General features: G+C 34.3%; 1 protein-coding gene across 2 annotated transcripts; it reads right to left on the bottom strand.

The window, feature by feature from the left end:
* Positions 1-9,372: 9,372 nt before the first annotated feature.
* Alcam (activated leukocyte cell adhesion molecule) lies at positions 9,373-206,393 on the bottom strand. 2 transcript variants are annotated; one of them, XM_046455301.2, is made up of 16 exons: positions 205,781-206,390; positions 58,235-58,335; positions 55,756-55,975; positions 48,257-48,321; positions 47,025-47,112; positions 46,391-46,573; positions 41,443-41,570; positions 39,769-39,901; positions 35,940-36,052; positions 32,981-33,116; positions 32,738-32,871; positions 29,938-30,070; positions 28,096-28,134; positions 27,696-27,813; positions 13,297-13,409; positions 9,373-11,823 (listed from the first exon to the last, which is right to left on the bottom strand). In XM_046455301.2, exons 1-15 carry the CDS (start codon positions 205,851-205,853, stop codon positions 13,322-13,324), a joined length of 1,752 nt encoding a protein of 583 aa, XP_046311257.1. In that variant the 5' UTR covers positions 205,854-206,390; the 3' UTR covers positions 9,373-11,823; positions 13,297-13,321. The 2 variants fall into 2 exon arrangements, with proteins under 2 accessions (XP_046311257.1, XP_046311258.1); XM_046455302.2 differs by lacking the exon at positions 28,096-28,134 and having other exon boundaries at positions 205,781-206,393.
* Positions 206,394-288,358: the final 81,965 nt, after the last annotated feature.

Here is a 288,358-nt window from a genome sequence, read left to right on the forward strand (position 1 = left end):
TTTATTTCTCACAACAATCCTTTGAGGAAGCCATTGTTCACATTGTTTTATAAGAAGAACCTGAGGCCTCAGAAAACTTGAAGAAATTCTCCATAGGTGCCCCACACTAACATACAGAGAAGATTTCGAAAGTCCAATGTCATTGATAACTGTACAATTCAAATTCATTGATGATAGTATTATTTACACTTCTTTGGCTAATATGACCCATTCTTTGTAGTTTGTCCTTGGTTTACTTATCATGTCCTATAATTCATGGACCCAAAATGCCATCAGTTGCAAGACTCACAATTATTTCATGTATCAGGAAAGATACATGAAATAAAATAAAGCTATCACACATTATTTTATACCTTAGAATTCTTATTTTCTACCTACTAAAAAGGATCTTCTAGAATTATTTAGACATTCATTATTATTTAAAAAAACAGGGTGTCTCTGTGTTGCACTGGTTGATTCTAAATCCTGGGCTTAAGCAATTCTGCCTCAGTCTCCCAAGTAGCTGGGATTACAGGTGTGCATCACTGAACCTGGCTAAATATTCATTTTTTAATTATATGTAACTCTTATCATAGATACAATCAATAATATCAGGAGACAATGTTAGCTAAGAATTTCTAAAATTTCTCAACATTCGGAGTATAGATTTTCCAATAGCTTTTGGGTTCATAATCATTAAGATTGGCTTTTTTTTTTTTTGGTACATTTTCCTTTGTCTCATCAAGGGCCAAAATATATTTGAAGTCCATTTGTTATGGGCTCCTAAGTCAGCTTTACAAAGATGTAAAGGTGTTCTACTTTTGAATTCCATTTGGAACTTGCCCAAGTCGTTTGATCCACAATCTTTCCAACTCCTCCCACACTTGTCTACATACTACAGATTAAAAGAATGTTCCGTGTTTTCCTCCAGTTTACTGAGATTTAATTTTGCAAGGATTGATGTTGGAAGTTTTGAAACTTTTGATTTTTTTTTAAATGAAATGGCAACTCTTTCATGATGGTTGCCAGGCAAAGCAGGGGGTCATTAGACATAACTTATATCTGAATTATAGGCATGTTAAAATGTACAAAAGAAAAATATGGGCTTTAGGAGTGATTAAATATGGCAGTTAAATTAATAGCCTAAACGCTAATTAGGTGGAGATAGACTCATTAGTTAGTAGACTGTCTGAATTTACATCCTCAGTTACTGTGTATCCTGTAACACACTTGTCTTTCCCTGCCCTTTTTTCCTTTCTCCCTTCCGTCTTTCTCTAGATATTTATTGAGTGTGTATTATGAACCAGACACTTTAATAGGTGCTTGGAAGACATATTAGAAAATAAAGTAAAGATGACACCTTCATGCTGCTTAACTTTAAAGAAAGAGAGCATTTGGATAATTAAAGAGGGGGGACATAAATACATTTTTATTTCTATCACAAATAGAAATAAATATGTATTTTCCTTACTATGGGTTTAGAGTCTTTGGAAAGCATTTCTCTGAACTTGAAATTATTTATTTACAAATTACATGACTAAATTGTATGTGTGTGTACATTACACTTTAAAATCAAAATGCAAAGGAAATTATCTTCCATAGAATATCATGTATTCTTCAAGGTGAAGAAGAAAAAGTTCTACCTAAAATCATCAGTGAAATGCAAAAAGGGCAATCACATGGAAAATGAAGTATAAATGAGGTTTATAAAATTATCTTGGTTCTATTTCTCCAAGGGGTTGTTTGTAGCTTGGATGACCCTCTCATTGAGCACCTGAATTCTTGGTTAGCTAAGTTGCCTTTGGAGTTCCTCTGCTGTCATTCAGGTGTGTTACGGATTTTATTTTTCTTCCCCTAAGTCCTCAGGGAATATACATCATTCCAGAATACACAAAGTCATTTTGATCTTGAAATATTTCCCTGGATTCTTCATATAGAAAAAATCTATTATTTTGTACAGGGAATATTTTTTCCTTTGCTTGATATCACAGGCTCAAGAGCCTGTAATTTCTCAGCAATTTAAATTTAAATGAATCAGTGTGCTAATTTTGATTTGCCTCTGTTCCTCCATTGCTACATATATTAGTTTGCATTAATCAAATTAATAATAAAGGGATTAAAATTGCTAGCTTCTATGGGAAGAGCCTGTCTGTGGTATTAAACATTACATTTAGAATGATTGTCCTTGCATTTTATTTATAAGTTGCTTAAGATGCAGAGGAAGTTCAAGGAAATGATACTCTAACCGTGTGTTATTTTAATTTTGAAAAAGATTCTGTAATGGTTGGATTTCATTGTAATGTATTTTATAATCAGGTCATGCATTAATTTAGATCAAGGACCCTAAATCCTTTAAATCCTTTGTCACTGGCAGTAACTGCAAGGCTGCTAGGAGACTGTTTTCTAAGTTACTTATTAACTTACTGATTTACACAATAGAAGATGGATTTGTTTACAAAATTGAATTTGTAATGTGCACAATAGAAAACACACCTTGTTAGTTGTAATGATGATCAGATAATTTGTGTCAACCTCTATTTGGTGTGTGTATAAGACTAGCAGAAGAGTAGAAAAGTTGGAGCAAAGGCAAATAAGAAATTATTACAAACAGGGTTGTTATTTAAAATCATTTTTTTTTGCAGTCTAACTGATGTCACTTATAGACTCCATATGGTATGGCAGATGGTCACTTTTCCTTTGTTAAAGCTAGGTATAAAAATAATAATGTGGGCTAGGTATACAAATAGTAAGCTCAGGAGACTGAGGCAGCAAGACTGTGAGTTCAAAGCTAGCCTCAGCAACTTAGGGAGTCCCTAAGGAACTTAGCAAGACATTGTCTCAAAATAGAACATAAAAAGGGCTGGGGATGTGGCTCAGTGGTTAAGCACCCCTGGCTTTAATCCCTGGAATAAAACAAAACAAAAATACTAAGGTATAAAATTAGCAATCAATTTGGTTGTCGTATTGTCCACTCAAAGACGTTGAATCTAAAACCCAGATACCCAGGCCAAAACTGCTTTAAAGTTCCCCCCACTCCTGGATGGAAACTTGGGCAGAACACAAAATTTTTGTTCTCTCATAGATAATAAACAATTCTATAGTCACATTAAATCATAAAACATAGCCTCAACTCAGTAATGGCCTCCAGTATAAGACATCCCATCTTCATTGAAAGATGAGACTTTTTTTTTCCCCAATTTACCCTAAGGTCTGGACCTAGAAGTGAAGCAAGACAGCTTTTTTTCTGTGTTCCCACTTCATCATTCCTTTGTGTGTGTCTACAGCTTCCATATTCTCAGAGCATGGGGAAAGAGCAGGGAATAGGGCAGGTAGGTGAGAAGATTCTCATCTGCTGATGCCTTTATTTCAACCTGTGTCATTTAATTATTTAATCTCTCTCCCCAACATAGCTCACAATATCATATAGTTTCAGTAGATGAAGACACAAAAGAAGCAAGTAACTAAACTGATGGAATTGGAAGTCTCATACCAAATTGTCCCCCATATTGATCTTATCTGTGCTGAGTCAAACTGTGTCATCTTTATTGTTAATTGCAATAGACAGGGGAAAAGTAGGATGACCTCAGAGTGCCTACAATGGAGGAGGTATTGGGATCCCTTTGCCTATGATAAATCTTGATATTACTATTCAACAGCATCCTGGATCTGACTTCAGCTAAGACTAGAAATGTGTATACACAGAGAGCATTTCCACAAACAGCTAGGCCAACGTTTTCACAAGGATTAATCAGACTAAATAACGCCAACAAGTCAGTAGCTCTCAGAGACTGAGCTTTCCAGTATGGGAAAAGATGCTGCTTATAATTTTCATGTATTTTTTAAACCTATTTTTGTCTTATCATTTCCATCTTTGAACCTATCCTCTCAATTGAATTGGGTTTCCCCTGATCTGTGGTATTGTGCACTCTCTACTCATTATGAGTCCCAGAGAAATTATAATGTGTACATTTTATTCTTTAAAGGGCAAGTTCTGATTTAGTATTGCTTCTATTGTATAGATAAGGTAATTAAATCTCAGGGGTTTAGGTGTTGTGCTACAGGATGTGCTTCTGATAAATAGTAGATCCTTATTATTCATTTAGAAATACAAAGTCTGCTTGTTTGTAAAGGCCATGTCTTCCTATTAAATCAGTCCCTTTAGCTGTCTTTCAAGAATGCCTTTTGCCACTTGAGAATTCAAAAAGTAAAGTGCCAGTCTCTCCCTTCCCACTGTCACTACTATTACCTCATCTAGGATGTGGTGGATTATCAGGACATGCTAGCTTGCAGGGTAATTTGGTGAGGGTTTATGCATGCGTAGGTATATTTCACCACTCCTTCCCAACTGTTTGCCATTTAAATAGTCCATTTTATTTTCATCCCTTCCTTGAACCTTTCTGCTGAGGAGTTTTAAGGTCTAGAGATCTAGAGCCTGAAATGTGAAAATAGAAGGAAAAGGTTAATGAAAGCAATAAGAAAACTTTTCGGATTTCTTTTAGGATTGTTGCCTGTCAGGTTTTAGGTTCACGTCTTGATTTAGTGCACCAGCACCTGGGTACTTGCTAATTTGTATGATTGTCCTAATGACCAATGACATGAATTACCGAAAACCTAATTAGGCCTTTTGAGCTGAGAATATTTTTTAAGAGACTCTGACATTTAGTGAAGAATGTAATGTCAGCAGAATAACTAGGCTGAATATAATTTCTAATTTGAGGAAAAAGTATTGGCATGTCATTATGTGGGCATATAGAGAGAGCAAATTTATGAACCTATCTTGAATGATGAACTTTTGAAAAAATGAGAAAGGACTGATTCAGACCAGAGCCAGGCAAATACACAAACGTACCCAGTCTTCCTAAGGATTTGTTTATCATTTATATACTTAAAAAATATCCCTGAAGTGTTAGTTATCTTTTATTACTGCAACTCATTCTTAAATGTTAATACCAAAGTACATTCAATAGCATATTGGGAATTGAGGATCCTAGGTAGTAAATATTGGTTCCAGAAAGTTTAGGGTCAAGAGAAGCACTTCCAAAGCACATTTTGGACTTAAATAAAATGTGTCTGAATTTTTGTGAAATAAATACTCTTGATATTATTTGAACCTAATAAGTAAAATAGGAACTCAGTTGCCCCTGGGAGTATACCAGTGAGCAATTTGTTGAGTAACATCAATCTAAAAATTCAGTGGCTTCAGACAACAGATATTTATTAATGTAATGCATGTGGGTTGAATGTGGGTCATCTGAGAGACAGTTGATGGGGACTGGATGCAGGTGATGTTGCCTGGCTTTCTCATGTGGCTGTGGGTTACCTAGGGACTCTGCTGTAGGTTGGGCTTGCAGGAAGCACCCAACCTAGTACAGAACTGTGTTCTGTCTCTCTCAACCTCCTGGCATTAGGTGACTTGCCGTAGTTTGTCCTTCTCATAGTGATGACCAAAGAGCAAAAGGGTGAGGAGAAACATGATTGACCACTTGAAGTTTAGAGTCAAAATTGTCACTTCCACATGATTATTTTGACTAAAGCAAATCACATATTCCAATCTTGTGCCAATGGTTGGAAAAATATGCTCTTATCATTTTGCAGAAGAACCTGTAAAATTATAAGGCAAAGGGCATGGATACCAGGAAAGGTAAAGGATTAGGGCAATTAATGAAAAAAATGGACCATTAAAGAAACAAGACAGGGTGCTTTTGCAAAAGGTTTTAATTTGGGAAGGTGTTTTCTGATCAATGCACAGAGGGGAAAGACTTATCCTGTAGTACCTTCTTCTAAGAAGAAAATGTAAGCCAGGCACAAAACTAAGGTTAGTGTGGACCGTTATTGACATGTAATTGCATTCTCATCACACAAAGCCATCTCATACCAAAAGCTCAGGTAAGTGACATTGTAAATACGCGTGCTTTATAGTTGAAAATTCAAGCTGAATGTTAGACTGAAATCATAACTTAACAGCTCCCTGTCCTCACCTCTAACTTCTAAACCTCAGCTGCTCCATTCTGATGTTTATTTTCTAAATTGGAATCAAACTATTTTGGTAAAGCCCATTTGACTTTGCCTACAACTACACGATTTCCCCACTGTATCAAAATCTTGGAGAAATCATTCTAAATGAAAAATTGAGATGAGATTTCATGCCCCCTACCTATAGACACATCCATTTCCTACTTCCAGTAGGAAGGGAGAGCAACCATGAGGCTGAAACAACGAAAACTTCCTCTCCACAGGGTTCCATTCCATGCAATGCCAGAAGTCACTGGGCAAAGATGTAAATTTCACTTCTTCTATGTTACAGAAACCTCATAAAAATTATACATCTAAACCTATGTGTTTTTAAAATTGAACTCTGATAACATATATTACTGTTACCATCAGGAAAATATAGTGAGAACTGTGGTGATGACTGTGAATATTTGATATTTTGATAACTCGATTTTATAACATTAAAGAAAAACCAAATACAAGGGAGAATAACAAAGCGACTGCAGGCAACCATGTAATCACATTTCTCTGGAAACAGATTCATCAGTTAGGAATACGAGGAATGATGGAACTGTTGTTTACATGATGCTTTTGCCAGTGTGACCCAAAATTCATCATCCCTTAAACAACTTCTATGCAATTGTTAAAAACAAAGAACAAAGTTTTACATTAAGAGAAATTATAAAAAATTTATTACTGTAAATGAGCCTACAAATGTTTAAAATAATAGTCTTTCCCCCTTGAAATCATATCCAATGGTAGGTTATGACTACTTGTCTGTCCATAAAAAACTAGTTTAAACTTGGTGTTAGGGAAATTGTAATCAACCTAAGAAAAGAAACGAGCTGTCATTAAAAATCTCTAGAAGCCCCAAATTTCAGAGTAAAATGTTTTGGTAATGGTGTAGCATCCAAGGAATGACTCTACAGCATAGATATAAATCTTTTTTTTAACAGAAATATTCCATTTCCTTAATAAACCATTCCAAGGAAAGTGCTGTGAATTGATTTTCCAGCAGTAACTATATCCTATTTAACTATTAATGTGGTTTCCTTACTGGTGAGAATTCTCAGAATTATAGGGGGCTGTCCAACCTCCAACTGCTATTTCTGTGGAAGTAAACTTCTCATGTGTTATGTGAATCAAGGTGTCAATTTAAACTTCCATTTGAAGCTCAAATTATCCTGGCCTACCTGAGAAAGTAGAATCAGAAGGAAAATAATTATGAAAAGATGTGAGATTTCATTCTGATTATTTAGCTCCCAAATAGTACAAATTAAGTTGTAAGAGTTTTCAAATACAATTTTTATCAAAAACTTTACTTTCTGGAGACCATAGCCTCTGCTCTCTGATCATACAAGCTTTCTCAAGCATCTAATAACTTGTTTTGAGCCTTTGTGATCTTGAGCCCTCATTTGTTTCTTGATACTATAGAGTTTATAGTATCAAGAAATTTTATTATTTTATTGCAGCTATCTTCTGCAAAATGAAATTTTATTGCAACTATTCTTGCACCTATGAGACTTAGGGATTCATCCTGTCAAAATGTCAGGAATACTTGTTACCCCTTAGCTTCTTCCTGTTTGACAAACATTTTGTAGTCCTTCAAACAATTCCTTTTCTGATAAACAAATCTTGGGCCCCCATTCAAGAAAATGGAATAAAACATGCCCCTGTGTGTGTGCCTGTGTGCATGTGTATGCATATTATAGATGACTGAAGGTCTTTTCTCTCATTTGGCTGCTTAGCCATTGAAAACAAAACCTTCTCCAGAGATATATAATTAAAAGAGATAGGACGAATAGCATGAAAATGGAATCTGCTTTTAGGGTCATATGACCATATGTTCATCTTTTTCAATGAATATTTTTGCATGAGAAAATCATAAGAAAAAATGGGAGACAGAATTTTGGAAAAAATAAATTGAATTGTAATGATGATGATAAGTAGGTGAAGACAGAGTACTGGGGAATAATGAGCTCTAGTTTTTTTTGGCTTCATATTTCCCCAATACAATATATTTTTAAAATATTTTTTATTAAGAAGCTTAGATAAGAAATATACTTCCTATGTTTTACTGAAGTATTTTCTGTTGGGAAAATGTGATGTTTGTAAGGTCAAATACACTACATTATTATTATTATTATTTTGTTTGTTTTTGGTAGTGGGAATTTAACCCAGGGGCACTTAACCACTGAGCCACATCCCCAGCCCCTTTTTATTTTGAGATAGTGTCTCACTAAATTTCTGAGACTGGTCTCAACTCCTGATCCTCCTGTTTCAGCCTCCTCCACAGTTGTTGGGATTACAGGCATGCACCACTGTGCCCGGCTCCTGTACTAATTTTTAAAATGGGATTGATAGTTTGTACTTGATTCTTTATGTTTTTCAAAGCCATTTTGAGTCATGGCTTACCTGCCCCACACATCTGTGACTATAGACAAAGTTATTTGGATTATTTTCTTCTATGAAATGGGAAAACATCTTCTCAGGATATAGAGAGAAATTCAGTGAAGCAGTGCAAATTATAAATCAGTGCGGTTTCTGTCTCACTATGGGCATTTTAACATGTGATAGCAATATATTTGTGTTTAAAATGCAATATAGAATATGTATATATTATATGTGTAATATACATATAGTAATAAAATGGCTAATGCATTTAGTCAACATACAGTTGAAAATTATGCAATATTGGCCTAGAAATGATTTAAACATTTTGGGATAATCCTTTATCCACAGTATAACCAATTCACGTGTCTAGTAACACTTTCTAATTTTATAAGTTAGGAAAAGGAACATTTTTTTAGAGAAACTTTGGGAAATATAGCAGACTGGCACAAGGAATAAAATCTGGTTTGATACCAACATAGCTGCTTTGAAGTTATGAAGATTTTCTAAACCTCAGGTTTTCAGTTGTTAAGTGGAGAGTGCTCAGTACTACTTATAGTCATTAATGATTAAATTAGATATGATTAAATTGACATATAGTATGGGATCAATAAATATTTATTTCTACCTCTGATATGCACAACCAGCTTTACCTTATTTTGAAGGGAAAACATTTCTGTGCAAGTTCATGCCTATGTAATTCCAAATTGTAATTTGAATGATGTGTTATTGACAAAAATCAAGAAATATATAAGTGTCAGTCACAGGGCACACCCACAGTCACAGGGCACACCCACAATAAACACAATCATTGAAGAATGGTCCACCCTGCTGTAATCTGGGTGCTCATTGTGGGAGCCTATCTGATGTTGTAAGAGGGAACTGGTAATTTTACTTTTCTGCACTCCCTCTCCAGAGGGATGGACAGTCACAATTATTTTTTTCACTTTTTATGAAGGACAATCACTTTATATACAATCACTGATGCAGACAAGAGGCAGACAGCGGTGGTGAGAGATATGTGAAGACATATTCCATTTTTATTATCTTTTAGGTATAGAAGGGTATGTTAATCCATTTCCACATACAATTCCTATAATCACATATAGGGAGTGAATCTCAAACTGGTAAAACCTGTCTCCTCTTCTGAAAGAGATAAATCGGTGAGGCCAGACTTGGGCAGTTGAGGACTGTGAATCCTCTTCTCCTATCGCTGTGTACATGGCTGCCATCACACACACGAGCTCTCCCCTTTCTCCAGGCACGATTCAGTGTAATAATGTTGTCCTCTTTTTCCTGGGAGACTTTCCGCTCTTGGTCCAGTGCTATGAGTTTCTCCTGTTCTTCTCTCTAGGTTCTGACAGCTGTGTTTGGACTTAGTTAACCATTGCAAGTGGAAGCCAAGCCATAATTGTAGCATAACAATTTTTCTATTTCTAAATTTTCTCATTCTATTGTCATGTTGCTTTTTGTCTGCAAACATATCTTAGAAGTAAGACTTAAAACCTTTGATCTCCCACACCAAAAGAAAAAGGAAAAAAATATTAATATGGAAATGATTTCATTTTAGTGTTCATGGTTTGCGGTGGAAAGCAGGTGTTTAAAAATTTTAGAATTTCTTTAACAAAATTCTAAAGAGAAGAAAGAGAAAGAAATCACAGTATTTACAGAGATAACAGAATGGCTTAGCCATGCAAAACAAATAACTTTGGTTTTTCCCCTTTCACTTTGGTTTAAATATTGACCAAGATTCAATTTTTTTTCCTGCCAAATAAAACTTCAATAAATCAAAGTTTAGAGGCAAAATAACATTTTTTCCCATAATATTTTATACAGCATTGAGTCTAATAGAATATTTTATGTATTTAATCCATACCAATGCACTACAGGAAGCTTTTATTAAACTGAGTTACTATTGCTCAGACAATAAACGGCTTACAAATGTACAATAACATGTTTCTAAATAATGCAGAAGTGGCAAAATATTCCAAATCTCCATCTTCAATTATTTTTTCATTGCCTTCATAATTTTTTATTCTATGTCTCTAAAAAATAAACACCAGTTTTGCTTTTCCCCTTAAGGAACAGAGTTCTGTAACTGGAAATCTAATGCTCATTTTTTTTTCAGTCAAACTTATGTAAATTATTGGACAAAAATGGCTGTGCAGTGTTCTCCCAGAAGCCAGGCTTCTGCCTGAAAGAGCAAAGTTTAAAAGTCTAGTCACAAGAAGCTATTAGCCCATATCCAGTCTACTTCAAAAAGTTTCCATTTATGCTAAGACCTTAAAAAGTTCCTCAAGCATAAAACATGTTTATAAAGTTACAAATTTGAATGTAACTAAAGATACATAGATATTTTATTATTACACTTTCATGTACTGATTGATAAATTATGTACCAGTTAAAAACACTAAATTATCTCAAGGTGCATTCAATATCTGTAGCGTAGTTAACAAAAACACACACGAAAAAAATATATATTCTATATTCTGTGGAAAATAACACAGCTTTGATAATGACCACTGTTAAAAATCTCCAATTCTGACTGATATCTTTTCTTTTAAAAGGAAATAGGTATAATTTTAAGGCAGTGGATAACCCAAAGGATTTAACACCGATATTTAATTACAGTGATTTACATTGTGATACATGAAAATGGGAATGTTGTCCATGATGTTTCCAAACAGTCTCTCACACGTTGGTTTGTTGATTCCTTTGACAGAAAATAATTTACTAGCAGGTGTCTCTAAAGGTAAGTGTTACCCAAATTCTGCATTATGTCTTTTTCAAAAAAGGCAAAATTGACAGTTTGGGAGTACTATTATCATGCATATGTGTCTGAATGTGTCTGTGGTGGCTTCTGGGTGTCAGTGGGTGGCACACCCAGAATTAGCTCCCATGGTGTTTGTTAATCTGACTCTCTACCTCCCCTCCCTTGTGAAAAAACATCAGTCTTTGAATAGAGCAATGTGTGTGTCCCCAATCTTTACAAGCTTCCACCTTTGGGTTTTAGGTACTTGTGAGAAAGTTTGGGGCATAACTGATAGCAATCAGAATCAGAAATGTACCTGCTCAGATTATCCATATAAACAATTGAAATAAAAACATTACATTATACATCAGATTAACAGCAACTCCCAGAACAAAGCTTACAGTGTATAAAAATAGCTACGTAAAAAATTTACATAAAAGGCAAACCAAAAAGAAATCCTCAGTGCAGACATTTACAGAAAAAAAATTCAAACCAAACACAACATATGACCTATTATCATGGCTGCCAAAACTTGTTATTTTTTGTAATTTCATTTCATTGTTTTACTTGAGATAATTCTCTATAATCCTGTGACAGCTTGGTAGAATGAACTGCTTAATACTTGAACCATGAATCGCTGTCAATGTCTTTGTTTATGTCTTAAATACAATCCACGTTCATGCTTCAATTGGTCTATATGATTTTTTTCTCTGAAACGAGGAAAAAACATAATTTAAATAAGTTACCATAGCAATCATTTTCTACCATCAACAGATGCTTTGTACTAAAAGTGATAGGCATTGCTCCACGAGGGGAATCTTTAAAGCTCCATTGTGCCTGAGCCTATCTGTAAACCCAGCCATTGCTATAGGCCTTTAATAAATTATCTTTTGGAATTGTTGAGAGTATGTGTGTTTTTTTTAATTGCTTAATTCATATGAAGATTAGAAGGTGTTTCAGGAAAAATATTTCATTCCATTTCTCTTCAGGTTAAGAAATATACTCATCCCTTCAAATCATACTCTAATTTGTGGGATTTGTCTTCAATTTTAATTTTCTGTTGAAAAATTGCTTAATTCATCTTGAAGAAAACAGAACATAAAATCTACACTAACCAAGATTTTGGAAAGAACCTTAGGTAGTAAGGGAAACTGTGAGGATGGTGTCCATTAGGCCAATGGAAGGCAGGGCAGGAGGAAGAATACAGTTCTGACTTATTTTAGCCAATAAGTTTGAGATTCTGGTTTTTAGATTTTAAAAATCAATCTCATTTCAAATATTCTATTTTTCTTTATTCTGTACATTCTTCCAAATACAATTATTTCCCATGCCCACTGTTTCTATGAGATTAATTCAAGCGAACCATTCAATTTGTGATGTTTTATTTATAAGGTACCCAAGACATATAGTAGTTGACAGGGCTTTTAATATTACATTAGTAAGCTACATGATGTTGTTATTAAGGACACATGAGATAAGTAGGCTAAATGACTCCTTTGGTTAACTCAAAAGAATATGAAAAGAAAACGTTTAAGTGGCAAGTGGCAATACCATGGAATCATGCTTCTTTTTGAGTCTGCCTTAAAAATCACACAAATATAGTGATTATATATAAATATGTGCAATATATGCAATAGTAATGTATACATTATAAGTATAAGCACATACATGTATGTGATACAAGGATACTTGCATACATGCACACATAGGTTGTCAGCTTTTTTATTAAAATTGTTTGGAAGATGGCTGTACAAATGTACTCCCACTTATATACTTATATTAAAATATTTATATTTTATATTGTTCTAATTGTTTTTGAAAGCAAATTTCAAGTACTACAAGTCTACTCTTATTGAACACAAATATCAACTTATTGAATAAAACTTCTTTGTACTAAGAAAAATTGGGGGTATTAGAAAAAATTCAAATTGGATATAAAAATTTCAAAATAATTTTTATTATTCAAAAGATAATAATTATTTGGGGGAGGCTGAAGAGACAGATGAGATTCCATTCTTCTGCGTGTTGTGTGAGTAATCAAGATTCCCTTTGGAAAAATGCTCTTCCTGCTTTTGAAGTTGTAATTATGAAGCATCTGAAAGTCCAAACTTTTTCTTTCATCGCCAAAGAAGTTCTGCACTTTCCTAGGAACTATGTTTATAAACCTCATCCAGCCTACTCACCTGGACAACTAGAACCATTTCTCTCTTAGGCTTCTGTTTTATGATTGTTTTCTTCTAACTTTTTGTTTTCCTCCATATTACCAAGGTCCTTGTTTACATGTTTTGATGCAGTCCTATAAGAGAATTAAGTAAACATCATTACACTGACTAATTAAAAATGTTTATGGTTCAAATTAATGTATCTCTGAAAAGTAAATGAGTTATACACTAGCGACTAAGGAAAACAATTCCACTTTTGTGACTCCTTGACTGATAATAAAACATATTCCAGAAAATGCTAATTTGGGTTTCATAAATATATGATAAGAGAAAAAAATCAATTGTTTTGAAGACAGAATGTGCATATTGTGTTGGATCATAGTTGTAACTGGGTTATTTTTCTCTCTGCTTTCACAGAAGTAATTATTATCATTTGATAGTCAATATTTTCATTTTGGGCAAATATTTTCTGTAAAAATAGTCTGAGAAAGTTTCATTAAGGCCTTTTTCCATTTGATATTCCCTATCATACATCCCAGTTGAGCCAATGCCCTGTCTGTGTTTATAAATTCTGTTTTACCAAAGAAATCAAAAGCAAGATTATAGAGACTCAGTTTTACAGCATAACATGGGCAGGAAGAAGCTTAGATAGCCTTGATTGGATGGTTCTCAAGTTCTGGTTTCCAGACCTGCTGTATCAGCATCTAAAGGGAATTTGATAGAAATGTAAAATCTTAGCCCCAGGCCAGAAATACAGAAACAGAAACTCTGGAAAAAGGCTCTGAAAGACCTGATGCTTCTGCTGAAGTTTGGAAACCAGTATTCTAGTGGCCATTATTGCTACACATGCCAAGATTCCATCCCTTCAGAATCAAAATCAGTTTTTCAATTTTACAGGTGAATTCCTTGATTTGGCATCCAACCAGGAGAAATCAGGTGATAACTATATTGCCAAGAATGCATCCTTTCCTTCTCCTTCCCTTCCTTCTCTGCATTTCAAAATAATACCACAATATAATTCCTAGTAATACTTCTACTTTTAAGAATTTAAGTCATAGAGGGTAGAAAATGCCATTTGTGCTCTAAAAGTATTTCTGTGCTTTAAATTGAATTACTTAATTCATTTTCTCAGAATTACTACTTTATTTGGGAAAGAGTTGTAATAGATATTATGATATATGTCCACACAAGATGGAAACATGGTTCATTCTAACTGGAACATTCATTATAGGTAGCACAAGTTGAATTTAATTTGTGATTTTAAAGTGCTTCATTTAGCTTAAACTGCACATTCTAAATCTATCCTAAGGCAGAAAAGCAACCTCAAACTCTGCCAACATGACCAAAGCCTATAATATATGATGACATTTGACAAGATAAAAGTTAAAAATCTAAAAGAGACAATGTAAGTTCAAGTCTATGCCTTGAGTTACGACATTATCACCTAGAAATTTTCCATTTTGTACTAAAATGGTAAATTACAATGACTGACAACTCTGTTCTCATTTGTATATTTTTCAGGTAAATGAAAATATAATGAAGAACAATGTAGAATATATATTTATGTATGTATATATACACATATATTTAAGATATAATTTCTTCTGCTGATAAATTATTTAATAAATCTTAGTAATTATAACCACAAAAGGTGGGGAGGTAGACTAGGATGAACTCTAAGATTTTCTATAAATCTATAAATCCTTGTAAACATTCTTTTGAAAAATAATATTTATATAAGGTAATGTGTTTATCATATAAGTAGAATTCAATGAATTTTCAAAAACTAGATGCATGTGTGTAAACAGAACTCAGCTTAAGAAACAGAATAGCTCCGAACTACCAGCTCCCAATGGTTAACAAAGCCTTAATTTTCATAGAATAGTTTTGTCCCTTCATCTATTTTATATATAAAATAGAATCCTACTACGAAGCTTCATTGATGTTTCCTTTTTTTTAAAAAAGCTCAACCTTAAATTTGTGCCACTCTTATATAATGGTGCATACATGTAGTTGTAGGGTTAAACCATAGGGTTTTTTTTAGTGATTTCACTGGTGCTGGGCATCTTGCTGTTTGTTCTTTCTGGTTCAATGGCACATAACCTAGCTATTTTACAGGTGCCCCAGATGTCCCTCATGCTTGTATTTAACTATTCTTTTTCCTCTGTATTTAAATCTGAGTTTTTCCCCATTAATCTTTATTACAGTTTACTTGTCTTATGTTTGTGAACAATGTTGTTCAATTTACCCAATAAAAACAATCTTAGTTTTTAACATATTTTTCAGTTCAAAAATATCAACATGATTTTACAATCTTTTAAATATGATTTCAATTCTCTATTTCCTCATCTCTTAATCACCTTTTCTTCTATTTTACTTATACTTTATTGCCTATTGACTATAATATCCACATCATCCATTTGTCTGCTTCTCTTGTCTACTTTTACTTTTGATTATAGGTTGGCTTTTCTTTCTCTTTGCATAGCCAAACCTTTCTTAAATCTGAAATGACATATTTAAATGTTGTAGAGGCTCTACACAATGTTATTTTGCATTGGGTAAGGTCCTCCCACTTCCTTTGTTAAACAGACAAGGTGAGGGACTAATCATCCCAATTCAATCAGGGATTTAACTAGTCAATTGCAGTTGAAATAAGATTCAGTCCACCTCTGCTTTGCCTCTATTCTTACAGCACAAGTCTTTGGAACTTTATTTGAGATCTTGCATATATTCCTTTATTTTGTGCTAAAACACAGAAAAATTCAGTTTTTCCTTTCAATACCTCAGCTCCATTCTCCAGAGTCAAAATGTAGGCTCCTTGACTTGACCATAAACTGCTTGAGAACACGGGCCATATTTTATTTATATTTTACCCACGGCATATAGTACAATGATTGGAATATGGTAGGAACTAAAATATATATCTATTTTTCTACATTAACTAAACTCTCTTATTATTATCTATTTAATAAGATAATTATCTATTTCTTGTCTCCGTTCTTTATAAGTTAGCATTCATTAGTATGATATGAATATAGAACTAGATGCTTTTCTATAGATAGGTAGAAGGAACACTAAATTGAAATAACAGATCTTTTGTACTGTCTTACTCCAACCTTTAATATAGCACTATACAAAATTATATGCATAAACAGACTTTAATCAATATTATAATACTAATAGCTACTAGCTGTATATTAAAATAATACAAGCTTACAAGTCAATAAAATATATGCCAGTCAAGGAAAAATAAGATTTAGATTTTTTTTTCTCCATCTTTCTTTATAAAAAACATGAAAAGGTATCTATTAAAACTGCTTAGGAATGGTGACTATTAGAAAGAAAAGGATGCCTCCCTTCTTTATTTATATAAACAGGAAGAGATTATAAAAATGTACTGAGCAAGCAAAACTCAAATAAATTATATCAAAGGTAGATGAGTTTTTCTCAAAGGTCTGGACTGTAACTATTCTGGGCTTGCAGGCCACATGATTTTTGTTCTAACTAGTTAACTCTGCCATTGTAGCATGAAAACAACATAGATTTTCCATAAAGAAATGAGCATAAGTGTGTTACAATAAAACTTTACTTGTAAAACTAGATAGCAGCTTGGGGATCACAGTTTGCTCACCCATATTCTATGTAAGAGATGCACTTTAAATGTAAAGAAACAAATAATTGAAAATAAAACTATGAAAAAAGATATACATGTAAACATTAAGGATGAAATTCATGTGGCTGTTTTAGTATCAGAGAGTGTAAAATTTATTACAAGGCACATTAGGAATGATAACTAGAGGTGCTTCAAAATGATAAGACTTTTGATACCTAAGAAAGTCATATCAATTGAAAGTATTTGCACTTAACAAAAGCATAGGAAAAAACTGACATAAGAATAAAGAGAATAGATAAATAAACAATTTAGTATCCTTTACTCATTAATTGATAGAAGAGTTAGGCCAAAATTTAGTAAGTGTGAATGTGATGAAATAATAAGTACTTGGCTAGTTCTCTAGCCAGGAACATGTCAAAAGAAAATAAAATAATAAAATAATGGAAAAACTAAAATGAACATTTTCTGTCTTAGGACAGGTAGCAAAGCCACATACTTTCCAAGAGAAGAGAAACAAATGCACTGTACCCCATGATCACACAGGCTTTTTGCCTGGAGGTGCTGTCTGGATTTCAGTACCAGAAGGGGAACCCAAGCATAGTGCAGGGTTTTCATTATGTTGGAGAGGAAGCAATCAGTACTTGACCAGAATGAGGTGACAGGAATTGAAGAAGATAAGAGGAACTACGTAAAGAAAGAACATGAGAAATTTATGAGTTCACTTGATTCTTTCTCTGAATACTAAATTAGATATGCCGTCCTAGTCAATTTTAAAACAAAGTTTTGAAAACATTAAGTTGATCCATAAGTTAGATATCAGTCAAAACCAAAATCAATGCACAACAATGAAAAATTCCAATTTCCAGCATCCAAATAGAAAAGGAGAACTTTATGCTAAACATATTAGGACAATATGAACCATAGTTAGGTAAAAAAAAATCAGCGAATATAAACACATCTACAAGTGATTAAATTAATAGAAAAATTATAATATAGATATTATAAAATTTATAAGAAATTAAAGGAAAACATGGATATAACAATAAGAGAAAGGAAAAAATGAAAATAAAGTCGAATCTCTATCACTGAGAAACAGGGATCAGAAATTATAAACTAAATGTATGGACTTGCTTAGCAGATCAGACATTGTAGGTGAAAATGAAGATATAACCATAGAAGTTATCAACATAGATGTAAACCCCAAGTCTTTCTTAGGTATCAATTGAAAAAGGTATAAACCTCAAGATTTTAAAAATTAATGAAGGCTTGGTGACCTGCAGAACCATTTAAAGTGGTCTACTCTTCATATATTAGGAGTCTCATCTAAAAAAGTCGGTAAAATATTTGAAGAAATAATTGCTTAAAATTTCCCAAGTTTTTAAAAAAGTAGTGTAAGAGATCATCTAATGATTTCTCATTAAAAATAGTCAAAGTAGGAGACAGTGGGACATCTCTAGAGTGCTCAATATTTAAAAAATGTCAACCTAGTATTTAAATTTAAAATTAAATTTAAAAATCTATGCCAGTGAAAATATTCAGCAAAATTGAAAATGAAATAAAAACATTATAATAAAACAAAATCTCCAGTATTTTCCAGTAGATAGGCACTTAAAGAGATTTTTTAGACTAAAATAAGTGATTCCATACAAAAGCTCAGAGGCATTAAAGTTTTGTAGGGTATTTGTTTGAAAAAAATAAATATCTATGACATTATAAAAGAAAATATTTTAATCATATTTAATTTTTTAAAAATATATAGACTTTAAGCATAAACTATTACTGTATTATGAGGTTTATAAGTATGCAAAAGTCAAACATAAAAGCAACAGCACAAAAGATGTACAGGGGAAATGCAAGTCATGCTCATTACTTTCTTATACGGTATGTGAAGTGATTGTATATATTTGAAAAAAATACTCAGGGGTAGGAAGGTTTATATGAACTTTTTACTTTACCCTAAAGCACCCAATAAGTTGGTTTTTAAAATTTTTATTTTAACATTTCAACATAGATGTAAACCCCAAGTCTTTCTTAGGTATCAACTGACAAAGGTATAAACCTCAAGATTTTAAAAAAGTTAATGAAGGCTTGGTGATTTTAGTTATTTGTAACATTGGGATTCTTTTTTTTTTTTTTTTTTTTTTTGGTACCATGGATTGAACACAGGGGCACTGGACCCCTAAGCCACAGCCCCAATCCTTTTTGTATTTTATTTAGAGACAGAGTCTCATTGAATTGCTTAGTGCCTCTCTTTTGCTGAGGTTGGCTTTGAACTCTCAATCCTCCTGTCTCAGCCTCCAATGCTGCTGCTAGGAGTACAGGCTTGAGCCACCACGCCTGGCAGGATTCATTATTATATAATTATATATATGGAATATAATCTGCTCTAATTCAGTTCCCAGTACTTCTGCTTTCTCTCCCCTCCTTCCCATCTTGTTCCCTTCCCGTTACTGATCTATCCCCATACTACAATTCACAATAGTCAAGCTATGGAGCCAACAGAGGTTCCCATCAATAGATGAATGAATAAAGAAAATGTACTATGTATACACAATGGAGTATTAGCCATAAAGAACAATGAAAGTATGACATTTGCTGCTAAGTGAATGGGACATGGAGAACATAATGCTAAGTGAAATAAGTCAGACCAAGAAAGTCAAAGGTCAAAATATTTTTTCTGATTTTTGTTGCTTTTTTTTTTTCAAGTACCCTTCAAGGAATCATTAGAAAATAATAAATATCAGTGCTATACAATGGACTAAAATCTTATTTGAGTAGTTAATACTAATAAAACAATTAAATGAGAAACATATGGAATTTAATAGAGTTGCAATCACAGGTTCTATGGAAGAAACCGCAGAAGAATTTAAAAAGTATTTTAAGCTGAATAAAGAGGAAAATTCAACATATTAACATTTGTGGAATGTAAGTTGGTACCAAGAGTGAAGTTCATAGTTTAAATGCTTGTATTAACAAAGAAGAAAGGCTAATATTAATGACCTAAATTTTTACTTCAAGAAATCAAAGGAAAAATAGTAAATTAAATCTAAATAACAAAAAAGAATGGTAAGTACAAAACACTTTTGAAAATAACTGAATTAAAAGAATCATAGAAAAGGTGCATTGAGAAATGGGATACTTATTAATTTCCGTTTTTTTTTTTTTTTTAACTTTCTAGGTGGATATAGTTGTCCAGAAATTGAGAGTAACCTTTGTGATTCCACATAGTCATACAAAATAGAAGAAGGAGGCACTGAGAAGGAACTCTACAAATCTTCCTGGGGGAGTTGTGCTTCTCAGGACAAATCACAGTATCTTTCAATATCTTGTGTGCTCTTGGATATATTTCAGCATATTCACACAAAATAATATCAGGCTAAACACTGCTTGCAATCTGGGATAGGAAAAGAGGGGTTGTTAAGGGTACAATAAAACCTGAAATACATTTACAAAATAAGTATTGGGTAACTTTAAATTGTTTATTTTTCTTATTTTAAAGTTTATAAAAATGATAGGAACCCAAACAATAAGAGATGGTTAACAGGGGAAAAGTGAAAACTTCCCTTGTGCCTTTCTTTATCCCACTCTCCCAGTCACCATGACACTCATATAGTACCTTCATGTGCCACATATTGTTTTCAGTGCTTCCTAGATATGAAATTATTTTTTCTTCTCAATGTCTCCATTTTACATACACTAATAAACTTGTCCATAGTCACAAAGCGAGGAAATATCACAACCAGGATTCCAGTCCTCACCCTGTGTCTCCAGTCTCATGTACCATGTTACAAAGCTGTACATATGTGCTATGCTGTTAACTACTGTGAGAGGTACCAGATACTGTGTGAGGTACCATCTCTCACTACCTACTCGCTGGGCCGAGTAGGTAGTGAGAGATGGGGATGGGATGGGGAGGAGTAAATGCTCACTGAGCCTGTGTATATAAGATTTGCATATATTTTATTATAAATTTCTCCATTTAAAAAAATTTTTTTTATAGATAGAGAGAGAGAGAATTTTTTTTTAATATTTATTTATTTTTTAGTTTTTCATCAGACACAACATTTGTTTGTATGTGGTGCTGAGGATCGAACGCGGGCCGCACGCATGCCAGGCAAGCGCACCACCGCTTGAGCCACACCATTTTGGATACTCGATCCCTAGCAGGGAAGAGCCATTATGGATGCTTTTGTCTTCATTTTGATACCAATGTGGTAAAAATAATCTTGAGGACTAAATGTTATTTTTAATTTTGGAAAATTTCAGAGATCTGAAGAAATTATACAGGTTAGAACTCCACTTACAGCTGACAGAGACAAATTTTACTTAAATTATTCCCTTTAGTAAAATGTTTTTCAGTCTATTGATTTGAAGGAGAGACGCATTTTAAAGTACCCATTTTTATAAATGAGTCAAATTATACTTTGTAGTAATTAGTTTTCTCAAAATTTCTTCATCAATGTCTCTTCTAAGTAACTTTATGAGAGAAATTTTAAATTATAGAATTATCCTTTGTTAACGTGGGGAGAAGCCTGGGAGGTGAACTCTAGTAGTGTATGAGGCAGAAAGAGTTTTGGCCTGAGATTAATGGGCCTGGATTTCCATCCTCACGTGTCAAGTTTGCCCTGCAAAACTTTGGACACATCCCTGTTTTAAGCATGCCTGTTCATCTATAAATAGGGGAAATAACAGGGTTTTCTTACAGGACTGTCGTTGAAAATGAATGTTATGGTTTGGATGTGAGGTGTCCCCCAAAAGCTTACATATGAGACAATGTGAGAGAGTTCAGAGGCGAAATGATTGAGTTGTGAGCGCCTTAACCCAATCAGTGAATTAATCATCTCATGGGATTAATTGAGTGGTAATTGAAGGCAGATGGGATGTGGCTGGAGGAGGTGGGACATTGGGGTGCTGGCTTTAGGGGTATATATTTGTATCTGGCAAGTGGAGATCTCTCTCTCTCTCTCTGCTTGCTGATCATCATGTGAGCTGCTTCCCTCTGCCACATTCTTCTACCATGATGTTCAGCATCTCCTTGAGCCCTGACGAATGGAGTCTGCCGTCTGTGGATTAGACCCCTGAAATCATGGGTTCCCCCTATAGACTTTTCCTTCTCTATAATTCTGATTGGGTCCTTTTAGTCACAGCAGTAAAAAAATCTGCCTAAAACAATGAATGTGATAGTAATATGAAAGAAACAGGCAGGTGACAAGGACTCAAAAACTGAAGTCATAGAACCGCTGCCCAAGACCACTTAGCTAGAGAGCCATAGAAGGAAGTTCAAATCTGTCTCAACTCCGCATTCTGTGTTATTTCCATAAGCTCGGTGCCTTTGAAGGACTAAAGTTGCTTTTAAACAACTTTTAAGAAGATTTAAAACTTTTTTCTTGTAATTTTCCAAATAATATACACTTGTTTTGAAATTCCTTGCAAAGAAAGAAAGGGACTCCTCTGGTGGTATCCCTTAAGGATCCCTTAACTCACTGGAAGTATGGAGGAGGTAGGAAAGGGAAATGGGTGAGAATGCCAGGCACAACCAATACATTACCATCTTGGGAGGTGTCATTTGGAAAGATAAGACAAGTATTACAGTAAAATTTTACAGTTAGAAAAGAAAAACAATACCCATTTAAAATCATTCACGTATATCCTTCATGAGATTTTAGGTTTTTCAAAAGCAAGCATGTGTACAACAAATTTTAAACTCTCAGAGTATGAGGAATCCTTAACTCTTCCTAGTTATATGGGTGCTTTCTGTGATTTCTAATTTAGAGCATGCCTGACTTACACCACAAAAGGGTACCATGATGACAGCAGGTATTCAGGATGGCGACCTTGGCAGTGAAGAGTTACCACTTTCAGCAAACTGGCCACTGACACTTGTACAGGTAATTAGAGTCCTGTCCAAGAGAATAGTTATTTTTCCCTTTTCCCTGATCATAGCTGTCAGCAGAATGAGTCTCCTCTTGGGCCAAACTTAATGAAAGCTAGAGGTAGAGAGGAGGGCCCTAATCATTGTTGAGTGAATTGCCAGCAGTTTCTTGATTTGAAGAAAGAAGTGGATAAGAATAAATAGCCTTATTCCTACAACTTTCAATTTTATATCCTTAGAATTTCTAAGACTCTACAAAGATATTCCTCACTAAAATAAAGAAGGCTTATATCCTCAATAAAAAACAGAAAATGACCTTTCCATCTTAGCCAAGAGTGAATATGGAAGGATTCATTAGGCAAAAGATTGAAGGATCAAAGTAAGTGCAACAATACTGAATATGTATGAAAACAGGGTGCTGCCCGCATGCACTCTATATCCTGGTTCAGTGTGCCCTGAGGTGCACAATACTGAGCCAGCACAGCCTGTCTCATGGCAGGGAACAGGACTTTATTCCCTAATACCTTGGAAAAGATAATATAAACCAACATGATTTTTAAAAAATGAAAACATTATTTTTGATATAAACACTATATTTGACATTTCCCTGAAAACTTTCAGGTCACCTTGATAGAAGAGGGGAGGGCCAGTGATGGTTCTGTCCTTTGTGTCCAATGGCCCTATAATTAACTAGAAGGAAACTCTGGCACTTCCACATTATCCAATTTCCCCTCTAGTCTATTATTTATGGTTTGATGGAATAATGCATCATTTTCTTTTCTTCCTTTTTCTGGCTGCCTGCCAGACTATGGGTAGAGAAAAGAGAAGTCAAGTCATGGATTATTCCAACTTCTAATACCACTAGAGAGACTGCAGCAGCCCTGTGCTCACAAGCCCATGCCTTTCTCCACAGCCTTGCATTAAATGCCAGCAGGCAACTGAAGTCAGGGCAGAATTTAAATTGCAAAGAGGTCCTGGCAAGGCAGCAAAATATATTTGAATGTATATAAGGTTTGGGAGAAAAAATACTACTTATAATAACTTGGGCAGGTTAATCCCACTGACACTTAGATGTTATGAAATTAGGTTAATTATATATATACTTCATTAAATTGCTGAGATTTTATTAAAATACCAAGAAAGTAAAAAAGAAAGGAAAAAATAATAGTAGGAGCTCGTGAAGTGGTAAATGAGGAAATTCATTAAAAATGTACTCTCCCTGGTCCTCCAGCACTATCTTTTTAATTTTCTCAGTGGGGATCCCTCCTCCCTCATGGGCACGTGTATTTGATTTTAGAGTATTGATTCAAAAATAGAATTCAGTTAAAGTCAGCTTTCTTGTAATATCCCATTCCACGTTTCAAGGCATACTCACAGGGAGGGTTTTCGCACACCTAAATCTAGCCTGTTTCTTTGGGGTTCAATGTTACAGGCACATCACTGTTAGCTCTTGAGCTAATGTTGGAACTGTCTCTGTTTCTTATGAAAGATTCCTGGAATAATATAGCATTATATGAGGCAGAATTCACATATGCCATTTGTGATTTTTAGATTTCTGGACTGTCTATACATTATACCATCTTTTTTGACAATATTGTTGAATTCCACAGTTGTGAAAGTAAATCTTTTGGTAAGTTTCAAGGTTTATACAATGAGTATTTTAAGATCACAAATGTCTGGTTAATGCGTGCTCCCAGCTCAGTAATAAAAAGTATGGGTTTGGGGTCTCTTCAATGAAATCAACCTGGAAATTATAGTTTAATAAATTTCTGAAGAAGTTCATGGCTATATCATGCAGCCTCTGCACTTTTCCTTTATATTCAGATCTCTTAAGTTTTCATTAGTTCTTGTACTTACTACAAGGTATGCAGGAGAGGGTTTGGATCCCGAATAATAACATTTAACTTCCTGCAGAATTAAAAAATCAGTTTGAAGGACGGGTAGAGAGGAATGTAAATAATAATCATGAAATAATCTCTTGTTTTATAATGCTCCTTTATCTATTAAACAACTTGTCAAGGAGTGGACTGAGTTAATTAATGTCTTTTGGATGATGCTGTCACTTAATACTGTAAATATATGGAAATAATCAGTTGTATATTGTCATTACCAAAACCTATCTCTAGCTTTAAAAATCTTTCCATAAGAAGTTATAGGAATTAAAGAGCAAGTCATGAGTCCTCATTCTTTGATGAATATAACCTAGCATAGTGAGAAAAGAATACAACTGACTAAGTACTTCTTGCTGCAGTTCTCCATATTGGAAATAGAAGTGGCTCCTATTAGTGGAATGGGGAGTACACACAGGCTGAGGAGGCACTAGACCTATAACAAATGCATTCTTAATTCTACTTAGGAATAAAGTACTATTTTATCTTATCTCTCCATTGATTTTTAGAAATACTGAAAATACAAAGAACTTCCCTTAAATGTTGCTAAAACTTCACTGTTTTGCTAGCTTAGAAATTCTTAACTTGAAAGCTCTTATTGTGAATCTGCACTTACTCTGAACAAATGAAGGGGTTAAGGACACCAACTCATTTCACAAAATTGCCTGTTTATTTTAGAGGGCACAGAAAAGGAACAACTAACCAGGAGTGCAAAGCACTTAGCAAATCTGAAGCATGAATTTGTGGAATTCTTAATAAAAACCCTTTGATTCTTGGGATGAGAACTGCAATTTATTCTTTGATTACCAATAATATTAACTGTACCAAATTGGGTGCACTTTTCAATTAAATAACAGTTATTTAGATGAATATTCAAGTCAGATGGTAAAAGTTATACTTAATTTCATGACACATTTTAAAGGATATGCTTAAGGCCTTAACCTAAAGACACTGTGGAGCTAAGTGTCCAATATTTATTTATGTCATTTTAATTTGGGGTCACCATATGCCAATAACTAATGAAGTAACCCGCAAACATACAAAATTTCTTTTATTCGTATGACAAATTGTGTAGAATGAGATACTGACCATTACAATAAGATGATTAAGACACTGGATTGCTTCCCTAGTTTAACATTCCTTTGTCCATAATTTAGAGAACCACAGTCCATTTTTCAGCTAATTTTCAGGAAAAGGGGAAATTTTATTTTTTTAAGAAAAAAAATTGGTATGGAGTGCACCAAAAGTCCTAATATAAAAATTAAATTTCCTAGATTTGTGCTTTATCATGGACTATAAAGGGAAGACAAGATTTTGATAAGCAGGAAACTTATACATTTAAGAACTTCTATAAGATAGGTACTTCTGCTGGGCAACTAATTGTATTTCTTTTCACTTTCATGGATACCATGAAATACCATGGATACAAACTCATGTGACATATTTGTAGGTTATATGTTCATTGAGAAAAAAAAAGGCACTTGTTACCAAGAGTAATAGTTAATTTTTGTGTCAGCTTGAATGGGCCATGTGGTGCTCAGACATTTGGTAAAACATTATTCTGCTCATGCTGTGGGGTGTTTTCTGATGAGATAAATATTTGAATTGGTAGACTGAGTAAAGCAGAATGCCTTCCCTTATGGATGATGGATGTGAACATCATCCAATCAACTGAAGATCTGAACAGGATTGAGAAGGCTTAGAGAGAAAGAGGAAACTCCTCTGGCCTCAACCCTGATCTGGACATTGTTTTGTTCCTGCCTTCAGACTTGGACTAAAACACTGGGTCTTCCTAAGTTTCCATCATGCCTGATTTCAGAGTAGAAACAGCATCAGATCTCTGGGTTCTCAGGCTTTTGGACGCAGACTAGAACAACATATCAGGTCTCCTGGGTCTCGAGCTAGCTGACCGTAGATCTCCAGATTTTCAGCCTCCATAATGATATGAGACAATTCTTTATAATAAATCTTCTCTCTTTTGTTCTCTCTAGTGTGATTCTCTGTAGAATACATACTAACAATCCACAAGGTATTGGTGAGGAAGGCTCAAGAATGAGGAATGAAGTTCCAGGATCAGGAGGAAACTGTTCCCCAATGTGGGGATAGATATCATGTATAGTGGTCACAACATACAACAGAAAACACGTTTTTGCCTGTAATTGCATGGACTTCTAGCAAAGCAGGGAAGGTAAGTTATCAGAGATAAAGCTAGGCCTAGGGATTAAGATTCTAAAACATCATTCCCCTAAGTCAAATAATAATTCTGTCCCTTATAATATGTTACTTTGAGAAATTTATTTAACCATTTTCTGCCTCAAGTTTTTCAAATGTAAAATATGAATAATAATGCTATTTACTTTATAGATATACTGTGAGAACAAACAAGCTCAATGCATTCTCATGTTATGTGACTATAAAATTATCAAGCTACTTCTTCCCTTGCATGGCAGCTCTATTCAAATATTGCTTCATTGGAATGACATCTTTGTAGAGTAAGAGCATGGATCCCGATGAGTCTGTCTTTCTTTTCATTTTCTTTTAAGTAAGATATTCTGAATTTTTTAAAGGAGTGTGTCAGAGATAAATAAAATATAAAATCATGTCAAAAGTTACTACTAGCTATAAATATCCCATAAATGAGGAATGGTTGAAACCAGGAGTATGCCATAGGAACACCAGTGGAACTTCTAAAAAAGGCAAAGCTAGAACCCTACTCCTGCCCCTTTGCATCTGAATCTAGGGTGGTAAGCGAGGCTAGACATGTGTATGCCAAGAATTTTCACTGCTTTAGGATTTTCATTATAAGACACTCTTACATGATTTTTTTTAAGGCTTATACTAGACGGCTAGACTTGTTACTGCAATAACAAGTAACAAGTGGCTATGTATTCACTATGAACAAAAATAAAATATGGTCAGCCTGATTGGGGGATATGTCTGTCTTATTAAAGAAGTTACATGAGTAGCTGATGTGAGCATAATTAACACATCATATTTTCTCTCAGTAAAAGTCAATGAACAATAAACATCTTTTCACATAACTTACTTTGATTTTTTCATGTACAGCCAGTAGACAACACCAGCAACGAGAGCAGCGAGCAGGAGACCAACAACAATTCCCACGATTAGCTTTGCCTGGTCATTCACCTTTTCTCTGTTTTCATCTACAACAAAAAAAGAGAAGCCCATGCAATTACAGACAATGCCAAGAACTTCTTAAAAGAAGCCAATCTAGTTATTACTAAAAATGACTAAGTTTCACTACTATGATTAACATGCAAACTTGTGATCTTAAAAGGTAATTTTTAGCATTTTTGCTATCTTGTCCCATTTGGTATTTTAATTCACATCCACACTGTGGACGACTAAGAAATTACTTATACAATGACACTTCGTAAATCTTGAGCTGATAGTCAAGGAAGAGGAGTCGGCAGCATAGTACCTACCACTTATCTCGTCTGCCTCATCGTGTTCTGGAATACTTACTGAAATGAAAAATGTTAATATGAAATTAAAAACAAAATTTGTTGATATATGAAAGTCACCTTTACCATTATAGTATGATGTAATAACACTCAGATAAAATATCTATTCTACAGCTCAGGGTAAAAAAGAATCCATACTTTATAGAACACAAACTTCTCTACAAAGCAATTAATGTCGTTTAAGGAAAATGCAAAGTCCATCACAGAAATTTTCATGACCAAGAGGCTATAGTACTAATTTGGAATCCACTTTAAGTTTTTCACTAGCTGCCACCTATTACTACTACTTCCCTTTTAGGAGAAACAAGTTAGTACCTAACTTGCCATTTTCCTCAACTTTTCTGCCCCCCATGTAAGAGAATTCATTTTCATCCTCTAGGATTAATGAATTCCCATTAGAGTTGTTCTCAAGGGGGCAGAGATGAAGGTGGAAGTGAAATCTCGCGATGCCATCATGTTTGCCAAAGTGCTCCAAATGGTTCTGGTAGCACCATGCTCTTGGGCTGTTTTCAGAATTACTGCTGGCTGTTGTGTATTATCATTTAATAATAAACCATATGAACAACCTTCAGAGTGCACACGCCTGCACCAGAACTTCCCGTGATGGTTGATAAGATGCAGATTTGCAGGCTTTGTCTCACATACACTCAATTGGAATCTCATGGGGTGCTCACTGAGTTTGAAAATGACTGGGTTATATTGATCAAGCCACTGTCTGGTCTAGAAAACTGAAGCACCTCATTCAAAGAGTTAGAGTAAAGAGACTTGTGCTCAGGAAGAAAGGACAGGTTCTCTTTCTTGGTAGGACAAATCAATACTCAACTGAATTGTATTCAGAGAAGTCCATGCTGCTATACTAAAGTTCAGCTTGTTTAGTTCTTCCATCAGTCCATCAGCCCTTTGTATTTGAGTCATAATTTATTAGGGACCATTATCTTTAAACAATTATTTCTCTTAGTTCCTGCAAATTCCCAGCTCTTGTATCTATCACCTACTTATGCCACAGGCAAGATTCATCTGCGAAAGTGTAAGAGTTTGGCAGAACAGTTAATGTCCTGTTCAAAACCAAGCCTCACTCTAGGCTGATCCTGATTTAAGGCTGACATAACAATGAGAATAATAACAGAACTGAAGATGGTAACTAACTTCACATTAAATTACATTTATTTTCAAAAGAAGCTGCTGTTGGTATTTATGTGTTACCCTGATTTCAGCATTGACAGAGAAATTTTTTTTTTCTCAGAGAAAATTGTCTTTATCTGATTTTGGCAATGATATGAAAAAGGAGCAATTTTTGAAAGTAGATTTTATGAATTAGAATATTGGTTTTGCTACCAATTAGCTTGACTTTAAGTTTGTGACATTTTGGTTTAAAATAAAGTTGGGATAAATTCTACAAAGATTTGGAATGTCAATTAATAAAGAATAAAATAAATTTGAAATTTACCAAATTTAAACTATTATAAAAATATTTTAAGGTAATCATTAAATTGTCTATACCCTGAATATAAAATGTACATTAAGAAGAGTAATTTATTTTTTATTGTCTGTTTCTCTTGGGGATTCTTCCTGTGTAGGATAAGACCTCTGATCCATAAAACATGAAATGATTTAACTGTTAAAACAAGAATGAAAACCAGAAAAAAAAAGAAAAAATAACCTCATGGTGATGACACCAAATGCAAAATAAATAAATAAAACTTACCATGATGCAGTACAGGAAGATGGAACTGGAGGATTTAAACTAATGGAGAATAACTTCAAATTTTCTTACTTTTTTAATGCCAGAAATGAAATACTCACTAGCAGAGACATTCAAGGAGTTTACTGTTCTCTCCAGCTGGTTTTCTGCTGTGCAAGTTAATGTAACATTCTCTTCAGGGGAAATTATAATTTTACTATAATACCTGCCATTGATATAAGGAGACTCCTCTGTCTGGAAAAAGAAGAAGGAAGATGGGTTACATGAAAATATAGTTTAAAAGCCTGGGACATAGTACTAGTCAATGATAGGGGACAGGTATGGTACACTGTAGTGTAGTCTGGTGTTCAAGGTGTAAGATCACAGGTAAGACCAGTCAGGCCTGTAGTGGCAGCAGGTAGAAAACCAATTAGTAAAATGATAGTGAGAGAGTTCTGTTTCTATTATGAATTCAAATGATTAAATCAATCTAACTCTTTCCAAAGAGGCTCAATTTTAGTCAACATTTTGGCATGATGGTATGTGCTTCAAAATAATTAACATGGTTATTATCTAATCACAAGTTTTCTTCGATAAATATTCTAATTGAACTATTCATGAATTTGATACTCTTCTTCACAATAGATGTTAATTCCCTTATCTTGAACCATTATATTAAATGCATATAGATATATTATTTGCTCATAGGTGAATAAAAGCATTTGTTTTCCCCCAATTTTCCTGTGATAAATACAGAGGGTGAATTCTTTTTCAGGACTTCTGATTGTCATGAGGTGTAAATGATGGTGAACATGGCATTTAACTTCCTCAAATGTAAGGAAAGATCCCTTCAAGCTCATCTTGGGATTGGACTCCTCAGTACAACATGACTGAAGCAAATACACACACACTTGCTCTTTTTCCATAGTTATTTTATTTGTATCATGTGGTACTTGGCTCTCTCTTTGCTTTTTTTCTTAACTACAAGGTAAGTGTCTTGAGAACAAGAGTGGGCTACCTTCTATATCCTGGGGGGCAGAGGAGAGGCAGAGATATCTCCTAGGTGAAAGGAGGTAGATTCATCGTGTGTTTGAGGAGGGAAAAAGATAAAAGATTATGGATGGATAATCTGGAACAAGAAAAATAACACATCACCTAGTGGGCCAGGATCAATCTTTCTCCCTGGCAAAGAAGAATGGCATTATTATTTTTATTCTCATAGTAAGTTTACCTGCTATTTTTCCACTTTCCTCTAGGATTTTTCATAGGACTTTCTCACTGTTTTTCCTACTTTAATCTCTTCAAAATATATTTGTTCATTTCCAGGATGGCCTTTTCAATCTTTATATTCTTTTGTTTGTCAGATATTTATTGTGTGCTTGTTTTTCTATTTTCTATGCCTGCATAACCAGTACCTAAAGGTTCTTTTCTGCTGCACTTATCACTTAATTGAACTAGAGAGCAAAAAGAAGAAAGTAGAAAAGAGACATTTCTTTTCTTTTCTTTTTTTTTTTTTAGCATTTCGTTTTTTGGATTTAATCTGTACATTGTCAGCAATTCTGGTGAGTCAGGTCTTTATTCTGAATGAAGAAAACTGCATTTCCTTTGGCTTTGCCTCTTTGCTTTCCTCTGGCAGGGTCTCTTACTTGTGTGTGTCTGTTATACCTAATCAAATCAGAAATCACTTTCTTCAAGTGCCACCACTTCTTTGGGGGTTTTCTATATCCAAACTCATGCAAATATAAATGCATCACCCATGGGTGAAAGTCAAGATCCACTTTGCTCTGCAAAATTATATTACATAGGGGCTGGGGATGTGGCTCAAGCGGTAGCGCGCTAGCCTGGCATGCATGCGGCCCGGGTTCGATTCTCAGCACCACATACAAATAAAGATGTTGTGTCCACCAAAAACTAAAAAATAAATATTAAAATTCTCTCTTTAAAAAAAAAATTATATTACATAGAGTAAACCAAAGACCCTACTTCCCAGGACAAAGGAAACAGAGATTCTAACTGAAATTTAATTTGAAGCTTTTTGATTTATATGTCTTTCCCAATTTCAACTGGGTCCAAAGCTAGGAAGAAGGCAGGAAAGAAGATTGAAATAATAAAATGGTACTCTGGGGTATTCCTGAAGAGTCTTTAACTGCTTCTACTGAGATGAAGAGGCATGAAAACCGTCACAAAACATGGAATTAACAAGTATGTCAGTAACCCATGGACACTGGCAAGTTAGTGGGATTACAGTTCTGAGTATAGAGTTACAGGCCAGATATTCATTTCTCTTTCTATCTCTCTCTCTTCTTCTCTCTCAGAAAATGGTAGTGTTTATAAGTTCTTAGCCCTTTAAAATTACTAAAATGTCCTACATGGAGTATAGACATTGTTTGGCTTATGTCCTCTTTTGGCTAGAAGAACACTGCTGAGACACTGTTTGCTGCTTGCTTCATTCTGGCCTTAACCTGTAACAGGCAAATCAGACTATGTGTTCATAACCATTTACAGTGTTCACCACACCCCACTCCCACACTGGGCCCAGTTTTAAGAAAAATTATCATTTAACATGCATAACTAAGCAAAGTAATAGCTGCTGCTTATACTCAAGTGTATAAGTTTATTAGGCATAAAAGTGTGTACCTTAATGTTTTAATCAACCCCGTTTGGGAATTAAAGACCATGGAGTCTGTTTAAAAACAGACACTAATCTCAAAATAATGGTTTCTCCATTCTCCATGGCCTTGAGATTTAAAATTTCTCTTTCAGCCATGTTCTTCCTTTGGGAAGATTAAGAATTTAGCAAGAATCTTCTCTGAGAGGACACTGCAAATTGCATGCAGTAACAAACTAGCTTGCATTTTAGTTGCCTAAATAAAACCCCACTTTGGACCAAGTGCAGAATATAACAAGAAGACAAATACTTGCTTGGTTTATGACGCTTCCGCTGCCGGTAATTGTCCACTGTATTGCTGGCTTTGGAAAACCTTCTACGTGGCAGATTATTGTTTTAGATAGTCCACTGGGATCTGTTTTCTTTGTCATTTTGATTTGAGGTTTTCCTAAAATATCATTACAATTAAAATATGACAATGAACTAAGATCATACAGAAGACCAGGCAACAAGATTCTCAAAGAATAATTTGGATTGGTGCCCAATTATTTCACTACCTTCTACAATGAGTGTCAGTGACTCTCGTTTCTTCAGGCCTTCAACCTCTTGCAGAGCAGTTTCACAGACATAGTTTCCAGCATCCTGATAATGAAGACTAGAAAATGATGGGCTTGAACGAAGCCTGATGTTATCCTGATTAAATGAAAAGTAAATTACTTCACAAGCACAATTATAAGCTTAAATGTATTTATCATATACTACTTAGACCTAAAACATTTTTCTGGGTCTAATGAAAACAGAAGCATTTAAAAAATTTTCTCGGATGCCTTTAAAGAGTATTCTTTTTTTCATTGTAGTTTTGGAGTCAGACATGCCTGAGTTATATTTCAGACTTCTCTTTTATGGAATTGATAATTTGGAACAAGTTTATAAGCTGATGAGACTCAGTTTCCTTTATTTGTGAAGTGAGGTTATATTCTTACTATATTAAATTGTTTTGAGGACTTAAGTATAGAAATAATGCAATATGTTCACATTAAAGAAAGTCCTCAATTGACAGTCCCTACTCATCATAGTAGAACTGCCAGACATTCAGATTTGTGATACCTAAACAATGATGAGTATACAGGCCTGAAAATTACCTTATCTGATATAGTTATCAACATAGTGGATCCATTATAGAGCCACAGCAATTAGAATAAGAATGCTTTTTACAAGAAAGCTTTAATAATTAGTGATACAGCCAAATCAATGTTTGTAACAGTGTACCTCACAACAGCCAAGTTATAGAACCAGCCCAGGTGCCTGTCAATAGATGAATGGATTAAGAAAATGTGGTATACATACACAATGGAGTTTTACTCTGCCATAAAGAAGAATGAAATTATGGCATTGGCTGGTAAATGGATGGAGCTGGAGAACATGACAAGTGAAATAAGTCAGACTCAGGAGATCAAGGGTCAAGTGTTTTTTCTAATATGAGGAAACTAGAACAAAGTAAAAGAAATAAAGGGAAAGAAGGAAATTTTAAGGACAGAGGGTAGATCAGTGGAGTAGAAGGATACTGGATAGAGGGATGAGGGAGGGGAAAGGGAAAGAGATGCAGAAAGAATTTGATGAAATTAATCTATGTATACGTATAAATAAATCACAGTGGATTCTACCCTTCTGTGTATCTCTAAAACACCATTAGAAACAAACAAACAGAAAAAAGACCAGTAGAGGGGACTAGCAGACTAGGGGAAGGGAACAGGGGCAGGACATAGCAGGCACCAGGGATGTAATGGAGTAAGTTAAATTGCATGCATGAATGATCATGTCAAAATAAATCTAACTAGTATGTATAACTATAATGCTCTAATAAAGGCTTTAAAAAATAAAAGGAAACCCTCAAAAAAGAATTACCACTCAAACTTTATGAAAAAGAAAATATAACATTCAGTTTAAAAAATCACCTGACATACAAAAGTAATCCTATTTTTGCCAGGAATTGAAATACTCCTAAGTGTAGAATTAAACACAGTCCTTTGTACATGTGGATTTTTTTTTTTCTACTTGCTATCACTAACTATGGCCCCAGGAATATTTATCAGCAATACTGATACTAGTGTTAGTGCTATTCCTAACATTAGTATTAGTTGACAACAGTGAGTGCAGGTGAAGTAGAAGCTACTTTTTTTTGAAAAAAAAAAATTATTTATTTATTTATATGTGGTGCTGAGGATCGAACCCAGTGCCTCATACATGCAAGGCAAGCGCTCTACCACTGAGCTACAGCCCCAGCTCCAAGAAGCTACTTTTGATACAGCAAACTTTTCATTTCTCTAGTACTGAAGTGAAACATGCGGTGGGTGTTCATGACATCATTGATTATTGTTTAAAACCTGTCAAGCTTTATGACCATTGACTACTACAAATATCTCATGTTGACGTCCAGACTATAGAGTGACAGTTTAATGACCTGAGTGATGAGGCTGTGACTAAAGGAGAGCGAAACAGGAAACGGAGAATCTAGCACTAAAAGCAATCAAAACACAAATAGTAAAGCAATACAAAATAACTGATATTTTCACCAAGAAGAAACTTCACCAATAAATTTGTCTACAGGTTTTGATAAAGTCAATTCTTTTCAATGCCTGTGTCAAATGGAGTGTGCATTTCCTCAGGACATCAGTGGGTGGGGTGCTCTTGTTACATGCCATGCTGTGGTAACACATTGTGCTGGGGGTTTGGATATTCTAGCCAAGGATTTAAGTGGAGGGATCATTATTACAACCATTTCCTTGTGTCAAATGACTAATTATGAATCCTATTTTCTGTTTCTAAAAACATACCGACGACTGGGTCCCTGAAGTCATGGTCCTCCATGACAATTGCATGAATATAAGCAATCACTCAGGAAATACTAAGCTCCTAGAATGTTCTGGGTGTTCTCTGATGGCCCAGGGATGAAAAGGACCCCTAACTTTGAGGAGCTCCTAATCCAGCAGACCCTACTTTCAGAAACATAAGGGCAGTTCCAATCATCAGGGAGGCAGAAAGTGTGTGACCAGAGCACAGTAATACTCTAAAGAAGGACTGAACTTGAGTCTACTTGCTCATGGGCTTTCTGATTTCTTTCATGCCAATTTCTCTACAGGTAACTTGGGGAAAATAACAAGTGAACTATATACTCCACAGGGATTTTATAAGCATCATGTAAGTATAATGTGGATTCAAACATTCTGTAAATTGTTCTTAACTGTATATGTTTGTGTGTAGACAAGCATGCACGCACATCCTCATCTAAATACTCACATCAAGTAATGCCCAAACTAAGTTTCAGAGCCACACTATTGTTAAGTACCTCTAAAATTGTATAGTGTTTCAATTTGTATGAGATAAACTGAGCGAATATGTGAGTGTATAAAGATATTAACCATAAATATGCATTTTTGGATATAACATTGAATAAAAAATAACCTAAAAGCAAATCAGTTCAAAAGAGCAGGATAGAACAAAAATACTATGACTTACTTTCATCCAAACCACAGTTGCATTCCTACTAGCAGATATTGTGCAGGACACCGGCAGGGCATCACCAAGCTGCTTGGTCACTTCCCCACTTGGGTTTAAGGATAAATCCAAATCTGTGAAGCAAAGAATCTGCTTGAAATTCAAACTCCAAAAGAGCAAGTAGTTGAAATATTTCAGAGAAGAAAAGACAAAAGACAAAAAAAAAAAAAACCCTAATTGACTTGAAAACTCAGACATATGTGACTGACATATGTGACTAAAATAACTATTTTTTCATCCTAGATTTTCAAGCCAGCTTTGAGACCAGTTTGGACAAATTAATGGTTAATCTAATTGACTATGCATTTATTTGCAGTTAACATAATTGATGTTTTGAGTGCATATAAATATACCCCTAGGCTCTATCACCTTAAGAAAAAAAAATTATTTAATTGCTTCTGGAAGAAAATAAAGAAAGATGATGACTTGATAAGTATTGTTAAAAAAAAGTTGGCAAAGCATAACGTTGGAAAATCAAGTATGTTTAGACAGCAGGTGATAAATTGAAAAACCATGAGATAGTTTATGCATTTCTGCAGAGAGAATTGACAAATAGTTAGATATTTTTTTAAAATGCTACTCCATTTCTCATGCAGTGAACTTTTAAATAAGATCTATTGTTAGGTACACTGCCAACAGAATTTTTTAGAAACAGAGAAGAATTACATCTAAGGATATAAGTTTTCATAGGAAATAATGTTTACAAAAATCTCACTGTCACAGTATGATCCATATGAGGAAAATCCAATTCAATTGAACAAACACTTATTGTAGAGCTACTGTGCTCCAAGCACTAATGGGGGATACAGAGATGAGTACTGAGTACAAATTAATTAGGTTATGCACTCATTGATTAGGCGATATGCACTCAACCAACTGAGATACATAGCCTGTGAAGTCAGTGTCTAGTTGCAAACCTATTACCATTAGAAGCTCAGTAAATATTTGTTGAAAGATTAAAGGCAGGGCTACAAAGAGAGGTAAAAACAAAGACTTACGGGAGTATAAAGAATAAAGCCAAACTAGGTTTCAAAGAAGTAAGAGAGCCTTCGTAGGAGGCATTCATTTTTGTATCTTGCTCCTGTGGTTGTAAAGGTGGGTGGCTGATAGGTGGAAATGTAGGAACAACTTTTGCCACATAAACAAAAGCAAAGAGGCAAGAGAACTTGGCAGATTCCACAATAGTGAATGATCCCGTATGACTGCTGGACTATGAGAACTCACAGAAGGTAAATACGGACAATTAGTTGAGGCCAGACTGAGTACTGTGCTTGCCTTACTGAATTGGGGGCTTTATTCTGTGGTATAGGGGTTTGCTGTTGCACTTTATGTTGCTTCATGGTTTTACATGTTTTGTTGACTGTCTGCATCTTAAATGTTCACCTCTCCAGTTAGACTGCAAGCATCATGAGGAGATTGACCAGGATTTGTTTTTTCTCAGATACATCCACAGTGTCTGCCACATAGTAGGCTCTCAAACACTAGTGTTGAATGAATGAAGGGCAGAAACAGAGTTTCTCAGTCTAATACATATTAAAAAATGATGGTTCATAGTAAAAAAAAGAACCATCACATAAAAAGTGGCGTTTTCTCAGAATATTTGAGTGAATTATAAAGTGAAATTTTTACTCTCTGTGACTTAAGAGCTTTTGTTAGTTGGATAGTTAACTTGCCAATGAGAAGATAAAAGATTTTAGAGGATAAAGATGGATTTTGAAAGTTCTGATGAGGAATCTCTGTGTGCATGAATTGGCAGAGTAGCAGCAGCTGTTTCAGCAGCAGTCAGGAATCTGTACACTGAGAGTCTTAATGAGAGGTCTGTTCTGCAAACCTGTGCATGTAGAGATTGTGCTTCTCTACCGGCATTCCCTTTAGTCATCTATGAAAGGGAAACAAATCCTGTTTTTGTAAAACAAACAAACAAAGATAAATGGGCAAATATAGTTTTAGGTAGCATTCAGATAACAGAGTAAAATTTTGATTGACTTATAATACCTTTTTCTAGTTTTTAGAGTGAATTACAGGCCTTAAACTCCAACACTATAGTCTGCCTGTCAAAACTGAAATACATTTAAATCCAGTTAAATGCATTGAAATCTGTTAGGCTTTTTTTTTTCCTTGCTATCAGCCAATCATCAAGGCACCTTGTTGCTGCCACTGAGTCTTCTGCCTTGTCAGTCAGTTTTCCATTCCTCCCTGCCTGACCTACAAGTGATATAAATATGAGCCCTCTCCTTTTAGGGTCATATATACCTAGCATCTCTTAAACAAAAGCACAATGTGCCATCTTGAAGGCACTGGTATGCTCAAAACATGAACAAGAATGTCAGAGAGCTATTTCACAGGCAGTTCAATTTGTTGGGGACATTCTCTTGCTTTACTTTTTTTTTTTTTTTCTTTTTCTTGAAACAGGCCTAGATAAATGGTCCCATGACTGACTGGCCCTCAGAGAAAAAGTAGCTCTATTGTTCTACTAAGAGGTCACTGCTTTTTCCCAAACTATCCCCTGATGGCAAACAACTTAATCCTGTGCAACTGGGAGTGTGGAATAAACAGGAGTGGCTCAGCTGTGAACATTTCTTAGCAGTGCACTGTTTGCACAGGGCTCCCTGGAGTGTGCTTCTAACATCAGACAATCAAAAGCAAGCATCTGCTTGCTTTATTCCCCAAAGTACCCCTCTTACCGCCCCCCAAAGATTTAGCTCCTCTCCTACATGTTTTCCAAGCATTATTATTGGTAGAGTAAGAGGTTTAGAACCAAGTGTTCAGGACAATTTGTAAAGTCTCTTCTAATTTTGAAACACAGAAATGCCTCATGATGAAAGGGATTCAGTGGATCACCATGTCTAGAGGAAACCTTGGCACTGTTGGGTGCAAACAACTTATTGGAAAGTTTGGCCTATATGAACAAGAAGACTGAAGCTTGCTCAAAATACTCTGAACTCTAGTCTTAGTAGTGGGTAGTATGAATGAATAAGTTTACTAATTCCATGATACATCATGTACATCAATAATAGGGACTCTTAGGAATTACAAAATAAAGAACTCAATTACAAGTCTGGTTTTTATGTATCTTTTTTTCCCCCCATCACTGCCATCGGGGCCAAAAATAACTTTTGTAATATCTGTAGGGCAAAAGTGGATTAAAAGCTAATAATAAATTTATGTTCAAGGTGATTTTGAAGAGGTTCTGATTCCAGAAATTTACTTATTCAACCAACAAATGGCTTTTAGTCATCTCCACTTCCTATTCCAATTGCTCAGTCTATAGTAACTTTGTTTTTCCTGGATTTGGGTGTTAATATTATTCTGTAATAAGAAAAGAAGATACTTAATCTACATTTTCGTGAGAGAATGTCTAAATAGAGTTTGGGAGGGTAAGTCTGTGGTAGAGTGCTTGCCTAGCACTCATGAGTCCCTGGGATAGACCCTCAGCACTATAAAAGAAAATGAAGACCTAAATATTAAAAAAAAAAAAAAATATATATATATATATATATATATATATATTATAATGAGTTATTTCCTTAAGATCCATATGAATATTTTTTATTGATACAACGAACTGAAGACATTTAGGTTTACCATGGGCAAAAGTTGTAGCAAATCCAGGCAAGGTTTCAAAGCTATAGTGCCAACCTGACCACAGTCGAGTTTATTCTGATGATCTTTACCATTCTATCCAAACACGGTATTTATGAAAAAGATAGAGTCAATTTATTAGAAAAGACAGCCATGTTAAACTACCAGGGGCCTCTGAAGTAACGCTGTACCAGAGAAGGCGACTTACAGTGGACTGTGATGGCTGTGGAAGCCGTCATGCTTTTTTTGTCCATCAGGGAGCATCTGTAGTCTCCTGTTGCATTGCGCCTCACGTCTGTCAATGTGTAAGTATTTGAGCTTCTTATTCCTTCCAGTTGTCCCTGTAGATAGAAGCAAAATGTCAGATGATTACATACATGTGGTGGCTACAATGAGAACAGTTGTATTTCTTGATGAAGATGGCATTTTATCAGAAAGGGAAGAAAATGGGAATGTGTTTCTTTGAATGGCCAAAAAAAAAGTAAAGCTTGTGCTACCAACATCTAATTTCTAGAGAAATAATATTTATGTTTCAAGGAATTTTGAAGGCTAACTTGTATTATACTGAGGATATCTGTTTTATGACAGTGTGGTTTATGTTTGAGATTTAAAGCAAATTTTTAAAGATGTCCAATATTTTATTTTTATATTTATGTGTTACCTAATTAGACAAAAAGATTTGGGACAGTTTAAAAGAAAATATTCCATATATTCAAATTAAAAGGAAAGATAGGAAGAAAGGAAGGACCGAGAAGAATTGGAATAGGGAAAAAAAGAGAAAAGGGGCAGAGAAAAATAAAATAGAAATAGAAAAGAAAATAATAACAAATTAAGAATTGGAAAAATACAGATGAAGTAGGAGTAAATGTTAACAACAATGTCAAAAAAGATAAGCAGCAGATATTGTTGCTAAAATTGAGACATAAATATGGCTTTGTCATTCCTGATAGCCAAAATGAAAACCTAATTAGTTTAAAATTTCAATTTGCAAATGAAACGAAAGCAGCATGTCAATTTAATAGGCAAAACAAAGCTTTCTGTCAACATTTAAGTTTATAAAGAATTACTTAGGCTAGTCTTTTCAGTAATGTGGTGAATGATATTTTTGCATACTCCTAATAATATAGTGGATAGATTCATAAGGACATCCTTGCAGGAAATGTAGTATTGAGTTGTACATGGCTTGTCCCTGTGCAAAGGTGATGTCAAACATGAAGCTACAGGAGGAAAGAATCCCTAGAAAGCTCTTTCATAGTTAGGTTCTTTATCACTGCAACATCCAGAACACAAGCAAATTATTTCTTCTGGAGGAATTGTCCAAAATATCCTCAATGCATATTATTTCTGTCAGCTATGATATGGATAAGAATTTAGGAACTGAAAAATTAAGATTATATATGACAAGAAGAGACAGTTCAGAGCATAATTCTATCAAGCTGAATATAATATGCAACAAAACTATTCTTACTTCAGGAGATCAGAGGTATGCTCAGGGCCACACTATGGGTAGAGAGAGAATCCACTTCAGACCATTTGCTGTCATCATCTCTGTTTATAGTTATCTACTTATAATGAACATATTCTTATAACTTATGCGAACAAGTAAACCTTGAGTTTTCGCAATTATGGTTCCCTGTGGTCAGCTTTGTTTTTTTTACCTCTTTGTCTCTGAAATCTCTCAAAGTTGAGCAAAGGCAAGAACACTGTCAGGTGCCACAAAAGCTTTCAAAGGATATTCTACAGGTGGTGTTTTTTTCTGCCCCCAAATAGCATTCTTTCTCACTTAAGCCATCTAAGTGCATACAATTCTGGATGTTAGCTAGAGGCCAAACAACAGGACAAAATGATAGCAGTCAAGCTCAAGTAATACTTAGGCACTTACTGGTAAGTAAAATAAAAACTCCTCAGGAGGAGGGTTGCCATTTCCCATGCACTTAAGAGTGATGTTGTCCCCTTCTTTGATGGCAGTTTTTGGTGGCAACACTTGTATTGTCACCTGCTCTGTAGGATCTGCAAGAGCCACAGGCACAAGTTAACCATTTTTGTCAAGTACAAAATTACTGTGCATACAATGTAAATGACTAAATTATACACAATTTTCTCAAGAAGCTAGTAATGGTAATTACTTAAATGTATCTTTTTATAGAAGGATTGAAGTTAATAGCCACTTGCTATACCAAGCACTAATCATAGTTAGAGCAAACTACAAAGAGACCCTATTACATAAAAATCAATTTCTTCTTAGCAAAATGTCCTTAACTGAGGTAGGAATGATTGTAATTATTTTATGTGTAAAAGACCAGTAGGAACAACCTCACGGTATGACTTCATTATAAGTAAATTTAACTATGTTATATGAATCTTATAGTTTGGAAAGACTAAATCAGCTAGCAAAGTCACTGAAGCTGTCAGGTCCCACTGCATTCATATTACATAATAATACCTTGTACTAAATAAAAGGAGACATGAGCTAAACACTAGCAAGATTTCTGGCATGCAGGAGAGCAGATCTGCTTTCAGAACAATGAATCCTATGAACTGAGAGAGACACTTAACACAATCAACAGGACTATAAGTGCATTGTAATTTTGTCTTGTTCATTGAAGCCAAGATGTAACTTTCATTCCATTCTGGTCATTTTGTGGAAAAAATAGGGCTAAAGAGTATTCTTTAGTACAGACTACTGCTCAACAGTGTAATGCTAAATAAACTAAAGGCTGGATACAATGGAACCATATTTAGAAAACATGAAATAAGAGAAGGTAGTGGTGGCTATAATAAATGACTTGCTTTCTTACATATCCATTTGTTATACTATTGGATATGCAATGAACAATTAATTTAGAAATCATATAATCCAAAGGTTTATTTTACAGAATCTTTCATACAAGAAGTAATACTTATTGAGACATATGCTTATATTTTCAAATTGGTGCCATTAAAAATAACATCTCTACAAAGATCTATTTTGTTATTAGCTAGTAAAGTGAAATGAGCAAATGATAGTTTGGTGGGCTTTTTGTTCTATTTTTTGCAGTCATTTATTTGCCCGTCTACAATTAACTTGCAGAGGAATTCTTAGAAGCATGATTATGCACTGCTTCTTTGTCATTTCTCTATGTTCAGGCATCTCTGAATATTTAGCCAGAATATTCTGAGGCTGCACAATGATGGATGCTTTTTGTTTTTATTTTTATCTATTTTTTTTTCTGGATTTGCTTAACGTAGTTCTCCAATCAGCATTTCCCAGTGAAGCTGCAAAGTGAGTAAAGTTTGCTTTTTGCTTCCCACTGAACTGCATTTCTGGGTCCCACTCACTCTTAGACATGGCGCTTAACTGACTAGCACTCAGGTTTGGCTGGCAGCACATCACTGTGGTGCATCTCAGATCAACACTGACTCTAGAACAGCAAGGGATCACAATCAGTCTAACGTGCTCGTCTGCCTTCCCTTTTCAGTAGGTTCTGTTCTGCATTTAAAGAGTTGAAAACTGAACTCAGATCAGAAGTCTGTCACAACACATTTGGATTTTAACAGTCACTTTCTGGATGGCCACTCACATGCCTACAACAAAATTAATGATCTCTTGTTCTCCCTTTGCCCCTGACTTTGAATTTTATTCTGCCCATTAGTAAGTCATCATTCTTGCTGTTACTCTGACTTCCTCTTTTGCCCTCTCTTACCCACTCAATCACCAAGTCTCAGTGATTAATACTTCACAGCATATTTTGCATTTGATTCTCCTCTTCTATTCCCACCAACACTTCCCTAGTTTACGCCCTAATTAACCTGCCCTGAAATACTGCCATCAAATTTCATTTGGTCTGTCACCTTGAGCCTTTCTCCTCTGTCCTTCCATAACTATTTCCTCTGAAGCAGCTTCCAGAAGTAACATTTTGAATAACAGTGATCTGAAATAAAAATTCTTTTATCTTGATATCCACAATTTAGCTTGTATGTAGCTTAAGTGAGATTCTCATATCTCACTACTTTAAGTAAACTCCTACAATATAACTGAGATATGAGAGATTCTCATATCTCACTACTTTAAGTAAACTCCTACAATATAACTGAAAGAGTCTACTCAGGTTTTTTTATGCATGCATCCCTCTGTCCAATCATTAATTCATTTGCTTAGTATCTATTTCAAATAAGCACTAAGTGGTAGAATTATAAAACTGAAATGAGATCTTCCCTCACTTAATAATCATTCACTCTATGAGAACACCAAACTTAACAATTAATATTATGACAACATTAAAACTGCATATGATGTGAGCACTGGATCACTGTTGGTGCTAGACGAGTAGTATTGGGAAGTTTACAGGAGCAATTCACCCTGGAACCAGGTTTTGAAAAATAAGTCGGTGCTAAAAGACAAAAGCAAGACAATAGCAGCACACAGATAGGCATGTAAACAGTACTCTACTGGAGGAATCTAGAAAACAGAATGGTCCACAGTGGGGTACAGTATACAGTGCAGCAATGAAGGCTGAGATATATTGGGGACTCAAGACATATTGAAATTCGGAGTGTAAAGATTAATCTGGGAGCTCTGGGGAGTCATGGAAGATTTTTAATCACGGCAGTAACTCTATTCCATTTTATGTTTCAGAAAGATGTTTCTGGCATCAGCTTGGAGTAGTTTGTTTAGGCTGAGCATAGAAAAATAGGCAGACAAGAAGAATACTATTTTGGAAATCATTGCAGAAACATAGGCAATGAAGAATGGTGGCATAAACTTAGGCAGTACCCATAGCAGAAATCAGGTAAACATGGAGATTAAAGAGTTAGATGCTCTGCAATTTTATTAGCGATTGTCTAGAGTATGGGATAAGTGGACTGGTGCATTTTTTTTCAAGAATTCTCAAGTTAAATTCATTAGAATTCTTTTTCTTGAGTATAATTTCTCATTTAGCTTTCTATTCTCTGTAGCCTTCCTGGAGCAGTGGTTCTCCAAGTGTGGTCCTCAGATCAGCAGCACTAGTCATTAAGAAATTTGTTGTAAATTCAAAGTATGAAGCATTTCCCTTCTTTACTGGGTCAGAAACTTGAGAATGAGATCCAGCGATCTGTGTTCTAACAAGTCCATAGGATTCTTCTGATGCATGTGAGAGTTTGAGATCAACTGTCCTTGGATACCTGAGCTTTTAGGACTCTTCTGTGACTTCCTGTGACATTCACCACCTGCAACCTTACACTAACAATTTCCTTCTAATGTAGGTGTCTTGATTCTCTACTGGAATAGTAAACTCCTCAAATGTCAGGACTATATTTGAAGCCCACCATTTCATACAGGGTTTTCTCAAAAGCCATGCCACTTGCACTGTTCACAGCCAGCAGGGTAAAATCATTTCCTTCTTAAGCATCCAAGGATTTCACTGGGCACCTAACTGCCTGCCTGGGACTCACATTCATTCCTCTTCTTAAGCCAACTTCCCTATTCTTATTACTCATCTTGACATTCTCTCCTATCTTGTACCTCTGCATTTATATCAAGAAGGTTTATTTATGAATAGCCTTTATTTATAGAAAAAACAGATTGATTTTAAATATGCTATAAATAATAGAATATTCAAATTTCCTGTTTTTAAATCAAGTTGGAAATCATCTACCAAGTTTAAGGCAAAACAACCTTTTAACTTTAGGACAAGTCTTGTAATTCAGTTTTGTTTCTATGTTAAGATTCTGTGCCTCAGAGAACCCAACAGAAATGTAACTGAAGTAAAACTGTTCAAAAGTTTCAGCCTGTATTTCTACCTATCCTTCAGAATATATGTGGAAGTGCTAGGTTATTCTAGAATACATAAGGGTACAACTATTTTTTGTTCACTTTAGATAATAATGAAACTCTTTATTGCATTTCCCCTCAAAATCTCCAGGTCTACATTGTTTATGTAGTGATACTACATAGTAATAATCACAATAGTGCTTACAGAGCATTTCATGTGTGATGCATTATGCTACTTTAGACTTGTGATATCTCTTAATCTCCATAACAACATTATGAGTAGATGTTATATTTTTCCCATTTCACGCTATGAAAACTGAAATTTATGGTAATTAAGCTACTGTTCTAGAAATGTACAGTAATTGATAACACGGGGACTGGAACACCAACATCTTTGCTCTAAATCATTAGATTATCTTTGCATCTGTCATTCAAAAGAGAGCCCAGTAGGGGAGAAAAAGATTCTATTCCAGTCTCTATAGCTAATTTACAGGACATTTCTGTACTTCATATTACTGTTAAATAAAATAATGGAATTGGAACAGTAGAACATGAAAATTTCTTTTTATTTTAATATTCTATGTTTCAAATTCATGACTTAGTTATCCAAAATATCTTGGAATATAGCATCCTATCTAAATTAAGTAATAGACCTAATTATTAAAATAAATCTTTATTAAAATAGCAATCCCCCACTCAGAAAGCTAGTTAGTCATAAGTCAATATTTGTCTGTCATTCATTCAGTAAATGGTAATAAGATTTTTTGAGTTCCTACAAAATACATGGCTGTACTAGGTATGTGGCCTACCAGAAGGACTCACCCAAGCTAGAGATCTTATCATTAAGGAACTTAATACCAGGAAGAATACAGGAGATGCTCATAAGAACAGTGTAAAGTGAACTATATTTTAAGATGGGTAAGCATTTATTCTCTAGGTTTCTCAAAGAGAAAGAGATTACTTGGATGCCATGGCTTCAGAATGGAGGTTGGAAGCAGAATCCAAAGACAAATTAGATTGGAATTTCAAAGAGATTATTAGTATTTGAATATTATTTCTAATATATTACAGTTATAAAATTATTCATTGACTTACTTACAATAAATATCAAAGACTGCCTGTTCAGAATGGATTGTTTTCTGGCCATTTGGTCCATAATATGTCACAGAGCAGGTGAATGGCATTTGTACATCAGCCTTGCTTGTCTTATATTCCAAAGATGAAGTCATGGTATATAACTGAGTAACTGGATCCATCTCCTTTTTAAAAATTATGACCACCGCTGGAGAAAATAAAGAATGAAGAAGTAATGATAAAACCTTTATTGTAAAAAAAAAACAATCCTTAATTAAATATCATAATACTTTTGGGTGTTTTAATTGTTCTTTTAATTGTATTTAACAGGAGATAAAATTGACATACCATGAGGTAGGATACCTTTTCAGAATCATGACTCAAAAGACACAGATAAAAATAGTATCCTGGAATCCTATCTCCCACTTGCTTTAATTAACTTCTAGAACATGCCATGTACAGAAATAATTTTCTCTGCACAAGGGCTAAGATGATATTTTAAAAATCATGCAATGATTTACTGGATACTTAAACTAACAAAGCATAGAGTTCTATATAATAAGAGGACAGCATATTTAGATCCTAGACAGTCTAGAAAATGCCTAGGCAAGAGAAAATCAAAACAGGTCTTTTGAATGTATTGCCCACCTCATACTCACCTCCTTCAAGGGGTGATAGCACTTTTCCATTTCTGTACCATGTGATGTTGCCATCTGGGTAGCTGTCTTTTGAAATGCAGTCACCCAACTGAAAAATAAAAGGGAAATAACATTTCTTTGTTTCAATGAGGGCCTGTCAATTTGGAAGCCCTAGAATATTTAGGAAATGCAGAGTGTCTTGACTCATTTATCTTCTGACATTGACTGACTGAATACATGCTCTCTTTTATAAAAACAATGTTTTGTTATATTAAAAATATAGCCTTACCCATTTTTAAATGTGCAATAGATCCTGCCACTAATGATAAAATCACACTCACTTAAAGGCATTGGCAAATTTATTTTGACATATTCAGCTCAAACCGTAACTGAGTAGCATGACATAACTCCAGTAACATTGACTATTATCAGACTTCTGGATGTTCACATGAAAGAAACAGTTGGTATCAAGACTTGGCTGCTTCTCCAGTTTCATTCTACTTATATTTTGGACTAATGTTAAGTGTTTATCAAATAATATTGTGTATTAAAATTTAATATGATCCAAAGAACATGTTTTCACACACATACATACACACACAAAAGAAAGTTTAGGTACTTTAGCTGGTCAAAATGAGAGCATTACTCAGTTTATGCTTTCCCCCATGTCAGTACTGCTACTCTTTGTTTGCTAATGTGATTGTTAAAATCTGATCTTCTCACATTTTTATTTCAAACTTTCAATGGCTTAATTTGTCAATATAATAGTCCAACTCCCTATGTAGTGTATAAGACTTCTCATGATTCAGCTTCTCTTTATCTCTTTCCATACTCTCTTGACTTCTTAGAAACCAAGGTTTCAGAAATACCAAAAGTTGATGTTTCTCAAACATGTCATTACATGTCATTCTCTTTCATATCACATTACTCCATATTGTTGGAAAGCACTTGCTCTCTTTACCCTGGAGAAAATCTACTCATCTTTCATTGGCTGTATTAAACATTCAGTTCATTCAAATAACAAGAACTTCTCCCTTCAGAAATGACCACACCATCCTTCATATCATCATGGCCATAGGCACAGTGATCATAGGGTTCCCACTGCACCTTCTGCGTACTTTCTGAATGGCACCTGCAACACTGTTTACTCCATGTGAGCGAATGCCATCTTGTTTGTTGTGGCATCTGAGGCCAGGAAAATGCACTCAACATTAGACTAAGTAAAAAGCAGTTAATCAAAAACAAGTTCTTACCTTTTTAAGCTGCTCTGTTTCCAGAAATGGTGCTTTGCTTATAATTTCAGGTTTAGATGGTTGCTCTGTGGTTGAGAAAGGATTTGAATATAAATGGAAGGGGGAAAAAAGGGACATCCATGATTTAGTTTATGACCAACAAAGATAATTCATATACTCAAAGCAGAAGAACAAGCAACAGAATAAAGAATAGGTTTTTATATATAATCTGGATTTAAGATATCTGATAGGTCTTGCACATCCCATTATTTCATATAATTGGAAAGCTTTATCTTTTTCCTGGAAGTCAACTCCTCCAAATATTTGCTTCATTATCTTAAATATTGTACTTATAACTTCTTATAACTTCTTTGAATAAAATATGTGCAATGATTTCTGGATCCTTTATAAGCAGTGGATATGGATTTGATAGTGGAATAGAGGCTAGTGTACTAAATAATAATTGATTACCATGAGCACATTTACTTATCAATAACTTTAAACCCATTAGGTAAAGATGTTAATTCACATGGAGCACTTGTTTATTTATTTATTTATTTTTGGTACAATGGTACTTGCTTTAAATGCACATTTCTAAGTCCTAAGAAGCCTACTGAAACAGACTCTCTAGAGAAAAATCCCATCAATATATATTTTTAACAGGTTCCTTAAGGATTCTTAGGCACAATGAAGTTTATGAAACACTGCTCTAAAATCATGGGAAAGCTAGTTAGGAATGCAGAAACCAAAATTTCCTAAATATCTTTTAAGTCCATTCATACTGTGAAACTGTAAGTGTAGGGAGATATTTCAAACTTGGAACCTGAGATAATGAACAGAAGTATTTTGAATATAGAAAGTTTTATAAACATAAATTCTAATAGAGGCTTTAGAAGCAATTGATTACAAATTGCATGAATAAATTCTTACTTAAAGTATTTTAAGTTATTTTGTTCTTGTCTGCTAGTTTCCTACCATTGATGGATTCTGTACTTTTAAAATAGCTCCAACAATTAGTTTACAGAGAATATAAATTGCCTCATTGTCACTAATTTTCATGTCTCAGGGAACAGAATTATTCTATCTCATGTAAACAAACAAATGAAAATAACCAGATATTTTCTTTTATTGTTTTAATTTTCATAACAAACCTAACTAAATTGGTTGCAGTATACTTATTACTCAACTTTTCAAATTCCATTATGAGATGTTACCTTAAGTCCATTACAGAAAATAAGGAAAAAGACAAAAAAAAAAAATCTTTGAAATAACAAAGTGGACATCACCAGAGTGTACTGAAAATATATAACCTTCTCAAGGTTACTATTAAAGCTGATTTCTTTTTCCAAGTATTTTTATTTTATTTTATTTATTATTATTATTATTATTATTTTTTGCAGCAGGGAGGGTACCAGGGATTGAAAGCAGGGGCACTTGACCACGGAACCACATCCTCAGCCCTATTTTGTATTTTCTTTAGAGACAGGGTCTCTCTAAGTCGCTTAGCACCTCACTTTTGCTGAGGCTAGCTTTGAACTCGTGATCTTCCTTCCTCAGTCTCCGGAGCTGCTGGGATTACAGGTGTGCACCAACATGCCCAGTTCTTTGCAAGTATTTTTATACTATAAATTAGAACAATGAATATTATAAATCTGCTTACATATTGAACTCAAGCACTTTAATTACACCAGAGCCCACATACTCTGAATTCTAGAAATACAATTCCACAATTTTAACAATGATGATTATGTAGTTTTTCAAATATACTAGCTGGAAACAAAACATAAGAAAGACAGGAAAAGAAATGTGGAGGAATACAAAGGTGTAACAAAGACAACTAAGATTAATACAAACAAATGGTTATTAGAAAGGCGACGACAACATTCTAAACATTGACCAGAAACTCCCCTCAAGATAGACATCAGTTTCTGGGAAACACATGGTATCAAAGCCTTGCCTTCATCAGCACACCTTTATGTCATCACTATTTTGATGGAATGCTATAAAAATTTAAGCTGAGTTATCAATAAAATATTAAATTCTGTGTGGAATGTATGTTTTAAAGGCAAATATCTAACACATTTAAGAGAGAAATGCATTCAGAATATTTAAGCAGAATGAAAATTCTTGGGGCTTAACTAAGTCCAAGTTCTCTGGCCACTGAAATAAATTAATTTATTGACACCCTTTCCAAGAGATCAAGAGACAGAAGATATTAAATTAATGTATGTGGTCAAAAAGAGACAACATTAACAGGAAGAAAAGAATAAATGATTTTTAGTTTCTCTTCAGCAGCAGTGTGCCTGGAATATATGAAGAAACTTGAAAATCCTCCTATGAATGTATGCTCTAAACAAGAAGATGAAGTTGGCAGTTTTGCCAAGTTTTCTTATTTTTCCATTTAACAAAGGAAAATATTAAAATAGTTGGGGCACATACTCACTTCTTAGTATATCAGATACCTCTGTTTTGCTTTGTAAACACTGTGATGTTTTGTCAATACACACATATCCATAAACACTTGGCTTCTAGTGTTACAATCCTTGATCCTTTGCACATGGAAATGTATACTTTGTTTCCATAAATACTTGAAAAAATTCCCTCTTACTTCAATAAAATGAAGCTGTAGGAAACCTAAAAATTCCCATGAAAGGATGCTTACAGTTAATCCTCTTTGCATTTTATGCATCTTTCTATTTGGTAGAGCGTCACAGTGAATACTGTGAAAATAAGAGTAATATCTATTGCATTTTCTTGAGTTATTTTCTCCTTAAACTTTTGTCTCAAACCCTTTATATTATCTACATATTTGGTATACAATTTTCTCTTAAATTAGGTTGTAACAATCAATGGATATTAGTTGGAGAACTATAAAAGAGGACACGTACTATTTTAGCAAAACTGCATATTGATTCCAAAGTATTTTTTTAAACCTATGTGAATTATGTCTTAATATGATTCAAGGATTCATAACCAAGTATAAAATTGAGAGGAAAAAACAACGCCACAAATTTACTTGTATTATTAAAATAATTTAGTCAAGGGCACTGATTTAAAATTGAGCCAAATATTACTTCTGAACATTCATGACTAGGTTCTCTAAAATTTCTCAACTGAATATTTATCAAATGGTGGAACCATGCCTTGGTTCATTTTCTTTTTCCTTTCTGACCTGGCTCTTTCAATTGATGTAGCTAGGCACTATATTATCAAAGGACTACATATGATAGCTTAAAATTGTAGATGAGAAAACTGAAAACCAAATCTTTTAATGTTCATTGTAAATCTGATAGTACAGTACTTTATGTATGGGGGTGCATGGAGAAGGGGGCAGATGATGTTTTTAGAAGCACGTATCATCTTTAGAAATGGGATATAACACTAAGACTCAAATGATTTCTTTTTAAACTATATAGACTGTAGGATTTTCACTAATATCCTTCCAGGTCTTACCATACATAATTAAAATCTAAGCTCCATTTACTATTTAGAGCAATTTGAAATATTTTGTAATTAGAAGCCTTTCTTTTCCTTCTGGCTTCCTTGTTTTATCAATAGCTGGAGAGAATATACAGGAGATTCTTTTGCTAAATAAAGAAGGCAAGTGTGGTACAAAGATGGAGATTGATTTCAGGAGGAAACATGCTAAAATAGGTATCTTTTTTTTTTTTTTTTTTTTGCTCTAAAACTCAGGCTACTGTTAGTGTATGCTATGAACATTAGCTTTCAGAAAAACTAGAAATCAACAATTTAGTAAATTCTGTCATTTTTGATGTTTAGCCATCTTACAGCAGATGAAGATGTAGTGAGGGAAAAACTGCTGTGTATCACCCACAGTGTACCAGCAACACTAACAAAAACCCCACACAGGACAGCTCAATTTGACATGGGAGGAGGGCAAGAAAGAACAGGTTCATTGGATAAGTTGACAGAAAATACTTCTCTCAGTCCTTATCGACCATCAACCTTCACAAATCATGAGGTTCTTTAAGTAAACTATGGTGTCCATGAAATCATATTGTTTTTCTCACTAGATAGAAAAAGATTTTATATATGTCTATATATTTAGAGAATCAAACTGAAATATGCAATTTAGGTTCCATTTGCTACATGAGTCATTTTCTGCTTCTCTGTCCTTTAAATATATTACCTTCAGGTTGATCATTTGCCTGGAGAGGGTGGAAGGAGGGAGCACTGACAGCAGTATCCAAATGAAAGCTCTGAGATAACTTTGTATAAAGCCAACAAATACTGCATAGCACTATGAGAAGAACTGGGCCACTTGAACACCAGACTCTGTCACTGTAGAGTCTTCCTTGCAATATCATAGACCACCACCAAAGTAGAGGACACTTACAAATTAGTACAGGTCTCGGGGTCTAAATGCTTTTTGTAGAGGTGAACCTTGCTTCATTTTTGTTGTTGTCTGGTTTGGTTTTTTGGTGCCTTTGAGATGAGGTCTCACTCTGCTGCCCAGAACTTAGAAAGGTTGGCCCCAAACTCAGAAGGACTCTCCTGCCTCTACCTCCTGAGTAGTTGGAGCTACCTTTTGCATGAACAAGTTATGAAAAATTTATTAGAATTCTAGCAAACTGAATAACAGCTGCTCCTTACCTTCCCAAACCCTCTTTTTTGTGTGTGTGCTTGAAAAGGATCATAGTAAACAGAAGGAAAAACCTTCCATCTAATCTAAAGCACTCATTTTACTGATGAGGCTATCAACCCCAGACTGGAGAAGAGACTTATCCAAGGTCAGAAATTAATAGCAGCTCTGACAAAGCAAGGTCGTCTGTGACCAGCTCAGTGATTTTTCCATTTCACCACTGACAGCTGTTTGGCTCTCTGGACACCTATTTGACCTCTATGTCTTTTGCACAATCATTGGAATGACTCTTTGGAAAGTTTTAAAGGTCTCCTTTTGCTTCCGAATGGTTTTATCAACCTCGAATGTGCAGTAAATACAAACACAGTATGATTTTGATGCTATTCAGCCAAAGCAAAAACAAAAACCAAAGCTGATGAGTGGTGATAAAGCCTATCACTTATTTGTTCTTGGACTGGTTTATAAGTATGATTTCTTGCATCTGAAGTACAACTTAAAATTAAACAAAGAAACCTACTTGCAGGTAAAGTCATTAGTTAGGGCTTCTCGTTCGAATAAAATCAATTTGACTTTGCCCATGAGGATGGCAGTCCATAGCAGGCTGATCTGGAATTGGCTCACATAAGCCACAGTCAATTTTGTGGTACATGGTGCACGTTGCTAGGTGATTCAACAGAGGGAAACAGAGGACTGATTGATGAGCCTAGTAACTCTTAAGTGACTGCAATATATACATGCACAGAATGAAAGTCAGCCTGTCACAGCTGCTGTTTGCTTCACACAAAGTGACCCAAAGTAAATTCATTATTAGAAGAAAGAAAGAATGAAAGAAAGAAAGAAAGGAAAGAAGGAAGGAAGGAAAGGCCCCTATATGATCTTGCAAACACTGTCTTTATCATGACCTATGTTGTTCATTTTATTGAATTTGGAAGATCTCATGATTTCTAGTATAAAACACCATTTCAAGAGTGTGTAACTTGTCTATGTAAATTCTCCCTGGCCCACAGCCTGGAATGCAAATTTTGTTTCTGAGAATGGCTTTGTTTTCAACAACATTCAAAAGAGAAGGGGGCTGGGGTGCTCGAAGTTTCTGGGGTGTGAGTGTGTTTTCACAATCATAGGAATCCTCTGTGTTCTAGAACAGCTTACAGATTTTATTGAATAGACCAAATGAAATTTTTTTTTTTAAAGATTTCTGTATGGCATTTTTTTAAGGGCAATTTTGGAAAATGTCACAAATGATGCTTCTAAATGTAACAACCCAGACATTTTCAACTTCATTCTCTATTCTCTTGTTATTGAGTAAGCTTAACACATTATTTTAAAAAAGCCTGAAAATGAAAAATTAATATAAATAATTATTTGGGTGGCCACTATGGTACATTCTGGATATCTTGTTAATATTTATGATATCATGGGCTATAATAAATATATTTTGGTTTTTTCTCTTCGGAAAATGTGTCCTGAGCATTGCAATTATCCATTTTTCTAAATAATATGAATATGAAATAGAATAAATGAAAGAAAGGGCATGGGCCATGACAAATCGAATGGAAATTAATTATTTCTTGTGTTTCATGGAAGTCGGCCTGACTGGCAAACACCTGTACTTGGTTTGATGCATATAATGATCGAGATGTGGATGGTTTCCCGAAAGTGCCCTCTAAGGCAAAAGCTAATCAACTGAAACATGTAATATGCCTTTACAAGGTTCTTCTTGAGAACAAAGGCTCCCTTTGATAGTATAAGCACTCTTTGAGTCCACACCATGAACCCATAGGCTCTTTGAAGTTTACATAAATACTTACGGGACAGACCTACTTAGTTGCACAGGTTATTAGAAGATAACTGGGAAATCCATGGTTACTAGCTGTGGTTGGAGGCCCTCTGAGTTTCTTCACTATTTATTTTAATAATTTTTAGGTGCTGCCAAGTTATCAGAAAGCAAAGGAAAAAAAGTTGGAAAGTGAGACCTTATTCCCTAATTAAAAAGAATTGGCATTCTGAAATTTTTCATACTTATATTTCCTCCTGTAATTGCTAGAACATGATGTAACTGAGGTGGGACTTTTTATTTTTTTTTATTTGAATTTTAAAAGATGAAATGCTCTAATTATAACTTCTCAAGTCATTTATTTGCATAGTTATTTGCACAGTAACATTAACTATACATTATTATTAAGCAAAATAACTTTGCCATAGTGACTATAGTAATTAGCTAAGTTTCTTCCATAATTTTCTTTACTTCCAACCCTACTCTATTTTCTCTCCATGAGGTGCCCCCCACAGTCATTTGTGATGTGCTAAGCTTTTTATTTTAGAATAATTTTCTAAACCAAGTGACTATTTTGAAGTTTAAATAAGCATTAGAAACCAGGATCAGGGGAGATATATATATATCTCCCCTGATATATTAGTATATGTAATATATATGTATATATGCAAATTGAAAGCTTAGATCTCTAAGTCATAAGATAGTTTGAATTTGTGTTTTCTTGTTTTTATGTATTAAAATGGTAAAATTTTATCTTTCAACCCAATCCATGTATATGTATGCATGATATTCATAACCATATGTGTGTTAATATATCTGTATATTTCACAGAACACTTATTTGTACACATCAGTGAAAGTTAGAGACTATATGCCAGTTATCACTTGTACTACTCTGTGTCTCAGAAAATTTTTCATGACAAAACAACAGAGCTTTTAGTTCCTCACTGCAAATTTCCTATTTGAATTTTAGACTTTGTTTTCCTTCCTGACAACGTGGATGAGCAGAAGGAAGATCTCTAGAAATCCTCTTACATAGATGCCTGCTGTAGAGACATTACAGAGATCAGTCTTTTTACTAAAAGAAAAATGTTCAAGTACCAGCCTTTAATCCCACTTAGCAGTTACTCTACAGACTACTTACTGAACACCTTGACTACTGTAGGTGCCTCAAATACGTTGTCCTCAGTCACCAGCATGCACACAAATCTCTTTTCGTCACTGATCTTTGCATTGCTGATAGATAAGGTGTAGTTTTCCGAGAGGCTCAGTCTGTCTTTGTATTCTGGTACATCATCATACTGCACACTTTTCTTTGTAGAGGACCTGAAGGCAATAAATACTGGAGAGCCATCAGGCTTTTCCTAAAAATTAAAATAATAATAAATTTAAAAGACTAGTGTATTCCAACATTTTAGAAGTATATAAAGCAACAAATTTCCTTCATCACATTAGTTCACTAATATGTATACTTTTTGACCAAGAATAATTTTTTATACAAGCTTCACATAGACCTTTGTTTACAGAAAATCACTTCATAAGAATTAGAGCCACAGGTTCCTTTATAGGTATTGGTTGAAATGTGTGAAAATGAAAAAGTGAGCTCTTGGAATCTGAGCTTTTCTCACATCTGGAGGACAGAATTGGTGACTTCTTTGAAACTGATGACGGCCAGTCTTATGTTTAGTGTAAAATAGAAAAAAGCAAACACATGAGTATATAAAATGATGTTTAGAAAACCATCACAGCAGTCATATGCTTGAATTGAAAATAGTGGTTTAGATATCCTGGGCAGTTATCTCTGGCATATTCCTTACTTTAATCTCCATTCTTCAAATGTGCACATCTTTCAACCAGAGCTGATGTGGCTGATCTTTACACAGCATGTCCTTTAATAGTCTTCACAGAGGAACAGTATTTACTCTTGTAAAACAATCACGTCCATTAAGCAAGACTCAGATTAACCACTACCATCCATAATTCTGCTATTTGCATTATAAAAACTCAACTCAAAAGGCTTCCCTATGAAAACATCATCAAAATATGATATAATCTGGCATATAAAATGATGCCTGGAACAGAGACACATGACATAACTCTTTCCCTGTTCAACAAAAATTCTCTTACCTAGTAAGTAATTTAGTTGAAAACAGGGACCAAGCTCTCCTTTACTTACCTCATAAGGCTTTTGAAAAAAAGTAAAGTTTGATAAAACATGTTAAAATCATGGCAAATTCATGGAGACTTATATTATAAAAATGAGTTACTAAGCTACTAAGCTTATCTTGGAGTCCAAAAGTTTTAACTTCTTAAATATCTGAATACATTAATAATATTCCTCCTAAATCTTTTAGTTTTATCACAGGGTTATAGTGCAAATCTTTGCCTTCAATCATTCCTTCATTATGGGATACATGTTAGTTTCTATATTCATTCCTTTATGTAATAAATAATAATTATTAATATTTTAGTACTTAATTACATAGCTGGTACCTTATTTGGGCTTTCTACACAGTAATTAATTGACTTAATGTTCATAACAACCCTGTAAGTTAAAGTGCAGTATTAGTCTCATTTACAGATTAGATAATGAAAGTAGGGTTTGGTTAGATAACTTTCAAGGTCTCTACTGATAAAGCTGAGAGCTGAGCTCAGCAGCCTGGTTTCTTTATGATAATACTTGATAATGGTGAGATAACTCTCCTATGGCAGGCCCTGTGGCAAATGCTAATGAAGAGGTGGAGAGAGTGGAGTTGGGAGGAGTGAACAGGGCCTGTGATCTCCATTCACTGGGAGCTGTGATGGCGAGAAACTGGCATATCCTATCATGTTTTCTTTCACTTTTTCCACACCGTCCACTTGTCTTTCAGGTGCTCATGTTAAATTAGAGCATGTGTACTACAGGTACTGATCAAGTCTGACTTCGGAGCACACAGTACCTTAAATGCAACTGATGGGTTTGCCAGAGCTTTCCACTTCACTAACAATTTCAAATTTGCCATTCTTGATTGGTTTCTAATTCTGCTGTGCCAGCTCAGTTTAGGTGAAAAATACTCCCTGGATTACAGTTAGATTTTTCCATGATAAGAGAAAATATTTTTCACTTGATTCCATTTATTTTGACAGTGAATTTGATTCAGCAGGTGAATTATATGGTAGACACCCATGCTGTTAGACTATTGGGGATGCTAATAAATATTGTCTTTATAAGCCTGGACTTCACATTTCCATATTTATAGGAAACTGCAAATATCTGAAAGTCACCTATAGTGAACTGCACAATAGAGGAAGATCTAGGGAAGTGGTGTGCTGCCTTGCCTTCCTTTCCTATCTCATGGCCTTTACACAGGCAAAATTGGGTGGGACTTTGCATCCCTACAGTCTTGAGAGCTTACTTTCACAAGAAATCACCACACATCAAGCACTAGTAAGTATTCTGATGTGAATTACTTCATGTAGTCCTCACCATAACATAACAAGGAAGATATTATTTCACTTTATAATGAAAAAATAGTTTATTTCACTTGCCCAAAATTCCATGGGGAGTATATAGTAGACCTGTATACTCCATGAAACCATAAAACAGGAAGCAATTAAGCAGTTCCCAGATAGGTCACACTTACATATTTCCATTTGCCAAACATGAGGTTCTGAGGTACATCGAGTCGGCAAGGCATGATAATGGTATCTCCATAGGCTGAGTTTACAGTATACCATCCAAGGCCTTTAGATAAAAGGAAAAAAGAGAAAGAGATTTCAAGTGTTTTCTTGAAGTTATAACATAGAAACATAGTAGAATTGCTATGGGACTGTACAATAATTAACATGTTCAAAATTCTCAAAACTAGCTTTAAATATATTTGTATTTCTCAGTTAAAAATATTATCTTCTAGGAAATTTTTTAAAAAACCTATTAACTGCTAAAAAGTAGTTATACTCCACTTATGTATAATGTGTCAAAATGCATTCTACTGTCATATATAACTACTTAGAATTAAAAAAAAACAAAAAACTGAGAAGTAACACGTATAACACAACTCAATTTTGTTTCTGTGTGGGCAAATGAACATAAAAATGACTTATTTGGTAGTAATATAGATCGAAATGCCATCTTTAATTTTATGTTTCCATAAAATAATAATATGGTAAAAATTCATAGTATGAAAATATTTCATAGATAACTTTATAAATAAATTAATTAGCTGCATTTTGGGTAGACAATCCAATTTAAAACACAATTTGCTGGTTTGGTATAGGAAACTTCCTAGTTTTATTTAATATTTTATTAAAAATGATAAATAATTAAAATGTGGAAAAGCAATTTTTTTCATTGAAGTGTAAAATACTATTCACATCTGTATATATTCATGAAGTTTTAAAAAACTTCAACTACTTATAAACATAGACAAGTACCACAGGATCTCTCTCATGTGTATAAGCTAGAAAGGTCAAACTGAAAGTGGAAAAGTATTTACTCAAGACTGGAAGGGGGAGGGAGTTGCAGGAAACTGGATAATGGGCATCAAAACATGGGTCAGAGAAGTAGGTTCTAGTGTTCTATGGTATAGGAGGGTGCAGTTTATGTTATCCTGTTATGTGTTTTATGGAAACCTAGAAGAAAGGAGGTTAAAGACTCCAAACATAAAGAAATAGTGAAACAGAAATACAAATTACCCCGATTTGATCAGTGCATACTATATACATGTATTGAAATACCACACTATAAAATACCACAAAAAATACCACACCATAAATTTGTATAAATCTTATGTGTTAATTAAAAAGCAAAGCCCTCAGATGTCATTATGTTGACCATCATAGTTAGCAAAAACCTCATATAATTTTAAGTTTATTTTGTTTAAAATTGACTTTAAGATGTAACTTTTACCATTAATTATCTATTAACATATGTCTTAATTAAATATGAAGTATGAAGGGGCTGTTTTAAACTAGAGAAAGAAATAATATTTTTTCCACCAGGTGGTGCTAAAGGGCAAAGCTAAGGCAATCTGCAGCACATAAATAAAACCATCTGAGAACTTTCTAAAGAAACAGGACTGGATAGATGCAATCTTCCACTATTATCCATCCATCACAGTGGACACAAAATTTCATAACATTAACATTAGTTTATTTCATAACCATTAACATTAGTTTAAAAAACTATTTTATAATTATACCAATTGAGGTTTATACTTCTTTAACTAATTTGTCCCCAGTGAACAAAAACGCAAGCTATAGGAACATATTTCACACAAATATGCAGCATAACAACTGATTTTCATGAATTTTTTTGCCATTGTTAAGATATAGAATACATAATACAGAAAACAGGGATATGTCTTCAGTTGATTTGAGACAAGGTGTATTCTTGTTTATCGTATGTTCTGTATCATAATAAAAAAAGTGCCTCCATAATTTCTAATTGTTTTGTGTTCTCAACACTGTAATTCCTTTTAACTTTAAACCACCAAAAAAAGCAGAAGACTGTAAACAAAAATTGGTCACTTTGGCCTTGTTAAAATAAAAATAATGACAGTTTATTTATTAAATTTTATTAAATTATTTATTCACTTAGATGCTGAGGCTCATACCCAGGGCTTCCACATTCCAGGCAAGCACTCTGCCATCCCCAGTCCTAATAATTCAGGTTTAGAAATGTGGTCACAGACAGGCAAATTAAGAACATTTAGGAAATGGCTGTATTTCACATTACAGGACTTGTTTTCTATGATATTGGCCTCCTATTTTGGAATTTCCAGCATGTGTTTTCAGGTTGGTCATGCACTACACAGGCAGGTCTGCCAAACTAAGGGAACCACTGTGTGATTTCATATTTTGCTTCTTTCATCTGTTTGTAGTAAGGTACTTGGATATGTAATCACTTTAAGATTAATTGTCTATGTACCTTGTAGAAGCATGTGCTTCTCTAATCATCTCCCGTCATAAAAGGATGCCTTCCTTTGACAATGGATGGTGTTTCAATGAGTGTCCAAGGAGTGTTTTACAAAGCTTAGATACCAATTAGGTGAATCCTTTGCAAGGAAAAGCGACATTTTATAAAGTTCCATACCCAAATTTTAATGCTTTGTTCATTCTCAGACAATTTTTCCTTTTCCCTTTCTTATAGAACTTTAATGTGCTCTATATACACTACCTTTTAAAACAGGTTTTAAAGCTGCTTGAATTTCAAATACATAATGCATTTTTAGCATGATGAAAGCACAATTCCAACTGGGAAGGGACTGTATGTTTTTAATCTTTGCATCTCCAGGAACAATGTGTGGTATTTAATGGGCTCCTAACGAAATGTTTTCTCATTTGAATATTGTAGAGTCTTTTGCATTTTGGTTATCAAATGACATCTTTGAAAATCATGGAGACATTGCTAACTGGAACTTTGAGAATTCTTTTCCTTTCCACATACACTAAAGGCTGTCAAATGTTCTCCCAGATCTGTAGGGGATTAGTGGAATTAGTTCTGGGATGGTGCTCTCTGACTAGAGGAAAAACATGGATAGAACTATGGACAGCAGGAAAATAAGCCTAAAGTTACAGACAGAAGTCCTGCTCACAGACCGGGGGCAGAATAAATGACAGTTGGGTGGAATTTGGAGCTACAATCATGCTTATATTAGAATCAATTTTCAACTTTCTATAGTCATCAACTTTTCTGGTAGGAGCAAACTTACTCCCAGGTTTATCTGATAGAAAGATTAAAGGCTTGCATCTGTTGGACAGCTGACATCTCTAACCCCTAAGGGATAAAATGGTTACAAAGACCATGGTGATTTGGAGATGAATTAGCGCTGTAATTTCTAGAGATGTCTTAATCTTTGAGATGCAGTGCCAGGAAGACCCAAAGTACCTGTCAACCCAAATGATTCTGTTTACGCTTTTCACAGAAGAAAGAGCTTTTTATCTTTGAATTACCAAATCTGAAAATTAAGTGCAGCTTACTAGAATTCCCCTGCAATTTTCTCCCAGTAATATTAGTTGGTTAAATTATTCATGGCTTTGAAGTCTATAGATTATTGGGTACTGTTGCAGAAACAGAAGGCCTATGATGTCCTTCCTTGAAGAGGCTGAATGTAGAATGTAAACCAAATGTGTGTCTGTGCAATACAAGCTACGACTGTGCATGTGTGTCACAGGACATTTTAATTGGTTTAGAACCTTCTGTATTAAATGTATTCTGTATATTAAGGCATTTTTACAAAATAGTATTACCATTGCTATCAATATGTCTAGACATAAAATAATACATAATATGTTCAAATTTGAGAAGCAGTATGTAATTATTTAAGTGGTTTTAAAATAAAGGCCTATTAACCAAAGATAAAGAGCCATATGCTTAGGATACATAGAAGAATTGTGTGGAAATATAATGAAGTAATCAGAGGATTAAAAAAATATTTTCACCAAATAATTATGACATATGGGATCTCAGGCAAGTGACCATAAAATGCAAGCTACTTATAGTCATGCACTGTGTAACAGAAACTATTTATTTATTTATTTTAATATATATATATATATATATATATATATATATATATATATATATATTTTTATAATTTTTTATTGTGGGTTGTTCAAAACATTACAAATTTCTTGACATATCATATTCCACACTTTGATTCAAGTGGGTTATGAACTCCCACCTTCACCCCATACACAGATTGCAGATTCACATCAGTTACACATCCATTGATTTACAAATTGCCATACTAGTGTCTGTTGTGCTCCGCTGCCTTTCCCATCATCCACCCTCCCCCCTCCCCACCTCTCCCCTCCCCTCCCCTCCTCTCTCTCTACCCCCTCCACTGTATAACCCTGAGGGTCTCCTTCCATTACCGTGCAATTTACCTTCTCTCTCCCTTTCCCTCCCACCTCTCATCCCTGTTAAATGTTAATCTTCTTCTCCAGTTCTTCGTCCCTACTCTGTTCTTAGTTACTTTCCTTATATCAAAGAAGACATTTGGCATTTGTTTTTTAGGGATTGGCTAGCTTCACTTAGCATAATCTGCTCTAATGCCATCCATTTCCCTGTAAATTCTATGATTTTGTCATTTTTTAATGCAGAGTAATACTCCATTGTGTATAAATGCCACATTTTTTTTATCCATTCGTCTATTGAAGGGCATCTAGGTTGGTTCCACAGTCTTGCTATTGTGAACTGTGCTGCTATGAACATCGATGTAGCAGTGTCCCTGTAGCATGCTCTTTTTAGGTCTTTAGGGAATAGACCAAGAAGGGGAATAGCTGGGTCAAATGGTGGCTCCATTCCCAGCTTTCAAGAAATCTCCATACTGCTTTCCAAATTGGCTGCACCAATCTGCAGTCCCACCAGCAATGTACAAGTGTACCCTTTTCCCCACATCCTCGCCAGTACTTGTTGTTGTTTGACTTCCTAATGGCTGCCAATCTTACTGGAGTGAGATGGTATCTTAGGGTGGTTTTGATTTGCATTTCTCTGACAGCTAGAGATGTTGAGCATTTTTTCATGTACTTGTTGATTGACTGTATGTCCTCCTCTGAGAAGTGTCTGTTCAGGTCCTTGGCCCATTTGTTGATTGGGTTGTTTGTTCTCTTATTGTCTAATTTTTTGAGTTCTTTGTATACTCTGGATATTAGGGCTCTATCTGAAGTGTGAGGAGCAAAGATTTGTTCCCAGGATGTAGGCTCCCTATTTACCTCTCTTATTGTTTCTTTTGCTGAGAAAAAACTTTTTAGTTTGAGTAAGTCCCATTTGTTGATTCTAGTTATTAACTTTTGTGCTATGGGTGTCCTATTGAGGAATTTGGAGCCCGACCCCACCGAATGTAGATCGTAGCCAACTTTTTCTTCTATCAGACGGCGCGTCTCTGATTTGATATCAAGTTCCTTGATCCATTTTGAATTAACTTTTGTGCATGGCAAGAGAAAGGGATTCAGTTTCATTTTGTTGCATATGGATTTCCAGTTTTCCCAGCACCATTTGTTGAAGATGCTATCCTTCCTCCATTGCATGCTTTTAGCCCCTTTATCAAATATAAGGTAGTTGTAGTTTTGTGGATTGGTTTCTGTGTCCTCTATTCTGTACCATTGGTCCACCCGCCTGTTTTGGTACCAGCACCATGCTGTTTTTGTTACTATTGCTCTGTAGTATAGTTTGAAGTCTGGTATCGCTATACCGCCTGATTCACACTTCTTGCTTAGCATTGTTTTTGCTATTCTGGGTCTTTTATTTTTCCATATGAATTTCATGATTGCTTTCTCTATTTCTACAAGAAATGCCGTTGGGATTTTGATTGGCATTGCATTAAACCTATAGAGAACTTCTGGTAATATCGCCATTTTGATGATGTTAGTTCTGCCTATCCATGAACAGGGTATATTTTTCCATCTTCTAAGATCTTCTTCTATTTCTCTCTTTAGGGTTCTGTAGTTTTCATTGTATAAGTCTTTCACCTCTTTTGTTAGGTTGATTCCCAAGTATTTTATTTTTTTTGAAGATATTTTGAATGGAGTGGTTGTCCTCATTTCCATTTCAGAGAATTTGTCGCTGATATACAGGAATGCCTTTGATTTATGCGTGTTGATTTTAAATCCTGCCACTTTGCTGAATTCATTTATTAGCTCTAATAGTTTCTTTGTAGAGCCTTTTGGGTCTGCTAGATATAGAATCATATCATCTGCAAATAGTGATAATTTAATTTCTTCTTTTCCTATTTTTATGCCTTTAATTTCTTTCGTCTGTCTAATTGCTCTGGCCAGTGTTTCGAGAACTATGTTGAACAGAAGTGGTGAGAGAGGGCATCCCTGTCTTGTTCCAGATTTTAGAGGGAATGCCTTCAGTTTTTCTCCATTCAGAATGATGCTAGCCTGAGGCTTAGCATAGATTGCTTTTACAATATTGAGGTATGTTCCTGTTATCCCTAGTTTTTCTAGAGTTTTGAACATAAAGGGATGCTGTACTTTGTCGAATGCTTTTTCCGCATCTATCGAGATGATCATATGGTTCTTATTTTTAAGTCTATTGATGTGGTGAATAACATTTATTGATTTCCGTATATTGAACCAGCCTTGCATCCCAGGGATGAATCCTACTTGATCATGGTGTACAATTTTTTTGATATGTTTTTGTATCCGATTCGCCAGAATTTTATTGAGGATTTTTGCATCTAGGTTCATTAGAGATATTGGTCTGTAGTTTTCTTTCTTTGAAGTGTCTTTGTCTGGTTTAGGTATCAGGGTGATGTTGGCCTCATAGAATGAATTTGGAAGTTCTCCCTCCTTTTCTATTTCCTGAAGTAGCTTGAAAAGTATTGGTATTAGTTCTTCTTTAAAGGTTTTGTAAAATTCTGCTGTATACCCATCCGGACCTGGGCTTTTCTTAGTTGGTAGTCTTTTGATGGTTTCTTCTATTTCCTCAATTGATATTGGTCTGTTTAGGTTTTCTATATCCTCCTGACTCAATCTGGGCAGATCATATGACTTAAGAAATTTATCTATGCCTTCACTATCTTCTAATTTATTGGAGTATAAGGATTCAAAATAGTTTTTGATTATCTTCTGTATTTCTGAAGTGTCTGTTGTGATATTGCCTTTTTCATCCCGTATGCTAGTAATTTGAGTTCTCTCTCTTCTTCTCTTCGCTAGCATCGCTAAGGGTCTGTCGATTTTGTTTATTTTTTCAAAGAACCAACTTTTAGTTTTGTCAATTTTTTCAATTGTTTCTTTTGTTTCGATTTCATTAATTTCAGCTCTGATTTTAATTATTTCTTGCCTTCTACTTCTTTTGCTGTTGTTTTGCTCTTCTTTTTCAAGGATTTTGAGATGAAGTATGAGATCATTTATTTGTTGGTTTTTTCTTTTTTTAAGGAATGAACTCCAAGCAATGAATTTTCCTCTTAGAACTGCTTTCAATGTGTCCCATAGATTCCGATATGTTGTGTCTGTGTTTTCATTTATCTCTAAGAATTTTTTAATTTCCTCCTTGATGTCTTCTATAACCCATTGATCATTCAGTAACCTATTGTTCATTCTCCAATTGATGTATGCTTTTTCCTTCCTTCTTTTATCGTTGATTTTCAGTTTCATTCCATTATGATCAGATAAGATGCATGGTATTATCTCTACTCCTTTATATTGTCTAAGAGTTGCCCTGTGACATAATATATGATCTATTTTTGAGAAGGATCCATGTGCTGCTGAGAAAAAAGTGTAACTGCTTGATGTTGGGTGGTATACTCTATATATGTCAATTAGGTCTAGGTTATTAATAGTGTTATTGAGTTCTATAGTTTCCTTATTCAACTTTTGTTTGGAAGATCTGTCCAGTGGCGAGAGAGGTGTGTTGAAGTCTCCCATGATTATGGTGTGGTGGTCTATTAGACTCTTGAACTTGAGAAGAGTTTGTTTGACGAACATAGCTGCACCATTGTTTGGGGCATAAATATTTATGATTGTTATGTCTTGTTGGTGTATGGTTCCCTTAAGCAGTATGTAGTGTCCCTCTTTATCTCTTTTGATTAACTTTGGCTTGAAATCTATTTTATTTGATATGAGTATGGACACGCCTGCTTGTTTCCGAAGTCCATATGAGTGATATGATTTTTCCCAACCTTTCACCTTCAGCCTATGTATGTCTTTTCCTATCAAATGCGTCTCCTGTAGGCAGCATATTGTTGGGTCTTGTTTTGTGATCCATTCTACTAGCCTGTGTCTCTTAATTGGTGAGTTTAAGCCATTAACATTTAGGGTTATTATTGAGATATGGGTTGTTCTTCCAGCCATATTTGTTTATTTCTGTTACTAAACATTGTTTGTTTTCCTCTTTGATTATTTCCCCCCCCCCTTTACTGTCCTACCTCCCACTGTTGGTTTTCATTGTTATTTTCCATTTCCTCTTCCTGTAATGCTTTGGCGAGGATGTTTTGAAGAGATGGTTTTCTAGCTGCGAGTTCTTTAAACTTTTGTTTATCGTGGAAGGTTTTAATTTCATTCTCCATCCTGAAGCTTAATTTCGCTGGATACACAATTCTTGGTTGGAACCCATTTTCTTTCAGTGTTTGAAATATGTTATTCCAGGATCTTCTAGCTTTCAGAGTCTGTGTTGAAAGATCAGCTGTTATCCTGATTGGCTTGCCCCTAAATGTAATCTGCTTCCTTTCTCTTGTAGCTTTTAAAATTCTCTCCTTATTCTGTATGTTGGGCATCTTCATTATAATGTGTCTAGGTGTGGATCTCTTATGATTTTGCACATTCGGCGTCCTTTAGGCTTCTAGGATTTGGGATTCTGTCTCATTCTTCAAGTCTGGGAAGTTTTCTTGTATTATTTCATTGAATAGACTACTCATTCCTTTGGTTTGGAGCTCTGTACCTTCCTGTATCCCAATGACTCTTAAATTTGGTCTCTTAATGTTATCCCATATTTCTTGGATGTTCTGCTCATGGTTTCTTAACAGTCTTGCTGAGCTGTCTATGTTCTCTTCCAGTTGAAATACTTTGTCTTCATTGTCTGATGTTCTATCTTCTAAGTGTTCTACTCTGTTGGTAGTATTCTCCATTGAGTTTTTAAGTTGGTTTATTTCTTCCTGCATTTCTAGGATTTCTGATTGTTTGTTTTTTATAACCTCTATCTCCCTGTATAGTTGATCCTTTGCTTCCTGGATTTGTTTGCGTAATTCGTTGTCGAAGTGATCTTTCATTGTCTGATTTTGCTGTTTAATGTCTTCCTTGATACTCCAGATCATCTGAAGCATGTATATCCTGAATTCTTTATCTGACATTCCATCTGCTGCAGCTGTTACCTCTTCTAAAGTTGCGTTGACCTGCATTGCTTGTGGTCCTTTCTTTCCTTGTCTTTTCATACTGCTTGCGTATCTTTCCTGCAGGTGCGGGCGGCGGCTCTGCTCTCTCCTTATTCCAATTGGGGTGTCGTGGCTACCACGCCGGCAGGTCACTGGGCCTGTTCTGGGAGCTGGTGGCGGCTCTGTTCTACCCCTACTCCAATTGGGGTGACGAGTGTACCACGCCGGCAGGCCACCGGGCCTGATCCGCCGGTCGGTTGCAGGTTTGCCTACCCTGCAGGCGCGGGCGGCAGCTCTACTCTGCCCCCACTCCAAATGGGGTGACGTGTCTGTCGTACCAGCAGGCCACTGGGCCTGTCCCGCTGGTCGGTCGCAGATCTGCCCACCTTTCGGGCACGGGTGGAGGCTCTGCTCTGCCCCTACTCCAATTGGGGTGTCGTGACTACCCCGCCTGCAGGACGCTGGGTCTGTTCCTGGCAAGGGAGGCGACTCTGCTCTGTCACTACTCCAATTAGGGTGGTGTTTGTACCACGCCGGCAGGCTCCTGGGCCTGATCCGCCGGTCTGTTGTAGGTCTGCCTACCTTGAAGGCGCGGGCGGCGGATCTGCCCTGCCCCTCCTACCACGCCCGCGGACCCCTGGGCCTGATCTGCAGGTTGATCACTGGTCTGCTCACCCTGCGGGCACGGGTGGCGGTTCCGCTCCGCCCCCACTCCAATTGGGGTCACGTGACCACCACACCGGCAGGGCCTGATCCGGGCGTGGGAGAAGGATCTGCTCTGCCCCTACTCGAGTTGGGGTGACGTGTGTACCACACTGGCAGGCCACTGGGCCTGACCCGCCAGGCTGTCACAGGTCTGTTTACCTTGCAAGCGCGAAGGGCGGCTCTGCCCTGCCCCTCCTACCACGCCCATGTACTACTGGGTCGTGGGTCTGCCCACCTGGCGGGTGTGGGTGGCGGCTCCGCTCCGCCCCCTCTCCAATTGGGGTCACGCGGTCACCACGCTGGCGAGCCGCTGGGCCTGCTCCGGGGGCTGGCGGCGGCCCGGCTCCTTCCCTCTGGCTCGAGGACAAATTGAGGAGACTCGGGTGACTGAGCCTCACCCCCCTTACCAGGAGACCAACTGCTTATGTCACCGCTGGTATTGATGAAGATCTCTCCTCCACCGCTTTCTGCTGACATCAGATCTCTGCCATGTTGGTATCCTATGCGAATGGCAGCATTTCGTTCCCCTTGCCGGGCAACCCAAGCAACGGGTGAGTCCTGACCTGCCCTCAGCAGGACCCGGACCGAGACGCAGTTTCCGCGGGCTCCTAGCCCCGGTCCAGGGAAGTTCCGGGAGCCGGAACTCGGCCGCTCCGTGCTCGGTGTAAGCTCCTATAAGTGTAAGCTCCAAGAAGCAGCCCCCGCGGGCTCAGTTCCGGGAGCCGGAATTCGGCTTCTTAGTGCTTGGTGTATGCTCTGATAGTAGCAGGGTCCAAGAAGCAGCCTCCGCGGGCTCCGCAGCCCTGAGCCAGGGCGGTTCCGGGACGGTTCCGGGAGCCGGAACTCAGCCGCTCCGTGCTCGGTGTAAGCTCCTATAAGTGTAAGCTCCAAGAAGCAGTCCCCGCGGGCTCAGTTCCGGGAGCTGGAATTCGGCTTCTTGGTGCTTGGTGTTTGCTCTGATAGTAGCAGGGTCCAAGAAGCAGCCTCCGCAGGCTCCGCAGCCCTGAGCCAGGGCGGTTCCGGGACGGTTCCGGGAGCCGGAACTCGGCCGCCCCGCGCTCGGTGTTCACTCCGATAAGATCAGATTTTAAGAAGCACCCAGGCGCTGAACCCTAGCAATCTGTCTGCGAGCCACAGGCGAATTGCAGCCTGAAATTACCTGTTCTATGGCTGAATGAGCTGCGGTCAGTCAAAAACAGGTATGGTGACGTCAGTTTACCAACATGGTGGCTGCTGGCCTCCTCTGTGGTCTGACCGGTGTGGAGAACCGAGATGGACCGCTTCCTTCCCCCGTCTCGAACCCAGAATTCAGCCCTGAGTGCGGTGCTTGCGCGGCTGGCAGAAACTGCAGCACTGTAACCCTGCGTCTCTATCCCAGCGCGCACGTTGCAGACTCTAGCCGCGGGGCGATTTGCTGAATAAACAGTTTTACCCTCCATGCGACAATCCTCTCGCGTTTGAGTCCCCGTAGTCGATCCTCGTGCGATGGAAATCCTTCCTCCAGGTTCCGGCGCACCCCACTATTGCTGGAAATTCCTAACAAGATATCCTTTAGCCGTCCTGACTTGTCATACTCCCACACAGTGAAGCAGCACACGGGGGTAATGCACTCCCCTTGCCGCCATCTTCCTTCCCCTAATATATATATTTTTTAGTTGTAGTTGGACATAATACCTTTATTTTATTTATTTAGTTTTATGTGTGCTGAGGATTGAACTCAGCACCTCACACTTGCTAAGCAAGTGTTCTACTGCTGAGCTACAACCCCAGCCCAGAAAAAAAAAAGTTTTTTAAAGCACCAAAAACAGACTGGCAAAATTTGGGAGTTAAGAGAACATATTCTATTCATAGTTGAAATAACAAAAAATGTAATATTTCTGACCATTCATGACAAATGATTTTTTTCAATAGAAACCAGTTGTCAAGTTCAGAGAAATCATTATATTTGCATTGCTGACATATGCACAGGTGAAATGGGATAGTTTAAAATTCACAAGCTGCTCCCACATATCAAGCAGAAGAGTAAACAGTACAGAAAATAGGATGAGAATTAGATAAGTCTACTTTTACATGCTGTAATTTAGCATAGTTAATTATTATTTATTGCATTGATACTTTCATACTGCCACCATCCTTAAAAGCATTATTGTAGCTCTATAGCTCTGCTGGGTGCTGTAAGAGGGTTAAATGCCATTACGATCTGTTTAGAGCTCATGACATTAGAATTAAATTCTAGTTTCTCAGAAATTTCAGAGACTTATTTGCACAAATTAATTGCTAGGGAAGGAGTAGATATAAATGAGAAGTTTATTATTAGATATTACTTTCATATTTATTTGACTAATTTTGATAGGTAAATATTCTAATATTCCTACTTGCTTTATTAATGAATAAGGATATGTACAATTCTAATTGAATACAACTGGAATAAAAAATGCGAACATCTTGTAACATCAGTGTACAGCAGTGTTTCTTGACTTGGTCACTACAGATATTTTAAGCTGAATTTCTCTGTCCTGTGAGGGGGCTGCACTGTGGATTAGGATGATTAGCAGCATCCCTGCTACCCTTTAGATGACAGTACTGCCCTTCACCATTATGACAATCAAAATCTTCAAACATAGGAAGCAAGATTGGCACTCAGACCCCATCTGCAGAGAGTCACTAGTTTAAACCTTCAACTATTGCCATCTTACATTCCATAAAACTGTGGTTTCCAAATCTTTGTGCAGGACTAAATAATTACAAATGGAGGAACAGGGGCAGACATGGTATATAACAATAACTGGATACTATAAAATTTGTTTACCTTACAGAAACGTATTATATTAAACTATAATGGGAGAATGATTGATGACTGTGGGATTTGATTCCCAATCTCTTTACAGAAATGAAAAATATTTTAGCAAATCTATTAATGTGCCATAATTGAACATAATTGTACACTCTATATGAACTTTCTTAGCTATACTTATAATATATATTTTATTTAATAGGATAAAATGTCATGTTTCTTTGTATAAAGTGAAATAGATGTCTTGAAAGTGTCAGTCAAACCTGTGCATGGAACATCCTATTTTTTAATTCCTCTTGCACTTCATTGCATTAGAGTTTAAGATTTTCATCAACATATATTTTAAGGTATATATGTGTGTTGATTCATGTGTGTGAGATATAAGAGACTATAATTCCCCATGTAATTTGGAATGAACAGTAGAAAAGAGAAGGTATTTTGGTAAACTCTAACACCATTTTTAAAAATAGAAGAATATCTTCCTTCCTTCTTTTACTTTAACAATTTTCTTTCAACAAACTTGAGTTCTTGGAAGCTAACTTGGTCCTTTGCTACATCTGAAGTAAGGTAACACTGTTTTGAAGTTCACTTCTGCACTGCCTTTCTCAAGTGCCATATATTATAAGGCAGGTAAAAATGGGTGATGCTTACAATAGCAATTCTTTCTTTCCCCTTCCCTACAATTTCTTTAGAGTTTTAAAAATGCATGACATTGGACATTTGAGATGAATGGTTGGGCCACTGTGGAATAATATCTAGAGGGAAAGGACAATCTTAGCAAACTAGAAATTAATAGTAGTACCCAAGATTATGTTTTAAGATACATGTTCTTTATTTTACTTATACAGTAGGGTTGTATAATGCTTGATTTATCTTTTTATTAGTCTTTGAATGAATGTAATAGTCTCTATATAAACAAAGTTAAAAAAATACTTTATCAGTATTTGCTTACGGTACAGAAAATTACCTTCTTGATTTACCGTTGGCTGTTTATGATACTATGAACATGGTATGGGGTGGGATAAGCCACAATTCTTCCCACTTAGTTTAGACCTCCCACATCTCTCCCTCTGTCCTTGGGCTCTTCTACTCTGGCTGAATTCCTATAGACCCCTTAAAGCCTATCTGATATATTATCTATTCATACATTTAATCATGCACCAAATATCTACTGAACACCTATTACAGAAAAAGTGTAAAGTGTACTTTGTGGAAGAAATACATAAATACTAAGGCCTTTTCAAGGAACCTATAGGAATTGGTATAAGGAACTTAATGAGTAAGTATTATAGGAATGCATAAAAAGGAATTCTAGCAATGAACCTGACAATACTGGTAAAGAACTGAAAAATAAACATAAAAAAAATTCTTTAAGGAAATTTTATTTGGCCTGAACACTGAATTAAAGTTTCTACAGATGGGAAGGTAAGGAGCATCACAGGCAAAGCCAAGGAGACACACTTGAGCGACACTTGATTTTCTCTCATAGGGCAAACTTAATTTTTATTACAGTAATTTCTGTAGAGTAGATCTTTGATCTTCATAAGGAACATGTCCTGAAACTGGCAGCTTTCCCAAATTCATAAATGCACATAAAATTTTCTTTAATAAAATGAAATAAGTGGTTACATCTCTTTGCTTTCTCTTTACTTTCATCATCAACATCAGAATTTAGATTCCTTTGGGGGCTATTTAAGATTATAATAAAAATTTTATCCAGAAATGATCAAGTACAACAAAATTGTTTCAAAGTTGTGAACCCTTATTTTTATTTTTTGAGAGGTGTTTCATGAAATTTAAATCAGAGAATGTGAAGATTCTACTAGTTAGAATTTTGTAACTTGGGATACAAAAAATGAAATTCAAGACATCTGTAAGTCTTTTAAAATTATACTTAAAACACATCTTAGATAATGGTGCACTTAAAACTTTGTTTTTGTAGAAAGTATGCCAAGATTTCATCATATTGTCAAAGATGACCTTAAAATGTAGGACAACAGCGTTCAAGATTCACCCTAATTTGAATAGAACTTATGGAAGCACAATTTGTTGATAACATATATAAAAATAGTAACACAATACCATCTAGCAATTCCACAACTCAGAATCTATTCTATATCAGTTTTTGCATGTATGCATATTATATGCACAGCATCATTCAAATACTGAAAAACTAGAGGAAACTAAATGTTAATTGATACAGGAATAGAATATTCTCTATGTAAACTCACTGAAAAAGAGTGAGAGCTAAATATACTTTTTTTCTTTTTTCTGTATGTTTGATATTTCAAATTTTATATCATTCTTTATTCACTTATTGAGAACAAAGTGCCTGCCCCAAATGATGTTGCAGGATGGGAAATGTCAACAGTGATTCTAAAAATTGCTCTTATGGGGTTAAAATTCTAGATATATTTGTTTATTCATATATCTAAAAGTTGAATGATTTTATAAAACGTGAAAATTATCAGTTTAGTTCCTTCTCCATTCACAAAACTATACGAGTGAAAGCCCTTACATTTGACTCATTTTGAAATTTTTTGCATCGTTAAGACTGCAGTAGCTCAATAATATAAACTACAGCCTGTCCTGAGGACATTGAAAGGAACTCTATAAGATTCACTACCTTTTCCGCTGCATTTTACATTTCAGAAAACCATATACTATTCTTTTAAATTCTAGGGAATCCAGCTACAGGGTGTAGAAAGAGGTGCACAACAGTGGTTTAAAGTGAATATCTTAAATTTGTCCCCTCAAAAAGTGACTTTTGCTTTAACAATTATTTAATGGAATATAATACACATGTAAGAAAGCAAACAGATCTAGACTTGTATCTGAAATGTCACTAGAAGCATTAGACTTTAGGTTTTCTTTAGCAAATAACTATCCTCACATTTTTTTGTCCTGAGTAGCTGAGATTCCCACACGTTCCTCCCACAATGGGATCCCTGTGTTACCAAGTCCTCAAAATCATCATTACTAAGAGATGAGTTTTTAGCTACACTCTGAGGTCTATGCTAGCATGCCAACACACAGGTCCTTAAGTGGTGACAAATTTAAATAACAACACATAAATATACTTCATGCTTTGTGTTTGGGTCAGGGAAAATAATGCATTCAACTAAACATTTTAAATTTTATATGCATAAAGAACAGTAATTTATATTTTGTTTCAAAGTGGACTTTCACAGTAGAAGGGAGAAGGAGACATGAGTGAATTTTTCTTTATAGTACACATTTTGCTCATAATAAAATTGAAAAATATATGTAATTGATAACTTTCATTGATTGAAGTTCATAAATGTGACCATTTCTGCTATCATACCTCCAAATATCAAGGACTTGATACTGTGTGTTTAAGATGTTCATAGAGGGATAGTTTTCCATTCAGTTAGCCAATACAATGAAAATAATCAGCAAAATAATATTTCCCTTATTCTCACATCCCCCCAATTTAATTTCTTGGATTAGTTCTTGCATTGTTTGTAACTAAACCTTGAAGATATTATTTGGAAGAAACCAAAATATGAATACTCTCCCAAGGTTAAAATAATGTAAAGGAAACATGAATATATTTAATCTGCATTACTCTGAACATTTTCTAGCATGAAAGTCCAGGTTTAACTACTTATAGAATATTAATTTTATTTAAATGGACAGAAGTTACACTTTTATGTGCATTTTGCCACATAAGTTGCATTGAAATTGTGAAGACAATTCAATTATTTGAGCAAGAAGAATAATAGCATTACAGTATTCATGAAAACACTATCAACAGGAAGGCAAGCACAGTGTTTCACAAAAGACTTTAATTGCATCATCCGAAGTAATGGAAACTTTTAGAAATTAAACAAGAGTCTGCAGAAAGAGTTCATCATTATTGTGAGATTATTAAATTTGTTTTTTTTTGTGAATAATTTAATGCCATGACAACAAAAAGACCTTTTGATATGAGAAAATCAAAGCTGTCCTTGATAGCACTCCCAAACCCCTAAACAACAAATTCCTAATAGCACTAATATTCCTCAAAATGACTTAGGAAAAAAAATCATAAAATTTTTAGCCAATAAGATCATCATTGTCTGAACAGATAATATCTTCCAATAATAGCTTGTGTTAATTGTATTGCTTTAGCATTTAAAGTAATAATCAACAGTATTAGAATGACAGAGAAATTTACTTTATACTTGAAGTAGCAAATATCCATGGATAATGAGTTAATTGTTAGGGCTACTGAATGATCAGAGATTTCTGCTCCTGGATTGGTTGACTGATCATGTCCTGAATGCTAGTTTCTGGTATTTTCCACATTAACATTTTCCACATTTTCACTAACTTGTTAGTGAAAAATGTTTTTATAGGTTGAAATAGCTTGTTCCTGTTTTCTTCATAAGCATCCCAATTAGCATTGTCTAGGTCTCCTGAGGATGTAGATTTGTACAATCAAACATAGTAAATAAAGGTTAAAAGCTATTTAATAAGTTTTTCCACATATTTGGTGCAGCCTACTGGCTTATTTTCAAGATGTAGATTTGTGTAAATTCCATGCTTTTAATTGACAGCCCCCAGAGGGGTTGCAATATAAGTTAAGGTCATAGGAAGAAAATTATGTTCCTATGGCATTTTTCTCCTTCTTTAAAAACCAACCTCAACTTACTAGAAAACTGAATTTGAGGAAGAAAGAGAAATACGAACATTTCTCCAATATAAATTCTCAAAACAGTTTAAAACCACAGGAAAGAGAAAACTTAAATATTAAACAGTTGTGTACACTTAGGAAATCAGTCTACTCTGTTTTATGAAGCTGACATCATTTCCCTGTCTTAGAAGATCTTGTATAGCTTCATGGACTGAATAGGCATGGAGAACCAAACCCATTATAGCCTGTCCACAATAGAAGCTCAGTGGGGTAACTCTGGGATGCATGAACTTAGACAATACTGACACCTATTAATATTTCAACAATAACTTTTCATATATTCCATTTTCCCTGACAGTCATTATTCTTAATTGATGAGTGGGAGGAAAGGTGGGAAAGAGAACAAGATAATTTAGGAAGGCACTAGAGATGAGAAATATAGGAAGCTGTATTGAAAGGTAGCTTTATCGTTTCTAAAGGTGTCAGAATGGAGAAATATTACAAAGATCTGTGATATCTGCAAGTGAAGTTCCCTTCAGCTTTGAAACTTTTTCTTATTCCCAAAGGTTTAAAATCTCTCAAAATGTCATCTTACAGCATCAGAGGTCAACTATATAAGTTTTAAATGTAGTATATTTATTTATACTGCAATTTAGGAATTGGTTTAATGCCCCTCCCCTGAAGAATTCTTGGAAACCTTGCTATCATTGAACAAAAATACCCGATAAGGATATCCGGTAAATAAATGCTCCATCTTCTTTGTTTATTATTTAGGAAACAAAATTCCGTGAGTTGTAGAAAATGCAAAAATATACCTCTTGGGCTGGGGTTGTGGCTCAGTGGCACAGTGCTTGCCTCGTATGTGTGAGGCACTGGGTTCGATTCTCAGGACCACATTCACATAAATAAAATAAAGGTCCATCTACAACTAAAAAAACGCATCTTTTAGACCCCTAACTGCAGAAAGCATGACTTCTGCATTCTTTCTATCAACAGGACTGTGTTAGAGTCACATTTCCCCTCAGCGGTTCCCAGCTAATGACAGTGCATCAGGTACACTAAAGATGGCAAGTTTGTGGGAGATCAGTTACCCCTGTGAGTGCTGACCATGGCTTACCAATTCTCTGATGCCTTGATGAACCTTCCTGAGACTGCATGACAGTCTGGGATGCTTTTGCTCAATATTCCACTCAGGGTTACATTTACTTTGTAGTCTGATGATTTCCTAGCATCCCTAGTACCTCCTCACTTTTTTCTCACATAGGTGTTTCTCTTACTCAATTTTTGCATATTGATCCATTTGACATCTGCTTCTCAGCAGGTCAGTGTGGAGAAAGGTCAAAGGAGCCCTTGTACCCTGTTAGTAATCTGAACTGGAATAGTCATCATAGAAAATAGCATGGAGGTTCCACAAAAAATTTAAAATAGAGCTACCACATAATCCATCAATCTCACCTCTGGGAGTACATTCAAAAGACATGAAATCAAGGTGGGCATGGTAGTGCACGCCTGTAATCCCAGTGGCTTGGGAGGCTGAGACAGGAGGATCGTGGGTTCAAAGCCAGCCTCAGTAAAAGCAAGGTATTAAGAAACTCAGTGAGACCTTGTCTCTAAATAAAATACAAAAAGAAGCTGAGGATATGGCTTAGTGGTCCAGGGCCCCTGATTTAAATGCCTGGAACCCCCAGCCAGAAAAAGACATGAAATCACTATTTGTAATCCCATGTTCATTGCAGCATTATTCATAATATTTGAAATATGGAACCAACCTAAGAGAATTGATGGGTAAATGGATAAAGAAATTGTGGTAGATATATGTATATACATGCTGTTATTATTCGGCCTTTAAAAGGGGATCTTTCCTTGACAACACAAGTAACCTGGTGTACATGAATCTAAGTGAAATAAGCCAAACAAAGAAAGACAAATACTCACTCACTATAGTCATGTAGTGTGAATATGTCTAGATACCTAAAGTATAGCATGATAATTATAGATAATAATTCTATATTTAAAATAATGGAATACTATATTGTATATTGGAGATTTGCAGAAAGTAGATCTCATGTACTCTCATCAGACACAAAAATAGTAGTGTAAAGAGATGAGTATGTTTGCTTGCTTGACTACAATAGTAATCATTTCACTAAGTACATATGTATCAAGACCTCATGTTGTACATCTTAAATATTCACAATAAAAACGAAATTGAATAAAACTAAAAATACATTAGAACAATAATTAATAATAATGGAGGTATTACAGTGTTTCATAGTTTGTAATATTCTTATACACACATTGTACATTTATTTTGCATTTGGGCTTCACAAAAGTCCTGTATGATGAGCAAAGAAACCTGCAAGATGAGCAAATACTATGACACTTCATTTTACTCGTAACAAAGTGTTCACTCTACAAAGCCAAGAGAATAAGCCAACATCATCAAGCTAGTACATGATAGAGCCATGGCTCAAAATTAATTTTTGAATCTAATTCTTACCACTATTAAATATACAGAAAATTATTTCACATTCTCAATTAATTTTATATTGTGATGTTTTAAGAATACTACTTGAAAAGTATTAAAAAGCTTTCCATGTTTAGATTTAAATATTTTAAAAAACTTATAGATGCAAGAACTTAGAAAGAAAATAAACTATTGCATTTAATCACCTTTCTTTGAATGGGATGCTATGTAGCAATTGAGCACTTATTGCCAGGAAACACAAGTCCTGCCCAAGAAAGTTCATCTAGTTAGCAACATAAAATAGAAAACCAAGAGTGCAGGTATCTTTGAGATCAGGAGGCAGATGGCTAAGAAAGGCTCTTTAAAGTGAAAAACGCACCCAGGCATCAGGCAGAGTAGCCCTTTATGCATTTCTAATACCTAGAAATATGGAGGTAGCACAGTAGCTTGTCCTCCAGGAAAGTGTACTGAACAACTTAAATGACAAGATTGGTGTTCAACTCAGGTGCTTCTACCTTCAAAGCCTGCTATCTTTCCCTGTCATCAAAAATATTTCTCACAATTATGAATTTTAAATAAATTGAAAATTCATGTCCATACAAAAACATGCACAAGAATATTTATTTATCTAAACTTTGTTCATAATTGCCCAGACTGGGAAGCAACCAATTTGTCCTTTGATAAGTGAATGGGTAACAAACTAGTTCATCCAGAAATGTAATATCATTCAGAAATAAAAGGAAATTGACTAACAAGTCATAAAAAGACACGGAAGAATCTTAAATGACTATTGCTAAGTGAAAGAAGTCAATCTGAAAAGGCTATATTTGGTATAATCCTAGATATAAAACATTCTGGAAGAGGCAAAACCATGCAGAAAGTAAAAGGGTCAGAGGTTGTCAGAAGCTCAAGGAAGGAAGGAGGCATTAGATGGAACTCGGAATTTCTTTATTAGGACAGTGAAATCATTCTCATGCAATAATGTGAATATATATTATTAGATATATGTCCCAAAACATAAGAGATGTTAAAACCAAAGAGGAAAACTACTATGAACTATGGATTTTATTCAATAATAGTGAATCTATGTTGGATTATCAGTTGTAACAAATGCACTAGTCTATAGAAAGCTATTAATAATAGGGAAAACCAGGCATGGGTGGGTAGGTAGAATAAGTATGTAAGAACTGTCTATTTTCCATTCAGTTTTTCTATAAGCTTAGAACAAAACAGATAACACAATAATTGATCAAATTTTAAAACTAACATGTACAATTTCTTCAGTCTATGAACTATGTTTTATATTTAGATAGTCTCATCTAAATTCTCTTGGTTTAGCTGCTGGGAAGGACAAAAACATCTTCAAGGGAAAATTTTGGCCTTCATCAGCAAGGTGTTCCCAGTCTCTAGGCTGACTCTGCAAGTGCTGACTTTTTTCAACACATCAAGACCTCTGAGGAACTGAGGGTCATGTGTGACTGTGCTGCAGGTTGGCAACTGCTGTTTTATGATTATGTATTCCACATATTCCCAATCCCACTGAGGTGCTAATACATTTGCTTCATCTTTCCATTTAGAAGAGACAATGTCTTTGATAATTCGTTCATGGTTACTGCTTAGGCAGATAATGGCACTCAATATTCCCCTAACTGAATGTTATAATATTACCTCCTTGGCTCTGCTATTTTTAACAACTTTTAAAAGGCAATGGTGTCATTTAGGTTAAAAAAAGTTCACTGTTCCTACACATTCAAAGAATACCAGTTTATAGACATGAGCTGTTAAGAACCCCAGCAGGGCCTCAGTTGGTGTCATATATTGTGTTGATGAATCTCATCTGCAGTCTATAACAGAAAGAACTCCTAAAGCTTCCCCCAGGAAGTGATTAATTGGAAAACCAAACAAACCAAGTAGAAAAGACTGAAATTCTGAATTTCAGACTGTGTTACTGTCTGAAACCCAATGGTAATTTTCAGGTTAGTTCCCTGTTAAGAGTCCTATAAAAATATGCTCCAAGAGAATGTTTCCAGTAACAATTCTACTTCTCAGTGTGTATAGAACAGATGATGAGAATACTTCTCAAATAAATTTTTTAAAAATCTTTTCTTCTTTGTGGTTTCTGAATTGTAGGAATTCTGAACATATAAAAATGATTATTGGTACATGTTCAATCAATAAATATATAAATATATACTGAATACCTTCTGGGTAATTTGTATTATTTCAGAGAGTTGGTCATTCAGTGATCCATAAATTTGGACATTAATTTCAAAGACTGAAAAAAAATATTCTACAAAGAAAATTTCCAATAAAATTTCTTACCCTAATAGTCACCAAAGTAAATATGTATATAGTCAATGAAAATAACATTGGAATTTTACTATCACTCTTAAACTTGGTAGTTATTAGACAATGTCCAATAATATATGTGAGAAGCCATTGCAATCTATTGAAAATGGAAAAGAAAATAGATGTGCCTGAAGAACAGACAGCAAATACAAGTTATATATTTATGTAATATTATTGATATACTAAAAACTATAAACCTATGCTAAATATCAAGAGCCACAGAGTACATCCCATTTTTATTACTGATCTGTGCCAAACATATTTGGACTCAATATTTTTCATGAGAATTCTTTTCTATAAAGCTTTAGAAATTAAATTTTCTCAATCTAAAGGATGTTAATTCATGTTTATTCAAATACAACTGGTTGGATATAAAGTTCTTGCTTGGCTACAGCATGTCAGATATTAAATGAACTATCTCTTCCAAGGAGATTAAAACCAAGAAGACAGAAATGAAACTCCACTCAGAGCACAGCACTGCAGTGAAACCGTCTCTGAACTCAAACTGAATCAAGCTCTGTTACTACAAAGTTAGCTGGCTCCACAAAGTCACTTCACTGATATACACTCTTGTTTTCTACTTACAAAATTGATTATCATAATAGTAACCAACAGTGTTATCTCTGTGTGTATAGAACAGATGATGTTCTATAATACCAGTGTAAATAATAATAATGAATATAATAATCAGATACACACAAGTTACTTTAAAACTATTTTTCCTATTATAAGTTCTCAATAAATGTTAGTTATTATATCTTTCTGGCTTTTATTTATCAGAATAAAAGAAATTATGTATCAAATGTTGCAAGAGCAGAGGAGGGATTGGGGAATGGGGTGCAGAAGGCTTTGCCCACAAAAAGACATTTATATTGAATCTTCATGGATAATAACTTTTGTTTTCAAGTGGAAAGGAGAATGAAGGAAAATCGATGCAGAAGAAAACCCAAGTTAAAATCATATCATTGTTTGGCCATGGTGGCTGAGGATCCGTGATTGGCAACAGATGGAAATGCAGCAAAAAGGAAGTTTTGGGAGTGATACTTGGAAAACACTTAAACAGAAGATAAATAAATTTGGACTTCATCTCACAAAAAATGTGGATGTAATAAAATGGATTTTGGTTAATTTTTAGGATGGCAGTGAAGTGGTCAAATGTTTGCTCTTGAAATTATCTTTGGCAGAAGCCTAGAGAACAACCAGTTGAAGAAGGGATGAGGGGCAGGTAACCTTGTTAGAAAATGAAAATGTTGAGAAGGTTATATCATCATAGTGAACTAGGGCATTGGGAATGAGTAAGAGGAGGCCCAGTGAAAAAGAGACAGGAGCCATTTCCAAGGTGGAATCTATTTGGATTTCAGTCAGTTTGCTGCTTTCTGCAACTATAAAGTTCACATTTCCCCATGTAGCTAAGTATACTGCTCACATGAAGAACAGCTAATGCTCAGTCTCTGTGGAAGCATAACATATACTACGTGTGAAATCACACACTCACTAGGCAAATAGGAAGGCTGTCTTTTTGTGTTAGCTCTTTGGAAATGCTTGAGACTAAATAAGCAGAACAGTCCAAAGCAAATATTAACTCTGGTGGTGTTAGGTGCTGGATTTCTAAATGCAAATTGTTAATGCAAAATGCATTTTTGGCTTTAACACGTGTAAGCCCTTTTTGCTATTTACTACAAATTATAGGAAGAGAAAAACTCATAGCTAGAACATAAATGGTCCTAAAGAAATATGATTTTTTAAAGCTTTGTGCTTAACAAATAGAGCTTTGACAAAGCACAAAAGTAAAATGTACAAAAAAAAATGCCTAGAATGTTGTGCTTTAGAGTCACTATAATTTTTCCTCTTTTAAATACATTTGGGACTCCAGAAGTGTTCTGAAAACAATGATGAATGAATCAAGGATCCCAAGCAAAGCTCTGATGCCAAGTGCAAAGTCATTGTGCTACTACTGTTTTAACATTCTAACTCAAAGTGACAGTGTGACTGAAGATAGTTGCCAAAGACAATTGCTACCTCTGGTTGTTAGTGAATTTTCAGTGTTGACTTGACACTCACTGCATCCCATATAGGTTGAGGGTAGAAAATTTACTTATCTTCAAAATATCTCTCTTGAAAGTTACTGGTAGCTGGAAGTTAGCAGTCTTTGGTGTTTTTATCTTTTCCCCCTACTGTACAAAGGGTAATTGAGTAAACTGTGCTTTAGTCTGCTGGGAAGTCAATCTATCCAACCAACCTGCAGCTGCTTGGCTGACGGCCTTTCTCCTGTTCAGTTGATTTTGTGTACTCTCCTTAAATGCCCTGACTCTGGGAAACAATTTCCAAAAGCATGGGCTCAAACCCCAGGACCGAGCACAACCCAGGTTGGCATTCTTGAAATGTTGCCTGCCACTGAGTTTGAAAGGTGGACAACAAGACATCTTTATTAAATATGCAGCATAGACGATCAGTTGTATAATTCACAGTTGAAAGAAAACTGGTATAGGAGAGTAGATGCACAAGTTCTTACTCCATTTTTACCTCTAAATCCTGTGACCCTGCTTTTCTGTGCCTCTGTTTATTTATGTATAATTTTATATATCAAAAAGCTCAAATATCCTTGGATTCACATTTCCCCAGTATGACAATCACAGACAGTTAATTTTCAGTCAGGATCTAAAACCCTATTATTTTTATGTTGTGCATGGCAAAAGCTTTAAAAAAAGAGATAATATGTCAGATTCCTTATATTCATTTTATAAGTTGCTGTCAGAGTTTCCAATGAATATTTTAGTAATTTGATATTGAACAAACTTTGGTTTCTAACTATTTAACTTGTGATAAATGTTTTTAGGTGTAATTTAGGCTTTCTTTAGAATGGTTACCGCTCTAAAGAATCACTCAACATTTTTATTATATTTCCTCAACATGTAATATGTTTTAAGTATCGGCATGTACCATGCTGTATATCATTCAATAGCACCATCATAATAAGCTCATGAGTCTAGCAACTATCTGCAGGAAATTGTTACTATCATTTTGTTTAAATATGGAACAAGATGAATACAATTTTCTCTCAATTACTTCTATTCTGTATAATAAAATATTAACCGCATTTCAAAACTAGAGTAATATTTCCTATATTCAAGATCATACAGATATAATGTTCCCAGTATTGGAAATCTAGCCTCTTATGTGCCTTTTTGATTTTCATGTTTTAGTTCTTTTAGATGAAAAAATTTGGAGCATGCTCCTCTGACATCAAATCAAGTTATACGATAACATCTAACATTTTTATAGGGCTTAAAACTGCACTTTCAATGTACAAATATTATTTGGAATGTAAATGAGCCTTTCCTTGATAACTCAGTCATTTTTTATAAGCTTTTATATATATATATATATATACATACACACACACACGCACACACACACTATGCTGTAGTCCAATGAAGATCTCAGGAACTATTGAAGCAAGGGATCCTTTTTGCCAGTGTACCAAAGAGCCCTTCCCTAACAGGATTTTGGAATCCCTGTGTTTTGTCTGAACCAATTTGATTATCTTTTCTCTCGCTGTTCCTGTCAATTGTCAGTCATTCTCGCTAATGATAACAGCTCCCAGTTGCACAGTACTGTAGGGCCTACAAGGCACTTTCCCATACATGGCTCCATTTTATGAACACCTCATAGTCCCTTCCAAATTTGCCTCTAAAGTGCCAGGCCTTTGAAAACGAGATAATCAAACTTAAAAAGAGATTCTATTTAAAGAGTAAACAGTTTTGAGTGAGGGGCCCAAGGAGTTTTCTTAGAATAAGGTTTAGTTTGTGGACGTTAGCATTTATTTTGGCTGCTCAGAAACTTTGTATTTACCAAGTCCTCTTAGCTGGGCTCTCAGTGATTGAGATTGACAGATAACAGGACTCTGACTTTATGAAATATTTTTGTTATAATGCTTTTGTAAGAAAATGTCTAGTAACTTAGAGACATTGTGCATTCAAATGAGAAATGACTTTAGAGATTATTTAATGCAGGTCACTCATCATTTAATGAAGGAGACTGAAGACCAGAGAATCTTAAATGTTCACATCAGAACTGAGATAAAGAAAAGATTTCTCATTTCTCCAAGCATACACTTTTTTTTCTAAATAGTCTTGGTATTTTTAAGTACCACTTTACCTGGAGAATATATACCCCAAACCGCAAATGGATACCTGGAACTGTAGATAAGTACCAAATCCTATATGTAATGTTTCTTCCTATACATACACATCTATGATAAAGTTTAATTTATAGATCAGGCATACTAATAGATTAGCAATAACATAATAAAATTGAACTGTTACAACAATGTACTGTAATAACATTATTATCTTCATTACTGTTGTGAAAAGAGTCCATTTTTAAATAGACTGTTAGTTGAACACAAATACCATGATAACCATGCAACAAGAGCAGATCTGATAACCCAGACAGGTGCCACTTAATAAATGGGCAAGTGATACATACAGTGTGGACATGCTAGAAAATGGGATGATTCATGTTGTGAGTTGAGATACAGCAGGGTGACCTGAGATTTCATTACCCTGTTAGAATAATATACAATTTAAAAGTTATTATTTATTTCTAAAAATTTCTATTTAATATTTTTGAAACACTTGTTTACCACAAATAACACAAACTGTGAAAAAATAAACAATAAATAAGTGGGAAGTATTGTACTGAATTTTGGAAGTTTGGCACAGATGATAAGATGAAGAGACTACATTTCAAGTGCGTGTACTGTAACATGCCATGAAGCACATAATAGAAAGATTATCTTTCCCATCATTAAGTTGTAAACATTCTATCAGTATTTGCTAGCTTCTAAAGTTGGAGAGGAAATGTTTTAAGACAGAAATTGATTTTTTAAAATGTCATCTAACCACCCACAACACACAAAACTTGCATCTAGAGAATACAGAACTCTAAAAAAGGGAAAAAGAGAGGAAGGAGGGCAGAAGGCAGGAAGGAAGATTGGAAGAAAAGTTAGTCATCCTTCACGTATTAATATTAAGGAATTTGACACTTTTTTTCTGTGTACGTGTGTTTCAATAATTTTCAACTATCCTGATATAACCTATAATTAGTGTAAGGTTTAGCCAACAATTACAGTTTTCTTGCAGCAACACAAGCAACTGGCCAATTTTATTTTAAATGGTGGTGTGACTGAAAAGGCCTGTAATTTTGTCAAATATGCCATTTTCAACTAACCAACCTATTTGGCATTCAAATAAGGGTCAGCTTTGACTTGCTATCTAATTCTTGGGAGCCCAGAGTAGGAAGAAAATGGTTGCCCATTATAATCCTTTTTGCATTGTCTTATTTGTCAAAAGCCCACACAGGAACAAAAGGAAAATGGAGCAAATGTCTCAACTTATATTTAATTTTAACAAAGAACATGTATTGAAATAAAACAAATCTATGTATCTCACTTTATTAAAGTCAGAATTTTAGCTCTTTATTGCCTAACAACTTTGCTCCATGTTGTCCCTTAACAAACAAAAAGTGAAGGGGACTTTTTCCCTTGGTTAGGAGAAATTGCTTTAATATTTGCAGATTGACTCTCCTGACATATTCGTGATGATTCATCTATTTAACAGAGGAGTAGGCTTCTGGAGAAGAAATTCTATTCTCAAATAACATGGGAACTATGGCGACAAACCATGTAGAACATTTAAGAAATAAACTAGGAGATTTTAATCGATATGAACCCTGAACAAAACCTGTAGAAGGACCCTGAGGAGACTGCCAAGAGTAGGTAATTCAGAGCACACTGACCTTCTACAAATAAGTTCTGAAAACAAAGAGGCTGTTTGGTAAAGTAATTTAAATAAGAGAAGAGGGCAGGTGTTATAGGAGTTTAAAGGACCAGTGTTCATTAAGGGTATAGCAATTCCAGAAATCCAATTGCAGTTCTCCCTGAGGATTCCTAGAATTAATTGGATGTACAATGAGGGAGAATGTAGAATAAAGAGGTATTCATATTTGAATTTAAATAGTACTAGGCAAGCTGTCAGTTTTTTTTCTAGAAGTCACTTCAACTTTCTCCCCAAAGACCATGAGAAAAGTGCTCGGTTTTATTTGCCATCCCTGCTAATGTTTACCTTACTTAATGATTTGCCTTTAAGCTCAATAGACCAATAACATCAAACAACTATCTCTCCACCCCCAGAAGATTTTAATCAATAAACAGAAATTAAATTGGTAGGTAAAGGATAGACATGAACTGATTTATAGAACACATTTTTAAGGCAGAAAAACAAGTTTCTTTTCTCTGACAAAATAGGATTAAAGGAATCCTCTATATGTGATTAGAAATAAAAAGCCATGTTAAAGTTATATGAGATTTTTGGCCTAGAGTTTGGAAAGAAATAATAAAACAAACAAATCTCTGGGTCCACATACTTTCTATATTCTCTTTTTATATATAATTTGATATTATAGTCTGATCTTTTGACTTGGTGGCAAACCACCTGTAAAATTTTGGTTTCTTCTTACCTAAAGTTACCTAAATTGCTTGTAGAGTGTATGAAATACTGTACATTTAAAATGATTTTCTAGTTCTTAGAAATGGGGTCTCTTTTCTAAATGGGTTTGAAGAATTCTAATTTTCTGGCTTAAATAGTTATTTAAGCATTATTTCTATTTGGTTGGTACATTTTAATCACTTTTATGAACTTGGATCTAGTAGTATTTGTAGTATTATAATTCTTGCCATTCATTACCTAAAGAAAAATGAGGTAAATTGCATCCTTCCTATTCCTGAATATATACATCATTTTGAACATATATCAATTAAATAAATAAAATCCTGAAAACCATGGATATTTCTCCAAAATATTGGAGAAATTGTTTCATTCTATTTCAGTAGTTTGTGAGGGAAATAAATCTATCTGGACAAATACCTCATGCATCATATGATATCCTACGGTGCGTTCTTGCATCGCAGAATACAATGAAGATTTAATCAAGGGTCATCTTCATTGCCAAGCTGAATTCTGTATTTGAACTTTTGTTTCATTACTAGATTATTCTGTGCCTCTCTGCAGGTTTTGATGTTGGGTTCATTTACTGCTTTCCTAAACATTCACTTGCTATTCTTTGGTACAGAGTGGAGCTCCAAGCACAAAAAACTGAACTAGAAAAACCAGAATACTACTAGAATCTTCACTAATGGAATGTAAATAATACCTTACATCACATTGGTCACATTAGAGTGAGACAGGTAAAAAAATTATACTAATGAATAATTAAAAAACACAAACATCCAGCAAGCTGAAAAATATAACATGATGGTAACAGATTATCCAGTGTAAGAAAAACTGCACTTTGATTATTCTTCTCTATTTATTGTTGAGACTCGAGTCCTGAATTTCTTAACACAGTAGTCAAATATTTAGTCTTCAGAAAACTTCTCAGTATATTAATATTTCCCATTTTAGTTTGTCAAAAAAGTATATGACAGGGAGGCAAAATATTATCTGTGGTGGGAAAGAAAATTCACGTTTGTTCCGGCTTTGAACCCTGGCACAATGACTTCCTAGCTATGTTACCTTGAATATATTTTTAACCTCTGTATCTCTCTACTTTACAAACTACAAAATGGGAATAATTGGACCTAACTCTCATATTTAAGTAGATAATGAATGTAGGATTATTAGTTATGTTGACACAGGATAAGTGCTTCACAAAGGATAATCCAATCTCCTCTTTCAAACAATAAGACCCAACAAATTTTGTTGGACAACATAATGGTTCAGTGACTATATCCTCCCAATGAAAAACTAGTCCATAGCCTGCCAAGGATGAATGCTCTTGTGGTGACAGCAGTACAGGATATTTGAAACTACAAATGTCACTGCAAAGTCTTGATAGGTAATTTTTATGCTATGAAGAAAGTAGAAAATAGGGGAGCATTCAAGCACATATGTTTTTAAAGCAATTTTATTTGCTAACAATCTTTGCTGTTTTCACCAAAGTACAAAAATGAGGATAACTACAACACAACACATTTTCAAGGAAGGTATTTTCTCTGATAAAAATTACATGTATTATATATGTCAAGTTATTGTAAATTGTAGTGGTGGCCCATACAGAAATATATAACAGATTCAAAAACAAAGAGCTTAAAAGAATTCTTATCATCTTAATATCTGTGGAATGCTTCTATTCCTCTAAGACAATGAGTCCTCTGTCTAGAGAGAAGTAATTTCTTATCTTCAATATATTTGTGTTCTTTTGAAAGTTGTCTTTTATAATAAGAATCTTTTACTGTTGTTTAAAAGAATCAAGAAAACACCCTCATGGTTTTCTGGGTATAGATGAGAAGTACACTTTACACGGATTTTAAAGTTTAATCTACTAAGAACAGTTAGAAAGCAGGAATGTAGTGAAGGAAGAGATGGAAAAATTCTATTCAGTGCTTTCCATGTTTGAGGGCTAACCTTGACTATACTTTTTTTGTTACCCCTTCTTTTCTCATTCCTATACTTCCTGCCATGCACGTGCAAGTGGACACACACACACACACACACACACACATTTTAACTGGACAACCAGAATATCTAACTGTACTGAACAAGTGAGAAATAATCTTATCAGGATGGAATTCTTCTATTAATAATAAATTACCTCACAATTTTACTTAAAGATAATCTTATCTTTTTCAGTCACTCTGCTCTTTTAATGTGCTTAACACCAAGAATGTCAAAAGACCTTCCAGAACATGGTGAATGAGAGGGGCATGCCGAGCAATTTCTGTGGTGACTGCCACTCCAAGTCCAGGGAACCCAAGGACATCCAGAGGGGTGCTGTGAGGTAGAATTCCATTCTCCAGTGACTGAGGAGGGTAGAAGGCTGTTTTTATAAGGCTCCTTAGTGCCAGAGTTAAAAGTATTAACTTTCCTTTTCCTTTTCCTCTTCCTCCATTCTTTTCCCCATCTTCCTCTCTTTCTTTGCACACACAAAATAAGAAGCAAAGCTTTCTGTAAATACTTGGAATAGAATAGGCATTTTTTGGAATAGCTATGAATCTAATTTGAATGGCATCGAGACAATGACACAGAATACTGTTATATAATGAGGATACGATAATAGAGTTGTAGCTCTACGTAGATTGAAAGCATTGGCTATAACATTGTTCTAATTTGCAAATTTAAGACATTTTCTCTTTTATAAATGTTACTTAATGTTAAGAAATATTAGGTATTGTGGAAATTTAATACTGACATATCAATATTGCAAAAGTGTAGAAAACATTTTCTGATCACATTTGTCCTTCTCATAGGTCCTCAAGCTTTTCTGGTAACAGAAAACAAACAAACAAACAAAACAAAAACCAGTGAGCATTTTAAAAATCCACATATTTCCAAAGAGACTTAAAGAGAAGCTGTCAGCGCTTCCACTAAGCATTTGATGCTGACAATGAATGGAGGTGTTTGGGCTTTGAGAACAACCAGTTGTTAAAAGTTATGAAAAAAATGAGAAAGACAAAGCAGAATGAATTCAAGTTTCCCTTTGTAAAATGTTTATATACAAGTTTAACTTAAGACAAATTCTGTAATCCTATGATTTTCAGTGTCTTTAATGATTCTTTTAAGTATCACCACAACAATTCTCAGCTAATCATTTATTTGCAGCCACAGGTAGTGAATGGTATTTTGCTTTAGCTTGCCAATTTTAGATACAAACCAGTTTTGAGTATTTTCTGGGTCAAATGTATTTCACTCTATATTTCATATATTAAGAACAACCTCAGTTTCTTCAGGCAAAAATAATTCCTAGATGTGTGTGTGTGTGTGTGTGTGTGTGTGCGTGCGTGTGTTTTCCTGGGTACTGGGGATATAACCCAGGGGCAATTTACCACTGAGTTACATCCTTGGCCCTTTTTATTTTGAGACAGAGTCTCACTGATTTTCTTAGGGTCTTCCTAAGTTGCTGAGGTTGGTCTCCAATTTGCCTCAGTTTCCCACGTCAATGGGAGTATGGGAGTGCACCACAGCACCCAGCATGTATTTTGTTTTTTTAATTTGGTGTCTCACTCCTCTATTGGCTGAGTTTGACTCATATTTTTGGAACGAGGACTCTGTCATTCATGGACTCTTTTTCTTCGATATGCATCTTCATATTTTATTTCTTTTGTAGAACAAAACAACTTTCACTCTCTGTATTCTACTACTCTTTATACTGAAGTGTCCTTCTTAAACTACAGTTCTCATAAAAAAATTTTCCTGCTTACAGAGAAGCAGGGATACTGGATGCCCCTAAGTGGCTTCAAGGGCTTGAGGCACCAAAGAAGAAGAAAACAAAGGGCTAAGACACTTTCTGGTTACTCCAGCTTTCTGATCACCTCAGATGATACAGAAGGAGTAGTGTTATTTTGGTGTGGAGGTTATAAAATATTCAAAGCTCCTAGGCAAAGTGATCACTCTCATCCTGAATGAGTAAAAGGGAGTTAAGCATGAAGGCACCAAGGAGAAGGGAGACATTAGGGAGCCACATAAGATAAGAAGATAAATAGGTGGAGCCTTATAAGAGTAGAGAAAAAGCATTGTTGTTGGAACAAATCAGGACAAAACCTATCTTTCTAAAGAGAGAGCAAACAAAGGCTGGGGATGTAACCCATTGGAAGAGCACTTGTCTAAGGTCAATGTCCCATCCCCAGCACTGAAAGAAATAAAAAAATTTTAAAAAGGAGAAATTTTGTTTTCCTTCTTAGATAAATGAATTGCTGCTTAGCTGGAAAAAGAAAAAAAGGAAGGAAATAATGAAGGAAGAAAAGAAGGAAGAACAATTATTAAACAAAAAATTTTGCTGTATTGTAAAGCATGTTGAATTAGTGATAGTAATTTTATTACTCCCTGGTAAAATACTCAGAAACCACTCTGATTATAAGAAAACTGAAAGTTGATTACTTCAACAATGGAAATAAGACTTACTTGACACAAAATATATGATAACTTTCTTCTATAGGGCCTACAGTCCTTTCAAAGACTTCATCATTGACCTTTCCAGTGTGAAGTTAGTAAAGAAAATATGGTTTCATTCTACAAAAAAAAAAAAAAAAATGAAACTAGAAACTTTTAAATGTTTTTGAAATATAGAGAGATGTTAAGCACATCATCTGCAGTCAGACAAAAGTCCTGGGATCAAATGTTGGCTTCATTATTTATAAGCTCTGAGCTTGAGAAGTTACTTAAACATTAAAAAAAATAAACTTTTATTTCCATATGTGTAAACTGGGGATCATAATGATACTTATATTTCTTAGCATTGCTCTGAGGTCAAAATAAGTTACTTTAAAGTATTTAGCAGAAGGTTTTGCACATCAGAATTTTTATTGCTCCTGTTACAAATTACCGCACACATAGGGGCTGATGCAATGTCAATTTATTGTCATAGAGTTCATGGGAATCAAAAGTCTCATTGGGTGAAAATCAATGTCTCAGCAGAGTTACACTCCTTTCTGGATGCTCCATGGAAGAATCCATGTCCTTCCCTCTTTCAACTTCTTGTTTTATAATCCCCTTCTTCTCTCTTCAATGGCAGTTACATCACATCTACCTCTTCCTTTTTGTTGCCAGAATATTTCTCTGCTTTTAAAAATCTATGTGATTATGTCCAGGCCACCTAGATAATCCAATTCATCATAATCTCACCATCTCAATGTCCTTAGCTTTAATCACAGGTATAAAGTAATGTTTTCCAGTTTCTGGGAATAAAATGTAGACATGTTTCTGGGATCATTATTCTGCTTACCAGAAAATGGTACATTGGGATGTGCTTCATAAGGCTGACTACTTTATTATTATGATCATTACTATTTTATCAATATTAGAATGTCCATACACTTACAGAATTTGATACTTTAGGCATTATTTAATTATCCTGCCCGTAAACATTTCTCAGAGGATGAATCAGAGACAAAGTGATGTGAAATAGTTTGTACAAGGCCATTCACCTAATTAATGCTAATTTTGTACAATTCATAGTTCATGATACAACACAGGGCTTTTCCTGTGTTACAGGGTCACCAAGAATAGTGATATAAAATGTATATATACCTAACTTGGAATTTAATTTGTAAAAAAAAAAAAATCCCCAAAATATAAAACATAAAATAACACATTTTTAAACTTTACACAGAATTAATCTTTAGAATGTTTGTAATTATTAAGCTACATTGAAATCAAGTTAAAATTTAAGTTTGAAAATTGAGTTTTTAGAGCATACATATTATATTGTTATGCCTGTCTGCTTCCTTGCTTATTTTTTTCTTTCCTTTTTCTTTTTTTTTAAATTTTTTTTGTCTTCATAGCCTTGAATGAATATGCTTGCTTAGTAGGAAAAATTAACACTCCAAGATCAAATAACGCTTATTTTGTTTCAAATATATGATAACATTGCATTGTTAACATGTTACTACCTTTTTCTTCTGAGAGTTTCCATATTGGTTCAAATGAGCTACCTACCAAATTTGTTTGGAATAGGCTAGGTCACAGTTTATAAATATATACCCATAAACCCTGACAGAAATAAGCACAGATGGATGTCATCTTACAATTCTAATTTAACACAAGTCAATAGTTCTATTATGTTTAGAAAAACACTTTGAACAAATCTAGGCAAAACTATCATATTTTCTAACATATTAAAATAAAAATTACAATAAGAATTTTGATGACAATTATATCTTATTCCCAAAGCAAACTTATGGATATCTCTAATTCTTTAATTCTTACACCTGATGCACAGCAATCTCAAACTCAAATAGTGAGATACATTGATAGGAAGATTCTATCAATAGTCAAACAAAACACTCCTAATCTTGACCCCTTTTTGTAAATTCTGCATTTTCCCCACTCTGTTGGCCCCATGGGAAGAGATTGCTTCATTAAAAGATGAACTATAACTGACTAAAGCCTGTTCAGCAATGAATATAGCTATTTGGAATTTGCATAGGGATGGTGTTTCTGATTTAGATGTAACTAATGAATGGCAAGTACATTGTTTTACAACATTTCAGCCAAGTTCACAATATCTTCTCAGGATAGTGTTATATTCCGTGATATTAACAATAACCTGAGCATAAATAGGTGTTTGTTATGCTTTAAATATTAATTATTCTAAGTTGCTTTTTTGTTAATGATTTTTTTTCTCTACTTGCCAGTTATTATTAGGTAGATACTAGAGATATTGGAAATTCATTTTTCATTTGTGGGATTCCAAACAGAGTCAAACATATTGGCTACTTGGCTGAGACCTTCAGAAGAAAGGTTAGTGCCTAGAACACGCAAGATTTATTCAGTACTATTCAATAAATTATGAAGTATGAAGCAGTCCCACGGTAGCATATTTTAAAATTAATTTTGCATAGAGAGAAAATTTAGGAACCACAATCCTAAATCCTAATCTATATTGTACTTTCTTCCAATCATCCCTCTCAACTCTGACCCCCATAATAGTTACATCTCAAATATCAACAAAAAATATGCAGGAAATGAAGACTGACAGGACACAACTGTGTGCTTGAGAAAGAACAATGCTTCTCTTTTCAAAGTTGCTCAGGCTAAGAGCATGTATTATCAAAACAAACCTGAACACATACCTTTTGTTGTGTGTGTGTGGGGGAGGGTCACTGAGGATTGAACCCAGGAGGCATTAGCCACCAAGCCACATGTTCAGCCCTTTTTATGTTTTATTTTGTCAGAGGGTCTCACTAAGATTCTCAGGGCTTCACTAAATTGCTGAGACTAGTTTTAAACTTGCAATCTTCCTGCCTCGGCCTCCTGAGCTACTGGGATCACAGGCATGCACCACCATACATGGTCTGCACAGACATCTTCATGGTTTCCTTAGTTAAGACAATTTGATCTGGCATAGTCACTTGGCATCAGTCTTGTCTTACCAGAAAACAACCAAATGTTCTTGAAAGGAAAGGGACAGGGGAGGCTCAAGCCATTGGCATTTAGAAAATGTGAGATAATAAAACCTTGTCTATAATGCCTAAATAAGGAAGGCACTTGCAACCTAGAAACACAATAAAGGAAACTTGAAAGAGAGGCCATTTGCAGGCTAAGACATAATATATTTTTAAGCCTCACTTCTCCAAACTCCTAAGTACTTTTCTAGGTAAACAAAATACCTTAAAATGTACATTGGAGTCAGATCTGAGTGGTAGAAACTGATAACAGTAACACTAAATCTACTTTCTAAAGTGTTATTGGCACGAGTGGAATGTGAAAAACAACACAGGTGAAAATCATTAAATGTTGACCTAGTTGAGTGGTGCAATCGATACATGGGAAAAAATGCCCACATACGTTTTAATTTTTAACCGTATTAAGCTTTTTTCTCTGTGCTAGCATAGTGTTTGGAGGATGTAGTTCACATTCAGGACAATAAAATAGACTGAATTATGCCTAAAGGCAAAATAAATCTGTGCATTTACACCGACACCTCCTTTATATATTTATCCTTGGGCAATGAAGTGTTTTGGATGAGAACATTTTCAAAATACCTGAAATATACCCATTTAATTATAGAATTGTATATTAAAAACATGCTTTGACATTTGGGTAGCAATTTTTCTGAAAAGCATTGAACACTCCACTGATTTATCCATCAAACTTGATAATGTGTTGTGTATAATCTATTCTGCTTTGGATGATGTGGGGTCATAACCATTGTCCTGTATTAAGAGAATGAATCCACTGATATAGACCTAGTTCTGTATAAATACCATTGTCAACATTGCCACAGGCTGACTTATGAATAAACACAGTATAAATAGGTTTTTTTTTTACTTTAAGCCATCAAAATAAAATATATACTTGGATATGAAAACAAAGTGCTACTTATTGACATCACATGGGAGCTGATAAGAAATAAAAAGCTCAGCACTTCCTGCTTCAAGACCTGAATCAGAGTTTTGACAATATCCACAAATGATTTGTATGCACATGAAGTTTGAGAAGCACTGACTTAGAACATAATACTCCCCAACAGCAAGCTTTCCTGTGATAGCCTTTCATTACTTGAGAAATCAGATCTCATTTTTTTCCTTTAATATTTTCAGTCCACTTTCATGGAATGTCTTTGTTGTATAATATATTCTTAGCAAGAAATTTGTTATCTTTGTGATAAAATGTCATGGTGGTTGTTGTAGATAGATAGATCCATTATTCAACCAGATTTAGAGTCTTGAATCATAGTTTTTTTTTTTTAAAATCATTAAGGAACATTATATATCACTCAGTTTCAGTCTAATACCCTCATTTTGCAGAAGAGAAAATTGAAGTCCAGAGAGGTGAAGCTGACTTGTTTATTTACCACATCAGTCATGCATTACCACACTGTATCCTATCTTAAGCACAGGCCCTCATATAAGTATCCATTTACAGTTATGCAAGTGTTTTTTTCCCATTGATACATGTCAAAATTCATGTACACACTCTTTCCCCACAAGTAAGTATAAACACTTTAATGGATTTATTGTCCCTTAGATTCCTCTCAACTTGTCTTTGAAAGGTTCCCAGATATTTATGCCTCACAGTTCCTTTCATCTTTGCTACTGGCCTTGTGCTTAGATTTATTTATTTGTTTTCCCCTGAAGCTCTTCTGGTCTCCACTTCAGCTTGGACTGACCTTCACTTTTAGATTGGTGGCACCCTACTCAAGCCCTTTGTTCACTGTTGGCTTAATCCAGGGACTCTTCCTAACCTTGCAGCTCAAGTTAAGTCTCTGTATTAAGATAAAGACTCAACTCTACCTTCTACCCTCTCTGTCCCCATACTTACTCTTAAGAAGAAACACTGATGCTAATCATGGAAATATCATGATCACTGGGAGGTTATAACTTCCACTGAAAGAAACAAATATTTGGGAACTTTTCTGTTTCCAGTTCCCTTTTCTTGGGATCTCTTACAGCTCTTGGATTACTGTTCCTCTTTGCATTGTTTTTTTCAATTCCATGTGTATAGCTGAGAGAGGAACATGGTAGTAGGAAAACTTCATTTTCTTCTTATAGACCTATGACATAAACTAGGAAGAAGGAATCATAAAGTAGGCTCCATAAATTTGAATTTTGTCTAGGTCTTATATTATGTATACTCTAATGGATATTAGATGTTTACTCTAGTAGAAGTTCAGTGGAGCTAGCCAAGGACAGACACTACCCAAGGATTCAAGGTTAAACACTAATTTGTAATAAAAAAATATTAATTAACCTGGAATCTTGTGTGGGCATAACTCTCTAGAATGGGAGGAGTTCTAACAGAAAATGGCAATGGGCCCTAGAAAATTTTGCATGGTTAGATTTTTTTAAAAATTATTTTTTTCATTTATAAAATTCATGACTCCTAAACATTCACTATTTCTTAAATGAGAGCTTGCCTTTTTTTTTTCCTTAAAGTTTATGGATAAAACTCTTGCAAAACTAGGCAAAAATCCTCTTTCTTCACTGGTAACCTATTTTGAATCTTGGCCTAGCAGAACAACTGAACAAACAAATATGTTTTATGCTCTGTTTGGAGAGATAGTAGAAGAATAATTCACTGTTAAGAACAACCTAATTTTAATGTAAGTGTTTATTTTCAAAATATAATTCCTATATTTTAAAGTTAGAACTGACATTAGCCAACTTGAAAATTAATATTAGAAGATAAATGGAAGCTATTTCCTTCAGCAAGCATGGCCTTTATATTTTTAGGAATGCCTTTGGATCGGTTAACTCTCAGAAGCTGACCTTCCTAAAATGCCCCCTATCTAGTAAATTAAAATAACTGTCTGTATATGCATCTTGTTCTATGGTAAATTACACAATAAGAAAACAATGCAATTATAACAGATGCATGCTTTCTAAGATGCATAAGATGAGAACTTAAAGTAATGTGGAACACATTCTTCCTTTATTAAAAACAAATGCTAATTCCCTTTCATATGGACGTTGTCATGCAATTTGCCTGTATTTACCCTGTCCTTTAAAAGGAATTATTGAATTACAGTTAGGAATAATATGAAGATATAATTGAAACTTGTTGATGCCCATTTGGAAGGTAGAAAATATATCAGGCTTTATAAACTGGTACAATAGTGTTATTCAGAGACCAGCAATTTATGTGAAAATTCAGTAAATGCTATGGTACCTCAAATAGCTGAGTACAGTAAGCATTCATTGTGCATGAAAGCATTTTTAAAAAAAATCAAGCTGAGCTTTAGAAGTATCTATCATTATGTTAAGATCTTCATTCAATAAATTGGACTGGTGTCTCTCCCAGTAGGACTATCACTATAATGATAGCCCAGCAGGATGTTGTTTTATAAAGCTTGGAAGGATCAATGCTTTCATTTAAAAACATTAAATTTAGACAGGTTCAAAGTTACTAAAAATAGATTAACCCTTTTAGTTAAAAGTCATTGAAATAACTGTTTAATCCCACAATCTTGTAGGCAGTAATTTTTTTAGTAAGCAATCGACCCCATTGTGATTCTGGTCTAAACTATTCCTTTTGGTAAACTGATATAATTTGTGCTGATCTGTATGGTGGAGTATAAGGTTAACTTTGCATGACATTATTTGATTCATTATAAATTTGTGCTTTTCTGAAATTGACATTACAAGCTGTTGAATTAACATTTTTCATTTGTGTACTCAGTGATGAATTAAATATTATGTTTAAAATTTTAAAGTATCCCTTTTTGATGCAAAAAGTGACTACTTGTCGGTAATTTTATATTTCTTAATCTAAAACCAAGATAAGTAAACACATAAATTCATTAATATTGTGATTATCATTTAACAGTATTGATGACTGGCTTGCACTGTATGTTTGTGGGATGAATGAATAACTGGTGGGTAAGTAATATAAATATATCACTTAACATTCCTTGCTTAAGTCTAACACTTTTATGTTAAACTATTGGTTTGGTGTGGTTTGGTATGTGTGCACTGTGCATTACAGGAAGCAAGTCCGCACTTGTTGTTGATATATGAAGGGGTCTTACTCTCTTTGTTTTTCTTATACACACACACACACACACACACATAGAGGCAAACATACTGTAGGCCTGTCTGTACTCTAAAAAATAAGCTAGATCATCTACTAGAATTTGTTTCAGGAATGTAAGCATGAGGTTTCTTTCAAACATATCAATGCTGCACTTGAGACAGAACAGAAGGGTAATTTTCGACCAGGAGCAGTCTGCATCTGAGTGTTGATGCCAGCAATTTGAACACACCATCCACAGGCTGATTTTCACTCCGCATTAGAGATGCAGGATGTGGAATTGCCAGAATATGTCTTCTTTTATATCCGTCTCCATATGTAAAGCAAAGTGTAGTTTATTTGAAATACTCAGATTTGATCAGTGAAAATTGGACCATGAATAAAAATGATTATTATATTTTAATTTAGAATAAATAATTAGGGGAACCCTCTTTGAAATTTTCAGATGCTTTCAAGATTTCTATTACTTACACATTTCCTTTCTGATTTTAATTTTGTCTGTGGGCTCCGTGAAAAATGTTGCTTTCCTAAGGTGTGAGCTTGCACTGGTTCACTGACTTCCCAATTGTTTCCCTGGCTGAATAAAGATTTCTTTCTGGGGAAACATATCCGTGACAGCTGTTATTCCACATGTTTCCATCGAAAAACATATTAACCTGAACACCTGGGGATAATTATGCTCATGTACAAATGCCTTCAGATGCTAATGAGTCCTCATCTGCCCTCTCTCTGGATTGTCCTGACCCTGGTATTACCATGGACTAATACCTTTGGGATCTTCCTGGTACCGATGACACTCTTGAAAGTTATCCACCTTCACTTTGGTTAAGTAAGCTGAGTTTGGATAAATATTTTTCAATTAACTATATACAAATTTTTAAAAAGACCCTTTTGTCTCATGGGTTTACATATTAACAATGATTAATAATAGGGACTCACTGACCTTTTATTCATCTGCAATCACCCAAATTTAACAAATTTTTAAGACCTGGGTATGGCAACTATATAGTATGCCACTTAGATTAAACTAATGAATGAAAATTTCACCAATATTCTGATTAAAGGTATTCTTGGTTTTCCAGTTGTTAATAGAATGAAAGTTATTTATAAAGTAGAGAAAAACAGCAATAGTAACTCTAATTTTTTGTATTGATGCTATTTTAGCATTTTCTTATGTTTGATTTTTCTTATAAAAATATGAATTTGACATATGATGGCTATATTTGTTTACTTTTATTCCCTAGGAAATTGCTTCTGACTAAGAGTGCTTTCCTTCCTATTTGCAATATTGTATCTAAAACATTAGAGCTTGAGGGGAGCTTTCTGCTCATTTTATCAAATTTCTTAATTTTTACAAACAAGGAAAAAGAGGATAAAGAGGTATTAAGAGACTTGCATGTGAACTCACAGCTTGTTAAGAAGTATTCGTGCATAACTTAATTGGGTTTTGTAAAACCCCAGACAGGCTAAAAACTGTGGCAATCAATTTATGGAAAATCATAATTCTGATAAAAATAATTTATATCATTTCATTCCCTACACACTCAGAGTTTGAACTCCCTGGTACCTTGCTCTTTGAGTGACTGTCCTCTTTTCCTGCCTGCCTGGCTGTTGAAATCACATCAATTTCCTCCCTGCTTTGGAGATCCAAGTCTGTACATCCATCCCTGACCACACTGCTACGCTCCACACTTCCTTCTGCAATTGTTTTCTAGTCCTCTTCAACTGAGTGTTGCACAGACACCATTAACTCAACATGACATGAAATGAACCACTTATTTTCTTATTTTTCTCATCTATCATCTATATATTTCTTCACCTGTTACCTTTTCTAGTTACTTACTAATTCAACCAAATAAGGGACTTGGAAGTCATCCTGGATTTCTCCACCACTTGTAGCACCCAACATATAATCAGTTATAAAAATCTTCCTAATGTTTGTTATTGGTATCTGTTATCTGACCTATCCTTTCCTTCTCATTTTCTAACCATTCATCATAATGCCTAATACATAGAGGGTGCTCCACAAATATTTTATTGATGAATAATTAGAACAGAAATGAATAAATGAGTGATGACAAAGATATAGTTTCTGACTTCCTTTAGCTCATCATAACAAAGGGAGAGAAACAAAACAAACAAACAAACAAAAAAGGGCAAGGAGGCATGCTATCTTCCAACAGAGGTCATGTAGGAGATGTGTTTTACTCAAGATGGAACTCAAAGAATGGAAAGCCCAGATAACCAACAAATTTATTTAATCAATTAATCTTTTTAGATTAGATGACAGCAAGGAGACTGGATGAGGACAATGGAAAATTTAGTGATTCCTGAAGAGATCAATCTGTTTTCTCTTCTCCCCAGATAGCTATGACTGCTAAGATGGTCTGGGTACATTTTTTCCTAAAGACCTCAGTACTCAGTACTCTGTCCTTCAAAATTTATGACTCACAGAGAAAGACCTGACTCCAAATTTAGTCATAAATAATGATAAATTTGTATATGAAAATGTTAATACCATAGTGTATTTAAGTGGATCTTGCGTTTTAATATAAAGCATATACTCAGATAAAGCCATAGGCTCAGCTCCAGTCTCAACGTTCTTGTGACGTGCTCCAATTTTGGTCTGCTCTCAGCCGTATAACGACATTCAAAATGAACAGGTCTTTTAAGTGGTTTTTATGTGGTATATTTGTTTTGAAATAAGCACATAATATACTAACAATAATAGCAATAATAATGATTCCATTTTTCCTAATATATTTTCCATTAAAAAAAGCTCTTACTTGAGAATTTAGAAACTTTTTTTCCTTTATAATTTTAATTAATATTAGTAGAAAATAATCAAGTTGTAAGCAAGGTATCTAGGCTCTCTTTTCATTAAAATTTCTTTTCAGAGTAAATTAGTTTATAATAGTAACCTTGTTTACTCTCAGATTATCAGGGATAACTCGGTAAATAGTGAAGAAGCCAATAGAATTAATTCTGATTTTGAAGTTAAATGCACAAAGCATTTATCTTTAATACATTGGTCAAATAGCTCAAATAACAGCTTTATGATTTTATTAAACAAAGACTTAAAAGTACCTAAACAACAGAGAATATAGCTTTGGTTTTTCAATTCAATTAATTCTTTCTACAGTAAATCTCTTTGTATGGCAATATAGCTCAGGGGTACAGTATATGACCCTTGCTTTGATCCCAAGTGCAGAGAGAGAGAGAGAGAGAGAGAGAGAGAGAGAGAGAGAGAGAGAGAGAATACTTAACAGTATGCCACTCTATGTCTTACTTCACATCATGAAGGATGTACATAAATTTAATAAACAAAACCATACCTCTATTTGGGCCCTTTTTTGCAAAGGTACTATTTATAATCTATATGTAGTCTGGATGTCTTATAGAATTATTCTTCATTAAAAAAAATAAAACAAGAACAACTTACTAATTCAGAAACAAACACCATCTTTATGTTCAGTTCACTTATTGCTAAGTTCTTCTGTTGTCTAACTTTATCACATCTTTCACTGGGGGATCTATAACCAGTGTTATCAATAGTCCATGCTTGAGAAAGAAGGTAAGGCCACTATTTCCATGAGTGAATAATGCAATTGTAGTTGTTCCTCAATATGGTATGATGAATAGAATTAAGCTAAAATAATGTAATTTTGCCTGGCTCCCCCTGATGTTAGCAACATTTAAAGTGGACTTTGGTCTATAGCTATGGACCTCATTTTTGTTTGGGGAATATAGAAATCTTTATGTGTCTTATGTAAATGTCAAGACTAATGATATTTGCTGTTCTAGTTTAATTCAGCAACTTGAATTAACCAATTTCTTTTTAACTTTTTGGTTAAAAGATAAATTCCATTTTTCACCTTCATGGCTGCTGATGGTTCCTATTCCTATGAAGAGTAAGTTAAAAAAATAAAAATAAAAATAAAAACCTCTTATGTCCTAAGGTTGTGCTACTTTCAGCCTCTCTGGAGGGTCAACACAGAGGGCAATGAGAGGAGCTATGCACTGTCACAGGCTGAACAAAATCTCATCAATCAGACAATAGGATTTTGCTCTCTGGTGCCTTCTTTCCACTAGAGTGGAAACAAAGGAAAGAATCCCCCAAAAAGCAATACTGTTGAATTACTTTGTAAGACCAAACAAATGACAGCGCTTGTCTCTCTAGTAAGCACTTTTCAACATGAATACATTGTTCCCAGAAAATACATCTTATGTGAAATTTTATTTCATAAACACAAGGGGTTTAAAGTAACAGCACATAAAAGTAAAAAAAAAGAAAAGAAAAGAAAAGAAAAAACTAAAGTGAAACTTGTCACTATGTGCAGGGAAAAGAAATGTTGTCACCCTGGCAAGATCTTTTGTGCTGCATGTTAGCCTGCCATGGCCCTCAGCACTCCCAGATGACTGCCTTCTGAAACCAGGCTTTCGAGGGATTTGGATCTGAGCTCTGTGATTTTCTGTTAGGTCAAAGGCTCAGAATTCTGCTCCTTTCTCAAATCATATCTTAGGATCTATTCCAGACTTCATTGTGCACACACACACACAAACACATACACATTATCATATCTCAAATTATTATATCTTAGAAAGAGAAAAAAGATTGAAAAACATATTAACAGGGCTTTAAGTACCTGGTCATAGATACAAAAAGTGCTAGCACAGATGTCTGGGACTCCAGAAGTAACAGTAGGGAAAAAAGAGAGCAGAAGAAATAGTGACCAAATTTTATAGAATTGGGGAAGGACATAAATTTATAGATTTAAGAAATTTAGTAAAATCAAGCAGTCTTAATACAACAATGCCAGACCTAGAAACATCATAGTCAAACTTATGGGAAGCTAAAAACAATCTTGAAATCAGCAAAAGAAAATGGATCAATTACATGGAGAACTATAATGATTGAAATTTCTTCTGTTTCCTAATTAGGAACAACTAAAGCCAAGAATACAGCAAATCAACATCTTTAAAATATTGAAAGAAAAATCATTTCAGGCAAAATTATGTATTCAACAAAAAATATTCTATAGAATGAAATGCTATAATTTGTTCTTCATCTGAGGGAATTGATAGGAATGCAATGTAAAGCATTAGAAACCATAAATATGTGCAAACATATAAAGGAAACGTTTCAATATTTGTAATAAGTGTGTGTATGTGTATGTGTATGTATGTGCATGTGTGTACACACTTGAAGCATTTTAAACAGAAGACATAAAATTAAAAGAAATAGTAGATATTCTAGATTTAGAAACAGAGAGGACAGAGTGAACAAATGGTACTCAGGTGTTATGAGATGGCCCCCAAAAGCTCATGTGTGAAACAATGCAAGAAAGTTTAGAGGTGCAATGATTGGGTTATGACAGTCTTAACATAATCAGTGCATTAATGCCATGAGATGGATTAACTGGGGCATAGCTATAGGCAGGGAGGGTGTGGTTAGAGGAGGTGGGTCATTGGAACATGCCTTTGGGGTATATATTTTGTCTGTGGTAGGGGGAAACTCTTTTTCTGCTTTTTGGTCATGTCCTGAGCTGCTTTCCTCTATCACACTCTTGCACTATGATGCTCTGCCTCATTATGGACCCAGAGCAATGAACTTGGCTACCTATGGACTGAAACTGTAGGCCTCCCAAATAAACTTCTCTAATTGTTCTTGTCAAGTAGTTTGGTCACAGCACTAAAAAAAGCTGACAAAAACACCAGATTTCTATGTTGGGCAATAAAGTGGATGGTGATGATACTTACTGAGATGGGGAAGATGGAAAGAAGAAGAATATCAGGATGTATTGAATATTAGTGTAGAATCTGTGAGACTTTCAGAGAAGGAATTTGAATATATAAAGGTCTGGATATCAGAGAAATATTTTGATGCAGAGGTATCAATTTGAGTATCATTACAACAGAGACATGGCTGGGAATGAAAATATACAGAGAAAGAGGAAGACTGGTACAGAAACATGCCAACTGCAACTAAAAGGGATTCCAACATTTGAAGGTTAGGTAAACTACAATGAGCAGCAAAAGAAAGGTATGGGTAGGAAAGAAATCCGTGTTGTTGTGCAGTGTGGTAAAGGGCAAGATTGAGTTTCAAGGAGGGATAACCAATCATTTATAATCCACCAGAGAATCATGTGATCCCACTGGACAAGTATAAAGGCCATTGTTAATATTTGTATATAGGGCTAAATGCCTAAAATAAAATTAGACGTTTGGGTTGGGGATGGAGCTTACTGAGAGAGCATGTACTAGCATGTGGTAGGCCCTGGTTTCAACCTCCAGCACCAAAACAACCAACCAACCAAACAAACAAACAAAACACCAGATCCTCAAAAGAAAGATATGTGTGGAAAATGGGCATATGGAAACAGTTCTTGTAGATTGCTATTAACAAGGAATTTGTAAAGGAGGAAGAAGGTGGTAACTAGAAGAGTAATGGAGTGGAAGATAAAGAGTGCAGTAAAGTTGAGTTATGGAACTGGAAATCCATTTAAAAAATTAAAAGATAGATAGGGAGAGAGAGAGAGAGAGAGAGAGAGAGAGAGAGAGAGAGAGAGAGAGAGAGAGAGAGAGAGAGAGAGAGAGAATTTTAAGCACAGTAAAGGCAGCTAAGGATCCAGTTCAAAGAGAGGGGTTCTAGACATAAAGGGTAAAGTTTCTCAGAAATTAGGAGACACTATGATAGATACATGTGTGTTAAGTGTTAAGATTTAGTCCAATAATCAGAAACAATATTTAATTTTTTTCCCTTAAACTTACTCAAATTATCAAACATTTTGCTGAGCATGAAATTTATAAAGTGGTTGTATTTGTTGCTAAAAAACTTTACTACCAAAGTGTGTGTGCATGTGATTAAGTCTTCTGTATTTAAGACTTATGCCTTAGTTAATGAAAAGTTATGGATATATTTTATCTACTCAGCAAAGACCGTTTTAAAGGGAAATGCCAACTTAGCCAGCAAATTAGTTTCAAGCAAGTATACAAGTGAAACAGATGAACAGAACACATATTGCAATTTACTGTTTTATTTCTGTAGATTTACCTGAGTGATTTCTCCTCTGAGCAACCAGAGTGTTTTTCTAAATCTCATTTTAAATTTTGCTAGCACATAAACTAAATTCACATGAAGGATATTATATAGAGTTATCTGTACCATTTTAAAACATATTCATGGAGGAAACTACAAACTTAAAACCTTCTACATTAATATACTTTGCTTGATGGTTTAAATTAAAATCCAGGTTTCAAAACAGTACCTGCTCACCTTCTGACAAAGTAAGCAAACATCCTTAAAGAGAAAAGTAGGTTAGAACAGGTCTTAAACAGCTTAGGACTAGGTAGTTGACTGTGACTATAAAAAGTATAAAGCAGTGGTCTGTCTGCACAGTGAGCTGAACCCACCAACCACATCTCTTCTCCACCACTCTCTGCTACATAGTCAGGTTTTTTTTTTTTTTTTTTTCTCTAATGAGCTCTACGGTTCTCAAACTGGCCAGTAGAACAAGAGGACCAGGTAGAACCTATAAAACATTTTATATGTTACAGAAATAAAAAGAACAATCTAAAAGTGGCTTTAAAACAGCAATCTTTATAAATAAATTATAACAAGTGAAATATATAAAATTCTTACATTTAAATGTATAGTATGTCTACTGTCAATGGTCTCAAATTTCTTCATTATCAAAGTAGTAGATGACTATCACTTGTTCCCAAATATGAGACTGCTTTTAAATGTAAAATGATAATAAAGCTTTGTTTGTTGATTTTTACAAGAAAAGACTGAAGTCTGAATAATTTCATTTGTCACTGAAAACAGAGCTTCTTAGAAAATTAGATCAATTATAAATGAAGTTACATACAATTGCTATAAATCTTGTAGGCATTAGCCTCATCTTCTGGGAACAATTTAATCAGACTGAACATCCTTTCATGTAACCAGAGAAAATACGTTCTCCTAAAATTTTCCATATGCTACCTCAATCTGCTGTAAGGAATGCTTTATGGAACAAGCCAGAGCACATAAATAAACACGTGAAGTTGCTTCATGCATGCCACAGAAAGAAGTTGGCATGCAGAGTGCATGCCAACAGTTCTATTCAGTGCCTAAATACATCTTTAATACCAAATTATGGGAGGGCAAGTAACAGAAGAATATCAAGATTCTTGTGACAATGTCTACATAATCTATTTGATGTTGTTGGAAAAACAGCATATGCTGTTGGTAATTGCTAAAACCCCAAAGGATGCTTCCCAATTACTGAAAGTGAAACCAAATTTTCCAAAACCTCACCACTACCTGTGATTCTGATAAACCCACAGAAACAGAACCACAGGTACATGTTCGTAATGATGGGGTTGATAATTAAGCAGTCAGGGACCCTTAAAAGCACTGGTCTGGACCTTGACAATAAAATTTTGAATAACTGAATGCAGCAAAGACTTTAATGTAGTCATCTTAACTTTTCAAAGAAAATCAATCTTGTCCCTCATTATTACCAACAGCCCTCATTGGCTAGTGGGTTACTTAACCTAAATGCCAGTCCAGCACTTCAGTTTGAGGAAAAGGTGTAGGAGGTAGACTTTGCTTATGAATCCCTGAAAATGGGGGTCTTAAACTCACATTCCTTAGTCATGATGTGCTTAGGTGAGAAAACAAGCATATATGGAAAGAATTTCACGGGAACCAACTGTAGGATTTCTGAACAGTGTCAAGTGCTCCTCTGTGTACATGCAGTTTGTGTGAAAACAATCATGAGGGTTGGGTTACTTTTCTCCAGCTATACTTACCAGTTTGTATGTAAGTCTATAGTAGTAGATAGCAGAATTTGTAGAGGTTTGGGGCTTTTATATAACAAAAATGGAAGATGAAAGGGATAAAAGAGTAGTGGTTGGGATGCATTTATGGAGGAGGAAGGAAGAACAATATGGGAGAAGGTTCATACATATTAAAGAGAATGTACTTTCTTGTTATGTCAAGATATTTTGGAATAAGCAACTGAAGAAAGTAAGCTAGAAGAATATGTGGTTGTGGTCAGAAAGTGGGATGTGTGAGCCGACATTGAACCCCAAATTGAAATTGGAATGATGTTTGACTCTACCTTTTCAACATATTTTGTTATTAAAAATAAAACAGCTATTAAAAACTTAGAATGTAGCTACCTGTTGGCATTAATATCTTACATTTATATTGTAACGTGAATTTTATTAATCACTTTTTTTCACATATTATTCCATGTAGTCACACTAAATGCATTATGAGTTAATATTTTCATCCTCATTACAGATGAAAAACTTGAGAAATCTTGGGAAGATCAGAAAGTAGTTGGCATCGATAAAATAGCATAGTACTTGAGATCCTGTGTTCTAGTTCTTGATGTTTGAAAAGTAACCTTTGGACATTAACTGAGAGTTTTGAGTTTTGAGTTATCTCAGGTCATACAAAAGGGATGTTCCTTGATTATAACAGTGGGCTTAAGATACTATTTTACTGTTCAATATCCTTTTTGCTTCTCAGTATCTAGATCCATAAAACATGCATAATTATTACATTGTTCTTTGTTCCAGGCAGAATAAAAATAAATGACTTACTTATGACTAAGAGAATACTATAATTAGAAGGGTGCTAGTTGATGTACCTCTTCACTGCAGAGATGATAACCTCCTTTAGATTGATTAAGACAACTCATCTTCCTGTTAATTACAAAGGGGTGCATGATGTCAAGTCAGGTTCTGATGGATTTAACTGTAGTGTTCAAAGGTTGACTAACACTAACTGAATGGTCTACCAACATCTTCCATAAAATAAAATAATTTTGGAAATTAGTTTATGCTCAAGTATTGGAAATGCATATGTGCATTGCCCTTCCCTACCAAAAGAGTTAAACTAAAGAAAATAATCCTTAAGAGAATGAACTGCATAGCATTGCCTGAAAATGAAACCAAGGCTACATCAGGATGATGAGCTGGTAAGTGACAATAACATGAAGTACATGTGAAATTTGCTACCCAAATGTGTCTGCTGGCTCTCATTCTCATAATTTGTTGCTAGATCTAGGAAAGGTTATACTGCATATGGTGTTTTAACTTTGTCAAATAATAAGTTATACACAGATCAACTTTCTTAGAGGACAGTGAAGGCAACTGCAAAGATAGCTGTATATACTTACCATAAAACATATAATGTAATTATTAAAGAGTGAGGTCATTAAAATGAATTGAAGCCAAAGAATACAATAAAAATGAATAAATTAAAAATTTCATCCCCCAAAGCATGAATTTGCAGCACATTTCAGATAATATTCACTCTGTATGTATTATGTAATAAGAAATAGTCATAATACCTTATAAAATTTTATTTTTACCTTTGCAGATAAATCTATTCTGTTTCTGACTTAATTTCCTGTAAAAGGAAAAATAACTTTTTTTAAATTTAAAATGATCTATTTTTAAATTATTTTTATTCTAATTTGTTATATATGACAGCAGAATGCATTGCAATTCATATTACACACATGGAACACAATTTTTCATATCTCTGGTTGTATATAAAATATATTCACATCATTCCTGTCTTCATACATAAAATAATGATATCCATCTCATTCCACCATTTTTTCACCCCCATATCCCCTTCTTTCCCCATGCACAAAACTCAACTCAAATGCATCAAAGACCTAGGAATTAAACCAGAGACACTGTGTCTATTAGAAGAAAAAGTAGGCCCAAATCTCCATCATTTGAATTAGGCTCCAACATTCTTAATAAGACTCCTATAGCACAAGAATTAAAATCAATAATCAATAAATGGAATGGGTTCAAATAAAGAAGCTTCTTCTTGACAAAACAAACAATTAGTGAGGGGAATTTGGGAGCAAATTTTTACCTCTCACACATGAGATAGAGCACTAATCTCTAGGGTATATAAAGAATCCAGAAAGCTAAACACTGAAAAAGCAAATAGCCCAATCAATAAATGGGCAAAGGAACTGAATGACACATCTCAGAAGATGATCTGCAATCAATCAACAAATATATGAAAAAATGTTCATCATCTCTAGCAATTAGAGAAATGCAAATCAAAACTACTGCAAGATTTCATCTCACTCCTGTCAGAATGGCAGCTATTATGTAGACAAACAATAAGTGTTGGCGAGGATGTGGGAAAAAATGTAAACTTCTACATTACTGGTGGGACTGCAAATTGGTGCAGTCAATATGGAAAGCAGTATGGAGATTACTTGGAAAACTGGGAATGGAACTACCATTTTACCCAGCTATCCCACCCCTCGGTCTATACCCAAAGGACTTAAAAACAGCATACTATAGGGATACAGCCACATCAATGTTTATAGCAGCACAATTCACAATAGCTAAACTGTGTAACCAACCTAGATGCCCTTCAGTAGATGAATGCATAAAAAAATATGTGGCATATATACACAATGGAATATTACTCAGCAATAAAAGAGAATGAAATCATTAAGTGGATGGAGCTGGAGAAAATGATGCTAAGTGAAGTTAGCCAGTCCCAAAGAAACAAATGCCAAGTGTTTTCTCTGATATGAGGTAACTGACTCATAGTGGAGTAGGGATGGTGATCATGGGAGGAATAGATAAACTCTAGATAGGAAAAAATAACTAAAAAAAATTCATTGGCTTTATAGAAGTTGTTTTTTTATTAATCCAATAATATTGCTAAGTACAAAATGAATATTTTTTCAATTAACCAAACAGAAATACAGTGCTTTAAGTTTCAGCTGGCCAATTCCAGTGCCAATTTTTTGAGCATATTACCCTAACAGATTCTCCCCAGATGACACTTGTCTAGAATCGAGAAGCATTGTATGTATAAGTTCTTCATACTACCAAGTTTTTGTTTCTAAATTTGACTTCTTTTATTAAGACCTCTTTCCATTTGCTGACCTTTTTTATAGTACAAAAATAAGGGATTTTATAGCCAAATGATATTGTTCCTTCTCATAAATTTCTTTTTCTTATTTTTTCTTTTCTCAAGAGTTTGACAAGATAAAAGTAATATTCTGCCTTCCAAAAATGAACTACTTAATAATTGAATAATAAAGATTCTGATTCTGTACATTAAGTTTGTCTGTTCTACACTAACAAATTATTTTAAGCAATTTTCTAATTAAATAAAGATAAACCAATAAATTGGTCTGTAAGTGTAAACATATTCAACTCTCCTTGTTTCTTTCTTCTCATTTCCCCAGTCTCATTAGCTTTTGGCAGTTAAAAGTTGAGTGTCAGAACAGGAAATTACCATAAAATTAAATATAACCTTTTACAGAATAGCAAGAAGGTTTAAAAAACTATACAATAATAAAATACTACAATGCTTGTAGAATGGGACATTCTAATTAGATTTTCTCACGAACTTAAAGTATACTAAGGAGAAAAAAACATTCTTTTAATATCAATCTGTCTTAAAAATCTTTTCAATATAACTTAATCCCCTTCTTGGCTTATTAAGTATAATCTACAGAGGAGAATGAACATAGCTGACGAGTTAGATTGTATGACTCAGAATCATCATTATGAATAACAATTCTTATTGTACATTTATGGGATTGTGTAGGAGTTTAGACTGATTATATCCAATCTTCAAGTAATGTCATAAAAAAGTTCTCTTCTGAATAAATCCTATTTATCATTTGCTGTCTATCTTCTCATTTTTCTTTTTGCTTCAAATCCAACTGTTACAAAATTCTGATGAACCAAGGACTATAGTTAATTCTGCTTATAATATCTTTAAACCAATTTTATAGGTACAAATAATTTTCAATTTTTAAGAGAAGAATTACTTTGATCACACTTTAATGCTTAACCACTTGTTTCCTATCTTCCACCAACAAGGTTGCTTGTCCTATGAATTAACACAAATACATTAATTGTTCACTGTGAGACAAAGTAACTGTTTACCATGTGTGTTCTTTGAGTTATCAAATTATTGCCAAAGTTATTTCTGACCCTTATTGCTCTGGTTTGGATGTAGTTTGTCCCCAAGGGTTTATGTGTTGGAGGCTTGGTTCTCAGTGTAGTGGAGGGAAGGTAGTTGGACTTCTAAGATGTGGAGCTTAATGGGAGGTCCTGAGGTTATTGAGAATGTGCCCTCAGTATGGATTATGGATTTTCATGGAGCCCTGGGTTAGTTCATGTGAGAGGTAGCTGTTCTGAAATCCTGATTCTGATCCTGAATTGTTCTTTAGCTTCCTATTTAATGGAATAATGTGATCCCTAATTCAGGCACATGCTTCCACCATTGTGGCTCCAGTGTTATGAGGGCCTCATCAGAGCTGAGGGACCATTCCCTTGAATCCAGAACTATGAGCTAAATAAAAATCATTTTTTTTATCAAACTAGTCTACCTCAGGTATTTTATTATAGTGATGAAAAATGAACTAAAACACAGACACAACATATTGAAATCTCTGGGACACTATGAAAGCAGTACTAAGAGGAAAATTCATTGCATGGAGTTCATTCCTTAAAAGAAGAAAAAGCCAACCAATAAATGACCTCACCCTACATCTTAAAGCCTGAGAAAAAGAACAAATCAATAACCAATGCAGTAGAAGGCAAGAAATAATTTTAAAAATCAGAGCTGAAATCAATGAAACTGAAACAAAAGAAACAATTGAAAAAATTGAATAAAAGTTGGTTCTTTGAAAAAATAAATAAGATTGACAGACTCTTAGCCATGCTAACGAAGAGAAGAAGAGAGAGAACCCAAATTACTAGCATATGGGATGAAAAAGGCAATATCACATCAGACACTACAGAAATACAGAAGATAATTAGAAATTATTTTGAAACCTTATACTCCAATAAAATAGAAGATAGTGAAGGCATCGGTGAATTCCTTAAGTCATATGACCTGCCCACAACTTAAACAGACCAATATGAAGTGAGGAAATAGAAAAAGCCATCAAAAGATTACCAACCAAGAAAAGCCCAGGACCAGACAGATATACAGCCGAGTTTTATAAGACCTTTAAAGAAGAACTAATACCAATACTTTTCAATCTATTTCAGGAAATAGAAAAAGAGGGAGTACTTCCAAATTCATTCTATAAGGCTAATATCACCCTGATTCCAAAACCAGACAAAGACACTTCAAAGAAAGAAAATTTCAGATCAATATCTTTAATGAATATAGATGCTAAAATCCTGGCAAATCGAATACAAAACATCAAAAAGATCATTCACCATGATCAAGTGGGATATATCCCCAGGATGCAAGGTTGGTTCAACATACAGAAATCAATAAATGTAATTTTTTACATCAATAGACTTAAAGATAAGAACCACATGATCATCTCAATAGACGCAGAAAAACCATTTTGACAAAATACAGCACTCCTTTATGTTCAAAACAGTAGAAAAACTAGGGATAACAGGAACTTACCTCAACATTGTAAAAGATATCTACGGTAAGCCTCAAGCCAGCATCATTCAAAATGGAGAAAAACTGAAGGCATTCCCTCTAAAATCTGGAACAAGACAGGGATGCCCTCTCTCAGCACTTCTATTATACATAGTTCTTGAAACACTGGCCAGAGCAATTAGAAAGACAAAAGAAATTAAAGGAATCACTATAGGAAAAGAAGAACTTAAACTAGACTATTTGCTGATGATATGATTCTATACATAGAAGACCAAAAAAACTCTACCAAAAAAACTTCACAAACTAGTAAATGAATTCAGCAAAGTGGCAGGATATAAAATCAACACCCATAAATCAAAGGCATTCCTGTGTATCAATGACAAATCCTCTGAAAAGGAAATGAGGAAAACTACCCCATTCACAATATCCTCAAAAAAAATATTTGGGAATCAACTTAACAAAAGAGGTGAAAGATCTATACAATGAAAACTATAGAACCCTAAAGAGAGAAATAGAAGAAGGCCTTAGAAGATGGAAAGATCTACCTTGCTCATGGATAGGCAGAATTAATATTATTAAAATGACCATATTACCAAAATCACTATACAGATTCAATGCAATTCCAATCAAAATCCCAATGGCATTCCTCACAGAAATAGAAAAAGCAATTATGAAGTTCATCTGGAAAAAATAAGAGACCCAGAATAGCTAAAGCAATTCTAAGCAGGAAGAGTGAAACCAGTGGTATTGTTATACCAGATCTTAAACTATACTACAGAGCAATAGTAACAAAAACAGCATGGTATTGGCACCAAAACAGGCTCATGGATCAATGGTACAGGATAGAAGACACAGAGACTAACCCACAAAACTACAACTACCTTATATTAGACAAAGGTGCTAAAAGTATGCACTGGAGAAAGGACAGCATCTTCAACAAATGGTGCTGGGAAAACTGGAAATCCATATGTAACAAAATGAAATTGAATCCCTATCTCTCACCATGCACAAAAGTTAACTCAAAATGGATCAAGGATCTAGGAATTAAACCAGACTTTGCATCTAATAGACGAAAAAGTGGGCCCTAATCTCCACCACGTGGGGCTAGGCCCCAATTTCCTTAATAAGACACCTATAGCACAAGAATTAAAACCAAGAATCAACAAATGGGATGAATTCAAACTAAAAAGTTTTTTTTCTCAGCAAGAGAAATAATATGTGAGGTGAATAGGGAGCCTATATCCTGGGAACCAATTTTTACCCCTCACACATCAGATAGAGCTCTAATCTCTAGAGTATACAAATAACTCAAAAAGCTAAACACCAAAAAATAAATAAATAAATAACCCAATCAACAAATGGGCCAAGGACCTGAACAGACACTTCTCAGAAGAGGATATACAATCAATCAACAAATATATGAAAAAAATTCTCATCATCTCTAGCAATCAGAGAAATGCAAATTAAAACTACTCTAAGATACCATCTCACTCCAGTAAGAATGGTAGCCATGATGAAGACAAACAACAACAAGTGCTGGCGAGGATGCAGGGAAACAGGTACACTCATGCACTGCTGGTGGGACTGCAAATTGGTGCAGCCAATTTGGAAAGCAGTATGGAGATTCCTTGGAAAGCTTGGAATGGAACCAGCATTTGACCCATGTATTCCTCTTCTTAGACTATGCCCAAAAGAGCTAAAAACAGCATACTACAGGGACACAGCCACATCAATGTTTATAGCAGCACAATTCACAATAGCTAGACTGTGGAGCCAACCTAGATGCCCTTCAATGGATGAATGGATAAAAAAAAATGTGGCATATATACACAATGGAATATTACTCAGCACTAAAAAATAATAAGGTCATGGCATTTGCAGGGAAATGGATGGCATTAGAGTAGATTAAGCTAAGTGAAGTTAGCCAATCCCCCCAAAAAAACAAGTGACAAATGTTTTCTCTGATATAAGGGGGGTGACTCAAAATGGGGAAGAGAGGAAGAGCATGGGAAGAAGATTACCTCTACATAGGGAAACGGGGTGGGAGGGAAAGGGAGGGAAAAAGGGAATTGCATGGATGGTGGAAGGAGACCCTCATTGTTATATAAAATACATGTATGAAGATGTGAGAAAAAAAAAAAGAATAGCACTACCTTAGATTAGGTAGAGAGAAGTGATGGGAGGGGAGGGGAGAGGTTGGGGAGATAGGAAGGATAGTAAAATGAAACATAAATTATTATTACTGTGTGTGTATATGTGAATGCATGACCAATGTGATTCTGAAACCTGTATACTCAGAAAAATGAGATATTGTATTCCATGTGATTCAAATATATGATATGGCAAGGTCATTGTACTGTCATGTGTAACTAATTAAAACAAATTTTAAAAAATGAACTAATACACTGGTGAAGGAAGGTATCAAAAGCTTTTAGGATGATTTTAGGATAAGAGAAATCATATATTTTTTTTAATCTAGAATGTACAGAAGATGGAACTCTTATCCCAAGGAGAGTAGAGGGAAGCTGAAGACTGATCCAAGTTCTTCTTAAAATGATTTTCAGTTCATACATTTATTAAATGACATTAATATATCATTTTATAATCCTACTATGAATGAATTATTTGAATTTTGATACTTGATTCCAGCCTTTGAACCCTTAGACAGCAATTGAAAATGCATGGCTTTCAATTTAACCTAAAATTGTAGACAGAAATCAAACCTACAGTTTGCTGAGTATTTACCATGTGTCAGACACATTAATAAAATATGTAATACATACGTATTACATATGCGTGTATGATATTTTATATATGGTATTATTAGTATTCATAATGTCCCAGATGTAGGAATGATTATTTCACTATATGGGATGGAGATCACGCTGTTAGCTGGAACAGTAAATGGATTCCTTCAGGCCTAGAATTGGGTTTTAAACATTTGATAAACTGGGAGAATATGAAATAAACTTGAGGGATATTAAAAGGAAGCATTCCAGAAAGATATAATAGCAGTTTAAAAGTCTGGAATTTCACTTCTACAATTCTGAAGAGAACAACTTTCCTACACACAGAGATTGTACACTATAGATTACGTAATGAATATGTATACAGTGTCTATATTACACAAACCCTCTTGTCTGCCTGCCTGCCTGCCTGCCTTCTTTCCTTTCTCACTCTGGAAAAGTCCTGTAAAATCATGAAACTTGCCCACTCACCCAGTGTAATTATCTTTTTCTAAATTTTGACTGTCAGTTCCTCTCTATCTACTTTGTTTTGGTTTCTCTACAGTGCCTTCAAATTATGTAAATGAGAGTAAGGTCCATGGTATCACTGGCTTAAAAAAACACAACAGTATAGGAAGACCATACCCCTGTGGAGTTAGGGATAAAATCCTTCACAAGGGAGGACTGGGGGAGAAGTGGGAAAAAGGTTACATGTAATTTTTGCCTAATATCTAGCTAACCTCTGAACTATGTAGTACAGACTCTCAGAAAAATAACTAAAGCTAAAAGATTGGAACAGAATTTTTAGTTGTTGTCCAAGGCAGTGGAGAAACATTTTTAATTAATATCACACAGAACAAACAAACAAAAAGAACTCTTTGGGGAAATATAGGAAAATCCAGTCTCCACCATAATTCAAAATATCTAATACTTAATTCCCAATTATGATACTTATGAAAAAAACAGAGTACTACTACTCACAGGTGGGTGAAAAAACTAACAAAAGAAACTGGCCTTTTTGAGAACAGATGCTTAAATTAGCAGACAAGAGTTTTAAGGCAACTTTCAAAATTGTATTTAAAGACATAAACATTTATGTTCATGATTTATAACCAAACAGAAAATTGCATCAGAGAAATAAAAAGGATCCCAAGAAAATTCTAGTAATTAAAAAATACAATATATGAAAATTTTAAAAATTTCAGTGGACACATGGCGTTTGTTCAAATGAACATGAATGCATTTAGACATGCCAACTTTACTTTTAAGTACAAGCATGCTATGAAACTAACCTGAACATCACTTTTATATATAGTATTCTTGGCAATTATTATTTTTTTAAAAGTTATTTAAAAATTTTTTTTTTAGTTGTGGTTGGACACAATACCTTTGTTTTTATTTATTTATTTTTATATGGTGCTTAAGATCGAAACCAGGGACTTTTATGCGCTACGCAAGCACTCTACTGCTAAGCCACAACCCCAGCCCCTTCTTAGCAATTATTTATGGTCCTTTTTTGCCCTAACGATAAAGAATTATTTTTCATAAAAGAAACAGAGATGAGAAAGTAAATCATACCAGCCAACTTTCATGTGTACTGGACACCAGGGGTGTGGAACTATAGCATTACTCATGAGGTAAATATTCACGGGTTGATTTTCCTGAAATGCTGATCGGTTGCATAAATGGTGCATATTATCTCTTCTTTTATGACAAATAATGTAAATGAATGAATTTGGTCAGGTTACAGATATACTCTGACCTGGGGGCTGGGGAGAGTTACTGTATATTACTTGGGCAGCATATGAGCAGTATGAGCTATATCATTGGATCTCAGCATTACTACCTAATCAATGAACCAGTGATTGATTAACCAAACTTCTTACTAATTTGTCTTCATTAAGTGCCAATTAAGAAGAGGGTTTTATTATATGTTTTACAATTATTTATACTAGTCTGTAGTAGTACCAGAGAAACAGAGCAAGAAAGCCAAGTGTTTGCCTGAAGTTTGTTTCATTATTTGTGGACTAACTAACCTTCACGTATGTGTTCAGTGTTAATCAGATACCCCTCTTTTCTTAAACCCCAACTTCGCTCTCCTACTACACCATAGCTTGGTGAGAGAATGAGGACATTCCATGGTAATTATTATTTTATTGCGTGCATCCCACGTCGTAGTTAAACTTCTTGAGAGCTGGTAGAAATTACCATACGTGGAAGAAATCCTTTAAACTTGATTCCTACTTCCAGATCTCTACAAAACTGAAATGGTAAAAGTGAAAGATGGATAATGAGGAAATAATTTTTACAAGATATCGAAAGTAGTGGTGGTCAGAGGTGTATAAGAGCTGCAATGCTGCTTTGAAAAATGAGACATCTTGTTTCAAATATTTATAATTGCAATTTTAACTATTTACACTATAGGTACCAAGTAAGCCTCATCACCTCATAATTAGAATTTAAAAATCATCTGAAATTAAAGTTAGTAAGAAACAACACAAAACTGTAAAAATTACACCTTAACCACTGCTGATAAATTTAAAGTATCTCCAAACTCCTTTGAAAATCTTAAAATATTTTTCTAATACAAAATATGACAAAAAAGATCAGACATCAAATTAACTAAGAATGTCATCTTCTAAATAAGATCATGATATGAGAATTTAACAATCGATAAGGAATATGTAAAAAGGAGATGTTTTTAAAAGTAAAAATTTCACTGTAGGAGACATCTTTAAGGCTAATGTTTAATACTAGCTATCTATCCAGAAATATTCCTGGGTTGAAGAAGGTCCATTTATTAAACTTGTTCTAATGAAAACATTACATTTTATGTAATTCCATGCACAAAAAAATAAGCATTTAATCCTTAGGCTGACATTCTGAAGAAACCTATTTTCAAATGCAACAAACTTTTACTGGACAAACATCTCTGTTGTCAATATCAATGAAGAAAAAGAAATTAACATTTACCTATCACAGTGTGATCCAGGGAAGTTTTCGTTTTTATTTTTGTTTGTCTGTTTGTTATTAGGGATTGAACCCAAGGACACTTTAGCACTGATCCACATCCCCATTCCTTTTTTAAATTTTGTATTTAGACACAGGGTCTCCCTAAGTTGCCAAGGTTGGCTTTGAACTTGTGATCTTCCTGCCTTAGCCTTCCAAGCTGCTGGAATTACAGGTGCGCAGCAGCATGCCCAGATCCAGGGAGGGTTCTTACATACTTTTCATGCATAGCACATTGTATTCTAACCAGAGTCCTGATTAAGTATTAGTACTCATTTTACAAATGAAAATATTAAATTCAGGTAGATTAAATTTCATTTCCAAATAAACCCATATATTAGATGGTGAAGTTGAGAATTAAGCCCCATTTTATATAGTTCCAAAGTCTGTTCTTTTTATCCGCAAATTAATAAATGCCATTTTGTTCTATAAATCAGTTTCTGATGAGCTTGCTTAGTGTAAATAACTTATGAGGAGATAATGCACCTTAAGTGGGACTGATAAAATTAAAAGTTTAACTTGTTCAAACTGTTGAGACTAGACACTGGGTCTTCTGGTGGGAAATTTCAATAGCTAGAGTTTTACAATCTGAGGCTAGAAGTCAGATATCTGCTTGCTCATTTGACCTGGATCTAGACAGAATCAATTCAGGTCATTTGTCACTAATTAATATGTGCTGAAACAATGTTCTGAACATTCAGGGTTCATAACCTTTTCACTTTGCATGTCTCAGGGATACCAGAGAACAGTCACCTCTTGATTAAGTTGGATGGGCAAGTTAACCTTTGAGCTACATCCTGGCACATGAAAAAGAATGGCTTTGATAACTAATGGAGCTGGGAAAAGAAGGAATTATTTTAAATCCAAAAAGAAGAAATGGATAAAAGAAAAGCACTTAAAAACTTTTTGTACAAGGATCAGGATGTTCAGAACTTATGTACCCTTAATCAATGGGTAATCATTAAAAAAACCTGAAGATTGTACAATGATAAAGAATGCTTTGCCTGATCTCTGGCCTCTGATTGCTGAAATAGCTGCTGTTTGCACTTAAGAGCATAGTCACTCTGGCCTATTCATCCATGCTTTGTTGGAGAATATTCAAGATGACCTAAAAGGCATTTACTAGAAGGAGAGAGCCCTGAAAATTAGGGTTATCTCGACCTACAGGTGCAGGATGTCCTCCAACTATTGAGCAGTTAGGAAAGCCTAACGTAATAGAAAGGCAGCTGTCATCATGGTCTTGAACTAGACCAGGGCAAAGAAAGAGATGATTGGAGGAATTGCTAAAAAAATAAACATGAGGGACTATGTAAAGACTTCTTTCAATAGAAGAAGAATGAAAAATCAGTGTTTTATGGAATACATAACAATTTAGAAACTGGCATTGCTTTAGTTGTTAGCAAAGTCACTATACAACTGAGTTTCTAAGGACAACTGCCTTCTTGAATTTTTTTCCTGGTGTTTAAACTCAGAACCTGTCTATCTCTGGTACTATGTATTAGCCTAGATTCCAGTCTGATTTAATTTGAGATTGACATATATTGTGAAGAATTAAAAGCTGCAAAAGTTTTCATGCGTATTGAAGAATCTCATTAACAAGTGCATTTAAATGCTTACCTGTTCTCATAGAAGGAGTAGAAACTAAAAATGAAACATTTCCTAAAGATGCTGGGGACTATTGACCAGGTTGTGCTCATCTGAGCACATTACTTCTTTAAAGTTGGGATGAGATTTAAAGTACAGGTATGAAGTACAGAACACTATTTTCTAAGATAATTTTAAAATTGGTGACAATCCATCAACTCACAAGTAAACAGTGGTTCAAAGTGTCCTCTCACAGTTCCTCCATTCCTTTGATCTTCACCAAACTTTTTCTCTACATATTTTCACCACACTGTAGTCATCATTACCCTTTGGTCATGTTCGGAACCCATTTTACCCAGTGACCACTCTCGGCTATGTCAGTTCTTCCAATTCTCCTACATCTAATCCTTAATTTCTCAGAATTGCCTGAAAAAAGTCAGGGAACAGTGTTGACTGATACCACTATGAAACTCTATTGATAAGGTCTGTTACTTCCAACTCAGAAATGATATGTTCTTTTCAAAATCACACCACTGCCTGCTCTGAATCTTGATCTTTCTGTCCATAGCCTCCTTTCTCTGAGCTCATGAAAAGGATAAATAAGTCTCTCATTTTGAGGAAAACTTCCTTGCTGTTTCTACTAGGTGAGACTATTTTTATCCCATTATCAAGTTTTTTTTTTTAAGCTTATGCTATATTGTTTTACTTAAATAGAATTCAAGCACATACAAAACCAATTTGTGATGATAGAAACTGAAGTACTGGATGTCTACAGGCAGAGCATTGGGGAGATGACTGGACGGGAACAGGAGCAGACTTGGCAGGAGATGAAGATGCTATGTCTGTTGACTAGTTTGGTGGTTACACTGTTTAATGCATCTGTTAACACTTATCAAACTATACAATTAAAATCTAAATGTAAATTACATCTCAAAAATATTCTAAAAGGGTAATACATTCTGATTTTTCCTCCACCAAATTACTGTCTTATATTTTCATGTCTTGTCTATTAATACTTCCACCATAATATTATTTGTAGCTACATTTGCAAAGATAACCAGAATCCTAATTCTAAAATCCTACTAATCAGCAAACAAAGTCACTTCTTCTGGGAAGGATTACTCTTTAATAAGATTCTTTCTTTTGATGATAAAATACAATTTCCTATAAAGGAGCAAATATGCCACATTATTTCAAGGGCATCCAACACAATAAAAGGTTATTTTTTGTCCTAGTGTGCTTTCAGTTATTAAAGAGAAAATATAAAGGAAAAATGAGGTTCTTCACACAAAGACATTTATAATCTCTTTGTGGATTGAGATTTTTTCTTACTTTAAAACTAAAATCCACCTACACATCTGTACTAAATAGAAGCATTTTTTCCAAAATATTCATCTTTTTTCCCCTAATCAAAAGTTGTATATAGAGAAATTTTTACCATTTGGAAACCAGAATTTCATAAAATGTGAAAATAGGATCTTATTCATGTTTTTAATTATTGATCCATTATATTGCATTTCATATAGTAGAAGCTCTCACAAAATAGACGCTTTCAGTAAAAATGTCAATAAAAAATAGAAATTTTACTAATATTTTCTAATAATATAATTGAACAAGAAAAAGAAATGTATTTGATTATGTAAGTCATGACAGGCCCCTGCTTAATGCCCTACTTAGCCCTGATACAGAGGTTGATGAGGTGGTTCTTAGTAACATATATTTCACAGGCACTAATGGGAAAAATAATTTTCATATTTTGTTAGCTTATTTAATCTTGTTTGTGATGAAAAAAATCTGTGCTTTACACAAAACTTCCCCATGAAGGATGCAAATTGTATAAATTGTCAATCATCCAAATAAAGCAATTGAAGTCCCTGAAAAACTGTTTTCCATTGGCAAAAACAACTTCAGGGAAAATACTTCAGTACTTAAACAAAATCTCCAAAATTGCCAACTAGCTTTATTGTATCTCTGAATCCATGACCTAATTATTCCGCAGTTAAATATCATAATGCATCTACTGTGGAAAACTGTAGCACACATCCCTGTTATCTCCAAAAGTCAACAAAAGAGTTTTAAGAATAATTTTTAAGTTTTTTAAGAATAATTGCAAATTCTAAGTTTTCAAGCAAATTATTTTGGCCTTGTCACACAAGTACCCGTTAAATAATCCTCTATTTTGTCAAATACCCTCCAAATACCCAACTGTTATAAATTGCAAACCAAAACACTTAACAAGAAAGTTTTATTTTTTTATAAAAAAAAAATGCCATAAGAAAGTATGTCAAGTTGTTCATGGTGGAAAATTCTGTTTGTGAAATTACATAACCTAAGGGTGGCCTATAACTTTAAGTTCTTAACATATAGACTAAAGTTTACTGGACAAAGAAATAGACAAATTAGGAAACACATTTGTGAAGATAAAAATTCCATCAGAGCAGGCAGTAAAATGTATAGCAGAGAGCCAGCATTAGAGAGAAAACCACCCTAATGGCTGCTGCCTGAGATAATGTAGTGCTGACACAGCAGAAATAGGACAGAGGGAGGTGAAATATTGCTGAAGTTCACATGCTGGGATATTTCTTTTGGATACATATTTTTTAAATCAAAAGTATTAAGTGAATATTGATTTTATCCCCTTTCATGATTAAAACAAGATTTTGCACAAGGAATACAGCAAAATAAGGTTAAATTGCATTATATTTGTTATGTAGTCTGTCAGTTATGAAGAAGTAGCTTTTAAAAATAATATTCAAGATACTGATTTAAGATGGTCATGCAGACACTTTATTTTTCTTGTACATATGGATCTGATCTCTCTCAATTCTCAAGTTAAATTTAGAGAGTGCACAGCTAATATTCTGTGTGTCTTGGAAACCTGCCTAGATAAGAAGACTGTGAGAAATAGACGGAAAGGTTAGGCAAGCAACAAAGTATTTTTTGAACCGAATGTCACTATGCAATGCAAGCGTTGTAAGTACATATTTTATACTAAGCTATCTAGACTTTACTGCTTTTGCTGTGGCTTTCAACTGTTTGTGTTTAAAAGTTAACACTGAGTTTGAAACATCAATATAGAAATTTTTCTAACTTTAACTTCATATTTGGCAAATTATTTTATAACAGGCAATGACCAATTCTGTGTAAAGTTTTTCCTCTCAGGACTATCCCATATTCATTGATTAAGAGAATAATTATTTTTTAAACAATTTAATTTTACCTGTGAAACATGGGTCATTTGCTACATAATATATTTCAACTGTAAACCAGAATTTCATGTTCTATTCTTGAAATTTTTTTTCAGAATTTCATATTTTAAAAAGTGTACACAGGCATTTGCTAAAGCTAGATGGTATTTTTTATATTTATAAAGGTATACTATTCCTTCACCAAATGAAGTTATACATAATGTATATTCAAAGACCTTTTGAGGGACATAACAATGTTATGCTCCTCTAAATAATTGCTCTTTTTCTATCTTTCATTCTCTTCACCTCTCTATAAATCCATGTGCTACTCTATCAAAGGACATAAGAGTCAAATGAGAAAAGCATTAAAATATTGTTTTACCAAATTTAACATATCCTGACAATCACCATTCATTCAATGACTATGGAATGAGATATTTTCATTAACTGACCAAATTACTATAGTTTGGCTGCTCACTTCTAATTTTTTATAAACTTTTGAATCATATGATATTGTTTTATGGTCATTCACTTCTAAAATATTTAACACAGTTATTTGATACCGTATAGAATGTAGATTTAAATTTTTAGTATTTGACTGTATTTCTGTAGGATTATAGAAATTCTCATGCACCTTCATTTCCTTGTAGAATAAGAAAAATATCCTGTGCAACTGTTTGAGCAATGGACTTGTAATGAAGTTTGCTCTAACCTATGTCCCTGTCCATGTGACAGCAATATACAAAACTAACCTTCATTATACCCCAGAGCCTGGGGTTGTGTTTGAGCTACAGTAGGTACTCAATACTTTATCCTCAGCCTAATAAGAGGAAGAAGACATTGGAAGATAAAACAGTGGTCTAGGAGGGAAATGGTTCCAATCCTTTCTTTGTCCCCACTCAGTGTAAGCCATTCACTGTTTGCTTACATCATCAGTTTTGTTATTTCTCCCTTGCTTATTCCCACTGATAGCCACCCATCCTTCAAATTTCAGGTAAAATCTCACTTCACACAACTCTGGAAACCTCAGCTAATATCAATCATTTCCCTTCTAGAACACTCACAAGTTTGTCCAATGTCCATTGACATTTCATTTAATTTGTCATCTAATTATGCAATGGCTTCTACTACTCCTGAATTGCCTAATGTGTTATAAGTTTTTTTCCTTCAATAAGACTCCAACCCAGATATCTTAAATCAGAAGACTGTAAGAATAAATTTGTTTCATATTGTATGTTTCATTAACCATTACAAAATTTCAAAACTTAGTTATAGATATACATGTAACATTGGATGAAAAAAAACCAAAGATATACTTCAAATTTCTCCTGGAAAAATTCAAGATTTGATCACAGTGGGCTTCATTCTTGTTTTGCTGAAATTACTTATAGATGAATAGTCACAGTGCTTTTAGTCTAGAAACTTATTCTAGTCTGTCTATGCTGGGCTTGCTTTATTTATTTTTGTTCTCTTTCCAGAACCCATGGGGTATGTGACATTTTAACCCCTGCATGATACACCATACTATACATTCACGTGAACATGCACACATATACACACTCCAAATTTATCTAAAATCTCTAAAAAAGCCTGATGCCTGTATCGATATATCTCTTAAGCATTTTACATTAAAAATGTTTGTTTTTTAAAAATATATGAATTATCAATTTATCCTCCTACCCACATATCAGCAAAGTAGAATTCAAAGAAAATGGAGGTTAAAACTACTCATTTAATTTCTATCCTGACTAATGGCATGTTAGGCAATTAGACATTGAAAACACTCTCTGACTTCTCTTTCTACATTTCTGTGTCCAACAATTTTCCAAGTTCTATCAAACTTACTGGCAGAGAGAAAAGTTAGGATGTGGGCAGGGAGCATTCATTTCCTTTTCTACCTCAGACTCTGCTGAAATTGTGTCCCAGTTTCTATGAGGGTCCCTGTCCTGAAAAATAACATGGCCCTAGAGGAGGCCATTTCTCTTTGACTGTAGCTTCCAAAACCCAGAGTCCATTTACAATCAATAGTGAAAGAGTTGTAATAGAGCGCAAATTCACTTCTATGGAGTCTGCAAAATGGCACTTTGAATCTTTTACAATGATCTAAGAGATGCCTGGTGAAAAGTGTTGGCACCAGCGAGTCTGGCATGCAGCCCTCAAGACAAGCAGCATTTCAACTTATATACTACTTGACTTTCTCTATTAGAAGCACTGCATGTGAGAGAAACAGGAAATCTGTGCAGCACTTTTAAAGTCGTGCGGTAAATTATAAATTAATGAAGGTTTACTATGGGAAGGGAATAACATCTACAGAAGAGCGGATTTTATAACGACAAAGGGGAAAAAAGGTTTCCCTTAATAAAACATAACCTTTCTGCATGTACAATCAATCCTCAATTAGTCCAAGAGAGTATCCACCACAGACTGCTGGCGCTACCTCAATGTGACTGCCCCTTCCCCCACACTGTTCTGAGTCCTCCTTCTCTCACTTAAGATTTAAAAGCTACTCAAGTTAATGTTTCCAACAATTTCAGTTTCCTTCCATTCTTCCCTTCCATCAAAAAATCCTATTTATTTTTTATTTCTTTGGAGCCTCTTCTGCATGGTGTGTCTTTCCCTCCCACAAGTGACTGTCCCTTCTCTGTCCAAGTCTAATGATTAGACAATCACAATGAGAAAGAAGCTGGAGGAGAGCAAGAACAAAGAGGAAAAATAATTTCCCTAGGAAGTTCTCCAATTCCTTCCTTATAACTCTTTAATGATAATACAGCAATGAAGTCATTGATTTGGAAGTTCAAATAAACTAAAGGAAAATTTCCTGGCATGCTTTTGAAATTCAACAATTATGAGTCCTTCCTATGTGCCAAGCCTTTAACTGGGTACTGCAGGGGAGATAACTCCCTGTCCTTCAGGGGCTTGTGATCTAATTGGAAGTGAAAGTAGCAGGCAATTTTACAAATAACTGTGAAATATAGTAGGGCTTGGATCATGGTAGCACCATCAATTCATTGCCCATGCAAAGCAAGCTGGTTGTCACTCAGTAATTTCTTCAGTACACATTCACCGAATATTCACCATTTGTCACTAACAGAAGATGAACAGAATGTCATCTTTTTTGTAACACAATTACAAATACCATGGTTAAAATTATCATGTAAGTGTAGAAAACATGGCTATCTGAACTGAATGCAACAGTGCACACCTGTAATCTGTAATCCGAGTGATGCAATAAGGAGTATCTGACATCACCACCTGAGGGCATTCTGATGAGTTTGCACCAGTTCAAATGGGTCCTAAGCCTGCTTTCCTTCCTGCATTCCCTGTCTAGATGAAGGGACTAGCCACTCAGTTATTCCAGACACAATCCTGAAAAACACCTTTTGTTTTGAGCTCTACCCATCCCATATCCTGTTGTTCAACAAGCTGCATCATTTCACTTCTGAAATAGTTCTGATCTAGCTTTTCAACTATCCCTATATTTGGGGGTCATCTCATCTTACATGGGATATTGCAGGAATCCCCTTTCTGATTTCTTGCTCACTTTGATGTTCCTTCTGCTCATCCTTGGGCGTAGATACTTGGTGCTCATATACCCATTTTTTTTATACTAGGGATTCAACCCAGGGGTGCTTAGCCACTGACCCACATTCCCAGCCCCCCCCCCCCTTTTTTTTAATTTGGAGAGCATCTTGCTAAGTTGCTTAGGGTATCACTATATTGCTAAGGATGGCCTTGAACTTGTGATCCTCCTGCCTTAGCCTCCTGCATCACAAGACATTACAGGGCAGAGCCTGGAGACAGAGTAGGGGAGAGATACAATCCTGGAAATCTTCTGTATGCTAAGTGCTCAGCACAGTGCCTGATACCAACAGCTGTTAAAAACATGTGGGAACAATTGGGTGAATGAATTGCCTTTTATCCTAAGGGTGTTAGGTATTTGTAGAAGGATTTGCATTTAGGAAAAAAAATCTTCAAGATGTAAATGCAAAGGATTATTTGGATTAAAAGGGTTGAGATAAATGGTAAAGAAATCAGAAAGGGGATTCCTGCAATATCCCATGTAAGATGAGATGACCCCCAAATATAGGGATAGTTGAAAAGCTAGATCAGAACTATTTCATAAGTGAAATGATGCAGCTTGTTGAACAACAGGATATGGGATGGGTAGAGCTCAAAACAAAAGGTGTTTTTCAGGATTGTGTCTGGAATAACTGAGTGGCTAGTCCCTTCATCTAGACAGGGAATGCAGGAAGGAAAGCAGGCTTAGGACCCATTTGAACTGGTGCAAACTCATCAGAATGCCCTCAGGTGGTGATGTCAGATACTCCTTATTGTCATCTAGATAATTTAAAAATAGCTTGGATATATAGTTTGTCAATCCAACTTATACTGGAAACTGATATTTGTGAGTGGGAAGGTATTCAGAGAGTAGTAAGTAACCACCAGTAGTTTAATCAAAGAAAGACAACAGTAGACACCTATAAACAAAAACAAAACAAAATGATCATCTAAAACAGTTCTGAAATTCTTAATGGCATTTAGTCTTTCCCACCATGGTGGATCGGGACCCTTCCAAGACCCTTCCATGACCCACATATATATGACTGGCTTCCTTACAGCTGTCAACAGTGTGCCCGGTTTCACTGGAAGTAAAGTGCATGACTCTGCACTTAAAGGACCAACAATGAATCACTGCACTCAGAGTACTTTAAAGTAACTTTAAACTCATTACTGCCTAACATATATCAAGTATTGGGTTGAAATAACTTCCTATGGTTAGGTAATGATTTGAAATTCATACACCCACTCAAAATTTATGTCTAAATCGAGTTCTCTATTGGCACGTATTAGGCTGCACTGTGTTGGTCCAAGTCTAAAGCTGTTTTTTGTTTGTTTGTTTGTTTTGTTTTTTTCCCCTTCTAAATTGAGTGTACAAAAACAGCATACTACAGGGACACAGCCACATCAATGTTTATAGCAGCACAATTCACAATAGCTAAACTGTGGAACCAGCCTAGATGCCCTTCAGTAGATGAATAAATTTTAAAAAAATGTGTCACATATACACAACAGAATATTACTCAGCAATAAAAGAGAATAAAATCATGGCATTTGCAGGTAAATGGATGGAATTGAAGAAGATAATATTAAGTGAAGTTAGCCAATCCCCCCCCCCAAAAATGGCGAATGTTTTCTCTGATATAAGGGGTGGGGAGCATGGGAGGAATAGACGAACTCTAGATAGGGCAGAGGGGTGGGAGGGGAAGGAAGGGAGCAAGGGGTTAGAAATGATGGTGGAATGTGATGGACATTATTATCCAAAGTACATGCATGAAGACTTGAATTGGGTGTCAACATACTTTATATACAACCAGAGATATGGAAAATTGTGCTTTATATGTGTAATATGAATTGTAATGTATTTTGCTGTCATATAAAAAATTCAAAAACTAAATTGAGTGTGCAATAACAAAAGTTATAAAAATTGCTCTAAGATACTAGATTTTTATATTTATAATATGTACGTCAAAAGCTGGAAGACACTAGTATTTTATATTTACAATGAGTAAGTTCTTCAGCACATCACTAGTACCCTTCCATTGACTCAAGTTATATCTATTGCTCACGTATAATTTCCCAGACACTCTTTCAGGTTTTTTGGAGACACAACGATGAATAAGACATAGTCACTGTCACTAAGGAGCTTTCAAAGACATCTAAACAATTTAAGTACAATGTGGTAAGTGCAACTATAATGATAGGACTTGAATGACAGCATGACAGAAGAAAAGCTCCTAACAGTGCCATTCAGGGATGGATGAGGAATTTCAGAGAAGTGAGGAATGGCAGGACATTCTCGGTAAGCATGTGAGAAGACATGGAGACACTGAACCAATACCCCAGTACCAGAACTAGTTCTGATTCTTTTAACCTTTAAATATGAAAATATGTAGCACATATGACACCTCCTCCCTGTTTACTGGACTGCTGGCTTCTCAAGCAAATGGACAGAGTATCACAGCACATGTTATCACTTATGCTTAATATATCTATGTCCCTATGTCCTTATTTCTTTATCATTATTTTAAAACATTTTTCAATGGTGTTTTTTAAAAAAGATATCATTGATTAACACAAGGCAGTATATGAATAAATAAATCTACTGGAGAGTGGAGAGAAGTAACAGTAATGGTAACATCATTTAGAACAAAGGAAAATCATCCTAGATGCCTGAAATAGCCCCCAGAGCATCAGTCTGTAATTAATATTCATGATGACTTGTCATAAAATAAAACTAAAACTTATATGTTCTATATGATAAATTGCTTTCAAGTAATCTGATTATTTTAAATGTTTAATTTTGTACATATTTGCAAACAAATTTACAAGTCTTTTTAGATTAAAAAATAAAAACCTGCCTACATTGAATTTTTTTCCTAAAAGCCATAAAAGCTAAACTTTCATATGCTATTAGAAATTGCTTTATTTTAACATAATACAGCAAAAATAGTTGCTTATGGATGCTACTCTATTTATAGTTAAAAGTAATGTACCACCTTGATGTACTTTAATGAGTTGGTTGGATGTATATTTGTATGCAAAATACACATAGAATCAAAAGAAATCCCTTGTAGGTGCTCATATGTCTTATTCAAGCTTGGATAAACAATTATTATAAAATCTATGAATATGCTTTTGCTGAAAACACATAAAAAGCATTAGGAAAGGAAGCTCTGTGCCTAATATAACATTGAGATCATTTTTGAGGGCTCAATAGTGAATAACTTATTAATATCAATTAGCCTTTATCCTTGATTATTTGTAACCTTTTAAGCTATTCCATATACTTCTACGTTTGTTGTTCATTTGTGCCAACATTGCCTTTTTGTATTTTGAACTTATTATCTCTAATAAACTTTTCTTCATAAAAATCAGACCTTGGTAAAATCTCACTATAGAAACAAGCTGATGAATAAGATTCTAGTTTAAATATCATAAAAGACAGGTGCTCTCCTTAATCTCTTCCAGCAATTCAACAAGTTGTCTTTACAAAGTGGGTTATTCATTAAACAAATTTTAATGAGCATCTACTTTGTGTCAATACAGTTCTAGCGCTACTTATCAGTAAACACTGAGAAAAAACTAATTCAGAACTTCTGTTTCTGATTGAATATCACTGGGAATTACTACTTGAAAGATGAAGGTCTGGAATATAGGCCCACAGACTCAGTGTTGGCTTTCTAAATGTTAAATACTTAGTTTCCCCTGTCTAGAAGTAAAGTTAACACAGAGGAAAACATGGCTGAGAGATGGGGAGAGATGCCATCCTGCTGACATATTTTAGTACTTGGATCGAGCCACCTCTCAGGAAGTTTATATCCTACTTCCTTGCACTCCAACTCAATAAATCCTTTTTCTTGCTTGAAATAGTTTGTTTTCCGTTAGTTGCCACAAATGAGACCTAGCTAATATGTAAACTAATATATAGTTTTTGGGAACATTTTGTGTATATGAATAAGTTAAGGAAAATATTAGTTGATAAAGTATTAGTTGATAACAAAAGCAAACCTCTTGTCAAAAGCCTGTTTGAAGGATTATATTTTTTAAATTTATGGATATAATCTTATCTCCTTTTTAACAGAGTGAATACTGTTGGGCAAATTACTTAATCTCCCAGTTCCTTGGTTCTTTTCACCTGTATAATGGGTGAAATAATAGCACATAGGAGTGACTTGATAAGATTAAGATAAGATTAAATGAAATTGCACCTGGCAAATTACAGGTACTTAAATATATGACAGTTATTATTATGATTACCGCTTATTTTTTTCCAAAAGGGCTGTGGTATTCACACAATTAAAGAAGCACTACTCTATGCTTTCATGGATATTTTATTTTGAAAGTGATTTGGTATAATAAGTGCTTTATTCAAAACATTATCAATCCCTCTTGAAATGCTCAATGTGTCTATGTGAGGTGTCTGTGTGAGGGAGATAAAGCTGGCCTAAGACTTTGAGAAGTTGAAGTAGATGGTCTGAGAACTAGGCTATGACTTCTACTAAAATGCCTCTATTTCTGCAGAGCAGAGGGGAGGAACACTGGGGAATAAAATGTAGGGTCAGGCAATAGTCTGAGAAAAGGGAGAAAAAGAAGAGTGGAGAGACTCCAAGCTTAGGAAACAGGAGAGAGAGAGACTACCTGAACCTGTGATTTAATTAGTAGGCAATGTCAACATTTCTTGGGGTGGCTACTTTATGTTTATGTGAAGAGCATCTTCAAACTGGTAAGTAGTCATAAAGCTGATATTGGAACTATGAGTGACCTTAGGGAAGGAATAAAATGTTCCCAGAAGACAGTAACATATAGAACACATTTTTGCTTCAAAGACACAGGTATGTATCACATTTCATTTGGTAATGAAGGATGTGTAGTGCAGCATAATAAAGGAGTCTGGGTTCAATTAGCAGTGTATTCTAATCCCTCCTTTGGTAAAGGAGGAGAAAGCAATCTGCTTAATAAACATGGTATGCTGCATTGAGGTATTCAAACAGTGCCACCATTCTCTCAGTGGTTTGTCACTTCTATTTCTCATTAGTTTCAACCCATTAAAAATTTCTGACAAATGTAAATCCTATAGGGCTGATTGGTTTGATTAACCTGATAAAGAAAAAAAAAAGCTACTTATCAACCTTCACCTGACATCGACATAAAGTCTTTATATGGCAGAGTTCCTGGGTTTTGTCATTTAAAATGGGGCGAGGGATCCTGATAGAATGAATAGGATTGCAGTGCCACAGATTAATTAAGCAGCTCTCAGGAACGATATTGAAAGGCAGCTGATTAATTGAACATTGAAACCATCTAATCAAATAGCGGACACAACAAATATGTTTCTTCAGAGATAAATTATGCACTGATTTGCATATTCATTTATACAGTTGGGTTAACTCTTTATGTACTTTGAAGGTTTTGCCTGTCTGGAAATAACCACCTACTATAGATTCTCTTTCATGTCATTCTAAAAATGTCTGGAGAACCTGCCTGTATTCTTTCAAGGTTTGAACAGATTGTTCATTACATATGCAAACTTTCTGTTCTAAAAAAGTTGACTACCGAATCAGTGAATTATCACCCTATACAACCTGCAGTCAGGCAGAAAATACAAGGCCACTGAAGATGAATCATTAAGAAACTGTTTTATGCTGAACTCATGGCTTAATAAGAGAGAACATATAGTTGTAAAACCATGAATGTCAAAGATTCATCAAGATATTCACAATTGCAAATATATCTTTTATGATGTGAAAACATGGTTATCATGTTTCTAATGTGAGTCTACAGAAGATGGCCACTTTACAATTATAAAATTTCGATAAAAACAAAGGGTGGATCTTAAGTCTCAAGGCATCTGGAAAAAGAAAATTTCAAAGAGCAGAAAACAGTTCATTTGCACTGCCACTGTCTTTGCCTAAACTGAAGCTCTCCCCTCATTTTTGACACCCAGGCAGGATCCAGTTGCCACAGCTGTGCAGCTCAGTGAATAGCAAGAGTCTGCTCCCTGTGCCTGTAGATGCTCATCATCAAAGGGGGTCTGTCACCCTCTTGTCCAAAGATGAGTTCCCTGCCAGACTGGAGGAGCACAGCTTCATGGGGGAAGGGCATGAAATCCCAGAGATAAGAAACATTGCCTTGTCAACATCAGAGCCCTGGCAGCTTCTAGTCCCAATGCAGAGTCCTGACTGGATGCCTGTGTCAGTGGCTTTATTACAGAAATGTAAGCTCTACCTATAGGAGAGCTCCCCAGCAGAGAGGGCCCGCTAATGCCTCTGCTGCCACAGATGTCATGTGGAAAACTGGATGGAGCCATGGTTACTGATCACTCTGAGTTGGAATTGACTAAAAAGGCTGCATCGTGTGTAGAGGCAAGATGTTACGACAGGGCTGTTGCTGAAAAGAAATTCAGAAGATTAGTGGATTTTTTTTTTTAATGGAGACTTAGAAACTGCAAAGGACATTTTTCTTTTGATTGAAGGGAATTTCATTTTTCTTTTAGCTTAAAGGAATTTTAACTTAAATGAATTCCATATCAGTCACTAACTGACCAATGATATTATATGCCATAATATTTTAGTTACTTCTTTCTATTAAAAAAAAACTATTAAAAATCTACATATAAAACCAAATAGATCAGACAAAGAAGAGTTATAACTCAGGACTTAAAAGATCTTATGACTTTAATGAAATTATTCGTTCAGCTTTAGAATAACTTTGGACAAGTCTTCTAAAAATTATACAAGGTCTCTACAGCCCTAGAATTTCATAATCATCACTGCTTTCTTTTCCCTTATTATTGGTGAAATTCATATATCAGGGGTTCAGGTTTAAAAAAACTGCAAAAATCTGGAGATTTATATAAAATAAATAATCAGAAATACCAAACACCTAATATCTTCCTCCTCATATTTTAGGCTTATTCCTTAGAACATTAAAAAGAGAAAAATACATGAACTCTTTCATTCTTTTCTTCCATCTATTGGTAACAATACCATGAAAGAAGTTTGAGTCTCATTTCACTGCCAAATATCACAATTATATGTTAACAAAAGCAGAGCACTTTGCAAAACCGTGCTACAGTTTTCAGAATTATATTGTAAAAACTATAAACATGAATTTAGTTCCCTTTTAGTAGAACAGGTGGTGATTAGTCCTTAAAATATAGTATCCTTAAAATTCTGAAATCCACTTCTTCATTAAAGGAATTACTTTCAAAAATCTTGCCCTGTTAGATAATCCTTCCAATTTTTAAAGATAAAAAGACCTGCTCATATATCAGTTAACTAACATTTATTTATTTTTTTTATTTTTAATTTTTTATTGTGGGTTGTTCAAAACATTACAAATTTCTTGACATATCATATTCCACACTTTGATTCAAGTGGGTTATGAACTCCCACCGTCACTAACCAACATTTATGATACCTGAATATTTACAAATTGTATGGTAGGATGACTTGATTCTTTTGATGATTTCAATATAAACTTCTCCATTTATTTAGTTATTAATCTTTAAGGTGATTAAAAATACTATTATTGTCTTACAGAATAAATAGAGCTCACTTAATGTCTTAAAGACTAAATAAAGCTCACTTAAATAATTGGTTTCACAGATAACACATTAAACTGTTGTGATTGTATCCTGAATGGGCATGGAGTGTATGTGCCATTTTATCTATAAAATTTCTTTCTTGGGATGCCTTCAATATTCTGAAATGAAAAGTTATTCTTCATATTTGATAAGATAATCCAGATTGGTGTTATGATTTATTATGACATGAATCTAAATCAATGATTCTCAACTAATTAATTGATATATACACATACAAACTAAAATAACACTATTGAGCATTTTGGACAAAATTGAAGAAAATCATCTTGCAGATTGGAAGGAACTAAACAATTATGATATTTTAAATAATTTTTTCATCTTTGGAATAAACTTTAGGATGTTTTATAAGCCCTTTTGGTATTAATATTATACTATGTGTGGTCATTATTCTAACTAAGTAAGATGTAATAAATTGCAATAAATAACTGAATGAGTTGTAAAAGAAAATGTAATCACTTCTATTTTAGATGCACTATAAAAAGTGTTGTTTCTTGCCCTATGATGAATACATCATGCCATTCTAGCTGTCAATTATTTAAAAGTCCCTTCAAGAAACAAAGGTGGCTCAGCTTTATTTGAAAAGTATTACACGAGTTCAGTACTTAGACTACACTATAAAATTACCCCAGATTCCCTTTATCATATCAGAAATATTAAAAGTTTGGTGTGTTTTTCCTGGCATTATGACAGCAGTCCTCAAATACTGGGTGTGGATTAAATGAAAGTAGGCATTAAAGAAATATTTGATTTATCTCTGTAACACTGTGAAAGTACAAGAGTTTTTATTTGAGTTCAAAGAATGAAAGCTATAACTGGCCTGATTTGAAATTATGCATGTCAGCAAGTTTATATGCAGAACCATTTGAAACTTGTCTATGCTTTTTTTAAATAGCAAAAAAAAAAAAATGTTCTACATTTGTCCAATGTTTAAAATAAAAGCCTATGTATCTATGTTTTATTATAATTTCAAAAGATCCCATTTTAGACAAATTTTCCTGGTTTAAAAAGTCTATTATTTTAGAAAAACCCTGGTAAGCTTTTTATTAATGAACAATTAAATCCTATTATATACCCTTTGTTTTTATTCAATGCTTTCCATGCATATATGGCTTAATTCATTGGTTCTCAAAATTTTTCTGTCTTTAGAAACCTCATTTGCATAACATACTCCACTCAATCACAATGTACATTGCAAAATAAGGTTTCCAACACAAGGGAAGTTGGGGAAACAGGGAGGAGGTCCACCAGGATCTAGAGGAAGCTAGGGGAGTAGGAGTGCAATATGAAGGAAATGTCTCTAAGGATCATCACTCCTTGGAATATATGCTCTAAGAATCATCACTCCTTGGAATATATGCTTGTCATAAGGTGAGCAGTAGTCACTAAATGGATAATGTTTGATCTCATTTTCCAAAAAATACATATAATATCTAAGAGTATGCTTGTATCTTAGAAAGGATGCACTAAAAATACGAATAAGAAAAACATCTTTGAAGTTGAAAGAACATTTTTTATTAAATTCTAATTTCTACCTCATATAATAATACTTTTGAAATATTAAATGCCTCTTCCAATCTGAAAACTTAGAAATTATTCATAATAGAATAGATCTGAGTTCCTTTTTTCTCTCAAATATTTGATCTTTTTCTCAGTTATCCTAAGAAACAAAGTGAAACAAAATTTTCATGTAAAGTTAAAAACAAGTGGAAAACTTTATTTGACAATATCCTGCATATATCAATACACTTTGAAAATAATCAAGTGCGTTCTATTTAAGCCCAAGATGTCTCTAAAGGGCAGATAGGCCTACCTGTGTTGATGCCTTAACCTGAGAACAAAATAAGGGTAAAAGACCCCAGATAGACTAGTTCTGACCACCTTTTAGCATTGATCCATTTCTAATCTTTTGCTATTCCCAATAAATTCACAAGTACATTGTGTTAAATACTCTTGGTTACATTTTAAAGTTGATAATAGTTTAGTTTTTGAAGTCTTCAAAATAGGCTCTAAATCCACTTTAAGGACCAACCGAATAACCAATGTGGTAAGGCACCATTCTTAGAATAATAAATTGCCACTAAGAGTGATTCCTTGGAAGGATGCTATATTCATGCAAATATTTAAGATGATTTGGATTTCATATTAACCTGGTTAACTCATTATGTTAGTCATCTAAATAATGAGGCAAAATGCTAAGCCCTGTTTTATGAAATTTATGAAGAAGAGTGGAGCCTGTTTACCTTGTGAAAATGTTTCACAGAAGCTTAGATGTTTGAACAAAACAGACACCTGAAGGTGAGTTGGGAAGGGGATGGAATACTGTTTAATTTATTGATCACTGGATTTGTAAGAGGCAAATGGGAAGGGTGCACAGTCAAGGTCAGCTGCATCTTTAAATATAGGTTTACACATTACTGATGAGCTGGAGCTCCATATGTTTCCAACTAAAAATCTGTGAAGCCTTTTTCTTTCAATTGATTAAAAGCAAAGGAAAGTTGACAAGGAAACTAATGACCTATACATAATAAATAACATGGTAATGTTCTAATCCAGTCAATCCTCCCTTTCATAGAAATGAGATCAGAAACCTGATTCATTGCACTGCCTCAGATGCTAAACCAGGTACTTCAGCCATGGTAGCAACATCTCTACTGAGACCACTTAGTTATCATACCTGAATATGAAAGCACAAAAAAAGCACAAAGAAACAAATCAATTACCTGGTTCAGAGCTAACAATGGTGACAAAATCAATTATGAACCCACAAGAAAAGTCATATATTGAGAACTTACATATTTCCTTTTATTTTTATTTGGTAACACAGCGTCATGGGTTTTGGCAAATGCTTAAATGATGCATGGCCCCCTGTTCATAACCAAGTGATTATGATTAATACACAAAATTCATGTCTTACTATTTTACCGTAGCATAGACATTAGCATCTTGTATCAAATGTTCTTGAAAGGGTTTTCTAACTCATAGAAAGGGCCTAGGTAAAAATAAAAAACAGAGGGAGTTTCTTGTCATTACTTTCTTTCTTCTCTACCTTGACCTTTCTGTCTTATTTCCATGGCCTGATTCTGTCCTCCAAGCAGATTCACTAAGACCCAAAGGGCCAGGATGTCCAAAGAAACTCACACCTGTCCTCTGTTGCCTGAGAAAAAGAAAAAGAAAAAAAGAAAAAATATCCTGGAGCAGAAGATCTGAGATAGAATAAAAAGAAAAGCAATTTGGTTGGTTATCTGATGGAGGTAATTTATCTAGACGTGTGAATTGACTTAAATTTCCTGTCTGACTTGCTTTCATGAAGGGAATTATTAACAAAAATAGATCTTGATTAGTGACTGAGTTGGTAGGCCCAGTGCTCTTTGCTAACATCTTCCCTAGGGCAGGTTGGAGATAAGAGGTCAATAACTCCACAACCTTTTAAAGATTGCCAAGCACTAAGCTAACTCTTTTCTTTTTAATTGAATGTTTTCCATTTGCTGGCTCCTGAACCTTATCCTTAGGGTAGGGATGTTCCTGTATTTGAGAAGTTATAACTTGGGGACTTTTTTCTCTTAACTCATCTTCTCTTCTTCCACTCCATTATAATCTCAAAAAAATTTTAAGTAAAGTAAAGCAACTCTGAACAGATCCACTGTGCTACTTTAGAATAGGTAACAGATAAATATTTTGCACCTGAAGTTTAGAACTGTTCAACATATAGTTTATGTATTTTTTTCTGTCTGGAGTGCCAGCTCCTGGGAGGAGCATTCACTTGTGCTCTTGACACTTTTGCCCCACTTTCCTTAGCTATTTTCTCTGTTTCCACAGCTAAACATACCAAGGGGCTCTGGACTTTTTTCCTCCTGGTTTCTCTGATCACCTTAATCTCCAATGATTAGTAGGCCTTCACATATAGTTGAACGGATGATGTATAATTGACATTTTTCCTATAGGATAAGAGTATATCTAAATAATCTTTATAAATAAAAATTTATTCAGCATAAAACCATACTTTGCGTTATTTTGAATGCAAGATAGTTACCTGATGAAATTTTAAAACTTGTATTGCATGTAAATTGGAATTCATGTGAGATGGAAATAAGAAAAAAGAATTTAAAGTTATTTAAAAAAGGAAATTGACAAGTTCCAGTGAAACTTAGACCCAGCCAAACAACAAAAACTGTCTCTAAGGCACTAGTGTCTATCTTCACAAAGCTCTAGTGGAAATGTACATTGTCTAAATGTTCTCATTTTCATATTTTAAAAACATGATTTGCAGAGACTAACAGACAACATTTAAAACATTCACGACAATGTTTTCTGAAAGAATTCATTAAAAGTTTTGTGTCATTAGAAATAAACATTACTAGAATGACTAAAAATAGTTTACAAGGGTTGATAACCAAATATTAGGAAATTACTTTTAAATATTTTATTGTATGACATAAATTTAATATTATAGATTTATAATTACAATTTTTTTAAATATTTATTTTTTACTTAGAGGTGGACACATATCTTTATTTATTTATTTTTTATGTGGTGCTGATGATCGAACTCAGGGCCTCACATGTGCTAGGCGAGCACTTTACCACTAAGCCACAATCCCAGCATCTATAATTACAATTTTTTTTAAACACTATAGTTTGTCTCACATGATATTGTGAACTCTAAAGCCAAACCAGAAAAATAACTATCATTATAATAATTATCAATGCTAAAAGTTGAAAGTTATAGTCAAATTATTGAGAAAAGAGAAATAGCCTATACATTTAGAGATTATTATATTATAAAGTTAAGTTTGGGAAATAAAATAAAAAGATTCTGACATAAATTCTTTTTTCAGATACTCAATTGTATCATATAAAACCTATTTTTTTTTAGAAAATTTCAAGAAAATATTTTGAGTATGATGATTAAGGAAAACAAAGTGAAGTTTCTCAAAAAAATTAACAATCAAACTAATATGTGATCCAGCAATTCATATGCTGGGTGTTTATCCAAAGGAAATTAAATCAATGTGTTGAGGGGATGTGCACTCCCATGTTTACCGCAGCACTAATCACACTAACCGAGTTATCAAATCAACCTAAATATACCATCAACACAGGAAAAGATAAAGTAAATATCATTATCTATTTTTTTCAAAAAAAAAAAGGTGAAATCTTGTCCTTTGCAACAACATGTATGAATGTGAAAAACATTGTGTTAAATGAAATAAGTCAGGCACAGGAAGACAAACACCATGATTTCACTTATATGTGGAATCTAACAAAGCTGATTTCATAGAAGTTGGAGGTAGAATTGTGGTTACAAGCAGTTGCAGAGAGTGGCAGGAAGAGGGAGAAGGAGAGGTTGGTCAATGTGTACAATGTTATAATTAGGTGGAATAGATTCTGGTCTTTTACACAGTAGATTGAACACAAGTAACAATAATACATTGTACATCTCAAAATAGCAATGAGAGGATTTTAAATGTACTCTACATAAAGAAATGATAAAAGTTTAATATGTAACTACTTCTATTTGATCATTACACAATGTACACATGAATCAAACATCACATTGTACCCTATAAATATGCACAATTTTGTGGGCCAACCAAAAAAGTAAAATAATTTAAAAAGTTATTGAACCTTGAAAACAAATGCTTTTTAATGTCAAAATTTTAAAGTGTTGAAACATCAGATTTATTTTTATTCATTTATTTCGTAACTTTTTTTAAAAAAAAATAGAAAACCTGATGTTACTTACATTAACTAATTTAGTTTTATTTATTATTTCTATGACTTTTGTCAGCACTTACATGGAAACCTGTATTTTTATTTACTTATAATGTAATAATTATCAATATGCATTTTTGTAATGATGATGTATCAGAGCAGGGAAAAGTAGAGAAAAAATTAACAGAAGAGGTAGACTATGTTATACAATTAATACTTGGAATTTTAAAGTCAAGGAGAATTGTCATAAAATAGTACAGTTGGCCCTCTGAATTCAAATTTTACATCTGCAGATTCAACCAACTGCAAATAAATTGCATCTGCACTGACCATTTAGAGACTTGTTTTTCTTGTCATTATTTTCTAAAAATAACAACTTTTACATGGGAAATACAACAATATATACAACTATTTACATAGCATTTACATTATATTAAGTATTATACATAATCTAGAGATGATTTAAAGTAGACAGGAAGCTGTTTGTATGTCATGTGTAAATATTATACCATTTGTACAAGAAACCTGAACATTCATAGATTTTGGTGTCAGAGGGAGGCAATCCTGAAACCAATACCCTAGAAATACTGAGGGCCAACTATATATATGATTTAAGAAAAATAATGCAATTGCAAACATTAGATTGAAAATTTATTTATAATAAATATAAATAAAAACCTTATTTTTTATGACATTCACATGTTAGAACAGAAAATATCTCCATAACCACAGTTTCCCTCCCATTTTGTATCAACCATAATGACAAAATGACCATGAAAACAACAAATATAATAGGTTCTGCAGCCACAGGGACTCTGTTCTCCATGAAATAACTACCCTTTTTTTCTGGGTCTTCAGCCTGAAAGACTCCATCAGAAATCTAAAATAGGGCACAGAAATTATTCACATAGCCTTGGGAATAGATTGATTCTGTGTTATGAATTCTTGTATGCTGATCTCAGTGCACTTGACCTTTTATATTCTAGATCAACACTTGCTCTGTTTTTCATCAGACTATATGAGAACCTCAAAATTTCATACTAAGTTCAACTTTTTGCATTCCCAATTCTCATTCGTTAGTATTAACTGTATTACAACTTTCTTCCCAACAGAATCACAAGCTTATTTTAGAATTAGAACATTTCCCCCCATATGTCAGTAACTACAACTTGTTGAGTATTCATTAGACAGCAGGAACATTCCATATGATTTTCTATATCTGAAAAAAATGCACATATACGATATTTGTTGAGTGTATATGTTTTTTACCTCTATTTATTGATAGCAAAACTGAGGTCTATGTCAATTGCATAAGGTAGTCAAGGAATCTAAGTGACTAATTTCTAATCTTGAGTGAATCATCACTACAGAAATTTGCTCTAAATATATATTTATAATTTAAGTTATTAAATAAAACTCTTAGACCTGCTTATACTTTATACTCTGAATTAATGATTCTAAATTCTTTGGCTCCTGATGACAGAGAGTTAAAATCCTCTACCTTTTATCCTACCTCCCTTGATTGTTATCTTAGGAACTAGAAACTAAGGAGCCATAGTCTTTGCTTACCTAATGCTACCCAAGTTATTTCACTTGCACCTATTTTGCAATTTCTTTCAGATCCAGATAGCATTTTATTGTCATATAAATCCTGATTCCATATACCTTAATCCATAATAATATAATATTATTTTTATATACATATTTATAGAGTGTTTTTACCTATATGAATAGTTCATAGGGACCAGGGGTTGACAATTTTGTCATTAATCAACACCTACTAGTAACACCTAATGTGACATTCAATTAATGAGAATTTCAAGAAAATGATAAAACCTATATAAGCTAATGAAATGTTTATAGAAAAATTAACCTAATTCATTGTCATATAATTTTGACGTCTATTCCACAAGGAAACATTTTCTTTTTAACATGTACTGATTAGCTCCTCCTTAGTAGATATTGAATAGATGTTATAAAATTGATATATTTATGGTTTTAAATAAATTTTTGGTTTGATTAACACTAAAATGCAAAATGCTTTCTCCCAATGATGTACAAAGGATAGTAAATAAAATGACAAGGAATCATAATGTTGAGTAAATACTTCAACAGATTGGGGGAGTTACATGAAACTCAAGCATGTTAAATTAATTCTAAAGCAATATATAGACTATAGAACATTAAAGATTTTCCATCAGATCTGTGTTAATCAGCTCTACATCACTGTGCCAAACATGCCTGACAAGAACAATTTAGAGGAGAGAAAGTTTATTTTGGTTCATAGTTACAGAGGTTTAGCCAATAGTTGGCCAAGTCCATTGCTCTGGGCCTAAGGAGAGGCAGAACATCACATCAGAAAGACATGGCGGAGGAGCACTTCCCATTCCTGAAGGCCAGAGACAGAAGGAAAGGAGGTTTCAGGGAAGATGAACCTTTCCAGGGAATGACCTCCCCCATTCTCAGTGACCCACCTCTTCCAGCCACACAACACCTAGTCCATTCAAAATAGGATGGGCTGGTTAGGTCACAGCTCTCACAATCTAACCATTTCACCTTTTACTATTTCTGCATTAACAGAGGAGCTTTGGGGGACACATCATACCCAAAGCATAACAAGGCCTAAGGGCAAAAGAAAATTAACAGGAATATCAAGATAATACCTTAAGGAGGATCACATTCTTTTTAAAGCATATGATAGATAAGACTAAATATTAGAAAACAAAGTAAGAATAGCTAGCAGAGGGACAACTCATGCCTCAAAGATGATTTTACAATATATGAGGGGTTATTTTACATGTTTATTTATTTAAAATAGGTTGTGATTTTGGGGCTAGACTTTTTCCTTTAAAATTTAACTATAACCTAAATTTAAGATTGATAAAAAAGATACATTTTCCTAGCAAGAAATATAAGAGCTGAGGAATTTCTTCATATGTGTAGATGTAAAAATAAGTTGCTTGTCATTTTTATAGAATAGTTTAAGTATGGTGTTTTTTATTCATCTCTAATTTGAAAATGAGTTCATAACATTGTAGTAAATTTGGGGATCAATATTAAAAGAAAGACTTTTCATGTTAATTTTTCATGTTTTTTTTTTCTCTTTTGGAATAAAAATAAAAGTAAGATCATATGCAGGAAGAACTTCTTATTCCAAGGAGATGATATACCTATTAGGATAGCAGTGCTTTAAACATTATAGCTAATTAGAGTTCCCACCAGCTACATACCAAAGGGTTCATGTAATATAGTTGAATCAATTGGAACATTTTTATGAGTTAAAGTTTTATTCCTTATTAACTACTGTGGATGATGTGTTCTAATGTTTTAACATTTAAGATCTAGATAGCATTTCTTACAATAAATCCAGAATTTAAAAAAAAAACCCTCAGTTTGCTTTTATTCCCTCAAAAAAGGGGGAACATGAATCCTTCCAGGTATTATCAAGAATACTAAGGAATAATCTTTCAGAATTTCCGTACTTCAAGACATACACTGGGAAGGGAGAAGAACAAGAGGTTTAGGAGAATAAAAACTAATTTATCTTTGTCGTGAGTCACATTTTTTTTTTCATAGAAACACTTAGTAGTCCAAAAATTGGGACTGCCTTTTTACAGAACAGTTACAGCGTTCTTCAAAAGGCATATGAAAACTAATTAATGCTTTGCCTAATAAAAAAAGCAAAAAGTCACTATGTTATGTGGTTTTAAAATTCTGTATTTACATTTTTAGAGATTTCTAACTATTTTAGCTAGCTTTTATGTCTCTATGACCAAAATACCCAAAAAGAAGAAGTTATAGAAGGAAAAATTTATTTTGTATCCTGATATCAGACATTTAGTCCATGGTTGGCCTACTCCATTGCTGTGGGTTCAAGGTGAGGCAGAACATCATGGTAGAAAGACATGGTGAAGAAGTGCTGCTCGATTCATGGTGGCCAGGAAGCAGAGACAGAGGGGAAGGGGGCAGAGGGAAGTTGTACCCTTCCAGGGCATAATACTCCTTCTGACCCATGTCCTCCAGCAATTCCCTACCTGTTTCCACCCAGTTAGTCCATTAGAACTAGGATGCACTGACTAGGTTATAGTTAGTAGTTTTAGGGGGACACATCCTATCAAAGCCATAACAATAACTGAGTAACAGTTGCAGGGAAAACAAAACAAAAATCCTTGGCAATTTCGTGCATTCTCAAAACTGTAGTGGCTAAAAGAAATGAAATAGTCAAGCAAATATTGTCTTGCGAAATTTGAATCCAAATAATTCCCACTTTATTTAGTACATTACAACCAATATTTTGTCAGAAGTTAAAAAAAAAATGCTTCATCTTTCCCACCAGAGCAAGCTGCATAAGAATAGGGAATTTTGCCTGCTCTGTTCACTTCTGTATCTTCAATATATGAGACACATAGTATAATACTCAAAATAACAATTGATGAAAGAATACCACTTCCCTTTCTGACTCTCCTATTCTTTTTCTTTGACTCTTCATTGGAGTGGACATCTATTACTTGTGCCAACCAGCAGACATTTGACTTCTGGGAAGAGCATCAGAATTGTCATTGCATATACTGAATAACAAGTCTATGTAGTTCCAGCAGGTTGTTGACCTCATTCCCATCCCCAACCCTGGCAAGATCCAGAGATGAACACATGATTTTTCTGGATGATTTGAAGATTCCACCCCACTGAGCTGTATCGTTGGTCTATGTGGACATGTGACCTAACGTGACCAAGGAGACAGTTGGAGGACTTTTATTGGAGCTATTAAAAAAACAGAGAGAGAAGCTATTTACACTGAAGTGCCCCCATGAATGTATTTCAATCTCTTCCATCTTAAAACACCATGGCAAGAAGTATCCAAATGGAATTAAGACAAAGGAAAATCAAGTCAGGTAATGGTAAGAAGGTATATTTTGGTATCTTTTAAGTTCTATACTTTGGGGATGCAGCCAGTCCTCAATTTTTTTTTTAAATTATATGAACCAACAAATTTAAATTTTTTAAAATCTAGTTTTAGATAAATTCCTGTTACATGATATTGAAACAGTCATAAGAAACATTTCCTCTAATAACATTGAATCACTTACTTATGGCTCTATATGAATAAAAATGAATAGCACCATGCTGATGTTGCGTCCTATAACAACAATGGGAGGAGATTATTGATAGTCATAGTTTGCTTTCCAAAATTATCAGCAGGGACTGTGTCCCTCTTTTCACATATGCAGATCCTGAATGCGAAAGAGGAGCATTTGTTTTACTGTCAGCTGCTCTAGATGGTATGCTTCCCCTTGTTTAACTTGCCATTGGTTGTTTCAGCACTGCTGACTATAGAGACACAATAAGTTATTAGTAATCATTTCTTTTTGCCTGTAATAAACAACCATAGTCATGTTAGAAACAGAGAAAAAACAATCTGTATATTAGAAAGAGTTAAAATGCATTAATACCTGCTCTCATTTTACAGTTGAGGAAAGTTAAAGTGATATGATTTGGCAATGTCATATCACTGACTATAGCAGTGGCAAAGATTATCATAGCAACCATGATTTTTGCTTGTTTATACACTCTCATATTATTTTGAAGATTTGTTTTAAAATCACATACACAAGGATTTTTAAATTGAATAACAGAATTCCAATATGCAGTAATACCTGGGAGGAATGGCAATGGAATTTCATAAAGTGTGTTACTAAATAAGAACTCACTAAACAATGATTTCATTAGCACCTCAAAATTCTAATATAAACTTGGACAAGAATGAAGACATAAACTGCTTAATTTTTGGAGAATTAGCTATCTTTTAGGTCAATGGAACATAATTTATCTAATACTACTTTAGTGTCCTGACAAATTTAATTTATCCCTACTTACCAGTAAGAACAGGCCTATGAATTACTTTAGTAATTGCCCAAGAGGATAAAAAGGCCAATGTAGAATATATTTACATATATTAATATATGAAATTTTTAGTTAGGGAAACTCAGAATCTGAGGCAAAATATTCTCTGCAATATGCTTTAAAAATAAGTACAGCCATTTTAAATTAAAATCTAATTTGAAAGAACCAGATGTTAGCAAAACTCTTAAGTGGAAGCACCTTTCACTCTAATGCATTTTAACACTAAGACAATTAGTTAAAAAGAAATTTTATGTATTCAAAAGTTTTCCCCAAGTTATACTTTTGATTTTCTTGATGTTTCCCTCCTGTATCATACTAAACAACCATAGCATGTGACAAATAAAAATGTTTGGCATTTTCTGGTAAAAGAATTTGTGTTAATGCAACATATTAATTCTATAAATACAAAAGAATTTAAGAGAAAGTCAATTTATTTGGAAAGTAGACAAGATTTTAAAGTCGAAATGAATCATTAGGATTCTTAATAATAAAGGGGACCTTAGTCTTATATTTTAAGGCTTACAATTAAGATTGCATAGATCTTACTTGGAGGAACAATGAAATAAGTGATGCTTTGGGGTCAGAAATGGAAATGCAAATAAAACACTTCCATTAGTGCACTTTTATACAGCGGGATAAAGATATGAATTGGTAGTCTCATGCTGACCAGCTTTTCAGATGTTCATTACAAAACTTAAATACATTGTCTGTAATCCAGTTTCTATATGTCAGTTTGTCCAGGAGTGTGCATATATTCCTTATGTTGATGAAGGCAACATGAAGCCCTAATTAGAAAACAGCCTTCTCCTTAGCACCATCCAAAAGAGTTCAAGGAGGAATTTGACGGCTTGGGCACCCAAGTATGTTACTAAATAAGAACTAAATAAGAACTATTCACAGATCCTTATTCACAGATCCTATGCAATATGATTGATATTCAGGCTGAACTACCAGAATGCTTCATTGAACCCAGGTAAGTTCTGTTTGAAAAATTGCATACCGAACATCTGTTGATAAATTGAGCCTGTTCTTCCTTTATTAACTTTGGCATCAAGAACATGGCATGATAGAGGATATTCTTGTGACCTATATCTGGCATTAGCAGAAAAATTAAACTTAGAAAGTTATTTCAAACTGCAGCCTGATTAGAATAGCTATAGGCAAGAGTTTCCACTGTCTCTGAAAGAAGTAAGAATGGAATGTTAAATAAGTTTAATGTTTCCAATCCTATTTGCTTTCTTGTGTGGACAATTCTTGAAGCATTTTCAACAAAGTTCTTTAGCTTTATATACTTGAAATTACTTTTAAACGTTGATATTAGTTGGGAACTTTGGCTATATCAACCTGGTAATATCTAGGTATATTAACCCTCATAATGATATGACAGTTTGTGGCAGTCATTTGTTTTGCTCATATTCTCCAGGACCATTTTTATAGTATTTATTTTGCTTTCTAGTATATGAAAAGTAGCTATTGCAAGTACAGCAGTAAAGAAAACGTAAAAGTATGTAACATGGTAGGCAGTGAGGTCAAAATACTAATAAAGAGCTTGTTATGTGTGAACCACTATGCTAAGTTAACATTTTGGACATCATTTAATTCTCATTAAAAATCATATAAGAGAGACTTATGGGGAGCTGAGAACTGAAGAAGATTAAAAAAAGAAAAAAGAAAAAACCCTAAAATAACTTTATGAAGGAGAGAATCAGCATTTCTTTTCAAGTCTTCCTGGATCTGAAACTCAAGCCATTTTAAGTAGAAAATACTACCTCAAACATAAGCATCAGCTAAGGCAAGTGTGATAGGAACTGCTTCTTTCAGGATTGCATTTAGAACATGAGATGTAAACAGTAAAGTTTATACTTAATTACATCTTATATATTATTGTCAAATGTTTGGAAAATAAAGGGATTTATTTTACCTTGAGTTTTCCACAGGAAAAAAATAGGATTTGCTATGCATGAATTCTTAAAGACTTAATTCAAACAAACTCTAAAACAACAAATTTGCAAATTGTGTATTCTACAATTGTCAATAATTCTACTTGAAAGAGCATTTCCTTGGAGAGCTCTTTTTAAGTAAGAGTTTACTTTTTACTGAATATTCACTAAGAATAGATTATTCTTGTGTCTACTTCTGGCATAAATGTACATGGAGGAGATTTATAGGCTTAGCTGATTCTTTCATTTTACAGACTCGTTCATCGTTACACTTCAAGTTTTGCTGCATGAGCTCATTCATGTTGGAAACTTAGGCCTATTAGAAAGAAGTCGTTCAATAAGATTTCATTATAATCCAAGGTGTGTGCAGAATTGAAAAGTAAATTGCTGTCTTATATTTTTAAATAATTTGGTCTTCAGTTTGAGAATAGCTTCTGAAATATGGCAGAGTTAATGGCAATGCCGAGCTTCTACTCACTGTCATAATTCATAACAAAAACAGGGAACACTTATTTTAAAAATAGTAAACATGCCCATAAGAGCTAGATGTTTTCCCTTATATAGTCATGCATGGTAGATTGATTGCTTTAGTGACCCCTGATTACTCCTTTCTTCACACCCTTCATTTGACATAGGACTTTGTAATTCTTGTCACTAAGGAGGCACTGTTTATATCCACACTTCTTGAATTTGGGCTCTACTGTACCTAGCTATGGCAATGGGAATGACAGCCAGAATGATAAAGTTGATGCTTGAGGAAGGCACACATTTCTCTTCTTCCTTGTCCTTCACCATCACCATGGCAATATATATGCCCAAGCTGTCCCTCATGATGAGAGGCAGGCCTGGATCAGACTGAGTTGCTCCAGTCAGGTCACCAAAAGCATAACTTGCAAAAGCTGACTCTACCTGGCCCACCATCCCATCCCCACCATAGACTTGTGAGTGAATCCTGTTAAAATTGGCCAGACATAGCCTAGATCAGCTGATCTCACAGATTCATGAGCTAAATAAATTTATTATTGTTTATGCCTAAGTTTGATGTTGTTTATAATGCCACATTACTGCAGTAATATCTAAATTAGATACTGTCTCCTCTCATTTTTTTCCTCATAAGGATATAATAGGAGACCTGCAATTAAGGATCAAGGGCATATGAATAAAGTTACATTTTCTATTCTTAATTAGGAAATAGTCCATGAGTTTGTTTATACACTTAGTTTCTTAAATTATCATTTATTGAACATCAACTGTGTGTCTTGGATTGTTCAAGGACTTCCAAAACAAGTAGTTCAAGTGATCATATCTTTAAATGTTTGAGCATAAAAATAAACACAGTAGTAACAGACCGTAACCTAAAGAATAGAATAAATGTCCATAAGTACAAACTGGCAAAAAAAGATTCAAATAAATTTTATAATGGGGGAGAATAGATAAATCTCCCATGCATAATAATTCCACATCATTTAAGTGGACACTCTACCCTCAAGGAGGTAGAGTATAAATTCTTACTTTTTAAAAGAAGAGCTTCTGAAATTTGAGGTGAGGGCTGTGCATAATGAGACCTTAAATGTGAGCTTTCAATAGTGACTTCCTTCTCAAGACTATAGAATGGAAGTAGAGAAAAAAGCAATTTTATGGTGGAGAAATCAAACTTGCTAGGTGGTCAAGGTCAACATCATTAGTAATCAGGGATGTTGGTGGTACCTACCCTGATAGGATATGTTAAGAAGGCCATTTTACCTCTATAGTTTTCCTCCCTATATACCACACCTCAAACTCAATATCATCATCTGACAAAGTTCCAATCAGAGAATATTCTACAAAATAACCAAATCTGGTACTGCTCAAAACTCCAAAGATGTTTCAAAAAGGGACAGTGAGTGACTAGAATGAATGTGGTATTCAAGTGTTCCAGGAAAAGTATGAAAATGTGAATAAAGCATGAATCGTAGTTGATAATAATATATCAGTATTGGTATACTAACTGTGACAAATGTCCCACAAACATACAATGTTAATAATAGTGAAAACTGGGCATGGAGTATAAAGAAACTCAGTATGAGTTTCATACATCAGTATGAATCTAGTAGCTTTTCCATTATTCTAAAAATATTCTAAGTTTTTATTTTAAAATGTAACTGGCAATATCCTACTAAGGATCAAATGCATATAAATAAAATACATTTTCTTAACACAGAAAAATATGTATTGATAAAAATGTATTTGTTTAAATTATATTCAAGATTTAAATTGTGAAGGACTGGTTGTACACAACTATTATCTGTATATATTATTGATTTGTTGATTTTTCACTTTCATTATCAAATTATATTCTCTTGGACTTTTAAATGTAGTTTTTAAAAATATACCCAAATTGGTGATTCGCCAAATAGTACTACTACACGGAAATGAATTTTAACATACTGTTAATTTGCTGTGGATAAATAATGAAATAATATCTTGCTCAGAAACATGAAATTAATTTTGTAGGTGAAACGATTTTAATTCTAAAATTCACTTAAATGAATAGATTGGATTCTAAATTCAGTTTTGAAAATAAAAATGCAAATTGCATTATCAATTGACTTTTACTAACATTTTCTGAAATTACTGTTAAACATCACTTCTTGTCACTCTTTCTCTTTGGAAAAGATTAATGGTAGGATCACAGGGATACCAGCTGTCTAAATACTCTTTTTATTGACAGTGCTAGTTTAATAAATAACCAATCTGCTTAGCAACTATAACCTTTTTCAGCTAAACATCTTTCATATAGATTCCTTACACATAAAACATTATTTTAAAAAAAAAACAGGTCATAATTTTTAACAATTTAATATTATAAGAGAAATGTTTAAGGTTGCTACAAAATAACCATCAGCTCATATGCATTGTGATTTTTAAAAAGTTCAAAATATTCAAAGGACTTTGGAAAGCAGATATTAATGATAATGGAAACAGGTGTAGAAGACATTTAATAAAGCATCACCCTCATTTTTACTCCTTTTTTTGTTTGGTTTCTTGGGAGTCTCTGTTTGACAGTGAACTCCAGTGTATTTGCTTCAGGGAAATTCTTCTATCTTCTGAGTCTACTGATGTGGCAACCAGAAGATGGATGGCACAGAGTATGGTTGAAGCCTAATATTAAATTCTAAAAAGCAAAACAGGATTTTTGTAGGTAAAATTACAGGTATAAACAATGAAAATGTTAGCTTAATGTTTGTTACATTAACTTAGGAGTGCTATGGTTAAAGATTTTAAACACAGTTTGTGATTAATTATATTGTTTGATTTTTTTTTTTTTTTTTTTGGTCCTATGCATAAGAATATCAACATAGATTCACTGACAGTGTTTATTTTGTGACCATGGAAAGCTTATATGGAAAACAAATGGAGTAATGTAAGATACTAACTTGCAAAAATTAAATATCTATTTCTTCATTTCTTAGGTGCTTTTATAAGCCAGTTCCAGACTGGAGACTAATGCCAGTGCAATGTAAGCTCTGTCTTATTTTCTGTTATGTACTCACAACTACTCTCTAGTGCAGTACATTTTGCTAATTAACAATTTCAGATCCCAGTAGTATTAAACTACCTTTGCTTTGCATAATGGTCCATACATCATCTGTTATCTCTCTATTGGATACACGTATAACAAACTTATTAAGAGATATATAAATTCAGTGTTTCTTGAATTATCTTTTAAAAGTACCATTTATGTCTGGAAGCAGTGGTGCATGACTGTAATCCCAGAAACTCACAAGGCTGAGGCAAGAGGATCACAATTTTAAGGCCTGTCTCAGCAACTTAGTGAGGCCTTAAGCAACATAAGTAAAATTCTGCCTCAAAATTAAAAAAATAAAATAAAATAAAAAGGGATGGGAATGTAGCTCAGTGGTAAAGTGTCTCTGGGTTCAATTATGAACCATTTATCAGAAATTAGGATTATAATGTTTCCTCTTTGCACTTTGTTCAATATCTAATTTTCTCACTAATAAGGTTAGTAGAAAATTAAATGATGGGGCATTTATTTATAACATGTGCATCACATATTATATTTAAAATATTTATATATTACTCAAATAATCTCTCCAGGTACTAAAAAATTTAAAAAATCACAATATCTTAGAATAAGGAATTTTTGAAAAAAATGTTTTCTTTTCAAATCAGTGGTTCAGGAGTGAAACAGTGAAAAAATTTAGAAAGAAAAATATGCTGATTTTCTTTCCAAACTATTGTTTCCAAATTGCTTAAATGTTATGAATTTTTTTTCTATTGTCAGGGCCATTTAAACATAAAAAAACATTTGTTCTAAAAAACTAATCTTCTAATTTTAAGATTGTCTGATAATATGTACTCAGTCCTGGGGTGCTTAATAAAGTATCAGAGCCATGTTATCCCAAGAATACATAGCAACTATGGGCCTCTGTAGGCACTCAAATATTTAGTTCAGATGTTGCAGAATTACCAATGACAAAGTTAAAAGTATTTCTTTCTTCTTCAAGATTCTTTGTGTATATTTGTATGGCAAAAGATATATTATCTCAATCTAGCATGTGATTTTTCCACTATTTGATTTTAATGAGTATTGTCTCCAATCTTGAAATGATTTTTCTTGAAACTTCCCTTTTATATCATTTGCAGGCATTTTCCATTTGAAAGGACTGTGCACATTCAAACCCGAATGATAATATCCAGGACAAAATATATTCATATGTTAATTAACTTTTTGCATTTTGAGTGAGTGGTACTTTTGTCAGAGCTGAGCAAGGTAAAGGTTGAGGGAAAGCCCAGGAAGGGAGTTAACACTCTGAACTAGGGAATGCTGATCTACAACAAAGTTGAGGGCACCTCTGAAAATCTGGAAAACTCTAGGAACCTTCTAAGACACCCAAACTTTCCCTACCATTTCACAGAGAAAAATAACAATGTGCAGTATGTTTAAGGAAGACCCTAAGTTTAGAGTTGTCAAACAAGGCAGGGATACAGGTAAAGCACCAGAGGGGAAACTAGCACTTTCCTGTCTTCCAACCTTCAGCTTATAGTGAAGAAGCAGTGGGGGCAGAGGATAAGTTTTGGTAACAATGGAAGTTTTTATTTTTATGCAGTGCTAAGGATCCAACCCAGTGCCTCACCCATGCTAGGCAAGTTCTCTGCTACTGAGCTACAGCCTCAGCCCTAGAAGGTTTGTTTTATTTTGAATGTATTTATTTTTAATTGAGAAATAGCAATTGCGCATATTTATGTGGGTCAATGTGATGTTTTTGTTCTCTCTCTATAGATACTATAGATCAGTTCAATCAAGCTTATGAACACTTCTATCATGTCTCCCACTTACCTTTTTTGGGAGGGTGGTGGTGCTAATATTGAAATCTATTCCAGTTATTTTGAAATATACATTATATTAATATTAACTGTGGTTACCAGGTAGTGAAATTTATTCCCAATACTTTTTCATCCAGCGACTGAAGTTTTTATCTTTTGATCAACATCTCCCCATGCCTTCCATTTGCTTCCTCAACTCCAGCCTTTTTTTTTTTTATCATCATATCACTTTGTTCCCATGAGATCAGCTTTTTAAGATGCCACATACTAGTGAGATAGTATTCGTTTTTCTGTGCCCGATTTATTTCACTTAAAATAATGTCTTACAATTAATCTGTATTGTTCTCAAATGACAGAATTGCTTTTTTAAAGTGTATAGTGTTCTATCGTGTGTGTGTGTGTGTGTGTGTGTACATATATTTTTTTTCATCTATTCATCTACTGATGGACACGTAGGTTGCTTCAGTCACTTTCAATTAGAGTTTGTCCTCCTCCCACCCACTTTGCTTATTTTCTCTGCCTCCCAACTGTTCCTCCTACTTTCTCCACTTCTTAATTACAGATGAAAAAAAAAACACTTTAGGGCAGGAGCAGCTCAGGTTGGTCAAGAAAAAGAGGAGCACAGCAGATAAAAGTGTTTTTGTGAAAGGACAGTAAAAATCACCTTTGCCTTCCATTCTGCTCCCCAGTTACCCTGGCTTCCCTCTCACCATATGACCTTCCTCTTGTGTTTGCTTTCTCTCCATCACCCCCCTGCCCGCCCCCCTGTTGCAAGGAAGAACTAAGAACTGGAGAGGGTACTTTGGAAAGATGGGTGATGGTGTCAAGGATAAAATGAATTCCTGTTATCTTCTTACCCTTCACTTCTCTACAACAATCCCATCCATCTCTGGAGAGCAGAATTGCCATGTTTCTTCCCGAAGGACCACTGCATGTAAAGTACAAGGTTGCCCATGTTTTGTTAAATTGTGCTTTTATTTAATCCACATTCGTTAACAATAACCTAAGAATTCTTTCTAATGACTCTTGCATTGGGGTACAAGAATCCTAACCCGAATGATAATATCCAGGACAAAATACATTCATATGTTAGTTAACTTTTTGCATTTTGAGTGAGTGGTACTTATTGATCCAGTCTCCTTCAATATATTCTAGGTCAGCTACGCCTCTGAGGAGAGTCCTGTTTAGAAACTTAAAATGGTATGTATTCTTGAACTTTGTTTGTCAGGTCTTATATTCTTTCCTCCATTTTCTCTTAATCATCAATAATGATAATAATCACCACTGCCCAATTGAGATATCTAACAATTGAATCTAAATGTTACTGTAATCTGGTTAGGAGCTAGTATTTTATGTTTTTTCATTTCAATGAGATCCAAAATCTAATTCATAAGGACCCTAGTTACTTAAAAAGTTGACAACCCAATTGCACAAATGAAAAGTAAATTTAATGTTGTTTTTTTTTTTAATGTCAGAACATTGAGGGGTTTCTTTCTTTAAAACTCATATATTTGATTTCCAACATATTATTACATGAGTGTAGGTGCCAAGAGCTTTCAAAAATAGAGTGAATATAAATTCTATTTCTTTTTATTTGACACAAAATATAAAGATCATTTAATTTAACCTCCTAATTTTACCAATTAGAAAATTAAATCTAGAAAAACTCAAATTACTTGTTCAAGGTCACTCAACAAATTAATGTCATCATTTAATGACATCAATGACATTAGTGATTATATTTATAGTTTTATTGACTACATTTATAGTTTTAAAAATATTATTTCATTCAAATTACAGTTCTAGTTCATAACTATAATATTCAGAATATAGAATGACAAAATGGAAAATGGAGCTTAGCTTTGTTATGATCCTAAGGTTACCACTTCCTTCAGCAAGAAAAAAGACCTTTTATCAAAGGAGTATAAATGAGATTATAAAAGGATTCTAGTTTTGAAGGATAGTCTTCTGTTTTTAAAGAGATAAACAAATCACTATTCATATAGCCATCTTGGTAAAAGATTATTACCCAAGTTCTAAAAGAGTATTTTTCTATTCCAATAACTGTATGATTGATACCCAACTCTCTACCCACTTTGAGTAAAAAATATCAAAAGTGTGCAAGCAGAAATGCTTAGTAGCTGTGGTATTAATCTTTTTACCACGTACATTAGTGCTATTTAATTTATGCCTACTTATTATAAGGTACTGCATGGTACATTTAAAACATAAGCTTACAGCTAATCAGAAGTTAATTAAAAATTTACACCATAATTCTGTGCATGCTTTCATCTGTGGTTTTACAGGAATAATTATATGATTTTTATAGTGCAATCTATTTAATTTTGTGATAAATTATTCTTCAAATCATTGCGGGAGAACAAAAATTATTTGTTCCCTAGAAGTGTAACAGAGGCACTAAAAGTACAGGACTGCTCTAATGCCTACTTCTGCTGTAACAGATTGAGAAATTCCACTTGGAAAGAGAGGGGATTTTGGCTTCCCTTCTTTCGCTGCCCAAGTCTAGCAAGACAATACACACACACACACACACATACACACACACAAGCAAAGCAAATAGAAATAATTTATACCAAACATATGGCACAGGCCGTATGTTTTTTTTTTTTTTTCAGAGATAAGCATACAATACTAAAAGTATACTGAAAGAACCACATGAGTATTTAATAATTATGAAATATAGAATGAATTTCAAAGGTTCTGAATTTTAGCAGTGGTTCTTCTATTAGTTAGGACAACTTGAGACTCATTCTCCTTATCTTTAAAATGAGAATCAAATAGCTGAATGCACTGTCACCCATGGTTTGTAGGCTGTCTGGTGAAATTAGGAATAACAACCTTCATGCAAAATGCCCTAGGTTCAAATTCTAGTTCCAGCACTTACTCCAGGATGTCCAATGCAACGAAGACAAACAACAGGTGTTCCATTTAGACTAAGAGACTAATGAAGGCAGTCAGTGTCCCAGGTCAGAAAACAAATTACATCTCCCTCTTCACCTATTATAATCATCTACTGACCTACAAGTCATATATTTCTTTCACATGTCTGTGCTATTTTGGACATGATTTCAAGAGTCTAATGCCATTTTAGTCTGTTGTGTGACCTCACATAAATGACCCTCAAGTTATCCTCACTTCTCTCACTATCTGGTCCCCTTCCAAACAAATTTGCATATCTTCATCTCCTTTAGACATATCTAAATGTCAGTATCAACCTTGCAAAATTTCAAAATTATAGTACCTGGTTTTAAAGATATTCTATAAACTGGACTAAAAATTATTCAATATTATATTCTCAACTCTAAAATCAAACAAGGTTAATTTCTCAGTATACTTTCATAAAACACTTATATTCTAATACCAACAAGGTTTTGCTTTCAATATTTATTTTGCCTGAAATGTACTGTCATCAGTGTAGTGGAAAAGACATGATTTGGGGTTCAGACAATTATAAAAGTTTGTTTGAATCCTGATACTCTAGTAAATGTATAATTTAGGAGAGCTTGAATCCTTGCAAAATGGGAATAATAATAATATACAATAATAATTGTAATAATAATAATGACCATGTGATTTTTAAAGAACGTATGTTTTAAAGTGACTAGTAAGATGTGTAAATATTATTCACTGTTTAAAAATCATTCCATACTGAAATCCTAGAATGACTGATTAGGCTTGATTTCTTTATCATATCATTGCTCTCTTTGTCCTCCACTGAAGAAATCTATACACAAATGAGTCAAATATTGTCACAATATAAATTTTTCAAAGACTCTGAATGTGGGATGGAGAGGACTTCATATAGAACCAAGGATGTTACAGTAAAGAACTGAAGGTATTATAGTGTCTATAAATAATTGTAATAAAGTTCTTACTTTCAAGACTTCTTGATTCATAATCTATAATATTGGAATGTAGATATTATACAAAATTTCTATTTCATCTTAGTCTTTCATAAAAGCCCTAGTGACCATTGTTTCTTTTACTGCCAGCAGCAGAAATTTACATTAGAAGATTCTAGAAAAATTATGTAATTTAATCATATACCATCTTGTAAAATGGAATAGCTACAGAAAATTTAAAGCAGAAAGAGTACAACTGTCACTAATGAGTTTAATCATTTCTGAAAAGTGTGTTCAGTTGATGAACCACATCTTTCCCTAGAGTAATCCACACTTGTTCCTTCTGCCCAACAGTGCTTCTCCCAACTCAAACATTTTGTATCTCACCGAGTCATTATGAAGTGGTTAGAGAACAAAACAAGTTCATCTCACAATTTTCAGTGGCTTGAATACAGGTTATTTAAAAAGCTTCTCTGTCTTATTATTATTCAATATTCTACTCATAATACAACAGAGAATCCAATACCACACCTAGTGACAAAATCTAGCATGTTGCACACATTAAATAATTAATTCAGCCCCCATAAATGGAGGAAAAGTACTGTTTTCTCTATCACTTGTGGTATGGAAGAGCACATTTTTTCCCCAAGGCTATAAAATATCTCACAGAAAAATAAAAATTCAGGAACATTATTAATTAGTGTCCAAAAGTGCATTGATTCAAGTAAAATGAGGAGAGTCAAATTTTCTGCCTGAGTGCATTACCACTATCACTGAAAATAATGTTAAAATCAATACTTGTTTTACAGTGTTTTTACCTTAGAGAGACCAAAATTGTCAAAACAAAGGGCACTAAGAGTAGGGTAGAACTGTTTTAACTCCATCAAGGTTTTGACTCAAGCATGAACAATAATAATTCACCAAGCATTTTCTTAAATAGAATATTTTTTCAGAGATCTATTTTGAATGCTATTGGATTGGCCCAGATTATGGAACCCAGGATTTCTATGGGTGACACATTTTAATCCACTCGTCAGGATGGTGCTCTTCTATTACAAACCATTTCAATCTTAAAATTCACCAAAATTTTTTTTTCTGAAGAAAAGAATAGACTGTGCTAAAAATACTTTATTTGTACTCCTATTTAAAAAAAATAGAAGTATTTCTTCAATTTACCAATTTTATTGATATCTTGCAATGAAAGGTTGTTATGAATAGAGTATGTGGTCATTGAAACCTGGTATTTTCAATGTCATGTTCAACACAAAGAAACAACACAGACATTTAAATCAATGGTATCACTTGTTTTCTCATTTCCCTATGTTTCTGTATTCTGTTTATTTCTGTGTTCCTTTCTTATTTACAGATCGCTCAACTAAATAGCTCATAGTCGTTATTAACTATAACTCAACCATGTGCTTATCCTCTCTGAAGCTATTTATTCTTCTCTGACTAAAGATAATTACTCTTACCTTGAAGTGTTGGCATTAAGGGAGATAACATAAGTAAAATATCTATCATTTAAAAGCATTGTTTTAAGCAGAGTCTGGGAATTAAAAATAAATGTGTACTATAGATGTATACTGCTCACAGGTTGCCAATCTGAAAAAGAAGGAAGGAAGAAAGAAAGGAAGAAAGGAGAAAAAATCACTCTAGGGTAGTTTCTGTTAAACCATCACTGGTTTCCTGACTTAAAATATAAGCAAACAGAATCCTCTTCATCTATATTCCCTCAGAGATGATAAATTCCTGCTTTTTCCTTCCTCTCTTTAGTAAATACGCTTTCCTGTATTGCCACCAAAATATATTGTTTCTTTGTTTATGTTCCCATAGCAATATCTCCGTGTAGACCACAACCCCTTTATGTGAATATTAGCTACGAATATGCTTGTCATCTCTGCTGCTCTGTGAGTCACACAGAGGAGGAGCTGTTCTTACTTGTCTCTGGATTTCTAGAAGCTGGTATCTGTGTGGAACATGGTAGAATCTCTCTGAATGGTTGGTGGACTCAATGACACAGGCATGGCATTAATAAGTAGATGACATTGTAACAAATTACTGTTTGATAGAACACATAATTCCAAAAGTTAAATATATAATTTCAAACAGTTCATCCAGTAAATCAATTCATTCAGCTCCACTCTGTGCTTGGCTCATTCTCAGAGGCAAACTGAGTTCTTTTAGAGTAGATACCAGAGTGCAGAACCCGTCATTGAAGTTTTCTAACTTAAAATGGTCTTCTTAATATTTGTCATACAGAACTTAGAGAATGAAATAAAGGACATTACTTATCTAGGCATGAAGTACCTCTAAACCTTTATTTTATTTTTCTCACGTAGAGCATGTGAGTTGCCAAAAGTGCTGCAAGTGTTCTGTATATTGATTGAGTAGGAAAGGAGAAAGTTGTCCTTCTGGAGCATAAATAGAAGGAACTCTTCTGATTTTACACATAAGATTCATAAGTACCTTTACTCCTTGCATTTATTTTCTTAAGCTTTGTGCTATTTGTAGAATAAAGGAATTTTAGAGATGCTTGGGAAGAACAACCGTGAATTCACTTCTGTCAGACTCCTCCCATAGAACAACTCAGATACTGATGGTTGAGAGAGGCAGCCACAAAGATCTATGAACTGTCCCTTCCTCTTTGCTCTTTAAACTTTACTGTATGGGCTTCAGTCCTTTCAGATGTAAAGCCCCTTTTAAGAGGCCAAGAAAAGAGAGAAAAATTCCCCTTAGAAAATTGCATATGAATGGGTGCATAAATAATTTTAAGAACTAACAGGCTCTCTAGCCTGTCTATGGAGTCCACATTAAGTAATGCTGCGCTGATGACAGATCACCAGAAATACGATATGAACTGCACCAGTTCAGATGTTCATAAGTATGACTTAAGTTGGGTTTCATATCAATGAAATGTCCTGAAAAGTTTTGAGAACCAATACCAAAAATTTGTTCTTGAAGAATCCATGTCCACATATTTTTAAATTGCAGTTAAAATCTGTCCATGACAATCATCAAAGTTTTCTAAAGAAGAAAAGGAACTAGTTCTTACTTATCTCCTGAAATTTGAAACTAAATTTTCTTTCTTCATGTTCTTTACATACATGCTTTCTTATTCATATTTAAAAGAGGGAAAGAAGGGGAGGGAGATATAGCACAGTGGTGTAAAGTGATTGTTTAGTGTGCATGAGGTTCTGAGTTGGATCCACAGCAAAGAGAAAGAGAGAGTGAAGGCAGGCACTATAATCTTCTTGTTCTTCTTTCCACTGCATTCAGGGCAATGGAAAAGAAAGGGACGGAAACTTTGTGAGTGGGAGGCGCAACAACAAAAAAAATTATTTAATTACTACAATAAGACTAAAGGTAAGTTTTACTAGCCCCACTTCAGCAACGAGATTATTGAGATGCATGGAGGTTAGAGAGTTTACCCAAGTTATATATTTGGCACATGGCACAGCAGCTTCCTCTGTGGCACCAACATCAATCAAGGCTCTTTCCAGTACCTCCTGCTGTCCCCATGCTTTATTTTGTGAACAAAGACGTGCATATTCCTGGTATAATAATATAATACACACTTTCCTTTCAAATAATTTTTGATCTTTTTTTAACCTCATATTTAAAATATCCTCTTAGTATATATTTTAAATTTGGAAGCAACTTAACTCACTTTTATGAAGTGAGAAAAATAATCAGAAATAAAAAATAAAAATGAAAGGGAAAGAGACAAATAGGAGAAACAAGAGAGAGAGAGAGAGGAAGGAGAATATCCAAGTGTGGTCCTTTTGGAGATACTAGTTGATATATTTGTCTTTCCGTGATAAAACTGAAACACCTTTAGAAAAGTAATTTAAGTGTTTAGTATTTGCTAATCTTTCTGACTTTATAATATGAAGTAGTGTTTTTGATTCTGCAAAATTCTCAGTTTTTGAATGTATAAAAAGGTTTTATCCACCCATCTTCCCTACGCATACCTAGAGAGTTAAAACAGTGAACCTATAGCTGTGCCAGGTACACAATAAGCAATCAGCTAATGTTCATTTTGGGGAATGAAACTGAATCCTCTATTTACTATTTGACCTTGTTCAGAATTTAACTATGTGATAACATAATTATTTGTCAGTATCATTTTATTTATTCTCCAAGGAAATTTAATTTCTTATAACTACCTGTGTATTTTGATCACAACGTACTGTCAAGGCTCATATTAGTAGCAGCTACTTCAACTGGAAAAATAAGACTCCTTTGGGACTACTTATAATTTCTAGTCTGCTAATTTTTTTTTAAATTCCAGATAGGAAATTTTATTACCATCTATTTTAAGGCCTAACAAAATTGGGCTCTTTATATTCATTTCCTCCTTTGCCTCTGGACTTTCCCTGACAAGATGACTCTTCAATCACCACAGAATTATCATGTTCTCTGTAACCCAGTTGGGGCAGCCATTCTATCTGCTGCCAAGGTGAATATCACATAGCTCTCTTGATGTACTACCTCTTTTTCCCATCAGTGCTCTACAACCATTAGTGCTTCTCTGATCCTTGTCCTTAGTTTTCATTCACATTAGTTATGTCCCATGCAGTGTGAACTTATTACAATGTTTTCTCAAACACAGCAAGAAAAGAAGTGGCGCCAATCCGAATGTGACTTGGAAACTGACTTGCCTATTTAACTTATGCATTGTCCTTAAATTCAAATCCTTGGCCACATGGCACTCATTCAGGGAGCCAATGAGGAGCACCAACTTTGACCTATAGGACCACATTATTTTTCACTTTTCTGAGGAAAGTAGAGGGAAATTTATTATTTTGTATATAAAACTATTTCATAATAAGTTTATTCTTAATAATGTGGCACCCTCTTTTCAAAGGCTATGAAAATCAGAGACACTGTAGATGAACCGGAACTTGGGAGGAAAAATGATCACAATTATCTAAAAGAAGGTAGGATGTATCAACTGTCCAAGAAACACAGACATGGAAATTGGTATGGAAGTTTTGTAAGAAGAAAATAAAATTCTAGAATTCTAAGAGAAATATTATAGGAGAAATGCAAGAAAGTGTTGTAGGGTTTGATATTTTATAAAATAAAAGCCAGGAAAAATTCCATTTGTGACCAAAAGCATTTTTTTTCCTACAGTGAATATCTAAGAAAGTAAAGAAACTGAAGGAAAAATTAAGTATCTATCATTTCAAACATTGCTTTTCTCTGAAAAAATACTCTTAAAAAAAAAAAACAGTTCCTCATTTGTACTCTGGTTATAGCCTTCTAATGCTAAACCTCTTGAATACTGAAGCAGATAAGCCTAATGCATCAAATAAACTTAAACAAAACAATAAAAAACACACACATCAGAAGAAAAAAATCCAATTCTTCAACCATCATGATCTACCATTTTAGGAAATTTTACTCTATGAAGCTGAATCTGAACTGTCATTAACTTTTTTTTTCTTTCTTTCTAATCACCTGGTATGGCAGAAGATTGAAAGAAGCACATCTGCTTGACTGCAGACTCAAGGAAAAAATGGTGTCATACTCAACCTCTCAGCTGTTTCTTAATGGAGAATTAACTTCAAAGCTTTTAGAGCATTTAAATTCTTCCTTTAAAGCTAGCCAACACATACAGTGCCCCATGTGAGAAAATGAAATCTAATTTGGAAATGGACAGCTGGTGAAGATTGCATTTTAATATTCTTAAAACTGAAAGAGTCACCTCTTCCAGCCTCTTATTCTCTATCTTACTTTTAAAAAGAAAGGAAGAGACATTTTTAAAACACACAGGATTTGCATTACAGCTCACACTGGATGAATGTAAAGACCTTTGTAAGGAAGAATGAGCACAACCATTCATTAGTAGCAAGAAATGAGACTGAAACATATTCTTATTCAAGGTGAGTCAGCATCGAAAGAGCACATAATCAAACCCTCCAGCCAATAAGCACAAGGACACTTGGTGTTTGTACTTTTGAACATTAGATCACTCCATCTCCCCCAAGTTATCGCAAAGAAAAGAATATTTATCTCTGGCAGGGTAGGGGAGGAATATTTATTTTTCCATTCCCAGAGACACTAAAGAGACTCATTAATCACTCAAAGAATACTGACAAAAAGAGGGAATGGATTATATTCTGTATTTCCTAAGAAAATATACAATAGAGTGGCAATAATGTTTCACTCTAATCAAAATTACTGCTACTACTTCAAAAGAGCAACTTCAAATACAAATAAGAAAAAAGAGGAAGTAGCATTTATAGCAAATAAACTCTAAAAAAAAGTTAAGTGTTTTACATGTTTCCTTATTTAACATTCATAACAAATATGAGGACAATATAATTAACTCAAAACTTATTGATTTTTAAAAAAGCAAGGCTAAACAACTTGTTCATTGTAAGGTCAGTCAAGTTGGGATTTAAACTCAGGATTGAATGGTTAACAAAATTCTTTCATCTTCTCACTATAGTTGATTTGTTTCTTTCAACAATTATTCACTAAATATTTTTTATTTTTATAGTATATTTGGTGCAAAGTGGGGAAAACAATGGAATTTTCTCTCTCTTCAAGGAACTTAAGAATTAATTAAAGAAGACCAGACTCTGAATAAGAAAATGCAGTGCAGTGAATTGGTATAGTAGTGTACAGTTCTACAGGACATAATAACAGGTGTTGGGGATGAGTGGGAAAGAGGGAGATGTCAGAAAACTTGGAGTGGGAAGCCCTGAAAGATGACCAAATGGAAATGTCATAGGTGCCTTCCAGCTGAAGAAAGGGTGGGGAAAGATCTTGGTTCAGGATGGATGTGGGAAACACTTTGGGAAATAGTAGATATTCAGTAAAGCTGAAGTTTAGGGGCAAAGGTAGTAAAGAGAAGATGAACAGCACTAGGAAATTAAGCAGAAACACATTGTGCTGGGCTTTTAAAATGGCTCATCTCAAGGATTTTAGATTTTTTGTTAGAGTTTATAAGAAGCTATTGAAACATTTTAAGGCAAAAGGTAACATGATCAGATTTGAATCTTCTAAAAATCTCTCCCAACTATAATTTGAGAATAAATTGTAGAGCATTAAAGAGAAATGTGGGACAGTGAGTTGGCTGTTGCAATAATTAAAGGATGGTGGCTTAATCTAAGAGTAAAGGCAATACATAAAAAAGGAGAAAATGTGTTGAGATGCAAGACATATTTAGAAACAGAATCAACAAAGTTTATTGAATGATCATGTGTAGCATCATATGTAGCATGGTGGAGACATGTTAATAATTCAGGATACTGGTCTAAAAGTTGGTTTGATGGTGGTGCTATTTATAAAGATTAGAAACAGAAAAAAAGCAGTGATATGGGGTAATTTACTACTATCAATAATAATAAGTAATTGTAGAACATATACTGTGTGCCAGAAATAGCAAAGCACTTCACATTCATTATTCGTGATATAATTAAAATTATATATAATATAAATTATGAATTCATATATACATGTGTATATATGTGTTTATATATATATACATATGTATATATATATATATATATACATATGTGTATATATATATATATATATATATATATATATATATATATATAATTTTCTCACAACACTACCTCTAAAGTAATTATTCTTATTATCACAATTTTATAACTGGAAAGAGTAAGAACTGAAAAAATTTATAATCAATATTACATAGCTGGTATGTGACAATGTCAACAGGATAAGGCATACAAAAAATACTTCAATAAGAAATTAAATGATGTATTTGGGGGAAAAAAAGAGCTCAAAGCACATTCAAGTCTCTCCTTAGTAGTCTAATCTACTGCAGAAACATCTTAGAGAAATTATTCTTCAATGAAAATAGTACCAAGGACAATATACACTACACCACTGAGAAAGAAAGAGTAAAGTCACATTAAGAATGACAGAGCAAAGAATGAGAAGATTAAAACTAAGAGAAATGAGTTGAATTTGGGGATAAGCAAAAAAGTTAAAAGATTGTCCCAAGGAGAATTATGTAGCACATTTCCCTTGTCTGTTAGCAGCTAGGTAGTATATAAGATACCTGGTTTTCTTAAATCCTAAAGATACATCAAAGAAATTCAATAGAAAAATATAATACATTTTTGTTATTCTGACTCCAAAATATTTGACGACTTCTGACTACATTTTAACTATACAACCTCCAACATGATGGAAAATCTTAGAAGATGAATGTTCTTTTCAAAGTCTGATGTTCACTTATGATTGCATCAAAGACTAGCCATTGGTAAAAATATAATGAACACATATCTTCTGACCTAAATTTGTAAGGATGTTAAAAAAAAGAAGGCTCAGAAGAAAAATAATGAAAAATACAATATATGATTCTATCAATAATAAATAGGACAGTATGGATCCAAATGAAACTAATTTATATATAGTCTGTTTGATTCAGCATGTCCATGCTTATGGTTTCCAGAAGAAAATCAATAAATATTTCCATGTTTGACATAATTGTAGCTTTGGAGCTGTTCAGCAGGTTGATTTTTTTAATAAAAGAAAGCTATTATAAATGGACAGAAGTGTTCATTTCCTGCGCAAAAGCTGGTCATGGGAGATTTATTATTTAGTGTTGTCTGCTCATCTTTAACTTTACACAAGTTCTGCCTTTCTTTTATTTACTTCCAAAGCACAGACCAACATGCATGTGCATCATTTATTTATTTTAAGAAAAGGTTTATTCCATTGCTCTTAGAAAGAATTTCACCTCAAATAATTAATCCTAAAAACTCTCTAAGACCAAAATGATAAAGGCAAGTAATTTATGTTTGTTGAGAATGAGTGAATTTTGGTGCCTTGCCTGGAGTCTCACAAATAAGCATGGTGAAATGAGTATCCATAACCATTCTGGCACACTCTCCAGAATGGACTGTTCTACATTCTTGGCCTTACAAGTCATGCAAAAGAGTACCTTACAGGTCTCCCAAAAATATCTAAGTTCCCATGCCTCTTGTTGGCGCTCTCTCTATAGTATTCCTTGAGTTAGCTCTACTCACTGCCGAGGCTAGACCACATCTGCCTTCTGCTCTCACCCCACCATAGCTCCCTAAACCCTGTCTCTGCTTCCAAAGTTACACTCTGTAAATACATTAAACACTAGCATTATGGTTATCTTTCTCACACACAAACTGGGTCTTTTCATGCCTTCAGCCAAAAACCTTTGATGTATTCCCAATGTACACAAAATAAGATCAAATGCCTTGGCCTAGAATTCAGATCCTTCTTCAATTTAATTATAACTTAAGCTTTTGATATACCTCTTCCACTATATTCAGACCCCCTGTTTCTTGCAAATGAACAGAACCACACATACACATATGCACATATAAGATTAACATCCTATATTTCAGTTCCCTGACCACTCACAGAACATTCTCAAATCTGAATCTTTTTCTTCATTTTCTAGAGTGCCCTTAAAGTAGACAGCAGGATTTTCATTCTTTACAGATCAGCTATATAAGGATGTATCCAATACATCCCAGTTGGAACAAATCATCTGATCTAATAGTACTTTGAATAGACATCTCTTCAAATACTTTGACTGCTTATCTTAAGCTGTGTTTCTGTTAATTATTAAATTTTAAGTCACTAACTAGTAGAACTGTATCTAATTTATTTACATTTATCCTCCCCCCCCACAAGCATTTGGGCATGATGTTTTACATATGGTAGGCATTAAATTTGCTAAATGGAACTAAATAATGTTTGATAAATAACATCAAAGCACATGACCATTTTATGCCTAAGTAAACTAATTATTTACTATAATATTTTCTCTCTTCAGTGAGTCCAAAATTTCATGCTATTTTCTAATTACTTTTCTTTTCCATTTTTTTCAATAAAAACAGATTGTAATTATGAGGAATCCTACAATGATCAAAATACATTACAATAAGGAGGAACTGTGGATACTTTACTTAGTTCATATCAAGCTTGCTCTGTATTAACTGTCCTCTCTTGCTTCTTCCTTCCCTCTCCTCCCTCCCTCCCTCCCTTATTTCCTTTATTCCTTCCTTCTTTCCACCCTCCCTCCACCATCCCTCCACCCTCCTCTCTCTTTTTCTTCCTTTCTTTCCTTCTTTCAACTGAGGATTGAATGCAGGGGTGCTTTAACAGGGAGTTATATGCCTAGTCTTTTTATGTTATATTTCGACACAGTGTCACACTAAATTACAGAGGGTCTCGATACATTGCTGAGACTGGCTTCAAACTGGTGATCCCCCTGCTTCAGTTTCCCAAGTTGCTGGGATTACAGGCATGTATAACTGAGTCTGGCAACCATAGAGATTCTTGATATTATTTTATCTATAATTTCAAACAACCTGTTAGTTAACCATCATTTCCTTCATTTGGAGATGGGATAATTGACTACTCCAAAATCCATCTATTAAGCACTAGAATAGGAAATAGAAGTTAAATATGTTTAACTATAGATTCTACATACAAACTGGACTACAGCACAATCCCCCAGGTCTGCAAGATTGGAATGATATGTAAATGTATATAAAAAAAAAGAATAAACTATTTCAAATCCTTGTACTTAGTCTATAAATTTATATAGAAATTTAATACTAGAAATAAATACAGTACAAAAGAACTGTTCTCTAACTATTTCGAACTTAATCTATTGGGTATTATTTTCAGGTATGTTTTAAATCATAAAATGTAATCTTCACTGACAAATTAAATATTATTTTATATATGAAACAGTTCATGAATTATTTTAATCTTCACAAGAACATTGAGGTAGCCGGACACGGTGGTGCATTCCTGTAATCCCAGTGACTCAGGAGGATGAGACAAGGAGGATCACGAGTTCAAAGCCAGCCTCAGCAATGGTGAGACGCTAAGCAACGCAGTGAGAGCGTGTCTCTAAATAAAATACAAAAACAATCCCTGGTACACTCCCCCCCCGCAAAAAAAAATAAAGGTATTGTGTTCATCTACAACTAAAAAAAAAAAAAAAAAAGGAAAAGAAAAGCAAAAAAAGGAAATACGATCATTGTACCTATTTTGTAAATGAAGAAACACAAAGCAGAAGTATTACAAACCTGTTCAAAATCACAGTATCACTACATTGGCTAGCTAGTTGTAGAACTCTGATTTAAAATCAGATCTGTTGGAAAAGCATGATATATGTCTTAACATGCACAAATTCATAGAATTCAAGCAAAATTTAAGCATCAGAAGTGTTAGATATAGATATACATTTTATTGTTTATTGTATAAGGAATACATATGCAAGAGATTTGTGGCCATTTAATTTAAAATATTTTCTTCTAATTAATATCCCTGTTAACACAAGCATTGGATCTTATTGTAGATCTAATATAAAATTTAAACATATCATATGAATATTAATGTATATTTCACATTTTTAATACAATTTCTAATATTTTCCAGAATTAGAGGACCCAGAAAACTTTTTCTTAAACTAAATATAAACATCATTTGGTTTTTACCATATGGACTTCTATAGGTAAATCATAGCTTCTCTGAAGAGAATAGCACTTATTGTAAATCATCTCAGTATAAAAGAAATTGTAGGGCAATTTCAAAATTCAGATTCTAAATTACAATTTGTGCACTTTCCAAACACAAAAATACATAATATAACATATTATTTGCATGAAAACAAGTGTATGTGGATCATTCACTTTACTGGTTTTGAGTATTAAGATCATTTTGTTTTACCTCTAACACCAAGAGAAATACATTGCTTAAATTTTGACTGCTGACTCTCAAGTTAATTATATTATATGCAAGCATTATCTATCTTACAAGCTCACAATGAGAATGAAGCACACTTGTTCCTAATGCTGTTCGACCACCACATTCTATTGTCTGTTTGCCACAGACTTCAAGGTTGTCAAGACAAAATCCTGAAGGAAACTGAGGTCCTGACAATTTAGCACACTGATCCTTTCCTCCCATTATGAGCACAGTTCAAAGATATTAAAAAATTTAAGAATTATTTTATAAAATCACAATCCTGAAAGAAGTCCAGAGGTTTATCTCTTCTTTCTCATGGTTCTATGTGTTTCATTCTACACCGATGCTATTAGGCCTGACATTAAATTTCTCCTGAGGAAAATATTCCTTTTCCTCCTTTAGCAACCTGTTTCAGTTCATAAAAATGCCCTTACTACTATGAGATGCTTTTCCCTTTGTTTCTGTTTATAATTTTAACATAAGATTAAATCACTTCTTACACTTTTTGTCTTTAGGGTAAAATATTCTCCTCTTTCATCTTAGGATATATTTCTGTCTTCACTGCAGTTATGGGAATCCAAACACAGGGATATAGAGCTTTCTGTATTTTTTTTTTTTTTTTTTGCATCAGCAGCTTTTCATGCCAGCAGGTGCTGAGAGACTCACCTGAGGATTTCTGTTGCCTTTTAAGGCAGCACCATTAAGAAGTCCGTGTTCAGTTTGGTCCAGATGACTAATCAGCATCTCTAAACTTTGAGTAGTGCATACCAGTTTCCCCTTTGGTCTTCTGCTAATTTTTGATAAGTAATGTTCCCATTGACAATCTTCCCTAAATTGGGAATTGACACTTTATAAGGGATATTGTGAGAATTAAAAGAACTATATCATGTAAAAACCTTAAAATGGTGCCTACCACATGATTAATAGTCAATAAATGTTAGCTCCTGCTGCCTCTGTTACTGTTTCCAGGACTCCAACTGCTTTTGCTGCTGTTGTTACTGTGTCTGCTGATGCTTCTATGACTTCTGCTGTTACTGCCACTACTACTCTTTTACTACTACGATTATAACCATTGCTGCTGCTGCTACTACAACTACTACTGTTAATAATATACTTCTGTTGCTGTTGCTACTATTTATACTCTGACAAATACACTTCCTTCTACCAAGTGTGATATCCAGAAGTGAACTAGAATGCCTTGAGGAATTGAGAATCACCTCTTCCAACTCCTGGGTCCTTTTAATTGTATAGTTGAGCTGGGTTTTCCCTGATCACATAGACTCTAAAACAATTATCCACCTGACAAAGATACAAAAGCAAATTTATGCAGATCAAGGACTTAGGTTTCTGGGGCCTTCATCCTCTCTGAGATCTCTCTGACAGTTTGTCATGTTGTCAGATCTGCATTAATGTTTTTTACATTATCATGAATAATTGAAAGCTTATCTAGTACAAACATCTTTTAGTATTTTGTGATGTTCACCAACTTTGTTAAAGGGTTGAAAGAAGTATGGTACACAAGTATAGAAAAATCACAGGAAGAAGCCCAATTAAATTCCTTTAAAAAGTCTACAACAAGAAATATTTAAGTATTTATCTATATGTGAATATCAAAGGACATTTTGAAAATAATTATCTTTTTTATAACAAATCATACTTCTGAAGTGCCCCTTGATCACTTTTAATATTTATTCCTCCTGAAAACAACCATGGGAGAGTAGTGTATTCAAATATTTTTTCATAGATGAAGAATCTAAAATGTGGAGATGAGGCAATTTAAGAATGAGTCAAAATGTGATTAGATTTCACAGTCTTTGAGTTGCCAGCATGCTGTTAAGTCAATTGAAGCCTGCCTGCCTCAGAAAGGTAAACAGAATAAAAGAGTTAGCATTTAGATTTACTAATGAATCAACAGTGGGTTATAAACCAAGTTAGCATAGCCTATTTTCAGGGTGGTACAAACAATAATGCCATACACAAACACAGCTGCAACTCTCTCTCTCTCTCTCTCTCTCTCTCTCTCTCTCTCTCTCTCTCCCAATTCACTTTGAACTAACTCTAATTCTCTGAGGGACTTTGTGGTGGATCTCACAGCAGACACTGCTTCCTTTTCTATGAAAGACAACTTGTCTTTGTGGTTTCTAATGCAGCCTGTCCAACCTGCCTTTTCTACTGTGCTGATTCTGAGTGACCCAGCTTGGCAATCTTGAAGATTGAATCTGTCAATGAAATGGATATTCAGATGGCCCTCTTATAACGTCCAGAATGACTAGGAGGATACATTAAAACCAGCATTTTAAAGTTGCAAATTCCAAATTCAAATTCACATGGATACTCCTATTTTAACAATACAGATCAGTGTCATTATACATTGTCCTACACCCATAGAATGTATACCATCAAGAGTGAACCCCAATGTAAACTAAGGATTCTGGGTCGTAATGATGTGCCAATGTAGGTTCATCAATTATAACAAATACAGTGCCCTGGTGGGGTGTAGGCAATGGGAGAGGCCACGCATACAGGAAAACCAGAGGTATGTAAGAATTCTCTGTACCTTCCGCTTAATTTTGCTGCGAACCTAAAACTTCTCTAAAATTAAAGTTTATTTTTAAAAAAAGATCAATTTGGCCTAAATTCATTGTTATCCGATAGTTCTTACTGGCAACATATGATATAACAATCTACTTAGTTAGGACAGGAAATTCTGAGGAAAATGACAAAGTGTCTAGATTTGGCACATTTCTTGACAGAAAATTTCTATAAATGAACTCACTAGACGATCTAAAAATAAGTCTTCTCCTTGCTTTCTGTATAAGCTACCTTTTTGAAACCTATGATGTGATGTTTGGTAAAGTTTCCCAAGTGTTATTTCATCACTTATTTTCTTGGTGTTATAGAGCCCTTGAGGTTTCTCTATTTTTCTCTTTAAGAAGCAGTTTTGATCATGGCTATACATTAGAATCAACTCCAGAGCTTTTAAACAATACTGATGACTAGAATATAAAATCTTGGATTATTACATAATTGTCTGTGATGAGATTCAATTATTAGTGTCCTTTAAAATTGCCAAGAGGACTGTAAGATGCAACTGGGATTAAGAATCACTTATTTAGAGGTATTTATTTCTGTTTCAGGGCATCTATGCCACTTGGTGGTAATTGATGAGGAGACAGCATGGGTCATTGAAAGGATTACTGTTTGAGAGTGGCAACTTTACTCAATCTTTCCTAATTACTATAAAGAATGCCCTCTGAAAGAAGAGGAATTGTTTTAACATTTGTAGACATACAGTAAGTAAGAAAGCAAGAACTATGCCTGCCTTTATTACTATTATATTTCCAGGTATAGTTCCATGCTGATAACATAAGGAATGCTCCATAAAAAATTTATTGGATGACTGAGTGAACCAACAACTACACTGATATCAACAATGAATTTATTTATTGCTAAAAAAGATTTCTTTTGATAAAGATATCTGAAGATTATCTTTCTTATTATTCTCTCATAAGGCTTCAACTTCTATGGGAAATACACCTGTTGTATAATTCTGACACTTCAGAGTTTATACCCCTCTCTTTAATAGTACAGTAATTTTTCATAATCAGGGTTTTGAGTTTTAGCTCTAATTTTTGGGTATGCTCTTTATGTATAGATGCTTTTAACACATTTTAAATGTTTAATTATCCCAATAACATTATAAACAGGTATTACATTTCCCATTTTGCAGATAGGAATTAAGGAAAATAAGTCTGAAGTAACTTCCTCAAAAGCACATGGCTAGCTGGAGACAAACAGTAATTTATTCCCTGGTACAATTAACTCCAATCTAACAGTCTATCTAGTCTTCCTACAGAACAAGAAATCCAGGTAACACCTCTAGCACAACCATCTTTAGGGAATATTTCACTTGAGTATTTCTTCAATTCTTGCTAAAAAGAGTTAGTTTTCTTTATGTATATCATAAAGGCCTCTCATCCATTTCTGAAAATGGGGCTAAAATTGGTGAAACATTCTTCTGATTACTGTACTACAGTTCCAAATTTATAATGTTATAGAAAGGCAAAAATACATTATATAAATGTAAATAATATATTTTCCAGCTCCATTAAAGTTCTCCTTTTACACTATCTGTAAATACAAATAAAATTTTATTTTAAAATTCTTTTCAAATATTTTGTACCTCTACAAGTGCTAATGCTTTGTTACTATTTGTTATTTATAAATTAAATGACATTTAGAGCATTTGAAAATTTAGATTTCAAAAGAAAATAGCATTTGAAATCTGGTAAAAATATCTGTTTCAAGTACCTACATACAAGATATAAGAAAAATACTTCACCGTATTATTTACGATCACAAAGGAGGAGATTTACTTTTCTCATTCTTCTTTTGAATATGTAAATGTACCTGACATGTCATGAAGTACAAGAGGCCGAGAATAGCCAAGGCAATCCTTAGCAAGAAAAGTGAAGCAGGAGGCATCAAAACATCAGACCTTAAAATTTGCTACAGAGCTCTAGTAACAAAAATGACTTGTTATTAGCACCAAAACAGACATGAAGACCAATGGTATAGAATAGAAGACACAGAGGCAAACCCACATAAATATAGTTATCTCATACTAGAAAAAGGCACAATAAACATTCATTGGAAAAAGGATAGCCTCTTCAACAGAGGGTGCTGGGAAAACTAGAAATCCACATGTAATAAAATGAAATTAGATCCCAATCTCTCACCCTGCACAAAACTCTTAGTGGATCAAGGACATAGGCATTAGAACAGAGACCCTACACATACTAGAAAAAAATTCAGCCCAAATCTCCATCATGTTGGCTTTGGAAATGAATTTCTCAACAAGACTCCTAAAGTGCAAGAAGCAAAATCAAGAATAAATAAATGGGATGGTATCAAACTAAAAAGTTTCTTCACAGCAAAGAAAACAATCAAGAACATGAAGAGAGAGCCTGCAGAATGGGAGAAAATCTTTGCCACCTGCACCTCAGATACAGAATTAATCTCCAGGTTAAATAAAGAACTCATAAAACTTAATACTAAAAAATCCCAAATAACCCAATCAATAAATGGGCAAAGGGACTGAACAGACACTTCACAGAATAAAAAAATATGATAGTCAACAAATATATGAAAAAATGCTCAGCAACTCTAGCAATTAGACAAGTGCAAATTAAAACTACACTGAGATTTTTTTCTCACTCCAGTCAGAAGAGCAAACATTAAGAAGACAAGTAACAATAAATGTTGGCAAGGATGTGGGGAAACAGTTATACTCATACATTGCTATTGCGACTGCAAATTAGTGCAGCCTCTCTGGAAAGCAGCATGATGATTGCTCAGAAAAATTGGAATGGAACCATCATTTGACCCAGTTTTCCCAATCCTCTGCATACACCCAAAGGACTTAAAATCATCATACTATAGCGGCACAGCCACATCAGTGTTCCTAGCAGATTGATTCACAATAGCTAAGCTATGGAACCAATGTAGATGACCTTCAACAGACTAAAAGATGAAAAAAAAATGCTGTACATGTACACAATGAAATGTTACATAGCCATAAAGAAGAATGAAATTATAGCATTTGCCAGTAAATGGATGGATCTAGAGACTACCATGCTAAGTGAAATAAGCCAATCCCAAAAAACTAAAGGCCGGTTGTTCTCTCTGATATGTGGATGCTGACTCACAATAGGTAGGTAGACTGGAGGTTCATCAGATTGGACAGGAGGGAATGGGGGGGTAGAAACGGGGGATGGCAATGGGAAAAAGAGTAAAATGAATCAGACATAATTTTGTATATTCATATATGCATACACAACCATTGTAACTCCACACCATGTACAACCACAAGAATGGATGTTATAATCCATGTATGTATGATATGTCAAAATACTTACATCATATATAATTAAAAAAGAATAAATTAAATAAATAAATATACCTGCCATGATTTTATCAGCCTCTGCCCCACAATACTATTATGATTTTTAACCTTAATTATTTAAAAACAGGAATATAGAACAACATATAGAATTGATAGGTAAGAATAAAGATAAAAAGAGCTGAGGATTTAGCTCAGTGGTTGAACCCTTGCCTAGTTTGTGGCAGACCCTGGGCTCTATCCCCAGCACCGCCAAAAAAAAAAAAAAAGAGAGAGAGAGAGAGAGAAGAAAGACATCACAGAAAGTAAGTGACCAAGTGACTAAGTGAGGGTATTGAGAAAGGTGTAAAGAGATTTAGAACAATATTTACTACTTTTTAAGAACAGCTTTTATACAAAGGGATGCAGGCTATCTGCTAACCAACCTAATTTTAGCTAGTGGGTGAGAATGCTCTGTATTCTCAGGCCAATGGAGACTGCTGAAAAAGAGCCAAAGTTTTTCAAACAGAGTGACTCTTGTTGTCTTTGTGTGAACTGACCAGCTCATTTTGATTTTCCAGGGAGGGTAAGTCTTCATGGTTTGGGCCATCTGAAAAGGAAAGTTTAAAATGTCCATTCTAACTGAAAAAAAAAATCAAGATATAGCATTAAATCATTAAGAGATTGTGAAATTAACACTAAATAGACTAACTCGGTACAGACTTTTGCTTACTCACTTTTTCCTTGCAAATTGAAATCTGATAAATGTAAAGAGCATAAATGCAATTAAGCCAAATACAAATGTAAATATACAGCAATGCATATTTATTGCCACTGAATAGTCCTTGTTACCTACTCTTAATTGTTTTATCTAGTTATTTGACAGTGAGTAATAACTGAATATTCTGACATAATATGGCACTATTATTTATGTTTTCAGTCTTATAAAGATTCAAAAGCAAGATGTGTATTGTAAATATAGGAACAATGATTGTCCTAACCCTCAGGAAGATAACAGGCATGCAATTTCCTTTGAAGCAAAAATTTAAAGAACAAAATAGTCAGGTCAGAAAATATTTACTGAAATGTGTTGGGTACAGTGATGGACACAGAAATAACACAACCAGTATTCAAATCTATCTGAATATTTCTGTTGAACCTGAGGTGCATTTATTTTTTTTAAATAGAAAAGACTACCAAGCTTAACAGGCATTTTAAAAAGGGATAAAAGTGTTTCCTATATGCCTTGTAGAAAATTCATACATGGGGTCGCACTTCAATGTATTTTGATTGAGCTGCCCAAAGTCACTTAAGATGCACAAGGAAAAGGGTTGAGAAGCAGAACAAAATAAAAGAAATGTGAAGGTAGTGGGTAAAAAAAGTCTTATGAGTCCTGGGAGGCGTTTTTTGTTCCAACTCTTGGCAGGAGGAACAAAGTAAACAGCAATCTGCAGTGCTAAGGAAAATGTACATGTAAATTAATAGAGATTAAAAATTGGTAAATATTACCTCTTCTTTAAAAATAGCCCTGCTAAACATGCTGTGGTTAATGGTTTAAGGTACAAAAGATATGACTAAAGCAAAAGCCATAAAAGAGGCTTTCATACCAGGAAAATAATTTATACAATAAACACAAGTGTAGTCATTCCAGCTGGCATGCTGCTTTCCATCTTAATTATTGCAGTAAATGAACCACTGGCCATCACATTTAAAAGACTATGGAAAACTGGATGGATACCAAAAGATCAGAAAGAAAACCTTTATGTTAAAAGAAAGTGATGATTAAATTGGAAATCAGGTCATAATGCTGATGATATATTTTTACCGGGATAAACACGGTAGCTTTGTCTTTGAAAATTATATTTACCTGACATTGTAAATTTCTTAATAATTAGATAAGCAACTACATAATTTGTGCACTATTCAGAAACTAGATTGCATTTATAGAAAGTGTTCTTTCTGACTGGAAATAACTAAAAAGGGGAGCCTGCAATGGGCTTGTGTCAATAGAGGATGGGCTATTTAGAGCCCTGATATTTAGACCACATTGTCCCCTCTAACACAGCTGTTCTCAAAATGTGATCCCAGGACCAGTACTATCCACAGCATATGGGAACAGGCTAGAAATGCAAATTATCCACCCCACATCAGGAATACTGGATCTGAAACTCTAGGTGTTGGACCCAACACTCTGTGTTAGAACCATGTTCTCTGGGTGATTGTGATGCTGTCCAAATTTGAGATTCAATACTCTTCCAAAATGAAAGCTTCATAGAGACAACACACAACCTTGCATATTAGGTAACACAGAGCAATCACTAAATAAATATTTGAATGATTAAAAAGAAATCTTTTATAAAAATAAAAGCAGATTTTCAAAGATATTCCAAACCATCATTTTGAATAATTTTAGCAATGGCAAATGCATAATTTCCTTTATAGAACAGAAATTCAACCTTTTATAAAAGCTTTATATTGTACTTGGAGCCACATTTTATTTAAAAAACAAAATCTGCTTTAAAATGTTATAATATTTACATAAATAATTTTTGCATTTCTGGATGGGTATTCAGAGTTTTTTTGTTATTGTTATTATTGAAATTGAGGGAGGATTACTTAAGGAAGAAGTGGTCTTAAAAAATGGAATCTATTACCTATTCTCAATAACTGGAATTTTTTTTTAAGTTTGTAATTCATTTCAGTTTAACATTATCACTTATTATTAAACATAACATATTAATATAATTTTGTAGTACAAAATAATTTTAGCACTTTAGATAGGTTTAGTTCATAGTACATGTATACAACCTGCAAAAGATAGAATTTATTTTTCAGAAGCATTATTTATAAAGAATAAACAAAAATCAAAACTTAAAAAAAATCTTGAGATTTGTATCTGAAAAGTCTCAATATATATTGCCAGTTAAATATGGAAGCAAGGGTCAAGGAAAAAAATTATGAAGCTTAAGGGGTAGAGTAATGGCCATCATCCATTCACAGAGTACAATATTAGGAAACACACTTTATTGTATTACTTTGCTTGAATTATAAACTTTACTAGGAAATGGGAAGTTGGATCAAGCAATACATGTCAACTCCAGCCCACCATTTGATATAACCTCACAAAAATGTTATTTAAAAAAATTAAATCATTTCATCTGCAATAGAAATCCTGCCACTAGCTAAAAATTAGCCAACAAACAGAAAGTTAGCAAACATTTCAACATTATCTAAAGATATATATATTACATGTTTTAGAAATCATTAGTTGACACATTAGTATATAATAAAGGAAGAATAAAATGTTAAGAAATAAATCCAGAGGTCACAACCCTGGGAAAGATATGAAAACTCATAAAGGGACAATCTCTTTTTTGCTGAATGCCACATGTGGAGTTAGCCCTGTCAATAATTACTAACATTATGCATGTGAAGCACAGAAGAAAAAAAAAGAAAGAAAAGAAAAGAAATAGAGGACTGGGCAGTAGTGAAGCTTTAGTTCCACCATTTTGTAACTCCTAGATAGTAGATAATGCTGATGAATATCCAAAGCTTTATTATGTCCACTCTAAAATAAATTATACCAAGAAACTCCATTTCCACTACTACCATCATCATCGTTTGATTCCACATTTGAGAAAGAAGCACAACAAATTGCTAAGCAATCTTGTTTGATTTCTCAGATCCTCCTCTTTCTCTCATTGTAAGATTTTGTTCAACGATCTCCCTTTACTTCCGAGCAAGCATCAATTTCACTTGGCTTGGTCCTTCTTTCTTTTTGGTCCACACAAAATGTTCAGATCTCTTTTGCTTCAAACATTTCTAGGATATATGAAAACCCACAAGGGCACAATCAAGTATCATAGTCCCCTATCTTCTTATTTCTATCCTGTGATCATCCCCAGACTTCCTTGTTTGTGTACTCCAATGGTTTTTTTCAGTTGCTACATTTCCCTAAACATTTTGAATGTAGACAATATATCTTATTCATTTTATCTAGCACAAATTATAATAAATATTAAATTAAACTTTAAAATGCTCAAGTGTGCAAGTTTTATTTGCCTGTCCAGTCTTCTCCCTAATTTTCTTGAAACTGCACAGAAATCCCTCCAATCATCATTGATTGAGCCTAAGTGGCCACCTGATCTAAGCTGAGCCAGTCAGAATCCTTTCCCTGTGAATTTGGAATCTGAACTAGGCAAACTATTCTGATAAGTTTATTGAAGGAAAGGAAACTTAGTTTTTGAGCTAATGGGAACCATATGGCCTTAGAATGAAAACATGATAGTATGTGGAAAGAAGAAGGCAAATATACAAAAAGAAAGTCTTAGTGATGGAAACCTGAAACTGACAGTATTCTTGCCTTAAATTCTAATTTGTTCTCAGGTCTTAGTTTCTTTGGCTCTCTTGGTTATGGATATTGCTTGCACCTTTGTTATGTATCCCTGATTTTTGCTTAAGCTATATTTTATAGACTCCTGTCACTGCAATAAAATGTTAAATAACACACAGTTGCCAGAATAATAGAACACATTGAGTTAATTGCTTTTAACTTAATTGCAGGAGAAAAGCATATTTTCAGGGTAGTGATCTAAATAAAAAGCTGATGTAGAAGAGTCACTTTAAATCAAATAGAACAGAACAAATATATTGCATGATTAAAAACAGAGAAAACTTAGTAAGGAATAAAATCTGCATTTGGGAAGTGGAATCTATTCAGTACCAGAAATTTCTATCTTTTTGTGTATTCTCCAAGGACAAGAGGACCTCAAATATCAATATTATACTTCATAGAATTAAGGGCTACAAAATATGAAACATTATCCTTAAACAGATTTATTAAAGATTGTTTAACTTAAAATGTAGAAGCATATTCTGTTGTGGCCACTAAATCTATTTTTTAGTGAAGAGAAATAAAAAGATCCAAAGTAACTTTTAAAAGATTCTAATGCCATAAATCCTGCATTAATAAGTTTGCAGGAAGGTCATTAATATAAATTTAAATCACACATAAAGATTGCTAACTTGTGATAAGCTCTGAGCTTAATTTTATACCATGAGATGAATATGTTATTTGTTGGTTTTACTTTTATAATATTATAAAATACTCTGTGAAACATGGTCATTATTACCTAACCCACATTTGTTTCATCAATTATAAAACTACTACTACTTTTCACATTAATGAAAGGATAACTTCATTGAATAAAACCTTACACGTTTTGATGAATTCAGAAAACAATGATCACTGTAAGCTACTGGATTACTAAATAATTTTCCAAAATACAGTCATTAACATGTCACAGTTTTTGTATGGTTTTATTATTCTTAAAATGAAAAACAAAATCACATTCCTGCCTTTTGCTAATAAATTCTTAAGTCATGGAAGATCATAGAGCTGTATAGTTCTAGTACACAATGTAACACTGAAATAAGGAAAATCATCTTCAGTCATACTTTTTAAAATGTGCTTCATATAATGTCTTCTCTCAAAAATTGTGATAACCTCTTAAAATTCCTCTGGGATAAAGGTCAGTTTTATTAATCAGCTTAGGCTGAAGGAGTTTTAAGAAATCCCTGAAGTCTTCAGTAAATATAAATGGCCAGAAAAAAGCAAAGATGTCCGTTCCTCTTGGCGAAGATGGACCAAGGGGTTTAGAAATGTCTATGCATTTTGGACTGAGAGTTGCAGTTTCCAGACCATTACTGTGTGTGTTCTGTAGCAGATAAAAGTCTCAAGATGCTAAGGCATCCCTTATCTCTCACATGTCCACTGTAGTTACTAATATCTAAGGGTATTAGGTAATGACTCTGTTCCGGCACTGTATGGAGAAGTAAAATGGAAAACAAACAAAATCAACTTATTCCTCCCTCCCAACACATTCTGTACTTTATCAGTGGGTTTAATTATCTAAGAATTAAATTTTAATTCTTTGAGCTTTAGGTATTTTATGTGTAATCCATTACTATATTTAGTCAGAGTGCTATCATACTTCCTACAGAGGTGGCACTACTGAGAATGTAGAGTGAAACTATTTTGTACAAACATACAGTATCTTGTTTGCTCCTATTGTGTTGCTATTTGAAGGGATTCATAATTCCCTTGGTATACGGTACATCCTGGTTCATAAACTGGAAACACTTTTTACTTAAATTAGTCCTATTTCAAAACTTGACAAGTGACGTCAGTTAAAATGCTCTGCAATGGCTGACTACCTCCAGGCAGGTGTTCATTGCATTTTAAATAAAAACATACATATACCTTTATTCCCTAATTTTAGCAAGTTTACTTTCTTTTTTTTCAGTTCTTTTCAATCATGTTAACATATAAATCACTTAAATTAATTCTTCACTAGCTATGAACAAAATGCAGATAAAAAAGAGGACTTAGAAATCAGATAAATTTGGATTTCTAACTGCCAGAACACAATTTAAAAATAAGACACCATTACCTAGACACCAGTATCTAAAAGAGTCATTTTATGGCTGATTTCTGAAAAGTGCCAGAGATAACAGGTATAGAGGGATATGGCCCAGTGGTGTCTCTCTGAATCAGAGGTGAGTAATAGAAATGTTTTGTATGGATCTATAATAACAAACAACCTTGTTTTTGCAAGGATTTCTAGCAGGGTTAATGCTATCTTTCACAGCATTTAGCCCTGCTAAATTGCTTTAATGGGCCTCCAGTGAAGAGATGATTTAATATTCTTCTATTTCTGTAAGCTGTCCACAAGTTAAAATAACAAAAAATGTTTTACTTTATAGATAACTATCCTTGTAAATTTTCTACAATTGATAAAAATAGTTTGGCCATACAGTTTTTCTGTTTGATGTGGTATGGAAATAATCTTGAAAATCCCATAGGCCTCTAAATTCCATTTATGAGGTGCTAAGTATTTCATTTGCCAGACCAAAAAAATCATAATATTATTATAGGTTGCTTCCCCCAATTTAGAATAACCTATATTTGAATGACCTTAACATTAAAATTTGGTTGATATAAGTCAAAATCTTAAATGCATTCTCATGGAAATGAATAGTAGGTTTGTTTTCTATTGTTATACTCTGTTTTGTTTTTATTTTAATGAAGAAAGACAGTTCTAGAAGTTACCATAAATTAAGTAATCCTAAATCTGAGTACCGTGTTTTATTTGCGTAACATATTTAATTTATAAACATTGTTTCCTAGACATTGCTTCTCAAAATGCCTTAAATTAGACAAAAGTTTAAGCAATGGTAAGCAAATTTCTTCACATCAGGAATTAGCAAAGCTTATTTATATTGAGAGTTGTACGAGGTAGTGGAAGTATATACCATTCCCAATGGTAATTTGATCTCAGTCTAATAATTGGAATCATAAGAATCTAAGAAAAATATCACCGAGAATATGATTTCATAGATTTCTAAAATAATTCTCTCCATTAAGTATGATTTTAAAATATTTAATGTCAAAAATCTTTACTGTTAGAAAATTTAAAGTCCTCTTTACTTTACTTGTCATGATCACATACATTAATTTCTTTTTATTAAAGAACACGTGTTGTGGGCTGGGGATGTGGCTCAGGCGGTAGCACGCTTGCTCGCCTGGCATGCGCGCGGCCCGGGTTCGATCCTCAGCACCACATACAAACAAAGATGTTGTGTAGGCCGAAAATTAAAAAATAAATATTAAAAATTCTCTCTCTCTCTCTCACTTTAAAAAAAAAAAAAAAAAGAACACGTGTTGTATAGCTGGGCACAGTAGCAGACACCTGTAATCTCAGAAACTCTGTAGACTGAGGCAGGAGGATCACAAGTTCAAGGCAACCTCAGCAATTTAGCAAGGCACTAAGCAACCTAATGAGCACATGTCTCAAAATAAAATAAATAAAAAGGGCTGGGGATGTAGCTCAGTAGTAAAGTATCCCTGGATTCAATCTCCCCAGTACAAAAAAAAAAAAAAAAGAACACATATTCTGTGGTTTACATATTAGTCAATATTTTAGTATCTGTCATCTGCACTTACGTTTCATAACTCAAATTACTTCAAACATCAATCCAAAAGCAAACAATCTCATTTTTTATTTATTTATTTATTTTTTGGTACTGGGGATTGAACTCAGAGAAACTCAGCCACTGAGCCACATCTCCAGTCCTATTTTGTATTTTATTCAGAGACAGGGTCTGACTGAGTTGCTAAGTGCCTCGCTTTTGCTGAAGCTGGCTTCGAAATTGTGATCTTCCAACCTCAGCCTCCCCAGCCGCTGGGATTACAGGCATTTACCACTGCACCTGGTGAAATTCATCTTAAATGTTATTTAACTTAGATGTTGACTAATTCTTAAAATACCAATAAAAATAAAGGATCATTTTTAATTCTGATATGTTTGTATGATGATTATAATAAATCAGAAAGCTTTCATGTGTCTAGGGAAGGAAAGGAGAAAGAAGAAACATATAGATATTAGTACAATGGTTATCCTAAAGTTCATAAGATCCATATCTATTCAAATATCCTCATTTCTCAATTTAAAACAAATAAACCAATGTCTGAGAAAGTGTATCTCTTGTATAGGTTTGGCAGACGCACTGTTCCACATTATAAATATCTCAATCTTGTAAAAATTCTTCCATCCTATCTTCATATTCCCAGGTCTCCCTTTCAGAGATAACCATCATTAAGGGTTCTTGTGTGGTTCTCAAATAAAACGTATCTCAAAGGACATACTGTCCTGTCACCTGCTTTTCCTTACTATCCATCTTTGTACTTTTGATAAGAAAAAGAAAATTGTAATAATATAATTTTCTAAATTACTTTTAATTTTTTTCTTTCTTTCTATTATACTTAAACATGCATCATATTTGAAACTTTTCTTTGAAGGTCCATTCTTCTAAAATATTCAGCTTAATATGATGATAATAATGGCAGCATAAAAAGTAACAGCTAACACTTCTGAAGTCTGTTCTTCTGGCCTTTAACATTACTAATCACTTTTCAAACATTATCTTAGTTCTTTCAACAAACTTCTCATATCAATACTATTATTATTTTACAGATAAAATATTGAATTTTAAATATTACAGTATTTGCAAACTTAAGTAACTAGTTTTAGCTATTCTTTCTTTCTCTTTTCTTTTACAAAATCCTTAGTAGACTCAATTTATACCACATAAATCTCAACCATAAGTTCTCATGGTTTTGAATCCTTACAAGTGAAAAATTCACATGGGGCTGGATAGAACAACTGGAATTTAATTATTAAATTGAAAATATACCCACTTTATAATTTAAAAGAAGTATCTGCTTAACTCAAAATAAGTTTCTAAGAAAATATTTCTGCAATCAAATGCTCAGTGAAAACCTTCAGATCCAACATATCAAACATAAAAAAAAAATGTTTTAAAAATCATGGACAGTTTGAACTAGAGAAATCTTGAAGTTAGAAAAATGAGTCCTTTCTCACTAAATTTATCATCAAGTTTACCATCCTTTCATATTAATCGGAGTGGAAAGAGACATTGTAAAAGTCTCTGCCCAGAGTATACAGTATACATATAAAAACATCACTGCTAGAAAAGCAGTTGTAAGGTTTTGTAACACTACTCGAAGGGGTTCCTGACCCTTTCTCAAAACTAGTAAGTTCAAAGTAAAGGAGCTAGCTTTTTCTTTCATCAGTTAAATGCTATTTTGCTGTTGGGGTGCGATAGTTGTCTGCAGAGATGGGGAATTATGGATCAGTGTTCTTTTAACAGTTAATAATTCAAGTTTCATTTCCTTCTCTGGATCTTATCCATCATTCCTTAGAGACCTGTACTGTATAGGTTTAGTGAATTGTATTGTTTTTCTCTGAACCAAATCCAGCTTTATTTCTCTATAGCTTTATTTAAAATATGAAAATTAAAATAAAAATATAACATCATATTCTCATGAAATTTATTCAGTATCGAGTAAAAGGTTGTATTCCTGCTTGTCTCTTACAATTTCACACTGTGCTAATGCTCCCTTGTATTGTATTTTTCTATTTCTATGTCTCAATTATTTTATTTATGGTCCACTGTCACTGGGGAATCTGAAAAAGTGTTACATGGTTAGTTCTTAATTATGTGTACTGATGAGAAAAGATTGCAAATAATAGCAAACAGGGACCAACAAAATGATTATTTTTAGACAGTGTAATGAAATCACACAACATTTACAATCACACAGAAGGAATCACATGGAGTCTAAGTTTGAACAAGCAAAGAAACAGAGAACTGAAATATGAAGTGGCTAACCAAACTCCTAGGCAGAACTGAAACCTGGGTCTTTTGTTCCCCCTCGAAATCTTCTTCTATACCACTGCCAATCAGTCATTGGTAGCCAGGCCTCATCAACAAGGAAAGTTCCTGATCATTGTTATTAACTTGAAAATGATCTTGGTAACCACTACTGATGAACGATAATAAACCAACACTCGCTGTTAAATGTTTTCCAACTTAATCACTAAACAATAGGTCTGCAGACTGTTTGCATAAGACCTGTGTTCTACATTTCTTTTTATTTTGTTATTTGTGCAACGACTTTATTTCATACTGTAGATATGTGGTTAATAAATACACACCAGTTTTGCTATAAGAATCAACGTGTTTTTAACTTAGCAGTACATTCCATATCCTGCTAATGTTTAAAGAGAAAAAGCTAATAAATTAAGCAATAGTTCTAGAAAGCAAACAACCAAGAAAACCATAATGTAAAAGATGATCTTATGTTTGGAATGTTTCTGAGCTTTGTTTGATGATTTATTTCTTTTGTGTGGGTTACTTCCGTCTTACATTCCTGATAGCACCCTCATTTGAAATCTCAGCTGTGAGACTACTACATATTGCTGTGGAAAATATAATTATTCCATAGTTATTCTAAATACTTCTTGTATGGAGAAATATCTAACTTTCTATTTGGAAAATGATCTGGAATACAAAAAAAAAAAAAAGGTGAGCTAAAAATCTGCCAATTTGAAATATCAACTTTTAATATGATTTTAAGTCGAGTGAGAGTAAAACAATTGGAAAAATAATGTTTATTGGGTTATTTGCTCATACTACCTTTAGTGTTTACTTTCACATTAAAAGATGAAGTTCAAAAGGATAGCATTGCAAACACAGGAGACTATGCTTGAAAAAGGAATATAATGATAGTAGTTATTTGCCAGTCTCTGAATTAGTACTTTGTGTCCAAACAGGCCTGCTTTTTATAAATGTGTCTAATTTGTTAAGAAAGAATATTACATAACCTTCCACACAATTTTAATTTTTAAAAGAAAAAAAATCTACCACTCACTAGGAAAACAATTTAAAATACTTATTTATTCACATGTGGTGATAAGCTCAAATCTAGGCTTTCCAGGAAGCAAGGTCTAATGTCTAGAGATGGGGATCCTGAGAAATAGGAAGGTAAGGTGTAGAAAAAAGTCTGGCAAAAACTAGGCAGAGGAGTAGTGTTCCTAGCCAACATGAATGGATTTAGCTGTGCTCTTTGTGAGTAGACAAAGAAAGGGAAACTGTAACTAGGCCCAAATGGATAGTTTATGCAGGCCGTGGATATTTTATTCAGTTGACATATACATGAACTACTGTGCAGATGATTTGAGAGAGATGTAGAGGCACCTGTCCTAACCAAAGGCATTTCATTGGTTCACTTCAGTTTTCTTAACTTTGCTTTTCTAATTAAAATATCCTTTCTTTTTTTACTTCAGATTTGTTTACCCATCAGACTTTCCTTTTCAGAATTTGAGTAGTCACCCACTGGTCTCTCTGCTACATTCCTTTCTAATTTTAACCTTCCTTGCAAATGTGAGAGATAAACTAATTGTGTGGAAAGAAGCAGACACTCAATGCACAAGTCTTATCTGAAGCCAATGGATGCCCGTATTTAAATCAGTTCCATATTATATGTACCATCCATCTCTGGGAAAGTAGTTTCAAAAACACTGCTTTCTTATATTTTCATCAGTTCAGGAATACAACTTAACCTATATATACAAGCCTTCTTTAATCAATGCTGATCTGTATATATTCAGATATACTCAGTTGAAAACCAACAGTTACACTATTTACGTAATTTCATTAATAAATGATATTCTATAGCTTTGCTTAACTAAGCTTTAGTTTCTCTGGAGAATTAAGCAAACTAATACCATTTAGAAATACTGAAGTTTGATTGAGAACCATGAATTCACACCTGCATTTGTGGTATTTGATGAGTATTTCTAAATTTGATCAATAATTTTCTGGAATTCAAGACAGCTTTGCATGAAAATGTCCTATAGAAAGCTTCTCCCCCACCCCGCCTCTAATCATTAATCTTCCCATTTCAAGATAAGAAATCAACTGTTAACAGTTCAAAGAAAATATTCAAATTTGGAATTACTAGAATATATTATCAACTACTTGTCACAGTACACCAAAAAGAGAAAAATTGATGCTACTGATACACCAAACAATCTGTGGTGATTTCTTTGTAAGTAGCAAGTCCCCTTTCAGGCTCACTTCAAGTCTTGTTTTTCTTCCCTTTAGGAGGAGAGGTCCTCTCATCCCTGAGCTCCCCTTCCTTATTAGTACAAGCTGTTCTCTTCAGCATCAACTGTCTGGCGTTTAGGGAACATAGCACTCTCTTTTACCAGATCACATCTTTTATCATAAAATTTAACTTTTTAATCCTACATACACAGACTTAAATTAGGCTTTTCAATGATGAAAATTAACTCCACATTCTATTTCCTTGGAAAACTGAGTACTCTATGATTTATAAATTTTCTGTTTGCGGGAAAATTATTTTTTTCAATCACAGCATTGTCAATGTGAAGCCTTGCTGAAAAACAAGGATCCAGGAGTCCAGAAAACACCTGTCATAGAAAAAGGTAACATTTTTTTGATGTAATAGGAGACATTTTAAAAATTGTCAGGTAGCCTATTTTTGGTGAATCCAGAATCTTGATAGGTCAGTGATATGGACCCAAAAAAGAGTCTCACTAATTTGATTTTATTTGATAACATATTTGCTTAGACTACTTTTTGATACAAACATTAAACTGCATTAAAATTCAATACTGAAAAAGCTAAAAATGATTGGATTTTTTTAATTTAAAAAGTAAAAACCAAAAAGAAGCACCCAGTATTTAAACTTGAAATCAATTATACAAATATATTAGCTATTCTTTTGTAAAGTATGTACTACTTTGCATGGAGAACATCAGATAATAAATAAATGGGATCTCTCAGTGGCAATATGTTGGATTTATATTGCTTATTCTGGATGAATACTTTTGATAACATAACAAAGATTAAGAATTTTTAGGCAGAATTGAGGAGACAGCTTCAGTCTCACATCACAGAAGCAAAATTTAACTAATAAGTTTGCCTATGAGGAATACATAGTAAAATGAGACACTGAAGTGAAAACTCTGAACAAGGAGGAAGAATCCAATATAAAGTCAAATAAATAAATAAGCAAAAAAAGGCATATAAAAAGGCTTAAGAAAAAAGATCACATGAACTTAAGGTTATTTGGTCTAGAAAAAAGATATCACAATGAAAATTATTTTTTTCAGTTATCAAGTACTAACAATCCGTAAGATACCATGATAAATACAATTGATTACTCTTTTGACTAGTAAAGTCCTATTTTCTAAAATGATATGTGAGTTTCAAAAACTCAAAGTTTTTTTAAAAATAAAAATGAAATATTTCTTAAGTGTTTTTCATGGGTTTTTGACTCTTCTTCAACATACAGTACAATATAATGACAAAAAATAACACTAGATTATCTCTGAATTATCTCTAATGATTTACTACATTTTATAAGCATTCAAGGCATGATCCACAGTATATATGTGTTTTCTGTGATACAAATCTATTAAATACTGTCTATGTAACTTATCAATTTGCTCATGAAATCTTTTCTCACTATTTTTGCCATTTTCTGGGTAAAAGCCCTGATCAATGTATTTAACCTATAAATTAAAAACAGAAGAAATAACACTACGAGTCATTATTGCCTATTTGGAAAGTGTGTGCCTATAATTCTCCTAAAAAATGTATAGTTTTATTATCTTGTTTCAACAACAAATTTGTTTAAATAATTTCTGTATTACTCCAGATGGTCTCACATGAGATTTCAAGAAAGATGGTGTAGAGAAATGTGAGAACCTTAAATACTATATAAGATGTTTGTATTTTGCCCTGACTATATTTTAAGCAGAGAAGTTTCAATTTATATCCTGTGTCATTCTGATGGCAGAAGGGAGAAGAGCTTAAAGAGAGGTTATGTTGGTAGAGAGACAGGTTGGACTACATTTCTTTTTTTCACTTCCTTAAATTATTATAATCACTTGGCTCTATTTTAATCTGCAGAATCTACCGAAATCTGCCTTTAAACACACATTCACAGTTTTGTACTACTAAGTTACCTCTAGCCTACTTACTAATGACATAAAACAACAATTGTTCTCAGACACTGTGAACTACATACAAGCTGCAATGTGTCTCATTTTTAACTTCAAATTTCCTTTTCACTTTAGATTCCAATTTCAGGATTGTAATGAAATTATGTTTCCTTATCAGATTAATGAATATGATGCTAATAATTAGTAGGTAATATCTTGAAGTTTCCAAATGACTTGGTTTACAGAGTGAGTATATTCAAGATTATGACCAATAAACAAAATAACATCACTCTCACTCATGTTCCATTTATTGAGTGAAACAAGAAGGTGGGATGGAGAGGAGTTACAGCTGGTAATTTAATAATGTTGAACCTGTTGCTCGCTCTTCTCTTTATACCTGTTGGAATAAATTGGGTATATCATCATATTTGGGGGGGAAGATTAAGTGAAATTGAATACTTGAATAATAAATTTATTAAGAGCTTACTATTTGACAACCACACTGCTGAATGAGCTTTTTGTGTACCAGTTTCTTTAACTTCCCCAACAACTCTCTGAGACAGGGACTACTATCTTCCTTGAGTAGATTAGTACAGAAGAGGGGTTAAGCAACCTGCCCAATGTTGGGAAAGTTGAGGAGACATAGGTTTTAGCACTACCCAATTTGGCTATAGTGGTTACATTTTCAAACTCTCTAACTTGTAATGGAAATAAACACATTAAAATATGCATTTACTTTAAAGAATACTCAAAATTGTAATTTATTAAAACTGTGATGAACAGGCAACAGGCTTCAATCCCCAGGCTGCTCCTTAGCATTGTCACAATGACCGAGAATATAATTTCAGGAAGAAACGTTTTGAAATTGCTTCCCTGTTGGCACTTAAATATGCCAGAGAACTGGGTGATTTCTTTAACTCATATCATTGTAGTAAAAAATTAGGAAGGCTGGGGCTGGAAAGGGAAACAGTGGGAAATGATATTGGTCAAATTGTATTGTTATAATTGTGTGTATGTAGAAATGTGTAACAGTGAATCCCACCACTATGTACAACTATAATGCACCCACAAAATTGTGGAAAAATATTTAAAGAAAAGAATTCAGAATACCTAGATCTCTCTTGATTGCTGGTGGGAATGTAAAATGGTACAGCCATTCTGGAAAGTAATTCTGCAATTTCTTGTATAACTAAACATGCATTTATAATACAATATCTCAAAGAAATAAAAATATTATATATATTCCCACCAAAAGCAACAAGTGAATATTCATAGCAGCTTCATCTGTAACTGTTAAAAACTGGAAACTACCCAAATGTTCTTCAACAATGAATGGTTTTACAAGCTCCAGTACCTCTACACCATGGAATCTCATTCAGCAATAAAAAGGAACAAACCATTGGAACATGTAACAACTTGGAGGGATGCAAAGAGAATGATACTGAGTGAAAACACACACACACACACACATCTTAAAAGGTTATATACTATATGATCCTATTTATATAGCTTTCTCTAAATGGCAATTATAGAATAGATGGAAAACTGATTAGTGGTAGCTGGGAATTAGGTAAGGGGGTGAGAAGGAAAATATTGTTCTTTAAAAAAAGACTTTTTAATTATGATCCTTAAAGAAACAGCATGAGTGATCCTTGTAATAGGAATGTTTGGTATGGTGAGTATACACAAAAATTCTCACATGATACAATTTCATAGAACCAATACATACTCAACAAGTACATGTCAAATTGGTAAAATACGTACAACATTGATGAAGCCTGTCAATTGTTGTGACACTGTACTGTGTGTAATCAATCCAAATATTATCATTGGTGAAAAACTGGATAAAGTGTCATGATATTGTACTGCAGATAAGCAAAAACTGGATAAAGTGTCATGATACTGTACTGTAGATAAGAAAAACATTACTGGTGGAAACTGAGTAAAGGGCATATGGGCTCTCTCTGTATTACTTTTTACAATTGCAAATAATTCCATAATTATCTCAAAATATTTTTAAAATAAATAAATAAATTAGGAAAGCTAATGTATAAGATAATGCAATTTTCTATGGAATTCAATAAAATCATTTCCAATTGAATTAAACAATGAGGTTCATAAATCCAAGGTGTTTTTTTTCTTAACTAAATTTCATGTAAAATTATTATTTGTCCTTAATTCAAACCTATGTGACCATGTGTACAATATTCTTTCTCTAAGTCAAAGTTGAATTTTGAATCTTCGAGTTTTTAGCTTGAAAGAAATCATGTAGTACAATACTTCTATTACAACAGTAAATCTCATAAAGGATAAAGAAATTGTCAGTATCACACAGAGTGGATAAATAACTCCTTAGCAGAGGCACATCTTAGAAGAGTTCATAAATTTGAAAGGACTTAAGTTTTTAAATCATTTTGGTGAATTTGTGACAAAAATTCCGTTTTTATGCATCTCTTCCATCACAACCAAATTAAAAGGTAAAATAATATTAGATAAGATTTATAGACATAAATTTAGGGTGAAAATATATTTGGAGTTATCTAAATCAAGAGGCTATTTGGGAACATAAAACACAAGGGCAGTCTGTGATTATAGACTACTTCCATGTAGAAATCTAAAACATACATTTAAAAATATAAACAGTGAGCAAAATATCAGCTACTTTTTCTGCACTATTCAAATGTGTAACAGTTTAATAGCTAACATAAAATTAATATAAAACATGCATTATTTTAACATTAGAAATAAACTGTCCTCCTGCAATGCCGTGTCACATTAAAGCATGCTTCTCAAATCTATGCCTACTTTAAGTTTGTCTAGTGATTTATTATCCAAAAGGTACAAAGAACTAAGAACTGGGATTTCAAAACATACATTAATATAGAAGCGGTTTTTTAATCCCTTGAATTAGAGGAGGATACTGTTGAATTTCTAAAACATTCTTAATATTAAAATTACAGGTTTTAATAATTTTCACTATTTAATTAGAGGTCACTAGAAAATCTGAATAAATGAAAGCATCTTATGATGTTCACAAAAGGAAAGTAGTGGAGCTCCCTCTATTGAATTATGCTTGAGAAAATGTGACTTGTATTTAAGATCATAATTCTTTCACCTAAATACTTATATTGTAATAAATGGAATATTTGTCTTTACAAGGTCTAATATTTTCAAAATTACAGTAATATAGTCAATATCAATTTCTAAAAGTAATATGGCAAACGATATATTATCCTATAATTTTCAAGCATGTATTTTTTTTAATTAGTGGAGTTTTGTTTGTGAGAATTTACATTTTAAGGCTATAACTTTCAATTTGTAATTTTTCTTTGGTTTTTCCAGAGTTATTAAACCTGAAAATTCCCCTGGCAATCTTTGGAAGTAAAAAAATCCTAATAAATATGTTTTTTTTTTTCAATTTTAGTATAAAATTTATTCAAATAGATCTGAAATACAGCTTCTTATCAGTAAAATAAAATATTTCATAAATTTTTCTGATGTAAATAAATGGATATTAATATAATGTTTACTGAAAATGTGATTTATAATAATTATTATTGGTTGCAAGTCCAGCATGTATCAGGCACTGAGAAATGTAATATGTACAATTTACCTTCTTCAATATTCATATCAAATAAGCCTGATGATTGTTATCCTTAATGTACAAATGAGAACAAACAGAAGAGAGTAAACTTATGCTGTCCTCTATAGCTCAAGCTTTTGAGCTCTTATGCAGTGTGTTCAGTTTTGTGCAGTCACAGTCTATAAAAATTAAAAGCAATGTATTTTTTTTTAGTTATAGATGGATACAATCCCTTTATTTTATTTGTTTATTTTTATGTGGTGCTGAGTGAGTATCTAACCCAGTGCCTCACGTATGCTAAGCAAATGCTCTACCACTAAGCTACAGTCCCAGCAATATATTTTTAAAATAAATAAATAATCTGATATTAAACCATACTATCTACAAAAAAAATCACTACTGAAACAACAGTTCAAATCCTTTATAATCAAACATTTTGGTCAATTCTAGAGAATAATAACCTCCAAATCATACTTTGAATCTCTACTCTTTCTTTTAAACTTTCTAAAAGAAAGGAGATATTTTTTATCAACCAAAAAGGAATACAACTGAAATCAGTGTTTGTTTTGGTAAACAGATACTTATTTTCTATCCCAGTATAATAAGAAAAATGATTTAATCTTGAACTAAGCAGACTTTTCTCCAAGAAACTCTATTTGAGAACTAGGTTAGCTTCCATATAGGTTGAGCAGAGTAGGAGATTTATCTAATAGGGCAAGTACAAATATATATTACATTTTACTCCTAGATATGGTATCAAAATTATTATTCATATTTAGAGTCATGCCTACTCAGCAAAAATATATAACTTACCTCTTATAACCACCATAAGCATCTTTTTGAAAAATGTCATACCTATCACTAGGTGGAGAAAATGCTTGCAGAATAAAGTACGCTTGCCACAAATTTGAATATTTAAAACTAAATGACAGGACGAAACTGCTTGTTCATGAATTTACAGTTTGTACATATTAATATCAATTGCGTTTTGAATATTTGTTGCCTTGTTTAAAAAATATGTACCTTCAGTATATACCTGTTGAAACCTCTTCATATATATATTGCTATGATTTTTCTACATAAAAACAACTATAAAGACAGATTTTTGGTTGTGCTTTCCATAATAGGTCAAAAATTACAAAATAAAATGTATTTAATGGTACTGACTTTCAAAAATATTTGCAAAGGATGGTACTTTTCAGCTTGAAAAAATGATGAGGCTGTTAAAACAAATTTATTGGAAGAATTGTTCAAATTATGATTTATTTAACAATAACTGAAATTTGTTTGGCAAGATAAATTATACAGGGTTTACAAAATGGCATTAGTTAGACCACCCATACAAGGTACCTACAAAGAGCTGAGACAAGTATTTGGAAACCACTCATATAATGAGAAACAGTATCAGATACTCTAAAAGGCTCACATGTGGTTGCCTCTTAATCCACTTCCAAGTTAGCCAATTCAGTTTCAGATTCTTTCTTACAAAATGGAAGAAAACATTGCTTACCATTACATAGTTTTATTTTAAAAATTAGCAGTTCTAAAAGTTATTTATGTAAAGTTATGTGTAAGGAAAACTGATAAAAATCTATTCTAAACACATTCTCCCTAATTTTTGCCCCTATCTCATGCATAATGAAGGTAGGCACAAATAAAACTGTCATTTTTGCTTTATATATGAGTGTATGTCATAATTTTAATTTTTCCATAAGCTTTAAATAAATAAAAACCAACCTATTATTCTGATTAAAAATACAGGTTAGTAGTATGAGTTATGGAGGAGTATAAAGAAAGGGCATCTCCATGTATTTTTGTTGAGATTTAAAAGCTTGTGTGCTCTTTGAAATGTCGATTTAGTATTTCTTTCTAAGTGAAAAATGGACATATTATTTGACTCAGCAACTTCACTTCTAAGATGACTTCCTTCCAACATAACTGTTCATTTGAACAATAACATCTATTAGGAATTCATTGCTCTTATTGTTTGCAAAAACAAAAGATGGGAAACAATCCACACTTCCAAGAACTGGCAAAATGGTTAATTATGGTAGTATAATAACATCCAATGTACCATTTTGAAAAGTAAGGTAGAGAATTATGTGCTGATAAGAACATAATGTGTTAAGTGAAAAAGGGAAAGTGCATTGTACACAGTATGTTCCCACTTCACTATTTTTCAAAGAGGAGAGGTGCATGTGCAAATATTTGCTAGAATATGAGTATTTGAATAAGACAGAGATATTCTGAAAACCACAATTGGTAAGTTAATTAGTAGGATTGCAGGAAGAGATTTGAACAGCTTTAAGAATCCTTAGTTTCTACATCAACCTTTAGAACTTCTTTAGTTTCCCTAAAAATTGAAAGATGACATTTCACCTCCAGGAGTTAGAAGCTAAATTCCTTCCAACTTTAGGGTCTTCATTCAAGCTATTTATCACTCAGCAGATGACTCAAGTATCACTTCCTGAAACTTTTCCAAGTCCCTACTAAAATCTGGACCTGATTTGGCCACTATGACGAAAATTACTCTTTAGTTCTTCTTGTAGTACTTAGCCAAATTTGTAGAAAACAGCTATATAATTAGTTGATGCACATCTTCCTGGAAAGAACTTGATGTCTTTGAGTGATAGTTATTTGACTATTCAGTAACTAATATATTTCCTTACCCGCAAGTACAGTGTTTTGCACATACTGAGAACTTGGTTAATATTTGTTGAATGCTATTATATATGTTGAATGGTCAATTCACATAAGTTTTAATTTTAGGTAATCAACAGTGTGATTGTAGGCAAGCAACTTAGTCATTTCAAGGTTCTTTATAGTTCCAAAGCCTTTACACAAGTGAAACTAAAATAATTGTTGGCTCTAAGAACGTGATAAATTGGCTATTGCATTTCAGGTAGTCTCTTAATCTGTGGCTTCCTTTATTTCACTACTTAAATAGGGGGCTAAACAAGTTGAATATCTAAGGGACAGTCTTATTTTTCCAACAGCCTGTCTACCACATTTGAGCTTGTGACCATAAATAAATGATATGTTTCTAAATCTTTTAAAATTGCTCTCTCTCCCCCATTCCCCTCTCTCCCTCCCTCTCTCTCTCTCTCTCTCCCTCCCTCCCTCCCTCCCTCCCTCCCTCCCTTCCTCCCTCCCTTCCTCCCTCCCTTCCTCCCTCTCTCCCATACAGAAACACTGATCTTTCCATAATTTTATTTCATGGGAAGTTAAGATTTAACCCTAGAAAATTTTTTATTAGACACTGCTTGAGCCTCTTCAGCAAGTTATATGTTTTGCCCAATGATCTAGAAGAAGAGGGTTTAAATTTTTAACATGGGACAAGAATCTATAGTAAGGGTCTTAACTATTCTCACATTCAGTATTATTATTGTAAGTAGTAGACTGATTGCAAATACAATCCTCATTTTCCCTTCCTGGTCTTTATACACCCATTTTACAAAATGACCTTTTAGCTTCCTGCATTCAGTAAGTAGAAATTATTTCCCCCACAAGGCTGGGCTTGTGACTTGTCTTCACAACAGAACATGGCAGAAGATGGGTTGCCAGTTCTGAAGCTAGCCTTAGGAGTACTTGCACACTCCTGCTTTCTCTTGCAATTTTGTTTCTATCAAGAGAACAAACCTAGGCACAAATTTTAGAGAATGAAAGGTGTGGAGGAGAAGAGTTCATTTCTCCTGAACAGCAGCCAGCCTACTCCCAGAAGCAGAGCTGTCTAGGCTGATGCACAACAGACTTCAGTGGAATGAAGCCATTGATCGAGCTAAAACCAGAAAAAGCACCCAACCAAGTCCAGATGAAAATTCCAACCAGAAGAACAATGAATTAAATAAATAGCTGCTGTTTTTAGTCACTATATTTAGGGTGCTTAATTACGCACCAAAAGTTAACTGGCAACCTTTGGTTCAACAATTTAGGATCAGCAGCTAGACTCCTTATGTATGAGGCTGATGTGCAGCAAGGTGAATTCCATACCAGGAAACATCCTAACTATTCTGGAAATTCCTGGGTATATGCTAACAAGAGTTTTAGCCACAGACGCCAATATTCTCTTTCTTCATTCTGTCCTGTGATTGAGAACAAAACTATAGCTTCCTTTACCATGTGTGCTTAGATAATGCTCTTTTAACCTTCATTAGCTACATCTATTTTGGGATTTTCTGAATACTCAAAACACTAAACCTAATATTACACATGGATACCTAATATTACATGTGGACACCTAATTTGGTGGAAATCATAAATTTTAGTGTCAACTGTTTTCACCATACTGTTTTCTGTCCCAAGTCATGTCACCATTTCTGACTGATACAACTGTCAGATAGTAGCTACTAATGGTTGCTTACATGTACAGAAAGACTGGGAGTTTCCCTCAACTTTAAAGACATCCATGATAATTTATTTTCCTTTTTAGATTCAGATTGATAGTGGTGCTACTGAGAAACCTTACAGAACAACACAATGGGATTTGCACAATTTGCTGTGAAAGGATTTTAGGCTCAGACTGAAATACGACTTCTACAAATAACTCCATAGCTAAGTGTAGCTCCAAGGTGAATTTCAAACACTTCTATTCCCTTGGCAACTCAGGCAAATTCAGTTTTCATGCCAGACTATGGGGCCTTTCTTTCCCTACCCCCACACATACACACATGCACACAAACATAGAGAACTTCCCAGAATTTCTTTCCATTGGAGATTGATTATTAATAGTAGGAATATAACCCACCAGAGAGACTCACATGGTTTCCTCTCTGGTAGGTCACAGATTTTGGTCAAGGATCTAGAAAATGAGGGAAAACCCACTAAAACATTCTGAGGCTCCATACTATAACCTTATCTCTCTTAGTCTTGATATGAAACAGGCACATGACACCTTAGTGACATTTCACTATAGCTGACATTTAAATTTTAGAAAGTTAGAAATGCACACTTTGTCAGGATGAGGAATACATTTCTAGGGCTAAGTAATCCAAGACCAACATATAGTCAGTAAGTTACTAATAATTATGGTGTGCTATTCAGTTGTCCATCACTATAATAAAACACATCAGGTAATTAATTTATAAAAATAAAAGTTTTATCTTGTCTCACAGTTTTGGAGGTTTCAGGCTCATTGGCTCATTTTCAGGTTCATTGGTGCCATTATTTGGGGCCTGTGATGAGGCAGCATATCATGGTGTGAGCACACGTGAGAAGGAGCAAAGAGCAAGCAGAAGGGGTTGGGGTGCCACAACTCTTTTGGGTTCATGCTTTCAACAACCTAAGGTTCTCTCAATAAGGTGCACCTCTTAAGCATTCCAGCAACTTCCGAAAGTGCCATCCTAAAAGCCAAATCTTAACACATAGTTCTCTGAGTATATTCAGCATCCAAACTATAATATGTTGTTGCCATCTAATTTATCATCCAAAGTGAATTTCGAAGACAGAAAAGGGTGCTGTTAATAATTGTACCTGGATATCAAGCATACATTGGGACCGTCTTTCCTGAATATACCAAGATGTGTGATCATCCTACTAATAATGTACTATTAAGCCAGATAGCACCAAAAGACAATGAATAAATAAAAATAAATGTCTACAACAGGTAACACAAAGGGTGATAACAGGTGATACAACATGTATTACTTGGGAAATGGCTAGCTGATTGCACCTCAAAAAGGTTCACCAGATGAATTTTCAATTGTTCAAAATGCAGACTTTAGTCCTAAAAGCTTAGAAACTGATTTTATATGCTTACTAAAACTTTTCCCATCTTTCAAGGATGAACTGACTAACAAAATTCATAAACCAGCTTACTGGTTTACATTAGAGCAATTATTACCAAGGGAATACAATGCTCACAATTCTCCAGCTAGTGCATCTTCTCCTGTAAATTAGCTATATAAGAATTCATGTTATAATTAGAGGATTTCTTAGTGACCATGAAATCACAGCATGGGAAAATTCATTTTATTATTTGAATATTTAGAGCATTAAACCTTTATAATAGGTTCTATCTATCTCTATAAAAAAGCTGCACCTGCTAAGCTGCACTGGGAAAAGTTATGTCTTCTAGCTGGAGGGGCCATTTTCACCATAGAAGAAAATGGTTTGGATGCATAAATATCTCCAAAAACTACCTTTGGTCAATCACTCTTCCTGTTAGCTCTACTGATCAAAGCCTTTTCTATCATTGAACAAAAGTTCCTTGCTAATAGGCATGACTTCGTTTCTTTTTTTTTTTTCCAGTAATACACTATCAAAATGTCATCATGTCTTGATGGCTTATGAATCCTTCTTTCTACTAAGACAATTTTGCATATACATATTCTTTTCATGATGGATTTATTTTCCAGTTTAATTCTCAGGAAGCAGTATTAATGTTCTTCATTCCCATGTTCTACAGCAAAAAACATTGGTTAGCCCATGAATGGCAGGTGCTGCCATGTAAAAAAGCTTAGTTTTCTATATATGCAAAGAAACACACACACACACACACACACACACAGTGAAGCATCTTCATGGTGTCGAGCCTTTTATCAGACTAAAGAATACACAGATGTAGATGAGATTTGACATTGCAAGCTGAATGCAGTAGCACACGCCTGCAATCCCTTCTACATAGGAGGCTGAGGCAGGAAGATCACAATTTTGAAGCCAGCCTAGGCAACTTATTGAGACCCTATCTCAAAATAAAAAAATAAAATGGGCTGCAGATACAACTCAGTGATAAGAGCAAGCATGAAACTTTGGGTTCAATCCCCACTACCCCTGCTACACAAAATGATATTTCAAAAGTTCATGGTCATCTGAGAAAGAAAGTAGCCAATAGCATACAATGTGGCAAAACTACAGCAAAGACAAGTACAGGGGAAAGTCAGGACACACTTTAGTAATTATCAAAATTACAATCCTGGTTTTACATTAAAGGTAGAAAGAATAAGAAAGTTATTTTGTTTTCATTCACAGTTCAGATAAGACAACCTAGAATTTCTAAAACCTTACACTATAGATAAAAATGACAAAAATCTATTCACATCAGGCTGAGGTTGTAGTTCAGTGGTAGAGTGCTTGTTGTATGCAAGGGGAAAAGAAACTGAACCTGAGGGAATGTTTGGGGGATTTATCCCAAGAAAATTATGAATTGGAAAGCTGGTTGATAAACTAATCAATAAATTTAGTTAACTTCTCTGTTGACATCATCATAATAAGGCAATTAGAAAGGAAGTCCTTTGAATTCAATCTTTGATCTTCCTTGACATTTATGGATTTGATGTTACTGTTTTCCACTGTTTACAATGACCTCATAAACCATGGAAAGTAGCAATTTCTTTTTCTAAAAGTAGGTATATCAATAGCCTCTGGAGAGTCAATCCACCTAGCTGCCAAGCCAACTCATATTAAGAACGAAGAAAGAAGTATCACTTCCTTATCTGTTAATTCATAGACACTCATAAAGATATGACATAAATTTGTTTAAGAAAATGGTCAAAAAGTGAGAATAAATTTTTATTAAACATTGAAATTGTGACCTTACAAAGATAAACATTTAAATGATTCTTGATTTAAGTGGGGTTGGACAAAGTCAGAAAACTGTACCAATTGCCATGATTATAGGATGTTTTCCTTGTCAACATCGGAGTCCATGATATTTCTACCATTTTCAAGGATTGCAAAATCTTAATTTCATCTCATAGATACAGTTAGGCTTATTTTGGCCAGGATTTTGCATCACTTCATAGAGTGACATAGGAGAGAGCTGAGAGAGAATGAAAGAATGAATGAGAGAAACAGAAGCAAGTCAGAGAAGTTAGCTAATCTCTAATGCATGTGTTACCTCAAAGCTTAGTATCATTACACTGAAATATTATGAATTCTTAGTAGACCAAATACAGGCATGTTTGTTAAGTCCTTCAACTCAAAGTCAAATTAGGTAATCCTTTGATTAGGAGTTGTTTTGGATTGTGCACAACTCTGATTTCTCCTTCAATGGAATGGGTAATTGAGAACTGACTAGATAAATAAGAGGAAGCATTAAAAGCTAATTTCATTCTTGGAACATACACTACAAAAATGGGCTATGATAATGGGTTACCATAAAACAATTTGAATACCACAGCACATTTGTAACTAAGTCCTATCTGAAATCTATAAGACATTCCACTCAATAATAAAAGGGAAAACATAATGTGAATTTTGTTATTTAAACAGAATTTAGCCGAACAAAAATATCTGTAGCTCCAAAAATATGATAATGCTTTGTATACTGTACACATAGCACAATAACTGTAGGATATGGCCTTATCAAATAGCAAAAAACATCATTGTCTTAAATATAAAATATATTTAAATTTTGACTTTATTCTTCACAGGAAGGAAAATTCTGCTCTATTACGAAAGTAATAAAAAGTACAAATGGATATTTTATGATCTTTTCCATTTATTATTGAAAATAAAAGGACCTGATATTCTAAAGTAATAATTAAATAAATATTATCATCCACTATTCCCAAGAAAACATTCTTTAATATTTCAGTAAGTAAATTCATTCTTTGTGTATTACATGCATTTGTGTGTCAGAGATGAGATAGGTCTTTGTGAAAACAATGAAGAATAAAATTAACACTCTGAGAGGAATTGAGTTTAAGTTTCTATATATATACACAGAGGATCTTCTATTATAGCTGTACCTATGTGGCTCTACTGCATATTTGGGATATAAATTGCATGTGTAGACTTGAGTTAACAGCTTTAGGGAGGTAGCACTCTTTGATAGATTTTATGCTTAATAAATGGCCAGAACAGAAAGAGGTGTGTCAGGGATATAAGACATGATGAACATAAAGCATTAAAAATACTATCTGAAAAAAATGCTGCCATTATATACAAACACATGCTGACACTCAGACAGTACCCAGTTTTATAAAGGCCAGTGTTACTGACATGGAAATTTTAGGGAGAAAAAGAAAAAGAAATAAAAAAAGAAACATTTTTGCTTGCTTATAAAATGGTCAAAGTGATAATTAAGTGGAATAAATTAAAGGGTGTTATTCTATTAAAATATAATGAAAGAATATAGCATATTTTACTGCTAAAATTTTCAAAATGCTGATCAAGGGGATTGCTAATCTTTCTAAATCAGAACCATGCATTACACAGACAGAAAATTTTATAGATGATAAATTTAAAAAGCATCAGAAAAATAACTCTCCCAAAATTTCTACAGTCTTATATGGAAAAGCTAAAAACTGAATACTTGCATCCCAACTCCAATACAAAGAGTATTCTAATAATATTTAAGACTTCTAAAGTGGGCTTTTATTGATTTTGTACTTCTTAGTAAATTACCAGTAGGCATTCATTCTCATCTGAAGTTCTATTACCAGGATAAGGTAGCTTGAATTTTCTAAAAAGTTAGAAAAAGTTTGAAATCTAGTAATACAAATATTTTGAATTTCTATAGGTTTTAGAACAACAATAAAGATTTTTATTTTCTTCTATATTATGGAAGCAACATCAGGGTGTTCATAGGAGGCTTTGTCACATGAACATTTTGCCATCAATCATTTTTTTATATCTGATTTCAGGATTTATATGTGCAATTGTAACATAGGTAGGCTTGCAGAAGAAATGGGTCACAGGGAAGGCTCACAGGGTTTTCTGACACCTAAAAGCAATTCCTACTTTTGAAGTCTCTTTTCCCAAAAGATTGGAGTACTAGTTCCTCTCCATCACTTTATTTATTTTTTTAAATAGCCCTATTAAGTTCTGGGAGAGGAAGCACAAAACACAATAATTTTAAAAAGTAGAAAAACAGAAATAAAATTAGCAGTTGGGGTCCACTGACATTTTTCTAATTAATACAATTTATATAAATTTTGTCTAGAATGAGATAAACAGAAAAACACTATTGGAAAAATGACTTTGCATGCCCAAATAGGTTTTGTTTTATTTTTATTGTTTTAATCTTATGACATTAGGAACAAAGTGTGTTTGAGCTGGAAGAAATCTCAGTGTGTATATTCTTAAGTCCACCCTTTTATTTTACACATGAGAAAGTTGAAGCCCAAAACGGTTAAATGACTTGCTCAAGTGCCTGAAGGAAGATGGTCCTGAGCCAAGCCTCAGAAAGCAATTTATTGCAAATAGTACTCCATTAAATTTTAAATTGCTATTGGATTAAATAAATCAGGAGAAAACAACATATATATTGGCTAGTAGTTTGTAGTTTTTAAATTAATAAATTTTAATAGTCCCACATTAGTAGTCTGAAAAGACATTATCTGAGTTGATGCTTTTTCCAAGGCCTGTTGAGATAAACTGATATGTTCCAAACATAATATTCTACTGAAAACAGCCTTGTCTTGAAATGAACCTGTATCAATGAATACTTATGAAAAATCTCAGAGATGGGTGTATGCAGTTGACCCAAGTAAAGAAACAGTTAACTGGAAAACCCCACCTCTTTGTAAATAATCAAGGAAAGCCTCTCTCTCTCTCTCTCTCTCTCTCTCTCTCTCTCTCTCTCTCTCAGCAATACAAAATGTCACCACAGGCTGACGCTCTTTTACAAGAATAATGAGATTTTTTGCTACCTCGGATGCTGGGTACACACCATTTCATTGCCTTCATCTTTAATTCAGTTTGGGTGGCTTGATACATATCTTCCCCTGTCCTTAAAAACAAGTAACATGGAATGCCTAAAATACATTGACGACTACTGTACCAAGTACATGTCAAAAGACCTACAAGAGCAGTTTCATAAACTCGAGTTTGTCCTCCAATACTGGACACACATTATTAATACTGTTCCGGAAATGAAGGGAGACAGCCAGGGAAGTCAGTGGGGTGAATGAAGGCAGCCATGGGCACTGCACCCGCAACTGGCTCTGTTATGCAGAGCTCTGAAGGAGACGCGCTTGACGTCCAGAACCTGAGTGCAGACACAGCGCCTTAGTGTCACAATCCTTCCTTTTAAAACACATTGACACTGCACCGAGAAGTTCGCCAATGCCAGCCAGGTTATTAGTGAAAGCCGAGAATCTGAGGGTCTGTGGCATCCCAAGCCCACCTCCGCAGCGGTTGGCAGCGCTGAGAGAGCGCTCCCTGCTCGCGCAAAGCGCGCTGCTCTGTGCCGACTGGACAGGAGAGCCTGCGGCGTGGAAAGAAGCGCTACGAAAAAGGTCTGAAAGAGGAACCTCTCCCTCGTTTGGCAGCTAAGTGGTGAGGAAAAACCTGTCCTTTGACTCGGCCAACTGAAATAAATTCCAGCGCGACCGCACGAGAAAGGAAACTGGGCGTGTGCGTGTGGTCGGGGGCGGGGAAGTAGATGATCTGCACTCTCAAAGTCGGGAGAGGGTTAAAATGAACACCAACTATGGGCGTGTGGATCTTCACATTTTACAAGCTACATCACTCTTGTACTCCCTTCTTGAATCTCCTCCCCTTGGCTCTAGAGTGTCTTTCCTTCCCCCCATCTGACACTGGGTTCAGGAAAAAGTGAAATCCACACCGTGTCAGACCCTAGAGGGTCTCCCCTTCCCATCTCCCCGATGTTTTCCCCTGCCCCACCTGCTTTAAAACGGTTTAACTCTGCTTTCACAGTCCCCGCCCCAGAGCCTGAGATTTGTCACAGACGCCTTTCTCAGCCTCAGAAACAGCAGGTGAGATCATTACCTCACCTAGGAATGTAACTTTAATAAAGAAAGCTGGAGAGGGCACCCTCCCCAACACCAACACGCACAGCCAGCAGTAGCACCTCACAAACACTTGTGATCTTTCCCTCTAGCTCTAGTCCCCAACCCTACTTTTCTCTCTTTCCTTGGGGGGAAAGTCAGAGGCTTTCGAAAGCTCCCTAAGATCTAAGCTTGACAACAACTGAAAGGATGTGCAGCAATAAAGGAAGCGAGAGTTTTTTTCTTTGCCAAAAACTAAAGAAAAGAGAAAGAACAAACAAGTCAAAAGCAGGACGTGGTTGAACTGGCAACTGTCTGCGAAGAGACGTAAATCAAAACTTCAAAGGTAAAATCCTCAAGTCCAGCGAGGAAATGAACCTGATGCTCTGTCAAGTGACTGTGAGCGCTCAGAATGCCGGGCTGGGACTAACACATGTCAGTCGGCCGGTGGGCCTCAGGATGCCAGGGCTAGGGGACGCTCCGAGGGTGAGGAAAGGAATTCCCCAAGAGATATTTTAGTTAATGAGAATTTTGCAGCCCGCCCCCCCTCCCCCATCGCCGCTTTCCTTTAAGGTTCCATATAGAACTGAGATCTGTCACAGGTCCGGAAAATCCACGAGCCTAAGGTCTCCCCAGTCTGGCTGTTAATTCCAGCTCACCCAGCGTTATTTGCCTGCCATCACCCCTACACTCACCACCCACCAAGACAATGGAACTACGATTTAAGGGTTAGGTTTTTCGTGTGTGTGTGTTTGTGTATTTTTTAAGGGGATGATTAAAGTCCTTCCTTTCTTCTCTACCACCCCCCTTATCCCTTCTTCACTTCATAACAAGGGGAAGTTCTAGGGGATTTATCACAAACAAGTGCGAACAGTTATTTTAGTCGAAAGCTAAGCGAAAGAAAAACTGCCCCAGGCGCAGTGACGTGGACTTTGATACCCAAAGACTGGGATTGTCAGAGGGCAAGAGCCTGCCTCTTAGCCAGGAGCCGCCGGAATCAGGCTAGAGAGTCTAAAAATCTTGACCATGGGTTCCTGCAGCTCCAACCCTGGCCTCACCCAAAGTTCTTGGAGCTTCACCCAGCTCTCTGCCCAAACTTGAGCCAATCAGTCAAGCCCAGAAGAGCGACACAGGTGACTGAGCCCAGGGCCAGGTCTGTGCCTAGACGGCCTTCCCTGACCTCCCCCACCACTCGCCCGCGCGCACAGCCACAGGACGCGAAGCCAGGGCCGGAAAACTAGAAAACTGCCCATGGCCCAGGTCAGTCCATGGCCTCTCCGAGGCCCTTACTCACCTGGCCTGAGGATCGCAGCGGAGATCAAGAGGCAGAAAACCAGACGGCTGGAAGGGGACGCCTTGGATGCCATATTCCTCCTCCTTCTCGACAGCCACTGACAGAGTCCACGCCGCAGGAGGTGGCGACGTCCCGGGCCCCACGGTGCCCGCACGCTGGTGGGTCCCGACGCAGAGGGCAGCGGCTTTTCCCAAACACACTGTCCCCTGGGCTGTGGTGGCGTTGCACCTTCAGGTCTCTGCCACTCGCAACTTTCCACCACGCAATACCCGCAACTCCTCCGCCCTCCCCGTCAGCACCCGCCCACGGTCCCTTCGGCTACTCCTCCCAGGACCAGCGACCTGGCTTTCCCGGAGACACTTGAGTGACACGGAAAGGTGTACGTGGTTCTTTTAGGCTGGTATCTTCTGTTAGTTTTCTTCTCTTGAAATAATAATGTTGATAGTTGTAGTAGGCATAAAAAGCTCGGTGCTATGAAGGAATCGCCCGGGGCGGCGACGGGGGGTGGGGGGCGGCGGGTCTCCTCAGGTGGCAGCAGTGGCAGCAGCGAAAGCGGCGGCAGCAGTAGCAGCGGCGATGGCAGCGGTCTCTGAGCTGCTCTGAGTGGAGAGACTGGGAGGCGTGTGTAACTGCCTCTCTCCTCCTCCCTCCCGCCTCTTCTCTCCCTCCTCTCCCCTCCCCGCTTCCCTAGACGCAGAGTCTAGCAGGTGGTTGGAGCGCGTAGCTGCAGCCTAGAGGCGCTGCAGGACCGAGTGGGAGATTGAGCTTAGCGCTGGGACTCTGGTGGAAGGAATTTCACCGGCTTCAGCCCGGGCTCCCGGATGGGCGGGGCTTCATCAGGACTCCACCCCCAAGGGCATGCCCACCAATGAGGAGCAGATTCGGTTGCTGCGCGCCGCCGGGAGGGTCTACCGGACTGACACTTCCCGTGCGTTACCGGCACCCTGGTGAGATGGCCTCTCGCTCTCTACCGTCCACCAGCCTCGCCCCCAGTTCAAAAAACTAGATTGCTCTCTTCTTGCCCACAGACGCCCGTCTCACTGGCTCATTCCTCTGGGATTTTTCTCCGCTGAAGTGTAGCAGCCTCCCAGTTCTATAAAATAGGACGGGCAGTGGGGGTGGGGAGAGCACCTTGGGTCTAAGGGCGGGAACCAAGTGGGGAGCAAGGGGCCAGGGGAGGAGGAAAAGGTGGAAACTCTCCTTCTGGGAGTTGAGACGAAACGCTACTGTTTGCTTGGGGACAGTTCACGCATTGTACTGATTCCTCCCTTACTTTTTTCATCCCCCCTTACCTCCCTTCCGTTTCGCGCTCACCTTTTAGGTTGACCGCGTGAGTCGACTGCCCAGTACCAAATGGAAAGAAGACATATATATGTATATATATATATATATATATATATATATATATATATACATATATATATATTTTTTTTTTTTCTCCAAGGGAAATTAAGAATTTCTAGACCACACTTCGTCATAGGATTTTCCCAATGTCTACAATAACCGGAGTGTGTGTCACTTTTATTTTGAATTAAGCGGCGATTTTTTTTAAGGCACAAAACAGAAAATCCTCAAGTTATTCAGATTAAAAGTGAAACTCCTCCTGGTCCTTTCCAGAAAACAGGGCATCCCAGCAGATGGGCAGGGTTCTCAGGCAATTTCTTAAGATTGAGCCACCTCCCAGTCTTAACATAGGGAAGCTGTGTCGCTTTCAGATCAGGCGGAGAGCATGAAGGAATATTTTCCTCTAGAACACCGGGGTGGAGCTGTTGGAGCCCTAAGTGGCTCTAAATCAGGAATGTGGGATCACAACTCTTATCCTCGAAGCATAAAAAAATTGTGGTCCCTGAACCACTTCACGGGGGCATTAAATAGCCTTCGTGCATCACAGGGTCACCCCTGTATGAGGCTAGTCTCCAGTAGAGAATGCTAACTAGTAATCAACATATCGTGCTATTTTTTCAAAAGGCTGCTAGTCACCAGCCTTATGGGGGAGGGAGTTCAAACAGAAGAAGCTTATGGAAACAAGAATGTGGGCGCACGCGCGCGCGTACACACACACACACAGACACACACACACAAATTCTTTATCTTTTCACTTTGTAGATGATAAAGGTCTATTTTTACCTGTGATTTTTTTTTTCAAAAGCTTGCTTGTCTTTTCCTAGTTCTCTTATATTAGCAGTATTCTAAAGGAGAACTCATTTTTTTTTCTCTCAAAATAAGTAGTTTCTCCCACTTGGTTTTAACATTAACATTTCATTTGCATCTTATGAATCAACAGCAAGGCTAGGACATGACAAAAGCCTTTTAACTGTATTCCATGAGCTAAGCTTGGCTGAACTGCTTAACATGGTCATGAGATCTATAGATTCCTTTATAGAATTGTTTTTCTTTAACTGTAGTGCATTTCTTTAACTGTGTGTATTAGAACAGATCATCCCAATTGTGATCTTTAACCTGGATCCTTCTGACTCTCTAGTGAACCTCTTTTATCTTGGGTGGGACTTATTACTCCATACATGTTAAAAAAGCTCTTCTTTGGGAAGAGCTGTCTGATTTAGGTTCTGACAGTAACTGTATGATCATGGTGAACTCATTTAACTTCTTGAAGCCTGGGTTTCCTCACTTGTAAAAAGTGAGAACAATTGTCTCACTGTATTTTTGTATTAAGTGAGATCACACATTTAACTAACCAAACATGGTAGAAGGAGCTTGGGCATGGGGAATAAACAGAGCCTTGTCTGGATCCCTGATCAGCATTTATTCAGTGAGTGACCTTGAATAAATGTCAGTCATAAAGTGTGATGGCATATTAGCATATCACTTTCAAAGGTGTGCATTTAAATTGGATCAGAATGTTATATAAATTATTGATATGATACATAAACACAGAATTCTAGAAGCAACTGACTATATGTACATATATGTATTATACATGCCCCATTGTTTATACACAGTTGTTTCCAGAATTCCTTTTTAAAAAGGAATATGTCCTAGTTTAGGAAAATGCGTCAATAAGTCAGTTGGAACAATAACTCCGAAGTCTGTTGGTCATACAGAAATAATGGTGGAACTAAATTAAGTGAAATAATAAAAATTAAAATAGGAATTTGGCAGGGGAATGTGGCAGGATGCTGACCACAGCACAAGGGACAAGAGTCAAAGCAGGCAAGCATGAGTTTGAAAATGGTCAAAGGTCTTTATATATATTTTAATGAGTTAGTGAGCAACTTTCACTAAATACTATATGTTAAATAATTCTAAGCAACTTTTATGAATATGGATATAATACTGACACTCAAAATATTCTATTAGAAAGGTACCATTATCAACTTAATTTTATTTAAACTGAAACCTAGAGACCTGAAACTACTATCTCAATGTTACACCATGATTCATAGCAATGTTAATGCCAGGATTCTACCCCAGGCACTCTGACTGTAGAACTGAATTCCTACCCACTATATTCATCACTATCTTCATAGGCCTGGTACAATAAATATGAGATGATGAGAGAATTTCTAGACAGAAAACAAACAAACGAAACAATAACAAAAAGCTAGAATCAGTAAGAGCTCAGAGTCAGAATTTAAAAGGAGAATGTAAATTCCACAAAGTAATGTAGTAGAGAGTTCCACTTTCAAAATCTAGTGTAGGAGGGTGGGATCCACCTTACCCAGTTCTTAAGAGGAAAAGACTTTCCAAATGCATCTGCATCTTTATCACTTTTGTTACAATTGAGAATACATAGTATTCCAGTGATATTTATCAGACAGTTTAGTCATGCATCAGAGCATCCTGATGGGTACTTCTTACTGCAGGAGGTAAAATGAATAATGCTTAGCCAGAGGAAAAAAATGGTTCATGTTACCTGGAACATGAGAAGAGCTTTGCATTTTAAGTATAAAAGAATTCATCATCATTCTGCACAGTATGCTCAAAGCAGTGACATGGTAAAAAAGACAAGATTCTTTCATAGGGCCTGTCAAGATCAGAATTCAGGATCCTGCTCCCAAGACTCAAGCCAGGACCCTTTGGTCTTTATTAAATTAATTAAGAGCATTCAGCACATTTGTAAATGGATTGAACACTCCATAAATATCTGTGAATAAATGGTAAGTATTGAGAAAGTGTTCTTAATAGAATGTACAGCCTCAAATAAACTTAAATTCCTACGGGGTAGTAATATAAGAAGATGAAAGGGGTTTCCATTGAGTCTTCAGTGATTTAACTGGACAGACTAAAGCTTAGAAAAAGATAAATGAATCAAGTACTTGACACCATAATGAGAATTTTGAAATTCAGGTTGAGTATACTAAATCTGAAAATCCCTAAATCTAAATGCCCTACATGTGAAACTTTTTGATTGCTGACAGGACACCATAAGTAGAAAATTCTACATTTGACCTTAGGAGATGAGTCAAAGTCAAAACAGATGTAATAGAAATATTTTATAAACTTACCTCAGTCTGTGTGATATTTTTCAATCTATCTATCTATTTCTCTCTATACATATACATGTGTATATATATTTCTGTGTGTATATATATATATATACATATATATATATATATACACACATATATATATACACACAGAAATATATGTATTTTATATATATTACTTATATATAAAGCATAAATGAATTTCATGTTTATCCTTGGGTCTCATCCTCAAGATAGCTCATATATATATGCAAATCTTTCTAAAAATATCCAAAATCCAAAGCATTTCTGGGTCTCAAGCATTTTGGATAAGAGATACGCAATCAGCTTAAGGAGAAGAAACACTTTGCAGGAAGAAAAGAGTGGCAAAAACTATTTGCTATCAATAAAAATGAAAACAAAAGGCCAATGAAGGGAAAAGAAGCTGAATTAGTAAGGATTCTAAATGACAGGCAAGGGCCTGTGATAAAGATGTACTGATAACAAAGATCAAGATGGAGGGCTAAGTAGGATTAATATTAAGCCTAGGAAAATATAATTATTTTAAAGAGACACAAAGATTTCATAGGTAAAACTCTTTTTCTGTATCTCAAGGTTTTTTAAGGTAAATTATTTCTAAAACAACTCCAGGTATGGACTGAGGGGCACATGGATTTTTCTTTCTAAGAAACAGTCCATTGAATTTTACTGATTAGTTTCAATTTTTAATGGTAATATTGTCAACTAATATCCTCAATAATGCTAGCCAATAAAGTTAGATCACTGGCATTCAGAAGGACATAAACTTGCAAAGTCTATGGTAAATATCAGGTTCTTATTTCAGACTACAGACTGTTCACTGACTGGGTACAAAAGAACATACCTATTTCAGTCAAACTAAAAATCCACTTAGTCACTTTCTTTCCTGTATCAGACATGAGGAATGGAGAAAGAATCTAGTTGAGATATTTGACTTTGAAACTTACATATAAATGGATGTCAAAAACTCTTAGTGTGTTAAAAACTCATAATTCATTAGTGCCTTCAGTAAGTGCATAAAATTTAATCAAAAAGTATAACAGTCGGGGATTACCCCAACAAGGAGAAAATTTCTCTTCAAAGGTCAGTATGTACTTTCAACTTTCAACTAAAATAAGTAGATCTAGTAGTTTTGAGAAAGTAGAGAAAAATGACTCAGAGTATGGTTATTCAAAATTTGATGCCTTAAAGGAATTTTAATTTAAGTTCAAGAAGTTCCCTAAACTTATCTTTATTTGCTTTTTCATGTCATACTAGCATTTGTAGCTCCAATAGTTACATTAATGAATATTTGGTGCAAAATAATGGCTGTAAAAATATAAAAGCAATGTATATTTGATTTTCTAAAGTAAATAAAACACCATGGATATAATGGACTTCTAAAAAGTCATATTTAGTACTAGGCCCTGTTTTCCTCTAAAATAAGTAATATAGTCAGGTTTATAGGAAAGTATTAAGAACAAATTCTTAGATAAACATGTAGCTCCTAAAGAGTATAGTCTCATCATTAACTATGAGAAATGATTGGTAACACTGAGTCAAGACTTGTGGGTCACATAATGTAAACAAGTACCTCAGAATTGTAAGCTTTTCAGAGCCTTGCAAGTAATTTAAAGAACAGTTTTCAGTATTTAAAAGTAACCCTTTACCTTCTAATATAGGCTTGCTTTGATGTTTAGTTTCTTATTTTGCCCTTATTCCATCCATTTAAATCATTGTGGTCTCCTCACAGTTCCTAAATATACCTGGCAAACTCCTGCCTTGGGGCCTTTGCATTTGCTTTTTTCCACTCTTTGGAACTCTCCCCCTGCATTATTAGTGTAGACCACCCCATCACTACTTTTGAGAGATTTGCTCAAAGGTTACCTTCTGTTTTAAGCCTTTCAGGAACACTATTTGAAATTTCAGCCAGCCCCTAGTCCTAATATTTCTTATCTCCCTTTCTTGATTATTTTCCTCCATAGAATGGCTATATATATATATATAAACATATTTTCATTATTGCATATCTCTTTATTAGGATGGAAGCTAAATGAAGGCCAAGATTTATGCCTGTTTTAGTTTCTATCATATGTCTAGAATAGACAACACATTGTAGGCACATAACGCTATTTGATTCATGAATTCACAAATACATGAATGAACATATAAATTGAGCAAAGTAATTAACAATCTAATAGAAGTGGAACCATTTGGGCTGAGTTTTGGTAAGCAGCCTAAAGTTTCCCTTCCTTCTGTGGAGACTGTAAGGCTTCCCAGCATGGTTAGATGAACCATCGAGGCAGACTAACCACCTCATAGGACAGATGAGGTCACAAGGTCCCAGGAGCCAAGACTTCACCAAACTTCAGACAGCTTTGGGAAGATTCTTGTTTAAATGCAAATGTACCTCTTTCAAGTAGAGCAAATATACAAGACACCCTGTAATTTTTAAGTCAAATTCTAAGGATAATAAAATATCTGGATGCATATCAGACAGCATTAATCAACTTCAAATATAGTGCATTTATCCAAACTCTTTTCAGAGCAAACATTTCTGAATAATGTTCTGTATAACATTTCACTAAGGCAAGATTACTGATGCAGTACCAATATTGCAAAGTCTACAGACTTAGTTCGGTATTAAAGATTTTAAGCCTCAATGTTCTTTATACTTTGTTCTTTACTGGGTGAATTTGGCAAAATTATAATTCTAAAGCAATGTATTCCACAAACATAGATGATTCATAACCTATTCAGCTAACAGTGCTATAGGACAAATATTGAATTTAATTTAATGTCCAGCATTTTAACATTACGTAGACGTGTTTAATATGTTTACTTTTCTTTGTAAGGGCAAGAAATTCACTTAATAATTTCACCTCAAGGTGAAAAGCTTGTGAGAAAATATAATACATATTTAAAAAGTTATATAAGCCAACACAAAGATTTATAAACATGTATGTGCTTTTATTGAAATTAACAAAACCTATGATGTGTTCTAGCTGGCAGAGAGGTAGAGTAAATGATTTTTTTTACCAGTGCTTCTGGTCTTAAAATTTTGTTAAAAGTAGTTAATTGATATACCTGGTAAGGAGAATGATTTGTCCTGATACATAGAATGGGATCCAAGTAATAAAGTAAAACGTTCTGTCCAAGAGTAGTTAATATCATCAGTTAGAAGAGAATCTCCAAAGAGTATCACTATCAATTAATTTTCCTAGACTCAAGGACATTTCAAGAAATGGTCTGTTCCAGGGTTATTCCTTGGGTTTTTCAGGGCTGAGAAAAATATTGAGACCAGGATGAAACAAATACTAAATTTAGCCTGTAAAGGCAAAGTAATACCAAGAGGCAGGCTGTGCAGAGTGGGCTCGTACCATTTAGTCTGACTGGGAAAGTCGACCTTACTCAGATCTTTTCCCCACTCAAAGTTAAGTCATCATTCTCATTTCTTCCCTTTGACTACCTCCAAGTTCTGGGATATTCCCAGAAAGACTATAAAAACAAGCCCCAGTTACTCCATCTTGAGGTGGCTCTTCCCATCCATACCAATTCCTGCTATGAAATTTAAGACACAGAGTATTTTCTTGTGCTGCTTTGTCCTTCCAGTATGAAATAATCAACATTTTTTTTTCCTCTTTTCTTTTTCTTCCAACTTAATACCTTGCCTTTTGCCTGTTGGTAAAGACTTAGCCTGTTCTGTTAAATAATAGGCCCTGATAATTTTTGAATGAAGGCACAAGGAATAAGTGTATTGTGGTCTGTGCACGGATGAACAAAAGAGACATCCAAAGAGTGATCAGTCATAGAACAGAGAAAGAAAATAGAGCAAAATAGAATAAATTAGCATATGTTAGAACATAGGCCAAGAAAGGAGTTCTGTTCTCAGGATTTTGCCATCCCTTGAACTCTGCCTTAAGGGTTTTTTTGTTTGTTTGTTTGTTTGTTTGTTTTCTTTAATCATGGAGACAGGGAAACATTGTTTATATAATCTCAGTCAGCCAGCAGCAATCTACCATCAAGTAAGGATGTTTTCACTATGGTTTTGGTAATGGTCATAATGCTTTCAGCTGAAAGTAACAGATACCCAATTCTAGCAATCTTAACCAAAAGGGAAGAAGAAGAGAGATGACTGACTTCTTGGTTTCAAAGACAGGGAATTCCAAAAATACATTTTAGTCCTAACAGGACCAGACATTTGAGCAAAGTTGTCAAAGATCTTTTGTTTTGTTGTGTTTTCTGTATCTTAGCTCTACAAGACTCTGCTCATCTTTGACTGTGTTTTCACCTTCCTCTGCTAGAGCTCAACTTCCTCCATACTGAAAAAGATTGTTACCAGCCAACCTGAGCTGATATCCACAGAAATTGAAATCCTTAAGAAAGAAAGATTCTCTCATTCATGAATATAATTTGACTGACTCTGCTCATTTCTCAAGCAATTTACCATGAGCAAAAGGATCCAGAGCCCATGACTGGCCAGGCAGTCATATGTCCACCTCTGGTGCAAGGAACCAGGTGAGCATTCTGTTTAATAGTATCTCAGAATCACAGGGGCAGGGAGCCATTTACCATGGAGCAGATAAAAGCAACAGATATCAAATCCATTTTCCTTATATTATTTTTATTGATTTTTACATATTATCTTATTCATATGCATTTCTATCCAGAGTGCACAAAACAGAACCTTTTGTTTAACATAGGGAAAAAGAAACAGAAATACTTTGCAACTGGGAATTCTAATTTTATTTCCATCCTTTCATCTTTTAAAGAACTAGATTTTGGCTCAGAGGAAAAGCAATCATTTTTTGCAGGTCCCAGCTAACTTTTTTCTCCTCCCTCTCCTATGTGGGGAATAAAGGAAGCCTTGCTATTGTTTCATACATAAAAAATTGTGAATTAAATTGTCAAAAGAAACATTTCAAGATGTTTGCAAATATGTTATTTCCTCTGGACATAAGGTCAATATCAGTACACTCAGACAGTCTGAAAGAACAAGTGGGTTTTGAAGGTGATCCCTAAGTAAATATTGCTCCATTTTTCTTATGGCTCATTTTCCATCAATATATCATGGGTCCACTGTTATCCTTGCCATAAAGAATGAGAAAAACACAAAAAATTATAAATTTATATTGGGATCATCTTTTTGATTCATTAGGCTTGATTCCAGTCATTTAAGTATTTTTTTTTTTCAGTTTTAGTGGTTGCTAAAACAAGTGCCTGACAAAAGTTTCAGATAAAATAAGTCAGTACTTATGTCCTTTTTAAGAAAATTGCCAGTGCTCAAGAATGGTTATTTTAAGGAAGTAGCTTCCCAATAAATCCTAAATCAATCTTTCCACTTGATCTAACCACTTAGCTTAATCTGTCTGCCTTCTTTGAATATAACTAAACTAATCTATACTCTAGTTTTCAATCCATATGCCTTACTTCTCCCAAAAGTACCCCAATTCTCTGCCACTTTGCCTCTGAAATATTGCTTGAATGTCTCTTCATCCAGATATAGTTGTATGCTGGAGGCTCTCCAGAGCAGAGCACACACATCTCTTCTCAACCCTGCCTCTAGTGATGTCATGCTGGCAGCCTGAAATCCACCATTGTGCCACTATTTATGCCCTATAGAAAGTGGAAATTGGCAAACACTACAAATCACAGGGTTTTGTTTGTTTGTTTGAGAGCTGATTCCATGGAACTGACTTAAATCTTTACTAACCAGTAATACATAGTTATTATCAGCCTGAGTTTGGTGTCAGAGAAAGTGGCGCTTAATTTCTGACTCATCCATTTAGGATTTGTGTGACACTGAGCAAGTAATTTCACCTATGCAAAGTCAGTTTTCTCCAGTGAAATCATACATTTAAAGTCTCTGGCATAGGAAAGTGATGAATAACATTGGCTCTTTCTCCATATGTATATCATATAAAGTTTTGATTTTCTGTGTTTCTGGTTATATATTATCTGTGTTCTGAATATCATTTGTGTTTTTGTACTTTCTTTTACCATAACATGGCCAGCTTAAAAGAAAAAAAGACCATCATATCTTGCTTAGATTATTTGGTAGACAATGAATCCACAATATATACTACTTTAAGGGATTTTAGTACTGTAGATAATCAAATGGGATTGTCTGCCCAGTGAGGCTTGAAATATATTTAACAGAGGATAAAGGCATCAATGACTAGTGAAAAGAGCACTGGATTGAAAGTAAGAATATCAAGGTTTCAGTCTCTGCACATAGCATGTAAAAACTCATGAGCTCTGGGGATCAGATAACCATAGTTTTGAATTCTAGTTCTGTCACTAATTACCTGTGCATACTTCACCAAGTTACTGACTTCAGCTTCTTCATCTGTTGAATGTAGTTAAGAGCAGCTTTGTATTTACCCTGAAAAGTTATGAGCGTGAAATGTATAAAAGTATGCTTAGTGTGTGGTTAGGAGCTTCTGGATAAAAGGTGACTACTATTATTCTTCCACTATTAATTGCATGGCTTTAATCTTCCTAAGCTCCATAGATTTTAACTATGCCTATAAAGTAAGAGGGCTGGTTTGTACTGTCCTAAGAAGACTTCTTATTTCCAATAGAATTCTTTGGGCCTTTAGCCTTTTATTCTAGACAGGGTTAGACATCCTAACGCCAATAGTTTTTAGAGAAAAAAGTCCCAACTTCCCATCTCATTAGTTCTAGCCCAGGCACTCTTAATTTCCCTGCTATGTAAATCAAGTTTATGCATGACCAGTGTCCCTACCATTGGGCTCTTCTCTCCATTCCCTAGACTTCTGGTCATGTTAACACACACACACACACACACACACACACAAACACACACACACACACATTTACATTCTCTGCTAAAGTCATTTTACTTTCACAAGAAAGCTATACTTACTAGCAAGATCTCTGAAGTCCTTCACATTCTTGCATTAGTTTTACATTTGCCGTCTTTGGCACATTACAACATTCTCTTGTGAACTCTGTGCTTCTTCACTATTTCTTAAACATATCATGGCAGCCTTTCTCTACTGTGCCAGCACATATATGGTTCCCTCAGTCTAAATGTACCTCCCATTCTCATCCCTTGTGTTTTCTTGGGATACTCCTACTCATATTTGGAGACCCACTATATATGTCAATTTGTCTCTTAAGCCTTTCCTGATTCCCTGAGGCAGTGTTAGTCACTGCTGCCTCTGTATTTCTATAGCTCTAGCTCTTACCTCTTTGATATATTTATCTGTTTACAAGTCTGACTCCACTAAGACAGTGACTCCTTAGAAAGGATGTCTGGAGTCAGACTGTCTGGTTTACAAACACCTGTACCAACACACATTAAATGTATGAGTTTGAAGAAGCTTCACAACTTCTTTTATCTCCAGTTTTCTCACCTATAAAATTGAGCTAACATACTATATCTCATAGGATCCTTTTAATAATTAGATCGAAAAATGCATGCATAGCTCTCAATATTTTGCATATATTAAGGGCTCATGGAATTAAGTAAAGATGATGATGATGATGATGATGAAGATGATGTGATGACAATGAAGACAATGACTAAGGAGATAGTTGGAGAAGGAGGAGAAAGACGAAACTTTGTTTATATTTTTAGTACCTGAACGTCTTCTCAGTGCCTGGTACCTAGTAAGTGCTCTGTGCATGTTGTTGAAGGAATGGTCAGTGATATCCATGTGAACTAGCAACAAAGTCCAAAAGGCTAATGACAGCTCCCTTTTCTATATCTAAATCAATGTTGTTGGATTAACTTTTGGATGCCAGAAATTAAATTACTGCTGAGGAGGAGAAAGCAGATGAGAAAAAAGAGGGAGGGGGAAGGAGAGGGAAAACTGTGCTGGGAATTGAGAGCATAAGTCAAATTATCCTCCTTCACAACTTGGAGCATTTTGGTTGTTTTTATTACCAGGAATTGAAACGAGCTTTTTTTTTTTTTTAAAAAAAAAAAAAGAGTGAAGATGTGCTGATTCCAGGCCTTGAGAGTGGCCCCACCATAGCACTAGCTTAGGGTCTAAGGGCAGTCAAAGCAAAACTTCTTTGAAGTCCTCTGCAAGCCTACAGGCAAAACAGCAACTCAGCAAGGGGTCGGAATGCAAGTGACACAGAGTGAAAATGTGTGTTCTTGTTAAGGAGGGCAGGGAGCAGGGAGGGAGGTCAGACTTCACCTATTAAGGAAAGTCCAGTATTAGAAAGGGTGAAAAATTCCATATTGGTGAAATAGTATACTCCAAAGGCATTTAGGCAGATGAAAATCTGACACACAGGATGTAAAAATTGTGAACAATTCTTTCAGTTGAAGCAAAGACCAATGGAGAATTAAGCTAGGGATGTGATGGGAATGGTGTACTCCAAAAGAACAACAAGTGGAGGAAAGTGCTGCTGAATTTTTTTCAAAAACGGGGGAAAAAAAGAAGATGAAGAAGAAAAAGAAGAACTATTGTTTTAAAGTAAACAATTGATGCTCCCCAGGCCAGAGTCCTGGCTGATTCGCTTTTGAGCTTAGCAGAGGAAATGCAAAGCAAAAGCAAAACAGGGAAAGAGAATTGCTTCCCTCCTGTGCTTTTCCTTTTCCCTTTTCCAAGGTGTCCTTCCTTCTGCCCCAGCCTGTGAGCAAAGGCACATTTCTTTTTTCCCTTGCTGCCCAAAGGCTTGCATTCTTCAGGTCCTTTAGTGTCCAAAGCTGCTTGCAATCACTTGCATTCTCCAGGTCAGCATTGCCTTTGGTCCGGTGACAACCAGGCTAGCAAGCTGACCCACTTCTCTCTGTTTATTTCCCTGGACTTCCCATAGGTCCCTGCTTCTCTCTTCCCCAATCACCTGTGCTCTTGGACACCCTACCAATCCACAGGAGGTCAGGCCATATTTCTGGGGAACTGCAGAGTCTCAAAGGTTACCTCAGCCCTGCTCTTCAAGAATCTCTGTCTTGATGAGCAGAGAATGAGTTTGACTGCCACCTGCAGAGCACACAGAGCTTGCTATGCTTGGCTCCTGGTGGGTGGCATGTAAGCTGATTCTCTCAAACTTTTTGAGAGGCTGGGGAGCCACCAGTGGCTCATGCCTTTTGTAGAAAGGACCTTAATCAGTGCAGTCACTAGTGCTGGGATTCTGTTCCTCAAGGAGAAGGGCAGGAGATTGCTTTGTTGATCATAAGCCCTTGACTCATCATTTTGGGGAAGTGGAAGAACTGATCTACATAGAGGACTGTCACAGATATGTTGAAATAAGCAAGTATGTGCCTGTGTCTGACCGTTATCACTGAAAGAAGTCCAAGGTTTTCTCAGATTTGTGCCTGGGAACACTCCTGGTATCGCCCACGACTCCTGCCCCCAGCTTTTCATGACATTTTATTCCGGGTAATGTTTTCAGGAAGTGATGTTTCCATTTAAATCAACACCTGAATCTATTAAAATCAAATGCTGCTACTTTTATTGGAAGGAATTCCTCAGCAACCTTGAAGGCTACTATTTGCGTGGCTCTTCTGGAAAACAGGATTGTGAAAAACATGACAGTGCTGCTGAGTTGATTGGCAAAGTGAAAGACCTGTTCATCTCAAGGCTTCTTGGGGATTGTTTTATATTGAGGTGAGAATGTTGGTCTTGGCATAATTGATACATAGAAAATTATTGAGTTGATGTGGGAAACAAAATCATAAGAAATCCTTGGGCAATATCTGAAAGAGAGCATTTAATTCTCTGTCACTCAAGAAAAAAGGAGCAGCTCAGCTTTCAGAATGTATCCACATTACACAGTCAGCCAATAAAATATAATCCCCATTCAAGCTATTAGAGTAGAGCTTTGGGTGGCAGTTGGGATTTTTAGCTTGGTTAAAGCAAATAAAATACTGTAGAAGGAATGAAATCGAACTTGTTGAAACCTGGATTTGCAGAAACACAAGGCAGCTTGGAGAAGATGAATTCAGGTGGAAAATGACCTTTTTATTATGTTCAGGAAGGCATTAGAATGTCAGGAAAATTGCTGGAAAGGAGATTTATTACCATAAGCACAGTTGACAAGTTCCATTTTGTTCAGTCTTTTGGATGGAGGAAGAAAACCAGCATTTGGGGAGGTGTTTGAAAGAACTTTGCAATGTCTTTGGTAACCCTTGCAGCTGAATGGTGAAAGAGTGTGCTGACCCAAATCTGTTTAGAGGCTCCTGGGAATGCCCATAGACCCTCTTGAGTTTCTACTAAAGACATGCTTCTTTCTTGTCAGAATATTTATATTATAAGCCTAATATTAGGATTTCCGTTTTAAAGATGAGGAAATGAAGACAGGAGAAGGGAAGTGACTTTCCCACTGCCCTTTCACATTGCCATAAGACATCTCACAGTATTTGTGATTCATAAGCATGACCTAAACCCACATGGGCCTGAACACATCCTCATTTCTTGACAATTTCCCTCTCATCTTTTTAGTGTGAATATTTAGCTAAAATCATATAAAGTTACAATTCTCCATATATACTCACCTTCTATTTTGTCTTTCATTATGTTTCTCCTATCTCTTTACCATTTGAGATGCCTTAAAATTTTACATATTCATCTTGTTTTCTTTGTGCTTTTCTGTCCCAGAGAATAGTCAATGAAAGTAAAAAACTAATTTTTTTTGGAGAGGGGTGAGGGAATACTTTTTTTTTTAACTCTATTCCCAGTCCTTAGAAAAGTGTCTAGCAAATAGTAGGCTCACAGTAAATACTAGTTAAATGAATATATGTATGAGTGAATGCTTAAAAGTTATCCATTTGAATCTCATTACCATCTTTCTGGCTGCTGCTTTTTGTAAAGGAGGAGTGTTGTTTAATTATTTGCAAGAAAAATAATCAAAGTATGTTCTTTTCAGGGTCCTTGAACTTGATGGGGAGATGATATTCTTGCCTTGTTTCCCTTAGTTCTTTGTGACAAATAGCAAAACAATGTTTGGAAACTCCTTTTGGGTCATCAAGTGATGTCTTGGCTAAAGAAGGGAAATTTTTTGCATGTCTTATGTCTTTGGTACTTCCTTCTCCCTCATCACTCTCTTATATGTGCATAACCTTCAGGAAATGTCCTTTGCCTACAACCTGTCAGGAATGTATTTTTCCTGGACCAATGCCTTGCACTTAAGATCTTTCCAGATTTTTTCCTCCTCATTAAATTTTACTTACCCCTTTCCCATTCCCTCTGGTGTTTGTTTTCCATACTGTTTTATGCTTCCAAGGAAATATATTTTTAACTTGTTAGAATCAAGTAGTTTTAGAATTGGAAAGCCATATTTTACAGCTCCCCTCCCAGTGCAGCAAACCTTTCTGCAGCATTGACAAGTGAGAAGCGGCGTGGGTGAGAATCCACTCTCTGGACACAAGACAGATGTACATTCTGCTTTTTACAAATTGCGTGACTCTGGGCAAACCTCTCTAAGCCTCAGATCCTTCATTAGAGAATGATGACAACATCAATCCCATCTTCTAGGGCCACTGTGAGGATTAAGTGGGAAAATGCAGACAAAGCACTCTGAATAATTCCTTGCCAGTAGTAAGTACTAATAGATATTAGCTATTACTAGTAACATCCCTGATGAATGATCTTTCAGATTCCATTTCAATGCCATCAGTACTGGGGAAAGAAATACAGCATTCTCTGGTCAATGGGGTTGTTTTGAAGACACATTGTCCAATAGCTATCAGGTCTTTCATAATTGGTTTGGGCCTACTTTATTATAACCTCCATCCATTGGTCCCTGATGTTTACTTAGAATAAAACAGATTTTATATATATATATATATATAATATATATATATATATATATATACATATATATAATATATATATATTATATATATATATTACATAATATATATGTATTATATATATAAAATATATATTATATATGAAATATATATTATATATAAAATATATTTTATATATTTTTTGTCCTGTCAAAGAGAATGTGTATATATGTATATATGCATATATCATACATACACAACATTACAGGTCCAAATTTAAAATTTTAAACACTACTATTATCAATCATCTATATCTGCTCCATTTCAACCTAAGATTTCCCAGTTCCTTCAATTGTTGTTTATTATGGTTTTCCTCCTTGTCATCAGCCTGACTGCTCTCCCATGAGCCTCTTCCATGGTAGCACCAGAATAAGTTGAAATGACCTAATTGTTCTCTAATGAGTACAAGCTACAGGGGAGATATTATCTCCAATGATCTGCACATTCTATACTTAATGTAAGCTACGACCTCATTAGATTTCTTCGTAACCTTGTTACACAGTTGGGGGCATGTCTAGCTTGTCAACCACAAGTCAGAACTCCATGTCTTTTTTACATGAAACACTTAGAAAGCAGGTCCAGCTTGTTCCATGCATGAGTAAATAAGAACATGTTTAAAAGCAGTGTTTAACATTTATTTCTATTAAAATTTACTAAGGCAACTTCTGGAGGCAATGCCTTCAACTTGTTGTTCCCGACCTTTATTTCCTCCTCCCGATATGCATTAATGGTGGTTTATATGAAATACAAATGCAGGTTGGCACACCCATGATTATTTCTCACATCCATCTACCATATGTAACGCCACCCTTTACTCATCTGCGAAAAAAGCATATCTGAAATGGAGTCATCCAATCAAAGACATAATGCAAGCAACAATAGAGAAAAGCTTTTAGATGAGCCTCACTGAGTATCTTCAGGACAATTAGGGAAGAAATATTTTTTTTTCACAATGGCAAAAAAAAAAAAATAAAGAAAGAAAAAGAAAAACTACAGAAAGAATAAAGAATCTGTTTTTTGTCTTTTTTTTTAGAATTTATTTATTTATTTATTTATTTTATTTTTTAGTTTTCAGCAGACACAACATCTTTGTTTGTATGTGGTGGTGAGGATGGAACCCAGGCCGCACGCATGCCAGGCGAGCGCGCTACCTCTTGAGCCACATCCCCAGCCCCTGTTTTTGTCTTAATTAAGACAAACATCACCTTGACACCAAAATATAATGAAAATATTATTATTTACAACATGTATAATGGATAAGACTAAATACCTGAATTATACATATACTAACAAATTATTAAGAAATACAATCAAATAGAGAAATGGGCAAAAGATTTAAACATGTATTTCATAGAAGAACTTTGAAGAAAAAGCACATGAAAAAAGCAATCAGGAAAATGTAGCTTAAAGATCAAGGAGAGCATTTGGCACTAGAGTTTTAAAAAAGTAAAATGAATAGCAATACCAAATGTAAGAGAGAAGTTGCAGTAACGAGAACTCTCCGACTCTGTTGGTGAGAGTTCCAATTAATGTAATCACTTTGCTGTACATTTTGGCATTACCTACTCGAATTAAACACATGTATATTCTATGACAAAACAGAGACTAAGATGCTGTAAAGGAAAACCCTGGTGGTATTTGATATTTAGCTTTCATATTATAATCCCAAATGAATCATCCAGTTTTGATTGTAGCTTTTTCCACAAAGTCATTTGAAGCCCAGTGATTTTCTATCTAATTTCTTGGCCATTCTCCAATTTTAGGCCATTTCCCAGTTCTACACGATCTGCAAGTCAAATGGCAGGCACATCAGTGTTCCAGAGTGTGAAAAGAGAAAAGAGTACAGAGAGAGTACCAACCCAATTGTTTAAGGCCTAGACAAGGAAGTGTCTGACTTCCTTTTCATTTATATACCATTAGTGAGATGTAGTCACATGGCCAGAAATGGCTGTCAAGTCTGGGAAATGTCTTCTCCAGCCCTCTATTTTTACGGAAAAAGAGAAGATTGAATAATAATGAACAATGTCCACCATAGCCTGTAACATAGCAGTTTTACTCTTAAGCATCAACCCTAGGACTTGATACTAAATGTGAACCAGGAGATTCAGTATAATAATATTCATTGCATTGTTTTAGTAACATTAACAAAGAAAACCAAAAACCTGGACATAATTCAGTTATTTATTCAGCGAAAATTGACTAAATAAATGTATTGGAGTTTATAATGGAATGCTATAAAGCCAAGAAAATAAACTAAGGCTATACATTGCATAAGTGAATGTCACATATGTTCTTTTAAAAAAAGCAAATTACAGAATATACTCAAAATAATTTCATTTGCATAAAGTAAAAAAAGGGCAACATTTAAAAACATAATGTTTAGGAATACTAACTGAGTAGTAGACTGAAGAAAAACATTAAAATGAAACCACAAAATTCATTAAAAAGAGTCTTGTGTAGAAGGAAGGGAATGAGATAGGGAAAGGCATTCAACAGCACTAGTTTTTCTATTCCTTTTTTTTTTTTGGTATGTGTGTGTATGTGTGTGTGTGTGTGTGTGTGTATGTAAGTGTGTGTGGTGCTGGGGATTGAAACTAGGGCCTTGTGCATGCAAGGCAAGCACTCTACCACTCTACCAACTGAGCTATATCCCCAGCTTAACTAAGTCACAGTTGCAGGAGAATTCCTCTGTTGTTTAAACAGAAATCTATATATTTGCTACATATAAAAATTATATGTTTGCTATAATTTTCTGTGTATACGTGTTGGACAACAAACCCTTTTCTAAAAGCAAATTAAAATTAAATATTTTTTTTTAAATTCTATACTTTCAGTATGAAGGTAACTAATTTTTTGTGACATCTAGCTTGCAATACATATTTCTCTTTAATCAATTTTTGCATTGTTGCAACCAAAATTTGACAAGAGCGACTTAAAGGAGGAAAAGTTTATTTGGGACTCACACTTTCAGAGGTCTCAGTCCATAGACAGCTGATTCAATTGCTCTAGGCCCAAAGTGAGGCAGAACATCATGGCAGAAGAGTGTGGAGGGAAGTTACTCCCCTCCTGGAACAAAGGAAGCAGAGAGAAAGAGGAAGGGACTACAGGAAAGATGCATCCTTCCAGGGCATGCCTCTAGTGACTGACTTTCTCTAGCCATGCCCTATATACCTGCAGTTACAAGGCAGCCAGTCCATATAAACTAGGATGGACTGATTAGGTTGTAGCATTCATACTAATTATTTCACCTCTGAATATTCCTGCATTAACAAAGGCACTTTTGGTTGACACCCCCACATCCAAAACATAACAGTATCAAATCAGCAAAATCATTGCTTTTCCTATAGGATGGATTGATTTAGAGAATTGCAGACATTCTGGAACCAGACTTTAGCAAATAAAATTTCTGACTTTTTTTAAGCCACCAGGTCTATGGTACTTTGTTACAGCCACTTGAACTATGACATATGTCTGTGTCAATTCCTTCAGTGTTGCACAGTGGTAAGCACATGACTGTAGAATCAGTGTGTCTAGATTAACATGCTGACTCTTCACTGTCATCATAGACAAACTTCTTAATGTCAGTATAGCTCCATGTCTTCATCCTTAAAATGGGAATTTAAATAGCACCTACTTGAAAGGGTTAGTATGGGGATTAAATAAAAGTATGCATAAAAATTTCATACAGGCCTGTTTCACAGTAGGGGCTTAAAATGTTAAGTTAAAAGAACAATAAATAGAAACCTTTTTCTTTCATTTAACAGTTGATTAATACAAAGATATGTAGAAATGTAACACACTGCCTGGCTAAATATAGTCTTCTAAAACTTGCTACATATGTGCAGAAGCTAGTTCTAACATATGGTAGCCCTGACATGTAATGGACACTCAATAAATCTTAGCTTCTTTTTATTTTAAGGTATTGTCCTATTTCCTTCAATATGTTATTTTCCATGAGTCTAGTAATTAGTGTCAGAAGTTATAATTAGGAGGTAGAATATCCTACCAGAGAAAATCAATCTCTTTTCAGTGCTGTGAATTTTGCCCTGGAAATTTTGCTATGTCTGGAATTCAGACACCCAAGTGGTCAATGATATAAAATAAAATAATTTAAAATTAAATGGGATAAGTATACGTAAGCTTCTAGTACTGTAATGGTATATTATAAGGATTAGGGCAGTTTTCTTTTCCTCATTTGGAGTTGCTTTAGATGGTTCACAAAACATTGTAAAATATATTCTTAATATATCTTTGTCTTTATAGTTTGAGTCTGATTTTTGGAAATAGCTAAAAGCCCCTTGGAGCCAAGAGTGCTAAATAATGTTAGTGACCAAGTTGTATAATACCATTTTTGGTAAAAAATGACTTGTGGAGAAATTAATGAGACTTGTTTTTGTTATGGCTTATAAAATACTTCTGAAAGCAATTCCGAAAAGGAATTCCATACATGGCTTAGGCAGTGAGAATATTTCTGAAATAATTTTAAGATGCCTTCTTATCCCATAAAGTCATATTGACATTGATCATGTGTGGTATAGCCATATGTTACTAAAATATTTAAATATGTGATATATATTAATAATAACCTCTGCCCTAAGTTAAATACAGTTTATTGAATTGCCCAAATACCTCAGCCCCTTTGCTTGGTTAGTCCAGGGTAAAGCCAGGAGTCTCCAAACTTGCTTTGGCACTTTGGCCAGTATTAATTCTGATTGGTTGGTGCCAATGCCATACAGTTTACTAATTACTTTGAATATCACTACAATCTGTCATACTGTCTGACTATCAATTTCATGATCCTGCAAATGCTCATTTGCTAACTACTTGGGTAGCTTGTACAACATCAACAGCAGTATCTTTCTGAGATAACTAGAGCATATTATTTGCAGTTCTTCTTTGGGATAATTGATCACTCTAAAATTTTCTTTGTTTAATCAGGTTTTACATGCAACAGATTTAAGACTTTAGATATTTTTTCTATTAATAAATAAATGCTTTCTCATTGTTTGCAGGATTGACAGGAAAGAAACCTGAAGATTTCTAATTTTAAATCCCTTATATATATGAATTATTGGCATATTAATTCTGCCAATGAAAATTACATGGGATTCCTAGGTAGAAAAAAATAAGGATAAATTCTGAGATGTTCTTAAGGCAGATAGGAAAGGTCAATCAAATATAGAGATGTAGTAGGAAAAATATCTTGGGAAGTCCATTTAGGCATTTCTGGTCCATTTACTTTCACAATTTTCAGTTCTTCCCCATTGTACTCACTTCATTGATATTTTTATTAGTCACAAAATGGTGATTGTTTCACTTTTGTCATAAAGCCCCTACCTTCTTGACGATTTTCTATTAGAGTTTCATTTAGCATTAATTGTGATTGCCTGCTATTGGCATCATGTGAACGTGCATTCAGATTGCAACAGTACTTTACCAGCACTAATCCCAACGATGCTGTATAGTGAACACTCTGTTATAAACAAGAATGTTATAACTTTTTTCTTGATGCGTTCCTTTATATATATTTGGAAGTATATATCTTGCATTTTTCAAGAAAGGAAAATAGAATCAAAGAACTTTAAAATTTTCAGAGTGTCCAAAACCTAACACAGAGCATGGAGCATCAAAGGCTTCAGTGGTTAGTTAGTGGGTGGGGGACTATACAGGAACAGAAATCATGTGTATGAGGAAGACATATTCTTTAAAAATTTGGGAAGTGTGACCATAGGCCTTGTGGCAGCCATTTCAAGAGTGGAGTTTGGAGTAGTCAAGGTTTCCAGCCTTCCCCTATTTACTTTTTAACTTAGACTGGATAGTAAAATAATACTCAGGAGGTTTCTGGCCTCTTTTGTTAAAAGTTTCTTTATTTTGAGAAAAGGAGCCTCTTTTAAAAGTATAGAGTAAAACATGGTAGAGATGCCCAAGTCCAGACTAATACATTTTCCCACAATGCTACTGTTGACATAGCTGGGTAGACAAAAAACCCAAACCAAACCAAACAAAAAACAACAGAACAAAACAAAATAAAGAAAAGGAAATGGAAACAAAAAGTTGGTTTTATATATATTACCAAAAAGGCACTAATGGATACCTTGTATGACTTATGTTCTTTGTTACTCTGTGATAGAGAGAACATAGCCTTAACACTAGAGCATTACTAATTACTTTGAATATCACTACAATGAAAGTTTTCAGAACTACAATGGGATCACCAATGTCACACTCACAGAATTAAAGCTGGGAGGTTATGAAAGACAGGATCTCATGTACCTATGTCTGATAACAAGAGTTATCACAAAAGACTCTGCCAGAAGCACAAACTTGAACAAAGGCCACCACACCTTACACAAAAAATACTCATGCTGGGACATCTGCCCAGCAACTGCCTGCCCAGCAACTGCCTGCCCAACCTTGCATTCATACCATGGTTGTTACTGATCATAGTGGATAATTTCTTTCCTAGAACTTTTGTAGCCTTTTTGATTTTATTTTAAAAACTCTTGTCTTCCTTTGCCTCCCTGGGTACACCTGCAGATTTTCTCTTTGCAAGTTTCATTCCTGAATAAATTCACTCTTTGGTGAATCACTCTCCATTTGTAAGTTAGGTTGGCAATGTCTTATGCAGCATTATATAACTTCATCCACCTCTTCTCTGAAGATACAAATTTAATGCTTATTCTAACAGTTGGTTATGATTTCTTTACTTGGAAAAAAATCCAAGTGAAATGAGATAAGTTATCTACCACTGCATAAGAATTTACCCTAATAGCTTAGTATGCCTTAAAACGAAACCATGTGTTTGTTATCCCTGTTTTTGTGGGTCATAGTTTGCAAGTAGTTCAGTTGAGCAATTCTGGCTCATAGTCTGTAGTGAGGCAGTCAAGCTGTTGTCTGTGGCTGCAGGAAATCGAAGGCTTGGCTGGGCCTGGAGGATTTGCTTCAAAGATGGCTCCCCCACTTGGCTGGCAAATTGCTGCTGGTTGTTGGCAGGTGGCCTCATTCTTTCCTTATGTTGGCCAGTCCTCTGTGCTTCTTGAATACCTCATGACATGGCTGCTGGATTTCCTCAGATTGAGTGATCCCAATGATATGACTTGGTTAGCAGCAACATCTTTTGTAAAAGCCTCAGAAATCACAAAAACACTTCTTTAATATTCCATTGCTAAACAATTCAGCGTTAATCACCAGCGGAGATTACTACATGAGGGTGGGCATACCAGGAAGAGATTATAATTTGGACATCACCTTGAATGTTGGCTGCCACCGTGCTAAAATTTTCAGTGAATACACTGTGTTCGAGGGCTGGACTACGTTTGTACTTTGCTTTCAGTTGTCTATGTTCCCAAGATATTTGATTAATTATTTATCTATTAAAATGATCTAATTTAATTCCTACCACAAAACTGTGAGATAAATTATTGATCTCATTCTCAGGTGAAAAAATGGAGACTTATAATGATTAACTTATATTGGGTTGTACAATACATAAGTGATCGAATTAGGAGTTCAATTTACTGGCAATCATTAGTTCCATTTAATGCAACACAGTCAAACCAGAGATGGGAGTATTTCTGACCTTTAACTAATTAAATATTATAGAAAATGGGGTACAGTTAGAGGGCTTATGCTTATGTGAGTGTCTGAAATGATCTTTAGAATCTAGTTGAGTTCAAAGAGGAGAGGAGCATGTTTATCTAAACTTGGAGTTTTAGCTTTTGATTACATATATTGGTAGTGGAGTATAAAGAGGATTCCTAAGTGACTACTATTTTTTGAAACCCTAAAGCATTGCCAACACCTTCAACATTATTTGGAAGACAAATTATCCTGTTTACTTGCATTTGATCTATAAATACAAATGCTCCTCTATTTACAATAGGGTGTGTTCCAATAAACCTATTGCAATTTGAAGACACTGTAAGTTGAAAATGCATTTGATGCATCTACTGAACATCATAACTCATCAACACAGTACACTGTAGAGCACCAGTCCTTCACACCCATGGTGGCATAGCTGACTGGAGCTGTGTCTTGCTGTTGCTGCCACCTAGCATTTCCAGAGTGCATTATATTGCTAGGCTGGGGAAAGATCAAAATACAAAATTCAAAGTATGTCTTCTACTGAATGTGTATCACCTTTTTCAAAATTGTAAGTTGAACTATTGTAAGTTGGGAATCTTCTGTATATCCAAAATTATTGTGTTCATATTCATGAATGTTCATGCTCATCTTCCAATAATATCCCATGTGTTTTCTCTAATGTAACTTATTTTACTCAGCTCCCAGGGAGCTGGGGTTTGGGTAATAGTTAAAGAAATGACAACAGTAATCTTAAAAATGTATCAAGTACTAATGAACTAAGAAATTATTTAAATTAATACTACTTTGCTGTTTTTTAATAGCATTTTATAGAAGACAATTTACTTTTTCTGTTTGAGCTGTGCTGAATTTTAAATGTCTACTATAATAAAAGAGATTTTTGGCATAAGTAATATTTGGGAAAAATGATCAAAATGTATCAAATGTGCTCTGTGGTAGGCACTCCTCTACTTTGTGTGTTTAATCTCAAATCTGCATAGTAACTCTATGAGAAGATCCAAGTTTCCCCGTTTTATTGATGAAGAATCAGACCTGAGAGGTTTAAGATTTTGGGATCACACAGCAAGTAAGATAATATAGTAGGCCAGCTTCATTCAGAATTTCTACATATGATTTCATTAATTATGTTAGCCTTTTAAAATCCTGAACTACTGGGTGGTTGGAAAGAGAGATAATTAAAAACCTTGTATAATGAAGAAATGGTTCATCTCTAGATAATCTACAAATGGTATGTTGATTTTATGTTTCAAAAAACAACAAAAAGGGAAAATAGAAGAAACAACTAAATATATAAATAAAGATCAGTCAAGTACAGTTAATGGTGGAATATTCAGAACTTAATTTTCATTGAAATTAAAATTCTATTTATATTCATTTCTAACTTTCTAAGCTATGATTACAGAAACCTGCTATTATAACATGGAAGTAAACACAGCAACTGGGTTTTTGAGATACTGCTTGTAATTACAGGTAGAGATAGGAATATTAGAAAAAAACATCAGTAAGATTTATTGCTGTTTCTTCATGCATGGAGAACTAAATACAGATTACTTAGAATTTGCCTTAAAGATCTATGAATTAATGTTATCATAGGTTATTTATTATTCTTGTGTTCCTCATGTTAATATGATGAAAAAATATTCAGGAGGAGGGAAGGAGAAGAAATATAAATTCAAAACCACAAGATACATTTTATAAAATTAATTTCTTTGCAACTAACTCTACTCTTAAGTTCCTGTTAGTTGGTTTCCTATAATTTTGGAATCTAGTACAATATATACAGATGTAGAATATTCTAATATTTATCTTACAGGAATGATTTTTTTATACCTTTTCTATTTTTTTTACTTATTATTATGTGGTGCTAGGGATCAAACCCAGGACCTCGCATATGCTAGGTGAGCACTCTACCACTGAGCCAAAACTCCAGCCCCTACAGGAATGAATTTAATGCTAGTACCAGTTCATCTGTAGCACATATACCCAGAGTGTTTTACATTCAACCATGGACATATAAAAAAATACACTATTAGATTGTATTAATTAATGGTCTAGAGGACCCTTTTCCTCTTTAGATAAAAGTCATTTGATAGGTTAAATGTACTCCTAGTTTACAGGGTGAACTTCTTTTCAACTGCATTTCTGCTGCTCAAATTTTGTATGTCATCTCTTTTCACTTGGTTCATAATTGTATCTTACTCTACATTCTTAAAGTGTGATAATTTGAGGCACCAATTTGTATAGAATTGCTTTTCATTTAAATTCCCTAAACAAGGTTATCATCCTTCAAATCATGGGAAATAAATTGAGAAAGGGGTATGTATACTTGTAAAAAATACTTCCTGCTAAGCCTCAAAATATTTGCTGAATGAAGTAAAAAACACACAAAATTGGTCAGACAACATAAAGCCTCTTCACCACTCTTGTTGATGATATGCATTTTAGTGTGTTAGAAAAGAATAGGTGAATACATAAATTTAAGAAAGATATTTCTAAAAGTAAAAATTCTAGGGTAAAAACTAATACTTTTTTTGGCACTTTTGCCTCATACATTACAAAGCAAACAAAAAGCATGTAGGGCAAAAATAATTTCAGAAACATTATTATAAAAGAAGACAGCCAAGAACTGTTGCATTGGTAATTTTTGGTCAGTATTCCATAAAGAACAATTATGGGGTGGGGTTGTGGCTCAGTGGCAGAGTGCTTGCCTAGCACATGTGAGGCACTGGGTTCGATCCACATGGAAACAAATAAATAAAACAAAAGTATTGTGTCCATCTACAACTAATTTTTTTAAAAAAGATCATTTTAATGAAAAAGTAAAAGTAGAAAAACACAAATGTCAAAAAAATTATTTGTGTCAAGTTTGAGGCTTGATACCTATATGAATTTCTGCATGTTATTAAATTAAGCCACTAGTTCATTTTCAAAAATCCATTTCCTAGGTGGTTCAACAGATGTTTAGTAGTCAGTTTTAAATGGAAATGCATATTAAAATAGTTCAGATTATTAACATGCAATACAATTTGTCCAAAGATGATAAAGACTGAGTGGAATAGCAATCTCAGAGTGCTTCTGTGAAAAGAGGATTTTCACAGTGTATCAGGTACATAGGAAGTTAGTAGGAAAGTCTTATCATTTGTCAGGCATTTTTCTAAGTACTTTTTCATGATTTCTTAATTTAATATAACAGATGATGTTATGTGGTAGACATTATAACAATCCCCATTTTAGAGTTAATTAGAATGAATTCACTGGAAAAATTTTTCAGTCAAGCTCTTACTGTGTGAGAGTGTGATCAAGTTCTAGGGGTTGTTTCCTGAAAACGCCCCTATGTTTTTGTTTATTCTCATTATTTGTCTCTTTAAAGTATGCTTAACCAGCTGGGTCTTCGTGACCTTGTTTTCATCCTTTAAAACTACATTGCTGGTGGGACTGCAAACTGGTGCGGCCAATCTGGAAAACAGTATGGAGACTCCTGGGAAAGCTGGGAATGGAACCACCATTTGACCCAGCTATTGCCCTTCTTGGACTTTTCCCTGAAGACCTTAAAAGAGCGTACTACAGGGATACTGCTACATCGATGTTCATAGCAGCACAATTCACAATTGCTAGACTGTGGAACCAACCCAGATGCCCTTCAATAGATGAATGGATAAAAAAAATGTGGCATTTATACACCATGGAGTATTACGCAGCACTAAAAAATGACAAAATCATAGAATTTGCAGGGAAATGGATGGCACTAGAGCAGATTATGCTTAGTGAAGCTAGCCAATCCCTAAAAAACAAATACCAAATGTCTTCTTTGATATAATGAGAGCAACTAAGAACAGAGCAGGGAGGAAGAGCAGGAAGAAAAAATTAACATTAAACAGATACATGAGGTGGGATGGAAAGGGAGAGAAAAGGGAAATTGCATGGTAATGGAGGGAGACCCTCATTGTTATACAAAATTACATATAAGAGGTTGTGAGGGGAATGGGAAAATAAACAAGGAGAGATATGAATTACAGTGGATGGGGTAGAGAGAGAAGATGGGAGGGGAGGGAGGGGGGATGGTAGAGGATAGGAAAGGTAGCAGAATACAACAGTTACTAATAGGGCATTATGTAAAAATGTGGATGTGTAACCGATGTGATTCTGCAATCTGTATTTGGGGTAAAATTGGGAGTTCATAACCAACTTGAATCTAATGTATGAAATATGATATGTCAAGAGCTTTATAATGTTTTGAACAACCAATAAAAAAATTAAAAAAAAAAAAAAAAAAAAAACTCCTTGTTCTCGCTGGGCCCTGGTTCTCGTTATGGAGTCCTCCCAGGGAGAGCACTTGTACCCTAGACTGAAACCACAGTTCTCACAGCTCTCACTGGGCTGTTGACTGCTTGTCTTACTCACCTTTGGTCTTAGCTAGGGTTTCCTACAATATGAAAAGATGCAATTTCACGGCGGAAGGAGTGCATGAAAAGGAAGTAGGGCAGAGAAGAAAGAAAAAAATATATATATAAGGTTATTTTTCTGAGCTGGTCACAGCTTCACATGATTGCTACATGGAAAATCTTCCAGAGAGGTGAAATAAAAGCACTATACCTTGTAAGGTCAATATTTTCTTTCTTCCGGTCTCCTGTCTTTTACTGTTTGAAGTTCGATTCTTTGGGTGTTACCTCTACTGGATCCTCTGGCACCCCTCCCCCACCCTGACACATACACAAAGTAGTAAAAGAAGGCCTCATTCTAACATTTTGATCTCTTCTGTTCAATATGGATATTTTTGCATTAATTCAAATTTGGGGTATATAATTTGGATTTAAAAAAATTTCTCTAAAATATTTTGTATCAATTACTGAGTATTTGCTGTCCTTGAAATTTCATACCTAAAGTAGTAGCTCACTTGCATTACCTTAGTTCCAATCCTCCTACACCTGCCTATGTGCCCTCAGATTTCTTTTGCTCAACACAACATTAGTTTAAAGTAGACAATTTGCATACCGCCAAATGCATGACCTCAAATATCACCAGAATCTGGAGAAAGCCAGAGTCACTCCAAAGCAGTTTTCATTATTCACACATTCATTTATTCAACAAATATGCTTTAAGGTTCTGTGTACTAATAAATGTTTTAGCAGACATCTGCAAATATCATAGGACAAAACTATTATGCAAAAAAGTGTAATTTCAATTGTAATATCTTTTAATTATTTCTTCTGAAAATTTTTATTGGTTCATAACTGGTCTGTTTGCCTTATATAACCCAAAATATCTATCATATCTATCTATCTATCTATCTATCATCTATCTAAAATAACTGCAAAACTTGAAGGAAATCTAATGTGCCATTTGTCACATTAGGAAATCTAATGTGACATCTATATAAATGTCATACTTCTAAACCTAACTCAAAAGTTTTTCAATTAAAAATTGTTTTTTTTTGGTTCATAGCAACCCCATATTTCAGTATAGGTGCTGTTATACAATATTTTGTGCTACTTTTCTAATTTTTTCTTTATATATGATACATGCATTTATGAAAATTTATATTGTTTTTGTTTGAGTCTTTGTCTATTTCTGCTGGTATCTATAAAAAATACATTAGATTGGTTAGTTTATAAATAGTCTACCTTCACTGCTCATCATATAGAGACTGGGGAGTATAATCAGTGCACAGCAGTTTCAATGTCTGAGGAGGGCATGGTCTCTGCTTCAAGATGGAGTCCTGACCTGAACACTGTGTCCTCTCATGGTGAGAGGATGAAGAGGGATGAACCCTGAGTGAAGTTTCTTTTATAAAGGTTTTTGTCCTATTCATGATGGTAAGCCTTTGTGACCTAAGTACCTCCTAAAGCTCCAACTTCTAGATACTCAACACAGTGACAAATATATTTTAAAATAAAAATTTGTGGGGACACATTCAGACTGTCACAATTTGGATATTTCAGTTATTCTTTGTCACTGCACATTTTACATGACAAAGAACTAACTTTTCATAAGCTGTAGCAACATACATACAGGGGAAATATATATATATATATATATATATATATATATATATATATATATATATATATATATATATATATATATATATATATACTATTTAATATATTTCAAAGAGAGATTATACAATAGCATAGAGCCCAAAGAATCGTAATTGTCCTTCAATTTCCCTGATAAACTAACCAGGTTAAAACACTCTTAAGATCTCACTTCCAAATGTAGTAAGTACTGTGATGTAATTCTAAGGGAAAAAATGAGTTGATGAAAAAGTGGATTCATTACTGCCACATGTAATTGTTTAACTCTAAATCACAATTGCTTTTGAGTTGGTATTGAGGATGTGGTAAACTAATGATCATATGCAGATTTGAATGAGAAGAACATATGTTAAGAAGAAATTCAGTAAGATTAGCAAGATGTCACTGGGAATTTTCTTCAATGAGTGGAATGGAACTGAAAAAAATCACTGGATTTTTATGACAAAGAAGATATGAATAGAATATTGTGATGATATAAATAAAGATACCTACAACAGCAAGCTGGTTCCCTTTATGCTAGTTGAGGCCTCTGGCTCATATATTTCTGAAGATCAGTGAATGAATAAACCTGCAAAGTTGCAGTAATTGATTATGTAGCAAGATCCAGAAAACAACTCTTTCTCTATATTTTTAAGACAATAAACCAAAAGTTGAGTTCCTAGAGTGGATGGCAGCAAAAAAAATCCACATCAAATTGGCCTTCTTTGGCATTATGAAGGAGAAAAAATTAAGATATTAAAATAAGAGATTGAGTCTAAAGCTTTAGAACCTGACAAACTAAATCAGAAAATAGATTATGATCTGCGACAGAAAAGTTAGCAGTAACAGTGTTTGCTCTCTTATAGACAGCATAGCACAAGGAAATTGAGAATAAAAATGTGCAAGAAATGTTGTTTACAACCTATATCTCTTGGCTGTGTTTCATGTTTCCTAATTTTCTTTTGATGAGTTATTTTGTGTTATAAATTACTATTTATTCTAACAAAACAATGCATGCTTTTCACCCATATATTTTCTTGTGTGATTAAAATTCTTTGTACATTGGTGATAATCAACTCTGATTAATCAGCATAAATTAGTGAAGTTAAATTTGTACACATATAACATCCTCTGTTTTCATATTCATATTTAAAGGAATCAGGATATAAACTAAGCTTTTAAATAAGGTTCAATTAGCTTGTTTTTTTTAAAAATAGGACTCTAGTCAAATTATTTGATGAAGATTTATAAGTTTTCTACAGAAACATATTGTTTTATGTCCTATTTTAGATATTTTATTGAAGACTGTACCATTTAGTAAAGTTCTATATTTCTTGAGAATTTTGATTTTTTCAATTCATTAATGACTACAGTATTATAAAACAGAGGCAGAGATGGTACTCATAATGTAGTAAATAATGAATACAAGCATATATTACTTCATTAGCAATAAATTTGTACCAGTTACAATGTACAAACATCATTAAGGAAAATATTTGGAATGTATTATATTGTGACTGAATATTCCATGATTGTCATAACTTTTTGTGACTTAAAATGTTTAGAAAATAACATTAATTAAGTATAATTATTTCTTTACTTTCATTTTAACAACAATTTAAGGAGAACGTTTTTTCTTTTATTGCTGTGATTTATTTCCATCTTCCCCATATTATCAGTTACAGTAAAACACTTTAAAGATAGCACATCACGCCACTGACAAAGTTGTTCCTCGGATGTATATGCTACAATACTGCTCACCAAGAAGATTAGTGATATCTTGTGTATGAAATGCCATCCTTGCTTCTCAGCATCAGTGCAATGATGGTCAGGATTCTGAAAACCTCTTTTAAAATGAAGAAAATACTTCACAATTATTCCATTTAAATCCCAATTGTCTTACCCCTGCTTCAAAAGACTCCTTTTTAAAAGATCAATTTTTGAGAAACCATTAACACTAAACCATTAAGCAATTTATAGAAGAAGAAATTAATGGGCTATCTCAGGGGAGTAATCTCAGAAGCAGCTTTGTGGTTGTTCAAGAGTCATAAAATGAGAAATAATATCTTGGACATTGTTTTGGAATCCTTTTTCTAGTTTATAAGTTCAAAAAACGGGGAAAAAGATCACACACTGAGGATATAAGATCACATCATTCTGCTTGAATTGGGATTGGAAGTGAAAACCTATATCACATAGTTCACTGAAGCAGCACATGTTGGAATTTGGAATGACCAGTGCAGTTAAAGAACCTGCTGCCTCTAAAAAGCAGAATATTACACTAAGTATTACAGGAAACAGGAAAAACATGCCATATCTCCAGTTTCATGTATGTGAAATTCCCTCAGTCTCAAGGTAGACTAGAACATGGCTGTTGATATAGAGATTCAAAATGATTGTTACAAAACCTACCACCACTTCATCTAAAAAAATTTTCCCCTCAGAATGTATACCAAAATTCCTCTTTTCTCTTGGTGAGAAGACTGATATGATTCTCATGGTTTGTTCAAATTAAAAAGAAAAAGGACCATCCTTTCTCTCTTGAACACAACATTCTCATCTGTCTCCCATATAATCTGTCTATTTTAGTGGCCTTAGTCTCATGTTCTTCCTGATGCACCAGTCATTATATTAAGGTGAATAGATACTCTAATTGGTTGGTCTGGGGCTACCACTTAATTAATCTGTACCATAAAGGTAGAGAAAAAGTGATTCCCCAAAGGAAAGCATAGAGGAAAAGTCAAAAATTAAAAGTTGTTATTCCAAAGATGAACAAAATCTCTGAAAGCAACTAAAATTTAAAGATGTGATTGTTGATAGAATAATTTTTCTTCTTCATCCTTAATTTTTTCAAATATTATTTCCCATCAAATTTTGCTATGCTGAACATTTGGAAGAGTGTTTTCATCTGAAAAGAAATATTGTCATCTGCCTCTTTACCCTGGGGGGATTAGAGGCTGCATCACTTAGTGGGGTTAAAAAGAGCTCAGAGCAAGAGGCTTGAAAGCAGCTGATTAGTAACCTGTGAATGGTCAATCTGAGTAAATAAACTTCAGTTAATATCTTGTCCACCATTTGCAACCTAGGGAAAGCAGTAATTGGTATCATTCATTTGTTGACATATTCTAAACACTGATGCACAAAATAAGCATAGGGCTTTTGGTAGAAGGTAGTATATTAATTATCCATGCACAGAATATAGACTGAGTAGTATGTCTAAATTTTAATTTTGAACTTTCATGAGAGATTTGTGAAAGAGCTCATTTATGAAGGCCACTTCTCTCAGAAACAACTCCTCATTATCTGTTCTCATCTTAACTTTCTTAAATTAGAGTTTGGTCTTAACCAATCTACTGCAAATGTGTTATGGGTTCCCTTACTTTAAATCTAAAAATATTTCCCTGTGTTTTCCTCTATGAAGTCTTTAAAGACCTTTTTTTTCTTATGGAAACTCTACTTTCTTTAATATCACTGGTGTTTTCTTGATTTATTTCTACAGCTGTGTTTGAATCAATTCTATAGTCTTTTCATAGTCCCTTTTCCTTCTCCTTTAGTTAAAGGTAAGAACAAAGTTCTATTTTTAGACACTAGTTTTCTTCCTCTTTTCTATTTCTGAGAAGTTTGCAATTTTCCTTTCCATTTCCTTTTTTTCTCTTTCATTTTCCCTCAAACTTTCTCCATTTCTACCTCCCTGTGAATGTGAAGTTTTTTGTCTGTATTGTTTTCACTGGGAGAGTAGTTTTCTTTAAGTTAATGCCCTTAAAGGACTGACTGAAGCTCATACATGTTTATGTATTTCCAATCTGTTTAATCGGCTTTTTCACTGCTGTAACCAAAGACTTCACAAGAACAATTTTAGAGGAGAAAAATTTTATTTTGGGACTCACAGTTCCACAGGTCTTAGACCACAGATGGCTGACCCCATTTTTTTTTTTTTTAATTTTTATTGTTGGTTGTTCAAAACATTACATAGTTCTTGACATATCATATTTCACACATTTGATTCAAGTGGGTTATGAGCTCCCATTTTTACCCCATATACAGATTGCAGAATCACATCAGCTACACATCCACTGTTTTACTTATTGCCATACTAGTGTCTGTTGTATTCTGCTGCCTTTCCTATCCTCTACCATCCCCCCTCCCCTCCCCTCCCCTCCCCTCCCATCTTCTCTCTCTACCCCATCTACTGTAATTCATTTCTCCTCCTTGTTTTTTTCCCTTTCCCCTCACTTCCTCTTGTATGTAATTTTGTATAACAATGAGGGTCTCCTTCCATTTCCATGCAATTATCCTTCTCTCTCCCTTTCCCTCCCACCTCTCGTCCCTGTTTAATGTTAATCTTCTTCTGCTCTTCCTCCCTGCTCTGTTCTTAGTTGCTCTCCTTATATCAAAGAAGACATTGGCATTTGTTTTTTAGGGATTGGCTAGCTTCACTTAGCATAATCTGCTCTAATGCCATCCATTTCCCTGCAAATGCCATGATTTTGTCATTTTTTAATGCAGAGTAATACTCCATTGGGTATAAATGCCACATTTTTTTATCCATTCATCTATTGAAGGGCATTTAGGTTGGTTCCACAGTCTAGCTATTGTGAATTGTGCTGCTATGAACATCGATGTAGCAGTGTCCCTGTAGTATGCTCTTTTTACTGACCCCATTCTTTGGGACCATAAGGTAAGGCAGAATATCATGGCAGAAGACTGTGTGGAGGAAAGCAGCTGGGAGCATAGCACCCGGAAGCAGAGAGAGAACTGTGCTAAACAAGGACAAAATATAAACTCCCAAAGCATTCCTCCTCCATCTGCACCTCACCTGCTGACAGTTACCATCAAGTTAATCCCTATCGGTGGATTAATACACTAATTAAGTTAAGACTTTCATAATCCAATCATTTCACCTCTAAGCTTTCTTGCATCATCTTACACATGAGCTTGGGGGAGACACCGAATAACTAAACCATAACACAGCCCTGTACCACTAGCTCTATCTTCTTATCCTATTGGCCAGTTCCAGTTGCAGGTCTCAGCATTACATCCATATAAACATACTTAATACTAACATTATTAACATTATGGATTTATAATACTCTTTTGTTATTGTTACCTGTGTCCAAATAGATTCTCACTCAGATCTTGAAAACTTTTCTATTGGACTTCAATGTTCATTATTTTGCAAAACAAGAAAATAAACTAGCACACTGGGTTAATCCTTCAAAGATTTTCTCAAATCTCACTGCTATCACCTTTGTCTAATCTTCTTTTCTTAGTACACTACCAATTGCTATAGCTTCCTAATTGTTCTTCCCAATATTCTTTCCTAACTTTCTCCAACCACTTTACATACATTATAGGATCCCTTCACACATATAATTTGTAAAACACCTAATGTGAAAAACTGAGCACCCAATAAGTGTACTGAATAACTATGTATTATGTTATTCCTAGTTGCTGTGTAATTCAATCATTTCTCTTGGAATCCACTTTTCTCATTGGGCCATTCAAGAGTGTGTACCATCTAATCAGATTGTCCTTTGGCTATAAAGCTTGGACACATATTTGCTTGTATCAAATTCTATTCTTGCTTTTAAAGGCCAGTTATGATATTACCTTTCTGGAGATAATTACTCCATTAATTCTAGCTTATATGGTGTTTTGATTTTCTTAAATTCCATATTTTCTTAAACATTTCCCCCTCTATCTTCCTCCTCTCTTATTTTGTTCTTGCATTTTTCCTGAGGATTTTTTCTTCCAACTTCCCCATGAAATTGAAGTTTGTTTATATTGTTTTCAGTGGGAGAGTAATCTCACTCTTTCCTTTTTATCTTCTATTTTATATTAGTTTAGTATTTGCCACATACTAAACAAATACATTCAATTCTCAAAATATCTCCATTAGTGTTATTCCAAAGTATAGAAAATTAAAGCTTATAATGTTTAAATAATTTCCCCAATCATAGCATAAGGGACAGATCAAAATTCAAACTTCAACTTTAAAAGTAAAAATTTCTACTATGCTGTGTTTAAGTATTTCACCTTGTAACATTATATATGTACTTAATAAAATGCTCAATTGACAGTACAAAAATGTGAATGCAATAAACGAGTGTTTGAATGTTTTAAGATTTTAAATCTAATGATCCCAAATGGATGATGAGCAACTTGAAATTAAGCCTTCATGACCTATACTAAAGCACCTATGTCTAATGGTATTATAATTGTAAACACTGTAATTGCTAGCAGTTCTTGAACTTTTACTATCAATTAAATATACATCTATTTTTAAAAATTTAATAATCAGAAAGCTATTCTTACACAGTAATGTTTTTCAAATTATAGATGAAGAAACAGAGGATCAGAAAAGTAAAATAAGCTTCCAATGGGCACACAGTAAGGGTCAGAACAAATGGTCAGACACAGCTGCATTCACTTCTTTTTCTTGTTCACTTCACCATGAAGCTTCACAAGAAATATATGGTTATTAAATTCATATACCCTTGTGAGCCCTCCTGAGACTGGAAAGAACGGAATGTCAAAAGTCATGTGAAAATGAGTTTGGATGCATGCTTTTCCACCAGTCAGCTGACTCTTGCTGGGACGGTCATCTTGCTCCTAGTGATGGATTCCAGTTGGTGCTGAAGGTCTCATATTCCAAGCCTGTTCTTCCGAGTGGATATTTAGACCTTTCTCCTTTTGCTTCTGGGAAGAAGCTGAAGTCATTTGTGTTCTGCACAGCTTTGATTCCAGTGTGAGTTGAAAGTCACAGGAAATATAAACATCCAAAATCAGAGTAAGAACACTTTGGGAAAATAGGATAAATGGATGAAATGAGTGCCTTTTACGTACTTTTGTACTTTTATCATATTTATTTGAGTTGAACTGTAAACACAAGCTGCATTTGTGAGTTTTTACTGACCTAAGTTATTGCCACTTATTATTCTGTTGAAAAGAATATAATCTTCAGTTGACCTTTGTTTTAAAGTGTGAGCAGTAGATTGGGATGCTGAGAGAAAATATAAAATATTGAAAATTACTTGGAATATACGGAGCTTCACATAACAACTACTTAAAAATGTCACAAAGCCTCTAATATGAAGTGTGCTACTCTATTATTGGGTCAGAGACATTGAAGGGAACAAATGAGGTCAAGTGTTTAATCAGAAGTAGAGGTTTTCCAAATACCAAAAATAAAAAATACCAAAAACCACTTAAGATAACAAGAGACTACTTATCAAGTATGAGATAGTATCCTTAGCAAAATAACTTGTTGGAATTATTGGCAAATTAAATGTCAGCAGGTAATTTGTTTTGTTTTCAAGAAATTTCTTTCCTTGATTCTGTCATGATGAGAAGTGTATTTTTTCTTTTTATGCTATCACATAACACGGTTATTTAACATTAACAAGATCACAGCCATTATAGCATCACTTTTGCATTTCTATTTCTAGTTCAGTGAGTAATGAAAGTAAATAATATTGTGTTCAGTTGAATGTTAAAATTCAAAAGAAGTATAAAACATGCAAAATACTAGCACATCCAATATTTATGAGCAAAAGCATTTGGCTGGTCTACATGACATTAGCATTTTTCAATGATCACAGAATCTCAAGCCAAAAGAAACAAACAAAAACTGTTTAATGCAAATCAAAGGGTTTCATTCAGTCAAATCCAATAAACTTAATATTGGCAGGCAGGGTTGGGACCTTGTGGAGGATATGGGAGGGCAGGGTAGATTGAGAAATATGCACATAACTGGAAGCATTTTATTTGAAATATTCTGGCATAGAACCAGTTTATTTCAATTCTAACTCTGCAGTTAATGTTCTACCCATTCATTGCACAAGTGTACATGGTAAAGAGTATGCCAAAGCTTGTTTTCAGATAATTGTTGCCAGTGAAAGCTACAAAAGAGGCACACGGTGAAAACCTGTTCTGATATTTTGACTTTATGTTGTGGTCAATTTCAATGCAAATGTTGTTCAGGGGTCTTTGGTGGCATAAGGATGACATAATTTATTAAGCTTTATTGTAGGTCAGGAACAAACAAATGCTTCAGGATTCCATTTGTGCAAAAACTTCACCTTTCCATTTCAGAAAATTGTGGTGAAATACAATGTAAGGGATGTGCCTGCTCAATTGGGGCACTGGGTACAGAGTTGCTAATTTTGTCAAATACAATTGAATGCCTTTTTTTTGGGTTGTTGTTAAGCAAGAGCTGAAGTTGTTCTCTATCCCAGGGTTTTTATTGATAACAAATGAATTAATCAATAAATACAATCATATAAAATAGGAGTTAGTATAAACAAATATATGGTACAAATGATAGATGTTTATAAACCAGTATCTGAAGGTATCTGGCTATTAATCCCAAAATTTAATGATGAAATGAATCCATTATTCTTCAGGCCCTTATGAATTTTATTTTTTATAAAGAGAGGAACTGAGACTTAAGGGGGGAAAGCACTTTGCTGAGGATCATGCCACTGATTTATCTGAGTCACATTTTAAACCCAGACCCCTTTGCAGCAAGCCCCATGCTCAAGATTTTTCTGCACAAAATTACTTCTCATTCATACAGTGAATTTTGCAGTGTTTGTATTCTGCTCTGGAATTTCTTAGATATTCTATGGTTATCTTCCTTTTATTTCTTTAACCCATGTTGTTATTGCTGAATCTCATGCTATCCTCACAGGTTTGATCCTGAATGCTGGATGAAACCTGTGTGGATACCCTGGGGATAAAGGTTCTCTATTTACAAATGTTTATATTTTAGTCATTGATATTCTATTTTGGGTTTAGTAATAGACACTCTGGTTGTTGTTCTTTCTTTTTCTTTTGTTTTTACTCAAATCACTATATATAAAGAGAAGTGATATCTACTCTAAGCCTCCAAATGCTTCTTCTGGACTCAGTGAGTGTTGTTTGGAGAGGTTTGATATTAAGAAAAAGATTGCAATGGAGCATAGTGGTGCAAACTTGTAATCCCAGGAATTTGGGAGAGTGAGTGAGGAAGCTCACAGGTTCAAGGACAGTTCAGCAAAATAGAGAGACCATCTCAAAATTGAAAAATAGGACTGGGGATGTAACTCAGTGGTATAACAATCAGTGGTTTCAATCCCTAGTACCACCATCCCCACTAAGATTGAATATCAAGTTTCTCCATTCTCTCTCTCTCTTTTCTCTCCTCACTTTGTACTTCCCTTGCATTGTCCCTGTCTTATTATGTGCAGAAGAAGTACAACTTTAGCTGCCTAAATATATGCATGTTCCTCATGTGAATGATCAACAGTGGTTCATCAAGAAATTTTCCTCAGCAAAAATTTGCCATTATTTTGTATTTAAGAAGGGTTTATTTTTCCTTTGTACTATGCTGTGAAATCAGTTTGTCAACTGAGTTCAAAAACATCTTTTATCTTTCTGCTAAAGAAACTTCAGAGCCCTGCCCTGGGAAGAGTAAGGGTTGGCATGCACAGGGAAACTGTGTCTTCTGTACACAGGGCCAATGGAATGCATATAAAGGGTTACCTCCAACTAAAAGCCTTACATTATCTTTCCATAATAATAATTCTTTGCTGTTGTTTGGACCAATTCTACAAGTGGATATTTTGGTCAAAGTTGAAAACAACCAAAATCCCATATACCATACTCAATCTTATCTTTCTGATTGTCCCTGAGTCTGACCAAAGAACAGAAGAAGATTAAAATGGAGAAACAGTTGCTTTTGTTTGACAAGTGCTGTTCTGAGTCCAAGGAATTATGTCTGATCCTTTCAGTTATTTTAGAAATAACTATTGATAGGAAGGCTTAAATTAATTTTGACTGCTCTGTGATAAACCATGCTTCCCAAACCCATTTCTTGATCATAACTTCCAGGAAGTTAAAAAAAAACAAATAAAATAAAATATAATTAAGATAATTGGCAAAGTTGGAGAGACAACACTTCAATTGGAATTCAGATGAGGTTACACATAAATGTATTAGTTTAAAATCCTCTTATACGTAAGTAATTTATTCTTTAAAAAATTAAATTGAATCAGTGAGAGGACTGGCTAAGACTTAAGGTATAAACAATGATATAGTTAGGGTGTGGAATACTGTTTCTCATGGAATTACCTATTAATATGAATGATTGATTAAAATCTTCTCATGATGACCAAGCATAGAATCTACCATGTTGTATAGTTTTATGACATATTCATTTGCATTTTCTCACTTCCAGGATCCTCTGCTAGCTTGGTCAAGCAACCTTTTTGTCTAAAAAATTTAAAGCTAGAAAGGACCATATTTTTTTTTCAACAAAATATCTCAGTCTCAACACTGAGTGATTATACCATACCTACATAATTGCAGTTAAAATTTCAGACAACTATTTCTCTGGATGAAATGAAAAAGCAGTTTAGAGTATTTTGTATGGAGCAGGGCACATTGGACCACGCCTGTAATCCCAGGGTGTCTGGAGGCTAAGACAGGAGAATCTTGAGTTCAAAGTCAGCCTCAACAATGGCATGGCGCTGAGGATCTCAGCGAGACCTTGTCTCTAAATAGAATACAAAATAAGGCTGGGGATGTGGCTCAATGGTCGAGTATCCCTGAGTTCAAACCCAGATCCACCCCCTCCAAAAAAATAGTCTATACTTTTGATTAATGTGTATAATCTTGATAGGTGTTAAGTATAACATATAACTTTAGTCTATATATAACTTGTATATTCTTAAAATAAATTTGAACATAATTGTTTGCTAAAAGGAAAAGAGCTTTCCTATTATATTGAAAACTTTGTTTTAAAATAATAAAGAAGCAATCTTATCTTTCTCTAGAAAGGGCAGAGGGGTTGGAGGGGAAGGGAAGGGGCATGGGGTTATAAATGATGTGGAATGTGATGATCATTATTATCCAAAGTACATGTATGAAGACATGAATTGGTGTGAATATACTTTGTATACAACCATAGATATGAAAAATTCGTGCTCTATATGGGTAATAAGAAATCTAATGCATTCAGCTGTCATATATAAATAAATAATAAATAAATAAAGCAAATGCATTGTCAAAAACTCTTGAATCTCTCCACATTTATTTCTATTGGCTTTACTTATGGTGTCATTTTAATTTTAACTGAGTTCAAATAAAAGTGTTGGAAGCTTGAAATCCTTAACTGAACCACTCCTATAAGATATTACAGAACTTTCTTTTTCACATTTCCTTGCAAAAACTATAAAAACATGAAAAAGGTGATAGTGATGGTGGTGGTTGTAGTCTCAACTGAATATTTCTTTCAGGACTTGATCAACTTTTAAAAAATTGTTCTTTTTAGTTATATATGAGAGTAGAATATATTTTGATATATTAATGCAAGCATGGAATATATCTTATTCTAATTAGAATTCCAGTCTTGAGGATGTACAAGATGTTGAGATTCACTATGGTGTGTTCATATATGATCACAGGAAAGTTATGTCAGATTAATTCCACTGACTTTCCTAGTCCTATTCCCCTCCCTTCACTTGACTTCCCTTTGTCTAATCTATTGAACTTCTATTCTTCCATGACTCTCCCTTGTTCTGGATTAGAATCCACATATTAGAAAGAACATTTGACCTTTGTTTTTTGGGATTGGCTTATTTTTCCTTAGCATGATAGTCTCCACATCCATCCATTTACATGAATGTCATAAAATCATTCTTATTTATGATTAATATTTAATTATGTAAATATATCACATTTCCTTTATTCATTCATATGTTGATGGGCATCTAGTTTGGTTCCATAGCTTAGCTATTGTGATTTGTGCAGCTGTAAACATTGATGTGGCTGCATCACTGTCATATGCTGATTTTTAACTCCTTTGGATAGATACCAACAAGTGGGATAACTGGGTCAACTGGTGGTTCCATTCCTAGTTTTTCAAGGAATTATCATACTGCTTTCCATTGCGGTTGTACCAATTTGCAGTTCCACCAAAAACGTATGAATGTACACTTTCCTCACATCCTTGCAACATTATTGTTACTTGTATTCTTGATTGTTGCCATCTGGCTCTGAAATTTCTTTGTACTTTTAATTTGCATTTATCTCATTGCTAGAGATGTTGAACATTTTTTCATATATTTGTTGACCATTCGTATTTCTTCTTTTGAAAAGGGTCTGTTCAATTCCTTTGCCAATTTATTGATTGGGTTATTTGTTTTTTTTGGTGTTATGCTTTTTGAATTTTTTGTATATCCTGGGAATTAACACCTTATCTGAGGTGTGGGTGGCAAAGATTTTCTCCAATTCTGTAGAATCTCTCTTTATGTTTTTGATTATATCCTTTGTTGTGATGAAGCTTTTTCATTTGATACCATTCCAGTTGTTGATTTTTTATTTTATTTCTTGTGCTTTAGGAATCTTGTTGAGGAAGTTGGTAAGCAAACATGCTGGAGTTTTGGGCCTATATTTTTTTCTAGTATGTGCAGGGTTTCTGGTCTTATACTTGATTCACTTTAAATTCAGATTTTTTTTTCAGGGTGAGAGATATTGGCTTAATTTCATTCTGCTACATATGGATTTCCAATTTTCCCAGCACCATTTGTTGAAGAGGCCATCTTTTCTCAATGTATATTTTTGCCACCTTTGTCTAGTATGAAAAGAGTATATTTATGTGGGCTTGTCTCTGTGTCTTCTATTATATTCCATTGTTTTTCATGCCTGTTTTGGTGCTAATACTATGCTGTTTTTGTTACTATGCTCTGTAGTATAATTTAAGGTCTGGTATTGTGATGCCTCCTGCTTTACTTTTCTCTCTGAGGATTGCTTTGGCTATTCTGGACCTCTCATTTTTCTAGATGAATTTCCTGACTATTTTTTTTTATTCCTATGAGGAACACCAGTGGAATTCTAATAAAAATTCCATTAAGTTAGTAGAGTGTTTTTGGTGGTATGGCCATGTTGACAATATTAATCCTGCCTATCCAAGTACTTGAAAGATCATTCCATCTTCTAAGGACTTCTTTAATTTCTTTCTTTTGTGTCCTGTAGTTTTCATTGTAGAGGTCTTTCACCTTTTTTGTTAGATTGATTTCCAAGTATTTTTTAAAAGCTATTGTGAATGGGATAGCTTTCCTAAATTCATCTTTTACTGATTCATCGTTGGCATATAGAACACAATTAATTTATGGGTGTTAATTTTTATACTGATACTTTGCTCAATTCACTTATGAATTCTAGAAATTTCCTGGTGAAGTTTTTTGGGTTGATCAGCTTTAGTTGTAGTAGGCTTATCAGTTACTTTCTTCAACTACACAGTCCTGGGAGCATTTGAAAATGAACTCTTGGCTTTACCACCTCCTATATAGTGTAAGGAAACCCCTTATTCACTCTGGTAATGATTTTTAGTTCTGTTTTACTTGCTTCTTAGAATACTGATGAACACTTCAATAGTTTTTTGTTGCATTTCACTTCTCAGCTCTGTCTATCAAGCCATCTTTATTTCTACAATCTACACATTCAGGATCATTCTCACCCAATCCAAGCCTTAGGCCCCAGAACTTAGTCCCTAAGGACTCACACTTGTCCATGGGGACCTGTAGAAAGATTCAAGTCTGTTCCCATGAACTGAAAAAAAAAAGTGAGATTAAACCACAGGCATGCCTGAGACTCACCTAGATGTACTTTAGAATGTGTCTTTTGCCAAGAATATGACAGTCTTCTAAATTCTTAAAACAGATTTGCCAGCTGCCTGAATGTTTGGCATCTAAAGCATTAGGATTTCTTTCTAATAAACAAAGCATAATATCACTTCTTCAGGCAATGTCAGGAAGTCTAATCAAGAGTTGACTGCAAGCCAACACTTTCCATCAGCTCTGTTGATATACCAGTAATGGATGCTAAGAATATATTAACTCTTTATTTCTCTAGGTTCTCTAAGCTGAGCTTCTGTATCAAGTTAGGTCAGTCAAAATAACTGAGGGATAATAGTTTAGTTTCTTTCAGAAATACTTTCACAGCTATATGGTTTAATATTATCTTCTGAGTTTTAATTTATGAGGGTCAACAAAGAAATGTCTACCTGAAAACATTTCTTTATTACTTGAAAAATAGTAGTTGAAGACATTGTCCATCATGTATCTTAGAATCTTTTATATAAAACTGGCATGATACAAAAAAATAAATTTTTTGTTGGGGAAAATATGTGTTTTGCTATGCAAACTTGTAAGATTTTGTTTATAAGATCAATGGTTTAATTTATAATGAAAGTATACAATTAAGCAAACATAACAAATTAAACAAAGTCTTATGAAATAGTTCAAAATAAAACTCCTCTGTTATAACTTAACAAGAAATTTACCAGAAAACTTTGCAAAGTTGTAAATATAAAATTCAAGCCCTTTCCTACCCCATTCTTAAGGAAAATAGAACATTGATGAAAACAAAATGATGTAGGATTCTATGACCCACACCTGTAATCCCAGCAACTCTGGAAGCTGAGGCAGGAGGATCAAAGCCAGTCAATGGTGTGGTGCTAAGCAACTCAGTGAGACCCTATCTCTAAATAAAATACAAAATAGGTGCCATATTTTTAATCCATTCACCTGTTGAAGGGCATCTGGGTTGGTTCCACAGTCTAGCTATTGTGAATTGTGCTGCTATGAACATTGATGTAGCTGTGTCCCTGTAGTATGCTCTTTTTAGGTCTTTTGGGTATAGTCCGAGAAGGGGAATAGCTGGGTCAAATGGTGGTTCCATTCCCAGCTTTCCAAGGAATCTCCATACTGCCCTCCAAATTGGCTGCACCCAGTTTGCAGTCCCACCAGCAATGTACAAGTGTACCTTTTCCCCCACATCCTCGCCAGCACTTGTTATTGTTTGACTTCATAATGACTGCCTTTCTTACTGGAGTGAGATGGTATCTTAGAGTGGTTTTAATTTGCATTTCTCTGATAGCTAGAGATGGTGAGCATTTTTTTGTGTACTTGTTGATTGGTTGTATATCCTCCTCTGTGAAGTGTCTGCTTAGATCTCTGGCCCATTTGTTGATTGGGTTATTTGTTTTTTTGTTGTTTAACTTTTTGAGTTCTTTGTATACTCTGGAGATTAGCACTCTATCTGAAGTGTGAGGGGTAAAAATTTGTTCCCAGGATGTAGGCTCCCTATTTACCTCACTTATTATTTCTCTTGCTGAGAAAAAACTTTTTAGTTTGAATATGTCCCATTTGTTGGTTCTTGATTTTAACTCTTGTGCTATAGGTGTCCTATTAAGGAATTTGGAGCCTGACCCCACGAGATGGAGATTAGGGCCAACTTTTTCTTCTATTAGATGCAGAGTCTCTGGTTTGATTCCTAGCTCCTTGATCCATTTTGAGTTAACTTTTGTGCATGGCGAGAGAAAGGGATTCAATTTCATTTTGTTGCATATGGATTTTCAATTTTCCCAGCACCATTTGTTGAATGTGGCATTTATACACAATGGAATATTACTCAGCATTAAAAAATAACAAAATCATGGCATTTGCAGGGAAATGGATGACACTAGAGCAAATTATGCAAAGAGAAGTTAGCCAATCCCTAAAAAACAAAGGCTGAATGTCTTCTCTGATATAAGGGAGGTGATTCAAAACAGAGTAAGAAGGAAGAGCATGAGAAGAAGATTGCCACGAAACAAGGAAAAGAGGAGTGGGGAAAGGGTGGGAGAAGGGGAAATGCACTGAAGACGGAAGGAGACCCTCATGGGTTCACAAAATATATATACGATGGTGTGAGGGGGAAGGGAAGGGAAAAAAAGAGAGAGAGAGAGAGAGAGATAAGTGTCACAGTAGAATGGATAGAGAATAGTGATGGGAGGGGAGGGGAGAGGAGGGGGGGATAGGGAGGGCAGCAGAATACAGCTGACACTAGGATTGCTGTATGTATACACATGGATGTATAACCAATGTGATCCTGCAATCTGTACATGTGGAAAAATGAGAATTCATATGCTATTTGAATCAAATGTATGATATGTCAAGATCATTGTATTGTCTTGAGCAACTAATAAAAGAAAAAAAAATACAAAATAGGACTGGGGATGTGGTTCAGTGGTTGAGTGCCCTTGAGTTCAATCTCCAATATCCCCAAACAAAACAAAAACAAAACAAAATGTCAAGTGTGGCCTTTCAGAATTATGCTCATTAATCTACTTTACACAAACTTGATGGAAAACAGTGAAGGATTTCTGTTGAGTGTTAAGACTCTGTGTAATGGTTTGGATTTGACGTGTCTCCCCAAAGCTCCAATGTTAATGCAGCAATGTTTAAAGGTGAAATGATCAGACTATGAGAGCTATAACTGGATCAGTCTATCCTAGTTTGAACTGACTGACTGGGTGGTAACTGTATGTAGATTGGCAGGGGTAGAGGAGATGGGTCACTAGTGGTGTGCCCTGGGTTCATCTTCCTTGTGGTCCTTTTCCCTCTGTCTGTTTCCTGCCCTACGAATGGAGCAGAGTTCATCCACCATACCCATATGCCATGATGTTCTGCCTCATCTCTGGCCCATAGAAATGGAGTGAGCCATTTATGGACTGAATCTCTGATACTTCCGGCCAAAAGAGACTTTTCCTTCTCCAAGTTGTTCTTGTCAGGTATTTTAATCATGGTGCAAAAGCTAATACACTCTGGAAGAATACTATCTAGGTTTATGTAAATCCCAAATCATCCCAATTATTGGAGATAAATTACTTCAGTTTCCTATCTGTTAGTTGGAAATGACAATATTCCTGAATTCTAGTATTGTGGTGAAGATTATGTGAGATAATTCTTGTAAAATAGCACAGTACCTAGCGTGAAAGGCTTAAGTCCCAGTAGCTAATCCTATTGCATATATGAGTGTGGTAGGAAGTGATGATGATGATGGGGATGATGGTAGTGATTATGTTAACAAAGATGATGATATCAGTGTTGTTAATCCTAGATGAGGACAACTGTCTCAACTATACAATCTTCTTGACTGATACCATGGTGCTACATCTTTAGTTTTCTGCTGAAGAAACACCTGCCCTCAGAGCCTAAATAGGTCCAGGTAGGAAGAATGATGTTTGCCTGGCAATGATTCTGAACTATGTATTCAGGGAGAAGTGTAAAAAGTGATAAAACTTCTCATTTTCTAATTCTAGAAATAAGACAAATAGATTAGTTTGTTTTTTTCTTTTAGCCTCTTGCCACCTATGTAAAAACAAGTTTTAGTTAATCCTGGGGGAAAGGAAAGGCCAAGTTCTATTTTGCTTTTTGAGGAAGAAAGATAAAAGGGACTCTGAAGTTTATGCTTGGTCTACCTGGCATTATAAGGATGGATTATCACAAAGGGATTTGTGCAGAATCTCCAGACAAAATAAAAGAGTATGTATTACCTGGAACAATGGGTTTCAGACTTTTTGGTCTCATGACCCATTTACTTAAAAATTATTGAAGATAGCAAAGAGTTTTTTTTTTTTTTTTTTTTGTATGGGATATAGTCCTTGACATGTTAGAAATTAACACTGAAAAATTAAATATTAACTCATTTGAAACAGCAACAGTTAATCCTTTTAATACATAAATATTTTTATTTAAAAACTTATATTTTTCAAAGCAAAAAACCAAAATGAGCCAATTGACATTATTTTACATGTTTTGAAATTTCTATGTCTAGTATAATAGAAGAAAGGTGAATTCACACCTCTACTTCTGCAGTCTGTTGTGATGTGTTGTTTTGATCAAAGTAAATAAATTAATTTCAATGTTACAAGTATATGTAGATGGAGAAATAAGTATTTTAATAGCTCTTTGAAGCAGTTTTAGGTATTCTTTTTCACACTACACCAAAAATCTATAAGTTTCCATTTCTTAAAGGTTAGTTGCAATGAGAAAGCTGAAACCGTAATCAATGAACTTTTCAACTCCATTAAAACTTCATTAAAATCATTAGACTATACTTGCATATTATACCATGCTATCATACATTTGTCATTTGGAAAATGTTGGTTTACTGAATTAGGCAGCTTTTTCAAATGTTAAAATATTTTATTATACATTATTAAGTAGTAACATTTGTTAATCTCATTAGAAAAGTCTGTCTTGAGGAGCTGTCAAACTTGTGACAGATAAAAGTTTCCCAAACTCCTGGCTTCCAGTTGACAGCTCAAATTTTATCCTTGCCAACAAATACTGTCACTTGTTTCCTTAAAGTGTCAGGTTCACTATATTCATTTTTGAGAAAATGTCTACCAAATGCTCAAGTCCAAATAACAATCATTTATGTGTCCATAGTTCTTTCAAGTAAACAATGCTCCATAAACAAAGCAGCTAGTTCAGCTTGCAACTCAAACAATTGCACAAGAAGTTTTTCTTATAACAACCTTCATATGTGCTGTGTTTTGCTAACTATAACAACAATTATTTGTCTTAAACAATCACACACTGAAGATTGGGATCAAATGAATTTAATAATCTTTACTGAAGCATTAAGGACATTCTAAAGTGAAACTGACATTTTTATTGCAAATGTGTAGCAGTGACGGATGTATACTTAAATCTTTATATACTTAAATCAGAGTAAACTTTTTTACACCCACATTTATAATTTATTTTGGTGAGAATATTCAAAATTCTTCTAGTTCTTTGAAATATATAGTACATTATTATTATCTATCTTTGCAATACTGGTAGATAGCAATAGCAAAACCAGAAATTCTTCCCCTATCTAACTCTAACTTAGTACCCATTGATCAACTTTTGTATATCCCTCCCTTCCCCTTCCCCCCCCCCCCAACCTCCCGAATCTGGGAACCACCATTCTACTAACTTCAATGAGATCAACATAGAAAGCACATATCAGTGAGATCATGCAGTACTAGTCTTTCTGTTCCTGGCTTATTTCAATTAAGAATAATCTCTAGTTCCATCCACACTGTTGCAAGTGGCAGAATTTCATTCTTTTTATGACTAAAAGTATATATATATATATATATATATATATATATATATATATATATATATTTATATGCCATATTTTGTTCATCTCTTCATTAGTTGATGGACAGTCTAGTTGTTTTCATTTCTCGGTTATTTGTAATAGTGCTGGGATAAACCTGGGAGTGAAGTTCTCTTTGAGACACTGATTTCCTTTCCTTCAAATATTTACCCAGTAGTGGGCTCATATGGCAGGTATTTTATTTACTTTGAGGGGACTCCATTACTGTTTTCCGTAACAGATGTACTAATTTGCTTTCTCACCAATGGTAAATAAGGTCTTACTTTCTCCATATTCTTGTCAGCCCTAGTTACCTTTATTCTTTTTGAGAATAGCCATTCTTATTGGGGTGAGATGATATTCTCATTATGTTTTTGATTTGCATTCCCTTGGTGATGAGTGATGTTGAGCATTTCTTCGTATATCTACTGGCGTATACTTTTTGAGAAATGCCCATTTAGATTTATTGATCAATATTTAATTGGGTTATGTGGTCTTAATTTTTTCTTTCCTTCTCTTTCTTTCCTTTTTCTTTTTTGAGTCCTTATATATTCTGAGAATTAATACCCATATGTATAGTTAGAAAATATTTTCTCCCATTGTGAAGGTTGTTCCTTCTCTCTTGATGTTTTCCTTTGCTGTACAGAGACATTTTTAATTTTAGTAAATAAAAACCTCACCAACACTAAAAAGAATACAACTGCTCCAACAGATCATAGACCTGACAGTTTTCAGCTGTCAGTGTATAATATTCTAAAGCCTTGTTATTCAAACTGTGTTCGCAGACCAGCAGTATCAACATCACCCAAGAATTTGTTAGAAATGAAAGCTTGGGGTCCACCCTACACTTAATGAATTAGCATCCAAATTAAAAAAAAAATTTCCATGTGATCCATATGTACAGTAAAGTTTGAGAAGAAGTCCTTTAAAAATATACTTAGGGATTTATTTTCTTTTATTGAATTCAAATGATCTATGAAAATAGGCAAGGCTTGGAATTTCTTGAAATAATGTGCAATGTGTGGGAATTTTCCAGACCATATGCAGCACACTTTTTTTTGAATCATTTTTACAATATTTCAGTCATCAGGGTGACAGCATATTTTGCTTGACATATGACTTCTCTTTTCTAGGAACAGCCAGGACATGTGGTGGTCCTGCAGGAAGCAATGACATTTCTCTTTTTGTGTCAATACTTGATGGGGAAAAAGCATTTATTACTGAAGTAGCCAAAAAGAATGAGAACCTCTTATGTGCATTTTCAACAATGGAAAAGTTTTCCTTGCACCTGCTGTCTTTATTTTATCTTTTAAAGTATTTGGTGAGTATTTTCCTGATTCTGCTACACATATAATATGTTTTGAGAACATATTTCTTGTCTAATCATTATGAGGTCGTATGCCTGTATTGAGCTGGCTCACAAATTAGTTTGCTGAACATAGGCTGCTGTCCAGCTATGCACCACAAAGTGGTAAACAGCTGGGTATCTTAGAGATTTTTTTTTCTATTCCCTTTATAGATCAGAATTAAATGTATTTCCCCAAGAAGTGTACTGTGAGACTATGGAGTCTTGGAAATATCCTCTGTCAGCATAGTGTTCAATCTTGACATGTATATTTACTTAGTGAAAGCTCTTGTCTGATGGTAACAACACCAACAACCTGTCAAATGGATAAAAGTGTTTTTATCTTCATAAATTGCTGTGATCAAAAACATCCTAAAGAAGTTTTCAGCAGTATCACTTCATTTCTAGATTCTAAAGTAAAATAGACTGGCATAATCACTATGACTGGTATTTAGGCCTGGTATTTTTTATTTTATATTTTAATGACAATCCCAGTTTGGTGCAGTAGTTTCCACATGGGGGATTTACATGATTTATCTGCAGTATTGTGCCGTTTGTATACTATGAGAATGAATTTAAATTTCATCATACAGTGGTATTCTTTATTAATGTATGTATGTACATGTGTATATATGTATGTATGTGAATATTGCAGTGATGTTCAATGATAGAGATATTCCCTGATAATTCTACATATCCTGACATCCATAATCAAAAGTAACAGTCATTCCTATACCCATATGCTGGTATTTGACAAGCCAGCTGGTCTAGTTTGTTTTTGGAAACCTATATCATCTTTTGTGTCCTTCCAGATGTCCCTAGCTGCTATTTGCCAAAACTAGCCCAAATAAAAATGGAAGAATAAGAGAGGCTTTGAGATATTTCCTAGACTTTTAGTATAAGCCTTCTTTTATACTTTCAATATAGTCCCTTCTGCAACGACATAACCATTAAACCTTTGAACAATTTCAGCATGATATCAGTTAATGACCTTGGCATCTTTCAAATTAAGCAATGATCATTCAGATGAACGGGTGGGCTTCAGGATATATAATGTAGTTGTAGAGGAGTACAATGGTTTTACAATGGATACATATATGTAGTAGCTTAAAGATAATGCAAATACGTGGCAGCAGGTTAAAATTTATTTCCCATTTTCTTTTAACAAAACACCATGAACTTGGGCTAATGTCATTAATTTTACAAAAGTTACCAAACTCCTCCTCAATAATATTTTCTATGGAAAAATTCTAAATGATGATAGTATATTTTATGATTTCATTAGAAATTTGCATCAATGTGAAGTTAAAAATTTTATATTATTACAAAAGTAAAAGAAGTATAATAAATATCAATTTTTATTTTTAAAATATGGATTACTGAGTTATTAGTTATTTGTATTATATTTGTATACAATAAAACTACCCTTGTAGGAGTAAAATTTGATGAGTTGTGACAAAATATATAGTTATGTAACTACCACTACAGTGGTTACATGGTAAATTGTGTCCTTCCAAAGTTCATGTTGGAAGTTCTAATCTCAGTTCTTTGGTTCTTTGGAACATGACTGTGATTGGAGATAAAAGTTTTCAAAGAGGTGAAGTTGAATGAGGTTTTGTGGGTTGATCCTGAGAAAACCTGATTTGGATCCAGATGGTGGACATACACAGTCACATATTAACAGTTAAAAATGTGGGGGTTTGGTTACATTCAGATGAGAAGGAAAAGACTGGAAATGCCTACTGAAATATGTGACTTTCTTTAGAAAAAAAATTGTTTCTACAATCTTCCAGAAAAAAAATAATGGAAAATATTTTAATAAATATTCTTAAATGTCAAAAAAAAAAAAAAAAAAGAAAGTGAAGAGTACAAAGACTGAATACCAGGGATGAGCCTTCACGGAAGACCACAGGAAGAGGCAGCAAGGTGGAGCCATCTGCAGTACTAGGAGAGCTGCCTCAGAGAAAACCAGCTCTGCCAGCACCTCATCTTGGTCTGGATTTTACATTCTTGATCTTGATCTTTATCTGTTTGCTTCCAGAGTCCTAGTTCTGAACTTGTGGGAAATAAGTTTCAGTTGTTTAAACTACCTAGTCTGTGGCATTTTACTATGGAAATCCTAGTAGATGAACATAATAGTTGTGGTCTAGGATATTTTGTTATCCTTCCCCCAAATCTCTTCTGCGTATTTGTCCTTAGTCCCTAGTTACCACTGATCTGATACGTCTCTCTATAGTTTTGCCTTCTCCAGGCATTAATGGAATGCCCTCTGAGTTTGTCTTATTTCACTTAGAATGAAGGTTTTTATTCACTCATGTTTTTGCATGTGTTAGTAGTTTACTCCTTTTTGTTGTTGGGTATCATGTCATTTTTCATATATATCACAATTTGTTTATATAATCAGTAGTTGGGTTGTTTCTACATGTCCAATATTATGAATAGACAATGTAAATATCCTAATATAGATCTTTCGGTGGGCATATGTTTGTATTTCTTTTCATGAAAACCTGGGAATGAAATGCTGGTTTGTGTGGTAAGTCTACTTGTTATTTCTTAAGAAACTGATGAAATCTTATCCAAAGACACTAGACCGTTTTGCATTTTCTACCAATATCTGAGAGACCAGTTGCTTTCTGTCTTCACCAGGGCTTATTCTTTTAGTTTTTTAAGATTTGCTCAATCTTAAAATACATGGGTAGTACAGCATCACTTAGTTTTAATTTTCATTTCTGTAAAACTAAGGATTTTGAACATTTTTATATGCATTTATTTGCCATCTCTGTATGTATTCTTTGAAAAAAAATTTGTTCAAACGTTCTATCCATTTTTAACTATAATTTTTCTTCTAGTGAAAGATTTTCATAAATTATGAACAAAGTTATTTTATTGTATTATTAAAGTTTTTGTACAACATGATGTTTTGATATGCAAATACTTAGTGAAATGATTACAAGTCAAGAAGATCACCCTATTCTTCATATTTACTGTGTGTGTGTGGGAGGAGGGACAAAAACCATATTCACTTGGCAAACTTTTGGAGTACAGTTTAACTACAGTCCAGATGCTGTATATTAGCTCTGTAGATTTATCCAGCCTACTTAACTGCAAGTTTGTACTCTTTGATTTCTTTCTCTTTATTTATCCCTTTCCTTAACCCTGATAACCACCATTCTACTCTCCACATTTTACTTTTAAAAGATTTTACCTATAAGTGATATTAATAGTATTGTTTTCTTTCTGTATCTGGCTTATTTCACATAATATCTTCCAGATTCTGCCAGGTTGATAAAAATAGCAGTCTCTTCTTTTATACATTGAATGATATTCTAATGTGTGTGTGTGTGTGTGTGTGTTGATGGTTTGCTTTGCTGTGCCAAACCTATATGTTTTTTCTGTTTTTTTTTTTTTTTTTTAAGAAAATATACCATTTTATTTGTGTCAGTTAAAATCTGGATACAAATTATTAAGTGTATTTAAGAATAAAATTTTCTTTTCTTCAATTTGTTTAACTAGGATGTTATTCAAAAGCTTACTATTACTAAATGTCATATGTGTGTTGTGTGTGTGTGTGTGTGTGTGTGTGTGTGTGTGAATTTGTTTATCTGTTGATGGACACTTACTTTGTTTTTGCATCTTGACTATCATGAATGATACTGCAAAGAATATGAGAGTGCCAATACTGGATTATATTTCAATTCTTGTGGATAATTGCCCCAGAGTGGGATCAATGGATCTTTTGGTAGTTCTATATTTTTTGTTTTGAATAAGTTCTCTGAAGAATCTCCATACCATTTTCATTAACAATTGTATCAAGTTACATTCCCACTAACAATTTATAAATGTTGGCTTTATTTATATCCTTAACACTTGCTGTCTCTTATCTCTTTGATGTAGTTATTTTGACCAGTGTGAGGTGATATCTCATTGTGGTTTGGATGTGCATTTCCTTGATTCTTAGTGATGTTGAACTTCTTTCCATACACATGTTGGCAATTTTTATGGTTTCTTTGGAAAAAATCTATTCAGGTCTTTTGTCCAATTTTTATTTAGATTATCTGTTTTCTGTTTTGCTTTGGAGTTATAAGATTTCTTTATATATTTGGGATAGTAACCATTTATCAGATATATTAATATAATCTATGTGTAGTCTGCCTTACCATTTAGTTGATGGCTTAGTTTGCTGTGCCAAACCAATATGATCTTTTCTTTTTCTTTCTTTTCTTTTTTTTTTTTTTAGAAAATATATCACTTTATTTATGACAGTTAAAATCTGGACACGAATTATTAAGTGTATTTAAGAATAAAATTTTCTTTACTTCAATTTGTTTAAAACTAGGATGTTATTCAAAAGCGTCCTATTACTAAATGTCATATTGTGCCAAAGTCCTAATCTAAATAAAAGAAACATGATAAACTTATTACATGTGTGAAGGATAAAGGCCATGCAATTAGTCAAATTTGAGATGTAAGTAACTAAAAAATTTGCTTTACAATTTGCTGAGATAAATTTCCATTGGTTTGTGGCTGAATTTGTAGCTCAGTGGTAGAGTGCTTGCCTCTTATGTGTGAAGCACTGGGTTTGATTTTTAGCACTATATATAAATAAGTAAATAAAAAAAGGACTATCAACATCTAAAACCTATTAACATTTTTTCCATTGGTTTTCCTAAAGAAAAAGAAGTTAAAAAAATAAAAGGCAGAAAAGGAATGCAAGGAAGAAAAATTGTCTAGTGATTTAAGTTTCTTTTCAAGCTAAAATACTTTCAGTCATAGCGACCTGTAGATCAAAACGCCAAGTTAAACTTTATCTTTTATTTTTAAAAATTAAAAAAAATAATGTTTTTTTCCACTCCTTGGTATTTATCCAAAAGAACTGAAACTAGCATACTGTAGTGATATATCGATTCCTACAACATTTATAGCAATGTATCAATGTTTATAGCAGCGTAATTCACAATAACAAAACTATAGAACCAGCCCACATGCCTATAAACAGATGAATTAATAAAAAAATATAGTATATATACACTCTGGAATTTTTTTTTCAGCCATAAAGAAGAATCAAATGATGACATTTTCTGGTAAATGAACGAAACTGGGGAACATCATGATAAATTAAATAAGTCAGACTCACAAAGTCAAGGGTTGAATGTTTCCTTCATATGCTGAAGTTAGACTAAAATAATAAGAAAATAAAAGTATGTGTGTAAGTTTTCCATGAAAATAGAAGAAAGATCAGTGGGGCAGAGGAAAAGGATAGAGGGGCAGAAGGAAGGATGGGAAAAAAGGAGGAACTTCAGAATGAAATTGACCCAATTATGCTATGTACATATATGAATATACCAGTAAATTTCACCTTTATGTGATATTTATAAAGCACTAATGTAAAACTATAAATAGAAGGAAGACCAGTAGAATAGAGGATAGAACACAGCAAAGGAGGAGGAAAGGGGAGGGAGAAGTGCTGGAGACTGAAGTGGAGCCAATTGCATTTCATGCGTGTATGATGATGTCAAAGTGAACACCACTATTATGGATTACTACAATGCACTAAGGAGCTGTACAGTTTGATGTAGTCTCACTTAATTTTTGTTTTTCATGCCTGACATTTTGTAATGATAGACAAAATGTCACTGACAAAGCCAATACCAAGAATCTTTCTCCTTAAATTTCCTTCATGAATTTTATAATTTCAGACCCTAAATTTGTGTTTTTAAAAGAATCCAGTTTCATCTCTGTCATATGGGTATCTGAAATTAATGAAATTAATGGATAGATACAATAATGGTCTGGGTAGGTCTTGAGACCAAACAGGTCATATGAAAGTTAAAATTAAGGCAATTTCCTGTCACATAGGTGAAAATGCCAGAGATGGGGAAAAAAAAATGAGAGTGGGATGAGATGGTATTGAGGATGACTCCATAGGGCCAATAACTTTATTGTAAGAAATCCAAAGTCAGAGAGCAGAGATGATATAGAACAGAACACAATTTTTGTAAGCAGAGAATATTCCTCATTGATAATCAAATTTCTGTCTATAAAATTATTGCCTAAAGAATATTCTAGAAAAATGAAAAATGAATGTAATATTAAATCTGACATCAGAATCAGACAACTGACAGCTGGTTATGACTTGGAAAAAACAAAGAAAACTGAAACCACAGAATTAACCTATCAACAATGGAAAGTAATTGGAAATGGCAGAGGTTTATAAAATGACAGATATGCAAGACAAAGAGCGGGAGAAGATAAAGCAGATAGGAAGGTTAAATCACTGGAAAAATGGCAAATTAAGAGGAGGGGCTAGGATTATACTATAGGACTATGGGCATCATTTTTCATTACTTCTTTCATAGTCTTCCCAAAGTTTTTCTAATTGGCCAATTCTTTGTTCTTATTCAAAAATGTCATAGTAAAACTTGAAAAGAAAATATATATTATTTTGTATAAATGTGGTGCACCTTTCTTAAAGTTACTTATATAGTAAATTATAATCCCTGTCATGAATAGATAGCCACTGATAACTGTTTATGGTGATTTTCTTTCTTTATAAATTGCCTTTATTGATGCCACATATCCTACTCCCCCCCCACAACTACATTTTCTCATATTATTAAAAAGCTTTTGCTGACATAATGTATAATGTCTGCACAATATTTCATTTTATATTCATCTTACAATTGGGAATTTGATTCCTAACTGTTTAACTCCTGGCTGGGTAAGAAAGTGATGAACAACCTATAGAAAGGGACAAAATCTTTGACAAACAAGGGATTAATATCATGGATATACAAAAAACTTAACACCAAAGAAACAAATAAAACAATCAATAAATGTGCAAAAAACTCAACAACCATCTCTCAAAAGAGGAATACAAATGGCCAACAAATGTATGTAAAAAATTTTCAATATTCCCAGCAATCATGGAAATGCAAGTCAAAACTGTACTAAAGTTTCATTTCAATCCTGTTAGAAAAACAATAATCAAGATTACAAATAATAATAAATGCTTATATGCAGAAAAAAGATTCCTAGACTGTTGGGACTTAAAATTAGAAGAAACACTTTTGAAAGCAATATAGAGATTCCTCAAAAGAATAGGAATAAAAACACCATATGACCCAGTTATTCCACTCCTTGGTGCATATCCAGAACTAAAATCAGTATACGATCATGATACAGGCACCTTAATGTTTATAGCAGCACAATTCACAATAACTAAGTTATGGAACCAGCCCAAGTGCCCATCAACAGATGAATAGATGAAGAAAATGTGGTCTGTATACACAATGGAGTTTTACTCAGCCATAAAGAATGAAATTATGGCATTTGCTGATAAATGGATGGAAAAATGAAATAAGACAGACTCTGAAAGTCAAGGGTCAAATATTTGCTCTCATGTGTGGAAACTAGACCAAAACAGGGGGAAAAAAATGAAAGGATATCCCATGAAAATAGAAGAGTGATCAAGGAAGATAAATGGAGTAAAAAAAAAAAAAGAGGATTGAAGGGTAGGAGGAGGGATGGGAAAGGGAGGAACCACAGAATGAAGTTGACCAAATTATGTTAATGTACATATATGAAGATAGCACATGAACTTCATCTTAATACTAAATACTATACTATAAAGCACATTTAAAACACAATAATAAATAAACAGAATGAAGACCAGTAGAAGGGAACAGTGGGAGGGAGGAGGGAGGTGGGAGGAGGGGAGGGAAAGAGGAAGTACTGGAGAGTGAAATGGGGCAAATTATATTTCATTCATGTGTGATTGCATCAAAAGGAATCCAATATTGTGTATAACTATAATGCACTGATAAAAACATTTTAAAAATTGATGAGCAGTCCTTATTGGCAAAAAATGCTGTTGATAAATTAGTAATTCATTACTGAGACAATACAAATCAGAATGTGAGAGTTTTGAGAAAAAGTTGATATTCTCTAGTTGTCCTTTACAGATGAGAGCAATGATATCTGAACGAAGCAAAGCATATGTAAAAAGATCTTCATATATGTCAAAATATTTAACTGTTTCAGAGTAGTTTGGACCATGGATTTTTCTTTTCAGTTTTTATATCCTCTGCTTTTGGCAACAAAGAAATTTGAAAATGATTGAGTTAATTCTTTCCTCACCAAACTCAAATCCCAACTCTTTAATTACCTGAAAATACACAGCAATTTATTTAATATTTAATAGGTTGTTTCCAGTTGTTTGATAATATAAATAAAATTACTGCAAATAACTGTGTGTATAAATCCTTTTAAAGCCACTATTTCATAAAAAGAGATTGATAAGAGAATTTTATCAAAACTTATTATATATTTCCTGATCACATATGTATACATATATATATCAACAGTTTTGTAGCATTTATTTGATTTCAAATCCACTAGAATTGGTTATTCATATTTAAATAGATTGTGCTGATGTGGTAGTATTAATGATTCTATGTCTAATTTTTATTTTGCAAATATTATTCTAGTAATTTTTCATATATTATTTACTAATTGGATTTTCTTTTTTAAAAAACTGCCCATTCATATTCATTTTCTATTAATTAATTTGTATAATGATTTTTTCTCAGAAACTTGTATAAGCTTTATTTTAATTACTGATATTAAACAGTTGATGTATTTTCTGCCAAGTTTTATATTTGTTCTTCACTTAACTATTATTTTCAAAATATTTACTTTTCACTGTTGTCAAATCTAACAATAATTTCAAATAATTTTCAATGATTTTTAATACTAGCAAGTTTTATAGATTACATAAATTTGTACAAATATTCTTCTTCCAAATATTTGAAATTATTTAGTTGTCTTCCCATTAATTAATCAGTCCATTTGGCACTCATTTTGATTAGGTATGAATTAAGGCTCTAAAAGATATTTTTGCAAATAGCTAAATTGCTGTAGGACCATAGCTAAATAACTTCTCATGTATTTCTTTTATATTATTAGTAGTAATGATAATAATATTTACAAACAGGTAATTGACACACATCTTAAAATTAAAAGAATTAATTGAATATATGTTGAAAAGTCACTTAACTTTTCATTTTCTTCAATTTTCAAGTCTTTCTTTGCACAAGCAAGCATTATTACTATTTTCATTTGCATCTTCTCATGGAATTAAATAGAATTTATGCATTGCATATATTCTTTTACAAATTTTTTTTCTGCAATGCTAGGGATCAAATACAGGAACTTATGCATGCTAGACAAGAGTTCTACCACTGAGCTAAGTAAAAGCTAATATTACTATAAAAGCTGTTATGGATGTGAAATTTTTCACTTAAAAATCTATATCTTTGCAATCATTCTATATCAGAATGAGTTGATCTGCATGTTTTATTATTCCTGCTTCATACTGGCCCATCCTTTATTGATGAGCATGTATTTTATTTATATTTTTATCATTACAAATAATTCTTTCATGAGTAACTTTCTAAATGTGTTACTTAACTCTTGTGCAGTGATAGCTGTAGAAATAATTCCCAGATGTTGAAATGCTGAGTGAAAAGATATATGGATAGGTAAGAAATGGTATATGGAAAAGGTAATTTTGATAGATACTTTCAAATACCCTGCTGTGAGCCTATACCATTTACTTTTCTACTTTCTCTTATATTCATTGCTTTATCTGACAGAACAAAATTAATATCTTCTTTTCTTTTCCCTTAATTTTGAGATTCTTAGGGAAAGAGGAAACAGAGGCCTGTGAATGCTTGTATGTCAGTCATCCCTGGAGATTTTCTTGATCATTGACTCCAGGAACACATTCAGCAATCAGTATTTTTCCTTTATGTGCTTCATAAAAGTAAGGAGTGGTTTTTAAAATTTTATGAATGAGATTTTATCAACTTTAGATATATTTAAGAACAATTCCCCCCATGGGAATTTTATTTTCTATATAGTTTTTTTTTCTTTTAACATTATTTATGCTGTATGTCAAGCAGAATTTTTGTTCAATAATGTAGTTTATTTCATTTTTTTCTTTAATGACTTCTGATTTTATTGTCATATATTATTTTATTTTTTCCAATCAAATAATAAAACATTTCTTTCAGATTTCCCTAATACATATAGCTTTTTATTACTAATTAACTTTGATCATCTGAGTGTGTTATATGTAATGCATGATGGAGTATAGTTAATATATATTGTTTTTCACCAATTTATCCAGTTGTACAAAGATTGCTTGGACATGACAAATGCATGGTTTTCTACATATGTGGTGTGCCACCTTTATTTAATAAATACTAGTCTTGTTTTGAACTATATTTTCTGTTGTTCTCTCTGCCTATCAGCATCAATCTTTATATTGACTTGTTTAGCTTCATAACTTTTTACTATGTGATGGGACTTACTGATTTATGATGTATCCTTTATCATTCAATTTTCACTGATTTAATTTTAGTAGTTTTGAGTTTTTGTAAAACTGTTACTGTTGTTTAGAAAAGTCTTTCTTTATTCTTTAATCCTGCTTATATTACTAAATACACTCAAATATTAGCTTTTCCAATGAAAATAAGCCATAGAATATTAGTACAAAATTTGCTAATACAAGGGAATTATTTGAGAAAAGTTTGTATCTTTTCATACTAGCACTATCTTATAAGAAGAGCATGTGTATTCCTTGAGGCTTAACTTTCATAAATCAATCTGAATGTATCAGAGAGAGCTTCCAGGCCCTTGGTACTGTAAAGACCCAAGGAAACAGAGGACTGTGAATCTTGTATGTCAGTCATCCCTGGAGCTTTTTCTTGATCATTGACTCCAGGAACACATTCAACAATCAATATTTTTCCTTTATGTGCTTCATAAAAGTAAGGAGTGGTTTTTTTTTAATTTTTTTTTTGTTGTTGTTGCTGTTCTTTCTTTTATGTGATGGACTATTTACAATTTTGTCTTTAATCTGTTGTCAATAATTACTTCTGGCTTAATGAGGAGAAAAAAAAAGAGCCAAGCAGTTAAAAATAGAAGATATCTGAGACTGTTCTATCATAATATTATTATTAGTCTTCATTGGTGTTATGGTTTGAATATGAGGGGTGTCCCAAAAACACAGAATCCAATGTGGTAATGATCAGAGGTAAAATGTTTAGATTATGAGAGCTGTAACTTAACCAGTAGACTAATCCACTTGAAGGATGAATAGTTTGAAAACACTTCTACACTGGATGATAACTATATGCAGGTAAGGTGTGGCTGGAGGCTGTAAATCACTGTGACTGTTCCTTTGGGGTTCATATTTAGTCCCCCTTGCCTCACTTGCCCTTTCTGCTTCATGGCTGCTTGAGCAACTCTCCTCCTCCAGTTCCTTCCACCATGATGTTTTGTCTCATACCCAAAACATTGAAGCGGTCTGACTATGGACTGCACCTCTGGAACTGTGAGTCCATGTTAACTTTTCTTCCTCAAAGTTATTCTTATCAGTTATTTTGGTAATAGTAACACAAAGCTGAGTAAGACAATAGATTTCAAAGAAAATTATCCACAAGAAGCACATATGAGTTCTTATCCAGGTAGGATGGCATGTCCTTGAAATCCCAGACACTCAGAAGTCTGAGGAAGAAGGATCTGAAGTTTGGGCTAAAGCTGGGAAACATTAGCAAAACCCTATCTCACAAAAGAAAAAAAAAAGCATCAGTGCTTATTTCCATGTGTAAATCACCTTAAATCTTAAAACCCACAGCCATTTATTTATTTATTTATTTATTTATTTATGAGCCCATAATTTTATGGTTTCACTATTATAGTTAGAACTTAGCCAGGCAGTTGTGATGTTCTTACCTCCATTTACTCAGTTGTCAGTTAACTAAGTACTCTGTTTCTGATAGTTGTCTGGTTATTGACCAGGGAAACAGTGGGCCACATGTCACTTGTCATTCCTGCAGCCTTGTCTGAACTTCAAATGGTGCTAGAAGTTCATAGAGCATCAAGAAAAGTTGTTGCTAGGCTTCTTGAGGCTTTGATTTGTAATTATCCCAGTGCTAATGCCAGTGCAACCTATGATTCAAAATGTATCACCTGCCTAGCTCAGAGTCTAGAAGTGAGGATAGATCACACCCCTTCATAGTATGTACTACAAGTATAGTGACTAATTTCTCAAACTATTACAAGCACCCAAGAACTAGCTGTACTTGATGACAAAGGCCTAACACAAAGGATATTAAACTAAGCATAGATCATGGAGGCTTCCTGGGTCTGTGTTATGTGCCCTCTAATAATGACAGATTATACTCCATGGGTGTATAATTTCACTTTGTTGCTTGATGTTGCTTGATGAAGGACTCTGTAAATCTAGGTGGGACCCAAGATTCTGCATTTATAACAAAGCGTGAACTGATAGTTTTGTTGCAGTCTGCAGGGCACACTTTTGGAACAAGCTACTTGAGGAGTGGTTGATGCACTGAAAATGTCAGTATCACCAGTGGTGAATGCACATTCTTGATCCTCATCTTTCACCTAGTAACTGTTGGGATAAGCCCAACAGTTTTTGTTTGTTTTTTAATTTTGTTTTGTTTTTAAAAAGTTTTCTAAGGATTCTGATGTACACTTAGGCTTCATAAGTACTGTGCTAGAGGCTTTTACACAGAACATGAAAGAATGTAGTATAGGAGAAAGGGGAATAGGAAATCTAAACCACTGGACCTATGCAGTACCTGTGAGATTTGTTTCACTAAACATGAATTCTGGCCTTTTGAAAAACATATATAAGCTACAAAGAATATTACCAAATATCACGAAGAGGACATAAATGTAATTCTTGCCCTGGAAAAAAAGATGACTAATGGTTGTTGGCAAAACCTGTAGAAGAATTACCTATGTTTTCTTTATAGTTTGGCAGCAGCCTAGAGCTGACCATTTCTGTGTTATGTTTTTTATTAATGCCTTCATAGTGAACATTGAAGGAAAGCCTCTCCAGTGTATGACTGTGAGTCCAATCAATCAAAGCTCAGGCATGGTTTACTACTGTCAGCTGTGATTTGTTTTTTTTTTTCATTTTCTTGCCACAGAATTCTGATAAATTCATTTAAAGTAGTTCAGAGCAGATCAAATATACAGCAGCACCATCATAGCTTAAATATTGTCCAATACGCCAGTAACTAGCAGAAAACCTGGTACATAGAAGGTATCTATTGTATACTTAAGGAATTACATAGAATCTGTGGAATTTCTATGATATGCATTCATGCAATTTAATCCCAAAATCAAACTATTTATTGAGTTTAAAGTATTCAGTTAAAACACTTACCCCATTGTGATGCAGGTGTGAAGTAACATGGGGAAAAAATGAGGAAACATTTCAATTACACTCCAGTTTTTTTCCCCTCATATCTTGATACTTTTGTGTGCACATCCCTTCAACTCATTAAGATAAAACTTGTCTTCAAAATACTTAAAAGTTTCTCTTTTTAAAATTAAACCACTGGGCCATACAAAACATGCAGGCTGTATTTGCTGTTATCTATCTTGTAGATAGATATCTACATTGGAACTATCTATCTGTAGTTATCTTCAGAGATTATAAAAGTAGTGATCTTCAATTAATCTTGTGTAATTTTTATATTCACTGACAACTATGTGATATTGGATCTTGATAAATTATTAAGAAACTGTCTACACTTAAACAGCAGCAATAAAGACTGGAAGTAAAATTTTAACTGGCTTTATGCAAATTACTTATCCTCTTAAATTTCTAGGTATGGATAAGAATGCCTAGAAGATACTACTGTCTGTCCTGAATATCTTCAAAATATCCTTTTCTGAGTAATCATTGTTGTATCCCATGGACATGGTAGAGACAGCAATTAACTAAGGAGTTTGACTAGGTAAAGCCAAATCTAGCTCTGTTACCAATCTTATAGCACTGCTGTCATGCTATTTCTTTTTGAAGGTGTTCAGTGTTGTGTTCATATAAGGCTCTTTCCAATACAAGAGTGGAATATGATGTTGTTTTCAAATTTTATAATTTAGTGAAATTAAGGAAATTTTTAGAATTTTTGTTTCCATCTTTATACTGGTCATTTTTTTTTTTGTTGCTATTTCAAAGCATCTAAGGACCAATTTTTTTTAAAAAGATTATATTGTATTTGACATTATGCAGACATTTCCTCAATTACTTTCTATTTTCCACCATCTCCTTGGAAACTGAAAGGGCATAGTATGCATCACATCATTGATGATTGTTTTGGGGAGTCTCAGCCAATGTCATTGCTTATTTAAAATCAGTCATTGGACTTATTCTCAACCCTTTCATATGCTTCTTATTTTCTGTACTGAAATAGTTGAGAAACTAAAGAGAGTATGCCATGAAGTTAAGATATCTTAAACTTCTCAAATAGTTTCAGTATTTTTCTGCTCATTATATTCATTTCTTGGAATTTCTTTTGTTTATTTAGAAAGAGTTAAGAAGGAATACTAACACATTTTCTCCCCAAATACACTATATATCATCCATTCTCACTAGAGAATCACTCATCTCAGGGACCTTAGTCATTAATTTTCAGTATTTACAACAACAAAAAATCGAATACATTAAAATTACATCTCATCATATTAGTACATGGTTGGATATGAAAAAATACCTAGAAAATAGTGGAAAAAATCTATTCCATAAAAATTACCAAAGTGAATCAATAATTACATCTTAATTCTAGAAAATTTATTTCCATGCAACAAATCTAACAGAAATTGCTAGAATATTTGTGTAAAATATACATATTGCTAGTAGGCATGCAGTCACAGAAATTCTCTTATACATCTCATGAGTTTTTCCTTCCTTTTATTAAAAAGTCAGAATAGAGAGCAAAGTTATGATAAAATTAGCATATAATAGCAAGAGATAACTAGACATGATCTTGGAACTCATGTATGCTTTCCACAATTACAGCATGTATCAGTAAAGCCCATTTTCATTTCTACCTCAGGTGAGTTGGGTAGGACTATTAAATTCTCATTCTGAAATTCCAACCTTTGAATTCTTGTGTGAAGTTTTTTTTCTTCTTCTTCTTTTTAGGCTGTCGTTGATGGCTCTCTTATATATACTTTGCTAAGAATAAAATGAAAGCAAAGCAAGCCCATGGGAGGAAGAGGAGAAAGAAAAGGAATGAAGGAGAGGAGGGAAAGGGAAAAACTGGGGGATGAGATTGATCAATTATGTGATATGCATGTATGAATATGGTAGAATGAATCCCACTAGTGTAAATAATTATAATGTGCCAATAAAAAATGGAGGACAGAATAGATGGATAGACAGATAGACAGATAGATAGGGAGGAGAGTGGCCGCGACCAGAAGTTTCGGTACACATTATGCTCCATGTCATGCATACATGTCTACTGTAAACAGGAACAGTGGAAATTAGTAAGGTGGAACTCTTACACTTTTACTCTGGTAACCTGTTTCTTATAACACTTAAGAATTCAATATGGCATAAACTAGAGAAAGTAAAGTGTATTTTTCTCCTGGATATTTTTTCTTCAAATAGAATTCCATATTGATAATATGGTTGTTTTAAAAATAATCAATTTAAATTGAAATTTATTCCATCCGTTGTGCACATAGTTTGTTCCATGCCTCATCTACTCCTGGCACTTTAAAAAAGACCTCATATAGAGGGATTTCCATATTGCCACATCTTAAGAGATATAAGTTATCTGTAAGTTTTGGCTTCTGCTAGACTCTGTTTGAGCCTTGAAAAGTAAGATTAAATTAATCATAAATTCTGTTTTCCATCTGATTATCTGAAAGATGAATATTTATTCTTGCTGTTTATTCCTTGATTTGTGTCAGATATGCCTTGACATGGCAATACTTAGTGCATGCTTCTGTAGGTTTGAATGCACAAAAATCTCTGATTTCAAGCAGATAATGAAAATCCTCATGTTCTTCCTGCTGTTTTAGTTTTGGATGGTAGGAAGGGCAAGTTGGGCACTCACTAAGATCAAGACAGTCCTGCATTTAGAAAGAAGATGTATTATTTAAAATATTTAGCACATTTCTAGAGAGACCACCTTATTTGGTTTCCTGGTGTCCTTTGTGCTGACAGCTGTCTGCCAGCCATTGCAGGGCAAGTGGTGGCACGGGAGGTCCCACTTGGTGCACTGCATCACAGCATGGATAGTCCACCTGGCAGTTTTCTTAGAATAGACTGCCGTCCTGGAATTAATTTTCTCTGCAAGGATTTTTTAATTAGCCTTAAATTCTTAGCAATTTAAAAACTTTCTCTGGTCATATGCTATCAACTTAAGTTGCTACTTATTTTATAACTTTTTGTTTTATTTTAGATTATAGTATGTGCATGTTGAATATGTGGCTGCTTCTAAATTACATATTCAAACTTTTCATCATTTTAATTTATTACTATCAATCTAGGATCCCCTTTCACTTGAACATCTTTCATTTTTAATTGCCATACTTTTGGCTTTGCTTTCTGGTCTTTAAATCATAGCTAATTTGAGAGGGGTAGAGAGCTCTTTAAGCCCTGACATGGTAATAATACTACCGGTGTTCACTTTCCATCTTTGCAAAACTAGTCAGACTTCAAAATATTAAGTCAGGAATTAACTATGTTCATGTAACTACAGCAACTGCAAATGTGGGCATAGGGAATATTAGGTGGTAGTTTAAGAAGCTAAGCCTTCTTAGAATGCAGTAGGTCACCTCTTGGAATGAGATACCTCCTCAGAAACAGATGGCATCCTCAAAATGGTGACTGAAGAGAGTTTAATGAAAGCATTATTTACATTCCTGGGCAGGGTTAAGGAAAATAAGAAGGATAGTGAAGAATTCTAGGCTAGCAACAGCAGGAAGAAATTACCACTCTTGAGCCCAAGGATGAAGGAGGGAGTGGTTATCAGAACTGAGAGGGGACCCTGTGACACCATCTGTGACTTGTGATACAGGAACTCTGTGGATGCCTTTCTTCCACCTTCTGATCTCCCTGCAAATCCTCTTATCAACCAAACTCCAACAGAAGCCAGGAACGAAGAGTTCCTCAGAGCAAAGAGAAGTGAAAAATAATACAGTGGATCCAATAGGCAGATGACCATCAAAAACCGACCCCCTTTTTTTTTTCCCACAGCACCCATTCTTGCTATTTCTTCTGAATGGAAAGCTGTGTCCCTTCTGTAGGGAATACAGAGAAATTTTAATCAGCTACTATCTCATTATGGAATGATTATCAGTTCAGTCAAATTCATCCCAGAAGAATAAAAATATGAATAAACTATTAACCATTGCTAGTGATTCAGAGAAAGTAACATGATCCCTCTACTATCTAGCAATACCTTGCCTGAGGTTTCTACCACAATGTGTGACATAAGCTCTACAATGTGAGTATGTGTGTGTGTGTGTGGGGGGGCGGCGCTAGAGATTGAACCAGTATCTCATACATGCTAGACAAGTGCTTTACTACTTAGTGATAAACCCAGCCAATAATATGATTTTTTTAGTGGTTCTATCTTCATTAGATTGTTTTCTATTCACCAGAACTCTGGCAAAGGAACATTAAGAGGTGCTCTGTTGATTTCCCAGTTTTCAAACATAGTTCTACTGAATGAATGATTGATCTCACTTACCACATGCAAATTTATTTGTTGCCCCACAATGAGAGCAAGAAGACAACAGACTAATTTCCACTTGGTAATTAAGATTGATCACTCCTTAGATATGCTAATCTCTTTCTCTTCCTATTGGTTCAAGGATGAGTACAAGATGGCTATTTTTTAGTCTCAGCATCTATTTAATTCAATTACTAGTGGAACCATGTCTCTCTTTAGTAGAGAATCATCGAATTGATCAAGATCTGTGTTTCTGGGACAAGAAGCATACATTCCTTAAGGGAATTACTTGATATAATTATGATAAATGATCACTACATCTCCATCTTTTAGTTTAGGTTCTACTAATTTGGACTACGATTATGAGAACTCCCTAAACAGGCTACAGATTAAACATTCACGCCATGTCTTAAAGAAGTATAAACCTCAGAGGCCTCACAGGATAGTGTTCCAAACAAACAGCCAGTGAGACTATGACAATCGTTCACTGTTCTTAAAAGCCACATGTTTCTAGCAAGGCACATGGAAACATGGATGTGAGCCCATTGTCACAGTTTTTTAATTAGCTTTGTTTGTCAGCAGCAATATTGTGTGGAATCTGATGGTGAAGAAGAAGATGCTTTGTACGTCCACAGATGCTTTCAAGGAAAAATAATCATTCAATAACTATTCATACATTTCAGAACATCAGTGAAAAAGCTGAAGAATAAGTACTCCAGCCACCTTTTCTCTTACCTTTGCATCTTCTTCTGGCCATTTTCAACCAGAAAGAAGAGGACAAGGGAGCCTCTTTGCTGTAGTTTATAAGGCAGTTTCCAGAATGCAGGATATAATTGGGTAGAGAAGGGTGGAGAGTGGATCTGAAAATACAAATTGAAAATGTTCCCAAATTGCCAAGTATTCCACAGAATAAGAAACGTCAACGCCAAAATCCGCCACAATTGCTGAAAGCAGTCTTAAAATTTTCAAGCTCAATAAACTACACTGAGATCCTTTGGAACAATCTTCATGTCAGAGAACTTGACTTCAACTCTTCTTTTTCCTCCCTCCTATTAATTGAGTAACCCTGGGCAAAGTTCTTAAATATCATTTTCCTAAATCTTAAAATGCATACTATCTGCACTCAGTAATAAGTATTCACGTTTTTCTTCCCAGGGATTCACTGGTCCAGGAATCAAGGGTGGAACTGTGGGACCACCCAGCTATAGTGGCCCATTGGCAATATATTTGCTTTCTCTTCTTGCCACCTTGGCTCTGTATGTCTAGAGGTCTTAGTTTTAAAGAGAATACTGCTTCCACTGGGATGCACAAAATGATCCCTTAAAGTGGCAGTTAAGCTGCCATCTGGCAAGTTTGGACTCCTCATGTCTCTGAATCAAAGGGTGAAGAAGAATTGCTCTCCTGGCTGGGGTAATTGGTCCTCATTACCAAGGGAAAATTGGACTGCTGCTACTCCATGTGGTTAAGTATGAGTACATGTGGAACACAGGAAATCCCTCAGGGTTTCTCTTAGTAGTACCATGCTTTGTGATTAAAGTTAATGGGAAACTACATGACCCAATTTAGAAATGGCTACTAAAGTCCCACACTCTCCAGGAATAAAGATTTGGGAAATACCAATAGGTAAAGCACTATGATCAGCAGATGTGCTTGCTTGGGGATTAAGGAAAAATGAAACAAGAATTAGAAGAAGGTAGTTATAAATAATGCTTAAGACCACGTGACTGACTGTAAAAATGGAAACTGATTTTTATGAGCATTTTATTTTGTTATGGATATGTTTGTATGCTTGAAGTAACTGTATTTGTTTCCTTCCTTCACTTACCCCCTTATCACATAGTATGTATCAACTTTATATCATAGTATTTAAATATTTTTAAACATTTTATTATAGTGTTTAAATTATAAGGTGTCAAGGAGAAGAATAAATAACAGCTAAAGAGTTTGCATTCACTTTATAGAGTGGGTGTTTTTAGTTGTATGCAGAATAATTCCTTCATGTTAGCTGGAAGTATGATTTTGTTGTTGTCTTTATTTTAAGATAAAGTGTGGTTTTGGTCATGTACATGGGTGCCAAGCAGATACTAGGTTTACTTTTGTTGGCTTGGTTAGTCTCTGGTGCCTAGCTGTTTGGTAAAATACTAGTCTATATTATATCATGAAGACAGTTTTAGATATGACTAATATTTACAATAAAACAGATTACTGTTGATATTGTAAATGAATCTCATCCTTAAAAAAAAACTAAAGTTTCCAAGAAAGGAAGGAATTCTGCCTTATTGCTGTAACATAGAAATTCTTTCTAAGTATCCAGCTTACTGAAATATCACTCTTGTCTGAGTTTCCAGTCTGTTGTCCTAATCTATGGATTTTGTACTTGCCAACTGCCACAATTGTATGAGCCAATTTCTTAAAATCTATCTATCTATCTATCTATCTATCTATCTATCTATCTATCTATCTATCAATCTATCATCTTATTATTTAAATAATTTGATTTCTTGGGGGAACCCTGACACATGTACTAAAAGTATATTCTTTTAGTGTACATATTAAAATTAAATTATATATATATGTGTGTGTGTGTGTGTGTGTGTGTGTGTGTGTGTGTGATGTAAGTGCATTTTAATTGCAAGCAACAAATAATCTAATGTGAATTGCTTAGATAATAAATATATATTAATGCTTTCTGTTGTAGATTTGTTCCATCAAAGATCACTAATATAATATTCCATATTAAATACTATTCTATGATGTGATAGTGATATACTTCATACAGAGGTGAAAGTTTATGTTACCTTTCCTTAAAGAAGTCAAAGTAGGCAAACCTCTTTAAGAATCTCAACCAATCAAAAGAAGCAGAGGCAATCTGTGTGAATTTGGTTAGATCATAAAAGACACTCTATTTACCTATCATCTATTTCTATTGCTCTTTCTCTCTGCATGACATGTTTTGGAACCTAGTTATCATGTTGGGAGAAAGCTTATCTTACATGGAGAAGCCATTTGTAGGTGTCTTAGACAAGAGCCTCAATTTGTTCCCCACTGACAACCAGCATTAGTCTCCAAATGAATGTGTGAATGAACTTCAAGTGACTCCATCTCATAGAAAGTATTTTAGTTTCAAGTATGAAGCAGAGGTAAGGCATTCAGCACAGTATGCTCTCTGACTTTTTGACCTATTAGATAACCTAGGAGATGTAGTCTGGGTTTGTGGCTTAGTGGTGGAGCACTTGACTAGCATGTGCGACACACTGGATTTGATTTTCACATCTCATATAATCAAACAAATAAAATAAAGGTCCATCAACAACCAAAAAATAAATATTTAAAAAACAAAAACTAAGAGATAATAAATGCTTATCACCATTTTAAGTGAATAAATTTTAGGACAGTTGGGTAGTTAACAATATCTAATGAATAAAACTTGGTCCACTAAAGAAAAAGGAGAAGATGTTGTAAGTTTAAGAATGATTTGATCAAGGATTGGTTGTGATTCTCTGTGATTTTGAAAACCAACTTCAGCTTTCTTTGCATATTGGATTTATACAGTCATAAAAGAAAAATAGTTACATTTGTTCCATGGTTTCACATACATATTTTATAGTTAAAAGCAAAGAGGGGGACTGGGATTGTAGCTCAGCAGTAGAGTGCTCACCAAGCATGTGCGAGGCTCTGGGTTCGATCCTTAGCACCACATAAAAATAAAATAAAGATATTTAAAAAAGCAAAGAGGTCAACTATTCCCACCAGGAATCTTGACATTCATTATGATTGAACTATCTTAAACTCCATGGCCACCTCTAAAATACTATTAGTGTCCAGTGATAGAGAATGTAATCATTGGATTGCCTTGATATATTTATCCAATCCTTGGAATTACAGAAATTCCAAAGCCTATATCAGGAATTCTCAGGCAAAGGAGAATGGATAGTAAAGGAGAAACCACAGAGTTTTACTTATAAGCATTTTGCATAATATGCCATATACAGAGCTCCTTACTACCTACTTGTCCTTGGTTTTAAATTCCTTTTTCATGTATTACACTGGTAATCACCAGTCACCTAATGTTTTCATTACAATATTATTCAAGAACCCCAAAACAATGCAATTGTGTTCCAATCTTTGCGCTTTTAATTTCAAAACTATTTTTTGTAAAGCTTATTAACATTTTCTATGCATATTTCTATCTAAATTAGCTACAGAATTCATAGATTATCTTTAATTAAGCCATTCTATACATTTGTTTCAGAAATTTTCTTCAGAATACTTGGGAACATTAGGTGACAGCATATGTTTAATGTAGTTAAAAGCAGTTATTTTAGTAAAGGTCTGGAATAGCTCTTTAAAGCTACAAAGGGTACACCCTACAGAGGTCCCAGAATTGAATCTAATAAGATAGAAGAAAGAAAAGTTGGGGTGAATAACATGAATAATAAAAATATGAAATGTTAATGATAATGATTATAATAATTTGTTAGTTGTATCTTGAATGATTTTAGTTTTGTGGGGAAAATTTAGAAATAAACAATATTTTGGAAATTCAATGTACTGTATTAACCTGGAAATTAAAAATGAAGATTAACATGTTAAAGTTCCTGAGAAATTCTATAGAAAATAAATTGTTTTATTTTGCTAGTTTTCCCCAAAATGGTTTGTGAAATTGATGGATTGCTTCTTTTTAAGAGATATTCTTCATTAAAGATAGAAATAATAGTGTGATGTATGTGAGGGAGTCAGGTGATAAAATACGATTCAATAGTAATTAAATGAGCCACTAAGCAAGTAACTGATAATTTCAAAACTTGGTGAAATGTAAGAAGAGAAAAAATGCAGGTCATGTGAATGTCCTCTTAAAATAACAATTTTTAGATTGAGCTAAAAAAAATAAAATAAACCCACTTTGCCATATTTATCCTGCTCATAACAACTGAAATTCTTGGATAGGATACACAGATCAACTATATGATACCTCTGAAAAGCAATTAATAGTCAGCAGATCTAAGAAATTGAAATAGAAAAAGTGACCAAAGCAGTGGTCAATTTTCTTGTTTTGGTTTTCCTTTCTTTTCCATATCTCCTTGTTAGATTCCAGGCAGCCTAAATTATGAAATTACACAATGTACGTTCACAGAAAAAGCTATAGGAAAAATTCTTCTTTAGAGCTGGGGACCAGGAAATGGGGATCTGTGGAATGGAAATTGGCGTGTGAGGGGAAATTCCAATATGGTTTCCTTTTCAAACTTGCTGGACCCACCCCAGGCAAGCCCCATTCCTGAGGCTACACTCCTGTGTTGACAGTGATTGTGGCAGCAGAGTAGCAGCTGTGCAAGTGCATAAAACCCTGAGACAAAATCCTTCTCTCTCACCAGAAGAATGTGGAGAACAGATATATGTGACCCACAGAACATGAAGACACAAAGGGAATCCCCATTTACTTTTATTCTTTTCATCCATATTTTGTGTGTGTGTGTGTGTGTGTAGATAAGAATATGTGTATGTATGTGTGTGTGTATTTATTCACATGTGTGCCTATAAATGTTGATATATAAATGTTGATGCCCTCATTCTTTGAACCAGAGCCACTTTCTTTCACCTTAAAAGCTAAAAACAGTGAGTCATATCCATTTTATATTTCTAATCTCTCCATTTCTTCTTCCATCATGTTCTAATAGCAGGGAGGAAAAGTTCTCCACTTTTAATGATTCATGTAATTAGACTTGAGTACATCCAGATAATCCAGGAGAAGATTAAGGTCTTTGTCTTAGTTCTTTTGGGCTGCTATAACTAAATACCTTTGAATGGGTATTTTATAAATAGTGAAAATTTATTTCTTTCAGTTTATTTCTTGGAAGCTCAATGTCCAAGATTATATTGCTGGTATATTGGCATCTAGTAAGGGTTTGCTCTTTGCTTCCAATATGGCCCCTTACTTCTGCATCCTCCAGAGTGGACAATGCTGTGTTTTTATGTGGTTAAAAAAATGCACATCCCAGCCAGGCAGCTCTCAGTAGCCACTTTCATTATGGCATTGATTCCATTCATGAGAGTGGTGCACCATGGTCTATTCACTTTCCAATAACACCATATTTTAGTATCATTACATTTGGATTTAAGTTCTTACATGTGATTTTTTTTAAATACAGCTTTGCTTGCTTATTTATTTATTTATTAGTTGTAGACGGGCAATACCTTATTTTATTGTACACATACATACAAAAATGTACTAAATCCTGATAGATGAATTAAAATGAAATATGTATCAGCTGTCTATTGCTTTATAACAAATGACCTTTGAATTCAGTGACTTAGGACAACACACATGTAATATCTCACAGTCAAGGTGTTTACCAAGTTGGGGGTCTCATGAAAATGTTCATTTGGGGAAGCTCACACAGTTATTGGCAGCATTTAGTTACTCTTACTCATGGGCTATTAGTCTGAAGGCCTTAATTATTCACTGACTGGTAACCAGAAGCTGCCCTCAGATCCTCAATCCATGGGCCTCAATATCATGGCAGCTTGATTCTTTAATACATGCAACACTGAGACAATGCCTATCATTGGAAGTCAGAGATTTTCCTTTTCAAACTTGCTGAACCCACCTCAGGCAAGCCCCATTCAAGCCCCAGAAGATGGAAGTCAGAGATTTTTGCAACCTAATCATGGATATCTTGTCATTTTTACTGTTTTCTACTTGTTGGAAGCAAGTCAGTATGTCCAACTTACACAATAGAACTGTGGGTTACAGATTTTCCATCATAACTTAGCAAAAGCAACACACGTTACCTTGAAGCAACACAGACTTATTCACTCACCAAATTATTGGTCAGAATTCTGACATTCTGTTACTCTGCTTAGATTCTTAGAAGGCCAAAATCAAGGCATAGTCTGGGTTAATCTTTATCTGGAAGAAGAATCTAGTTTCAAGCTCATTCATGATGTCAGTAAACTATATTTCCTATAAATTTTAGTCTGAGGTTACCACTTCCCTGCTGGTTTTCAGCTGTGGACTGAAAACCAGGTCTTTCATACCAATTCACATTCCTTATCATATGCCATCAAATAAATAAATAGAAACACAATGATTATAGTTTGAAAGATTCAATTCCCAAATTAGATTTAATTTTATCCACATTGACCTATAAGTTGAAAGCAGTCCAATCAAAATGCCAGTGGGTATTTTATAGATCTTGAAAATCTGATATAAACATTTAGTTGTAGGAAAAGAAATCAGAAGGACCAAAACTATTTTGAAAAATAACAAAGTTGGTGGTCTAGATTATCTGATTTTAAGACTTAATGTATATCTACAGCACCCAAAAAAATAGGGTATTGATAAAAGAATGGACACATATCAATGGGATAGAACAGAAAAAAAATAGACTTATACAAATAAGATTTACTACTTTTTCTGACAAATCTACAAAGTTAATTCAGAAAAGAAAACTTGATATTTTGAAAGATGGTGCCAATACATTTGAAAATCCATAAACTAAAAATAAATTGCAATAATATCTATTATCTTATGCAAAATTAACAAAAATGAATGCTATGCGTAAATGTAAAAGGTAGAACTATAAAGCTTTAACAATAAAATGTAGAAAACATATTTGACATTTGGTTAGCCAATGTGTCTTTGAATGTTCCAAAGATAAGAGATACACAAGAGAGAAAGGGATAAATTCATCTTTATCAAAACTGATACCTTTTTTCTTTGTTAAGGGATTGAGAAGGTTGAGAAGACTGGAGAACATATTTACAAATAACAGATATGAAAAATACTTATATCTAAAATGTTTAAAGAGAACCTAAAAACCTCACAATAGGAAAAATACTACTAAATGGGCAAAAGATATGAAGAGATACTTCATCAAAGGCTGGACAAATAAGTTCATGAAAGAGAGTCAAGAACATTAATCATTAGAGATATGTAAATTCAAAGCACAATGGGAACATTACATAATCATCAAACTAACCAGTTTGATGATAAAAAAAAAAAAAAAAAAAAAACAAACCTGAGCATACTAAGTCCTGAGGAGGAGGTTGAGAGAAATGGGACATTACATCATTATCTATGGGATTGAAAAGCAGTTGGTATGAAAAATGATTTGTCAATTTCTTGAAAAAAATAAGACCTCCATTTACCCTATGACCTAACAATCTCATTCTTGGATATTTACCCAAAGAAGTGCCATGTATGCAAACAAAATCCAGCATATGAATGTTTATAGAAGTAATGTAATGCCCATTATTTCTTAAGCCTGGAAAATTGAAATGGCCTTCAGAGGGTGAATGGGTAAACAAACTGAGTACCTTCACACAATGGAATACTACATGCTACTAAAAAGGAATAAAACTATTGAATCTCAAATACATTATGCTAAGTACAAAAGATGTCAGAAGTTACATGCTAGGCTTATTCCATTTTTTTGATAGTGTAAAAAATGACAGGCTAGGGACATGGATAAATTTTAATGAAGAATTAGGCATGGGAGAAGTGTGATTACAAAGGCATGACATAAGAGCATTTTTGTGTGTGGGGAGGTAGGGGTCTATTTTATAATATGATTGTTGCTATACAATGTTATACATTTTCAGATCTCACTGTACACGAAAAAAGTAAATTTTGCTGTATGTCTATTAGGAAATAAATGCAAATAAAACAAAATAAGTTTTAAAATAGCATTATATATGATTAAGTTAAAAAAAGTCTGATACAAATGTTATTTGTGTGTGTGTATGAAAATATGGTAGTAAGATTTACATATGAAAGGTGTCTATGGATCCTTTGTCTAGACTGCATCTGACATTTTTGGATATACTTATACACAAACATACTGGAAGTTCCACCTTTGGGATGTTCTCTGATGGCCTAAGATTGATTCTTGTACAACTGGATGGTCCATGGGCCATAGATTAGAATTCTTGCTCAATAAAATCAATCAGGATTCTGTCTGGGCTCATGATCCTGTAGTATTCATATCTCATAGTGGTCTATAGATTTTTGTTCTCTAATAACATTTCTCATTAGCTTATTGAGAACTACTATTCCTTTAACAATTGAAAAAAATTTCATTACTTTTATTTAAAATTCACAAGTCATTAAAGATATGATATCCAAGGAGGTTGGTGGTTGGCTTTTTTATTCTTTAACCTAGGAAAAGCAAAATACAAAAAGCTTTAAGAGGGGTTTTCATTAAAAATTTCTTGGGATAAATAAAAGCAAATGAGAAGAAAAATGGTGACGATTCCATCAATCTTATTAGAACAAGGAGTCCTATTTAAAATTTCCTAGATTAGTTTAACAATGCTTTGAATACACACCCACGTGTATACATATATCTTCAAACATATTCTAATGAAGGACAAATTCGTTTTCATGTGTTATGTGAAGAGTTTAAACAAACCCTTTGTGATATAACTGACATTATTTTCATACAAAAAAAAGATATACTACAGGGATTTGCACATCAGGTATCAGTGAAGATATTTTTATACCTTGAGAATCATAAGAAGATTTCAAGTTTTATTTTGGGAACACAAAATCTTACTTTTTTCTCCCTCATTGTAACTGAAGGATTTCTTTGATAACCATGGAGAGTTTACAAATGAAGGTAAAGAAATAATCCCCAAATATGTCACTTAATTGCATCTCAAGTTCCTGTAATTGTTTAATCACTAATAATCATTGTTTTATTGTATAATTCTTTTGACTCTCAGAATTCTTAAATGAAACTGATGTGTGTTCTAGCTACACACTCATAATTTATGCACATGCATGCATTTCTTTTTTTTTCATGCATGCATTTTTTAATGAAAGTTTAGTAACTATAGAAACACACTAGCTTGACATTTGATTTGCAGCTAGATATATTGTGTGATCTTTTATCATTTTTGAAACTGCTGCAGTCCTGAGGGGGTGAACATGTTTCATAATATTGGGCATCTATTGTACATTCAGTTGACAAGAAAGACAAAAAATTATCCCAAGTTTCTAGAGGAAAGGTAAGATGGATGGAGTTGATGATCAGGGCACATTCTGGTGACTTGCAATGTATAAGACAACATAAGCTCTGAGGTCATGTTTGGTGAACAAGAAATAAAGTAAAATGTCTTGTCATATATCTAAGAGCTAAAAAAATTAAAAGCACCAAAGCAAAATTGTACCTTAATGATTAAATTTCTTGCTGGTCTTGTTTCTTTTTAACATTATTTTTTTCTTTTGAAACATTACGTATTTTTTTTTTTTGCAAATGAGAGATTCCATTTACATACACACTATACTTTTAAACGGGGATAAATTTTGCATATTTTCATTACAATACATGCATTTTTTTTCAAATTTGTATTATATCTGGGAGTTTTCCTTTGAAAAATGTGATTCCTTTATTTCATAATTTTAAATAATATTTATTGAAGTCTGTCCAGTATGTGCAAATAAAACATAGTCATTATATTCAAGGGTTTAATAATTTAAAAGGGAAAATAATTGTCATTCCTTTGAAACAACTCTTTCTCCCTCCCCCAAATATGATTTTTTCCCTAAAGTTACCAAAAAATCCAATATCTTTAGATAAAGGTATTTTTCCCCTCAAATATTTAGAGGGCAGTAATTTCAATATTTTTTCCAGTGCCTGGTGTGAAACAGAGATTGTATGCATGTTCTTATCATTTCAAGAGTACAACACTAGAACACACTGTCTGATCACAATCAAGGTAGGTAGAAGAATCATTTAAATACATGCTGTCTTTTGACCTAAAATGATGCTGTGGAATTGTGGACTACCAGGAGCAATAAGGAAAAATCTAAATAGAGTAGTGTGCTGATACTTATCTTTAGAAGCAAAGGAGCTGGAAACAGAATAGCTCTGAGCAAAGATTAAATATTTCTGTTTTGATTGATTGGTTTACTTGTTCATTCACTCAAAACTTTTGAGTACCTCTTATTGTGTGTCTGTCTAATCCTGTCTACTCATTAAAATTATTTGGTGCCTTTAAAACTTTACAAATGCTTTGGACCTACATCTGTTATGGGAGAATCTCAGGACGAGTGCAGTGGTGGTAAAGTTTGGGAATCTAATCTCATAAAGTTCTCTAGGTGATTCTAATATACAGCTGGGTTGAGAATCACGGAGTAAGGTATTGGGAAGCCAAGACTGATGATACTTTTTGAATACTAGTAGAACAGAATAAGTATCTGCTCCATTTAAATTTCTTTATATAAATTATTTTGTTTTAGAAGCCATGTTTTTCTGAGTAACATTCTGTAAAGAAGGTTATGTGGTGAAACTATTGCGGTGTTCACTGAATTCTGAGGAAGAAATAATCTTACTTTTAGTTACATACACACTTTTTGCCCAATCTTTACCTTTTTCAGAACACTAGAGGAATTTGGGTCAACACAGACAGCACTTGTTCTCTCTTTGGGTGAAATGGTGTTCACACTTGTGCAGAAGTTTCCTCACGTAATTAGATTGAATGAGATTTTAAATATTATGCTTTCTGAACTTTTTGAAGACTTTGAATTTGACAATTTTACCCTCTTCTGCTTTGTCAATTAACCATTTATCTTGTGTGATTAAAATGGAGAAATTCCAAAATCTAGTTCTACATTTGGTTTTAGAGACTCAATGTTTCTTTTTTCTCCTTTTAAATCTGAAAATCTCTACTACATGTTTAAAAATGCCATTAGGTCACAGAGGAAGATTTTGTGATCAGAACGAATTTTTAATCAAGTTGACTTCTGCTTACTGATTTCTCTAGCATCAATTCTGAGAAGGTGGCAGCTTTCCATAATTCCTTCCTGAGGAAGCTCATCCATTCAGTTGCCTGAGTTGGCAGCATTTGACTACTTCTTCCAAAATGAAAAATGAAAAATGCTTTAGAATCTGTCAATAAAGAATGAGCTGCATTTTGGATAGAAATTCAAGCCAATATATAGTTCTTGTTATTAATTACCTGAAAATTGAAAAATCCTTTACTTTTGGAATTCTTCACCACAAATGTTCATGAATTTCTTTATACATATTAACTTGTTGAATTTAGAGAAGTATATTTTGTTTGTTTCTATTGTTTTGTTATAAATGATAGGTATTTCCAGTCACAATTTTAGCCTATTCTAATTTTGATATTTTGGAGCTTTATTTTTTTTTAACGAAGCAAACAGATAAACAGTGTTATGGTTTTCATAGGGCTTGCAGCAAAGATAGAAAGTTATGATGATTCACTTTCTCACTTTAAAACACCAATGTTGCAGCCATCCATCACTACTCATGTATGTCTCATTTTCTCAGACATGCAAGTAAAGCTTTTCTACTCCTTTTATTTGTCTGTGATGACTCAGTGCTGAATCTAACAGAATAAACTAACAAATATATAAACATAGACTGTGCTCTAATCCCTCATGATCTATCTTATAAATATGTGCCACCTCTTGGAAGATAAAAGGGACTACACTAGGTTTTATATATAATCTCTTCTTCTCAATTCAGCCTACACAATGCAAAGAATTCATTTTATGTAAAGGGCATACTGCACTGAAGTATTAATCAAGACGTTGAATTAAAGGTAATAGAAACTAAACTCAAAATAGCTTAAGCAAAAGAGCATCTCCATCAATAGGTTTGGTTCAGCAATCCTGAGGTGATTAGCTGAGTGCATACACCAATCCTTGAAATAACTGATCAAGGGAGATGAAATGTTCCAAATAAACTCATGACACCATCATATTTCAGAGATGGGTATGTGGACAAAGATAACTGTTATGGTTTAGATATTAGGTGTCCCCCTAAAGCTCATGTGTGAGACAATGCAAGGAAGTTTAGAGATGAAATGTTTGGTTATGAGCCTTAACCCAATCAGTGAATTAATCTTCTGACATGGATTAACTCAGTGGTAACTGCAAACTGGTAGGGTATGGCTTGAGGAGATATTTATTGGGAGTGTGCCTTTGGGGTATATATTTGGTTAGCTGAGATTAGGCTCTCTCTTTGCTTCTTGGTGACCATGTCTTGACCTGCTTTCCTCCGCCACAGTCTTCCACCATGATGTTCTGCCTCACCTCAAGCCCTGAGGAATGGAGCCAGCTGTCTCTGGATTGAGACCTCTGAAACCATGAGCCCTAAGTAAACTTTACTCCTAAAATTGTTCGTATCATGTCTTTTAATCACATCACAAAAAAAAAAAAGATTGAAACATCAACTTTCTTTAAAAATATATGAACTGCATTTCCCTAAGAAAGAAGTTGGGAGACATTTATTATTTAAGTTATAGTAAGCAATTTTTATGAAAAGAAAGCAACCACTCTCCATCTCAATCGAGCTGTGAAAAATAATGAAGGCAACAACAAAATCCATAAGGCTTCTAGCACTAGAATACGAACTTTACAAATTAAATTTAACATTTAATTTTTACCCTAAACTATCATAAATTTTCTGAGAAATCACTAACATCTTATTTTACTTATAGGTTATGGAAAGAATTTAAAAATTTCTGAATAATATAATACAGATGTTCCTAAGTTTCAAAGGGATCTTGTTATTAATTACCTGAAAATTGAAAAATCCTTTACTTTTGGAATTCTTCACCACAAATGTTCATGAATTTCTTTATACATATTAACTTGTTGAATTTAGAGAAGTATATTTTGTTTGTTTCTATTGTTTTGTTATAAATGATAGGTATTTCCAGTCACAATTTTAGCCTATTCTAATTTTGATATTTTGGAGCTTTATTTTTTTTTAACGAAGCAAACAGATAAACAGTGTTATGGTTTTCATAGGGCTTGCAGCAAAGATAGAAAGTTATGATGATTCACTTTCTCACTTTAAAACACCAATGTTGCAGCCATCCATCACTACTCATGTATGTCTCATTTTCTCAGACATGCAAGTAAAGCTTTTCTACTCCTTTTATTTGTCTGTGATGACTCAGTGCTGAATCTAACAGAATAAACTAACAAATATATAAACATAGACTGTGCTCTAATCCCTCATGATCTATCTTATAAATATGTGCCACCTCTTGGAAGATAAAAGGGACTACACTAGGTTTTATATATAATCTCTTCTTCTCAATTCAGCCTACACAATGCAAAGAATTCATTTTATGTAAAGGGCATACTGCACTGAAGTATTAATCAAGACGTTGAATTAAAGGTAATAGAAACTAAACTCAAAATAGCTTAAGCAAAAGAGCATCTCCATCAATAGGTTTGGTTCAGCAATCCTGAGGTGATTAGCTGAGTGCATACACCAATCCTTGAAATAACTGATCAAGGGAGATGAAATGTTCCAAATAAACTCATGACACCATCATATTTCAGAGATGGGTATGTGGACAAAGATAACTGTTATGGTTTAGATATTAGGTGTCCCCCTAAAGCTCATGTGTGAGACAATGCAAGGAAGTTTAGAGATGAAATGTTTGGTTATGAGCCTTAACCCAATCAGTGAATTAATCTTCTGACATGGATTAACTCAGTGGTAACTGCAAACTGGTAGGGTATGGCTTGAGGAGATATTTATTGGGAGTGTGCCTTTGGGGTATATATTTGGTTAGCTGAGATTAGGCTCTCTCTTTGCTTCTTGGTGACCATGTCTTGACCTGCTTTCCTCCGCCACAGTCTTCCACCATGATGTTCTGCCTCACCTCAAGCCCTGAGGAATGGAGCCAGCTGTCTCTGGATTGAGACCTCTGAAACCATGAGCCCTAAGTAAACTTTACTCCTAAAATTGTTCGTATCATGTCTTTTAATCACATCAGAAAAAAAAAAAGATTGAAACATCAACTTTCTTTAAAAATATATGAACTGCATTTCCCTAAGAAAGAAGTTGGGAGACATTTATTATTTAAGTTATAG

This window comes from Marmota monax, unplaced genomic scaffold, assembly GCF_021218885.2.
Source record: "Marmota monax isolate L192 unplaced genomic scaffold, Marmota_monax_Labrador192_F-V1.1 WCK01_AAM20220418_F8-fsc00053, whole genome shotgun sequence".
Taxonomy (NCBI): Eukaryota; Metazoa; Chordata; class Mammalia; order Rodentia; family Sciuridae; genus Marmota; species Marmota monax.

What these genes read in the sequence shown, in the direction of transcription:
- Alcam (XM_046455301.2), bottom strand. Translation starts at nt 205,853, where the DNA reads ATGGCATCCAAGGCGTCCCCTTCCAGCCGTCTGGTTTTCTGCCTCTTG. An exon ending in AGTTTTTATTTTACTTACCA is followed by an intron (nt 39,902 to 41,442) that starts GTAAGTGCCTAA and finishes TTCTATCTACAG; the next exon opens with GGACAACTGGAAGGAATAAG. An exon ending in CTCCTTGAATGTCTCTGCTA is followed by an intron (nt 28,135 to 29,937) that starts GTGAGTATTTCA and finishes TTTTCATTTCAG; the next exon opens with TAAGTATTCCAGAACACGAT.